At 59.5% G+C, this 252,333-nt stretch overlaps 17 protein-coding genes and 2 long non-coding RNA genes across 25 annotated transcripts; 10 read left to right on the forward strand and 9 right to left on the reverse strand.

Annotated features, from left to right (window-relative positions):
• The first annotated feature begins 8,174 nt into the window (after positions 1-8,174).
• ARHGDIA (Rho GDP dissociation inhibitor alpha) lies at positions 8,175-12,241 on the forward strand. Its single transcript, XM_019465914.2, has 6 exons — positions 8,175-8,295; positions 9,746-9,965; positions 10,081-10,164; positions 10,462-10,538; positions 10,627-10,690; positions 10,857-12,241. Exons 2-6 carry the CDS (start codon positions 9,776-9,778, stop codon positions 11,054-11,056), a joined length of 615 nt encoding a protein of 204 aa, XP_019321459.1. The 5' UTR covers positions 8,175-8,295; positions 9,746-9,775; the 3' UTR covers positions 11,057-12,241.
• Positions 12,242-16,916: 4,675 nt separating this feature from the next.
• Positions 16,917-26,511, forward strand: P4HB (prolyl 4-hydroxylase subunit beta). The gene is made up of 11 exons (XM_053893362.1): positions 16,917-17,133; positions 18,055-18,261; positions 19,683-19,816; positions 19,953-20,090; positions 23,223-23,327; positions 23,513-23,638; positions 23,820-24,020; positions 24,348-24,468; positions 24,584-24,765; positions 24,867-24,953; positions 25,614-26,511. Exons 1-11 carry the CDS (start codon positions 16,983-16,985, stop codon positions 25,692-25,694), a joined length of 1,533 nt encoding a protein of 510 aa, XP_053749337.1. The 5' UTR covers positions 16,917-16,982; the 3' UTR covers positions 25,695-26,511.
• A 1,114-nt stretch (positions 26,512-27,625) lies between these two features.
• Positions 27,626-28,660, reverse strand: LOC109276774 (uncharacterized). The gene is made up of 2 exons (XR_002084833.2): positions 28,041-28,660; positions 27,626-27,893 (listed from the first exon to the last, which is right to left on the reverse strand). It is a non-coding gene; the product is annotated as an uncharacterized LOC109276774 (long non-coding RNA).
• Positions 28,661-30,257: 1,597 nt separating this feature from the next.
• PPP1R27 (protein phosphatase 1 regulatory subunit 27) lies at positions 30,258-31,488 on the forward strand. Its single transcript, XM_019465917.2, has 3 exons — positions 30,258-30,586; positions 30,673-30,823; positions 31,145-31,488. Exons 1-3 carry the CDS (start codon positions 30,397-30,399, stop codon positions 31,266-31,268), a joined length of 465 nt encoding a protein of 154 aa, XP_019321462.1. The 5' UTR covers positions 30,258-30,396; the 3' UTR covers positions 31,269-31,488.
• Positions 31,489-31,849: 361 nt separating this feature from the next.
• MCRIP1 (MAPK regulated corepressor interacting protein 1) lies at positions 31,850-38,556 on the forward strand. 2 transcript variants are annotated; one of them, XM_053893365.1, is made up of 5 exons: positions 31,850-31,941; positions 36,557-36,612; positions 36,707-36,825; positions 37,322-37,423; positions 37,633-38,556. In XM_053893365.1, the coding sequence occupies exons 2-5, from the start codon at positions 36,605-36,607 to the stop codon at positions 37,695-37,697; spliced, it is 294 nt and encodes a 97-aa protein (XP_053749340.1). In that variant the 5' UTR covers positions 31,850-31,941; positions 36,557-36,604; the 3' UTR covers positions 37,698-38,556. The 2 variants fall into 2 exon arrangements, with proteins under 2 accessions (XP_053749340.1, XP_019321465.1); XM_019465920.2 differs by lacking the exon at positions 31,850-31,941 and adding an exon at positions 32,075-32,149.
• A 4,767-nt stretch (positions 38,557-43,323) lies between these two features.
• GCGR (glucagon receptor) lies at positions 43,324-51,842 on the reverse strand. 2 transcript variants are annotated; one of them, XM_053893364.1, is made up of 14 exons: positions 51,592-51,842; positions 47,192-47,363; positions 46,981-47,083; positions 46,210-46,317; positions 46,015-46,136; positions 45,813-45,919; positions 45,569-45,725; positions 45,313-45,472; positions 45,170-45,230; positions 44,888-44,957; positions 44,573-44,661; positions 44,313-44,451; positions 44,196-44,237; positions 43,324-43,831 (listed from the first exon to the last, which is right to left on the reverse strand). In XM_053893364.1, the coding sequence occupies exons 2-14, from the start codon at positions 47,252-47,254 to the stop codon at positions 43,601-43,603; spliced, it is 1,452 nt and encodes a 483-aa protein (XP_053749339.1). In that variant the 5' UTR covers positions 47,255-47,363; positions 51,592-51,842; the 3' UTR covers positions 43,324-43,600. The 2 variants fall into 2 exon arrangements, with proteins under 2 accessions (XP_053749339.1, XP_053749338.1); XM_053893363.1 differs by lacking the exon at positions 51,592-51,842 and adding an exon at positions 51,035-51,190.
• A 24,181-nt stretch (positions 51,843-76,023) lies between these two features.
• Positions 76,024-83,953, reverse strand: SLC25A10 (solute carrier family 25 member 10). Its single transcript, XM_053893300.1, has 11 exons — positions 83,397-83,953; positions 80,774-80,893; positions 80,087-80,201; positions 79,950-79,998; positions 79,689-79,730; positions 78,915-78,958; positions 78,683-78,753; positions 78,469-78,561; positions 78,053-78,130; positions 77,243-77,299; positions 76,024-77,139 (listed from the first exon to the last, which is right to left on the reverse strand). The coding sequence occupies exons 1-11, from the start codon at positions 83,487-83,489 to the stop codon at positions 77,038-77,040; spliced, it is 864 nt and encodes a 287-aa protein (XP_053749275.1). The 5' UTR covers positions 83,490-83,953; the 3' UTR covers positions 76,024-77,037.
• Positions 83,954-87,875: 3,922 nt separating this feature from the next.
• MRPL12 (mitochondrial ribosomal protein L12) lies at positions 87,876-91,645 on the reverse strand. The gene is made up of 5 exons (XM_019465929.2): positions 91,498-91,645; positions 90,688-90,874; positions 90,446-90,529; positions 88,404-88,538; positions 87,876-88,275 (listed from the first exon to the last, which is right to left on the reverse strand). Exons 1-5 carry the CDS (start codon positions 91,569-91,571, stop codon positions 88,159-88,161), a joined length of 597 nt encoding a protein of 198 aa, XP_019321474.1. The 5' UTR covers positions 91,572-91,645; the 3' UTR covers positions 87,876-88,158.
• Positions 91,646-93,060: 1,415 nt separating this feature from the next.
• On the reverse strand, positions 93,061-107,446 carry HGS (hepatocyte growth factor-regulated tyrosine kinase substrate). The gene is made up of 22 exons (XM_019465921.2): positions 107,313-107,446; positions 105,763-105,847; positions 105,357-105,432; positions 104,885-104,977; positions 103,111-103,234; positions 101,799-101,851; positions 101,327-101,395; positions 100,500-100,624; positions 99,542-99,620; positions 99,317-99,415; positions 99,091-99,192; positions 98,448-98,486; positions 98,220-98,363; positions 98,068-98,127; positions 97,332-97,542; positions 96,791-96,963; positions 96,558-96,698; positions 96,287-96,464; positions 94,584-94,717; positions 94,389-94,508; positions 94,106-94,195; positions 93,061-93,718 (listed from the first exon to the last, which is right to left on the reverse strand). Exons 1-22 carry the CDS (start codon positions 107,347-107,349, stop codon positions 93,608-93,610), a joined length of 2,343 nt encoding a protein of 780 aa, XP_019321466.2. The 5' UTR covers positions 107,350-107,446; the 3' UTR covers positions 93,061-93,607.
• A 170-nt stretch (positions 107,447-107,616) lies between these two features.
• ARL16 (ADP ribosylation factor like GTPase 16) lies at positions 107,617-109,969 on the forward strand. 3 transcript variants are annotated; one of them, XM_019465932.2, is made up of 5 exons: positions 107,617-107,708; positions 107,867-107,925; positions 108,402-108,515; positions 109,089-109,204; positions 109,369-109,969. In XM_019465932.2, the coding sequence occupies exons 1-5, from the start codon at positions 107,648-107,650 to the stop codon at positions 109,559-109,561; spliced, it is 543 nt and encodes a 180-aa protein (XP_019321477.1). In that variant the 5' UTR covers positions 107,617-107,647; the 3' UTR covers positions 109,562-109,969. The 3 variants fall into 3 exon arrangements, with proteins under 3 accessions (XP_019321477.1, XP_019321478.1, XP_019321479.1); XM_019465933.2 differs by lacking the exon at positions 107,867-107,925 and having other exon boundaries at positions 107,664-107,688; XM_019465934.2 differs by lacking the exon at positions 107,617-107,708 and having other exon boundaries at positions 107,783-108,052.
• A 2,295-nt stretch (positions 109,970-112,264) lies between these two features.
• On the reverse strand, positions 112,265-116,501 carry CCDC137 (coiled-coil domain containing 137). The gene is made up of 6 exons (XM_019465928.2): positions 116,365-116,501; positions 115,870-116,003; positions 114,350-114,572; positions 113,013-113,095; positions 112,803-112,882; positions 112,265-112,632 (listed from the first exon to the last, which is right to left on the reverse strand). The coding sequence occupies exons 1-6, from the start codon at positions 116,493-116,495 to the stop codon at positions 112,408-112,410; spliced, it is 876 nt and encodes a 291-aa protein (XP_019321473.2). The 5' UTR covers positions 116,496-116,501; the 3' UTR covers positions 112,265-112,407.
• Positions 116,502-116,620: 119 nt separating this feature from the next.
• Positions 116,621-118,176, forward strand: OXLD1 (oxidoreductase like domain containing 1). Its single transcript, XM_019465930.1, has 2 exons — positions 116,621-116,761; positions 117,583-118,176. Exons 1-2 carry the CDS (start codon positions 116,636-116,638, stop codon positions 118,000-118,002), a joined length of 546 nt encoding a protein of 181 aa, XP_019321475.1. The 5' UTR covers positions 116,621-116,635; the 3' UTR covers positions 118,003-118,176.
• A 2,214-nt stretch (positions 118,177-120,390) lies between these two features.
• Positions 120,391-123,581, forward strand: PDE6G (phosphodiesterase 6G). The gene is made up of 4 exons (XM_019465935.2): positions 120,391-120,516; positions 121,861-122,148; positions 122,560-122,600; positions 122,980-123,581. Exons 2-4 carry the CDS (start codon positions 122,003-122,005, stop codon positions 123,054-123,056), a joined length of 264 nt encoding a protein of 87 aa, XP_019321480.1. The 5' UTR covers positions 120,391-120,516; positions 121,861-122,002; the 3' UTR covers positions 123,057-123,581.
• Positions 123,582-124,347: 766 nt separating this feature from the next.
• Positions 124,348-128,620, reverse strand: TSPAN10 (tetraspanin 10). Its single transcript, XM_019465925.2, has 3 exons — positions 128,452-128,620; positions 126,540-127,114; positions 124,348-125,408 (listed from the first exon to the last, which is right to left on the reverse strand). The coding sequence occupies exons 1-3, from the start codon at positions 128,485-128,487 to the stop codon at positions 124,913-124,915; spliced, it is 1,107 nt and encodes a 368-aa protein (XP_019321470.2). The 5' UTR covers positions 128,488-128,620; the 3' UTR covers positions 124,348-124,912.
• A 5,017-nt stretch (positions 128,621-133,637) lies between these two features.
• NPLOC4 (NPL4 homolog, ubiquitin recognition factor) lies at positions 133,638-193,397 on the forward strand. Of its 2 annotated transcripts, XM_053892285.1 has the most exons (17): positions 133,638-133,820; positions 137,244-137,324; positions 146,646-146,758; positions 151,149-151,325; positions 153,026-153,074; positions 153,847-153,941; positions 155,598-155,721; positions 156,787-156,966; positions 160,104-160,190; positions 162,708-162,779; positions 163,152-163,278; positions 165,771-165,931; positions 182,490-182,561; positions 186,154-186,249; positions 187,306-187,422; positions 188,980-189,082; positions 191,073-193,397. In XM_053892285.1, the coding sequence occupies exons 1-17, from the start codon at positions 133,806-133,808 to the stop codon at positions 191,228-191,230; spliced, it is 1,827 nt and encodes a 608-aa protein (XP_053748260.1). In that variant the 5' UTR covers positions 133,638-133,805; the 3' UTR covers positions 191,231-193,397. The 2 variants fall into 2 exon arrangements, with proteins under 2 accessions (XP_053748260.1, XP_053748259.1); XM_053892284.1 differs by lacking the exons at positions 133,638-133,820; positions 137,244-137,324 and adding an exon at positions 137,558-137,692.
• A 1,276-nt stretch (positions 193,398-194,673) lies between these two features.
• Positions 194,674-226,550, reverse strand: LOC128774165 (uncharacterized). 2 transcript variants are annotated; one of them, XR_008418575.1, is made up of 3 exons: positions 226,003-226,527; positions 223,764-225,315; positions 194,674-194,685 (listed from the first exon to the last, which is right to left on the reverse strand). It is a non-coding gene; the product is annotated as an uncharacterized LOC128774165 (long non-coding RNA). The 2 variants fall into 2 exon arrangements; XR_008418574.1 differs by lacking the exon at positions 194,674-194,685 and having other exon boundaries at positions 224,973-225,315; positions 226,003-226,550.
• FAAP100 (FA core complex associated protein 100) lies at positions 196,004-206,262 on the forward strand. Its single transcript, XM_053892283.1, is given in 11 exon segments — positions 196,004-196,223; positions 196,564-196,682; positions 197,513-198,471; positions 199,595-199,751; positions 200,601-200,736; positions 200,738-201,374; positions 201,472-201,608; positions 202,845-202,961; positions 204,928-205,014; positions 205,267-205,409; positions 205,710-206,262. Coding segments are annotated over 10 exon segments (2,646 nt in total). The 5' UTR covers positions 196,004-196,058; the 3' UTR covers positions 205,399-205,409; positions 205,710-206,262.
• FSCN2 (fascin actin-bundling protein 2, retinal) lies at positions 208,680-214,471 on the reverse strand. The gene is made up of 5 exons (XM_019465936.2): positions 213,324-214,471; positions 210,252-210,408; positions 209,582-209,703; positions 209,029-209,196; positions 208,680-208,933 (listed from the first exon to the last, which is right to left on the reverse strand). The coding sequence occupies exons 1-5, from the start codon at positions 214,147-214,149 to the stop codon at positions 208,728-208,730; spliced, it is 1,479 nt and encodes a 492-aa protein (XP_019321481.1). The 5' UTR covers positions 214,150-214,471; the 3' UTR covers positions 208,680-208,727.
• A 2,166-nt stretch (positions 226,551-228,716) lies between the features above and the next one.
• On the forward strand, positions 228,717-231,543 carry ACTG1 (actin gamma 1). Its single transcript, XM_053892286.1, has 5 exons — positions 228,717-228,850; positions 229,216-229,584; positions 229,868-230,306; positions 230,399-230,580; positions 230,670-231,543. The coding sequence occupies exons 2-5, from the start codon at positions 229,222-229,224 to the stop codon at positions 230,811-230,813; spliced, it is 1,128 nt and encodes a 375-aa protein (XP_053748261.1). The 5' UTR covers positions 228,717-228,850; positions 229,216-229,221; the 3' UTR covers positions 230,814-231,543.
• Positions 231,544-252,333: the final 20,790 nt, after the last annotated feature.

The following is a 252,333-nucleotide window of genomic DNA, read 5'->3' on the forward strand; positions in this document are numbered from 1 at the left end:
TTAGCCTACGCTAGGCAGGGTCGATCTTCCTGTAACCTACGCAAGTTGTGAAAAGAAACTAGAAAATGTTTAGCATGTTAACGTGAGCACACCAGGTTTTTCGAGGCACATATCCATCATTAACAAGCCATTCAAAGTACCATTAATGATTTCATAAACTTAACATTTCTTTTTGATGTTGTTGTTCTTGTCAAATATATAAACATCCAAGTGTTCATACTTAAGAAAAAAACATCTACCCAAATGTCCATCGACTGATGAATGGATAAAGTGTGGTGTGTATATATATATATATATATATATATATATATATATACACACACACCATGGAATATTACTCGACGATCACAAAGAATGAAATCTTGTCATTTGCAACAAAGCGATGGAACTAGAGTGTATTGTGGTAAGCGAAATAAGTCAGAGAAAGATAAATATATGATTTCATTCATGTGGAATTTAAGACACAAAACAGATGAACATAAGGGAAGGGAAGGAAAAATACGATTAAAACAGAGAGGGAGGCAAACCATACGCGACTCTTAAATGTGGAGAACAAACTGAGGGTTGCTGGAGGGATGTTGGGTGGAGGGAGGAGCTAAATGGGGGATGGGCATTAAGGAGGGCACTGTTGGGATGACCACTGGGTGTCGTATGTAACTGACAAATCTCTAAATTCTACTCCTGAAGTCACTATTACACTATATGTTAACTAACTTGGATTTAAATAAAATTTAGAAGTTATTTTATTTATTTTTAATATATTTTTTAACATTTATTCACTTTTTGAGAGACGGAGTGTGAGCAGGGCACAGGCAGAGAGAGAGGGAGACACAGAATCCGAAGCAGGTGCCAGGCTCCGAGCTGTCAGCACAGAGCCCGATGTGGGGCTCGAATTCACGAACCGTGCAATCATGACCCAAGCTGAAGTCAGACACTTAACCGACTGAGCCACCCAGGCGCCCCTAAAAGTTATTTTAAAAAAACATTTAATGTCCATCTTTGGAGGTTACTTGGGCTCTAATATTTTCTAAGAATGTGCAAAATGAAAGGAGAAAATCAAAATTTAATCTTTTTTTTTCTATACAAATTATAGTTTGAAGGGGTTAAATAGCTGATGACTCGAGGTTTCTTTTAAAGAATCCCAGCTAAGGGGCACCTGGATGGCTCAGTCGGTTGAGCATCCAACTTCGGCTCAGGCCATGATCTCACGGTTCATGAGTTCGAGCCCCTGTGCTGACAGCTCGGAGCCCGGAGCCTGCTTCCGATTCTGTGTCTCGCTCTCTCTCTGACCCGTGCCCTGCTCACACTCTGTCTCTCAAAAATGAATAAAGATTAAAAAAAAATTGTTTTAAGAATTCTAGCTAAGAAATGCAGAAGTATTAGAAAGTCACCATTTTATGATGCCTAATAATACACGCCAAAAATAATCCTCAGAGGCTGCTGAAGCCCTTGGATGAAAGGTTGATGTGGCGACTGATGAGGGACGGGCCAGCCTGACGTCCAGGAGCCTACTGGACGTCACTACAGGTGGGACAAACAGAGGGTCCCCCGAGGGGAAGCGGTGGGAAGCCCACAGCCCTCTGAAGATCAGCTGGGGCACGCAGGACCAGCCCTGGAGGGTTCAGTCTGCCAAATCCAGCCAGAAGTGGCCATGGGAAATTCTCAACCACGAGCGTGCTGGTTTCCTCCGCACCTAAGCGCCACAAGCACAGAAAAGGAGACGAAAGTGACTTGACTGAGGTATAGTAAATACATTTGGTCTTTGTCCCCGGTTCCCGACACAGAGCTCCCAAATCCCCTGGAGTTTCCTCAATGATTGGAGCGGTTTTTGTAACAAGCCCCTTTCCACCGTCCCAGAGTCGACGTCGACGGGATGACTCTCAGGGGCCTCCGGATGGCTCCGGGGTGGAGGGTAGGGTGGGGGGCTGGTCACCAGAAAGTCCGAGCCGTGATCAGGGGACTGGGACTTTCGGCCCCACCTCACCCCAACCTCTGGGGAGGGGGGTGAAGTCTGGAGATCGAGTTAATCATCAATGGCTAACGATTTAATCCATCCTGTCATTTAATGAAACCTCTATAAAAAGCCCCAAGTGACGGGCTTCAGCTTCTGGTTGGTGGGCACTGGGCGGAGCTGGGAGGGCACCGCACCCACAGGGGGCACGGACGCCCCCACCCCCAGCGAGTCCTCTACGTCTCTTGCATTCGGCTGTTCCCGCCCGAGTCACAGCCTTTATAATAAACCGGTAACTGCAAATAAGGTGTTTTCCTGAGTCCTGCGAGTTGTTTTAGCAAGTAGTCAAACCTGAGGGGGGGTCATGGGGACCCATGTATTTGCAGTCTGCTGGCAAGAGCGTGGGCAGCCTGGGCACCCCTCCTGTGGCGTCCGGACTACGGGCCCTCTTGTGGCACTGAGCCTGCAGGGTCTGGGCTGACTCCAGAGAGCATCAGAATTTACTTGAACCGTGGGATACCCGGGTGGTTTCGGACGGTCGGTGTAAGAAAAACATCTCAGCAGCACGCTGTCCAAGTGCATGGTGTTGATTCCATCTGGACCCTGATGTACATAGACCAGCCTGAACAGGGGTTTTGAGACCGGGAAAAGGTGAACATTCAGTATCTGATAATACTAAGAAGCACTGTTAATTTTGGTAGGTGTGTTACTGGTGGCGTTGTGTTGAAAATGAGTCCTTATCTTCGCAGGTGAAATGGAGAAGGCAGAGGCCCCCCAAAAATTAAAATGAAAAGTTAAAAAATAAAAATAAAAAAAATAAAAGTTAAGGGTGGGGAGGGCTTTTAAAAACTTATATAAATAAAAAAAAATACCTAAGAAAACTAAACATTGGGAAATGCACAGGGACGTGAACAGGCAGTTCACAAAAGAAATAGGAGAATGTGCCCTTTTAGGGGCACTCAGTGGGTGAAGCGTGCAACTCTGTATCTCGGGCTGTGAGTTGGAGCCCCACATTGGGTACAGAGATTATTTAAAAATAAAATCTTAAAGGGGCGCCTCGGTGGCTCGGTGAAGCGTCTGACTCCCGCTCAGGTCGTGATCTCACGGTTCGTGGGTTCGAGCCCCGCATCGGGCTCTGTGGTGACCGCTCGGAGCCTGGAGCCCGCTTCGGATTCTGTGTCTCCCTCTCTCTCTGCCCCTAACCCACTCGCATTCTGTCTCTGTCTCTCTCAAGAATAAACATTTAAAAAAAATGTTTTTTAAAAACAGAAAAAAAAAGAACAGAAACTACATGCTACACGTAACAACACGGTTGATCTCACGGTCGTGAGAGTGAGCCCCACGTCAGACTCTATGCTGAATGTGGGCCTGCTTGGGATTCTCTCTCTCTCTCTCTCTCTCTCTCTCTCTCTCCCTCTGCCCCTCTCCCCGACACATGCTCTTGCTCTCTCTCTAAAATAAAATTTAAAAAACGTTTTTGCACACAAATGTTCACAGCAGCATTTTCCGTAATAGCCAAAATGTGACAAACCCAAATGTCCATCAATTGATGAATGTGGTGTATCCACAATGGAATATTATTCATCCATAAAAAAAGAACAAAGATGGGGCACCTGGGGGGCTCAGTCGGTTGAGCGTCCGACTTCAGCTCAGGTCATGATCTCGCGGCTCGTGAGTTCCAGCCCCGCGTCGGGCTCTGTGCTGACAGCTCGGAGCCTGGAGCTGCTTCGGATTCTGCGTCTCTCTCTCTTTCTGCCGCTCCCCTGCTCGTGCTGTCTCAAAAATAAAATAAAGCATTGAAAAAAATTAAAAAAGAAAAGAAAATGAAAGTCACGCCACGGACAATATTTCCAAGTCATACGTGAGAAAAGACTCCTATCCAGAATGTGTAAGGACTATGACAACTGAATACCAGAGTGCAATTTAAAGATGGACAAAAGGCTTGAGTAGATGTTTTACCAAGAAGCCCCTTCATCAGGGGCTGCAAAGCAGACCCCCAAGGAGACATCACGTCACACCCAGCTTTAATCAAAAAGACAGACAATGCCACGAATTGTCAAGGGTGTGCCTGAGTGGAACCTTCTCGTATTGCTGGCAGGATTGTGAAATGGTACATCCACCTTGGAAATCAGGGGGGATTCCGCTCTCGGGAATCTAGCCGAGAGAAATGAACATATGTTCCCACAAAGATAAATGCAAATGTTCATAACAGACAAACGGAAGTGAAAAGTCCATCAATTACCAAGGAATGCAGGCAAATGTGGGTGGTGTACTTGCACAATAAACGGGACAGCATGCACATCCTGTGCCTTCGATGGAATGTACAAACATCGCTCTAGGCGGGATCACGAAGCACCGTAGGACCACGCGTTGTATAATGCCACTGACACGAAATGTTCAGGAAAGGCAAATATATAGGTACAGGAAGCAGCACACAGGTGCCAGGGTCTGGGAGTGATGGTGGGGGCACGCATCAGTGACAAAGAGCTCAAGGTAAAGTCTGTAATGATGTTTATTCAACCCGACAAGTTTACCAAAAAATAATTGAATGATAAACTGTCCATGAGCGGATTTGGTCAATCATACCTCGATAAAGTTGTAAACAAGGCACCTGGGTGGTTCGGCGCGTTAGGCAACCAGCTCTTGGTTTCGGCTCAGGTCATGGTCTCACGGTTCGGGAGTTCGAGCCCCCGGGTTGGGTCTGCAATATCCGCTAAGCCTGCTTGGAATTCGCTCTCTCCCTCTCTCTCTGTCCCTCTCCTGCTCTCTCTCTCTCTCTCAAAATAAATAAATAAACATTTGGGACAAAAAAGCTGTAGGGGCACCTGGGTGGCTCAGTCGGTTGAGTGACCAACTCTTGGTTTCAGCTCAGGTCATGATCTCACGGTTCGTGAGTTCCAGCCCCATATCGGGCTCTGCGCTGACAGCGTGGAACCTGCTTGGGATTCTCTCCCTCCCTCTTTCTCTGCCCCTCCCCTGCTCGTGCTCGAATGAACGCACGCTCTCTCTCAAAACAAATAAGTAAACTTTAAGATTACAAAAAATGTTGTTTGCTGAGCCAAACCACCTGAAGGTTACGCTAAGGTGTAAGGTTTATTTTCACAGCAGGCTCCCAGCCCCACCAGCCACCCCCGGGTCAGGTATGGCCAGGCTGTTATACCGGGTGTTCACATCCCTTAGGTTCTTTGCTAATTTGTCTTTTTTTTTTTTTTAATGTTCATTTATTTTGAGAGAGCGTGCGAGAGCGAGCTTGAGGGAGGTGGGGAGAGAGACAGAAAGAGAGAGAGAGAGAGACAGAGAGAGAGAGAGAATCCCAAGGATGCTCCACGCTGTCAGCAAAAGCCCAGTGCAGGGCTGGATGAGATCATGACCGGAGCCAAGTCAAGAGTCGGACACTCGACCGACTGAGCCACTCGGGCGCCTCTCTTTGCTAACTTGATAAAAGGTTCAAAATAGTGTCACTGCTCCCTCGTGACGGTGCGAAGTATGCGCCACATCACATTTGAAGGGGTCTGGTTCCCACAGGTTCGAACTGCACCCCACAGGAAGGACGGAGGACGGGGACTGGTCAGGGCGGTGGTGTGGGGCCACCAGCCGGGTCTCAGCCACGGGAGACTGTACGGGACCCCGGGATCCTTCAACACGACACCACACGGAGCAGAGAGAGGATGATTCTATCGACTGAGACATTAACGTATCGCTAACTGCAATGCACGTAACTTTGGTTCAGGTTCAAATAAAACGTGAAAGAACTCACGATGCAATCAAGGAGAATACCGTTTGGATCTTTAATTCTGTTTAGGACCGTCGTTACTTTTCCTGGTTGGTATTCCAGGTGCCAACTGCTCTGTGAGAGATTACCCAGAACTTAGCGTAAAGCAAACACCATTTTATCCCACGCTCGCGGACTGTGAAGGTCAGGGCGAGATGGGTGGTTCGTGGGGCGCGGTGGGGCAGGTCTTCCGGGTCTCGAGCCCCAGGTTTCAGATGAAGAGAAACCACACCTGTGCCCTCTCACCTCTGCCCTGAGCTGAAGCCAGAGTAGGAGGAGACTTTTGGGGGTGCGGGGAGGCAGTGTCTTAGCAGAGGGGGGTGGGGGTCACTGTGGCTGGATCAGAGGCCACGCGTGCTTTGCTTTTCTTCCCATTGAGAGAGATGGAGTCTAACGCCCCGCCCTTGAACCTAGGCTGGCTCAAGTCTCGGGCTTGACCGGCGGAAGGGCGCAGAAGTTTGGTTCTGGCACTTCCCGGTGGGTTCACACGAAGACTCGTGGGCGGGCCTTTCAGAACATGGGTTCTTGGGGTCCGGCGGCCCAAATCCCACAGGAGTCGCGTGGCGCGGCCTCGGCCGGCAGCCTCGGCGGGGCACTACACGGTGGCTCTGTCTTGGGCGGCCCGGCCTTGTTTGGCCCCAGCTTGGACCTGACCCGGCTGCCGCTGCAGCCGAGCTCCCGCTGAGCTCACCCAGCCCACCGAACCCAGAGAACTGTAAAGCGCTGCTCCAAAGCGCTCCGCTTTGGAGCGGTTCCGTCCACAGCAGCAGAGACGTGGGACAGGTGAAACAGTGGCACCACGGCTACTGTTTGCCCCCAAGGATCTTTTTCCTTCGAAGTAAATACGTGCTGAAATAGGGCGCCGGGCTCAAGGCGGTTAAGCATCCACCTTTGGTTGGGGTCACGGTCTCACAGTTTGTGCGTTCAAGGCCCCCATCGGGTGAGCACAAGCCCTGCTTCGGGATTCTCTCTCTCCCTCTCTCTCTGCCCCTCGCTCACGCTCTCTCTCAAAACAAAACAAGAAGTGCTGACATATTTATGGTGGAAATAACCTCTGAGGTTCGCTTCAAATTGGCTGCGTGTGAGGGGAGGAGGGGAGGGCACGGGCGAAACGGGAGAGGCCATCGGCTGAAAATGATTGAAGCCAGGCAGCGGGCCCACTGGGTTCACAACCCCATTCCTTCCACTTTGGTGCATGGGGTGGTCCGCTCCCACACTGCACTAGGGCAGGCCCGTGTGACCAGAATAGGGCAGAAGTGACCCTGCTTCTAAGAGACGCCGCGGCTGCGTCTGGAGTGCTTGCCGGCTCCCTTGCGCTTGCTCGCTGTCCATCTGGCTGTCTCCGAGGCCTCACCCGGGAGCAGCCCTGTGCACAGCCGGGAGCTGCGGGTGACCGGGCACTAACTCCCCAAGCCACGAGGAACCGGGCCTCCCGATCGCAGCACGCGCTGGACTGCAGCCTCCTGAGAGGCCGGGGCCAGAGCACCTGCTCAGCCGCGCCCTGATCCTCGGAAACCCTAGAATAAGCGTGTGCGGCTGCTACATTCCAGGGCACGTTCTCACACGGATTGCTAACAAGATGTGTGTTTGGAATTTTCCACAATAGGGTTTTCTGCTTTTGTTTTCAAGCACTTGGGTGACCTGAGGGCAGCGCTCTCCTCACCCAGCCACCCAGCAGTGCGGGACGGTGGTCTGTGGTACCCTGGGTCTCCAATGACAGGGAGCCGCAGAGGGCTGTGCTTCGGGGCAGCTCAACTCTGCACAAGGAGCCGCCAGCGCGACTCTTAAGTTACACAAAATTCGCAAATGTTCCTCAAATATGAGAGAATCTCCAAAAGACAACGAAGGTTAGGGTTTTGCATTAAGTTCGCGGCCGAAACCGCGTCCCCCCCCCCCCCCGCGCGTGGGTTCCCCGCCTGGCCTCGCGGGTCGGGAGGGGGCGACGGCGGGGGGCGCGCCCCCGATGGGGGGGGGGTCCTTCAGGGACTCGGGCCCCGCGAGAAGGCCTCGCGCTTCACGAGGTCCCTCCCGCTGCTACGAACTGTCCCTCGACCCGGCCCGCTTCCGTCCGGGGCGGCGGACAGCGCACGCCGGGAGCCTCCGAATCGAACCCCCTCCCGCGGCGCCGGCCGTGCGGCGCGGGGGCTCGGGGCGCGCGTCCACGGCCGGGGGTGGGGCGACAGCGCCGGCTCGCCCCCGCGCGGCACCTCTAGGACATGTCACGACGGACGGGGGCCGGGGGAAGGCGCACGGGAGGCTGCGACACTGTCCCGCGCCCACGGAGAGCGGCCGAGCCCCGAGGACCGCCCCGGGCCGGAAAACAGCGGCAGCGAAGGGCGCGAAGCCCCCAGGCGGCCCCGCCCTCGCGGGACGCGCCCACGAGGCCGGCTCCACAAGATGGTGGCGGCGCGCTCCCGGCAGCCCGCGCCCGCGCATGCGCCCTCCGCCGCCGCCCGGCGCGAGCGGAAGTCGCGTGACCCCGGAAGTGGCGGGCCGGGCGCGCGCGGGCGGGGCGGCGACGTTCGTCATTCCGTGCGGGAGGGAGCGTGAGAGCGGCGCGGTCGAGCCTCCGGTGAGCGGCGGCGGCGGCGGGCGGGGCGGGGCGGGGCGGGGCTGGGGAGGGGGCGCCGCGGGGGCCGGGGGCGCGGCGCCTTTGTTCGCGCCGCCCGCCGGGGGTGGGCGCGGGCCGGTGCGGGCCTCCTTTGGGGCCGCCGCCCGAGTCCCGCGGCGCCCCCTCCCCGCCGATGCGCGCCGGCTGGACCCGGGCCCGGCGCCCCCTCCCCGGGGGTGGTGGGCCCGGCACCCGGCCAGGGAAGCGTGGGCACCGCGCCCCTGCCCGGTTCCCGAGCACCCCACCCTGCGCGGCGCGCCTGCCCGCCCAGATTGCGGGGCCCCGCGGAAGGAAGTGTGGGCCGCGGCCATCGCACTCGGAGGAGCCTGTCGCCCGCGGCCGCACTTGGGTGGCGTTAGGGCGTGAGCATTTTAGAGGAATTTAAGAGGAAGCGGCCGTGAGGCCTGGGAAAGCGGGCGGGCCCCACCCCACCAGTGGCCGGCCGGCCGGCCGGCCGGCTCGGGGTTCCCAGCGGCCCTTTGTGAGGTGTGCTGCTCGGGCAGCTCCGGGCTGCTAGGCTGGTCCGTGGGGAGAGGCGTTGATCATTCTGGGGCAACCTGAGGTCTAGTGCTGACCGGGCTGTGGCCCACTTCCCTTACCGCCCAGAAGGACTTGAGTGGTTTCCGCTACTTCTCAGATTCTAGCGGGGTGCGATGGGGATTCCTAGTTGAAGCCAGCCTCATGCACTGCTCCTTGTTCCCACAGCGCTGTCCCAAGCTCTTCTGGGCCAGGATCCAGAACGAGGGTCCTGAAAGCATAGGCAGGTCACAAACCCTCACAGTTGGAAAGAACATTAGCGCATGGTTAGGGTTCCTCATGACTTTTGGGACCCACCTGTGGGACTCAGGCCGGCCAGGTCGTCTGAGCTCCAGGAGAGCCCTGCGTTTGCAGGGTGAGGCCTTGCTTCACTGTTAGAACAAGGCCCAAGGAGTGTGCTTGGTCAGGGAGACCCAGGAGGAGGTGTCCCTTGGGGAGAGGGTCTAGGCAGCTCCAAAAGAACAGCAGGACTTTAGAAGTGACCCCGTAGGGGCCCTGTCAATTGGGCCTGGTGGTCTGTCTCTTCGCCCAGGGTGGGAGAGGTATGCCAGGTCTCCCTGAGGAGCGGGCTCCAGGCCCCACTTAGTTCTGGATGCTCTGTCCAGACCGTCCCAGCAGGTCCCCGAGGTGGGCAGGGCAAGGAGTGTGGTTCCCTCTGGGCCTTAGGAGTCTGTGTCTGGGCCTTTTGCAAAGCTCTGCTCGGAGCTGCTTTCTTCCAGAAGGCAACTATCCCTTGGGGTCCAAATATAGAGCCTGGTTACCTGCAGAGGTTTTTCAACAGCGAACTTGTGTTGGCTGTGGGGCTTGCTGAGGGACAGAAGAGGTAGACACTGTGGGTCCCTTCAGGCTGCCACAGCCCTGTCCCTGCCCACAGGTGTGCCAGACCCAGTTAGAGTAAGTGAGCATGGCCGAGCAGGAGCCCACAGCTGAGCAGCTAGCACAGATTGCAGCCGAGAATGAGGAGGACGAGCACTCGGTCAACTATAAGCCCCCCGCCCAGAAGAGTATCCAGGAGATCCAGGAGCTGGACAAGGACGATGAGAGTCTGCGCAAGTACAAGGAGGCCCTGTTGGGCCGTGTAGCTGTGTCTGCTGGTAAGTGGGCTGAGGCAATGCTGAGAGGGACACCTGTCACTTTGGGGTTTCTGCTGCCTCCCCCATCCTGCAAGTCACTAGTGGGGTAGAGCTTTAACCTGCTCTCACTCCGCAGACCCCAACGTCCCCAATGTTGTTGTGACCCGCCTGACCCTGGTGTGTAGCACAGCCCCCGGCCCCCTGGAGCTGGACCTGACAGGTGAGTGGCATCCGGGGGTCCTCTGCGGCCCAGGCCGCCCAGCACCTTGCGGGCTCTGCTGAAAATAGTCTTTTGGAATGCTGGTGCCCTCTTGTGGGGGGCCGGAGAAGTGCAGCCAGGAAGTGTTTGTGGACTCTGACTTTGGAGAGGCCTGGGTCCTGGGTGGGGCTACCTGGGGCCGCCTGGGTCAGGGTGGGAGCGGAAGGGGTGCCCTGCAGCTGCAGACGGGGGACATGCTGAGGTCAGAGCAGCTTCCTGTAGCCGAGCCTTTCAGTACAAGCCTCTTCCTCGGCACAGGTGATCTGGAGAGCTTCAAGAAGCAGTCCTTTGTGCTGAAGGAGGGCGTGGAGTACCGGATAAAAATTTCTTTCCGAGTAAGGCAGACGCTGGGGGGCGGGGGGTGCTGGGAGGAGTCGGGCCTGGAGAGCCCCACCGAGCCGTGTTTGGGTTGTGTCCCTGCAGGTGAACCGGGAGATCGTGTCCGGCATGAAGTACATCCAGCACACGTACAGGAAAGGCGTCAAGAGTGAGTGAGGCGAGCGCCACCTGGCTGGCCCGTGGGAAGGGGCAGGTGGAGGTGGCCGCCCGGGGCGCGGGGATCAGCAGGGAGAGGAAGGAAGCGGTGTGCGGCCCCGGCCCGGCCTCAGGTGGAGGCGGGCGGCACTGGTGACCTGTGCGTTTCCTACGCGCAGTTGACAAGACCGACTACATGGTGGGGAGCTACGGGCCCCGGGCAGAGGAGTACGAGTTTCTGACGCCCATGGAGGAGGCGCCCAAGGGCATGCTGGCCCGAGGCAGCTACAACATCAAGTCCCGCTTCACAGACGACGACAAGACCGACCACCTGTCGTGGGAGTGGAGCCTCACCATCAAGAAGGACTGGAAGGACTGAGCCCCGGGGGGCGGGCCTTCGGACAGACGGACGGACGGACCTGTCTGACGCGCCCCACCCCCACCGCCCCCACCCCCTCCCAGCCCCCTACCAAAGTGCTGACAGGCCTGCCCCCCCTCCCCCCACCCGCCCGCGGGCCCCCGGCCTCCTCCTCCTCGGCGGCCTTGCCTTGCTGCTTCTGCCTGCGCTGGGGGGGTAGAGAGGGGAGGGAGCCTGCACCTCAGGCCTCCACCTCCCTTTCCGTACCCCTTCAGGTTCCCTCCCACCCGTCCTAACCCGACTTGAGGCCCCGGCTTTTCCAAGGGAACCTCGTGGCCTTGGCAGTTGCCCTGAATCCTGTTCTTCGGGGGTGGGGTGGGGTGGGGTGGGGTGCATGATTGGAGGCCTCTTGGGGGCCGGCCACCCTCCTGCTTTCACCTGTCCCCGGTCAGTTCATCCATCGCTGTCAGTAACCGTCTAACCATGATGCCTTAACATGTGGAACGTGTGCTGTGGGGGCCGTCACTAACCTCTAACCACCACCACCACCCCCCCCTCCCCCCCTCCCCCCCCCCCGTGTCTGCATGAGCATGTGGTCTCCCCGGTCCCCGCCCCATCTGCGATCCCCGTGGCCCCGGGAAGTGTGTGGGATGTGCTGCTGCTCCCCTGCCCGCCAGGGCCTCGCCGGCCCCCTCCCCCGGCCAGGGCTGTGGGGACGGCTCCAGGGGCTCTGGGAAAGCCAAATTGCCAAAACTGAAGTTGCCTCCGTTCCCATCCGGGAGGCCGGGTGTCCTCACGCCTCTGCCTTCTTTGTCCCGGTGGGCGGCGCTGGAGCCCACAGCCCCAGCAGACGGCCCTCGCCGGACAGAGCCAGCGGCCGAGCCTTATGTGTCCCACCCGGGCCTGCCGGCCCGGGGTCGCGTGCCTGGCCCGTCAGTATTTATTGCCTCCATATGTGCCGTCCTCTGGGCCCCCTGGCCTGCCACCTCTGCCCCCAGGCTCGGTGCCACCGTCCCCGGCAGGCCCTCCCCACACCCAGCCAGGACAACCGTGGGACCAAGCGCGCACAGTCGGAGCCCTCCCCTGTGCCTCCCCTCCCCGACCTTCCCCGTGCCCCCCTCTCCCCTGTCAGGACGGGGCCTAGAACGCCCAGGAGCCTGAATCTGCTTCTCCTTTTCTGACCGGGAAATAAACTCCCCCAAAGGAGCCAGGGTGTTTGCTGCTTGTCTCCTGGAGGGCGGGGGCAGGAAGGCAGCAGGAATGCTTTTTCCCTGGGTGGCAGCCGCTGCTTCTGTGACCACTTTCATACTAATGTCAAGTGGCCAGGGTTCACTGTGGGTGAGGAACCGGAGTCCCCAAAGTGCCCAAGTTCCCCCGGATTCGGGGCAGTGGGAGGGGGCGCGGTAGGCCCGTCTTGGGGTCTAGAGCACCGGCTCCTCAGGAAATGCCCCAACCCTGAAGAAGGGGAGCCTCGCTGGAGGTTTGAGGCCTGTGCGGCAGGCAAGACGTGCAGGTAGGGGATGGGAGGGGCCCTGCTGCCCTCTGGTAGTGCTGGCGGGGGGGGGGGGGGGGGGGGGGGGCAGTCGGTGCTGTGGGCTGCAGGAACAGGCAGGATCAGCCATCCAAGGGTGGAAAGGGTGAAGCGGGGGTAGACTGGAGGAGACTAGAGGGCCCTCGCTGCCTAAGGTGCAAAAGTGCCAGGAGAGCCCTGAGTAACAGCCAATCCCGTGGACCAGGGAGGCCTCTGCCGGGCCTGGGGTGGTGGGGAGTGGAGAGGAGGATGGTCCTGCCGCCTCTCCAAGCACCACCCCCAGGGCACTCAGTAACCTTGACGCCCCTCCCCAACCCCAGGATGAGGAAAGGGCAGGTGGGCAACCTAAGCTCCAGACACCCTCTTACCTGGCCCACGTGGGTTACAAAAGCGGTCGGGTGCCACACAGTGGGGACGCGGGACTGCTCCCCTGGCCTGGAGCCTCTACTGGCCACACCTAAGGCGGCCTGCCCCTCTTTCCATTGCTTCCAGCACAGTGTGCTCAGCTGGCAGCTTATCGCCAGCTGGGCTGGGCCACATGCCCGTGCCAGGACAGCTCCTACAAGGCTGGTCACTGCCTCAACCCTCCTTATGGGGGCCCCGTGCTCGATGGCATGAGGAAATGGCACTTCCTGCCCAGACACAGACCCAAGAGCCCAGGCAGGAAGCAGCCTGGGCCCCAGTTCTTGATTCCACAGGGTCAAAGACCCTAACCCACCTCTCCCAGAGCCAGAGCCGTGCAGCCCCAAGACAGGCCTGGTGGGACAGGCTCGGGCAGAGGGAGCTGCCTTGAGACCAGTTCCGGGCTCTGAGGCCTTTCTCATGGAACCGGACGCGGCTGCCTCTGGCGCTCATCCCCACCCCCAGAGGCAGAAAGCCCCATCTCAGTCAGTCCATAGCGCTGGGGCCACCACCTCCCTTCTCCCGGTACACTTCCTAAAGGTCCAGTGCAAACCTCTAAACCCAGGGAAATCCTGTGCCGTCAGCAGCGCCTTGGGCCAGGGTCTTCTGAGGCTGTCAGGCCAGAAGGCCTACTACTTTTGCTCTCGGATTTCCCCAGCTTTACTAGACATGTGAACTCAGGACCCAGAGTGCCCAGTTGTACAGGCACACTGCCAATCCCCAGGACTTTGTCCCCCGCCCCCGCTGAGGGGCAACACAGGGTGGTGCCTGCAGGACGTGGCTCTTGGGTCCCAAGTCTAATCTGACCCTCCTGGTTCCACCCTGAACCTGCCTACAGTCTGGGAGCCGGTGTCTGTGGCCCTCTTCCCTTCCGTCCTCTTCCACGTCCCCCAGAAATCCCCAAGCTGCCACCTCCTCATCCACTCCAAGATGGGCCCTCCCTTCCACTGAGGAGGGTGCCGTGGTCACCAGGTCAGGACCCCTGATGTGACTGATAACCAAATACTGTGGTTTAGGACAATCTTCGTGCCCCCGTGCAGTCCCGCTCCACGATCAGGACGCCTGCAGCCCCCACCCCGGGGGCATGCTCACCACCTCGCCCCCAGCATGCACAGGAAGAGGACCGCGGGATAGTGCCTGATCGGGAACCTAGTCAGATTTCAGTGGCCCAGCGAGCACTTCTGGGGTGTCCGTGAACCTGCCATGACTCCCTCGACACACCCTATCCGACCCTATCCCTCCTTCCAACCCTATCACGCATTGGAAGGCAGTTTTATTCTGAGAACTCTACTTTTGAGAATGGTATTTATCAAAACATCTGCTATTTAATGGGCAACTTCTCCGGGAATGCCACGCCTGGAGGATGCCCTGTAGTTGTGTGGGTCCCCCAAGACACAGCCACAGGGGCAGGTGGGGCACCAACCTCCCAGGGCACATTCCGGCCCAGGGCCTGGGGCACAAGGTGAACACACCCCACTGCCTCTCTCTGGAGCTGATTTTGGAAGGTGAGTGGGTCTTAGGAAGAATGAGACCGAGCCGGCCCTCCCCTCAAAGCTGAGGCCTGCAGAGGCGTTCAGTCAACCAGCCTGTGTTCCGGGACCAACCCCACAGAAACAGGGGGTCTCAGGCCTCCCCCAAACCAGGCCTCCTTCCAGCTGAACCCCCGCTTTGCTGCTCCTGCACGGGTTGGTACGTGAGGCCAATTCAAGATGAGCAAAGGCATCCTGAGGAGAAGGCACATTGGTGCGGCTGAGGTATCGGAATACCGTGCCTGGGTCAGGCCAGAGGCCAGTCGCCCGCATCAAGGTGTGTTTCGGCCGCCCTCAGCGGCAGCCATGGAGGCAGACTCGGCCACAGTGAGGCTCATTCGCGGCCGCTGCACCCTTGTCTGCTTTATTCTCCCCTCGATCCCGACGTTCTCATCTTTGTCGGGACCGTATGCTCTGGGGCGAAGCTGCCTCCGTGCTGGCACAAACTCATCGTCGTGGTGTGTATCATCTCTTCACTGTCCCCAGCGGAAGAAACTCAAACCCCACTCTTGAGGCACCTAAACCCTGGTCTCACGAGCGCTTCCGAAATCTAGACAGGATACAAATAACCCTTATATCAGGCCCCGCGGTCTGTAAAATAAGGGTTGTGGCAATCATAAAAACGTTAGGAGATAGTGCAGCAATGAGGCAATCCCCACCCATACGCAGAGAGCAGAGGGGGAGGACTCCGCTCGCAATTGTTAGGAAGAGCTGTCTTTCATCTGTTGAAGCCCCAGGCCAGGGCTTCCCCCACCCCATGCCCCCCTAGTTGGGGCGCAGGCCGGCACCTGCCAGGCACACGTTCACCGCCTTTCTATGCCCAAAGTCCCAGCTCCTGTCAAGTCGTCCCTGTGAAGACACGGATGCCAGCAGGTACAAGCACCTCGGTGAACCTTGCTCCCCTGGCACTGGGGGAAGAGCAGAGAACATGGCCTTGACCTTCAGGAGTGCATACACCAGTTGAGGCAGCCCCACACAGGAGAGACAGGAACACATGCCCTCCCCTCCAAAAGCAACCACTCGACAAATGTGAACTCTCCAAAGCACGAATGCGTGTTTTTTTCTGTCTTACCATTTCTGAAATGAGGAGATTATTACAGCCAACGTGTACATTTAACGTGGGCGTTTCTCTTCTTCCTGCCATGTTATTAAATTGATGAGAAGTCTCAAAGCTACTGGTGGTGGCGTTTCGCAACAGAGGAAGCGAATACAAATGAAGAGGAAGGTTTCCTGGAGACAAACGGTCTGTTCCAGGGGTGGGGGTGGGGCGGGCTGCCAGGGAAAGGCAGACGTGGTGGCAGAGGCTTTGAGCAGTGACGGAAAGGGACGGCGGATCAGTCTAGAGCAGCGCCGTCCAGCAAAAATAGGGTGGGAGCCACAACCGATATTTTAAAATTTCTAGAAGCTAGTCAAACGTTTTAATTTAGCCCAACGTATACAAAATACCAACGCAACATCTGAATATAAAAAAGTTACGGGAGTTCCCGTCGCCTCGGTGGCAGGTGGTCACCGCCGCGGAGGGCAGCGCCCGGGGGCCCGGGATGGCTCGCAGACAGCCAGCAGGAATCGGCAGCGGGCGGGGAGGCAGGTGCGCGGCCCCCCGAGTCGGCCTCCCCCGAGACCCCGAGTCTCCCGCTTTTGGACCCTCAGCTGCAGCGGCCCAACCTCCCTCTTCCTGCGCCCGTTCTGGTGGGCCTCCTCGCCGGCCTTCCGGCCATATCACGTTCGGCCTCGGCGTCCCCCGCGCCACCTGCGCGCCGCCTCCGCGCCCCGACCCGCCGCCGGCACCGCCCGGGACGGCCGAGCCCCTCCGGCCCCGTCGGCCCCGTCGGCCCCGCCAGCCCCGCGGTGCTGGGCTCGCGGCACGCACCGCCCGACCCTCACGCGCACCGGAAGTTGCGTAGGCTCGCCTTCCGACTCGCAGAGCTGGGGGGGGGCGGTGTCAGTTAAGGACAGGCCGTCCAATCAGAATGCAACACGAAGGGTTTCAGAGGCGCAGACGCAGCTCCGCCCTTCACTCGGGAGCTCCGCCCCACTGCCACGTTTGACGACGGATCGCGCGGGCGTGCGCGTATCTCTTGGCCAATCAGGAGCCGCAGATCCTGGCCTCCAAAGGTAGCAGCCATTCCAGACCCGCGGAAGGTGTAGGAGAAAGCCACCATTCACAAGTCGAGGGAGAGAAAGTTCTCCATGGGGAGCCAATGAAAAAACCGGGTAGAGTGCGAGCGCGAGCTCCTCGGCCAATCTCGGGCGAGGGCGAGGGAAGCCCCCATGGCGATTTCGAATCCGGGGTCCGGGGCCAGAACGGACAGCCAATGCGAACGCTTTGGAGGTGGGCCCCGGAGCCCGCCAGCCAATCGAGAGTGGGCGCAGGCGGGCGCGCGCGCGGCGGCGGCCGGGCTTATAGGGGCGGGGCGGCCGGCGCGCGCTCTCGTGGCCTCGCTGTCCCGGCGGCGCCAACCGAAGCGCCGCGCCCGCTGCCGACATGCTGCGCCGCGTTCTGCTCTGCCTGGCCCTGGCCGTGCTGACGCGCGCGGGCGCCGCCGCTCCGGAGGAGGAGGACCACGTCCTGGTGCTGCACAAGGGCAACTTCGAGGAGGCTCTGGCGGCCCACAAGTACCTGCTGGTGGAGTTCTGTGAGTGCCGCCGGCCTGGCCGGGCCTCGCCGTGGCGGGGCGGGGACGCGGGGGGGCCGGCGGGACGGGCGGGGGTCTCCGGGGCTGTCAGCATCCAGCCCCCCCTCCGGAGGCGCAGTCCCGGGCTGGTGCGGCGCGCAGAGCTGCTGTCGGCGTCCCCGCGCTGCCCACGTCCTGGGGGCATCCCTCCTGCTTGAGCCGGGTCCCAAGGCTGGCCGCAGGCCGACAGCCAGGACATGCTTTATGCCTTACGTCCACATGGCAGGGGCCCTCCTTTAGCCTGGTGTCAGCTGCCACCAATACAGAGGAGCACGCCAGGGTCCAGCTCCCTGACCGCCCCCCAGGACTGATCCCAGAGCGCCCCACCTTCAACCCCATACAGCTCGCTTTAGCAGTGCTGTCACCCAGACTCCAGCACCGCCCGTCTGTGTTTATAAGTGTGTAAGCACTACCTGGGGTGGAAGGCTCCAGCCCGCCAGAGCTGCTAACCTGAGCTGGCAGAGAGTTGTGTTCCCACAGTGCATAGAGTCACTTTTAAGTGGGAGTCTTGGGGCAGGCGTGCACAGGTGTGTGTTGCACATTCACGACTAGGTCTTGCTGAGCGTACAGGTGCCGAGGCGCTGGCTTCTTGACTTTTCTGGGAGATCCCAGGGACATGACCGCCCTCACTGCTTGCAGATGATGGGAAGTCACCCGTCGTTTGTCCCGTGCCAAGCAGCTTGGGGTCTGGTGTCAGTTTGTCGTTCGTGGCCTCTGTACCAATATTGCCCAAGAGCGTCAAGCTATCAGCTCAGCCCTGTGGGTTCAGGGGGGTTATCTTGGTGAGTAGATAAGATTTTTATGGAAGGAAGTGCCAGGAGAAGGTGGGGGAAGCGGTGGAACTTGGTCGACGCTGCTTTCCAGCATCCGTTTCTTTTCCAGATGCGCCATGGTGTGGCCACTGCAAGGCTCTGGCCCCCGAGTATGCCAAAGCAGCTGGCAGGCTGAAGGCGGAAGGCTCGGAGATCAGACTGGCAAAGGTAGATGCCACCGAGGAGTCCGATCTGGCTCAGCAGTATGGTGTGCGTGGCTACCCTACAATCAAGTTCTTCAAGAACGGAGACACTGCTGCCCCCAGAGAGTACACAGGTGTGATTGCCGCACCGCCCTTCTCTTCCCTGCAGACGGGGGTGTGCCTGCAGCCTTTGGGAGAGACCTGAGAGGTGGGGAGGCCCGCTTTCAGAGGCAAGGCGGGGAACCTGGTCTCAGACTGGATTCTCAGTCGAGGTCAGCCTCTGACGCTCTCGTGAGGAAAGTGCTCCCATCCCCGAAGAGTGCGTCAGGTAGAGAGGGACATCCTTCCGGGGCGGGTGGCAAGCTGAGGCTTGTCCTAAGGTTGACCAGTGAGAGGAGGAAGGCTAGGGCCCTCGGGCCCGCTTGGAGCAACAGGTGTAGCGATTTGGGACTGTCCGGTGTGCCAAGCCAAGTGCCCGGGGCCTTCCCCAGGGCAGGGGCTGAGGCTGAGAGCCACTGGGTGACAGGCTGGCGTCACTCACCTGTCCTGGCAGAGCTCAAATGCAAGGCCCGGCCCCTCAGGCTGCCTCCTGGGGCCTGGGCCCCTTTGTAGCCTGGTAGGTACCGGGACAAGAGGAGAGACTTTTGTCCATAGAACCGGTTCTGTGGCTCTTCTGTCAGAATGCTCTCGAGCAGCCTCGTTGATTCTGACGTTTGCGGCTCTGGTGTTCTTACCAGGCTGCTGTTTTGTTGTTCACGCGTTCGCCTGGGTTCGCTCTCAGGACAGGAAGTGCAGGGTTCCCACGGTCCCATCGCTCGCGCTTAGGTTTGGTGAATGAGACAGCGGCTCCTAACTCCACCTGTAACTGATGAGTCAGCATCTCGTTGCCACTTAGGAGAATCCTAAGCGTGAGCCTCGCATCCTCCTTGTGCCGGGCCAGGTGGCCAGATGCTTTGAGGGGAGGAAGGGCTTGGCCTTAGTCCCAGGAGGAGCAGGCTTCTACCTTTTCGGTTTGTCAGCTCTGGGTGGTGTGCGGAAGCCTGATCGCTCTCATTTTGCTGGTCTGGGAGGCATGTGGGAGGGCCAGGCCGAGGTCAGGGACCCCTGAGCGGTCCTTATGTCCCAGGCCAGCTAGAGCTCGGGGAAGGCGGGGGTCGAGCTGATTTGCCAAGCAGCCTTTTTTTATTTTATTTTTTTTGAATTGCATTACATCTTTAATTATGACGGAGCCTAGAGTGAGGGCACTGGGGGAAAGTGTGTGCTTGATGAATTTAAGTGTCAAGGGATTTAGAAAGCGCAGAGGGCTTAGAGGAGGGGGCGGCGGCGTGATTCTGCTACCCTGGGGGCAGCCGCTGCGTCGCCCCTGCTTCACACCCAGTCCCGGTTTCTCAAGAGGCAGAATAGTGCTCTTAGCGCTAGGATTTGCACAGGCGCGTAGACATGGTTCCTCTTCTGGAAGGAGAGTGTTGAGCCCCGGTCTTGGCAGAGAGCTCGGAGAACGGGCAGGGAGGGTGGGCCCTGGTTTTCAGCGGAACCCGCCTGTATTTGGGTGCAGCTGGCAGAGAAGCTGAGGACATCGTGAACTGGCTGAAGAAACGCACCGGCCCCGCCGCCAGCACGCTGCCCGACAGGGCCGCCGCGGAGGCCTTGCTGGAGTCCAGCGAAGTGACCGTCATCGGCTTCTTCAAGGTAGAGGCTTCGGCACCGCGCCCCGTCGTCGGGGAAAGGTTCCCTGTGGTCTGGGTACTGCCTGTCTGTCCTGCTGGCGGCCCGGGCGGGACCCTCGGTGCTTGGGTGAGTGGCCACCTCTGCTGCTTCTCTGTAGGATGTGGAGTCGGACTTTGCCAAGCAGTTCCTGCTGGCAGCGGAGGCCATCGATGACATACCTTTTGGGATCACGTCCAACAGCGACGTGTTCTCCAAATACCAGCTGGACAAGGATGGGGTTGTGCTCTTCAAGAAGGTAAGTGGCCCTCCGGCAGCCCCGCCCAGGGCATGGAGACACCGCGGGGGGGGGGGGGGGGGCTGCTTTCCTTATCACTTCCAGCCCCTGAGAACCTTGCCCGGGCGGCGCTGGACCGCCAGCTGGACTTATCGGGGGCCTGTTGGCAACATCAGACCATAGGAGCCACTCAGACAGTGGCCTTCAGACTTTGCGCTGTGGGCCCGTTGTTCCGGCTCGAGTGGCAGCTCCAGGGCCGTGTTTGATGAAGGCAGAGCTGCTCTGGAGTGTTTAGTGTTTCCGAAAAAAAGAAAATGGCGAAATATTCAGGAAGGTCTGCCGCCCTAATCTTTTCTAAGCACGTGATTCTTAGTATGAGGCATCAGTTACGTTGATGGTGCCGTGCGGCCGACACTCCTGTTTGTTCAACTTTTTGATCCCTGGAAATGGAGGCCGTGCAGGTGGCAGGCAGAGGAGGGCAGAAATCAGGAGAGAGGGGCAGGGGGCAGGAGGCGTGTCTTCGGGGATGAGGATCGGGCCTTTCGCTCCTGTTTTGTCCTGGTGGGAAGAGGGCGGGTTTGGAACTCCAGCAAAGCAGGAAACCCTGTGGTCAGAAAGGTCGCCGGCTTCTGGTCTAAGGCCGTTGTGTGTGTGCGCCCCACGTGTAGGGCATCTGGGCCGAGTGACTGAAGACAGGTAACCTTGTGTAGAAACTGCCTCATCTGGCACCTTGCCAGGGGCTGGCAGGGAGGGGTGAGGGTGTCTCCCGGCTGTACTCCTGAGGACTGGGGACGCCAGGGTGGCTCCGGGTGGCTCTGTTCTAGCGTCCTTGCCACTCCAGTGTTTCTGTAGTCTTGCTTTCCTCAAAACAATTCTAGATCCTCGTAGCACCCCCCCCCCCACCCCGAGGGAACGGAGGGACTATGAGGCCCCCATGGGGGGCCCGGGTGGGACTGGGTGGGATGGGCCTCTGCGGGTGGCCAGAGTCCTGGGTCCTGAGGTTGAGGCTGACGGAGGGGGAGGGTGTCTCAGAGACCGCCGAGACCCATGTGCCATCCCGCGTCCAAACCGTGCTTTCCTACCTCCTGAAAATCCAGAGCGCCAGTTCTCAGGCGTCCTCCGGCCTCGACTCCCCGTTGTCTGTGGGCACTGGGCGCGGCCTGGGTGACGTGACCCCTTGGGTCTGGTGCCAGTTGGGGGGCAGCCTTGAGCAGAGGCCTGGCAGGACCCCGGGGACTTTGTGCCGCGTGGGTCAGTATGGGTCCCAGCTGCAGTCACAGACCGTCGTACGGACGAGGAGGAGGAGGAGGCTCAAGTCTGGCCCCTTCCGGCTCTGTTGGGCCGGCCCCCGTTTTCTCCATCATGCTCGTTTCCTCAGTCTTTCTTGTTCCCTTTTCTCTAGGTTGTTCGATCCCATTTCTTGCAGCGTGTTGGGTCTGTCCAGGGGCCGCTGTGGGCAGCCTCACTGAGTCAGGCACCTCCCTAGTGGGACAGGGCAGGCCACTTGCTGGGAAGGACGGGGGCTCGGATGGCGGCTTGGGTCATGGGTCACTGGCAGTTGGACTTCTGGTTTGAGAGCTATTCTGTGTCTTTATTCGTCCTGGTGGTTACTTTGCTTTTCTTTCCTGAAACCGAGGGGTAGGAGTAGGTGTCGGGCCAGGCCTGTCCTCCGCTGCCTGCAGCGTTGCGCCTTTTGGGGATGTTTGTCATTGTGGCCTGACGGGGCTGGGCTTCACTACTGTCCCTGGCCGAATGAAGGCTGGTTGTGTGCTTTTTACTGAAGTAGACGGGGACTGTGGTGTGACGTGACCCCATTACTAAAAAGATTGTGTCTCAAGACAGGTGCGTGCGGCAACTCTGTTCTTTGGGCCTCTGGGCATGAAATTGGGCACACCGCCCACTGCTCGGAGGGGCTGGCAGTACGGTTCTGGAGCAGTGGGGGCCTGTGTGCCCCTGGTAGGGGCTCAGGAGCATGCCTGGTGGAGCCGGGCCCCCTGGCCTTGGCTTTTCATCCCCTTTCCCCTCTTCTCCTTGGGTTTGGGGAAGAGAGAGCAGGCTTCAGCTTTTCCTGGGGGTGCTGTGCTCGTGGCCCCTGGCACCTGGCCCTTGATCTGGTCTAACTTTAGCAGCCGGTGTCGTAGTCGAGCTGAATGAAGGTCAGGCTGTAATGTGATGTTGGCGGGAGCAGGGAGTGGCCGCCTGCTTTTCTGGAAGTTCCTTTGGGGAAGTGTAACTGGAAATGACTGGGAAGAAAAGGTGAGTCGTTTCTCTCTGTGGGACTCATTCGAGAGTTCAGAGGGAAGGATGAGATGCTCGTGCGAACAGGTGTAGACGCAGCATCGTTTTTGTGCTGGGAGTGGTCTCTGCGCTCCACCCAGAGCCAGGGCTGCAGCTTGGCTGCACGGCTGCCCGTGGGCCTCTCTGGTCTGTAGCAACAGCCTTCCAGCTTCGGGGCCTCAGGACCTCTGAAACTCTTAGATATTACTGGGTATCCCAAAGAGATTCTGTTGCTGTGGGTTCTATCTATTGATTTTTACCAGGTCAGGAATCAGAACCGAGAAATGTTTCTAAGATCCTAACCGTCTAGGGTGTCTGGCTGGCTCTGTCGGTAGAGTGAGTGACTCTTGATCTCAGGGTTGTGTGTTCAAGCCCCACATTGGGCATGGAGCCTACTTAAATAAGAACTCGTCCGTCTAAGTAACAGTTACGTGTAATCAGAAGGTCTTGTGAAAGTTAGTTTTTCCCAGACAACTGCATTTGAGTGGTGAGCGTGTTCGGGTTCTGCTGGTTTCTAGCCTCCACCTTGTGGAGGGCAGACCTGGCTGATGTGAGTCTGTCGGGACGTCCCTTGTCACTCTGCTCTGATCTGAGGGCATAGCACACTCGGGAGAACGCGTGTTCTGAGCAAGAGCACGAAATTGCAGCCGGAAGAGCCCCACGCTCTCCCCTTGGTGTCGCTGTGGCTCAGTGCCCGGAAGAGGCTGCTGTCTGCAGCCCTCATCTGGCTCTGTTCGGTGGACAGAGGCGTGTGGCTTCTGCTATCACAACTCCGGGTTGCTGTGCCGGGCCGAACCTGGGCTCCGGGGGCCGGGGCGGGCGGCATGGGAGGCTTTGGGAGGACCGAGGTTCTCACAGCCCTCTCTGTGCCCACAGTTTGACGAAGGCCGGAACAACTTCGAGGGGGACATCACCAAAGACAAGCTGTTGGACTTCATCAAGCACAACCAGCTGCCGCTGGTCATCGAGTTCACTGAGCAGGTGCGGCTCTCCTGTGGGTCCTGCACCCCTGAGGGCGGGGCGGTGTGTGAGGGTCGTGGGGTCCCGACCCCGGGAACCCCCACGTACAGATCGTTGCAGCGGTGGCATTGCAGCCGTTGAGAGAATGTTCTGCGTAAATGGCTTAGTTTGTGGCTCAGACCCAGTAACCTCTGTTTACAACACAGACAGCCCCGAAGATTTTCGGAGGTGAAATCAAGACTCACATCCTGCTATTCCTGCCCAAGAGCGTGTCTGACTATGAGAGCAAACTGAGCAACTTCAAGAAGGCCGCCGAGCGCTTCAAGGGGAAGGTGAGCGGCTCGAGTGACTCAGGCTGCAGGGTGGCCCGGGGCTCTCTGCGGCTCCCGGGTCCCTCTGGGAGGGCCGGGCCGTGGCGGTGCGAGTCTGCACAGTGTGCGTGGCGGGAAGCAGCCAGGCAGGGGAGCGGAAGCTGCCTGCGGCCCCCCGCCTCACCTGCCGCTTCTCCCCTAGATTCTGTTCATCTTCATCGACAGCGACCACACGGACAACCAGCGGATCCTGGAGTTCTTCGGCCTCAAGAAGGAGGAGTGCCCCGCCGTGCGCCTCATCACCCTGGAGGAGGAGATGACCAAGTACAAGCCGGAGTCGGACGAGTTGACGGCGGCGAAGATTGAAGAGTTCTGCCACCGCTTCCTGGAGGGCAAGATCAAGGTGGGGGAGCCACATCCCGAGGTGGAGCCGGCCCACGCCGGCCTCCCGGCCTTTGGGGTCCTGGGCTCCCTGCGGCTGCATCTGGAAGGTGTCCGAGCTGGGCGTGGACTCCTGCGGACGGGGCCCCAGACGGCGTGAAGATGCTTGGGGAGAGACGCGGTGGTCCCGCTGCTTGGGGAGCACCGAGCAGCCCCGACCCCGTGGGCTCGGCCCTCTCCCGAGGCTCCGTGAGCAGCTCTGGTCCCTGTGTGTCTCAGGCCGGGGTGGGGGTCCTAGGGGCCAGTGGGGTCTTGAGCCATCCCTGACCCTGCTCTGCCTGCCCCCCAGCCCCACCTGATGAGCCAGGAGCTGCCCGAAGACTGGGACAAGCAGCCCGTCAAAGTGCTGGTTGGGAAAAACTTCGAAGAAGTTGCTTTTGACGAGAAAAAGAACGTCTTCGTGGAATTCTGTAAGTGGAGCCTCTTCCACTCGTGCGCGCGTCCTCCCCACAAGGGCCAGCGGGCCGGGGGTGGGCAGAAAGCGGCTCCTCGGCCCAAGGGGGGGACTCCGCCGCTCTCTTCCAGACGCCCCGTGGTGTGGGCACTGCAAACAGTTGGCCCCCATCTGGGACAAGCTGGGAGAGACGTACAAGGACCACGAAAACGTCGTCATCGCCAAGATGGATTCGACGGCTAACGAGGTGGAGGCCGTGAAAGTGCACAGCTTCCCCACGCTGAAGTTCTTCCCGGCAGGCGCCGACAGAGCGGTGCGCCTCCGGCCGGGGGCTGGGGGAGGAGGGGGGCGGGGCCGGGGAGCGCGGGACCGGCTCCCTGATTCACATTCTCGCTCCCCCCCCCCCCCCCCCAGGTCATTGATTACAACGGGGAGCGGACACTAGACGGTTTTAAGAAGTTCTTGGAGAGCGGTGGGCAGGACGGGGCCGGAGACGACGATGTAAGTGGCACGTTGGTTCCGCCCGGCCACGGCCAGCCTCTGGGTCACACCGTGTAGTCCGTGGGACAGGCTTCCGTGGGCGCCACTTGAGGCAGGCACGGGGACCCGGGCTGGGGGGCTGCCGGGAAGCCCTCCCCGTGCCCCACAAAGCCATCCTCCCCGATGAACACACTGTACGGAGCGCCCGAGAGGGGCCTTTAAATGCTGACATTTGCTTAAGAGACTTACTCGTCCCGTGAGGCTCCCTACTGCGCTGGACCCGGACCCTCCTCCCCGGCCGCTGGCTGAGGCGTCCCACCGGACACCAGCTTGGGCCTGTCCGTGCAGCCGTGGGCGGCTGGGGAGAGTGGCAGCCGGTCTGTGCCCAGGCCAGAGGGCAGGGTGGTGTGGGGGCGGGGGCCAGGGCAGTGGTCAGTTCAGTGGGGTGTGGTCGGCGGGCTGTCGGCGGCCCCACAAACCCTGGAGGCTGGGGTCCCGGGGTCCCGGGCTCCCCTTGCACCGTCTTGTGGGCAGAAGCTCTGAGAGCCGACGGTTGGCTGCTTCTGCCCAAAGGGCCAGCCAATGTCTGGCTGACCGAGGCCCCGCCCCGTCCCTCCCGGTCCCTCCCGGTCCCTCCCGACCCACGTGCTTGCTTCCCTCCCTCTTCCTGCTGCGCCCCAGGACCTGGAAGATCTGGAAGAGGCGGAAGAGCCTGACCTGGAGGAAGATGACGATCAGAAAGCTGTGAAGGATGAACTGTGACACGGAGGCCAGACCCTGGCGCCCAGACACGGCACCTCAGGGCCGCACACCCAGCGGCGCGGCCTCCGGAAGCTGGGGCCCCTCCCTGGAAGGAGGGAACGTCCATCGGAAACGCAGGGAACTTTCTGAAGCAACACTTCATTCTAACACACGTGTAAATCGAAACCCATCACCCTTTGCTTTTCAATCTTTGGAAAGGGATTTATCTCCAGGCCAGCCCATCTTCTGGGCCATTTTTTTTTAAATCGTGATGTACTTTTTCGTACATGGTTTTGTCCAAAGTGCTCGTTAAAATGTCTTGGAATCTCGGGCAGGTGAAGCCTCCTTCCTGTTAGGTTTATACTGTCACTTTTGAACATGCCATCGGTGGGATTTTTAGACATTTTTGGACGTCAGGGTGTCTGTTCCACTCTGGCCGTGGCTCCCCGGAGACTCCTGTCCCCTGCTCGGGGAGGGGCCCGGCCGGCCTGGACAGCCACTCTCCACATGCTGGCGTTGCCATGGCTGAGCGTGGTTCTCCCGGTGTTTGGTTAAATGGACGCTTTGGCACGGTGGGGAAGGCGGGGGGCCTTCTGTGCCCGGAGGGGTGGTGGGTGCCGGCCGAGCCCCGGGCAGCCCCCCATCCTTCCCGAGCCAGGCCCCCCGTTCTGTGACTTCCGGGGTAACCTGAGGCCCGTGCCAGGCAGAACCTCCCATTTCCAGGCTGGGAAACGGTCAGGAGTGCTTGAGCCGAACCAAACGTTGACAGTTTTCAGGCATTTCTACCACAATATTGGAATTGAACACATTGGCCAAATAAAATTGAAATTTTACTACCTCTCGTTGTCTCTGCTCTACGGTCCCTCTGGGGCCCGGGCTCGGGTGGGGCCTCTCGCCAGGGCCTTTCTTGGCACGTGGCGCCAACACGGCAGCCACAGGAGTCTCTTGGGTCGTCAGCCCGAGGTGGTGACCGCCTGCAGGTCACCAGGTAGAGGCGCTGCTCCCGCCCCCCGCCCAGGTGAACGGTCCACAGCCAGCGGGCAGGGAGCACCCGGTGTGAGCACTCTGGGCAGCGCCGACCAGACCCCTGTGCTGCCTCCCCAGCTCAGTAGCCCGCGGTGAGCGCCGCCCATAGCCGGGCTTCCTTCCCCCGTTCTCCAGTCTCTGGTGGCCTGTGCCGGCAGCTTTCCAGCTGGTCCGCTCCCGGGTTCAGGTGTGCGGGGCCTCAGTCCTGCTGGCACAATGAGACGCTTAGCCGCGGAAAGGTGAGCTGGCGCCGTTCAGCTTCAGTGGGAGGACGGCGGCCCTGCCCTCCAAAATGTGAGCTGCTCCCCCAGGGGGCGCACGCCCTCCAGCCTCCAGAGGAGGAAACCCGGCACAGAGTGAGGCTGCCACGGGGGAGGGGGAGGCGGGGTCCAATCCTGTGCTCCCTGCCCCCAGCGACCGGTGTGGGTGACCCTGTGGACCCAACTACGCCAGAGCCAGGCCCCTCCGCATGGAGAGCTGGGACCGGGCGGGAGCACGGTGTCATGTGCTCCTGGGAGCGGCGGGTGAATCACCCGTACCTTTCCCCTTTTGCAGAGGCAGCTGATTAGCACATTCCAGGGCCTGGATTTGCTGGGAGGCTGTGGGGGTGGAGTCCAAAACCTGGCCGGGCTGCCGGATTAGCAGGCAACTTTGCACACTCAGGGTGGTCAGTTAAGGCTTAGCAGCCCGGGCGTCCCAATCTCCCTCTCTTCCTCTCCCCTGCCCTCCTTCACTTCTCTCTCCAGGTGGCAGGAAGTTACTGCCCTGGTGCACCAGACACCCCTCCCCCGCCTGCCCCCCCAGGTCCTCAGGCCTCAGAGCCTGCCGGCAGGGACAGGCTGTACAGTGGGCCCTGCACCCAGTCTCCCAGTGGGCTCTCTGGCTCCTGTTTTCTGCTGGATAAAAAGCACCACTAGTCGCACCCCTCGGACTTTCCAAAGTGGGCTTTTTGCATTAAATGTTTTGGTTTGCTTTATTCCTCTAGAAGGTAGAAACCTAACATCGTACAAGCCAGATCGCGGGTTCACACGGGCATCAGGAAGAAAGCCACATGAATACAGGTGTGGTTCTGATGTGGTTACAGGTAGTTAGGGTTTGCCAACCAACATTCTTAGGTGAGACGCTCACAGCCAGCTTCTGACAAAAGGTTCCAAAGTGAGACGCTTCAGGCCAGGCCCATGGTTTAGAGGACAGCTCCAGTGCCCAGATAAGAATTAAAAGCACATTAAATACCTTTCAGGGGAGTCTGTTGTGAATGGGGTGGGGGGCACTTTGGGCACCAGTCCCTTCTCTGGCCCAAGCTGAAACCCAAAAGCCAAAACCCCCAAGCTCTCAGCTCACCTTGGTAGGACGGGGCCTGTCTCCAGCCCGAGGCCTGGCCACTCTCGGGAAGGCCTGGGTGGCAGCTTCATAAAGCCTTCTTTCATTTGATCCCCTGAGCAAGGAGGGCAGACAGAACTTTCCGCGACACCAGAACAGGCCATCTTCACATCAAAGGAAAGTTCTTTCTCCTGTAAACACGCCAGAAGAAAGTATACTGACTCCTCCCAGGTGACTAGGAGTTAAGGTCACCCAGCACCGTCCTCTGAGCCCTGAAGCTCAGGAACCCCAGGCACCACCCTTGGATCGGGGGCCCTGCAGGGCCTGGCCTGGGAGGAGGGTTCCATGGTGGCCAGGCCCGGCCAGCAGGTAGGGGCTCTGAGACCAGCCGAGAAAAACCTTGTCAGGGCAGGGAGTCTGTCTTCGGCGGTGCCCCATTTCTCCACAGCATTTGGCCCCAAGGCTTTGCACCTAGAGGGTGTTAAATACATTTGTTGATTTGGTTCTGTTGGATGGAGACCAGCCTGGTGATGCAAGGCTGCTGGTGACCAGGTGGCCGGCCCCACCCCCAAGAAGAGTGCCAGTCAGCCTTGGTTCTGTCCTTACTCAGGACTCCAGAGACTCCCCGGGGGCTTCTCGCCAGTGTCATGGCTTGAACTGCATCCTCCAGTATTCCTAAGTTGAAGTGCCAACCCCCGGGACCTCAGAATGTGATCTAATTTGGAAATAGACAGTTGTCCTAGATGTGGTCGCTCAAGACGAGGTCATTCCGGAGTAGGGCGGCCCCTAATCCAATGACTGGTGACCTTATAAATTTGGACACAGGCACACACGGGGCAAGGTCGTGTGAACATGAAGGCAGAGATGGGGTGATGTCTCTACAAGCCAGGGAACAAAGACAGACACCAGCAGCCAGGAGGGGGCCTGGATTCTCCCTCAGAAGGAACCAGTCCTGCTGACACCTTCATCTTGGACTTCCCGTCTCTAAAACCATGAGGAAATAAAGTTTTGTTTTGTTTTTCAATGTTCATTTATTTTTGAGAGACCGAGTGACACAGAGCAGCGCAACAGAGGGAGACACAGAATCCGAAGCAGGCTCCAGACTCGGAGCTGTCAGCACAGAGCCAGATGTGGGGCTCGAACTCAGTGTCCATGAGATCGTGACCTGAGCCGAAGTCGGCCGCTTAAGTGACCGAGCCACACAGGTGCCCCGGAAATAAAGTTTGTTTCAGCCCCCAGTCTGGCCCTTTGTTATAGCAGCCCAAACGCACCCAGCTAGCCAACAGCACGTGCTGCGGGCGCTGCCCCCCCGACCCCGTGAGCTCCTGGCCCAGCTCTGCTCCTGTGTACAAGGCTCATTTCCACTGGCTCTTCTCCCCGCCAAAGTCTCGGCCACCCCTGGACACAGGCTGCCGCGGTGGACTGCTAGCGCCGGCCCAGCCTGCCGGGCATCTTCGACGCACCGCACTGGTTACGTTCTCACAGGGAAGCCCGGACCGGGCAGAGTGCGTACGTCACCTGGGCCGTGATGGCCCTTCCGAGGGGAGCAGACTGAATGCTCCCTCAGGTGTGAGCATGTGTGTCCTTGGCAGTTAGCGGCAGGAGCCTGGAGCCAGAGGAAATGGGGGTGGAGGGCACGGGGCTAGAAGGAAATGAGGGCGGTGTGGGGAGGGCTACCTGGGGGGCAGGGTGGGATGGGCTAGTGGAAGCAGAGGCATTTATTTACATTCTAACCTGGGAAGGTTCCCAGCGGGAGGGCAAGGTGGTGCAGGCCCAGCTGGAAGGTGACAAGTGGCAGGGGGGGGACATGGGTGGGGCTGGACCTGTGCTGGCATGGTCAGGACCCTGTGCTTCCTCAGATGTGGGCAGCCCCTTGCTTCTCAGGAGGTGGGAGCAGCCACCCCCACCAGACCTCGGGCCTTTTCCCTGAGCTCCCAGGACTGTGGGAGATGCCTGGGCCCTCTCCATGCCCTTGGTACCCGCTTGCCGTCCTTATGGGTCCTGTCCTTCTAGTGCCTTCTCCTGCCCTCTGTAAGGCACCTTCTAGGCCCAGCTGTGGGGCAGACAGCAGTGGCCAGGGAGGATCTGACCCCTTTGGCCGGGGCAGAGCGACAGGTGGGCTGAAAGACGAGCCACGAAACATGATCCTGTGTGCAGGGCAGAGCTGCTCTGTTTCAGTCCCTCCCGGTGTGAGCATGACTACGCAGCTTTATATAGCACTGCGGGCCCTATATAAGAGGGAGGTGGCCTCATCACAGGAGAGCACGGGGCGGCGGTGGCGCGGGAAGAGCCTGTATGCGTTGTCTGATCCGGGCCGGACACGTCCCTCCCCCGAGCAGTAGGGTCCCCGCAAGGTGGACCCACCACAGCCCCCAGGATGCCCAGCAGGACCAGCCGCTACGCCAGATACAGCCCACGACATCGGCGCCGGCGGATGCTGGCCGATCGCAGCGTGCGTTTCCCTAACGATGTCCTGTTCTTAGACCACATCCGCCAGGGTGACCTGGAGCAGGTAGGGCGCTTTATCCGGGCTCGGAAAGTCACCCTGGACACCATCCACCCCTCAGGTGAGCGCCTGTGGGGCCAGCCGAGGGTCTGTGGGGTGTTGGGGGGGAAGACCTCAGCTTTGACCCCTCCCGCCTGCCCTGCCCAGGCCTGGCCGCCCTGCACGAAGCCGTGCTCTCTGGAAACCTGGAGTGCGTGAAGCTGCTGGTCAAGTACGGAGCTGACATTCACCAGCGAGACGAGACTGGGTGGACGCCCCTGCACATCGCCTGCAGCGACGGGTACCCTGACATAGCCAGGTGAGAGGGCCAGGCCAGGGGCTTCATCCCAAATGCCCTGACCTCAGGTGGCCTCCAGGATGTGGTCTCCTGAAAGGCGGCCCTGGCAGTAGAGCTAAGAGCCCTAAGAGCTTCTAGGATCTCCTTTCTACCCTGTTGCCTTCCCTAGAACAAACGGGAAAAGTCAGCCACTGTTTCTGGAGGATAAAGTTTCTTCCTCTTCACCCTTCCTGGAAACATTTTTTTTAAAAAGGTGCACCCCAGGACTCTAGCCTGCTACCCCGGGGTTGGGGTGAACATCCTGCAGGCCGCCTTCCCCCCACCACAACCTTTGCACCCCAGGTACCTCATCTCCCTGGGGGCAGACAGAGACGCAGCCAACGACGATGGAGACCTGCCTTCAGACCTCATCGACCCAGACTTCAAGGACCTGGTGGAGCTCTTCCAAGGGACTCGGATGGACTGAGCCCAGCCCTGCCCTCCCGGGGCTCTGGCCCTCCGGAGAGAAGTTGGGTGCCCACCTCCCCCACGTACGAGGACTTGCCCCACCGGTAGGGGCGGCAGCTGGCCAGGAGCCCGTACCTGGGCACAACCCCCACCCCCCACGCTTCTGGCCTGGCTTTTTCTCCAGGTGAATTTTTTTTTATCGTGACACTTTTTACTTTTTCAATAAACGTCATTCCCCAGCCCCTGGTGGTAGCCTGATTACTGGGCACGGGGCCGTCCCGGTTCTCCCGCTTCCGGTGGTCAGTGGGCCCTGCCATCCCAGCGCCAGGCTTGGGGGTGCAGGGGGCAGCGCCAGGGAAGGGAGCCAGCGTCTCGGGGCTCCGGGGTCTGAGGTCTCTGACCCCGCCGACCCCCGACTCCCAGAACCCCAGCGTCCCCAGCCCTCAGCTCCGCTCCCCTCGGCTCTGCAGCCCCCGCTCCCGCCGGTACCCCGCCGACCCCGGACCTAACGAAACCGGAGGCGCCCGGACCGCGGTCCCCCGGTCTCTGGCCCCGCCCCCAGCGGCCCCGCCCCCGCCCCCAGGCGCGCGCGCCGGTCACGTGCCCCCCGCGCCTGCGCCTGCGCGCGCGGTGGTGGCGTCACTTCCGGCCGGGCCCCAGCTGGCGGCGGCGGCGGTGGCCGAGCGGGCGAGGTGAGGCGGGAGCGGGGGCGGGGGCGGAGGCGGGGCGGGGCGGGCGCGGCCGGGACCCGCCCTGGCTCGGCGGCTCGCGAGGGCAGGGCCCGGGCGGGGTCGCGGAGGGCCGGGACCGGGCGCCCCGCTCCGTCCGCTGCGCCTGAGTCCCTGGGCCTGCTGGCGGGGGGGGGCGGGGGGGGGCGCGCATCCCGCCGCGGGCGGTGCGGTGAGGAGGGGGCGTGGGGACGTGGCGGGGCCGGTCCGCACCTGTCCCGGGACGCGGCGCCTGGGTCCCCCCGGGGGAGACGGGCGCGGAAGGGGCAGCGATGGGCCCGCCCTTTCCATTCTCTGAAGCTGCGGCCGCGGTGGTTGACAAATGTCCTGCCTTCCCCCCTTTCCGAAGGGAGCATTCCTGAGGATGCTCCTTGGCTCTTGGAATGCAGCTGGCCAGGCCCCCCGCCGTTTTCCCTGCCTTCCGTTATCCAGCCTCTCCCACAGCCCCGGCCTCCGCAGGCCAGGTGGTGCGGTGCCAGGTGCAGGGTGGGAACGGGGGGGAAGACGGGCCTGCGTCTGCCCCGCCCTCGGGGAGCTCCCTGGGTTGCAGGGCCTGACCACCGGAGGGGGCTTCCAGAGATGGGGTGGAAGCCGTGTGGGGGTCGGCTTTCTAATTACGAAGGCCACCGGGCTGTCGTAAACATCAGATGATACGGAGGTGCAAAAGTTGTATTCTCCGCCCAGCCCCAGGGAGACTTCCAAGAAAAGGCTGTCTTGTAGCTGACTCCCGAGGATGAGTCAGGTCGTGTTGGGCAGAGGGGACACCTTGAGCAAAGGCCCTGAGGTGTCTGTGGTGAGCAGTGAGGGAGTCCTGGGTAGAGAGCTTTAAGAGAGAGTGGGAGTGGGGAGGAGAGGAAGCGGGGCGTGGGCTTGATTTGGGGTGAGCTGAGGTTTCCAGGTCACGTGGTGGGGGGTGCACAGGCTGGCGCTGGTCTGTTGCTGGGGATGGGAGCGGCTGTCGGCAGCCAGAAAAGAGGGGGTGGGGGTGGGGCAGTGCTAGGGGCTTGGCCTGAGGGGTCTTCAAGGGAAAGCCCCTGTTGGACGTGGGGTACAGCAGTATTCTGGCTGTTGTTGGGGTAACATCATTTCTAGAAGTCTTAGTGGCTGAAACTGTTGAGTACCACAAAGACACAGGATGTGATGGGAAAGCGGAATCTAAGAAAAATTTAACATCGGAAATTCTAAAGGAATGCCCACCGTTTGCATCACCGATTCTAATTCTGGAATACTCATTGTCACTTTTCTGGAAAACAGAGTAGCATCTTCTTTCCTGTCCTAAAGCATATGGCTGTGGGGGGGGGGGGGGAGAATTTGAGACTGGGTGGCCAGAGGCTGGGCTTTGGGTCCCCCCCCCCTCCCAGTGCCCTGCCTTCCCCTAGGAGGTCTCTGAAGTCCTTGGTTCCCATGGAAGGGCAAGGTACAAAATTCACCCATCTGGAAGACTCCCTCCTTGTCTCTGAGCACAGCCACGTTGACGTCAGGGGTGTCCCGGCACCTGGCAGGGGTGCAGGCAAGGGCAGTGGTGGGCTCCGGAGGGCTCAGGTCGGCTGAGCTGTCCGGGCCTGGCCCTGTCTGCTGCCCCGGAGGCTCAGAGGCTAGGGCTCCTTGGGGTTCAGACCCTGCCTTGCTGGGTGCCGGGCTGCTGTGCCCAGCAAGCCTGTAACCAGCCCGTAGCAAGTGCTTGCTGTGGCTGGCGGGTACCGCAGCCGCTTCACATATGCTGGACTTTTCTGGGCCTCTGCCTTCCTCTGAGTGGCTGGCTCTGCATTCGGTGTGTCCAGCACTGTCCACAGTCGTGCCTTGTGGTCAACAGTGGCCCTTCCGCTCCCAGAAGTGCCCAGTTAGGGCGCTCTTCCTAGGACGGTCCTGTCTGAGGGCGTGTCTGTGGTCCTGTTGGACGAGGAGCCACAGAGGTGTGGTTTGAGGTGGTAGCTCCACGTGGTTGTGCTGGGGTCCCTGTCAAGCGGGAGAACCTGGCGAGCCATCTTGGGGGCTGCTTTGGCTTCAGTGAGTTCTCTGAGGTCCAGAGAGGGAGGGATTTCCCTGGAGGCAGCAGAGCAGGGGGTGGATGATCTCCAGCCACAGAACGGTTCTGGGCCCTGCCGTGGGCCCTGCCGTGGGCTTGGATAAGAGTCAAGGCGCACAAAGGGGGCATTAGCGTGTGGTTCTCCGTGGCGATGGCAGCTGGCAGAGACGGCTCTGTTTATACTGTGTCTGGGGGTGGGCCCAGCAATGCGTGACACCTGAAGAAACAGACTGGGGCCAGATTGAGGGCTTGATGGCTTTAGAGGGCCCAGGGCGTTCAGGGTGGGGAATTATTTGGGGAGCGGAATTAGGACAAGGGTGGGGGATGATGGTGCAGCTGGCTGTCGTGTTGTGGGGGATGGTAGATGGAGGAGGGGCGGCTGCAGATGGGAAGAGGTGATGAGGGTGAGTGAGTGGCGGGTCACTGTCCTTTCTGTCTCCAGGAAGGCACCAGGCCCCTGGTCTCTTTGCAGGAGAAGTCTCTCAGTGCCCCCGAGTCTTGCCGGGTGGCAGGGCCCGGGGGGCGGGGGGGGGCAGTACAAGGTCTTGGTGGTGAAGACCCAGGGCCCAAAGCTGAGCTCTGGAGGGGGTGGGAGGACCCAGATGTTCCTGGGAAGACGGGTCGGTAGGACCTAGGCTGTGGCAGAGTCAGCTGGGTGGGGTGTGATTTTCTGCTGCAGAAGGAGGCAGAAGGCGGCGCCTGTAAATGTTATATTAGCCTCGTTCTTCAAGTTCCCAGGGGGTGAGAACCTGCTGACTGTGTGGCCAGTCCTGTCTTTCCAGAGTAGCAGAAACCTCCTTAGCTAAAGTAGGATGTCCGTACAGGCGGGCCTTTGCTGACAGATGCACAGCCCTGGGACAGGGAACTGATGTGACCTCATCCTGCTCCTGGTTTGGTCGGGAAGCCCAGCAGGCAGTGGGGCCGGGTCCCTGGTGTGGGGACCGAGTGCTTTGTGGGTCCAGGGCTCTGGTCTTAGGCACACCCCTGCGGGCCAGCTGCTCTGGGCCCAACCCGGGTTTGGCCTTAGGTCTGCAGGGACAGGGGAGCTGGTGAGGTGTCCAGAGAACCCCATTAGGCGCGTGCCTGTAGGCAGGGCGACGGGAGCCAGGAGGGGGTGAGCACCTGAGTTAGCCCGAGAGGGTGAGTAGGCGGCCCTGAGATGACGCCACAGTGCCCACAAAGGCCGGGGGGCCCCCAGAAGCTGTGGCCAGAAGAGGCAGAGGCTGCCGTGCGGGGAGAGGCCCGAATTGGGGCGGGTGAGGCTGGGAAGGCAGGTGCCCTGAGCAGTGGCCTCCGGGGTTGAGGAGAGCAAAGTACAGGAGGAGAGGGGGGCCTGGCTGAGGCGGGGGGCCATCCTGTGGCAGGACCGGAGCTTCCCCGCCATGTCCCACTGCCGATAGCCCCCCGGGTCGACCAGCGCACCCTTAGGCCCGAGAGGGCTCCCCCTTTGCTCTGGTGTTCCAGGGGCCGGCGCCTGGGAGACAGGACCAGGGCAGGGAGACCCCTGAGTCCAAGAAAGAAGACGTCACTTTGTGAGGGAGGGGCACGGGGTTGCACGCACCCTCCAGGAAGCTGGTTCTGTGCTTTTTTTTGTTGTTCTTGCTCTGCCGCCTGGGCTCGCGTTCAGCCGTGCGGGTGTTCAAATGCCTGATCACTGGTGAGACGGCGAGCGAACCAGAGAGCGGGTGTCCACAGCGTCCCGCCGCTCCGGCCCTCTGGGAAGGCCTGTAGCTGCACGCTGGGGCCGCAGGGGCGGGGGCTCTTGCGTTCAGGGCCCCCTCCGTCCGCCCCTGGCACCGAGGCTTGTCCTGTCCCGAGGCCAGGCCTGGGACCGGCCCCGTGTGGGCAGTAGGCAGCGTCCTCACCCTGTGCTGTGTCGTCCACCAGAGAGGGAACCCTGTCCAGCTGGCTGGTTTTAGAGTGAGCCTGAGAGTAACCCCCGCCCGGGGCTATGGCCGCAAGCAGGCAGCACCCCAGGGTCTCGGTCGCTCGGTCAGGCCCAGCTGCTGCTTCCAGGCTCGCACCTTCACCCCGGCCCTCCTTCCCCGTTGGGTTCTGTGTCCAGGGCCCCAGGTCACTCGCGCCCCGGCCTCTGGGACCAGGAAGCTCCGGCTCTGCTCGGCTCCTCACTGAGGAAGCATGGCCCCGTAGACAGGGAACCAGGCTCAGTGGAGACAGCCCCCGGGCCCCGCAGGCAGTGAGGGTGGAGGTGGGGTTCACTGGGATGGTGGCAGCCCTTTCCCGCAGGCCCACGCTTCCCTGACAGGCGTCCCGGGACTCTGGAAAGGGGGCATCTGGGCTCTGCTGCCGGCGCCTTCCCGAGCTGCCTGACTGCGGGGGAAGGGGCTCCCTGGGTAGCGGTGGCCCAGGCGCCGGGATCTGCCCGGAACCGAGGCTGCTCTGAGCGCAGGTGCCGGCTGCTGGCCCCCAGCCTCCACGTGCTTGACTCTGCCCACACTGGGGCTGCGCGCCAGCCTTGAGGGACCCCGGCGGGCAGCTTGAGGGAGGAAGCGCGACTCGGTCCCACCTCTGGCGTCTGGGCTTCTCTTCTAGAGGCCGAGGGGACCCGGCAGCGGAGCGTGAGGACCAGACACCCCCGCGATGACCAGGTGGGTCTCGGGTTGTGGAGCGGCCTCGCCCAGGGGTCAGGGGGTGGGCCCCACTCTGCCCCCAGCCCTTCCTCACGTGCTGGGCCCCCTCCAGTTCCCCCGTCTCCAGAGTCGTCTACAACGGCAAGAGGAACAGTAGCCCCCGCTCTCCCCCCAGCAGCAGCGAGATCTTCACCCCGGCCCATGAGGAGAATGTGCGCTTCATTTACGAAGGTACGCGGGGCACCGCCAGCCGGGAACTCTCCAGAACCCCCCTCTTGCCGTTCCGGGATACGGGCTCTCCCCTGGCCTTCAGGGGCCCGGCAGCTGGGGTCACTGGGGACTTGTCTGGTGAGGAGACCCGGTCCTTGTAGTGGGAGGCGGGCAGCTCCTAGGACAGGCCCCATTTGGAGCAGGCCAGGTTTACTTGAGGACAGGGGACCGTTGTGGAAGACGGGCAGACGGTGCACCCCAGGAGGACCCAGGGGTGTCCAGAAGTGTGGCCGGGGCACATGAGCATGTGCGTGATGAGCGTGCCAGGAGGCGGGAGAGGCCCAGAGCCTCCTGGAGGAGAGCTGCCGGGTCCCGCGTGTCTCTGTGACCGCAGCCCCCTACAGACGAGGGGCGGAGCTCTGAGGGCTGGGAAGGGGCGAGGGCGCTGAGCGCGTGGGCTCCGCCTGCCACCGCCCGGCCGCGCTGGGGGATCTGACGTCCTCCCTGCTCTCCGCAGCCTGGCAGGGAGTGGAGCGAGACCTGCGGAGCCAGATGTCGGGCAGCGAGCGGGGCCTGGTGGAGGAGTACGTGGAGAAGGTCCCCAACCCCAGTCTGAAGAGTGAGTGGGGAAGACGACCCGGGAGGGAGGGGCCCGGCCAGGGGCCCCGCGGCGCGGAGGGTGGAGGGCGGAGGGCAAGAAGGCTGCCCACTCGCGACGCGGTTTGGCAGCACGGGCCCAGGCCCAGGGCTTCCAGAGGCAGGTACGGGATGGGGGGCCCGGGCCCGGTCTCCGTCTGTGCCACCGTTGACCGCCCCGTCCCCTGACAGCCTTCAAGCCCATCGACCTGGGTGACCTGAAGCGCCGGAGCACGCCTGACGCCAAGAAGTCCTGAAGCCGGTGTCCCCTCCCCACCCCCCCCACCCCCCCCGCCTCTGGGAGACCCGGGTGCCACCCGATGTTGGTCTCCCGTGGGCTCAGTTCCTGGGAGGGGGAGGGGCCGTGTGCCCAGGGGGCTGTCAACCCCAGGACCGGGAGGGGCACGATTGGTGGCCAAGGCCTGCCCTTCCTCCCCGAGCCCCCTCCTTTCTTCCTAGGGGGTCTCCAGCTGCCCCTGCCCCTGGGCGGGTCTGGACCCTGCCAGCCCCCACTCTCCCTGTAGTTGTCTCCTCGGAGCTGCCTGCCCCCACCCCAGGGCCTCGGCTCTGACTCCCCTCCACCTCCCGTCACCTTCCATTGCCGCCACCCCCCTGCCCCCCGGCCACTTCCAAGGTCACGAGGGAGACCTGGGGGGCCTGTGCCGTCTCCCAGGCTGGTGGTACTGGGCTGGCCTTGGCCCTGAAGTGGCCAGGAGGCAGGACAAAGGTGGCCCTTCCATAACCTGTTGTGTATTCCCTACCAACTCCTGCTGCTTCTCTGGCCTGGACACGTTGGGGAGCATCTAATTCTTCACCCCACTGTCCAGCCTGGCCCTGTCCTTCCCTGCATCAGCTTCGGGTTGGCACCAGCCCTCTGGGCCTGGGATGTTGCGAGCACCCGCTCAAAAGGGGTCCTGGGCAACCAGGCCTAGCCCCTTGTTGTCTGTGGCCCTGTGGCCACAGCAGCCCCCTTGGGCAGGGGTATGAGGCTGGCCTTGGCCCTGTGCTGTGTGCTGGGACGGTCACCAGGGCCCCCCTTTCTTCCTGTGCTCTCCAAAAGCCAAGTGTCTGTGACTGAAGCCCAAGGACCAGTGAATAAAGGCGGGTGGCGCTGGATCGGCCCCCCTTGGTCTGTCAGGCCCCTGTCCCAGCAGCCCACGCGGGGCTAGAGGTCCAAGGTCACGGTCCAGGTGCCAGAATCCAGAAATTTCATCTGATCCCTGGGATCCTCTAGGGGGGGTTCAGGCCTCCTGGGGGGCTGTGGGAGGTGGACGTGGGGCTTTCTGGAGGAGAGATCGGTTGGGGTGGCTCTATGCTCTTCAGGGGACCATCCTCTTAAGGGCGGGGCCCTGCAGGCAGCAGCCTCCCTCTGCAGCCCTGAACCTCCGTGCTGGACCCTGGAGGGAAGTGGCTTCGCTAAAGGGGTGGCCGTTGAGCCCTGAGAGAGACCCAAGTGCACTTGACCTTCAAACCTGGAAAGCCCTGGCAGGCCAGGCCCAGATAAGCCAAACTGGAATTTATTTTGGGAACACTGTTTCCTGGAAGAGTATTCTGGGGCCCTACAGGTGGCTCCAGGAGGCATCTTCTCCGGTGGGGGGAGGGGGGCTCCCCAGGGAAGGGGCACAGGAAGGACAGGTCATGCAATAAACAGCCGCCTTGGCTCGCTGCCAGTGGGCGCTGGCTGGTGCCAGGCCCTGAGCCAAGCCTCTAACCACGTGGCCTTGTTTGCTCCCTGGGGACCCGTGGGGTGTTTTGCAGAGGGTTTCAGTGCCCGCAGCTACCCTCCCTGGCCTCGTGCACTAGTGGTGATAGCCGTGGACCCGTACGCCCCACCACTGTGTGTGGGGGCACCACAGGACACCCCCTCGAAGCCTTTTTCACTTTCCATGTCCCTGCAAACTTAGCTTTTCTGTGAAATGGAGGCCCTCAGCCTGCGGTGTCTGCCCAGAGCACCTGGGAGGTGGGTGGAGGCTCGGGGGTCAGGGGACGGGTGGGGGCAGGGCAGATCGGAGGAGGCATGCCGGCTAGGTGTGGAACCACCCCTTCCCTAACTTGGGGTCCAGGTGTCCATTTGGAGATTATGACCGGCGGATGAGGACTCTGTGGTCATAAAGGGGGTCTTGGGACCAGGGGGAAGGGGCAGACACGGGGTGGAGGGATGCCAGCTGGTGGGAGGTGCTGGTTGGGCAGAAGTCCTCCCTGTTGGCCTGGCCCGGCTCTCTGGTGGGCGTGGGTCCTCCGGGCTGAGCCCGGCCCCAGCTGTGCTGCCACCTCCCTGTCCAAGGTGCCTTCACCAGCGCTGTGCGGCTGCCTACGAGTGGCTGGAGACGCCTCACCTCGGAACAGTGAGGGCAGCAGGCAGCGTGGTGGACCGGGGCTGCGTCTGTTTCTCCACGTTGTACGCTGCACGTGTGCACGTCATTTCATTCGATGTCAGTGACTCCGCGGGGCAAGTTTTATTACCCTAGTTTCACGAGTGAGATGGCCTCCTATAAGAGACTGCCCTCATTCAAGTTTTAGGACTTTAGTTTTATCAGAATTTTAATTTAGTAAATATTGAGCATGTTCATGTGCCTTGAGCATGAACAATAATCCCCAGTCCACGTTCCCCTTATCTGAATGCATTCTCGGTGGGTCACGGACTCAGGATGGGAAGGCAGAGTGCATCAGCTGCCTCTGCTTGACGCGTCCCTTAAGTCTTAACAGCTGCCCTGCCCCATCTTGGTATTGAGGACCCTGGGGTGCTTCAAAGTGGAGTTTCCCACACTCTGGGTTTGGCCGGTCACCTCCTGTTAACGGGCTCCTCTGTCCCCTGTGTTTCTGTAAACTGAAGCGAGATATAGAGGCCTGATGGGATTCATAGGAAGAGACCTTGGATGTAATATGATCACTTTGGCTGCTAAGGTTGAGAAAGGACTGTAGGCAGTTTCAGGGTAGAGGGAGAGAGACCTATTAGGGCTATCTCAGTGAACTCTAGAAAGAGGAAGCTGGGGGTGGGGCAGTGAGGAGCTCTGTGGATTGTGGGAGTTGAGGTGTTACGTGGGAAGATGGGTCCAAAGTGTGGATATGAGAGAGCCACAGGGGCTGGAGATAAAATTGGGAATCATCTAGAAAGATAGTTTTCACAGATTGATGAGAGGAGGAGAAATGTGGCCTGGTCCCTGGGCAGGGCCGTCAGGGAGGGGAGGAGGAAGCAGGAAAAGGGACTGAGCAGTGGAAAGGTCAGAGAAAGAGCAAGCAGGGGGAGGATCTGGGGCTGAGGCTTGCCAAAGTGTCCAGGAAGAGGTTGAGGCAGCTCAGAGAGTGGACCAGCAGCCCTCAGTCTTCTCCCACCCCTCCCCCACCCACAGGCAACCCTTTTCAGCTCTTCAGCTGATTCTTTGACTTGTATTTCTAAGTAGCAAACATATGCTGTTCCTTCTTGGTTTTCCACTACACACATATGCCGTTCCCATCCACTATTCTTCCTAGACAGTTCTTTTTTTCTCCCCTACCTTTGGTCACATCAGTGTTGAGTATTTACATTATGATGTCTATGTTTGTATTTGAAGCTGAACCATGTGGTAAATTGTGATTGTTTTTCTGTTCTGCCCAACTTTTTGTTTTCCTTGAAGTTATTAATTGCCTTCTTTTTTTCATTTGCTTAGTTTTCTATGTACTAAGTCCTGAATTCTCCACCAGGTCATTTAAATTTCCCCTTGGTTTAGTCACTTTGGTCCTGTTGAGGGTGTCTCGCCTGGAGCTGTCTGCCCCCCACCCAGTGATGCACTCTGGTGCAGAGCTGCCATCCTGGGGAATGACCCCTCAACTCTCCTAGGTTTGATCCCTGTTTATTGTAGTCTAGGTAGTCCTCTTGTTCTTCACACTCATTTTAGTAGCGCGTATGTACACACACATGCATGTGCACACAGGCAAGGCAATACCCATGTATTCTTTGGGGGTAAGGCCTGAAGTGAAGGACTGTGGTAGCGATGGGGAAGGCAGAGGGCCTGGAGTGTTCATTCTCCTGGGCAGAGAGAGGCGGGGGTGCTGGGCTGTGAGAAAGTGGGTTTCTCGAACCATCCCCCTCCTCCCTACTTGCGGGCTGCCCGGTCAGAGCCAGTGTTTATTGGCTGGGCAGGTCCAGCCCCTGCCAGACCTCCGCCTCCACCCTCAGCTCTACCGGTCTGCTCCAGTTCCCGTGGGGACAGGGACAAGGGTGAAGGAGGATAAGGGCAGAGGGAGTCAGGATAGGGAGGGCTGTCAGGAGGCCACTAGGTGAGTGGCACACTCCCCAAGGCAGTCACCACCCCTGAGCTCAGCTGGCGTGAAGGAGAGCTTACGCCCTCCTTGTGCCCACACAGGCTTCCGGGCATCAAGGGCTGGCAGGGGTGCCCTGTGGGCAGGGGCTTGGGAGGCCCTGGCACAAGAGGCAGCCTGAAGCCTCAAGGTCAAGTCCCTCAGTCTTCCAGCTGCATGGCTGGCACTGCCCACCAGTCCTACAGAGGCACAGTCGGCTCTGCAGACCGCCATCAATCATAGTAACGCTGGAGACCCCCCTGGGCCACGCAAGAGCTCAATCTCCCCTAACTTGTCTCCAGCCCCTCCCTGACCTCCCCCCCCCCTTCCCTCCCTGCCACATCTGGGCCTGCGGTGGGTGTGGGCAGCACAGGGTGAAGGCCCCCTCGGGAGGGCCCCAGTGCCTGGCGGGTGAGTAATTTTATTTACCTTTCCTGAGAGGCCTTCTGTCCTCTCATTTTCTCCAATTAGCCCGGCTCTGCCTGAGCAGCTCCAGCCCACGTGGCCTGTGGGGGCTGTGGGCACCCCACACCCTAGAGCTCAGTGGTCACCTCCCAGGTCCTTGAGGCAGGGACACCTGGCAGGCTGGTTAGCTTGTGCTCTCTGTGCCTCTGGCTCCTTTCTCCTCTGACACACAGCCCAACAGGTGTCACCGCACTGGCTGCACGGGCACTCAGGAGGGGTGACCACAATCCCCACACTCGTTCCTCCTCCTGCACTTGCCTCCATCCCCGCGTCAGATACACTATCCCCAAGATGGCAACCTTGACCTTGGGGTGCTCCCCAAGCAATTGGGTTCCCCACCTAAGTGCACCGTCTGGTTCTTCCTGTGTAGGACACTCCACTCTTCCCTGGTGAGCACCAGCCCTTGCTGCCTGCCAAGCAGGGTGCCCACCCATCATGCCACGGACAGTGTCCTTGCTGCACTCACTCGGGTGGAGCGGGTCAGGCTTCTCTGTTAAGCGATGACGTCAGGACGGCGCAGAGGTCTTGGGGAAATAGTGCCGCTGCCATCACTCAGACCATTTCAATTTTGGGGGGTCCGTTCCTCCCCACTTCATCTGCTAAATGGTCTGTGAATTGTTGGGGTTAGAGCCGGGATCGAGTAGCGGCCAGTGGAGGACATCCGGCTCTGGATTGTCTGCCGATGCCCCTGTCGGGCCTGAGCTCAGCCCTGGCTCCGGGAGAGAGCCCGAGGTATTCGCGTGGGGTTGGTGGAAGGAGTGTGGTACCTGCCGACTTCCCTCCGCCATCGTCCGCCCCTTCACACCCTTCCGCTGGCTGATGGTGACCCTCTGGGGGTTGGCAGCCAAAACGAATGGACCGTCCCCTCGGGCCCAGGGTGTGGGCGAGCCCCACCTAAACCAGCATGGGAGGGTGGCTAGAAACTGCTCCGGTGAGGACGGGGAGGGGCGCTGTCAGCCACCGGTCGGGTCGCGCTTTGGGACCCCCTCAGGGGTTCCAGCTCCAAGTTATCGGGAAAATGGGGGGCTCCCAGAGGCAGCACACCAGCCGCAGTCCTCATCCAAGGCTGCTCCCTTCCGTGGGGAGGCCCTGGGCCCGGCCCCGCCCTCTCTTTCAGCCCAGCTCCCCACGGGGTGCGGCCGCTACTCAGACTCTTTATTGTTGGGGGTACACACGTCCTTAAACACCGGCTACACCGGCAGGCGCTCACAGCACGGCTTCCCGTCACACCCCGCCCCCCCCCCCCCCCCCCCAGCACAGGGCAGAAGGGAGGCCCTCAGACCTCCCACACCGGGCGGGGCACGGGTGGACGGTGGGGCCGCTGTCCGGCTCCCGTCCCTCCCGCCTGGGCTCTGGGTGGTTCAGCAGGGCCCTCTCTCAGCACCCGAGTCCGGCCTCGGCGGGGCCCGCGGGGGCGTTAGAAGGGGCTCTCGGCCAACCCAGGGAGGCTGCTGACCCGGCCGGTCTCCGCGGAGGGGTCCCGGCCGGCCCCGTTGCTGCCGCCCCCGCCCCCGGAGAGCAGCAGCTTCGCGCTGGGGGCGCGGCCCCGGGGCCGGGCCGAGGCCGAGGGCCTGTGCACGTGGCGCTGTTCCCGCAGCGAGTTGCCCACGTGCCAGCGGTGCCAGCGCCGCAGCAGCTCCGACTGCACCTGGGGGGCGGGGGGGGCGGGGCAGGTCGGGCCAGTCCCGCCCCCCGCCGGGACCCCCGACCTCCCAGCCTTGAAGGACCCGCCGGCGACCCCGGGTGTAGACAAGGCGGGCTGCACCACCACGGGCCCCTGGGGTCTTCCGGTTCCCGGGCACCCCCCCTTCACCGCGCACGCCCCGAGCACCAGGCCGAGGCTGACCATCTGGGGGGGCGGGGGGGGGGGGGGCAGCACCCGGCGTTGTGGGGACCGCGGCGCCAGTACATGCAGATGGACGTGGGGGGCGCCCCCTGCACGGGTGAGGCCAGGGCGCCTAAGCTCCCCTCCGACCCCAACCGCAGGCCCGGTCCCAGACCTCCCCGCCTACCTCCTTATTGAGGAAACAGTACAGAACAGCCACCAGCAGGCCCTGGAGAGAGGAGGCAGTCAGGGCCTCGCCCAGGCCCGGAGGGGGCCAGGCGGTTACAGGGGGCAGGGCGGGCACCTGGAAGGAGCTGAGGAAGAGGTCGAAGAAAAGCTTGGCGGAGCGCAGGGTCCCCTGGGCGTGCTCGTCCGTCACGAAGGCAAACACCACCTCGTGGACCCCCAGCAAGGGGATGAGGGTCAGCGTGGACTTCGCCAGCCTGTGGGAAGGAGCCTGAGCCGCCGGACCCAGCCCTGCCCGCCGGGACCCCGGTGTCCCCCCGCGCCCCCAGCCCTCCCGCCTCCTCCCGGCCTCGGGGTCCGAAAGCCGCCCGCACCCACCGGAACTTGTAGTCGGTGTAGCGCATCTGGCGGGCTCGCAGCTTGGCCACGAGGACGCGGAGGACGCGGGTGAAGATGAGGAGGTTGATCTGTGTGTGGAGGGCAGGGCTCAGGGCGGCCCCTCCCGGAACTGGCGGCCACGCGGGCCGGGGTTGGGCACCGGCTGGTGTCCCGGCTGAGGGCCAGGGCCTCCCTCCCTGCGGCCAGCAAGGTCGTCCGCCTCCTCGGGCCCCCGGGGCCCACACAGGAGGAGGGGGCGGGCGGGGGCCAGACACCGGCAGCCTGCGTACCCCTCCCCGTGCCTCACTTCCTCACCAGGATCGCCAGGAAGACGGGGAAGCGCAGGATCCACCAGAAGCCCATGTTATCGTTGCTCGTCCAGCACCTGCAGGGCGGGGCCGGCTCAGGTCCCGCCAGCACCCCCTCCCCCCAGCCATGGGGGGTCTAGTTAGTGCCTTGGGAGAGGGTGGGAAGTGACCCCCATCCTTGGGCAGGCTCGCTCCCCGCCCCCGCCTCTGACTATTGACTCCGCCCACACACCCGGCCCAGCACCCTGCGGCCGCCCCCAGCCCTGTCCTCTGGCCGGCCCATACTCACTGGATGTTCTCAAACAGACACTTGACCACAGCCCAGGGGATGACGAAGAGCATGGGGGCACCTGCGGGGAGGGGGCAGCTGTGGTCCCGCGGCCCCGGCCAGCCTGCCCCCCCCCCCCCTCCGCCCCGCACCGGCCTACTCACCCCAGCCGAGGCCCAGGTAGAGGGCGAAGAAGCTCCTCTCCGGGAAGGCGGCGAGGCCCAGCAGGCTGTGCAGGTACACGCCCTCCACCAGCAGCCAGCAATAGTTGGCCACGATGCCGTACTGCATGAACACCGCGGCCACCCGGCAGCCGGCCACTGCCTGGCCGCAGGGGCGGGGTGAGCTCGGGTCCCGCGGCCACCTGCCGCCCTGGGGCCGGGAGGCCCGGAGGCCCGGAGGCCCGGTCTGGGTGCTCACCCCATCACTCAGCCAGACGCTCACGCTGAGGTCGTCGCCGATCTTCTGGCTGTACCGGGTCTTGAGCAGCGTGTCGATGACCAGCACGGAACTGGCCTTGAGCACGAAGGACGCGAACAGGTTTGCGTGGATGTAGTTTCGGGTGCAGTGCAGCTTGCTGTGGGGACAGCGAGTCGGTGCCTGCCCGCCGGCCCGCTTCCCTCGGTGGGGGCGGAGGGGGGCCGAGCAGGGTGGGCGGGCATACCTGAGGCCCAGCAGGGTGGCGAGGGCCAGGAGCAGGGCCCCCAGGGAGAGAGAGTACCCCACCGTGTACATCACCTGGAAGCTGTTGTACATCTTGGCCACCTCCTTCTGCAAAGCGCGGTGGCCGGTCAGGGCCGGGGCGCCGCCGCGCCCCGCCTCCCGCCCCCCTCCCCGGGGCCCCGCTGCGCCCGCCGCGGGCTGACCTGGACCTCAATCTCGTCGTCGTCCATCTGGCACTGAGAAGCATTCCGCCACGGCTGTCCCCGGGGCCCGCGCACCCACTGCCCGTCAGGCCCGCACTTCTTGAAGACGAGGCGGTGTTGCACTGGAAGGGCAGGCTCCGGTCAGCCCCCGGCCCCCGGCCCCTCGGCCAAGCCCCGCAGCCCCTCCACAGTTACCTTTGTGGTGCCAGGGCAGGTACCAGGGGCAGGAGATGTTGGCCGTGGTGTTGGGAAGGGTGTCCGGCCAACAGGAATACTTGTCGAAGGTTCTGTTACAGACCAGCTCTGCGAGGCAAAGCAGGGCGGGCTGGGAGGGGCCCCTCAGCAGGGCCCGGCCTACGCGGCCGGCGGTCTCCTCTTAGAAGGCCCTGCCTATCATCCTCTGCTCCCCAGCATGTAGCCCTCCCCCACTCCCCTTGCACACCTGCCGTCTCCAACGTGCCCCAAACCCACCCGGGCTCGTCCCTCTTCCCAGTGCCCCCTTGCAGTGCCTCCCTCTCCGGGGGCCGAACCCCTATCTGTTGGCTTCCTTCCAGGGTCCAGCCCCGAGTCTGTGGCTCACATCCCCTTTCCCTCGGCCCAGCACAGGCTCCCTCCCTCCATCGGACAACGGCCCTGAGTGACCCTCAGAACTTACGTGCCCCTGTCCCTGCCTGCGCCGCATGACGGCCCATCTCCCTCTGCACCCGGGCCTCGTGTGGGCTGCCTCCCTCACCACCCCATCTGCCTGCTGGGCCTGAAGCTCCATGGGGGCAAAGACATGACCCCTGGGACCAGCAGCGGACTGGGGGGGAGGTGGGGGACTGTGTAGCTCCCAGTTCTGGACCATTTCTTTTCTTTCCTGGTGTGTGGCCTTGAATAAGTCGCTGACTGGCCTTTCCGCGGCTCCCCTATAAACGGGGGGAGGGGGGGCAGGGGGGCAGGAATGGTGAAAGGCTAGGGGCTCACCGGTTGGGGGGGGCAGCAGGCTCAGGTTGTAGAGACACTGGTCACCGTACAGCTTCCACTTCTCAAACAGGAAGTCCATCACCTGGGCGGAGGGGGCCTGTGGCTGGGCGGACAGGTGAAGGGACAGGGGACAGGACTGCATCAGCGGGAGAGGCAGGCCGGTGGGTGGGAGCCCGGGGGGGCTGGCGGGGCGTCTGGCCGTGGTGCTCACCTGGCAGGCCAGCAGCAGCAGCAGTGGGAGAAAGTGGGGGCGGTGTGTCCGGGTGGGGGGCATGCCTCTGAGCGGCCGCCCCCCACATTTGGCTGGGACTGCGCGGCTGGGGCAAAGTGGTCCTCCTGGGCACGCACGCTCCTCTGGGGAAGTCCGGTCGAAGCAGCGGGGCCTGTGGAGGGACCCCCACGGGTGAGGAGACCCAGCTGGGCTCCGCTGCGACCAGAGAGGTTTTCTTCTTCCCTGAAACCGCCCCTCTGAGCCTCTGGTCCTGTTGATGAAGTGGGAGCCGGGAGGGAGAAGATGCCAGAAGTCGCTCTTGGCCAACGACAGGGTTGGGGTCCGGCCCGGTGCCAGGAGGTGCTGCCCAGGGTCGTGGAGGCTGTGCTGTCTCCCCCGGGGGGAGCTGGGTTTCCCACGGCTGGTGGCTGTCTGTCTGGCAGCTCTGACAGGCCCGGAGCTCTCCCCGCCCCATGCTGGTGGCGGTCACCATCCTGCCTGACGACAAAGCTGCTCGAAGCAGCCTCCCTGGTTACCCACCTCCTCCCTTCGGCCCTTGCCATCCTCCCTACCTATTCTTAGCCCCTGGGAAAGGCAGCTTGCCAGGCCGGGGCGGGGCGCCAGGGCCATCCATCACAGTGCCGTGGTTATCCAGGTGGCCCCAGGCCAGCTCCCAGCCTCGTCCAGGGGCCAGGAGTGCCGGGCACATGCCTAGGATGGTCCCTGTCACACACATGCCCTCTTCCCAGGACTGGGTGTCGAGGGGTACCCTCTGGGCCCCACCCAAGGCTCAGGCCTGGCTTCCTGGATCCCCTGGGGCGCATAATGCAGGTGGCTGGCTGCCCAAGCTCGGGACCCCCGCCGTGGTGGTGCCTGCAGGGGGGTGCCCTGGGCCTGGCCTGAGTCTGAGTGGAGATCTGGGGTGGCAGATCGGATCGACTTTCTTTGCTTTCAGAGCCTGTCTTGGGCTCTGAGCGAATTCCCCGAGGGCAGGAGGGAGGGGCCCCTTAGGGCCTGGGTGTGGACTCCCTTAGGAATGGCTTGCGTGAGCCCTCCAGGGCCCTGGATAATCCCTTCTTTGGGCACCCTGGCAAGGAGTGAACAAGTGATGGACGGATGGATGGACAGATGAACAACCAGTTGGCTGGAAGACAGTGAGCAGCCAGGGGTGGGAGGGGGCGGGGTGGGGTGCAGGCAGGTGGAAGGTTTCAGCTTCCTCCCATCAGCGTCCAGTTGGGCCCTCGTGGGGCCAGCTCAACCTAGGGCTCCCCTGAATTCACCCCTCAGCCCTAAGGGGACCCTGAGACGTCACCATGTGGGGTGAGAGCTCAGTGATCCAGGACGGGCACTTCTGTGGGGCTCCTGACCCAGCCCCTGACCACGGGTGCAGGCCAGCCCGGTAGAAGCCTCACCCAACGGTCACCGGTCCCCAGTCTACAAGCCAGGCGAGGGGACACGCAGACTGAGGGCTCAGGAGCCGAGGCGCCACAGTGTGGAGGACCCTTTTGGCAGGGAAAGTGGCAGGCAGGTGGAGAACGAGGGCCAGTTCAGGTATCTCCAGCCCTGGGGTCGCCCAAGGGGCCTTATCTCCTGAGGCTGATTGGCCAGCCCCGTCCTCTGCCCTGCCCCTTGCCGGCTCCGGCCACTGAGCCGGGTGGGTAAGGAACAGGCAGGAGCCAGCCTCTTGCAGGAGGGAGAGGCGGTGCAGGGGTGGCCTGAGAGGCAGGGAGGGGGAGGCAAGGGCTGGCTGGGGCACGGCGGACAGCGAAGATGCAGGCAGGGGACACGGGGAGGAAGGACGGCCCAGTAGGTTTTCCCTGCCAGCCCCGCAGCTGGGGATGGGGAGCGAGGAGCTCCACGCCAGAAGGACAGCCCCTCGGACCGCAGCTGGGGGTGGCGGCCGGGACAAGCCTGGCAGCACCTGAGCAGCCGGCTGGAAAAGGGGAGCTCACCTTGCTGACTTTCGGCCGTGCAAGGCTGAGGGTCTCGGGCCCTGGCTTTCGGCACCCAGATGCCAGGCCGGCCCCACAGCAGAGGGCCTGTCGCGTGCCAGCCCCGTTCCGGTTCTGGGGCCACGGGTAAAGAATTTAATTTCCCAGAGGCTCAGTTTCCCCACTTTACAAATGGGGATCCCTGCTTCCCTATCTTGAGGAGTAAATGAGCTTTGCCACACGGATGACCATGGCCAGGCCCCTGCCCTACCGCGGGGGCGCACTGAAATCCAGCCCCGGGATAAATATTTGCCGAATTGGATGAGGGTTGAAGCCGAGACGATGAGGCGGTCAGAGGCGGAGACGCGGCTTCTGGGGCTCCCCCAGCCCCCCATCGGCCGCAGCTCCAGAGCTAGCTATTTTCCACCTTATTACCCTAGCTTGAGCCGGCGGGGGTGGGGCACGGCCCGCCAGGGACCTGAGCCTCCTCGCTTCGTGGACCGGGTGACCTGGTCCTGGACTGCCCCCGCACAAGTGTCAGCTCGGTGCTGGAGATGTGGGCAGGGGTTTAAGCAGAGAGGCAGAGTCAGGGGCCTCGTGGGAGGTCTGGTGGGCTAGGAAAGGACGAGGTGGCCTTCCCCAGCTGCTCAGCTCACCTCCTGTCCCCTTTCCCAGCCCTTTCCCTCCCCCCTTGGATTCCCCCCCCCCCACACACCACCTATTGGGCTGGCTTGCAGGGGGTGCCCAGCCCCAAGCCTGGCCAAGGCACCACTCCCAGGTGCTCACGGCCCAGCCACCATCCCACCAGCTTCCACTGGGGATAGCTGAAGGACTGCCAGACTGGACTGGAGGAGGGGCCCCCAGAATGGGCGGTTGGTCCAGGGAACCGGCTAGGTTGCCCTGGTCACCCCCTGTTTGCCCCTTGATCCAAATGAGGGGGGTTTGAGGATTCCCAGCCTCAAAGGGGTGTGACGTGCTGGGGGTGGGGGGTGTTTTTGTGAAACCAGAGCAAGTAGCAGGAAGGTCATGGCCCCAGGGCAGGATCAGGGGCCACCGGCTGTTGACAAAGCCTGACTCCCGTGTCCTCCCCACCCCCGTGGGGCGGAGCAGACCTGGATGCCAGCCAGGGTGCAATTCCCCTCCAACCCTCATCCCCCAGCGCTGGGGGACCAAGAGACAGCCAGGGCCAGTCCTGTGACCATGCGGGTGCCCAGACGTCAGGGGTCAGTTGGTTCAGGGTGGGGACAGAAACCCCGAGGCCTGGAAGTAGTGGGGGGGGGGGGGACACTGGAATGGTGGGGGCAGAGCAGAGCAGGTCAGCCACCGGCCCTCGCTCTGGGTCAAAGTGACAAGTGTGGGCCCCACGAAGAATGGGCCGGGCAGGGTGCAGCGCCACTTGCCCCCTCCTGGGGAAGCCGGGTAGAAGGGATGATGCAGTGGGAGTCCTGGGGACCTGGGGGTGGGGAGACGGGGAGGGGGGGCTGTTCTGGGGAGCTGGGGCCAAAGGGGGCAAGCAGGACTGCCTCTGCCCTCCCCCTGGGAATCTCTGGGGTGTCTCCTTAGAGCTGCTTGTGGGCACCTTGCGGGGGCGGCCAAGGGGGCGGGTGCTGGACAGGAGTGGAGAGCTGACTGGGGCCGCCCGGACCACCGCCCGCAACCCCGGCCGCCCTCCCCAGGGAGGAGACCCCAGACTGCCCGACGGTGCGGGACCCGGTTGACCGTCTGAGCTGGAAGGGCGAATCGGATGGGGACGGAGGTGTCCGCCGGGGTGAGGACAGCGACACCCCGGGCCCTGAGACCGCCCGGCCCACGACAGGGGTCCCCGCCGGCCATTTCTGCGCTGCCCACCCCGCGGGCCCTGGCCGGGTGGGCTCCGGGGACGTCCCCTCGGGGCCGGGCCCGGGTTGCTCACCGTGTGCCGCTCGGCCTCCCGCTCCGGCCCCGGTTCCTCGCCGCCCTCCGCGCTCTCGGGTCGGCGCCCGCTCCGCTCCCGCGCCCGCCGCGCGAAAACTTTCCGGCGGCGACGCTGGGTGGCGGTGGCGGTGGCGGCAGCGGCGGCGGCGGCGGCGGCGGCGGAGGCGGAGGGGCGGGGGCGGGAGCGGCCCCGCGGGGGGGCGGGGTGGGGGGAGGGGGGGCCTCACGGAGGGTCCCCGCCCGCCCTCCCCCACCCGGCGCCGCGCTCCCTCCCCCGCCCCCGCCCGGGTCCCGGACTCCTGCCCGCAGATCGCTGCCCTGCGGACCCCCACCCCCGGGACGGGTCTGCAGACCGGGTCGCGGCGGGTCAGCGGCTACCCCGGGGAACAGGAGGCGCGGGGGGGACTGGCGGGGGTGAGCAGAGCGCTCGGCCGTGGCGGGAGGGAGGCTGTGACTCGACGTCCCCTCCTCTCGCGCCACCCCCCGCCCCCCCTCCGCGCTCCCCGACCCGCCCCGCCTCTTTCCCGGATGCCGCGCCGACTGGACCCCACTTACCCCCGCCGCGGCTCTGGGGGACATTTCTTCCGAGCGCGCCACGGGGCAGACTGGGCTGGGTGGGGGCAGGGCGGCCCGTGGGGTGTCCCCCGGCCCCGGGCTCTCGGGGCCTCTCCAGCACCGCTCGCTTGCCGGTGCCACCGACCCGACTCCTCCCGCCGATGCCGCCGCTGCTCCCGGTGCCCCGGGGACGCTCTGCTCCTCCCAACCTCCTCCTCCCCAGACTTCTGCCCTGGGCTCACCCTCCTGAGGGTGCCCTCTCCTCCCCGCCCCCCCGGGAGGGGGCTAAAGCCTGAATCCCAGCCCCTGCTCTGTGCCCAGTGACTTCAGGGTCACCAGACCCCAGGGACGCTTTGGGGCCTCCTCTTTCCTGGCCTTTCAGCATCCTGGGACCCTAACCGTCCTCCCTCCTTCTAGAACGTTATCTGGTGTCTGTGGCTTCCAGGGTGGCACTCCCCCTCGCCCTCTTCACTGCCCTGCTCTCTCCCTCTCCTTCACAGCTCCCCCCCCCCCCCCCCCCCCCCCCCCCCCCCCGCCTCCTCCGGGTGCCCAAGGCCCCCCCTGGAGCCCTCTCCCCCCACCTGCTCCTAGTCCCCAGAGGGACTTCCTCCACCCACCCCACCGGCCTCTGGACACCGGGCAGTGTCCCAAGGCCTCCTGTCCATCAGCAAATCTCCATTCTCCTTCTGCATCTCGCTGGAATCCATCGGGTCTCTTCTCCACTGTCAACCCCGACCAGCCACCCACTGTCACCCAGGACGGCCTCCCTGGCTCAGCTCCTTTTTTGGTGCTACCCTTTGTCCTTGGGACCCTTCTCTCGACGCTACTTCCGTTTTAGGGGGACACTGGAACCTGTAGGCCACCCTGCCGCCCATCCCACAGTCCCCGGAACAAAGCTAAAGCTGGCCCCGCTGGGCGACAGGTAGCCGGTCTTTAGCACATCTCTGTGCCCGGCCCAGAGATGGGGGTGCCCTTCGGACCTCCATTCTTTTTTTTTTTTTTTTTAACGTTTATTTATTTTGGAGACAGAGAGTGAATGGGGGAGGGTCAGAGAGAGAGGGAGACACAGAATCGGAAGCAGGCTCCAGGCTCTGAGCTGTCAGCACAGAGCCCGACGCGGGGCTCGAACTCACGGACCGAGAGATCATGACCTGAGCTGAAGTCGGACGCTTAACCGACCAAGCCACCCAGGCGCCCCCGGACCTCCATTCTTACCAGCCCCCCCGAGACCCTGCCCCCAGAGCTAGCCTTTCTGTTTTCATTCTGGGAACGGGCAGAAGGCAAAGGTCAGAGGCAAAGGTCAGAAACTGTGGCTCCACCTAGGGCCACAGCTAGCTGGGTGCAGGTGCAGATGCTGGGCTGGGGGCGGGGGGAGTTAGCTTCCAAAGACTCCCTTTGCCTCTGCCTCCGCCCTCCCCCTATCCCCTTCCTCCAGCTCCTTCCCCCCCCCCCCCCCCCCCCCCCCCCCCCCCGCACCTTTCTGTGGTGGGGCCCGTGGAGGGGGCGGCACAGATCTGGGTCACGCCCCGTCCATCCCCAAGGAAGACCCTGCCCTGCAGCCCTGGTTGGGTCCCAAGCTAAAGAGATGGGGGGTGGGGGGCAACACCTGTGACGCGTGGACTGGGGCGGGGGCGGGGCGTGGGGGGGCATCAGAAGGGGATGGGACAGATGGGGTGGGGGGCCTCCCAGGGCTGGGCCACCTCTATTTACATAACGGAACTCAGAAGACATAAACAAAGTGGGAGCTGGGAAAGGAGGGGGCTGGGCCTTCCCACAGAGCCCGAGTGCTGAGGAGGGTGCCTGCCCTCTGCAGAGTCCCCGAGGGTTCTGAGGGGAGTGGCATGTCCCTGGAGGTATGCTGGCTGGGCTCTGGGGAAGGCCAGGGTGAAGACTGGAATGCGGGCTCCATCTGTCTGCACCGCGAGGTCTGGAGAGAAGCCCAGCAGGGCTTAATTCAGGTGCTTGACCAGCTTATGGAGTGCTGCCCACAGGCCCAGCGCCCGCTTGCCTGTCGGGGGAGAACCAGACAGACGCCCACCCTCATGTTCCAGGGTGGCCAGACGGGTGGCCGAACAACAGAAACCGAGGGCAGGGGGAGCCCGGGTGGGGAGGGGCATCAGGGCTGCAGGAAAGAAGGCGGAGCCAGAAGGGGGTCCTCCCCCCGCCAGACAGAGCCGCTATTGACAGCGCGGACCGTTTCCTCCAGGCGCCTTCCCTGGGCTCCTGACCCGGGACGTAGTTTTGTTCCCGGCTTTGCACTCCCCACCACAACTTGTCACATAAGTGTCCCTTCTATCAACAAGAGGGGACGGAGCGCCCATCTCAGCGCCTCTGCGCTTGGGTGAGACCCATCAGATCTGACTCAACCAGAGCCCGGGCTTGTCCTGGCACCTCGCTCTTAGAGGTGGATGGAAAACCGGGGACCAAGAACTGAGGGCAAGAAGGACGCTGGAGAAAACGTCAGCGACGTGGTGGCCGCGCTGCTCACCCCGCGGTGACGGCGAGAGGCGCCCCTGCAGCGGGAACAGGACATCGTGGAAGACGGGCAGAGAACCAGAAAGAGCCCTTGTAGATGAAAAGTGTCGTATCTGAGGGGCACCTGCGTGGCCCAGTTGGTTAAGCATCCGACTTTTTCTTAATGTTTATTTATTTTTGAGAGAGAGAACAGGGGAGGGGCAGAGGGAGGGAGACAGAGGGTCTGAAGCAGGCTCTGAGCCCTCAGCCGAGCCAGACACAGGGCTTGAACCCGTGAACCCCGAGATCACGAGCTGAGCCAGAACCGGATGCTCGACTCACTGAGCCACCCAGGCGCCCCACCTCGTGCGGCTCTTGATCTAGGCTCGGGTCATGATCTCACGGCTCGTGGGCTAGAGCCCCGTGTCGGGCTCTGTGCTGGTGCGGGGCCTCCGTGGGACGCTCTCTGCCCCGCCCCCACTTGCGTGTGCCCTCACGCCCTCCCTCTTTCTCCAAATAAACATTAAAAAAATATATGAAACGTCTCACACACAAAAAAGTACAGGAAATATCAGGTGTCTGAAGAAATAAAACGTTAGGGGCACCTTGGCTGGCTCAATCAGTGCAGCGTGGGACTCTCGATCTCGGGGTGGTGAGTTCGAGCCCCGCGTCGGGCTCCGTGCTGCCAGCTCAGAGCCTGGAGCCTGCTTCAGATTCTGTGTCTCCCTCTTTCTCTGCCCCTCCCTCGTTCATGCTCTGTCTCTCTCTGTCTCAAAAATAAATAAATGTTAAAAAAAATTTTTTTTTTAAAAACAAAGTGGTTGAACGTGAGCCGGGGCTCGCCCGTGTTGGCCGGGGGGGGGCGCACTGGCTCTCGGCTGCCGCCTGGTAGTCCCGCGTGTGGGGCAAGCCCACTTTCCTGTTCATGCGTCCGATGGAGGGCACTGGGTTCGATTCCCCCCCACGCCGTCCTCTCCTTTCCTTCTCGGCCGTGACCGTGGAGCTGCCAGGAGCGGTCCCGGACGGGCCTCCTGTGCACGCGAGCTCGGGGCTCTCTCGTCATCGGGCTGTGCCCATCGTCAGGTGGCTAGGTTTGACGGGCTGTTCCTAAAGCGCTTGTGTCCCCTCGTAATCCCGCCAGCCCGCGCTCGCCAGCATCGTGTTTTGTCTTCTGATGGACACGTCCCCATTGAAAGTCAGGCTGGTGGAGGCTTCATTTGCACACAGAGAAACTTACCCTTGAGAGATGTATAGTTCAATGCACACGTGCAGCCGGGTAACCCCCACAATGGGGGTGCCCAGCGTCTTGCCCCCAGAAGTCCCTGCTGTCCCCCAGCCCCAGGCCGCCCCTGACCTGGCTTCTGTCCCTGCGGTCCTGCCCTTCCAGGAATATCCTGTAATGGGGTGTGGGGCCCTCTGCGCCCGGCTGTTTTTCTTTATCACAAAGCCCTGGGGATTCTCCTCTGCCGTGGGATGTGACAATAGTCCCTTCTGTCTGTCCCCCGCTGGCAGCCACAGCTCTGTTTCTCCACTCTCGGGCCGGCGGACACCCGGATTGTGTCCCCTCTCGGGCGGCTGCGAGTGGACAAGCACAGGTCTCCCTGCGACGCGGGTGGTCGTTTCTCTGAGGCTGTCGGCTCCCAGAGCAGGCGTCTGGTCCCTGCGACAGAAACTGCCCGGCCCTTTTCTGGAGCGGCTGCTCCGTCTGGGTTCCCACCTGCCCAAGGGGGAGGGGCAGGTCCCCCACCCCCCTCGCCCCACCGACCTTCCACGGTCCTGGCTGCTGTCGGGCCTTCCTGTGTTTGGTTCTTTTGGCCATTTTAGTAGATGTGCAGCGGGACTTGGGGGGTCTTCACTTGAACTTCCCCAGGAACCCCGCCCGTGCTGCCTGGCCGTCGGTGCGGCTTTTGTCATGATCATCTGTTCAAATCTATTTCTCATTTAAAAATCGCCTTCTTTATTTTATTTTATTATTTCTATTGAGTTGTAAGAGTTCCTTATACCTTCTGGACACAAGTCCTGTACCGGCTACATGTTTCTGTAAGTGTTTTCTTCTACATGCCGGCTGGGTCTCCAGTTTCCTTAGCAGTTTTTGGTTTTTAGAAAAAAATTTTTTAGCATTTATTTATTATTAAGAGAGACAGCGTGGGGCGCCTGGGTGGCTCAGTCGGTTAAGCGTCCAGCTTCGGCTCAGGTCACGATCTCGCGGTCTGTGAGTTCGAGCCCTGCGTCCGGCTCTGTGCTGACAGCTCGGAGCCTGAAGCCTGTTTCCGATTCTGTGTCTCCCTTTCTCTGACCCTCCCCCGTTCATGCTCTGTCTCTCTCTGTCTCAAAAATAAATAAACGTTAGGGGCGCCTGGGTGGCGCAGTCGGTTAAGCGTCTGACTTCAGCCAGGCCACGATCTCGCGGTCTGTGAGTTCTAGCCCCGCGTCAGGCTCTGGGCTGATGGCTCGGAGCCTGGAGCCTGTTTCTGATTCTGTGTCTCCCTCTCTCTCTGACCCTCCCCCGTTCATGCTCTGTCTCTCTCTGTCCCAAAAATAAAATAAAAAACGTTGAAAAAAAAAATTTTTTTTAAAAATAAATAAACGTTAAAAAAAATTAAAAAAAAAAAGAGAGAGACAGCGTGAGCACGGGAGGGCCAGAGAGAGAGAGGGAGACACAGAATCCAAAGCAGGCTCCAGGCTCTGAGCTGTCAGCACAGAGCCCGATGCGGGGCTCGAACTCATGAACTGTGAGATCATGACCCGAGCCAAAGTCAGACGCTTAACCTACTGAGCCACCCAGGCACCCCTGATTTGCTAGCATTTTAATAAGGATTTTTGCATCTGTCCTAATTAAGGGTATTATTCTGTAATTTTATTTTTTGTGTATTAAGAAAATTGGCGTGGGTATCAGGAAAATGCTGACTTCATAAAATGAGGTGGAAAGTGTCCCCTTGTCTTCTATTTCCTGGAAGTCTCTGTGGAGGTGGTGTTATTACTTCCTTAGAAGTTGGTAGAATTCAAAAACAAACAAACAAAACAAAACAAACAAAAAAGGAAGTTGGTAGAATTGAGTAGGAAAGCTGTCCGGGCCTGGAGCTGTCCTCTTGTGGGAAGGCCTTTAACAAATCCAATGTCTTTAATAGATACAGGGTGAAAAAAAAAAAAAAATAGATACAGGGTGGGGCGCCTGGGTGGCTCAGTCGGTTAAGTGTCTGACTTCAGCTCAGGTCATGATCTCGCGGTTTGTGGGTTTGAGCCCCGTGTCGGGCTCTGTGCCCCCTCTCTCTGCCCCTCCCCTGCTTGTGCCCTGTCTGTCTCTCTCTCTCAAAATACATACATAAAGAAAATAAATACATATACATAGATACATATATAAGCAAAATAACTACATAAACATTAAAAAAAATCAATCAATCAAATAAAACCATTGTGCTCATCTTCACCCCATGTAGGATTTTGGGGTTTCTGTTGTTAATCTTCACCAATACAAGGCTCTGTTTCATTTTCAAGTGTGTGCGTGTGGTATTTTCTTAATGTAAAGCACCAAGATATCAGGTCAGTGTCCCGGTGGCAGGTGCATCCGAGGTGGGTGGGGGGCAGTTATCTGTCCCTGTCCATCCACGCAGATCCAGCTGTGGGTAGAAAGCCTCACTTCCGTCAGCAAACAAAAGATTGTGTCATCAGAGAGGCACTGCCTTGAGGTGGCAGGTGACAGGTGGGAGCCCTGAGCCCTGGAGGTTGGGGGCAGAAGTGCGGGGTTTGTGTGTGTGACGGGGGTGCGGTCCTGATGTCAGCCTGGCCACCCCCATGGCCGCAGCACGGGACGGCCTCGACCCTCCAGCCCCTGCCCCTGGGCTCCTTCCTGTCTTCCTCCTCCTGACCTGCTTTTTCTCCCCTTCCCCACCCCCCCACCACCTGATTTTGAATTTTGGTTGTAAAAGAAACATCTGTAGGCAGCCCTCGTCCTCCAGGCTGGACGCTGGCCCGGGCACCATTTCCGAGAGGATAAACTGAGGCACAGAGGAACTGAATAATGCAAGCTTGCCCAACGACCCTCCAGGACGGAGAAGCATCTGGAGCCCAGAACCCATGCACTTGACCTGCAGGGGACTCTGATCCCTGGGACCAGCCTCTGTGGAGGGGAGGGCTGTGCTCTCCCCTCTGCAGATGGGGAGCCTGAGGCTGTGGAGGTGAAGTGGCTGGTCCAGGGTCATCCTCTGTCCTCAGGGCCTGTCCCAGGGAAAGGACCCAGGCCCCCCCGCTTGCAGGAAGGGGGGCGGGACCAAGGAGAATGGCCTCCCCTCCACGGCCTTCGTTCTCTCCCCGAGTGACCCCCATCCTCTGGGAGGACACCTGGGTCCTGGCCTCTGTCTCACCGGTTGCCTCTCGCCCTGGGGCCACCATCAGTGTCATTTGGCTCTGCAAAGTCACATTAGGTGTCATTCCAAGTGGCTGGATCAAATCAGGCCACTTAGAGGGATGGTGGCGGCTGGAAGGGGCCCTGGGGCCGCCAGCTCTGGATGGGGCCAGGCTCGGGTCAGTGACAAAACGGGGACGGGGGGAGGCTGGGGTCCAGTGCCGCTGGCAGGGGGGACCCGAGGACAGGGGAGCAGGGGCATGGAGGAGATTGTGAGACAGGCGGCCCCTGACCCACGAGCTCAGGAACCCCCATGTGGGTCACAGAGCCCAGGTGATGTAGGACAGGAGGAGGCATGGCCCCTGGGCTCCTGCAGAATGAGCCAGGCCAAGTGGGGTTGGGGGACAAGGAGGCAGGACGGGGTGAGGACTGGGGAAGGCACCAGAGGGGGTTAAGTCTGGTGCCTCTCGGGGTCTGGCCCACCACCTCTGCGCACACCCAGCGGCTCAAAACCTGCCATGACCCCCGCGCCCTGCGGCCTCTCAGCGGACACGGACTGGCCTCTGCTTCCCTCTCTTGTCTCAAAAAGGTGAACTGGTAGAGTCCTGGGGCAGGGACGCTGGAGATTAGCTGCCACCGGCCTCAAGGGTTGCTGGCAATGGGTGGTGATTGCGGGTGGAGACAGCCGCTCCGCAGCCTGGCCTGGGCCACGAGGACAGGAACAAGCGGCCGAGACTCGCCTCCAGCATCCAAGAGATACGGGGGCGACAGGAGTTCTACGCATCGGGCATTAGCGTGGAGCCCCGAAGGCGGCTCGGTCAGCAGATTCCGGGGCCTGCGGGGAGACCCAGAAGTGCCCTATGTGGGCTGAGCGGAGTCCCTCCAAATTTCTTTAATTTTTTTATTTTTTTTTAACGTTTATTTATTTTTGAGACAGAGAGAGACAGAGCTTGAACGGAGGAGGGGCAGAGAGAGAGAGGGAGACACAGAATCGGAAGCAGGCTCCAGGCTCTGAGCCATCAGCCCAGAGCCCGACGCGGGGCTCGAACCCACGGACCGTGAGATCGTGACCTGAGCTGAAGTCGGACGCTCAACCGACTGAGCCACCCAGGCGCCCCCCCTCCAAATTTCTATGTCAAGTCTTAGTCCCGGGTACCGCGGGGTGTGACTGTCATTAACGTACATGAGGTCCTGTGCGCGGGCCCTGAGACACTAGGAGATGGGAGCACAGACTCACGCAGAGGGACAACACGTGAGGACATGGGGGAAGAGGCCTCTGAGCCCAGGAGAGAAGCCTGGGGAGGAACCAGGGCCGGAACCAGGCTCTAGACCTGGTCTGGGCCCCCAGTCCGGGGCACGTGCCGTGACCGCCCCCGGCCGCCACAGCACCGTTCAGAGTCTTGATTCCTAAAGCCAGGGAGTGGATTGTCCTGGAAATCAGGCCAAAGCTTTGATGAAAGGGTGTTGGGGCCACAAAGGAGGGGACAGTGACTCCTCAGTCCTCCTCCCATGCTGCAGCCAGGGCCCCCGAGGACAGAGCGGACCCCACCCCCTGGGGGGGCGGGTATCTACGGGACTCGCCTGCGGCCAGGAGCCAGCAGCCCGGGCCCACGGGCCAGCTGAGGGGGCCAGCCTCCCGCGTCCCGGGCCGCGCTCTCACCTGGGCCAGCTGTCCCTCTCGACCTCCCTGCCGACCCTCTGAGCTGCCTGGGCAGAAGGCTCTGCAGGCCGCAGGCGGGGGGCGTCATTGCACAGGGAGTGGCCGGCCAGCAGGCCCCGGGAGAGTGCGAGCCAGGGGATGAATGTTGAGGCTGCCGGGGGCTTGGGCCTGACCGGAGGAGTTTATGGACACGAGGCACTTTGCAAATTCTGGCCAGGCTGCGTGAGAGCCGCCGCGGTGCCCCCCGAGGCTGGGGCATGACAGGCCCTGAGGCGAACGGGACGGAGGCGCCCCGGCTGCCTAGGGTGAAGGGGCAGAGAGGCGAGAGGGCCGGGGTGGCCAGATCAGAGCCCCTGGCTCAGGTCATGATGTCGCCGTTTGTGAGTTCAAGCCCCGCGGCGGGCTCTGTGCTGATGGCCGAGAGCCTGGAGCCTGCTTTGGATTCTGTCTCCCCCTCTCTCTGCCCCTCCCCGACTCACACTCTGTCTGTCTGTCTCTCTCTCAAAAATAAACATCAAAAATTATTTTAAAAATAAATGAACATTTAAAAAAAATTTTTTTTTAACGTTTATTTATTTTTGAGACAGAGAGAGAGAGCATGAATGGGGGAGGGGCAGAGAGAGAGAGGGAGACAGAATCGGAAGCAGGCTCCAGGCTCTGAGCCGTCAGCCCAGAGCCCGACGCGGGGCTCGAACTCACAGACCGCGAGATCGTGACCTGAGTTGAAGTCGGACGCTTAATCGACTGAGCCACCCAGGTGCCCTAACAAACATTTTTTAAAAATTAAAAATTTTTTTAAATGACTGAGGGTCCAGCTTCAGGAGAGGCTTGATCAGGGCTATGGTTCCATCTCTCTGGGATTGTCTATTCTGCCCGCTCTATGTGTTGGCGGCCTCGCCAGTCCTGCCATCGGACCCACACGCCATGCACACATGCAGAAGGTGTAGGTGCCTCAGTGGAGACCAAGTAGTCCTTCCAGGTGCCTGGTCCCATGTGACTTCTGCTCTGACCACCCTGGGGAAGGGGCCAGCTGCCTGGGTAGAGCCCAGACCTCCCTGGAACCACTCTCGGCCTAGAAGAGTGGAGCCGTGCCCTGCCTGCATGGGGAGCTGGCCCAGGGGACCTGAGCCTTACAGGAGCAGACAGTGGGCCCTGGGTCGGGCTTGACCCTGATCCCCCGAGAGGGAATGACTCACAGAGCCTGCAGTGACCAGGCTTCCAGGGACCACAGGCACCTGTCATGGGAGGTGAGGCCCTCGTGGGTGCCGGGTGCCCCAAAGAATGAATCACCTACCTCCTCTCTGATGCCAGGTGTGGCCTCTGCATTGGCCCTCGGTGGCAAAGCAGGCCACAGTGGCTGGTGCTCCAAGTTCCCGGGGGGGGGGGGGGGCGGTGCTCTTGGTATAGGGTGCTGGGGAGGGAGGGAGCCCCACGGTGGTCCTGGGCTTCCTGGTAACCCTCACGGGGTCCGGAGCCATCACCTGGAGAAGGAACCTGCGCTCGGTTGGCCCCCCCGCGGGTGAGGAAGGACCTGGTCCCACACAGGGCAGAAGGGGCAGGTGGGTCGGAAGCCAAAAAGGGGTGGTGTAGAGGCCCCAGGGGCCCACAATGGAAACAGCCAGGCCCCTCTCCACGCCCCTCCACTGCACCCGCGTCAGGCACCCTGAGGCCTGCCATTGCATGGTCCTCTGCACCCTGTCCCTCCAGCCCCCTCTGTCCCGTTTGAACTCAAGACCATGCTCCCCAAACCATTCACCGAAGGCAGCCAGAACCTTCTGCCCCAATCTCTGGAGTCTCCCTCCCGCTGTAAACTCCCAGGTGTCCCCAGCCGGAATCTGGAGGGACAGACTCGTCACATGGTCTGGCGTGTCCCCTTCGTGCTTCCCCCAGGTGGGCTCAGGCCACCCAAATGTCCCTCACCCTGCCTACCCTCCCTCCTCAGGAGGTGCCTCTGTGGTCTGGTGCCGGCGTCCGCGTGGGGAGCACAGAGGCACCCCAGGGTCCGACCTGTGCCCCTGGAGCACCCTCCCTGCTCGGGAGCCGGGAACCCACGCGCACCCTCTCCCCAAGGCTGCCTAAGCCCCCAGGAGCCGGCAGGTGCAGGAAGGCCTTCCCGCCTGGACCCAGCCACCCCCTCTGAACGCTCGGACCGCCTCTGATCCCCGTTTTTGTAGTTTTGTGTTTTCCAGACCACTGTTGTTCCCAGGCAAACCCAGAAACATTTCAGCCAACTTTTCGTCTGTCTGCTCATCTTCCACCCTGGAGGGCCACGCCCTCAGCAGCCAGCCTGGCACAGGGAGCCCCGGCCGCACCCTTCTGGGTCACCTCCTGAGCCTGGGCTGTTCCACTCCTGGGCCGTCCTGGCCATCGGCGCCTCGTGGCTGCCACCCAGCGGCCACTCAGGGGGTGGCAGGCTTTCCCCGTGGCTGCTGGCCTGCCAGGTGGACACACTCACCCCCAGCTCCTCTCCCATCCACTCCTTCGCTCAGCTGCTTGCTCATCCATCCGCCCATCCATCCATCCATCCATCTGTCCATCCATCCATCCATCCGTCCATCCACCCATCCATCCATCCACCCATCCGTCCATCCACCCATCCGTCCATCCATCTGTCCATCTGTCCATCCGTCCATCCACCCATCTGTCCACCCATCTGTCCATCCGTCCGTCCATCCATCCATCTGTCCATCTGTCCATCCATCCATCCGTCCATCCACCCATCCGTCCAACCATCTGTCCATCTGTCCGTCCATCCGTCCATCTGTCTGCCCGCCCATCCATCCGTCCGTCTGTCCATCTGTCCTTCTATCCATCTGCCCGCCTGCCCGTCCATCCGTCCATCTGTCCATACATCCGCCCATCCATCTGTCCGTTTGTCCATCTGTCCATCCATCCGTCCATCCACCCATCCGTCCATCCATCTGTCTGTCCGTCCATCCATCCATCCACTTAACAAACAACAGTGACCTCTGCGAAGACAGGCCCCAGCGGGCCCGATGGCTGGAGGGACACAGCCAGAGGAAGCACTCGGTCCCCCTGCTCAGGGACCACCTTTCTAGCAGGATGCAGACAACTTCGCACACGGGCAGTTGGCACGTGGGACAGAGGGACAGACGCGCCCTGCCCGGGGCCGCGCTCTAGGCGCCACGACCTCCCTTCTGCAGGGGGTGCAGGGCTCCCCGAGGGGAGGGTGGGCGGCCCGAGGCGCCAGTGGACGCGCTGTCCTCCGGCTTCACACCCCTCCCACAGGCGTCCTTTTGTTCCGTTTCTTCTAACAGCTTTACTGGCGCCCCCTCCCCCCCATTCACTCCCTGGAAGTGCAGTGGGCTTGGGAGCCTGTGGTCCCTGGAGAGAGACCCCCTGCCCTTGCCGCCGCCCCACCCCCCAGCCGCTGACACACTGTCCAGGGACCCGCTGTCCGTGGTCTGCCCCCTGCTCTGGCTCCTTCCCTGGGAGGAGAGTCTGCCGTTTCCCCCCGGGCCTGCTGTGCGAGCCTCGATTTCCCTTCCCTGGATGGGCCTGCCACGGTTTGTTTATCCGCTCATCCTCCAGGGGACCCTCGACTCGTTGGCACCTTTTGGCGGTTATGACTAAGGGGGCTTCGAGCGAGCGGGCGGAGCTTGCTGTGGGGACCCGAGTTTCACTTCTCCGGCACAAACCCGGGAGGGGGGCGGGGGGGCAGGGGTAGCTCAGGGTTTTCCTGAGGAACCGCCAGCGGGGGGGTCTCCAGCTCCCAGTCCTGACTCAGCCACAGCCCCCACCCAGGCCCCCACAGCCCCTGCCACGCAGCCCGGCCAGCCGTGCACCCTCCCTGCCCTGCGGGTCCTGGGCGGGCTCTCCCCTCCCTTCCCCTGCTCCCCCTAGATTCCACCCCCTCCCCCCGCTCCCAGTTCTCCAGCCCCTTTCAGTCTGGAGGCTGCAGGAGAGAGAGTGTTCCGTCTTGAAGCACATAGTAGGTGTTCGTCTTAAAGCACATAGTAGGTGTTCCACGTCACCTGGTGAGAACAAACTTTCTGAGCAGGACAGGATCCAGAGATGTTTTAATTTCTTTTTCTCTTTCACTTTTTTTTTTTAAAGTTTATTTTGAGAAAGAGAGCGAGCAGGGGAGGGGAAGAGAGAGAGTCACAAGCAGGCTCCACACTGTCAGTGCAGAGCCCAGTGTGGGACCTGAACTCACGAACCATGAGATCATGACCTGAACTGAAATCAGGAGTCAGAGACTCAACCAACGGAGCCACCCAGGTGCCTCTCTCTCTCTTTTTTTTTTTGTAGTTTCAAGTTTAATTTAAATTCCAGTTGGTTAGGGGCGCCTAGGTGGCTCAGTCGGTTAAGCGGCCGATTTCGGCTCAGGTCATGATCTCGCGGTCCGTGAGTTCGAGCCCCGCGTCAGGCTCTGTGCTGACAGCTCGGAGCCTGGAGCCTGTTTCAGATTCTGTGTCTCCCTCTCTCTGACCCTCCCCCGTTCATGCTCTGTCTCTCTCTGTCTCAAAAATAAATAAACGTTAAAAAAATAATAAAAAAAAAATTCTAGTTGGTTAATATACAGTGTAATATTAGTTTCAGGAGGTAGAATCTAAATTAAAAAACCTTTTTTCAAATTTTATTTGAGAGAGAGAGAGAACGCGCGCGCACAAGCGAGGGGAGGAGCAGAGAGGGAGGGAGACAGAGAATCCGAACCAGGCCCCACGCTCTGTCAGGAGCCCGAGGCGGGGCTCGATCTCGTGACCCTGGGATCATGACCTGAGCTGAAATCAAGAGTTGGACACTCAGCCGACTGAGCCGCTCCCGGGCGCCCCTCAGGAATAGATTCTAGAGACTCATCGTTCACATCACAAGTGCCCTCCTTAATGCCCATCCCCCACCTAGCCCATCCCCCACCTCCCTCCATCAGCCCTCAGTTTGCTGTCTCTAGTCAACAGTCTGTTTCTTGCTTTGCCTCTCTGTCCCCCCAGCCCCCACCGTGTTCATCTGTTCTGTTTTTTAAATTCCACGTAGGGGTGAAATCATGTGGTAACTGTGTTTCTCGGACCGACTTATTTCGCTCGGTGTTACACCCTCCAGCTCCATCCACGTCATTGCCAATGGCAAGGCTGCATTGTTTTTGACGGCGGAGTGATATTCCATTGCTGTTTTGATTTCTAAACGGGGCTGCATGGGACAGAGTTCTCTTCGGCCTGCAGAACATTCTCCAGTCCCTCCCTGTGCGTCTGTTCACAGCATGTTGGTTTTCCCTTGGGGACCTTCTCCCCACTCTTGGGCTAAGGTTAGAGGCTGGAGCCTCAGACTCGGCTGCTCAGCCTGTCCAGGGCAGCTAAGGTTGAGGTTGGCCCAGGGGCCAAATGGCTCAGGCGGCGTAAAGAGGTCTTTACTGCCCCCCCCCCCCCGGCGCCCCCCCTCCCATGGGGAATCCGAACTGGTAGAATGTGGCCACCATTTGAGGAGAGGCTGCTTGAGAAGGAAGCCATGTAAAGGAAAGCTGGACTGAGGCCGGAGAAGAGGAACGAGTGAGGCACCCAGATCAAGCCGTGCCTGAAGGCTAACACCCAGGCTCTTCAGTCACGGAAGCCAATGATTTTCTTTTGTACAAGTCATTTTGAACCTCGTTTCTGTACCATGTAATCAGAAGATTCCCAATTAATGTGAGTGTATGAGCCACAAAAGATTAACAGTCTTAGCCTATTCTTTTATCAGGTTTCCGAGTAATTTGCAAGAGCAATTAGTCCAGTAGGGACTTTTTATTATAAACTTTGCAAATATTGTCTCTGATTCGTTATTTGTGGGCGTGTTTGGTATACTTGTTTATGAAACTTTTTGCCATGCATAACTTTATTATTTTTTTTAATGTTTACTTATTTTTTTGAGAGAGAGAGAGAGCACGAACAGCGGCGGGGCAAAGCGAGAGGGGGACAGAGAATCCTAGCCTGACACGGGGCTCGAACTCACGAACTGCGTGATCAGGACCTGAGCTGAAGTCAGACCCTTAACGGGCTGAGCCACCCAGGCGCCCGCCATGCGTTATTTTAAAAGATTGTTGGATAATCAAATGTCTATCTCTCCTTCTAAACGTATGCTTTAATTTTGCTGTACATTTTTAAGGAGATGCCCTTTAGCAGATCAAGAAATTGTTTTTCTACTCCTGAGTTGCTAAGAGATTTTTTTTTTTTAAATCACAAGCGAGTATTAAATTGTGTGAAGCGCCTTGCATTGCTTACCAGTCTATTTAAGCTTTGTGCAGCACGGCCGTGACCTAGATGGCTCTACTCATATTCGTTTTGCAGCCGAGCGCCTGTTAGCCTTCTGCGAACACTGTAGGACAGGGACTTTTCTGATCCGGACACAGTCCGTGGACATGTGGCAAAAATTCACCTGTGGAGCCTGCCAGCTCTGGGATTCGGGTGAGGTGCAGGGTATCGATGAAGGCGCCCGGCCGGGGCTGAGTTCCCAGAGCCCGATCCGGCACGGAGGTGGCCCCCCGCGACTCGCACTCAGGCCGGAGGAGAGGGACGGCTCGTGGTGCAAAGTGGGGGGCTCGGGGGCTCCCCGGCAGGGACGGGGCTGTTGGCCTGGGGAAGCCGCGGGCCGGAGCAGGAGGCACAACGTCTGCGATGGCTGAGCGGGGCGCACCGGCTCTCTGCTGGGGCCTGAGTGGGCAGTTGAGGCAGGAATTAGGGAAGCTGGCAGTTATTGACCAAGTCCTGGCCGTTTGGGGCCCGAGTGGTGTTGGCATATGTCACCACCGTGCGGTTGTATATTCTGTCTCCGTTCTTCTAGAACATTATCTGTCCGATCTTGTCTTCCAAATCTGCGAGCCATTTGGGGGATTTGCTTATGACTCTAATCTCTAAGATTTCTTTAGGGTGTTTTCCTTCGTGGGTGATTTCTACCCTCGCTCGTTTTCCCCTCGTTGGACATCCAGACGTTGGATGATTTCATTCGTCTTTTCAAAGGGCCGGTTGCGTGTTTCTGTCGATCGATTTCTCTTTTACTGGTTCTGTTCTTATCTTAGTATTTCCTTCCTTCTGTTCTCTCTGGGTTTTACTCTGCTCTTTTCATACTTGCTGAAGCTGAATGCTCAGGTGTCCTTTCAATCCTGCAATAAATGCATTTCAGGCTGTAAGCTTCCCTTTCAGTGGACAAGCTGTGGCCGCAGCTGCGAGTTTGATGCGTTTTACCTTCATCGTTGGTCATTCTTAGTTTTTTCATGGTTCCCCTTGTGATCGCCCCTTCAGCGGCTAAATTATTAAGAGTGTGTGTTTTAGTTTAAAAGATTTGTTTAATGTTTATTTATTTTTGAGGGAGATACAAAGCGTGAACAGGGGAGGGGCCGAGAGAGGGGGAGACACAGAATCCCAAGCAGGCTCCAGGCTCTGAGCTGTCAGCACAGAGCCCAACACAAGGCTCGAACTCAAGAGCCGTGAATCATGACTTGAGCCGATATTGGACGCTTAACCAACTGAGCCACACAGGCACCCCTTTAATTTAAAAAAAATAAAATAAAAAATTTTTTAAAACATTTATTTATTTTTGAGAGAGACAGAGCACGTGGGGGAGGGACAGAGAGAGAGGGAGACACAGACTGTGAAACAGGCTCCGGGCTCTGAGCTGGCAGCACAGAGCCTGACACGGGGCTCGAACCCACGAACCGTGAGATCATGACCGGAGCCAAGTCAGACGCTTAACCGACTGAGCCCCCCAGGGACCCCTTATTTTTTTTCCTTTTTAAGACAGAGTGCTAGAGCGGGAGAGGGGCAGTGGGAGAGAGAAGGAATCCCAAGCAGGCTCCACGCTCATCACAGAACCTGATGCAGGGCTCAGTCCCACGACCCTGGGACCATGACCCGAGCCGAGATCAAGAGTCACTCAACCTTGGGGCGCCTGGGTGGCGCAGTCGGTTAAGCGTCCGACTTCAGCCAGGTCACGATCTCGCGGTCCGTGAGTTCGAGCCCCGCGTCAGGCTCTGGGCTGATGGCTCAGAGCCTGGAGCCTGCTTCCGATTCTGTGTCTCCCTCTCTCTCTGCCCCTCCCCCGTTCATGCTCTGTCTCTCTGTCTCAAAAATAAATAAAAAAACGTTGAAAAAAAAAAAAAAAGAGTCACTCAACCGACTGAGCCACCCAGGAACCCCTGTGTTTTAGTTTATAAGCACATGTTATTCTTTCAAAGAACCTCCCTTTTTATAAACAAAAAATTTAGTTCTAGGAGAATGTTTTTTTTTTTTTCCTTTTGTAGCTTCTTGTGTCAACAGTGGTAGTTTTATTTCTTTCCTTCTCTGTATGCCTTTTGTTTTCTGTTCTCGAGTCCTGTGCTGAGCGCAGGGCCCGCTCTGACCTCGGGGAAGCACCCTGTCACCCAGCATTAAGTGTCATGTTAGCCGTAGGCTTTTTGGAGACGTTCTGTATCATGTTGAGATCATTCCTCTTATTCCTAGTATTTTTTTTAAATAGTTTTTTAAATGTTTATTTATTTTTGAAAGAGAGAGAGACAGAGTGAAAGTGGGGGAGGGCCAGAGAGAGAGGGAGACCCAGAATCCGAAGCAGGCTCCGGGCTCCGAGCCGTCAGCACAGAGCCCGACATGGGGCTCGAACTCACGGACTGTGAGATCATGACCTGAGCCGAAGTCAGGCGCTGAACTGAATGAGCCACCCAGGGGCCCTCCCCGGTGATTTTCTATCCAGTTTTTTTTATCACCTGAGAGAGGGGTCAAGTGTGGTCGAGTGTCCGATCACAATGATGAATTTGTCTATTTTTCAAAATAACCCTTTGAGAGAACTCTTGAGCAAAAGAGGAAACAAATTTTAAGTGCCTGGAGCGCCTGGCTGGCTCAGTGGGGGCGGGGGGTGGGTGGGAGGCAAGAGGCTCTTGATCTCGGGGCTGGGAGGACACTACTGATCAGAGACCTGGGAGTCAAAGCAGGTCTCAGAGAAAACACTCTGCAGCCATAAGTGCATAACTTAGAAAATGTGAGTAATTAGTAATCAATGGACTGATTAAAAGGGCACTAAAGGAACATTATGGACAGTTCCAGGCCAATACCTTCAACAAGTTCCTTGAACAGCGTAAAGTACAAAGCTCACCAAAGAAGTAGGTGACCCGAATAGGTAGGCCTGTATCTACTAAAGAAATCCAACTTTTAGCTACGAGGAAAACTGAAATAAATATATAAACCAAAATAAATAGTTTGCTGGGGTTATGTTTTAAAAACCCAATAATGAGAAAACAACTCAATTATAAAAAATGGTCAAAGCATTTGAGCAGACCCCTTACTAAAGAAGATGTACAGAGGGGCACCTGGGTGGCTCAGTCAGTTGAGACCATCTTACTCTTGATCTTGGCCCAGGTCATGGTTGCAGGGTCGAGCCCCGTGTCAGGCTCCACTTAAGCATGCTTAAGAGTCTCTCTCTTTCTCTCTCTCTCTCCCTCTGCCCCTCTCCCCTGCATACTTTCTCTCTGTATAATAAAAAATAACAAAATAAAAAGTAAAAAGGATCAAAAAAGGAGGGAAGGAAGGAAGGACGGAGGGAAGGAAGGAAGGAAGGAAGGAGGGAGGGAGGAAGGGAGGAAGGAAGGAGGAAGGAGGAGGGAAGGGGAAGGAGGGAGGGAGGGGGAGGGGGAGGGAGGAGGGATGGGGAAGGGAGGAGGGAGGGAGGGGGGAGGGGTACTGTGGCAGGTGAGCCCACGCACAGGAAAGGGCTGCATCTCGGTTGTCCTTAGGAAAACGCACCCGAGACACACAGGACAGCCCAACGTGGGGCTCCAACTCGTGAACCAAGACACCAAGACCTGAGCCGAAGTCGGATGTTCATCCAAGGGAGCCCCCAGGCACCCCGAATAAGGAACTTCTTCCTGGCCTTGGCCTTGGCCTTGGCAAGCATTGGTGCAGGCTGCTCGCGGCCCCGACCCTTTTTGGCACGACCAGTATTCCTTCTTTTATCGGTCATCTTGGAGGTGAGGACACAAGGAAGGATATAGCACTTTTATAAAGAATATATAAATGAACTTAAAAAAGAAAGAACTTCACGTGGTCTCCTGGAACACCTGCTTTGGGGAAGGTCCCTCCTGGAACGCTGTGGCCGGGCTGTGAGACACACAGGAGGCCACTTCTGGGCACTCGGGTCAACAGGCCCAGGGTCCCCCGGCCCGAGGAGGCCCGTTGGTGGGAGCCACGGTGATGACTGTCGCTCGGGCCCAGGTAACACCTTGGGCTGTAGCACTTGGCCTTGGCCGGCAGTGCCCTGTGTGGAGAGGCGGGGAGGCCTCTGCTCCCAGGCAGTTGATGTCCGGCTGTCCTCTGTGGAGGCCGGAGGGGCCTGGCAGCAAAGCACCCTGGGGCGTGACCCTGGGATTGGGGTCAGGGAGCAGCACCTCCTCTCCCGGGAGCCTGACGCCGAGCTTTGGGCAGAGCCGGGCTGGATGGCGGGTCCACTGGGGAGGCAGCTCCCTGCTCTGGGCCTCGAGGGTGCCCCAGGCTGGGGGTGGGGCAGCGGGGACTGTGCTATGGGCAGCCGTGGCCCCGAAACCCCAGAGGGACCTCGGGGGAACCGAACTACATCGGAGCAGGGGGTGCAGAGATGGGCAGTGCCCAGAGAAGGGGGTGGAGTGGGGTGCGAGGGGAGGGGCGGAGAGGGAGAGGGAGAGCAGGGACGGAGGGAGGGAGAGGGACAGAGAGCCCAGGAAAGCCAGTGGGCAGCCTGCAGGGACAGACCAAATGCCCGATCTGGGGAAGGGAACCAAGGAAGGAGCAAAGGGCATTTGGAGAATGGGGGGAGAATCGCTCAAATTAACCACCTGCTGTCAAGGAGCAGGACAGAGCCAGCCAGGGGCAAGCCTGGGGACAACTCACAGCGGGGACAGCCCAGCGTGGCCCCTGGGGACACAGAAGGGACGCGGGTACAAGCAACCTGGGAAAAGTAACGGGTGTGCAGCACAAAGACTCCCCAGGGGAAGGTGTTTCTGGAGGGAAGCCCTTTACCCGAGGCAGAAAATGTTCTAGAAGGCGCAACAGAAGCGAAGTCCAAACCCGGGAGGGACTCATGCACAGATCTAAGGTACACTCGTTCCAGGAAAACACTGCTACAGACAGACCTTGAGACCTACTGTGGTTGTCACTGAAATTCAGGTTGAAGAACCATGCAGGCCCGGAGTCGGAAGAAGAAGGAGGGTAAGGAAGGGATCAGCATTTACAAAGGGGCGGAAGGTGTCTGGGGGCTGTGGTTGGCTCACAAGGCAAAGGGTAGCGTTCAGGCTGAAAGACCTCGAGACTTCCACCCCCACCCCAGCCTTTCTTCGAGGCTCCCCAGCAATGAAACCCTGGCCAGCAGGAATCTTCCTGGGGATCACAGGGTAGGAGGCGGAGCTGGATCTTCAGAGGCCTGGGGGCACCTCCCGCCGATTGTCCCCCTGGGTCCAGGTCCCAGGGGGCAGAGGTGTGAGGGTCCCGGAGACCCGGGGGCAGGGTCCAGACGGGGCTGCTGGGGAGCCAGGGGCACCTTCAAGGACAGGACAGAGGCAAGCTTCCTGCTGGAGAACACACACTACAGGAGGGGCAAGTTCCAGGGTCACTTGTGCCCAACCCTCAGAAGGGGCCCTGCTGGTCGCTAGAGTGTGGGCCTGAGCCCAGGGACAGACCCCTCTGGCTTAGTGCACCAGCAGGACAGCCACTGGTCTCAGAGGACAGGTTGACCACTGGGTGCCAGGTGGTTGGGTGGCCTGGGGAGCAGGGGAGGAGGGGGGAGGGGGAGAAAGGGAGGAGGAGGAAGGGAAGGGGAGGTGAGGGAGAGAAAGAGACAGGGAAAGGGGAGGGGAGGAGGGGGAGGAAGTGAGGGAGAGAGGGGACAAAGGGAAGGGGAGGGGAGGAGGGGGGAGGGGGAGGAGAAAGAGGAGAGGGGAGGGGGGAGAGGGGGAAGGGAGGGAAGAGAAGGGGAGAAGGGGAAAGGAAGAGGGGAGGGGGAGGGGGAGGGGAGCAGGGAGGGGGAGGAAGGGAGGGTAAAGAGAGGAGACAAAGGGAGGGAGAGGGGGGAGGAGGAGGAGGGGAAGGGGAAGAGAAGGGGAGGAGGAGGGAGGAAGACAGAGTGGGGAGGGGAGGGGAGAGGAGGGGAGGGGAGAGGAGGGGAGGGGCCGGAGGAGAAAGGCACATGACTCCACTTTGCCCTGTTTTCCATCATTTTTGGGGAACTAGCATCTCATGGACCGTTTCCTGAGCAGCGGAGATTCCCCGCGGCGTGTCTGTCTGTCCCCTGCTCTGTCACAGCCCAGCGAAGCGGGGAAAGTACCCAGGTCAGGCGGGCGGGGGTGTTTCCGGGGAGGGTCTGGTCGGAGGGAGGTGTGTGCACCGTCCCAAGAAGAGCCTTCCCGATGTGGAGTTTGTGTTGAGGTGCAAGGTCCCTTAAAACCCCTAAACGGACAGAGGGAACTAATGGGTCGGGGGAGCAGAGCGGGAAGAGGCTGGTGGCCCCAGGGTGGCGGGGTCGCGGAGAAGGCTCTCCCTGCCCGCCAGTCTGCCCTCTACACTCCTTTGGGCTGGTTTCAGGGCTCCGCCCTTGTCCCCAACTGCCCCAAACGCCCACCAGCCTCACGCAGGGATCCAAAGTTCCTGGCGGGGCTGGGCGGGGAGGGCAGTGTGTTCGTCACAAGGCCGTGCCCCCAACGCCCCCTCGCGTCCCCGTCCCCCACTTCAGTGTGGCCGCTCTCAGGGTCCCTAGTCCATCACTTATTCCTGCGAGCACCCGGCTGGCTCGGCCGGCAGAGCGTGTGACTCTCAGTCTCGGGGTTGTGGGTTTGAGCCCCACGTTGGCCGTAGACGTTACTTAAAAGTAAAATCTTGGAAAGGAAATCCTCTTTTCAAAGTTAAATATAATTATCTCCCTTGTAAGCAAGATATGAAATGGACGTCTTTATTTAATGTTTCCATATCGCATTACAAACGCTCCCATATGTTCCGGTCCCGTTACAACAGATGGTTCCGTTTCTGTGTTACCAACACTACTACTGGGGAATGTGAGAGTGGGGAGGGACATTTCTACCTGTTTGGCTCCCTTTGTAGTTTTGTGTATTGCTTGAAGTTTGTTTTTTTTTTTTCCTTTCTGGCGTTTTACTTATTTGCTTATTAATGTTTATTTTTGAAAGAGCACAGGCAGGGAAGGGGCAGAGAGGGGGACAGAGGATCTGAAGCGGGTTCTGTGCTGACGGCTCGAACTCACAAACCCTGAGGTCATGACCTGGGCCAAAATCGGATGCTTAACCAACCGAGCCACCCAGGCACCCCTGACATTTTATTTCTAAGCCGTCTCTACACCCAACGTGGGGCTTGAACCCACAACCCGGAGATCAAGAGTCGCAGGCTCCACCCACTGAGATACCCAGGTGCCCCTTTCTTTTTTAAAACCCACTTTTTAGTTGGGAAACTACGGAATGCCTCTCTCTGCGTGCGGTCCTGGTGCCGGAGCCGCGCTAACCTTCCCCCGTTTCCGTGCGCGGCTGTGGACCTGCGCCTGGCTGTCCTCACCCCCGAGACAGCGTCCACTGGCCAGGACAACCGCGGCCCAAAGCAGGAGGCTTGACTCAGTAATCACTCGGTAGCTCCCCCCTATTGCAATGGGGGAAAGTCCAGGGCGACCTGACCTCCACCGCCCCGGGTGCTGCGCTGGGGGCGGGGGAGGGGGCGGCCTCGGGGGGCAGACGGAGAGACAGGCCTTGCAGCCGGGGCTGGGGTCCTCCGGTGTCCCCGCAGCACACGCTGGATTCTCCTGGCCGTCTGGACTTCGTTCTTTTATGGCCAAAGAATACTGCGTTAGGCGAACACACACGTGGTCCCCCCGCCAGGTGGTGGACGTTCGGTGGGTGTAGAGCGGCCGTGACCGTCTGTGCACAAGGGTCTGTGTGGACACATGCGTCTCGGCCTCTGCCAGAGCGAGCTCTGGGTGCGTGGCCCCTGCTGGTTCCCGCCAGGGTCACCGTGTCAGCTCTGACACGGGGGTGGAAGGCCCACTGCCGGTGAGATTGTGGACGCGCGAGGGGAGGGTCCGGCCGCACGCCTCAGCACGTGGACACCCAGCTGCCCCGCGATGCTCGTGGACAGACTGCCCTCTCCCCAGGACTGGTCTCGGCGCCCTTGCTGGAAATTGGCAATGCCCATCACGTAACTTTTTGTAAATTATAAAGTGTTTCTTTAAAAAAAAGGGCTGAGGCAGACCCTGGAAATGCTGACGTGCCCTCAGGCCCAAGTGTGAAATTAATCGGCTTGGGGCCAGACCGCAGGTGGAGCCCGGGGTTCTGAGGCCGCACAGAGCTCCAGGGGCCCAGGCCTTCCAGGCGCCCTTCCGCCCCAAGCTCCGCCCTGGGAAGCCACGGGGTGGGCGGGTGGACATCTCTGCTCCAGGAAAGGTACCGTCCCTCCCTCCTCCGCATCCTGCCACGTCCCTGCCAGACCTGTCCTGTCCCTACCAAACCAGTCAGGGCACTTCCTCCCCCTGGTCCTGGGAGGCAGCTGGTGAAATGCCAGCTTCACGTAGGGCAGGCAGACCATCCTGTGGTGAGCCCAAGCGGCTTCAAGGCGAGAACTTGCCCCTCAAGTGGCCCAAACTTGCTGCCGGGGTCCGAGAAGCAGCAGCCTTCAGCCTTCCTACGGCTCATTCACTCACCCCTGCCTGTCCTGATTTCCTGTTTGGGCTGTGGGTTCTAGTCCCCTCCACGGGGGGGCTGTGGCCTGGGCTGGGGAACCGTGTGTGAGCCCCAGGCCACCGCACAGCCGGGCAGGGCCAGAGCGCACCTCGAACACAGCCAGGCCGGCCCGCTTCCTCTGTGCGTGTCAGGGCACGCGGCTGCCCTGTGCTGACCCCCAAACGTGGCCAGACCCGGAGACCCCTGGCAAGGATGTGGCAGGAACCACACCCCACACCACCTTCTCTCGCCCAGGAGTGGGCCTGGATCCAGATCGCTTGCCGGATTTAGGAAAGAGCCCGCAGGACGAGCTGCAGAGAAAGGGCAGGGAGGGGACCCCGCTCTGCACGCAGCCAGCACAGGGCAGCCGGGAAACCTGAGGGTAGTGAAGACTGACCGTGAGTTTCTATCTTGGGTGGATTACCACTGCAGCGATCACATTCTTTGAAAGACTAACGTACAGGTACAGGTGCAAGGTATCTGTCTACAGATGATTCAAAGTCTGGGATTTGCTTCCAAATAACGCGGTGGGTGGGGCGTGAAGGTCACGGACAGCCCAGTGGGTGCTTACCCTGTAGCTGGGGTGGACAGGCTTGTTTTTGCAGAAACAGCTTATCAAGATACAGCGGGTTTTAGTACATTTGCAGAGCTGGGCGACCCTCACCACTGATTTTTTATACACTCGAAATGCTCCAGGACGGTGTCGGAGGTCCTTATGTCTGGACGAGCTGCCAGCAGACCACCTGTCAGTCTCTGGTGAGCAGGTGGCCCCCGGGGCGGCGCCCACAGGTCCTGGAACACTTCAAGGCCTCAGGTGGTACTCACACCAGCTCCTGCCCCAGCCCGTCTGCCCGAAAGTCTGCAGTCTTCGAGAGCCAGGGTCTCCCCAGCCCCTTTCTGGGCTTGCCAGACAACCGGGCAGTGCCCAAGAGCCCAGGACTCCGACTCCAGGGGCTCCTCCCACAGCCAAAGGGGGGTGGGGCTCCCAGGGCAGCCGGCCGGCCCAACAGGGGACCCTCAAACCATGGCGCTCAGGTGCCTGCTGAAGAGGGGAAACCCTGGGGGTCCATGGTAACTTGGATCCGGAAACTCAACGCTGACCAGACCTCCAACTTGCACACCCTTTCCCTCTCCTTCCCCAGTTTTGGGCTGCTGTCAGCCCAGTGTCCCCCAATTCCTTTGCCCGCAGGCTGCCCCAATGTATCCAGGGACTTCTTTCCCACCCTGGGCCCTCAGCCTTGTCCCCGCCTCCCCCACCGCCCCGGACACTGGAGACCCCTCCTTGGAGGGTGCAGAGTGGGTCTGTTGCCCTGGAGGCCAGACTCAGAGCACTTCACGGTCCTTTATTAGTGTCCCTGCGGAACACCCCTTGCTGTGGTGGGGGTGCAGTACCCGGGGGTCCTGGGGAGGCAGATGGACGTGGCCCCGGCCCACTTGCGGGAGGACAGGCTGCTTGGACAGAACCCAGGTGCTGACATCTGGGTCTCGGCTGCGGGGGGCCTCGCGGACAGCTGCCGTCCACACAGAGAGGGCCCCTGAGGGACACTGCGCAGAGGGGGCTGTGCAGGGAGCAGGGGGAGGCGCGGACCCCGTGCACGACACCGCACGCTCCCTGAAGGCAGCAGGACCTCCTGGCTCTGAGGTTCTGGCGAAACCACTTGTGAAAGCAACCGGGGGCTGGCTGGACCTGGCGCCCGCGGGCCATGTAGTCACCTCCCTCCTGGGCACGTGGTTTCTGCACGGTGCCATCTGCCCACTGGCCTGGAGCTGCCAGAGCGTGGCTGCCTTCGAGAACTTCGGAAAAGCGGTGGTCCCTCTCCACGGATAAAAGTGCATGTGCACACACACAATTTGGTAAAGCACTGCAGGGGGTCTGCGCCCCACTACTCTGCCCCCCAGGTCCTCCATGGAAGCTGCTGGAAGATGGTGTTGAGGGCCCCAGGCGGCTGCTCGATGAAATGAAGAAACCTCAGGGACCAAAGGAGAAGGGGCGGGGGACCCCAGACCCTAGAAGCCCCAGCCCAGCTTTCCCGCCTCCAGTGTTAACCAGCTACCCAGGGAGGAGAGAAAACTGGACCCGGGGCCTGGATACCTCCCCTCTGAGTGAGTCAGCAGTGTGCAGGGGACAGGCTGGGGCGGGCAGGTAGGAGATGGAGGGGGCGAAGGTCACTGGAATGAGCCTGCTGGGAAAGGACAGGGTGGGGTCTGGGGCCAGGGAGGCCGGGGCGCGCCGGGGCAGATGCTGGGCTCAGGGCAGCGCTCGCCCACGGCCCTCCCAGACCCTGGAAGAGCCTGGCGCTGGGGGCTGGCCCTGGCTCAGCCCACTCCTTGGCCCCGTCAGGAAAGCACTTTGAGGCCAAAGTGTTTGCGAAGCTGTTCCAGGAAGACAAACGTGAGCACGGTGTGCGGCATGAGGCGGATGCCTGCAGGCACGAGGCCCTGGGCGGGGAAAGGGGAAGCAGGGAGTCAGAAGACCCCAGAGGGACCCCCAGCCCTGCCACCCCAGCCCTGCCCCAGCCCTGCCGCCTCAGCCCTGCCCAACCTTGTAAAAGGCCAGCGGCCCGAGCTTTGCTGTCTCTACAGCGCAGTGAAAGACACCCTGCAGAAAACACAGAACAAAGCAAAGCAATAAAAGAAAGGCTGCTTTTGGCTTGAAAGGCACGAATCAACCCCCCTCCCACCCTCAGCACCAGCCAGCGGCCCTGTGCAGAGAGCAGGGCCGGTCAAAGGTAACGACAGCTGGAGGCGAGTGCGGGGGACGGGGGTTGGGGGGGGTGAACGGCCACCCCGTCTGCTGACACAGCAAAACCAGAGCCAGGGCAGGCGACCCGCCGGGCCCCCACAGCGCGTGGGGGACTGTTCACAGCGGCAGGGCAGGCACGAAGCAGGGCACCGTAATGACTGGGGAGCCGCGGCGTGCGCTGTGGGTCTGCCCCGGGCACTTCCCGAAAGTTCATGGACTACAGTGAACCGGCTGCCTCTGTGAACGCACCAAGGAATCGGATTTAAAAACACATACAGGGGGTGCCTGGCGGGCTCCATGGGTAGAGCCTGCGACTCCTGATCTCAGGGTCGTGAGATCAACCCCCATGTCGGGCATGGAACCTACTCAAAAAAAATAAAATAAAATCTTTAAAAACACACACAGTGCCGACCGCTGCCCCGGGGCCAGCCAGGGAGGACAACTGAGAGGACACAGTCACGGAGGGAAGGGCCTCATCCACCTGCCAGGACGGGGCTCATCCAGCCACGGAGCGTCAAGTGGCAGCACGGGGACTCCCTCCCTCCCCGCCACCCCCTGGGCCCCCGGGTCTGTACTCGGGAGGGGGTGGTGCCTGCAGCCCCCATTCACCTTGTACTCGCCCTTGGAGTTCATCAGGCGGGTCTTCAGGACGTCGAGGGGCTGACACAGGACCGTGGCACATCCACCCTGGGTGGGGTGGGGTGAGGTGGGGGCGCTTATCGCCAACGGGCCTGCCAGGCAGAGTGCGCAAGCACCCTCCCTCTCCCCTCACAGCCCCCGGCCCGGATCCCCGGATGCATCCCGAGGGACACCAGGAACCAACCAGGGACTGTCCTGGCTTCGGCAGCAGGGGATCCGTGAGCTCCTCCCTCCCCAGGGCCTCGGTGCCCACTCACACAACCCGGAGGGACACCCCCAGACTCGCCCCAAGCCTCCTGCTTTCTGGGCTCGGGCCTCACCCTGGGTACCCTCAGCTCCCAAGGCTGGTGAGGGACCCCCACCACCTCCGCGAACCCAGCACTCACCGCGATGAAGCTGGCGACAAAGTGAGTGAAGATGTTGTCGGCCAGGTACCCGGTGCTGAGGACCAGCTGCTTGGCCTGATCGTAGCAGGACAGCTGTGGGCGTGCAGGGGCGATCAGGGCCTGGAGGAGGGCCCCCAGCTCTGGGGAAAGCGGATGGGGGCCCACAGTGACACCACCTGGGCTGACCGAACCCCAGGGCCAGCAGAAGCCCCACCTGGCCCACGGTGACGAACATCCCGCGACTGGCCGCCATGCTCGCGCCAGAGAACAGCTTCTTCAGACCCTCTGCCGGAGAAAGGAGGTGAGGCGCCCAGCCCAGCCCGATCCCTCAGGCCCGCCCAGGTCCCGCACACGCCCCCCATGCCGGAGGAAGGAGGTGAGGCCCCCCCCCAGGTCCTGCACGACGCTCCCCACACCCTCGGCCTCCTTGGACCCCCTCTTCTTACCTTCTCGGGCCACGCGGTACAAGCCATCCAAGGCATGGGCGTAGCTGCCAGGGATACAGAATGGACGCCGTGAGGCTCTCCCTGACCGCCAGCCCCCGAGGGAGGGTCCTCCCTGGGGAGAGCCATGCAGCTCTCACAGGAGTCAGGGGACAAAGGAGCCTGAAGATCTCCCAACTACCACCAGAAAACCCTTGCTCTGGGGCTGGTTTTGTCTGCCTGCTGTTGCCGAGGGTGAGGAGGGGGCCTGCCTGAACTCCTTCCACCCCGTTCCCTTGGCTCACAGTCTGGCCACAGAGAGGACAACGGGCTTGCCTGGAGCCCCATTTCACTGCTCAGCTGAGTGTAGCCCGTGTCTGCACTTAGCTAGGACAGCAAACCATAGATAGCCTTGGAGTTAACAGGAACTTAAACTTCATGGAAAATAAGATTTTTACCGTTAAAAAAAAAAAAAAAAAAATCCGAGCTTCCAAACCTGTTTGAAGGCCCAGACTCAAACTTCTAAACCATCCTCCCTGTGAACAAGCACAAGGCCCAGGCCTCGGGGGCCCTGGGAGCCCAGCCACCATCCCAGACTCCCCCCCGAAGAAAGCAGCCAGAGGCCTTCTGACCCAGGACGGCCGTGCCCGGTGCGGGTTTCCCAAAGCTGTCAGCCGCCTCTGCTCACTCCAGCTGACGCCAGAGGCAGCACGGCCCACTGGGGCCCACGCTGGCGCCTGCATGGCCCCCCACACCCGCCAGGAAGCCCCAGGGGCTGACCTCGGCCTTGCTACTCACTTTCGGCGCTGACTGGGCTCCAGCTTCACGTCGTTCTGCATCCTGGAACGGGGGGCGCCGGCTCAGGGGGCGCCTCACACGCCCCGCACGGAGGTCAGCGGGCTCCAGGGCTCACCCTGGCAGTGAGCAGCTGGGCCCGCCCCAGCCCGCCCCCCCAGCGCCCAGGACCCCAAGGCGTGAGCAGCTCTTTCCGAGCAGAACACACCGCGGTCCCGTCAGGGGACAGGGAAGACCCCGACCTGGGTGGGTGGGCACACTGACCTGACGTTGACCATATCTGCAGGGGTCCCCACGAAGCCTCCGATGCAACCTGGGGCGACAGACCCCAGAGCCAGCATGCGGCGACTGGCAATGCCCGCATGCCCCCCCACCCCAGCCCAGCCCAGCTGGCAGCTCACCGCTGATGGAACCCAGCAACACCTTCTTGTAGAAAGGCAGGGGTCCCTGGCTGCCCGTGGTCACATGGTCCCGCACGGACTCATAGATGGCAAACCGAGTCAGGGAGTAAGTCATCTGGGGAAAAGGGGCCCAGCTCAGAGGGTGCAGGTGGAGGGACCCTGCTGGGCATGTGACACCTGTCGGGCCTCCCCCCCCCCGGTGCACAGTCATCACCAAATGGGCCATGGGGATATAGGGACTCTCTCGAAGCCACACGGTCAGCAAGTGGCTGAGACAATGTGCAAATCTGGGGCTGGCGGAGTCCAGAGTCCTGCCCTTTCCTCTGTCTTTCCCTCCCTGGGCTCAGCTTCCCCACCTGTAAAGGAGGGTCTTGAGCCCCGTAGGAGGCAGAGCACACCCGATCCCACGGCACCCTGTGCCATCTGGGGGTTGCCGCCCCTGGGCCCCATGGTTCCTTTCTCCCAACCACCGTGAAGAGGAGGAGAAGCCACTTCCGGGCCCACAGGGCACCCCTGGCGAGGAGGCGTGGCTGTGTCCGAGTCCAGGCCTGGGGGGCGCCAGCCTTCCCTTCGACCTGCCTGGGCTCTGGGGCCAGGACCTAAGGAAGCCCCTGGCTGGGAGGCGGAAGTGCCCCGGCCATGCGTCCTGCCCACCCGGCGTCCTGGGAGGGGGGCCCCCAGGGGCACCTGTCTGCACAGGGAGGCGCTGAGGCCGTTGTAGAGTGCCAGGACGCCGTCGGAGCGCACCACCTGCAGCGCCATGCCGGTCATGCGCAGCTTCACCTCCTGCTGCGTCTGCAGATGTACCTGTCGGGGGCACGGCTGCTCAGAACAGGGCCCCTGCCCCAGGGCCCACCCAGGCCGGCTCTGCTCTGAGCCCTTTCCCACCATCTAGCGCTTTACGTCCTCATGAAGACCCCACGGGCCGACTATTACCAGCGCCCCAGTTTAGAGACGGGAAACTGAGGCACGAGGAGGCAGAGAGCTGTCCTAAGGGCATCCAGCTGGGGTGGAGAGATGGGACGCCACGCCCACACCTGGCCCCAGCCTCGATCCCACACTCTTCATCGATCCCACACTCTCCATCGACAAATGACAATACCAGCTGACACGTGAGCCCGCCAGGCCCGAGAGAAATACTCCACATATGTGTCTGAGTCCTCATGGCACCTGCCGCTGGGATGGCGGTTGGCAGTCCCATTTTACAGATGAGGACACCGAGGCACCATGCAGACACCCACCAGCTGACTGCAGGGCCCCGTTTCTTAGCTATGCCACTTCTCAAGAGGGACCAAGAGTCATGGAGACTCAGAGACAGTCCCGGTGGGCTGGGAAGAGGTGGTGGGAGTTCAGCGGGGGAGAAGGGGAAAGACACTTCTGGGAGGGCCAGAGCACGGCCACCCCGGCGTCTGTCCAGCCTCAGTGATGTTCTGGCTGGGCCTGCTGGGCAGGTTACCGACCCTCCTGCTTCAGTTTCCTCGGTGTGCTGTGAGCACCAAGTAGCTCAGTGGATGGACCCTTCCCTTCCCACTCTGTCGCTGCCCAGGGGCTCTGGTGGTGGGGCAAAGGTGGGTTGGGGTGGAGAGGGCTTCGTGCTCAGCACAGCCACATCAGCCGAGCTGGATAGGACAGAGAGCACTGGGCCTGGGGGCAACGTGGCCATGCAGGAAGCAGCCCTCGTCCAGGCGAGAAGCAGCCTTGAGGACTGAGCCAGGGCACAGGGGCAAAGGGAGAGATCAGCGAGCTATAAAATAATTTCTCCAGTGACCACAGGGCCAAGAGGCAACAGCCTCAGCCAGGGCCTCCCCTTGAGGCTGGCCTCCGTGGCTGTCCACACTGCCTGCTGCTCCCCAGCAGGGGCCCAACAGTGGCCCCGGTCCTGTGGCTGCCTGCCTCTCTCGACCTCCTCCCCCTGCAGGATTCTGTGGCAAAACAGCACCTGGGGGGCAGGCACGGGGCCTGTGGACAGGTACAAATGACTGTAGGCTGCCTGTGAGGGCTCCAAGGGCCCCTGGGAGCTGTGTCCACTCACAATCGGATGAGAGCCTAACCCTCCAGGGCCCCACGGTGGGGACGGGGGAGGGGACATGGGGAAAGCAAAATTAAACACAAGGAGGGGATCTTGCCTCCCCTCTCTCTGGTGGTCAGAGCAGCCTTGACTTGGCCCTGCTCCTTCTGGCAGCGCTCAGGCCCTGGGGACTACTAGGAGCCATGCAGGTCTCTCCCAGGAGAAGCCCAGGGGCCACCAGCTTCTCAGCCCCCCTCCCCATCTGCTAATGCTGCCTTGACTGGGGAGGGGGTGCATTTTTACCAGAGAAGTCAATTTCCTTCATTCAGCAAAAAAGTCGCTGGAAGGAAAATACCTTAGGTGGAACGCAGCGTGGGGGCCTGGCCGGGCTGCAAGTGAGGCTGAGGTTTGGGTCAACAGGGCCCCCGTGCCAGTCGCTCCCAGAGGGTCAGTGTGGGGATCAGGCTGCTCTGGGTGGGGGCAGGGAAGGAAGTGGCTGGGCTGCTGTCCCTTGCCCACCGGTCCATGTGACCCCAGGCCAGGTTCCCCGGGGCAGGGCCTCCTGGGCAGGCTATGCTTTGCATCACTGGCCCTTTCTTCTTTGTTCTTTGCAGGGAGAAAGGGGCAGAAAACAACCCCCGCCGGCTCTGGGAGACAACAGAACTTCTGTCTCCTACTGCCTCATAAGCGTGTTTTCTACAAGAAGTGAAGTGGGCATGAATGCCTCTTGCTCACCCTCCCCGGGCAGGACCTGCGTGGGCGCAGGGTCCCTGGCTTCCAGGTGCCCACCCGGTCCAGGAGGAAGCAGCCACCTGCAGTCCGCACTCCCTCACTGTGTGCTGGGTCCCCACCAGGCAGGGAGGCCACCTGGGCCCTGGGTGTGCTGGAGCCCTGGCTCGTCTCTAGATGCCAACTTCTGTGCGCCTCACAGAACCACCCCCTCAACTTGCAACCAGGCAGAACTGTGCTCAAAAGTGAGGGGTGGAAACTGGCTCAGAGAGGCCAAGTGACTAGCCCAAGGTCACACAGGTAGTATGGGGGAACCGCGGCCCGTGAGCTACGAAAACGGGGCGCCTCCATCCGGGAGTGGGCAGGGTCTCCCGGCGGGGGCGGTGAACCGATGCCCCTCAGGCCCGGCGCCAAGGCCGACACAAGTCCGAGGCCCTCCCGGGCAGCGCAGCGCCAGGCTGGTCGGCGCCCAGAGCTTGGGCGGGCCCCCTCGCCCCACCCCCACCCCCACCCCCACCGCCCCGGCCCGTTAGCGCTCGTCGCCCGCCCCCGCCCGGCCCGCGCCAACCTCACCTTGAGCAGGTCCAGCGGGTGCGTGCAGCAGGCGGCCCCGCACGAGGCCAGCCCCCCGAAGTACCAGCGCGACACGCGCGCCTCGGCCGCCATGGCTCGCGCCGCGGACGCCCAGGAGCGCCGGCTGCCGGCCCCGGTTCGCGCCGCCCAGACCCCGGCTCAGGCCCAGGCCCCGATCGGACCCCGACCCCAGTCCCGGACCCCGGCCCGCGTAGCCGTCCGCTCCGAGTTCAAAGCACCGTTCGCCACCCGCGCGCCGCGCAGCCAATGCGCCCGCGCGGCCCTGGGGGCGGGACCACTTCTGGGGGCGGGGCCACCGCGACCCCGCCTCGAGCCGGGGGGGGGGGGGCGGGCCCCGCGCCTTAAAGCGGCCGCGCTCGGGCTGGCCAGCGGAAAGGGCTCCACCGAGCCGCCTCCCCGTGTGCCGCAGGCGGCGGGAGAGGGAAGGGGAACGGGCGCGGCAGCGCGGACCCCCGGGAGCTTGCTGAGTGGGCTGCTCCACTCTCCCCGAGAACCGGGCGTCCTTCCCCCGCCCTGCTCCGGCTTCCCCAGGGCCACCCCCACGCCTGGGGCAGGTCTCCGAAGGTCAAGGCTGAGGAGTGGCCTCGGCGCTCGGCCAGTCCCCGCCACTCCCGGAGCCCGGCCTCCTGCAAACACCCCGCCCCAGCCGAGGCCCTGACCTTGCACCCTGTGTCCCAAGGCAGCCACACAGGCCCTGGGGTCAGCCCTGGGACACGTGCGCCCAAAAGAGGTGGCACAAAACCTTCTTGGAGCCAACCTGCGAATTACATGAAAACTAGGGGCAGAAGACAATCCACTCTCCGGAGCTCCCAGCCAAGGCCAGCCTCAGGTCTGCTCTGACCAGACAGCCCCAGGCAGCCATCCCGGAGGAGGACAAGGGGACAAAGTTCTGAGCCATGGGGGTTCAGGCTCCTGGGAAGTGGCAATCAGGAGGCTGGCTGCCTGTCCCCATGAGAAACACACCTGTGCACACGTTCCCACTCTCATCTCACCATCCAGCAAACAGCAGGTGCAAGTGCTGGACAAAGACACACCTGCTGGGCAAGATGGAAATTGGAATCCCTGGGGCCACATGGACCCGGGGGTTCCCCGCACCTGCTGAGAACCCTGAATAACAAGTCCAGCTGGCCTCCGAGCGCCCAGCAGTTATCTCGCCGGTCAGAGGCGTAAGATGGGCCAGCAAACCTATTTGCTTCAAGTGGCCACCTGAAGACTAAGGAGACTGCCTTCCAGAAGGCTAGGAGGCTTCTGACCCTGAGGTCATCATCTGGGGAAGTGAACAGCCCAGAAATGCTGTGTGGACTGGGGAGGTGGAGGGAGCGTCGGCCACACAGACATCCGGCTTTTTCTTAAGGGGGGGGGGGTGGAGAAGAGACGGGAGCTGCATCTGGATGAAAACACAGGCCAGTGGGACCCGGTGCCGGAAGGGAAGGGTCGGAAGGGTCGCAGCGATTCTCCAGAAGAAACCAGAGAGGGGGCGCCTGGCTGGCTCAGGCGGAAGAGCATGTGACTCGATCTCAGGGTCGTGAGCTCAAGCCCCACGTTGCGCATAGAGCTTACTTAAACAAAAATTCAATTGTATTTCTATGCAACAGCAATAAACAATCTGACAATTAAATCAGGAGAAACAATTCCATCAAAGAGACAGAAAGAAAAGAAACCAGAGAGGATGCGAGACACAGCTCCGTAAGGAAATGGGAAAATGTGTCACCAAACAGCGAGATGGCTTTCACAGCTGAGCTGGCCCTTTGTTTAAAAAAAAAAAAAAAAAAACAGGGCTACCAGATGGAACTGGTAGGCTGCAGAGGAGGGGCCTCCTTGTCCAGGGTCCTATGGGAAGTAGGAGCACCTTTGAGCCCACTCCCTCTCTGAGACCCAGGCCATCACAAAACCTGCCCCTGCACCGGTCTCATTCAGGATAAATCGAGATGTTGGAATCCTGGATCACCCGAGGGCAATGTTATCATCTCCTGCCTAAGCAAACACGTCAGTGGCGTGGAGCAGGGCAGCCCAGAGGGTGAGGGGCCAAGGGGCCAGCGCTTGCTGTGTGCAGATGGTGGGCCGCCCAGAACATGAGACACAGCACGAGCGATCTGCGAAGCCCCGCCTAGAACTGGAGAAGCCCTGGAAGCGCGGAGGAATCCTGGAAAATGGTAAGTGCGTGGAGTGTGGGGCGCCCTCTTAAGAAATAAGGGGTCTAGCTTTTGGCTTTCTGCTCAGGGGCGCGAAGGTGCTACTGTCTTCAGGAGTCCTCAGTCCGAGTTCCTCCGACAGCGGCCGCCTCCACCCTTCCGCCTAAGTTCCGCCCCCAGCAAGACGAAATCAAAATCGTGGGCCTGAGGCGCGCCAGTGGGGGAGTCGGGGCTACATCTGCCCTGGCCCCGAAGCTCAGCCCTACTGGCCTGTCTCCAAGATAGGGCGGTGATGACATCGCCAAGGCAACCGGTGACTGGAAGGGTCTGGGGGTTACAGTGAAGCTGACCATTCGGGACAGGCCCAGATCGAAGTGGTACCTTCCACCTCTGTCCTGCTCATCAAAGCCCTCAAGGAACCGCGGAGACAGAAAGAAGCAGAAAAATATTAAGCACAGCGGCAATGTCGCTTTTGATGAGAGTGTCAACATTGCCTGACAGATGCGTCACTGATCTTTAGCCAGAGAACTCTCTGGAACCATTAAAGACCTCCTGGGGATGGCCCGGTCTGTGGGCTGCAACACCAATGGCTCCCACCCTCAGGGCATCACAGAGGACATCGACAGTGGCGCAGTGGGATGGCCCACTAGCTAAGAACTACGAAGGAAAATACTTCCATGCAGGATCATTTGGCAACCAAAAAAGGAAAAAGGTGGGACTTTGCAAGCTGTAGGCCAGGGGGAACTCAAAAAGATCCCCAGCCAAATTCTCAAATGGATCATGAAGACTTCTGCATAAATCCAAGGGGCTCTGAGATGCAGAGGTCAGGTGAGGTCTCGAGAACAAGGCTGCCGGCCTCGTCTCTGGAGGACGTCCGTTCCTGAGCGCTCCTGCATGGCGCTTAGGGAGCTAGGATGGCACCATGCAGGGGCCAGGTGGACACCAGGGTTCCTGGAACGGGCAGGAGCCAGGGGTCAGCTTCAGAGCTCCCCCTGCCGTGTCCTCTGTGACCATTTCATCAGCCCGGACGAAGACGCGGTACGCGGATTCCTACCAGGATCTGACGGGACCTCGCAAGGTTCTGTGCTAGTAACATCAAGCCAACGCAGGATGCACAGACCTACCTCCTGGTGTCGAGCCCACGGGCCAAGGCCAAGTGGCCTCCGGGGACCCAGGGCACACCCCATCTACTGCCAGGTCTGAGACACTTGGCCAACTGCACCAGCAGGTGGAGACCACAGCTGGGGTGGGGTGGGGAGGGGTGGGGGCAGGACATGAGGGACTGTGAGGTCAGGTGGGGGGCACCAGGTGACACTCAGCATCAGGGAAGCAAAAGGAGTATGGCCCGAGGCACACGGTCAACTGCACTTTTGAGCAGTCAGCCCCAGCACGTCCGGGACGAAGCGAGGGTGTCATCATCCCAGGAAGAGGGGAGGGGAGAAGAGTCCTAATCATTACCCACAAGTCCCTTGGAAAGACAAAGGGGCTCAGAGCACACACAGACTCGGGCCACCAGTGCAAGGCCGAGGCTGAAGGCTATCCCTGACTTTAGATCCTCCCTTCCCCTGGGAAGGGCAGTTGGGCCAGCAGGATACCCAACCGGTCATACCCGCCTCAGGTGGCCCAGGAGTCACCTCTGCTGAGGGAAGGCACGCCCAGAGACCTCCTGATGGTGAATCATTAACTCCCTGGGACTGTGCGGGCCACAGGTTTGGCCGGTGGAGCTCTCTGGGTCAGGGAGCAGCCTTCTTACAAGGAGGTCCAGCAGGGTCCTCCGGGAGGGCCCACAGGTGGCATCCGGGTGCTGGGCACGACCACCTGGGCACATGCCAGCTCCCCAGACCTGTCCTCAGGGTACCCAGAGCCCGGCACTCCCAGATGCAACATCTCCTTCCGGGCCCGCAGCCCTGTCCTTGCAGACCACTCTTCCAGCATGGCCAGGGAGGGGACACGGGGGCTGGCCGTTCTCAGGTACACGCCTCACCTCCTGCCTGTCTGTAGGCCAGTGCTATGCTTCCTGCCGAAGACCAGCACCGGTGCCCCACGCCCACCTCCCAGGTCACGATCTGACATCAGCCTCGTGGCAGCTGCCACCACTCAGGCAAGCTGGGTGCTGCCCCAACCCCCCCCCCCCGTCCCCCCCTCCGTGAGCTGCTGCCGGACCTCCGAGGTCAGGCCCCTGCACAGAGAAGACACAAGGAACGCTGGCCGACCCCCACGTGCCCGGCAGGGAGCGAGCCCTGCCACCCCCGGGGTGGCCTCCCTGGCGGGCAGGAGCTCCAAGCCAGCCCGCACCGCCCACTGGCCACTGACTCAGACACACCACTGCACACACGGCGCCCAAACAATGTATTTTTCTCAGTGGCCACCAGGGGGCGCGCGTTGCCTCTGGTACGTTCCAGAGTTCATCTCCCCGGTGCTCACACAGGAGCTGCCCCCCGTCTCAGCAGGTCCCTTGTCTGTCCCGGAGCAGAGATGGCAGAGCCAGTGCCAGAGCTCTGCCCTGAAGCCGCTCCCACCACGGGTCCCGGATGCCAGGGCTGGAGCAGGAGGGGGCCTCCCCCAGGTCAGGTCCCAGGGACCCCAGTCCACCAGTCCTCAGAGCTGGCCTATTCTAGAACCACGGTGCCGCCCACCGCCTCCAGGGCTGCCTTGATCTTCTCCGCCTCGGCCTTGGAGACATTGGCTTTGATCTCCTGGGGCAGGGACTCCACCAGCTTCTTTGCCTGCCAGAGAGCAAAGTCAGAAATGGGGCCCATGTTGCCCCAAAAAACCCTGCAGTAGGAGGGGCCGGTCTGAGTACCGTTAGCACGTTAGCGGCAACAGCCAGAGGGCTGTGCAGCGCGGAGCTCACCTGGACGAGGTTTATGCCCTGGATGTAGTTCTTGATTTCTTTGATCAGCCTCACTTTGTCCACGGGCTTTGCCTCTGTCAGGCGGACGGTGAAATGAGTCCGCTCTTTCTGTCTGGGGATGTCTTCCTCTGCCTCCTGGGAGAGGGAAAGAGAAAGGATGGGGTAAAGCAGGCACATTCGGTCCTGTGGCCCCAAAGTCGCCAAGATGGCACAGCAAGGCCCGCCATTCCAGCGGGAGGCCGCGCCGGGCAGCTGGGCTCAGGACAAACTGGTCCACCTCGTCAGCGCCGGGGCCCCTCCCTCACGTGCTCCTCGGCGACACCTGCTCCGTCGCTGGAAACCTTGCCATCTCTCCGGAGGCGGTTCTGAAACCACCTCCCCCCACCCCGACCCCGCTCAGGTTCCCTCGTCCCTTAAAAACAGTCACTTGTGGCCGGTCAGGGTGACACCAACAGTGCTCGGCCCATCCTCGGGCGAGCCCCAAATCACATGGACAAATTTGCAGCTGCACCGTCCCCAGGTGACCAGTGGAGGACTGGGGTTGACAGAGCCTCTCCCACCACATGTGAAGATACAGCACCGCGGAGAGCAGGGGGCACGCGGCCCGGCAGCCTGAGGCCGTCCTGCTTTGCACCTGCCCTATTATTAACAGTGTTCCTTCGCCCCCCGAAGTGTCCCAGTTTAGATGACAGACTTCAGAGTAACTCTCTCTCCTTGTCCCAAACGTTCAGGCTGAACATGATGAGTCTGTAAAGCTACCACTTCGTGGCAGGTGGGGGAGTGGATGTGATGCCAGGGGAGCCACAGACACATATGGAGCCGGGAGGGCACTCTACGGGACCCCTGACCTGGTCTCCTTGGTAGGGGATGGATGGCCAGGGAAAGGAGACCGCGGACGGTGATCCAGACTTCAGACACCCAATGACCAAATGCAATTCACAGACCTCGTATAGATTTGGGTAAACCAACTGTTGTAAAGTCTGGAACCATTAGCTAAATCTAAATAGACTGAGATAGAAAACCACCGCTAATTACGTTTGTTGTACAAATGGCTCCTGGCTACGTCAGTACCTGCATTCTTAGAGATGTGGGCTGGAGCGCACCAAGAAAGGACAGATCAGAAATGTGCCCCGAGGGGCACCTGGGTGGCTCAGTCAGTTAAGTGTCTGACTTCGGTTCAGATCACGATCTCATGGTTTGTGGGTTTGAGCCTCACGTCGGGCTCTGTGCTGACAGCTCAGAGCCTGGAGCCTGCTTCAGATCCTGTGTCTCCCTCTCTCTCTGCCCCTCCCCTACTTGTGCTGTCTCTGTCTCTCAAAATAAATAAACGTTAAGAAAAAAAAAAAAAGAAGCAAAAAAAAAAAAAAAAGAAATTTGCCTTAAGCTTCAAAGGACAAATGAATTAAATATCAAAACCTTACTAATTATCGAGACTGGAGACAGATACACAGGGCATTATTTGCAGTTGCACATAGAACTTCGAAACTTTTTGTAAAAATTGCAACAGCCCCCAACCAAACTAAAAAACCTAGAAAACAAAAAACAAATTCACGTGTGGCTTCAAGTCTGCTTGTTTCCTTACAGAGACTCCAGCCTGTCCAGCGCCTCCCCACCTCGCCGCTCCAGCCCGACGTGCCCCCACGGCTCTCTCGCGTGCAGTCCCCTTGCAGCTTGCCTCCTGTATCCTCACATCTCCTCGGCTTTAGGGCCTTTCTTGACATCATAACCCTCCTCTCCCCTCAGCTTCTTCCCTACTTTTTTCTCGTAGCACTTAAGTTCAAGTCCTGCTATTCAACAAAAATTTTCTTCTCCTTTGACTCATTGTCAATTCCCCCCGCGAAAACATGGTCTCCACGCGGGCAGGGACCCGCACACCCTTGGCAGGGCTGCAGGGGAACCCACAGCCAGCACACACAGGTCTGCAGGGCGCGCTGACTGATGCAGGGCCAAGACAAGGGACAATGAGAGAAATCTGGGCGTCGGGCCATGTGACACGAGGCAAGACGGGGGCCTTTCGGCACAGGACCCTGGCCTGGGCTCACCTCTGGGGCTGCTGCAGCAGGGGCAGCACCAGGCACTGTGCCACCCATTGGCATGAGTCCAACATCCTGGATCTTCAGGGTTTTCTGCAGGGAGGGGAGAGAGCAATCTCAGTAGCTGCCCATCACACCCAAGATAAACACACAGCCCGGCACGATCCTCACATTCAGAGGGCACACTCTGGACGATTTACTACACACCCCAAATACACCAGGAACAAGACACAGGCCGGGGCCTGTGGTACCTTCAGAAGCTCGTTGAGATCTGAGATCTCCAAGAGCGTGAGGCTGGCGATGTCCTGGACCAGCTGCTGGATCTTGGGGGGATACTCCTTGGGGGCGTTATCCAGGGGTGCGCCGGCGAGGGCCTCCCCCATTCGAGGGCTGCTGCATCTCATCAGCCGCACAGCGCAGACACGGGGCACCTGTTGCCTAGCCCCCCAAACAAAGCTGTCAGCCTGGCACAGGCCAGTGACACAGACCAGACAGGTTGATGGTAAGAGCGCGGTTCTAGCTCCTAGGTCCCAACCCAGGGTTCTCAGATTCCAGGGTCCACGCAAATAAGGGGATTTCCCAGCTACCTTAAGTACTTCAAAGAGCCGTAGAAATGCACGCAATTATCTGCAGACAGACTACCCACACCGTTAAGTTCCCGTGTCGGAAAACTCTCTATCAACCCACGGGAGCAGGGCAGTAGCCTGACGGCATTTTGCTACACTAAGGCCTTCAGAACCTGGGGCCCTCGGACGGCACAACGCCGGGCCCATCGACGGAAGACCTCCAACGTCACTAGGCCTGTAGGGGAAACTGAGGCCCGCAGAGTGGCAGGGACCTGAGCAAGGTCATCTGGGACCACCCCTAGCACTCTGCGCAGCACGCGTGGTTAGGGGGCCGGCAAGTGGGGACCCCCGCGACCCGCACCGCCTCCGGGCCCCACCGAGTCGGGGGTGGCATCCCGCCCGCCGCACGCGGACACCGCCCCCAACCTGCACCCTCAGTTGCCGGCCCAGGGCCCCGACCCTGCCGCCCCGCCAGCCCTCGGCGGACCGTGGTACCTGGCGAGACGGAGCGCAGCGCCCTGACGTCTGAGACACGGCCCCCAAAAGGGGCGAGCGGCCGCCGGCAGCATCGGTCCGCGGGCGGGAAGGTCACACGCGGCTCCCCAGGAGGAGGACGCTCTAGCCGCCCGGGCCGCCGAGCATACGAGCTGCGTGAGGACGCTCTAGCCGCCGAGGCCGCCGAGCATACGAGCTGCGCGAGGGCGCTCTAGCCGCGCGGGCCCGACGGGCGAGAGAGTTGGGGACCGACGCTCTAGCCGACGAAGCCGCCGGGCAAACGAGTAGGAGAGGACACTCTAGCCGCACCTCGCGCTCCCTTCCCGAGATTACCCACTAGGCGGCGAACCGCGCAGGCGTAGAGGGTCGTTGGTGGCGGCCGGGGGCCTGGGGCTGGACGGTGACCGGCTGGGGGCCCTCTACTCGCTGGGGGAATCAAGGCCAGAAAAGGCCGCCGCTTGGAGCCAGGCTCCGTCCGATTCGGGGAGGCGGTCCCGGCCCCCGGGCAGCCCCGCCAGCCCCTTCCCCGCCAGGGAGAACCTGGGGAAGCCTCGCGGCGGCTGACAACGAATTTCCGCCGCCGCGGGGCGGGCACGGGGATCCCAGGTGTCCTTTCTCCGCAGGTCCGTGCTGGGGGCCTTGGCCGCCCGCAGCCAGGAGCCACCTAGTGCGGGGAGCCCCCGCTGCCCTTGGGCAGTCTTTTCCTTGGTTTCCTCCTCCTTCTGAAGGATTGCCTTTCTCGGCCGCGCGGTTCCCGTAGCCTCGGGAGCGCCTCGGCAGCTGAGTTGGGGGCTCTCCCCTTACAGTGTTGCCAAGGGTTGTGATTGAGCTCTGAAGGGTCGAGGGATGGAGCCCTGGACGGGAGGGCTAGCCGCACACCTGGCTCTGTCTCCAGCTGCCTTTCCAGCCAGCTCCCAGACATCCCGCACCTGCTCTTCTGCTTAGACCTCTGTAGCTCCACCCCGCTCAGCCAACACCTGCCCTGAGGGCCCTGGGTCTCTCCTCTTCCAGCTCATTTTCCAAGAGCCAGGCGTGGAACCGCACTTTAGATCACGAAAGCAGAGCCGTCCTCTGCCTCAACCTCTTGCTCTCCTGGCCCTGCTTTTGACCTGCACTCAGATCACCTATTAAACTAGTCCATTCTTTCTCAGAAGAGCTCATGCCGGGGTCATCTAAGAGACTTGGTATTTAAGGTGTGAAATGTTTTGAACTCTAGACGCAAAGGGCTGTGAGTTTACATTCTTAAAATATTTTCTTCCAGACCACGACTGGTGTAGAATCAGACCAGATCCTTGGGCTTTGCAAGTCTTGGAGGAGTCTGGGCAGAGCAGAGCCGGGTGGAGAGGGCTGCTGCTGGGCTCCCCAAGGGCACAGCTCGATGGCGCCCAGTTTCCAGGGCGGGAGCAGATCTGCAGCTGCTGCCAGAGAGTGTCCACCCCTGGCAACTGCCTGTGGAGCTGTGCCAGGCTTGGAGGACAGGCTGGCCTACGGACACGTGCCCACACGCCCCTGCCCAGACCTGGGCCGGCTGCCTACCACCTTCTTTCCGAACAGACACTCCAATACTTGTTGAAAGACGTTTTATTTTCAGTGTTCCATTCCGTCTACTCAGGGCACTGGATGACATGGCAGCTCAAAAGCAGAGAAGCTGGAGATGAACCCCCACCTTCCCGTGAGGGCCGGGGGTGCCTGCTGACCGCTGGGGGGCACGCACACGAGTCAGACCACAGGCTGCACAGGCTCACGGTGCAGATGGGAGGGCACAGGCTGCACGGGACAGAAGGGCCCCACTCCAGCAGCCCTCACAGGACCTGACACACTGGGCTGGGGGCTCCCTCTCAGAGAAGGTCCTTCCCTCCCACCCTCTGAGGCTTGGCCCTGGGGAAAGAGGTCAGAGACCCAACTCAGGGAGATGGGGATGAGGGTAGGGCCTGGAGCACGAGGAGTCAGCAGAAGAGGACAGAAAGGGGGAAGGGCCACCCCCTGCCTGTAGCAGGGACACTACATGGCGGTAAGAGGAGAGCAAGGCAGGACGATGCTAGTTAGAGACGGAGGCAGGGGTTTCAGAGAACCGTAGTGTTGTTCTGGATGGCCAGCTCCCAGCTGGGGATCAGTCAAAGGAGATGAGCTGGGCTTCACTGCCCTGTGCCGGAGGGCCCTGTGCCGGTGGCTGCTGGGCCACGGGGGGCGGCTGCTGGGGGGGTCCCCCTGAGGGCGCCATCTGGAGGGGACACAGAGGAACCATTGGCCCTGCCTTCCCACCCTCTACTGGCTGTTCTATAGAATGCTCTGCCCTGGTCTCAGCCCCAGGGAGGCCCCAGCCCCACTCCCTCCTCCCAGCGTGTGGCCGGTTCCCGTTTCTCTTCCTGCCCCAGCATAGACCCCACGCGTTCCCAACCAACGTCTGTGGAGTTGAGCTGACTTGGCCTCGAGCTTTTAAGGGAACGTGCGTAGCTTGGATATCTGCGGGTGCTGTGGCGTGCGTGCGGTGTGTGTTGATGTCCTCGCTGCTGGGAACCAGTCCTGGCCTGCACTGTCTGTCCTCCCCAGGCCAGCCCCACCACCCTCAGCGTCCTGAGCCTCGCCGGCAGCCTGGGGAGAGGCTCACCTGCTGGTACATGGGCTGCTGCCCTGAGATGTAGGGCTGCTGTGGGGGCGGCATCGGTGTGTCCTGGCTGGGAAGGGTGTTCATGAGGTTCTGCGAAAATGAAGCGAAACTCACATTAAGGAGTCCTGCCGACAATAAAGGGGGGGCATTTCTGACCTGAAAAATCCAACGCCCACCAGCTAGGAGACCCTGACGGTGGGGAAGGGGGTGTCGAGCAGGATGGCCTGCCCTGCCCAGGGCTCCCCTGGCGTCTTTTCCGTGTGGACGCCTCACAGTCTCTCACCTGCATGCTGTACGGCTGGTAGCCCATGGACACCGCCTGGCTCCCCATGTAACCCATGGCACCGGACTGTGGAGGCTGGGAGATGGCCGGGAGGCTCTGTGGGGCCTGGGAGGCCACATTCTGTGGAGGGAAGGGCGTGATGGGACAAAGGCTGGGGTCCTCTCCCCAGGAGAGGGCGCGGCCCCGCCTGCCTACCTGATAGCCCTGCGTGGGGGTGGGCTGATAGGAGGAGTAGGCTGGGCTGGCGGTGGGTCCGGCCGGGCCCTGGGGGGCCGCCTGCGCACCGGCGGCTCCTGCCGGGTACATGTAGGCGCTCACCATGCCGGGATCTGCAGGGGAGAGGAGCAAGCTGGCTGTCCTGCAGGGTGGGGGGCGGGGAGGGGCAGCACTTCGGAGTCTCCCTTTTTGTCATGACTTTTGGGAGCGAGTTCATGTTTCACGTTCTCCCAAAAAGAAAAGCAACGAAATCAACGAGAATAGGAGAGGAGTTCTAAAACAGAATGAAATCAGAAGAGATGAACCAAACTGTACTGACAGTGACAGGAGGACACGGGAAGTTGGCGAAAATGAGCCCTCGGGCCTTCGGAAACTCAGCGTCTGGACCCTGCGTCCTCGGCCGAGAGAGGACCACAGACCTAGTGAACCTGTCAGCGAGCGCCTGTCCCCAGTGGCTCGGGCTGGCGTTCCCGGAGCCACTTTGTGTGTATCCCAGGAACGAACAAAACAGCACACGTGGAGTGGACGAGAGGCAGGAGTTAGAGGCGTGGGAAGGGGAGGGAGCCCCGTGCGGCATCACCGAAGCTTTGCCTGCCGGAAGACAAGCCGCGCGTGTGCATCTACACGTCCCGGCGGTCCCCTGCGCTGAGCGCACCTGGGTCCGGGTTGCCAAAGAGCCTCCGCTATCAGGACCAGGGGCTCGCTGGACGGGAGCTACGTTTCAGGAAATGGAGCAGCCGAAGGGGTTTCCTGGGGCCACAGGAAACCCTGTGACCATCTGAGCGTCCAAACACACTGTGAAATTTGAATAAAATGGGTCTGCCTGATGAAAAAGTAGACAGGAGAGAAGAAAAAGTGCCTTCTTATTTTGAACAGACCTCTGATCAACGGGAGGAACGAGACAGTCACCGTTTGGCAAACGTTATGATAAACTCAGACAAAATTAGCAAAAAACATTAAAACCACGAGCTAAAGCCTGCAGAAGAACAAGGATGTAGGTGTCTTATCTCCTCGCCAGGGTCTTGTTGGTTACGGGAAAACCGTCCCCTCCGGGGAGGACACCCAACAGACGGCCCACGCACCACGTGGCCAGAGGCCGGCTGTGCCTTCCTGCTGAACACTGTAGCCCCCCGATGACTGGCCCAAACACAGCCACGGGCCGTCACGCCGACTGAGACCAGACAAAACCCACTGAGGGGTGGTCTGCAAGACATGGGCCAGGGCTCTTTGAGAAGTCCGTGTCGTGAAACACACAGAGTAGGAACATTCTAGGTTAGGGACAAAAAGAAACAGAACCAGTAAAGACAACAACCGTGGGGTTCCTACTGGCACAAAGGGATGTGTGAGAGCTGAACCCGGCTGCGGAGGACGTCACACCACGGCCTCAGGGGCTCCTAGCGTGGCATCCGTGCCCAGGCCGTGAGGGAGTGACCTGGTTTTAGGACACGCATGCTGAGACCACGAGGAGCAAAGGGCATCGTGCCTGCCCCTTACTCTAAGAGGTTCAGGAGAGGGCACACGTGCCCGTATGAAGAGAGCGCAAACGTAACGAAACGTTAACGTGGGGAAAACCTGGAAAGCTCTCGGTGCTGTTTTCACTTTCCTGCAAATCCAAAATTACTCCAGAACGAAGAAGGACAAGCTGGTGGTCTGGGGCTCATCGGAGGTGCCCGCCCTGTTACCTGCTCCGGCCCCAGGCATGCCGGGGTAGGGGCTGCCGGCAGTGGGCGCCGGCTGGCTCATGTACACGGTGTGCATGGGGGAGCCCTCCACCGAGCCTGCTGGGCTGAAGGTGCCTGGGAAGCTGGTCGGGCCGGAGGGCTGGTAGAGCACGCCCCCGGCCGCGGGCACGGCCTGGAGCTGCGGACAGAGAGAGACGACGGTCAGGGCGGTCAGGGCAGTACGTGGTCGCGGGCGTCCCCGGCTAGGGGTGGGCCCGGCGGGGGTGCGTGCCTGGGCGTAGGGCAGGGAGAAGGCGGGCATCTGGGCCCGCATCTGGATGGTCTGCTTCTGCTGCTCCAGGCGCATCTGGCGCTCCTTCTCCTGCTCCTGCAGGCGCTGGATGGCCAGCTGCCGCTGTACCTCCAGGTATTCCTGCGGGCCATGAGGCAGGGGTCAGGGCCGCCCGCAACCTGGGCGCCCAACACCCCCCCCCCCCCCCCCCGCCCCGGGGCCGACCACCGCACCTGCTTTTTCTGCCGCATGATCTCCAGCTTCTGGGCCAGCTGTATCTGGCGCTGGCGCTCGGCTTCCTCAGCTGCCCGGCGAAGCTTCTCCCGGTGCTCTTCCCGCAGGGCGCTGAGGGCCCCCCGGGCGTCGCGGATCTGCGCCAGCTTGTCCTGCAGCCCCTCGTAGTATACTGTGGGGAGAGGGCGGAGCCGGGAGCCCTTGGGGTGGGTGGGAAGCGCTGGCCGCCCAGGGCTGGGCTCCCACTCCGGACAATGGCCACCGGGCCTGCCCCTGCCCAGCCAAGGGCTTGGCGACAGGGCACGGCCGGGGTGTGGGCTTCTCAGGGGCAGGGCCGGGGGTGGGATTCCTCCTTGAGCGGACTGCCCTATGCTCAGCGGGGTACTTCCCACCGCTGGGGGCACTTCCCCGAGTTGCCCGCGGCCCTGCCCCGCCCCCACCCTAAAAACCTTTGCCGCGCCCACGGCGACCGGGCCGGCACTGCCCCGAGGGGCGCAGCGAGGCCGCCACGGAAGGTCCCCCGTGCGCCGCGGCACCTACGCCTGCGCTCGTCCAGCTGGTTGAGCAGTTCCAGCAGCTGGGGGTGCATGCTGTTGATGGACTGGAACAGGGACAGCACGGCCGAGTCGTTGGTGATGCTGCGGCCGCGCACGTGGTTGCTCTTCATGCGGTTGACGAAGGTGGTGACAGCGTTCTGCAGGGCCTTCAGGAACTGCGCGTGGCTCTCCTCCGACTCCCCGTTCTGGAATTGCTGCTCGGGACACACGTGGGACCTTGCTGAGTGTCCCCGCCCCACCCCGTGCCCTCCAGGGCCCCCAGACAGGACCCGCCACTCCAGGCGCCATGCTCCGACCCTGCTGTGCATCTGACTCGATCCTCCCAATGGTGCCGCTGAGCCCCAAGGAGCCCCAGGAGCGCCTCCTGCACTGGGCTCCGTGTCGGCCAGGACGGAGCTGGCCGAGCTTGGGCGGCCTGGCTTGGAAGCCTTCAAGGTGGCCTGATTCCCTTGAAGAGGCCCTGGTCTGTTAGTCAATGGCCCACAGAGCCCCCAAGCCCCAGGACAGGGCAAACAAAGATTCATCCGGGTGGTTCTGGGCTGCCCTACAATATTCTGATCCACGCCAGGCAGCAGGTGGCCAAGAGCCAGCTGGTGCGCAGGGGTTCCATGGAGTTCTCCGCTGGAACAGCTCGCCTCCGGGAGGTCACTGTGGGCGGGGCCCTGGCCCCACCAGGAGTAGTGCCCGTAACGGGGCCCTCAGAGGGGGCCACGGCTTACCTCGCCAAAGGGGCCGCTGGAGGGCGCCACGGGCTGAGAGTCTGTCTCCGGGAGGGGCGTCTGGAAGAGGCCAGAGGGTGAGAGGGGCGTCCGGCCTATCCCAGGCGCCGCCCCCCCAGGACCGTGGGCCTGGAGTGCCGAGAGCAGCCCACCTCCAGCGCACTGGCAGGGACTGTGTGCCCCTCCGCGGGCGGGGCAGCCGGCTCCGTCAGGGGCGCGGGGGCAGACGGCGTGGGGCTCTTCCGGGACTCCTCCTGCTTCTTCTCCCAGTAGTTCCGGTTGAGGTACCGGGCAAGCTGCACGGGCAACAAAGGTCACTCCCGAGGAACAAGGAGCTGCATGGGAAAGCACCACGCGCAGAGGCACCCTCGCCCCCTCACCTCAGGGTCGATGTCCTCAGCCAGAGGCGCCGACGAGGTCTGGGGAGACACAGGCCAGATCGGCAGTGACCCACGGGCTCGAACACTCACCCAGCTCCTCCCAGGCCATCGCTCAGGATGCTGGGATGCCACGGCCATGACAGTGGGCACTGAGCACCGGCCAGTCTGTCCGAGGGGCCCCCGGGGCTCTGGGTGTGGTACCCCCACGTCACTTCCCAGAAACCACACTGTAACGTCCCAACGGCAGGTGCAGGGTCTCCTTAGGCCCTTGGCCAGCTGGCCCCCCTGCTCGTGCAGCCCCGCAGAGCCCACGATGACTTCCTAAATCTTCCGCCCCACCTGCCACCCACCCCCTATTTACAGAGGGAGCTAAAGCCAGAAAAAGGCAGACCCCTTTTGACCCCAGGGTTCACCCATCTCCTCTTGCTCGGGGCGGGGGCGGGGCTGGGGGGGATGCCTCCAACCTTCCCATGTCCTCTCCCCTCACAGGGGACCCCTGGCCAGGGGCAGGAAGGCCGGGGAGGTCCAGCCCGGACCTCGACCTGCACCCACCCCATCAGGCGCTGTCTTTTCTGGGGCAGCCCTCTGGCCTGCCTCCCCACTCCCTGGCACAGAACCGCGGCCCGGCCTGGGACGGGCTCACCACTGGCGAGGAGTACAGGCTGCTGGCAGGGGGCGCCGACGAGGCCACGGGCGCGGGTTCTGCTTTGGGGTACGTGGCAGCGGCGTAGGCAGACTTCTGTCTCTGCCGGAGCAGGGAAGCGTCAGGGCGCAGGCGGACTAAGCCTCCACACTCCTCGGCCCTCCCCAAACGTCTAGGGACGTTCTCCCCCCGTGCCCCCGGACCGGGGGAGCCTCCCTCGGCTCACCATCCTCTCCTTCTCCTCAGCCTCTGACTGAGACAGGGCCAGGGCCAGCTGCAACTCCTCCTCCTCTTGCAGGGCCGTCTCGTCCCGCTTGGGGGGCAGCTGGGGACAGACAGGCCGGTGAGCAGGGCCCGGGGCCAGGAGTACCTGGGACAGGGGGCCGCTCAGGTACTCTGGGGGCAGCTGGGGACAGACAGGCTGGTGAGCGGGGCCCGGGGCCAGGAGTACCTGGGACTGCTGGGACAGGGGGCTGGTCAGGTACTCTGGGGGCAGCTCCGCTGTGGACGACGCCTTTCCTTCTGCTTTCCTGGAGGCGAGAGAACGTTGGGTGGCCGAGCACCTCACCCCAGCCCCCCGCATCCCCACAGAATGACGACAGAAGTGCCACAGGCCATGCTCTAGAGAAAAGCCGGTCCCTCAAACCAGCTGTTGCCTCTGGGATGCGGGACCCTGGGCAAGTCACCGGCCTAAGCCCCAGCCCCCTCTCCTGAAAATGAGGTTCACACGTGGGATAGGAAGTTTTCAGGGGAGCGGCCTGCAGACACCATCGCAGACGCCGGGAGGTGGACAGCACGGGCCTCCAGACGGACCGCACCGAGAGGGATGAAACCTCACTCCTGGGATGGAACCAGGAGCACAGAACCAGACTCTAAGGCAGCTGAGGAGGTGGGACGGCCACCTGTCATGTGCCACGGACCTGGATGGGCCTGACAGGGACGCAGTGGAACCAGAATGGGAGCGCAAAGTAGGTGTTGGCCCCGCACTGATGTCACGTGGCCCGGTGTGACAACTGTGCTGTGCTCCCAGGAGAGCGTGCACTTCTAGGGAAACACACGGGGCTTGGGGTACAGGGGGGGCGGGGGGCTACCCGCAGCTCGCTCGCAGAGATCCAGAACGGACATGGTGTGCGTGAACATGCAGGTGGGTGGGAAAGGGGGACCGTGCAGTTATGCCAACGTGGCGGCCTCAACACTGAGGGAGCCGGGAGGAGGCCACACCACGTGGCGTCTGCTTACCGCCCCTGCGTCTCTTCCCTAAGTTTTACGTCCAAGCTAAAAAGTTAAGAAGCACACAAACCCTAGCACCCGGCTGGCAGGTCTGAGAGCCTGGGTGCGTGCCAGCCCCCCTCCTGGACAGCCAGGACCCGGAGCCCACGAGGCCCTCGGGGCAGCCGGTGCGGACTCACTTGTTCAGCTGCTCGTAGCACGGCTCGCACACGCGCACCTCCTTCTCGATGCCGAACTTGGGGATGGTGGAGGACTTAGAGGAGCACTTGCCGCAGAAGATCTGGCCGCACGCCCGGCAGTGGTGCTGTGAACGGGGCGGGTCAGGGCGCGGCCCGCCACCGGGCCGCTGCCCTCTCGCGCCCACCCTGCCCACCTCCGCCTGCCGCTGAGTGCCCCCGGCCGGGCCTCCCCGGGTGGGAGCTGGGCCAAGAGCGGGCAGAAGGCAGGCCTGAGTGGCCCCAAAGACCCTCGGGAAGCAGCACGCTTCCAGGCTCCCGACTGCAGCCATCGTTGTGGGAGAAGTCCAATTAAAAAAACCCACGCACGAGTTGTGCTCGGGGATGAGTACTTGCGGGACAGTAGATCCGGGGCGTCAGCTGAGACCCCCCCCCCCCCGCCCCAGCCTGCACCATTGCCTTCTGTGCCTCAACAGGAAGGGAGGCTGCAGCCGGGGGGCTGGAGCGCACAGGCTGTCGGCCGTGAGGTGCAGCTAAGGGCGCAGCAGGCCCGGGAAACACACGCCCGAGCCTCCCGCGGCCCCAAGCCCACGGCATTCTTGTCCCCTGGGGGACGCAGCCTCGCCCAAGCTTCCTCCGACAGCACAGGCCATCAGACTCGGGACCCCTCGGTGACCACGATGACCGCACGGCTGGGGGTGGATTTGGCCCCCCCCCCCCCCCCCCGGGCACCACAAGGTCACAGCCAAGAGGGAGAGGACCTCGAGTGGGTGCAGCGGCCTCACGGCAACAGCGGGTGGTCTGGGGGCTGCCCCGGGGGGCACGCTCACCTTGCGGGTCACCACCCCGAACTGCACCCGGCAGCGGTGGCACTCTTCGGCATCCACCCAATCGGGGGCCTGGGGGACAGGCAGAGTCAGGGTCACGTGGCCCCTGCCTTCCCTGCCGACATGCCCACTCCCCACAAATGGGGGAAGACCCCAGAGAGCGCAGGGGCTGGGGGCCAAGTCCGCAGACGCGAGGAGGGAGGCCACTCCAGGACACCCTCTTCACTCTAAGCACGTGGCAGCCAGGCTCCCTGCGGGCCGCAGCGACACAACGGTGGGTCTTAGCTACGCGAGCCCGCCAGCCACAGGCACCTTGAACAACCTTCCGACCCCAGCCTGACGAGACCCAGCGGCACGTTCTCGTGGAGACGGCAGCTCCCCCGCCAATGTTCCCAACGAGCCGGGCCCCCCGGGCTTCCCTTCGGCTCCCTCAAAGCAGCCTAACTCCCAGATGCCCAGCACCCGGAGGACTCACTCTCTCTGCAGCAAACATGGCATCGCTCTCCTTAAACTCTGGGAACACGTGTCCTGGAGGAAAGAGCCCGCGGTCACCGCCGGTGCTACCCTGGCACGCAAGACCCCGACCGGCCCACCTGTCCTCGCCCCGTCTGCCCCGAGACCTTTAGGAGCCACGTTCTAACTCTTGGCATCCGCCTCCCCAAACGGACCTACAAAAGGAGGCCTAGAACCCCTGGGTGCAGAGAGCAGCGACCTGGCACCAGGTGAGTGCGCCTGGGTGCACGAGTGGGCCTGCCCGGTACCCGAGGTGGCTCCCCACGGCCGCGCCATTCCGGGGCCGTGGCATAGAGCCTGGCCGCACTCCCACCACACCAAGGGCCTCACAGATCCTCCCTGGACCTCCCATCTGGCTCCTGGCCCCACGCTCCAGCCCCCTGTACCTCTCAGGATTCTTAAAACCAGTTCCCAAGCTTTTCTGAGACGCAGATCCCTCAAGAATTCAAGCTTCAGATGCTCTCCTCAGCAAAGTGAACGTGAGCATATACCCACCATCCCAGGTCCAAGGTCCAGGGACTGCGGGCCTGAGGCCAACTCACCAACACGGACAGGACCCTTGTCACACGTTCTCCACAGGTTCCTACCCGCCCGTAGCCACCAGACGCTGCCCCTGCCCCAGGCCTCATTTTCAGGGCCAGAGGGCTCTGCCCAGGTGGGGGACACACCCGCTCAGCCACGGTGGCCCAGCCCTTGCCAGACCCCACCAGCTCGGCACGGCCACTGTGGCGGCGGGGAGGAACCTCAGCTGTCACGGCCCAGCTTAAAGCCCTCCTGGGACCAGCTCTGCCTGAGCTCTCCTGCGGGCCGGCACCTCCCAGGCCTTCGCACCAGCCCGCCGTGGCTCCAGGGCCTCGGAACGGAATCCTCTGTGGGATTCCAGGGCCCAGCCCTTCTCACTGCCCGTTCTCGTGTTCAGGTCTGGTGTGCGAGCTGCCTGCTCCCCAGGCGCTCTCCAGCCCTCGTGCTAAACCAGCACCAGGGTTTAGAGGCAGGGTTCCCAGGCTTTGCTTCCTTCCTAGGACCTGACGCTCGGGAATTGGCTCCTTCACTAACCCTTCACTCGTGTGTCGTCTGCCTCACCCAGGGGGTGTCGGGCTGCCCCACGGCGATACCACCTCAAGCTCCCGCCACCAATCACGCAGCACGAGGCCGTCCCCCGCCCCGCACACAGTGCACACAGCCTTCCTTGGGACGGCCTGGTGCAGAGCGGCCCCTCAGCTCCTAGAGGCTGTGTCCCGAGCCTGGGACCTGACAGACCCCGCCCAGCTCACCTTCCACCTTCATGATCTGGTACGTGTCCTGGACCACCTTGTACTTGGGCTCGTTCCGGAAAGCATGCGCCCAGGCCTGGATCAGATACAGGATCTTGTTTCGGACGTTTACCTCCACCTGCCTCTGCAGAGAAAGGAGAAAGGAGAACAGACAACGAGGAGGGCCATGAGAGATGGGAACACCAGAGAGGGGCCTTGCGAGGAAGCGGCAGGGAGACCGCGCCACTCTGAGCGCACGGGCCGGCAGGGGTGTGTGTGGGGGGGCCCTGCGTGGGACACAGGGGCCACGCACGGACCCACTCCCCAGGCCCGACGCTCCTCCGTGAAGCCCGGCCCCGAGGACAAGCCCATCACAGCCATCTACCCACACAGGACCGAACTTGTCCTCAGTCCCCTAGAAAAAGCTGGGGCCTCCCTGAAGCCCAGCTCCCCAGATCCACTACCCTGCCTCCTCTTGCCCTACCCCAAGGCACCCTAACCGAGCCCAGAGGCCCCTCAGTCTGTAACCCACTGTGGCTCCAGCAAATGCCAGGCCGTAACAGGCAGAGCCCGGCAGGACCGCGTTGAGGCCGCGGACACGCGGCCGGCTGCCTCTCCTCTGGTCACAGCCAGCCTGTGTGGGTGGGGGCCGGCCGCTCCAGGAACCTCCCCGCGTGCACAGCCACCATTTCCACCAGGTTCCAGCACGGCCAGTCACATCTCCAAAGCTCTCTCGGGGACGCTCAGGAAGACAGCAGGGCGAGTAAGCTGCTTCCTGGAGATGCCAAGTAGACTCACGCACGAGGCCTCCGGTTCTCTCCCGTAACCTGCATCCAGTGAGTGGAGCCCTCTTTCTTACGGTTACCCTCCTTCTACAAAACGGGGTTAACAGGCTCAAGCCACGTGTGGCACATGGGATATGGCCGTGATAGCACGAGGGGCAGGGCTAGCCCTTCTGACCTTGTAGCCAGGCCACCCTAAGGACCGCCTGGGTCACCAGTCGGAGCCCACCTCAGGCCCCGGATGGGCTCTTGGCCACGTGAGCCCACGGGTGCCCACCCGGGCCGGGCCCACCAGTGGTGACAGAGCCGGTATACGGGGCTGGGCTCCTTGGCCGCCCCCAGGTGGCCTCACCCCTGCGAGATGCCCTTTCACCTCAAAGAATGGCCGCACCACCTGCTCTGTATCACCCAACCTCATGTTGTCACCACCCACATCACAATCCCTGCAGCTGGGCGGTGGCCCGTGCAGGACACTCTCTCTAGGGACTCTGGAGGACCGTCCCTCCCCTAAGAACAGAGAGTGTGAAACCCACTCCCCGAGGTGTCCCCGGTATGCCGTCTCCCCCAGCTCTCCCTCCACGAACACGTCAAACTCACGTGCCTCCCTGCTCAGAATCCTGGCTCTGCACGTGGGACAGCCCCCCCCCCCCCCCGCCCACGCTTCGGGGCTCCCCGCAGGCCTCCACCCGCACACCCTGCCCACAGCTACTCACGCACACACAGCTCCTTCCCCACCACCCAGTGAGGCTCTGAGCCCAGCCCCTGGGAAGCCTTTCCCCTAGGAACGGCGGGGTGTCCTCTGTGTCCCCAGACGCAGCAGCCTGGCTCACTTCTGGTGACGCCCCGACCTCACCCAGCTGGGATTCCTGAGGCTGAGGTGCTCACCTTCCTGTCCTCTGCTCTGCCCGGCACTGCTCTGCCCCAGGTGCCGGCCAACACCCAGAAGAGCCCGGCCTCGGGGGTCACTGCACTCCCCACAGTCTAGAACCGTCTGTCCCCTTCCAAGAGCCCACCTTCAACAGCTCCTTTAGCTCCTCCATAGTCTGCTTGTTGGCCACCTCATCGTGGACCGTCTGGCCGCAGTTCTTCACCACAGACTCCATGACCTGCGGGACCCGAGGAAGGGACGGGCCAAGTCACCGGTCAGGGTGGGACGCCCCTCCCGGACAGGCCCCTCGGGCAAGCCAGCCTGTCGAGGGATCCACGTGGCAGCTCTGGGTCGGGCAGCAACCGCTGCTACGTGCGCCCCTTCTGATTCCATTTTTTACTACCAGGGACAGAGACGAGAGTCCACGTCTGGGCCCCAAGTCAGCCGGCTGCAGGTGGGACAGCTGAGGCATGACCTCTATCAGGTTGCTCGTATCTCCCTCGTTCTCCAGGCAGGTGGGCAAGGCCCCAGACTCAACTCGTCTCTGCCTTCCTGACACGGACACCGGGGTGGGGACTCTTGAGGTGGCCAGAGCGCGGGGCGGGGGTGCTAGTTACCTCGAGGGCATACAAAGCCACGTGGGGATTCTTGTCGTTGACTTTCTTTTTGATAGAACTCACTGCGTATTTTGCTCTGAAAGAAAAGGACGTTGGTGAAAGAAATAGAAAAACGAACCATCTCAGAAGCTAACGTGAAGAGAGCCCACCCGCCCTCTGGTCCTCAAAACCCCCAAGCAAACGGTAAGGGAATCACACACCTCCAGGCTATACAGAGAAAGCCCTTTCGTTGTCCCCAGATCCCAAAACTCCCAGTGTGGAGACCATTCACTTCTCCACCTCAGGACCTGCTCCCACGAGGGCAGGCCACTGCCGGATCTTGGCGCATCAGAGGGCACCAAGCAACCCCGAGTGCGCCATGGTGCCGCCCCCTCGCCTCTGGGCGGCACAGGCCCGCCTCACTTACTGTGTGTCCCCCTGGCGGATGAGGTCACAGATCTGGAGGATGGACTCCCAGTCGGTCTCCAGCAGAAGCTGGCTGGTAGCTTTGTCTAAAGCAAAAATGCATCGTTACTGGGGCTCGGCGTTCGTCTGATGCCCTAGGTGGCCCCAGAGCTCCGCAACAGGGAGGAGAGACCGTCTCCTTCCCATTTAAAACATTTGGACTGAATGGAAAGGCACACGAAAATCCTCTTGCCACCTGATAATGAGAGCGCTGTCCTTCTCAGAGAAACGACAAACCGCTTAAAAAATAATGATACGGAACACCGCTTATGCACTTGTGGGCCAAATGCCGTTCCAAAGGCTTCATGCAAATGCTGAGTTCTCACACAGCCTCGCCAGCAAGGGCCTGTTTCCATCCTCTTTACCGACAAAAACAAGGAAGCCGAGAAGTGAGGTCCCACGGCTCGCTGGGGCAGAGCCAGGCAGAGTTCAACACTACACTCGGCCACCTCATCCCGCAGAGTCCCTGGTTCCCCCCAAGTTTAGCCTAGTTGACGAGATCCCAGCAAGGGCGAGGCTGGAGAAGATGCCAAGTGTTTTGTGGGATGAAGACAGGACTGACCCGGAAGAAGGACTCTCTGAATGACACCTTCACACTCTCCACATCACAGGTGCCTCAGGCAGACACACATGCTCTGTCCTCCAGCCCTGCTGCCTCTCCTCCTGGGGACACACAGGTGATCTAACGAGGTGCACCCACTCGCAGTACTGGTCTGGCAGTAACTTCGGGGTTGATCTCTGGGGGGCTGAGCCACCGCTCAGCTGCGTGTGCTCAGAACAAGGAAGGTGGCTCATCTGAGGTCTTCTCCAAAACCGTATTCAAGGGGAAAGCGTGACAGGCTCAGACTGACCACCGGAGCACAGGGAGCACTGGCCCCAAACAGAGCCCACGCAACGCAGTTTCACTGGGGGCAGAAGAGGACACGTCCCTAAACATTCATTTTCTTTGCTAAAACTCGTGACCTCCAGGAGGCTCCCAAAGGATCAGCTCCACCTCCGGCAAACAGAAAACCCGCCTTCCTAAACCACCGCGGCCTTCCGGGAGCCCAGTGGGGACAGACAGCGCCGGCCTGGTTCCCCAGGGAAGCAGCGCTCATAAGAGCGTGGCAGGTCCCAGTGAAGACACTACTGCTTCCACCGTTTGGAGCCCAATGTTTGGGGGGCACCCTCAAACCCCACGCAACCTAGGTTTTTTGGGGGAGCGGGTCTATGTGACCAGGTCACCCCTTTCCGTGACTCAGGACTTGTGGCCCGCTCAGTCAGATGCTTGTTTCCTCGGGACCGGCCCGCTCCCGGCCCAGGAGCAGAGCCCCGAGCGCAGTCGCCGCGGGCGCGGGCCCGGTCTCCTCCGCAGACCCTCACCTACTCGGGTCGGAGCCCGCGCCCAGCACCCGGGACTGCCCGGTCCCCAAAGCGCGGGCGCGCCCACCCACACCCCGGGGGCTCGGCGGCCGCCTCCCGGCTCAGCTCCCAGGACGCGGGCCGAGCCGCGGGGGGCGGGGGCCACGTTACCTAGGAGACGCTCGAAGGTGCCGCTGCCGCGCCCCATGGCGCCCCAGGACCCCGACCCGACGCCGCTGCGCTCCCCGCTGCGAACCGGCGCGCCCCCGACTTCCGCTTCCGCCTTTTCCCCGGGCGCGCGCACGCGCGCGGCGCCGGGCCGGGCCGCGAGCGGCGAGGAGGCGGGCTTTTCGGCTCGCCCCAGAGGCTGTGCGCCGATTGGGCTGCACTAGGTCGTGAGCGCCGCGAACCAATGAAGAACTTGGACGTGAGGCCTATCCAATGAAAGCGGGGTGGAGGGCGGGACTTGCGCGGGCTACGGATGCCGGGTGGAGTCCGGGGACGCGATGTGTCTTCTCCTGGGGGCCTCGGGTGTCGGGAAAACGCTGTTGGTGAAAAGGCTGCAGACTATCCTTCCGCGTCGGGCGAGGGCCCGGGGGTGGGGGGCGGGGTGCGCCCGGGGGGGCGGGGCTGGGGGCGCCGGGACGGGGGGGATTTTCCCCGGGCGGGGTCCGGCTGCCGCCTGCCTTCCCTGCCTGGCTCTGGGGATCCTTGACCGCGCGCACAGCTGAGCTCCGGGGATGGGAAGGGCGACCTGGGCGATGCTCCCCCGACGCGCCCCACGGTAGGCACCCGCCCTCTCGCGGGGCAACGAGAAGGGGGTACCCTTCGCGGTTTGCAAAGTGCTTTGGGCTGTTTTAAGCGGATGCTGGAGTCCGGCCGGTCCCTGTGTTAAACCCAACCCTCAGGAGGTGAGGGGTGTCTTGGGAAGGAGACTGCCTCCTGGGACACAGCTGCAGGGGAGGTGGGTGCGGGACAGGGGCCCAGAGCCGCCCACCCCTCACCACTCTTGAGACTGCTTTTTCTGGTCGCCTCGGAGGGCGAATCCCCCGATGGGTGTGGGTGCTGCGGCCACAGTCAGCTCTGAGGGTTAGGGCGTTGGAACCCAATTTAGTCTTCCTTACGCAGGACTGTGTCTTAGGGGCTAAGCCCTTGACAAGGGCCGTTTTGGGGTTTGGATCACAGTGTAGAGAGCTGCTAGCCAGGAGTTCCCAATGAGAAAGTGCTTGTGTCCTTTGTGCATCTCGAGTTTTTCCACAGGTGGGCACCAACCTTACTGACATCGTCGTCCAGAGAAAGATTACCATCCGGGAGCTGGGGGGGTGTATGGGCCCCATCTGGTCCAGCTACTTTGGAAATTGCCACTCTCTCCTGGTAGGTCGTAATCCTTTGCACTTAAGCGTTGTCTGGTGCTGGACCTCACTCTGCGTAGGCTGAAGTTTGGGTTCCTGAGCAATTACGCGAAGGCAAGGAAACATGACCGAACTTCGAGTTGCTTCCTTTTCCGAATAGCTTGATCCCTAAGTGCTTCTGCTTCAGAGCGGACATAAAAGCTCACGCAAGGTTTGCTGAGGGGAGCGTTTATTCTCTGCCAGTAACTGGCGCTTGCTCTCTGCCTTGATCCTCTGGGCGTGTTTTTATGTTTGTGTTTGAATCCCACATCTCTTGGGTTTGTCCCATCCTGGCAAGGCCTGTGCCCCAGACTCCAGGACCCTTCCTGGAAGAACTGATGACCACGTGAGTAGAGGAACTTCCACGTAGGTGAAAGCAAATGACATCAGGTCGCTCTCATGAAAGTCATTTCCCTAACTTCTGCTGTCCCCCCAAATCCTTTGTTTTAAAGTCCTTTTGCTCTTCCTGAGCCAGGTCTTGCTGCCCCAGGGAGGGGATTTGGGAAGGACTGTCTCCATCACGGGGTGGTCCCATCTCTGTTTTCTTCCTCCCCAGTTCATGATGGACGCCGCTAACCCCACTCAGCTGTCCGCGTCCTGCGTGCAACTCCTGGGCCTCCTTTCTGCAGAGCAACTCGCAGAAGCATCCGTCTTGATTCTCTTCAATAAGATGTACGGTCTGTCTTCCTGGAGGAGAGCACGGCCGCGAGTCCTGGGAGGAGCTCCCTTGGAGTGGAGCCGGGACGGTGGCTCGTGGCTTGGGGGGTGGGGGGTACCGTGGGCTTTGGGATGCACTTGTGGCAGCCCGCCGTGACAGGGTGCTGCTTTTGCCCTAGCGATCTGCCCTGTTACATGACCGTAGACGAGATGAAGTCATTGATCAGGCTCCCAGACATCATTGCCTGTGCCAAGCAGAACATCACCACGGCAGAAATCAGCGCCCAGAAGGGCACTGGCTTATCGGAGGTGCTGCGCTGGCTCCAGGACACCCACAGAACTGACAGGCGACTGCCGGGAGGAGAACCGTGACCGGCCGGCTCTGGGGAGGAGGCAGAGAACGGCACCGCTTGGCCTCTGGCGATCTGTTCTCGTCAGGGACAGGACGACCCGACGTGAGCCTAGGAGATGGGCTCCCGTCCTGAGTGGCGGTGATGGGTAACTGGCCTCTGAACGAAAAGATTGTCCCCAGGGCTGGGAGAGGACAGGCTTGCAGGCGGCTGCGTGTCCTGCCTGGGATGTGCTTCCTGGGATGTGCTTCCCGCCCATCGGGAAAGCAGCTCTACTTTCCTGACGGTGTTTGCACCGCCTGGGACCAGACTTGCTCTGGGGACTGTGGCACAAAGCCGTACCTGTGGAGTTTCCCACATGCCGACCATGTGGCCTCCGTCGTGTGAGGCCGTCACCTTAGGAAGAACCGAGCCTGGAGTCAGAACAAGAGTAGTGTCTTCATCCGTTCAGCAAACGTACATCACCCCGAGGAGGGCACAGGGCTCCCGCGGGTCGGTGCGAGTGGGAGCGGCCCTGCTAGAGCACAGGGGGTGCCGTGCTCAGCTGAGGGGGCTCACGTGGGGGGGGGGGAGGGGGGACACCTACTGGTATATTCGTGTCCTAGAGCCTCCGTAACAAATTAGCACAAACCTGGTGGCTTAAAACAACAATTTGTGCTGACAGTTCTGGAGGCCAAACTGAAACCGACGTCAGCAGGGCTGGAGGCTCTGAGGGGAGAACGCGTTCCTTGCCTCTCTCCTGGCTTCTAGCGGCTGCCGTACTTCTTGCCGTGACTTGGCTTGTCACACACAGAACTAGAGTCCCTGCCCGTCTTCCACGGCTGCTGCTCCCTATGGGGACACCCGTCACTGGATTTAGAAGCCACCCTAAATCCAGGATGATCTCTTGAGGTCCACGATTACGTGTACAAAGGTCCTTTTCTGGAGTAAGGGGACACTTGCATGTTCCCGGTCGCAGGGAGACCTCTTTAGGGCTGCCGTCCAGCCCACTGCAGTTGGCTAAGAAGCCTCTACTCCTGGGCGTGGTTGAGTTGCTGACAAACGGCTTTCTCCATCTCAGCTGGCAGCAGGGGCTGGCTGGACCACGAAAGAATGCCAGGCATCTGTCGTCTCGCTTCCTGCGTGCAGGGCACCGGGCCCAGGGCCTCCTCCCGCACACAGTTTCCTGTTGGCCACTCTGCTGGGGTGTTCGCTCGGGGGTTGCAAGTGATGCCTCAGAAAGGCTCTTGCATAGACTCCGGGGTAATTTGGGCTCGAGTCTCTCCCCGACCCCCACCCCGTGGAAGCGACAAACCCCCTCCTCTCTGGGAAGGGCACCACTGCTCCAGGGGTCCCACTGTGCGGCTGTAGATGCGGTGGTCTCCATCCCGTGGGCGAGTCCTGGTGGATGTCACGGACCACCTGGCACCCAGGGTGAATGGGCTTTCCTCACACCTCCCACCTTCAGAGAGCTCCGTGCGCTCAGGGGACGTGCACTTTGTTCTGTCTCTAGGGGCGACCCCCAGCTCAGGGTGCATCTCTGAGATTTGGGCCTGGTAATCTCTCATGGCAAAGCCATGGGCCGAGTTGGGGAGTTTGGAGGACACTGACAGGCCTGAGCAAAGCTGACACGTGAACTCGGTTTTGAAAGGCAAATTTCCTCCCACCACAACCCATTTCTACCTTCCTGCTTTTGTGCCGTGCTTGGCGAGGAGCCCAGGGACGTGGGTATTTCTCAGGGACTGTGTTCACCCCTGGTCCTGCCCCTGCCTGCCCGCTGCGCTCTGGGGGGGACCCCTGCCTACAGTAATGGCAGCTAGCACCCCTGCCACCCCATGCAGGAGACGGGCCCTGCCACACAGAAACACGTTCCTGAGAAGCTAATAGCTGTGATCTCAAATACAGCTTCAACGTAAAACTTCTTGATTTGAAAATAAGCATTGTAAGGGATACAAACTTAGGGAAGGGCAAAAAAGGATCCCACAGAAACACACCCCCCACGCCGTGCAGGGCCACCCTGGCCAAGGCGGAGACAGCACTTCCTGAGCTGTCCCAGCCCAGCTCTGCCAGCCAGAGGCACCTGAGCTGGTGAGCCCGAGGGAGGAGCCAGGTGCCTTCACAGGGATGTGAGCAGGACTCCACCCCTCCCCCCGCACCCCCGGTCCTACAGCTGAGCACCCTCAGAACATGTGGGGCTCCCTCCTTCGGCAGGAATTCCCACGCAGCCTTTTTAACTACAAGAAAGTTGCGGGGCCAGGATCCTGTCCTTGCCGTCAAGCTGCTTCACCCCTGCTCTTCTCTCCCCGGAGTCCTTGGGGACGCCAGGAACAGACCTCCTCAAACCCACTCCATGTGGGGATGTGGCACCAGGGACAAGGCACCAGGAGAGGGTCCAGGTGGCCGAGGCGCTGAGCCCACTCCCACCTAGGCTGTGTTTCCACCTGTGCTGCACTGTTGAACCCAATGGGGCCTCAGTTATCGGCTTGGCTGGCCAAGTCTGCAGTGTCTACAGTTAGTCGGCGTTTAAGGACAGGATTACGGGATTGGCCCTCCCCGAGGTGACCGTGGGTTGTCTCAGGCTGGACCTGTGTGTTCAGCACAAAGCTGTGTGTGATGCCCGACTGGCTGTGTCCCAAGCAGGTGCTGGTCTGTCTCTGGGGACTTGGGACGGACAATGCCCTGGGGGAGATGGCCCAGCAGACGGTCAGTCACAGAAGAGCCCTCTTCGGGAGGAAAAAACGAGAGAGCAGAGACCCGGAGCCCTGTTCTACACTCGAGAGCTGGTACATGGGGGCCTGGGAGTCCCAGTGTGCTCCAGGGAAAGGACCCTTGTGTACAGGCCATCTACGTGTCCTCCCCGACGCAGGTGTGGAGGCCCTGGTCGCACCGTCACAGACAGGTCTCTGCCTTCTTCCTGGAAGCGGGGTGGGGTGAATGGGGTGGCCGTGGGGACTGAGCCGCCTGCCGCTGCCGCGTCTTTAGTGCCCGGTAGGCCTGCACAGCCCGCTCTCTCTCCTCCCCGACAATCCGCTGTCGGGCCAGCGATGCGGTCAGAGGCTGGGACACACCACCAGGGCTCAGAAGCATCCTCAGCATCAGCGATTTCTTCCCAGGCTAAAGAACAGAGATAGAAGTTGAGGCACAGGTTCGGGAAGGAGGGAGATGAGGAAGGGCCCACGTTGGTCCGACAGCCGGACGCCCGGTGAGAACGCAGCATTCCGTCTGCAGGCCGTGGGCCCGGCAGCGCTGGGGGACACACAGGGCCACCCCCCGCCCCTGCTCACCTGGCCCCCGCCCCTGCTCATCCTGGGCTGGGCGGTCAGCTCTGGGGGCTGCAGGGCAACCTCGCCAAACTTCACCGTGTCTGCAGGGGCAGAGGAGCACAAGTGAGGCCTCTGCCCACACAGCCGCGGCCCCATCCGCTGACCCCCCTCTGCTGACCCCGGGAAGACAGCGGGGCCCGAGGCCGACGCAGTCGCTTCAGGAAGAGCCACCTCGGAGCAGCTCCCGCTCCAGCCTTTCTGCTGCCTTTTCCTCCCTTCTCTGCCGGACTCTATCCAGTCGCCGTTTCTGGAACCTGGGGAAGAAAGCACGATGCTGTTCAGGTTCCTAAACTCTCATTTCTCTGGATTCCGAAGGTGGAGATCACCCTGCCCGGGAGGGTGCCCTAGAGTGGACCCCAGTGAACTGCCACCATATCCCCACAGCTGTGCGCCAGAGAGGGCTCCGAACGGCAGGCGCCCAGAGTTCCAAGTCAGTGGTTCTCAGTGGGGGCGACGGTGCCCCAGGGTACGTATGACAACATCCGGAGACGTTCTGGGTTGTCACAGCGGGTGGAAGCTCTCCTGGCACCTCAGGTGGAGGCCGGGGATGGTGCCCCCACCCCAGAGAATGACCGGCCCCGAGTGTCAGCTGCGCGACTGTGTCTAAAGGGTCTCACAAAGCGGCCGTGTGTCCGGGGCATCGCTGCGGCCAGACGGTACGTGGGACAGGTTTCCTGTGATGGGCTTCTGGTCACCTGACCTGACTACCAGCACAAAGAGTGCTCAGACGGGGAAGCCCCACGAGGCTGCAGACCATCCCCAACTCACAGGTGCTGAGGGAACTGCTGATGAAGCCCGGGCTGGCACAACTCAAAAGCCGCAGCTATGGCAGAAACATCTCGAAAAGCCCTTGTTTGTCAAAATCACCTCCCAGCTCCGGCCCCCAAGCCCGGGGAGGTGGCACGTGGCTTCCTTCCCAGACTCCGGGGCTGGGAGGCAGGGGAGCAGCAACTGGCAGCGTGCTCCCCCTGGCCCCAGATGCCGCCTGAACCCCCCTGGAGATGCTGGTGTCCCTACTTTGCGGACGGGACACGGGAGCTGAGAGAGGTCACAGAACTTGTGCATATGGCACAGCTGAAGGTGCTCAGAGATGATGTGGCATCTCCCGCCAGAGGCAGGGGAACCCCGGGGCTGCGTGGGAACCCCACATGTAGTACCGATCTCCGGCAGAGGCGGCATGGTCCCCTGGTGGCCAGCAAACCCTCCCGAGGGAGCATGGGGCCTCGTCTTTTCTCCACCTCCCTACTGCAACTGGCCAGGAGGACGGCTGGCCCTTGACCTCATCTGGCTCTTGGGCCCCCTGGATGCTTTTCCAGAGAAAGGCAAAGACAGACCTAGGCCTTCAGAGTTCCGTGGCTTTAGAGGCTCCCTGCACCCCAAGGTTAAGAGGCTCGGGTGTAGAGAAAACACTCACCGACTGACCAGCTTTTCACTTCTTTCTGCGCTCCCCATTCTGACACTGCGGGAGACAGTCGTGGGACCCCAGCCCCTACCCCGCCCCCACTCACGCTTTCTTCCGCTCAGATTTCTCCTTCTTGGGAGCCACCTGCACCTCAGGCTGCCGGGCCACCTGGTTCTTGCTGAGAAAAAGCACATGCTGGGCCTCCTGCTCCATACGCTGGATGTAGGCCCCGTCAGACTCCCACTTCCTCTGCTTGAATTTGGGGACAGCAATGTCCGGCTCCACTCCTTTTGCTTCCTTCTCCAATGTCTTTCTGAAGGCCATCTGGGCTGAGGACAAAGCGGGCGTGGGGTGAGGGGCAGGAGGGAGACGGTGCTAGGCTGGCTGCACGTGCTGGTGCCTCTGCCCAAGGCCACGGGGAAGGAAGACCAGACCCAGTGGGAGCAGCCCAACCACAGTAGCTAAAGAGGATTCACGATGCCCAGCTCGGGCACCCTTGCGGATGGGATCCCCGTGGCCCACCGCTCCATGTCAAAGACGTCCACCACAGCTCGGCTGAAAAACAAAACAGGAAATAACCTAAATGTCTACCAAAACATGGCTGCTTGAGGGAGCACCCTATGTTCGTGCGAAGACTTTATCACACAAATCGAGGACAGTAAGCAAAGCACGGGATGAAGGCATAGCTTTACCGCCGTTAACATGTGAAAATAGACAGACCCTCTCTCGGAAAGGCACCTGAGAAGATGAGCGGTGCTTTCTCTCAAAGGGTGACAGCAGGATTCAGAGACAGGGAGCCAGGCTATGCCGTACCTCATACCTCTCAGAACTGCTTGATTCACCGTGTACGTGAGCGTATAGCTCTTAAATAACCAAAAACGAGTGCCAGCTCAGGAGGGCACAGTTCAAAGTGTGCCATCTGCCACTGGGGCCAGCGCGCCTCCTCCAATTCTCCCCTTCCGTGCCTCTCTTACGTTCTCTTTGGCAGTCACGTAACCCCAATGAAAAGCAGGAGGTTTACAGAGAAATTATAGAACAGCACTGCTGTAAAATCAATCTCACATTTGGGAAAACATTTACATACACAGAACATGCTGGACTCCATCCCCCTCAAACGCCCTGAGTGTTGTTTCTGGCAGAGGCTGACAGGTGGGCACCCAGCCTGGCCTTGGGTGAGGGTTGGAAAGGTAAGTTTCTCAGGGGGGTCCGATCAATTCTCTCCTTAACCTCCGGAAAACATCCACTTCTCTCCACCGTCCTTTCCGCACTCCCATCCAAGAAACTGCCATTTCTCACTTGCAAGAGCTTCACTGGCCTGTCGTGTCCACCCCCTCAGCTGTCACACAGTGATCTCTCTTCTGATGGATCTCCACTACTTCTGGGAGGGGAATCCGCAATCCTCACAGGAGGCCCCTTGGGGTTTTTCTGGAGCCTCATCTGAAACCACACTACCACCTGCTGCCAGCCACCTCTTTGGCCCTGGTGACACCAGCCCTTGGTTAGTGCCCCACATGTTCCTGCACCCTCAAACCACTGGGTCCTGGCAGATTTCTTCTGCCTGAAACACGGCAAGTAGATTCAAACACACAAAGCTTTATTACCACCCAGCATGGGCCTGCACGTTACCTTCTTTCTTTCTCTTTTTGTTACTGATGGGATTTTTCATCTCCTGGCGGCTCCTCATAATCTCTCGGAGCCGGAAAGGGATTTCCTGTTCGTCCTGGTTTTGGGGCTTGCAATTTACTTTCTTTTTTTCTTTGCTGGGAGGGAGAACAGGAGGGTGAGACGAGACTTAAGCTCGGCATAAGCAGAATCAGAGAAACTGAAGCCGGGGACGGGACGGGAATTTCGCAGGCCACCTGGCTGCTGGGGTGCGTGCCAGGCAAGGAGGCATCCTCACCGCACACTGTCCCTGCGCTGCGTTCCCGCAGGACGCTGGGGTGGAGGGCCGCTCCCACAGCCCCAGGAGGACTCGTCCCTGACCTCCTCTCGGATGGCAAACACGGCACCCCGGAAGGTGGCTAGTGCCTCCACGCTGGAGACCCTCACGCCTTCCCTCACCCGGCCGGTCCCCCGTCGCGCCCGTGGCACGGACACAGCGGGGGCCGGGTAGAGACCCACCTGCGCGGTCCGGGCCACGGCGCCGAGCGCTGCTTCCCCGGCAGCTGCTGCTTTCTCCCCTGCGGCCGCCCCGGACCCCCAGGCCCCGCCGTCCCCACCGTAGCAGCCCCTCTACGCCCGGCTCCCGCCATCTGCACGCCGGGCGCTCCAGGAAGAAGCCACTTCCGCCCTTCCGCACAGTCCCGCCCCACGACCGCCACTTCCGCTTCCAGCGCTCAGCCCCGCGCCCATTGGGGCGGTGCTGCTTCCTGGCGGGCCAGGATTGGCCAGAATGGCCGCCCCTCACGCCTCGGTGGGCGGGGTGAGGCGCGCGTGTGCGTGGGTCGGGCCGAGTGTGATGCTGCTCGGGAGCTTGGCCGGGGGAGGCCGGGCGGTGGCCGCCGCTGCCCGGCGTCCGGCAAGTACCAGCGGGTCGGGGGCCGGGGCTGGGCGCGTTCGGGAGGCCGGGGCCGGCAGGGACTGGAGACGTCCTGCCTTCCCCGCCTGCAGGGGACCGTGGCTGCCTGCCCTGGCTCCACGGGAAGGACCGCCCTGCGCTGGACCCACCCGCTCAGCAGTGTCCCTTGCGCGCCCGCTGTGTGCGAGCCCTTTGGGGAAGCTGCGGTGAACAAGGAGCTGATGCTCCTCGCAAGAGTTAGAGGAAATGGATAAATAGAGTCAGGGCCGCGTCTGTCAGTGCTGAGGGCCCCAGACACAGTGGAGAGGGGAGGGGACCCTGGGGCCGGGGCTGGGACCGGAGAAAGGATAGGAAGCGGGAGGGCTGCCCTCGGAGCCTTTGGGGGATGACCTGGGGGAAAACAGGGATGAAGGGGCGGTGTCCGCAATCAGGCTGGTAGGACAGGGACGCGGCTGCGCTGGTTGGAGAGGGAGAAGCAGCTGTGTGGCCCGAGCTCACAGGCTCCCGCCCCGCCCCCATTCTGCCAAAGGAGCAGAGCGTTCTTAGCTGGAGGTGCCAAGGTACCCCCCACACCACCATCTGCTGGAGGGTGCACCCAGTGCCTGTACCCGAAGCCAGCATTTCTCACGAGTTGTGTGTTACAGCAGCCCTTATGTCCACTTTACAGAGGGAAAACTGAGTCTAGAGGTGAAGTAACTTGTATAAGGTCTCATGGGAAATGAGGGAGTGGAGAAGCACCTGGGGCCCCCTGCCAGTGACAGGGGCCGAAACTCCCCTGGAGCTGGGGGCAGGCAAGGCCTTACCAGCCTCTGTCTCCTTAGGGGCCACGGCGACTCTCCAGCTGGGGCCGGTGCCGAAGGCTTCCTGGAGGCAGCAACACTCTTTACCAGCACTGTGCCCGGGTCCAAGCCCGGGAGGGCCACGGAGAGTTCGGGAAGGACCACGTGGAGGTGGGCTCTCAGTCCAGTGCGGAGGGCACCAGGCAGCACAAGTCCTCCTTGCCTGGCGGGGGCCCCTTGGAACCCCCGGTTCCCCTGCCCCCCGGGCTCGAACCCCCCACAAATTGCTGCATGAGTGGCTGCCCCAAGTGCGTGTGGGTGGAGTATGCGGGCGCGCTGCTGCGGCACTACCAGGATGGCGGGGAGCGGGCCCTGGCCGCCCTGGAGGAACACGTGGCTGACGAGAACCTCAAGGCCTTCCTCAGGATGGAGATCCAGCTCCGAGCGAGGAGTGGAGGCTGAGCCGGCTTGCCCACACCCGCACCCAGACAGGCCCCGGCCTGGCAGCTCCTTCCTCCTCGGGAAGCGACACGGAGCTTCATTCACAGCCCTTCACGAGGCTGGTGCCAGACAGGAGTAGGAAGAATTATTTATTGACCTCATCTGGGAATAAATAAGTTCTCTGTGGTGCTCAGACCGGAGGCTTCCGTGTTGTCGTTTGCGGGACTGACGTTGCGTCGTCACAGAAAGACGGTACAGGTTGCAATCGAACATTCGTTGAGGGCCTACAGCTTTACCAACCCGTAAGGGTAACGTAAGCTCCATTCTTTTGAATAATTATGTGACGACGACCCCAGGAACCCCCTTCTGCCTCCCAGCGTCCCAGAAGTCCTGCGCCGAGGTCAGCTCTGGTTATTCTCAGTGCTGCACCAGAGGGAGGGCCATCTGGTCCCTCGAAGCTGCTATTGGCAAGGCCTCTAGCAGGCATGAACGCCCGCGGGCAGCCTGGGAAGGGCCCCTTTGTTCCAGCTGCAGGGATCCTTGGGGAGATACCCATTCAGCCAGGGGGGAGGCGGTAGATACACCTCCGGGGCCTGAGCCTTCAGTCCTTCCAGCCCACTTAGCTCCGAGGATCGGGGCGATTGGCCAGGGCATCAGCCCTAGAATCAGCCTCCGGGAAACCAGCCTGGTCGGCTGCAGACCTGGCTGCTGGACCATCCAGCCCAGGTAGGACTTTGTCTTAGGGTCCTCACTGCCCACCTCTCCTGCTCACCGCCAGCATGGAAATTGTCCCACCTTCTCTCCCTCCCCCAGCATTTCCAAGCGCTGATACAAGCAGCCTGGACGAGGCGGGGATTAAAGGAATTTATGCCTGTTTTATCTCTTCTCATTTAAAGAAAAAGCTAAGATTGTACTAGAATTTCGTGAGAGGTTTGAGCTGATAGGTCTTCCCGGGTAGGGGCTTTAATGTAAAGCTAGTGTATCACATGGCGATGTGTGGGCCAGGGAGTGGGAGAAAATGTGAGCCTAGTGAGGCCCCTGTGGCTTAGGCTGTCTTTCTGAACAGCTGAGTGCCCTCCAGAAACAGGGTTTTGATTGGTTCAGAGAAACCTGATTTATGGTGACACATTTATTAGACTATATCTCAGAGCATCTAATTTAACCGCATCCTCACACAGATTGAAAAACGGCCCAGGAAGAGAAAGATTTTCCCGAGACAGCAGCACAGCAAAGCTTGGTGAGCTCTGGGCCTCTCAGAGACATAGAGGTTTTCTGTATTTTTCTCAACAATTCAGGTTTATGGGGTGCCTGGTGGCTCCGTCAGTTAAGCGACCGAAGCTTGGTTTTGGCTCAGGTTTATAGTCTCATGGCTTGTGAGATCAAACCCCACGTCAGCATCGGTGCTGACAGTGCAGAATCTGCTTGGGATTCTCTCCCTCTCTCTCTGCCTCTCCCCCACTCTCAAAATAGACTTAAAAAAAATCAGATTTATAGAGGTTTTGTATACGTACCCGTGTAGGCACGGATGTACACCTCGAGTGCATGCTACTCAGTTGGCCTCGCTTCAGAGCTCAACAGTCCTAGCAGAGGCCTGTGTGATGTGAGCTGTCCCCATCAAGAAGCCACTGGCGTTGGCCCTGGCAGCGAGGCAGGCCCCTCCTGCACGTGGAACGTGGCAATCGTGCCAGGGCAGCATAACACCAGGCTTGCTGAGACGCATGCCGGTGTGGATCTCGTCCTTGTGCATCTGTTTGTTTCCCAGGTACTTCCCCATCTGTGACGTTCTGGCACTGGGCTAGCCGCCGGGGTCCAATAGAAATGTCTGCCCCACTCCGCTGTAACGTGCAAGACGGAGGTTAACACAAGCATTACTCAGGCGAACGGCTCTGTAAGAGTGATGAAGGAAAGTTCCGGTTGCCATGAGGTCCTGTGAAATACGTATCCTGGTCTAGCCTGAGGGGTCACCCTAAGGAAGGGATCCTGGTGCGGAGCTCTGAAGAGGGAGCTAGGGGAATGAGGACAGGTGCAGAATACACCCACCGGAGGGGGCAGCCGGTGCAAAGGGGGAGAGCGAGGGGGAGGGATACAGATGAAGTCAGAGAAGTGGATAGTGGCCACACTACGCGGGACTTGGGGGCCGTGAAGACAGTTTCTTTACAAGTCGGAGGATGGAAAGCGGGGGAGACCCAGGAGAGCAGCCAGTTTCTTCTTCGCTTCAGAGATGAGCAGCTTCAGGAGAGGGTCTTGTCCGTCCCCAGCTGTTTGTGATCGCATCGTATCCCTTGTCCCGACCACATCCCTGGCTCATCCCTTGGGCCCCAGGCCACACCCGAGCCCCTTCCCTCCTCTCCCTGAATCCTTGGAGGTGGCACCCTCCCTCTGCCCTTCCGAATGGCCCTGATGATCTCATTAGTGTAGCGTCAGGGGACGATCCTAATCGGTTTAGCCAGAGGCAGGATAAATTTCCAGCCGCACCCTGCCGAGGGAGACCTGGTCACTCACACCCATGGCCCCCTGAGACCTGCCCAGTGCGTGGTGAGTAGTGACCTTCCTGGTTGCCTTTCTTGGTGGCCACTTACCCAAGGGTGTTGGTGGGGATCTGCCCCAAGAATGGGGAGCTGGTGGGCTTTTTACCACCGCACTGAGGACTGGGTCTATGGGGGTCTGCCTGCTGTCCTATTCAGAGAGGTTGCCCAGCCAATGATTTTCAGCTCCCCCATATCAAACAGTGGCTGCAGGCAGCCCCCAAGGCCAGCAATGGTCCGGGGACCTTGGGCCACACACTCCCAGCCAACTTGAGTGGGCATCAGCCACAGGCTGGGCTGGGGCCGGGGCAGCTGGGAGAGCTTAGACGGCGGTTTCCATGAGGCCAGCATCTGAGAGTAGGAGTTCGGTCTGGGCCAGGGCTGTGCACACCAGGCCCACGGCCTGGGACTGGGGAAGGGTCTGGCTGAGCCTACACCATCTAGGCTGTGAGGAGTGGGCATCACAGGGTCTGAGCAGCCTGGACCACCAGGCCCGCTGCCATGCACCTTGGGCCCCGTGCACGTCCTCTTGGCATGGAGGCGGAATCTTAGGGAGGGAAGGTCCATGGTGGGGTCCCCCTGGTACCGGGTGCCCACACCCACCACCCAGCCTTCCTCGGGGTGGGCCCACCTGTCCTCGCCTGCCAGTCTCAGCCCTGGTGCTCTAGCAGGCAGCTGGCAGTGGCCCAAGGCTGGATTCAGGCACTGCAGCCCACAATACCAGGGATGGGTCCCAAGAGGCGGTGCCTGGGGTATCCAGTGCCAGGGGCTCCTGTCTGTGTCATGTGCTTAGCCCCAGAACCTTCCAGGCTCACAGTGGCCCTGAGGGATTAGGGTCTCCCTCTGGAGCTAATAGGCTTAGGGGAAGCTGAGTCGCCCTTGAGCAGGGTCAGGGGGCTTAGGGCATCCAGGGAGAGGTTCTGCGGGAGGGGCAGAGGGGAGGTCACCCTATGCAGTGGGTTCAGGGACGCCAGCAGGTGGCACTGGTGCCCAGAGCAGTCCCTCAGCACAGCGAGTGGCCGGGGGTGGGGTGGGGGGTGAAAGATTCTACTAGTTGAGAGAGGAAGCTGCTGGGGTGGAGGGGAGGGTTGCACAGCTGAGCTCTGGACTTGTTCTGAGACACGCCCCTCCCTGGCCAGCCCGCTGCCCTCCCTTTCTCAGTCGTTCTTCATTGACACTACTAGCTGCCTGGCATGCCACCGGGAATGAGACAGAGTGTCCCCACCCACCCGAGGGGGTTGCACCTGCAGGGCCACCCAGGACTCTCATTCCCTCTGCCTGACCCCAGCTGGAGCCCCACCTGGAGATGAGAGGGGGCTGTTGTCGGGGTCATGCCCAGGATCTCGTGTTTCAGGATTTCCTCTGTTCTTCTGGGTTGAGACCTGCAGGGGGGCTGACTGGGATCCCCTCCCCCCACCAGCCTGGTGTGCCCCCAGCCCACAGCGTGAGGAAGTCTAGAAGCCAGAGGTCTCCGTGGGGTCTCTGCCATCCTGGCCATGAACCTGGAGCCACCCAAGGCCGAGATCCGGTCGGCCACCAGGGTGATTGGGGGGCCTGTCACTCCCAGGAAAGGGCCCCCCAAGTTTAAGCAGCGGCAAACCAGGCAGTTCAAGAGCAAGCCCCCCAAGAAAGGCGTCCAAGGGTAAGCAAGGCTTGGGGAGGGGCCCAGCCCCAGGCTACACAGGAAGGAGGCGGGGCTACACTTTGAGTGGGTGCTCAGCTGTCCTGTCCTGGCTGAGGGTGGTCCCATCATCCTAATAGGGTGGGGTGGTTCTGGAGGGCCTGAGGGTCCCCCTCAGCATGGGGGTGCGGGAGGTCTCCGGGGCTCCTGTCCCCCTCTACCTGTTACTGCCAAATGGGTCTGGAGACTATGCTCACTGCCACCTAGGGATTCAGCCACAGGCCACGCACTGACGTGTGTCCCTGCACACACACTCACAGCCAGGGCACGCTGGGTAACTCAGGGGTCTGCGGTCAAGTGCATGAACACCCCCCCACACACACCCCCACTCCTCTTTTCCTGGCCACTGGCCCTGACCACTCTGTTCTGTAGGTTTGGGGATGACATCCCTGGAATGGAAGGCCTGGGAACAGGTATGATGTCCTTGAGGGTCTTCCCAGGTCCCCCCCACTCCCCCACCTGTGAGCTTGCCTGCCGTCCCACCCTTCCTCTGGCGGAAGCTTATCTAGGGCGCCGCCCCAAGCCTGTCCTTCGTTCTCTGCCCCAATATCGAGCTTTAGACCTCCCGTTCAGTGGGTTCACTGTGGACTTGGAGGGGCTGGAAAGGCATGGGGAGCTCTTGCCGTCCCTCTCTCCACCTGGCCTGCTGCACCCACTGCCTTCCACCCGGCCCCCTCCGGCTGGCGTGCCCCGGTGGGGAGGGCTCTGCACCCAGGACTTCTCTCACCCCCTGAGGGGATGGTGGCCCCTGGGGCCATGACCCTCCTGGTCCCACCGTCCCTTCTCCTGCAGACATTACGGTCATCTGCCCATGGGAGGCCTTCAACCACCTGGAGCTGCACGAACTGGCCCAGTACGGCATCATCTAGCGCGAGAGCCTGACCCGGAGTCCCAGGGCCCTACCCCCTGCTGCCCGCTCCGACCCCTGGTCAGGATTCCTGTGAGGAAGCCCATCCCCCTGAGGGTGTCCGGATTGTCCAGTTTGTGTTTGGAGACCCTTGCAAGGTGACAACCTTGGGACCCTAGATGCTAGTTACCAGAAGCCTCCCGTCTCCCTGCAGGACATCTCGGGCCCGGTCAGGCCCTGCTTAACTTCCAGAGGCCCGCAGATCTTCTTTTAGGGCTGGAAAGCCAGGGCAGGGCTCCCAGAAATGTCCCTCACCCCCTGCTCCCGTCCTGCTATCTGGTGGTGAGGACAAGCCCCCCTCGCCAGTCCTTCCCGGCTGGTGCCCTTGGGTTGGTGGCTGGAGGGGGGGGGGGGGGCGGTGTCCCGGTGGCATCAGCAAGAGCGCAGCACCCCTCCAAACCCCTCACGCCAGCAGGAAACTTGACCTCCCCCCCACGGCCCATGCTTGCTGTCCGTGTTGCAAAATAAAGTCAGCATGCCTCCCCTCGCTCGTCTAGAGTGTGCCGTGGTGCGGGCAGGGCCCAGAGGTGTGGGTCTCCAGCCGGAGTACAGGTGCAGGGTGTCGGGGTACAGTACGGGTACAGGTGCAGGGTGTCGGGGGCCGCAGGGGCCTGGCCGGGCTGAGGGGGAGGGACGCCCACGAGATGCTGAGCCTGGGTCTGTGGTGGCTGGGGGTACGCCCGGCGAGGCCAGACACGCTGGGGGGCAGGGCGCGCACGCCCGGCTGGCTGCCGGAGCCCACCCGCCAGGGGGTGGATGGGGCCCAGCCACAGCTCCTGCCGGGAGGAGGGACGCTTAGCCCTGCCCCACAAGTGAGGAAACAGGCGCAGAGATTGTGGAGTTTGCTCAGTGGCCCAGCCAGCCTGTCCTCGGTGGTCCTCGAAAGCTGGATGGGCGCCCGCCCGTGACCCAGCAGCTCCGCCCCTGACGCCACACCCGGGGGAAGTGGGCGCATCTGCACACACACACACACACACACACACACACCTGTGTGGAACTGTCCCCAGCAGCAGTCACCATCCGGAAGCCACCCAAGTGTGCATCCACACGGGCCAGGTGCGTTAGCACGGTGCAGACGTGACTCTTGGGAAGGGCCCTCTGTGGTCCCGTTAACGTGAAAGGGTCACCGACGGTGATGAAGTGCGATCGGGGTGCCCGCAGCGAGGGGGCAGAGGAGTTGGCAGAGGCCGGCTCCTGACCTGGCGGCCGATCTGCAGGTGCTTAGCTAGGTAAGGGTTCCTCACGCTGCCCGCTTAACACCGGCGCTGTTTATTGTGTGGATGCTGCCTCTCGCTCAAGTTTACTCCCGCCTGGGCCCCACCTCAACCACCACAACGGGTGGGAAAGGGCGAGGTGACCCCAGAGGAGGGCAGGTACCCAGGCCGTGGTGAGAGAGTGAGGCATCAGGGCTGGGATCAAGACTGGGGGTCATAGGTGACATCCTAGGCAAAGCGTCAGAGGCGGGGTCAGAGTGGAGGTCAGAGGCAGGGTTTGGACGCAGGCATCAGAGGCGGTCGGAGGGGGAGGTTGGAGTTGGGGGCTTGGCAGCAGGATTTCATCCGGTCTCCATACCCCACACGCTCCCTGCCCGCCGGGTGGCTCTGCCTGGTGTCCCCGGAGGAGGCAGACAGCGGCCAGCAGCACCCACCAGGCTCAGCTTACGCTCAGGTCACAGCGGGGTTTGCCAGGGAGCAGGCAGTGCCCGACTCAGTGGTGGAGAACAAAAGTCCCCAAAAGATCGTGAAATCAGGGGGTGGCACAGGGACTCATGCTAGCAGGGCCTGACGGAACCGGGAAGGAGGCGGACGTGCTCTGCCCTCAGGGGAAGGGGGCCCCTGGGGGGCCGGAGGCACAGCCGGTGGAGGAGGCCAGGGCGTCTGGGATGCCGTAGGACACCTTCCCTGGGGGTCCTCCTGGGCTGTCAGCCCTGGGCCAGTTTGGCAGGGGCCGTTTCACGGAGTGTGAGGCGCGGGTGGACAAGGCCACCGTCCCCGCGGCTCTGGGGCTGTCCACCTCCCCCGGGCGGACGGCCAGGGCCCTCGCCAGCTGGTTGGCCAACAGGAGCTCCACCCCTTGGACCGCCACGACCACGATCGCGTAGGCACCCGCGGCCCGCACGTTCCTGCGCAGCCACCGCCGGAGAGGAGGGCCACAGCCCTCCAGGTGCACCACTCTCCGAGCGGCATCCTCGTCCAGGCGCAGGGCTCCAGAGCCACACTGGTCGTTGACAGAGACTCCGTCTTCCCCGGGGTGGACGCAGCAGGAGGCAGGAAGGCTGCAGGCCTGGACCCCCGGGGAGCTGCAGTTAAAGTACCTGTAAGGGCGGGCACGCCTGGGCGTCAGTCTGGAGGGCACACGCAGACACACAGATGCGTGCACACCCGCACACATACTTGTGCACACACAGTACCCAGGTTTCCGGAGCTTATCCCAGCACCCAGTAGTCCTGCGCACATGCAGGCACCTGTAAAATCTCGGCTAGAAGGGACGTACTTGGTGACAGGGTTCAAGGGGAGACAAGCTCGTGAGGGGGGAATGAAGACCGCCTCGCTCGGTGGGGGCTGCTGAGTTGGTCTGAACAGGCAGGACTGGAGGGGGCAGGTGGGCGGCAGCCTGCGGGGGGTCACAACGGGGAGTGAGGGGCAGCACTTGGGAGGAGCTCGCCGGGCGGGAGGAAGCTGCTCTCCTCACGGCCCCCGCCTCCAGGCAGCAGCCCAGCGTCCCCGGCCTTTGGGGTCCAGGGTCCTGGGCCTCCAGGTCACCCCCCTTGCCCTCCCTCACAGGCCTGCTCTCATCTCCCGGAAGAGTGGGCCTCACCAAGACAAGGACTCGAAAGCCGGCAGGATAGGTGGCAACGTGACCCCACAGGGGCCCGTCACCAATCCGAAGTCAGACACAGCCCGTGAGTGAGAACACCCACATGGATGCTTCTGGAGTGCCTGGCATGTTTAAGTGACCGTTGGATACAGATGGCTGTTTTTCAAGCCTCTGTATGGCTCTGTCTCTCGTGGTCAGTTGTCCTCAGGCACAGTGTAAAAAATACACTACACCGTGTTCCTAAATCCATGCACACACAGACGCGCGCTCGCACACGGACACCGGCGTGCACACGCTGTTGAGGGAGAACCGTGGAGTCCAGAGCCGTGTCCCCAAGTAACCTAAAAGTTATTTTCGTTTGACACCGAGATGTCCTGTACGATGACCTTCACAAAAACACCCCCAAAAGTGACTTTCTGACTCTGTTGGCTCGATCTCGGTCCACCTGGTCCTGGTCCAAGGAGAGGGAGCAGAAACACGGGCCCAAGAGCGTGCACGTGCACATGTGTGTGCATACATGCAAGCGTGTCCACGTGGGCACGTGCATGAGTGTGCCCACGCGAGCGAGTGCGTGGCCTGGTCTGCTGGCCTCTGGGGACCGTCCCTCCCCCTTGGGCCCGGGACTCACAGGTTCCGCGTCCAGTCCCGGTAGGAAGACGCCCCGCAGCACTGCAGCCCAAGCTGGATTTGGTCAATAAGGAAGCGCAGGCCCGGGTCATCCTGATAGTGGGTGATGGCCGCACGCAGGGTGTGCTCCAGGCCATCCTGCAGTGGGCCCCAGAGGGCCACCAGCAGGGCACCCACCACGGCCTCCAGCAGCAGGAAGGCGACGAGACCCCCCGAGAAGCAGCGGAGCAGAAAAGCGCTCTCACACAGGGCCCCCAGGCAGCCCGCCAGGCTCACCGCACTGACGGCCAGCCCCCCCAGTACCAGTCCCAGAATGGGGTCTTTGGGCAGGGCCGCCCCCCAGACGCTCCCCAGAGACCCCTTGACGGCCAAGCCCCAGAGCCCGATGGCCAGGGCCAGCAGACCAAGCAGAGAGAAGAGGAAGTTGAGCAGGAAGGTCAGGCACTTCAGGCAGCTGATTCCCAAGGGGAGGGAGGAGGCCGGGCCTCCCCCGGGGCCTGCCCTCCAGACCCGCTCCTCTTGGGGCGCTGGACCTGGACGGCTTGAAGTGAGCGGCCCCTCCTGGCACCCGGGGTCCTGCAGAGGAGGGAGGGATGAACGGGGAGACTTCACCAGCACGATGCGATAACCAACAGGGAGGTAGCCTCCTCCTCGCGGCCAGGGGTCAGAGCCCGGCAGCGGGAAAGAGGCTGGACAGTGCATAGAGGAGGGGGTGCTCAGAGACCCTCGGAGGCCGGAGACATGGTGGCCTCTGGGCTCGTCCCGCTCAGCTAGGCGGCAGAGGGGACGGTGAGGGCCCACCTCCTTTCGAACAAGGGCTGCCTGTACCCTGCCAGTTCACGGTCCAGACTGAGCAAGGGGATCCAGAGGAGCAGCCGTTCCACCAACACGCTCCTGCCCTTTATCTCCCCCCGCCCACCCGTGTGATGAAGGATGTGGGTCAGGCCCCTGACTTTCCCGCAGCGCAGGCACGGGGCAGGCAGCCGGTTACCCCGGGTTTGGAAAAGTATCTGTGTGGGTTGGTCTGTACGTGCAGTGGAGAGAGGGGCTTCCCCACCCAGGCCAGGGGGGTGGGGGCCTGTCAGGCAGAAGGGCTGGCCCAGGGGACTGCCCTTTCTGCTCCCCCCCCCTGAGACCAGCCCCAATGTCCCAGGATCTGCTGGGCTGGCCCCTCTGTCGGAGCACAGACGTGGTACCAGGCCTACAGCTGTAGGAGGCAGGCTCCCAGGGCAGGGAGAAGGGCGGCCTGAGACCAGGGCTCTGTGGGATTCAGGGCCCTCCAGCAGGACACTCAGCCACCCTCTGGGGCACTGGCCGGGCCAGGTGTGGACTGTCGGGAAGTGCTGACCCCTCCCCTGCCCCCACCTCTGACTCTGCATCAAAACCTCATCCGTTATGAACTTGGAGCTGAGGAGCAGAGAACTATTTATCAGCCCCTGAGACCCCAACAGTCAGTAGGAGCAAAAGGGCAGGTTGCTGGTACCAGGTTGTGAGGGGCAGGGGGGAGTGGGGGGGGAAGGGGGCACCAGGGCGGGTAAGAAGGCCAAGAGGCTGGTGGGGGCGTAGTCACAGGTGGAGGTGGATGAGCAGGACAGGAGGGAGGTCCCGAAGGCCCCAGTGGGCACCGTCCCCCCGCTCCCGGAGCATGGATGCAGCCACGTCAAACACAAGGCAACAACACGAAACGTTTCGGAGCTGGAGCAAGGTGAGGGGTGACGGTCGGGTGCCTGATCAGTAACCCCCCATCCTAAACTTAGCTCCTCATGGGCGCCCACCTACTGGCCGGTCCGAGCACACCGCAAGGCTCAGGGTGGGGGCGAACCCAGCCTGAGGTCCTCCCAAGAGCCTTGGTGGGGGGGGTGGTGTGGAGACACCTCCAATCCGGGGCTGAGGCCGACAGGGCGCTGGCTTACCTGGACCAGCAGGGGGCTCTTTTCCCCTTCCTCCATTCTCCAGCAGGACAGGTGCGCTGGGCCCCTGCCTGGCCTCTCTAGCTGGGACGCAGAGCTGGTGCCGTGTCCTCGGCCGGTCTGTGAGCCGTGCAGTCGGGGCCGGCTGAGTTGTGAACCGAGCCAGGAGGCCACAGTCATGACCAGATCATGTGAGGCATCACATTTTAGGGCTTAAGGCAGCCTCTGCTTGTTGAGACCCAGAGCCTCTGTGGATTCCCTGAGGCTCCGTGCAGGCGTGATGTGGGTGGGCTGCCACCTCGTGGTGACCGCTGCAGGCCCCCAGGGTGGGCCTCGGCCTGGCAGGTCGGCTCCGTCAGTTCACCCAGGGAATCAGACCCGCGAACTGGTTCCCAGAAACAATCCTGGGAGACCCGCCAGCAGCTAGATGCCAGGTTATCCCCCCGATTCATTCACTGCAAGAACGAGGCGGTGTCCACTGGGCAGATCACGTCCCTCCTGGTTTTGAGGTACGTGGGCTCCCCACTCCCTCTGAGTTTGTCTTCTCAGGGGCAGGACTGTGTTCACCGTGTCCACTGGGCCCTAGAGCTTGGACGAACCCGGGCCACGCAGCTGCTGTGCAGACAGGGTGCTCTCTGGCCCCGTACTTCCTGGCCCCTCTCCCTGGCTTGGATGGCGGGGGGGAAGCAAGGCTCAGAGCAGATGCCCACCCGCTACCAGTGCTTTGACAACACGGCGCATACCTCTCCACGCCTCCCTCCCTCCCTTGTGATGTGTGGGATTATGATACGAAGGTGAGTCCTTGGCTCGCGGGGATCTCTGGAAGTTGGGGGAGCACATGTTTCCATGGCAGGAGAAAGTTGGGGGGCCTCCTCCGGGGCAGGTATGCCACAGGCCCCGCTGTCTTCACCATCCTCTCCCCTGGTGTTTCTTGGCTGCTTTGGTTTGACATCCAAGCCCCCCCCCCCCCCCGCCTTACAGTCCAGCCGCATGGCTGCCTGCCAAGCACTCAAGTGCCCTTGACCTTTGCCATCCCCTGAAATCTCCCTGTGTCCAGTTCCGGACCACATCCTGCCCAGCGAGCGGAGGCCTCCCCTCTCCTGGGCTTTTGGGGGGCACTGTTCACTTCTAATGTGCTCCGTTTGGCTTCGTTTTGTAATTATCTGTGTTCCGGCTTCGTGTTCCCATGCGACAATCACGCAACTGAGCCCAGTCTACGTTCCCGACCTGCAGGACCGTGAGGCGAACGAGTGGCTGTCGTTTGAAGCCGCTAAGTTTTGGAAGAGTTTGTTTCACCCTATTACCGTCACAATGGATTTACAATAGATACACAATCCTATGACAGATAACTGTCGCAAGAGATCACGGATATACGTCAGGGACGGTCGGAGCCCCGGCGATACGGCAGTGGAAAAACTCGTCCACTTGTCAGCAGGAAGCGGAAGTCCCAAAGTAGGCGAATAGATACGTGAATATATGTGATTTTACATGGTCGCCAGAGTTATGAAGCCAGGAAAGGAGGCAGGAGAGTTGGGGGAGGGGTGTTGTCTTACGTAAGGTGCTGAGGGAGAGCCCCACTGTGAGGCATCTGGCCCCCAGGTATGTCCTGAACTGCAAACAGGGACTCAAACAAATTCACATGCACGCGTATGCACAGCACTACTATTCACAACTGCCAAAAGGTGGAAGCAGCCCAGGTGTGAATCCGCGAAGAACAGATAATCCAAATGATGTGCTCCATCCACCCAATGGAATGTTAGCCATGGAAAGGAAGAGAACTCTGACACCTGCTACAACATAGCTGGGCCTTGGAAAATTCGCGCTCAGTGAAGGAAGCCAGACACAAAAGCCCACACTGTAGGATGCCATCGCGTGAAATACTCAGAATAGGTAAATCTGTAAGGACGGAACGAAGATCAGTGGCTGCCAGGGGCTGGGGGAGGGGAAGGGGGGGCTGCTGCTGAATGGGGTGGGGTTTCCCTTTGGGGGTGATGGAAGTGTGTGGGAACCACAGAGGACGTGGTTGTACCACATTTTGAAAGCACTAAATGCCCCTGAATTGTTCACTCTAAAATGGTTAACAGCATGTTACGTGAATTTCATTTTTATTTCATTTCATATCATTTCTTTTTTTTTTTAATTTTTTTTTTAATGTTTATTTATTTTTGAGACAGAGAGAGACAGAGCATGAATGGGGGAGGGTCAGAGAGAGAGAGAGACACAGAATCTGAAACAGGCTCCAGGCTCTGAGCAGTCAGCACAGAGCCCCACGCGGGGCTGGAACTCACATACCACGAGATCGTGACCTGAGCCGAAGTCGGACGCTTAACCGACTGAGCCACCCAGGCGCCCCTCGTTTCATATTTTAGAGAGAGAGAGTGTGTGAGTGAGGGAGAGAGGTAGAGGGACAGAGAGAATCTTAAATGGGCTCCATGCTCAGCACGGGGACTGATGTGGCTCGATCCCATGACCCTGGGTCATGACCTGTACTGAGTTGGATGCTCAAGTGACTGAGCCACCCAGGCACCCTGAGAATTTCATCTTAATATATTTAAATCTGGGGCGCCTGGGTGGCTCAGTCGGTTGGGCGGCTGACTTTGGCTCAGGTCATGATCTCACGGTGTGTGAGTTCGAGCCTCACATCGGGCTCTGTGCTGGCAGCTCAGAGCCCGAAGCCTGCTTCAGATTCTGTGTCTCCCTTCCTGCCCCTCTCCAGCTTGCACTCTGTGTCTATCTCTCTCGCTTTCAAAAACGAATAAATGTTAAAAATTTTTTTTGAAATTTCCTTAAAAAAAAAAAAGAGGTTATCAACTTAAAATGAGGCAAATGGGCCAATGGCCTTGTACGAAGAGGAAATTGGGACACACAGAGGGACACCAGGGATGCCTGAGCACAGAGGAAAGACACAGCTGTCTGCCAGCTAAGGCGGCCGGCCTCAGAAGAAACCGAACTCGGTCACCTTGATCTCAGGCTTCCAGCATCCAGAACCATGAGAAAACAGGTTTAAGTTCTCCAGTCTGTGGGATTTTGTTACGGCAGCCCTAGCAAAGTGAAACGACCACCATAGAACTTTAAAGAGTCAGTGTAATAGGCGTGTCCGGGGGGCTCAGTCAGTTAAGCGTCGAGTTAGGCTCAGGCCATGATCTCATGGTTCATGGGTTTGAGCCCCGCATCGGGCTCTGTGCTGACAGCTTGGAGCCTGCTTCGGATTCTGTGTCTCCCTCTCTCTCTGCCCCTCCCCTGCTTGCTGTCTCTCTCTCTCTCTCTCTCTCTCTCTCTCTCTCTCTCTCTCTCGTAAATACAGATTAAAACATTTTTTTTAATGAATACGTTTGGATAGAAGAGAAGCAAAAACACCAGAGGCCATTCTGTAAAAGAGAAGCAGGAAATAGAAGGGTGCGTGTTGGTGGAATAAAACCCAGTACCTCGATCTTCCAGGCAACCCTTTCGGCTCTCCCTCCGGAGTTTGTCTTGGATCTGGACACTTCTCAGCCTTTGCTGTCACCCCGCTGTCCTCTGGACTATGGCATCAGCCTCCTCACCCGTCTCCCTGCTTCTCCCCGCCATCTCTTGTCCATTCAGCTTCCGGAGAATCCTTCTGAAACATAATGGAGAGCATGCCTTCTTTGCTCTCTTCCCCCCAAAGGCTTCCTAACTTCTATTTAGAATAGAATTTAAAGGCCTTTCCACGTCTCACGTGGTTCTTCCTGACCCAGCCCTCCCCTGCTCTCACTCATGGTACCCCAGCCACGCTGGCTGCTTTGTTGCTCCTGGAGCACCCAGCACTTCTCAGGTCGCCGCCGGACCTTTGCACATGCTTTCCCCTCACCCTTTCACTCTTCCCTCAGATACCCGTATCGCTCACTTTACCTAGGACCCGCTCACACACCATCTCCTTAGAGAGGTCTTTGTTGACCATCTGATTTCAGATAGCCTCTGGGCGCCTGGGTGGCTCAGTCCGTCAAGCATTCGAGTCGTGATTTAGGCTCAGGTCACGATCTCACGGTTCATGAGTTGGAGTCCTGCATCAGGCTCTGACAGTGACAGTGTGGAGCCTGCTCGGGATTCTCTCTCTCTTTCTGCCCTTCCTGTGCTTGTGCTCTCGCTCTCCTTCTCTCTCTCTCTCTCAAAAGAAATAAACAAACTGAAAAAAATAAAATAGTCTCTATCACCCTCCACCCCCTCCCCTGCTTTGGTTGTCCATTACTGGACATTGTATACCTACATGTATACCTACAACCTGCCTCCTGCTGGGAAGACTCCACCAGGGGATCTCTTTCTGCTCTATTCCCGGCATTAGCTTAGCCAAGCCACACACAGAGAAGACACTTGAAAAGTTATCTGTTGACAGACTGAACAAGGCAAGCTCAAATGACTTCGAGATTGAGATTATAGAACAGATGGTGGTGTAAACGTTGGTATCGGGGCAGTAAATAACAGAGCCGGGGAAGGTGGGAGGTGCCGACAGGGAGGAAAGGAGAGTGGCAGTCCCCTGAACTTTTCAGCACAGGGGATAAATACAACCTGAAGCTGAGCCACGGGGTTAAAAAACACGGATTTTGGCCTTTAGAAGTTTTCATAACTCTCCCCCACAGTCATGGGCAAGGTCAGCCACGGACTTTGCAGGGCCCAGTGCAAAACAAGGAGGGGCTCCTAGCTGAACATTATGAAGAGTTACGAGCCCTTGGCAGCTAAGCGTCGAACCCAGCACGGGGCGGGGCCTCTGGGCCAGTCGGTGGCCCGTGAGGCTGGCCCTGGCGGCACGGTTTAGAATATTACATCTCTGGGGCGGAGAAATGTTGACCTTACATGCAGTTTAAATTCAGTTGTTTCTCTTCTGTCGGATTCCTGGCAATACCTTTTTTCGTTTTTCGTAGCATCAAAGTGTGACGTTACCTTCCTGAAATTATTTCTCTGCATGCTACCGGCAAGACGGAGGGCGTGCTAGTTTCCTCAATTATCAGCCAGCAGGGATGGCTTCTGGGTGAGAGTCGGACTCTCCCCGCGCGGCCCGCGCGGCCCGCGCTTTCAGAAAGCCGCGCGTCCCCGGGGCGTCCTTCCCGCCTGCCGGGCGGGGGCGCGCGGCTCCGAGGCGGGCTCCGGGGCCGCGCGCCTGCGCATGCGCGGGCCGTTGGAGGGCCGGAACTCAGTTTCGGGGCTGCGCTGCCGGCGGAGCGCGTTGGGCGAGGCGCCGGACGTCGCGGCGGTGGCGGCCGGCGGCGAAGCTGGAGCGGCGGTGGCGGCGGCGGCGGGAGGCCGGGGCTGAGGCCGGGGCCGGGGCCGGGGCTGCGAGGCCCGCGGGGCGGCAGGCGGCGGCGGCGGCCCGGGGCTCGAGCCCGGAGGCGGGATCGGCCGCCATGGCCGAGAGCATCGTGAGTGGGGCGGCAGCGCGAGCGGGGCGCCGGGATGAGGCAGCAGATTTACCGGCGCGGCCTGTGGGGCGGCGGAGTCCGCCTCCCGCCGCCGCCTCCCGGCCGAGGGCTCGCGCCGTCCCCGCCCTCCCGCCCCTCCCCGGCCGTTGGCGACGCGGGCCGCGCGGGCCCCGCCGGGCGGGCCGGGCCGGGTGCGGGGCCGCGGGCCTTCCGCCACCACGTCCCCGGCGCGGGCCGGGCTGCGGGGCAGGGCTGCGGGGCGGCGGGCCCTCGGAGCCGGGGCGCGCCCCTGCCCGCGCACCGGGCCCCGGAGGTGCCGGCTCAGAGTTCCCGCGAGGAGAGAGCTCTTGTGTCCAGAGGGGCCTTTGCGGACGCGGGGTGCCGGGCGGGGGGCGCACGGCGGCTCGCCGCCTCCTGCCCCTCCGTGGCAAGGACAGTTTGACAGCTACCTGTTTGAAAGGGGACGTTTTAGATTTGACTTGTGACCAGGAATTAGGAATTGGCATGCCCCCCCCCCCCCCCCCGTGCCCCTTAAGTCAGTGGAAACGAGGAGGAAAAAAACAAAACAAAACCAAATCGGAAACAAAACAGTCCTCCCTTGACTTGTGGCAAGTTGCCTCTCAGAAGTAAATGTGGCTGGGAAAAAATCAACAGACCAGGTGGACAGAAGAATTTTGGTTAATGTTAAGGAATATTTGGGATTTCTGGGGGGAAAGCAAAGCAGTATTGGGTGGCAGGTACTATTCCTGCTTTAGCGGAGTGATGGCTTCTGCAGTTTGGTTGGGGGGTCCAGACTGGCCTGGATTCTGCCTTCTGGATGTCTTGGGTCTACAGGAAGGAGCTCTGGAGTTGGAGGCTTTCCTCTAGCCCTCCCTAGGCTGCCGTGCAGGCCCCCTGGCGTCTCCTCCATGTTTCCCATGGATGAGCAGAGGGAATAAATGCCCCAAGAGAAACTTAAGAGAAATTGACTCTTTTCTTGTTTTAAATGTTTTTATTTTTGAGACAGCGTGAGCTGGGGAGGGGCACAGAGAGAGGGAGACCGGAATTGAAGCGGGCTCCACACTGACAGTACAGAGCCCCGACGCGGGGCTCGAACTCCGGAGTGATGAGATCATGACCTGAGCTGAAGTCAGACGCGGAGCTGACTGAGCCACCCAGGCACCCCTCTTTTCTTTTTTTTTAATGTTTTTTGTTGTTTTTTTTTTAATTTTTATTTTTGAGACAGAGAGAGAGACAGACAGAGCACCAGTGGGGGAGGGGCTGGGAGAGAGGGAGACACAGAATCCGAAGCAGGCTCCAGGCTCCGAGCTGTCAGCACAGAGCCTGACTCAGGGCTCGAACTCACGAACCCATGAGATCATGACCCGAGCTGAAGTCGGACGCTGAACCGACTGAGCCACCCAGGCGCCCCATCAGTAACTTCTAAAAAAAGGATGAGAATCAGCATTCAAATCTACTTTCAAACTCTCTTTACTGTCATATTTCAGTTCAAGTAGCCACGGACAAACATGTTTTAGAAAAGGACATTTTTCCACTGGTGTGTGTAAGGCTAGGTGAGAAACTGTGGGTGTAACTGATTTTTATCTGGCTAATGCTTGGACTCTCCAAGAAGTGTTCCAGGCTCATTTTCTTCTAGATAGTGAAACCTAAGTTAGCAGGAGGCTGTGTGTCTCTGCCTCTCCTTGTGTGTTCTAGTTGGTGGCCTGCGTCAGAGACCACACTAGAACTTCCCTCGGTACAAATTATGTTTGTTGGAGTTAAATACTGGGTTTAGTTGAGAAACCTGGACTCTGCCCTGTTGCAGATGATCAAATAGAAGGACTTCTTAAGCTTCAGAACATTCCAGAAACATGTAAGCCTGGCCTTTAGCTCAGAGGTGGAGCGTCATGCTCTTGTTCCGAAGTGAACGGTCAAAGGGAGGGTCACAGAATCTCCCACAGAGAAACGCAGCTCTTGTTAACGTGCCACAGTGTTGCAGACAGATTTCAGGAACAAATGGAAGTATTTGCTGCCCGTGCTGTGCATCATGGAAACGTTTTTCTGGGTGTTCAGTCCAGAGTGAAGTGGAGTAGAAATCAAAACTCAAAAGAATCTGGATTTGCGCTCCTCACTGACGAGGGAGAAAGTTGAACAGATGTAGTTAAGCAAACAGAAAATGTTTTGTGCTCTTAACAATTGGGATTTCTTAAGGGTTATTCAAAACAAAATCTTCAAAATTGAGAACTGTGGAGACAAAGCCTTTTCAGTCAAGTGAAAGTAGAAAATGAGACAGTCCAGCTACTTGAGGAGAATCTAGATTATTCTTATTTTGTTCGAAAGTAGCAGGCAGATCAAAAGCCATTGTGGCATTTTGTTGTGAATCAGTGAAAAAAAGTTTTTTTTAATTAAAATTCTTTTTTTTTTTTTTTTAAGATTTTATTTTTAAGTGATCTCTACACCCAACGCGGAGCTTGAACCCACAACCCCAAGATCAGGAGTCACACACTCCTCCAACTGAGCCAGCCAGGTGGTTTTCAGCCAGTGAAAACCTTTTTTAAAAACAATGGCTTGTGACGTTTTCCATGTGTAAAGGGTTCTGTTGTTAGTTTGGTGTGTGTGTGGTTTTCTGTACGGGGCACAGAAGTTGCTGGGAGGAGAGTGCACCGGGAGCACTGGGTGCTGTGCTCCTGCCCTTTCCTCCTGTCCCAGGTGTCCCTGGGAGCGCTGTCTGTCTGGTTCGTGGCAGGGCATGTCCTTTCACGCTCCCTGACTAAGGCAGGCACTTGGACGGTGGGCCGTGCGTGGCAGCTCCCTCCCGGCCCCGCGCCCCCGCCCCCCAAGGACTTTGATCAGCATAAAAATCCAGTCCTAGAAAGTGGTGCTCTTTGTGTGGCCTTCCAGGCCTGCCAGAAAGATCTTTTTTCTTAAAACCCTGCCAAGCTCACTGTGGTGTTAAACACCTTTATTTCTTTTCTTTTAGTCTCTTTATTAAAGTTCACAAATTAGAAGGTTTCCTATGATTCTTCTAGATCACTCTACTTTTTGTGTACGGATTCTGGAACACGGTGAGATCTTTTTTAAAGAACCCGGCTGGCTGTTCGTGGTTCGTGGAGGAGTTTTTTTCTTGCTGTTGTTTGTTGTTGTTTTTGTAAATCCGAAGAGAAAAATGTTAAGTGTTTCAGATATCTTCCTTGTGAATAGTGGTTAAAAACTGAAGTGTTTGTCTGAGTGAAATGGTGATGGGGTTTCTTCCCTTGTGGTGGTGAATCTCCTCTAGCTCGGCTTCATCTTCTGAAATTCTGGCTTGGGTGTGGCCAGGGGAAGGGTGAGGTTTGGCTCTAAGTTTCGGTGACCCAGATGCTGAGAGACTGCAGATGTTAGTTTCAGTGGTAGGTCGGGAGCTTACTCATCCGTGTGGTGACCACCTTGTTTCATTTGTGACAGATAATCCGTGTCCAGTCCCCGGACGGGGTGAAGCGGATCACAGCCACGAAGAGAGAAACAGCCGCAGCGTTTCTGAAAAAGGTAGCTGCGGCCTGGGTGTGCCCTCCCCCGCCTGCCCTTTTGCTCCTTTCCCGTCTGTGCTGCCTCTTCCCTCCTCCCCTCCTGATTCTGCCCACTCCCTGGCTCAGCCTCTGGCACTGCTTTTCTCTGTCATGACGGATTGGACTGACCCGGCGTCAGATCGTGTCACAGCTGACCATTGCTTACACTCGTAGGACCAGGGGGGCCGAAGATGAGTGGAAAAATAGTTCACGGGACTGGTGTTTACGAGAATGAAAAATTGGAGAGTGAAAGACTTCGGCTGTCACCAAAGGAGACTTGTTAAAAACACGAATAGAGTGATCCCCTTTGTTCCTAGAGACTTAGAGCCACGTGCACAGATGTGTTGGGTGAGCACAGAATGTAGTGGGAAAGAGCACAGCCAGATTTAAGAAGGGTCACCCAGGGAGGAGAGTGGCCTTTGCTTTATACCCCATGCCAGAGATTGGCAAACTGTGGCTCATGGGCTAATTTTTTTCCCCCTCGGCACGCTGATTGCGTTTCCCTGACCTCCTATTTTTGTAAATAAAGTTTTATCAGAACCCAGCCACACTCACTGGTTTATGTATCGTCTGGCTGCTCTTGAACTCCCACAAGGAGCTGAGTAGTTGTGACGGACACCATATGGCTTGCGAAAATATGCACTTTCCTTTAGGGAAAAAGTGTGCCCACCTTTATACATTCGGTATTATTTGAATCTGTTGTGAGCAGATGTTACCTTTGTGATAATAAATACTGTTTTTCATTTTCATAAACAAAAAAGGTTTCGGGGTCATAGACTGTTAGAGCCAGGGGAAATCTTAGGTGGCATGTAGTCTGATCTTTTCTTTTTTTCACAAAGGTGGAAACTGAAGGCCTGGGAAGTAAACAGATTTAGGACGATCACTGGGCTGTCATCTGTTAGTGGGTCCACAAGACTTATTTGGGAAATTTGGTTTCTTTCTTTTTTAATTTTTCTAATGTTTATTTATTTTTGAGAGAGACTGACAGAGCATGAGTGGGAGAGGGGTAGAGAGAGAGCGAAACAGAACCTGAAGGTAGGCTCCAGGCTCTGAGCTGTCAGCACAGAGCCGGACGTGGGGCTCAAACTCATAAACTGTGAGATCATGACCTGAGCGAAAGTTGGGCGCTTAACTGACTAAGCCACCCAGGCAGCCGTTTCTTTCTTTTTTTTTTTTAAATTTTTTTTTACTGTTTTATTTATTTTTGAGACAGAGAGAGTCAGAGCATGAGCAGGGGAGGGGCAGAGAGAGAGAGGGAGACACAGAATCGGAAGCAGGCTCCAGGCTCTGAGCTGTCAGCATACAGCCCGACGCGGGGCTCGAACTCATGAACTGTGAGATCATAACCTGAGCTGAAGTCGGACGCTTAACCAACTGAGCCACCCAGGTGCCCCTCCTCTTTTTTTTTTTTTTTTAACGTTTATTTATTAATTTTGAGAGAGACAGAGTGTGAGTAGGGGAGGAACAGAGAAGGAGACACAGAATCCAAAGCAGACTCTGAGCTGTCAGCACAGACCCTGATGTGATGCTTGACTCACGAACTGTAAGATCATGACCTGAGCTGAAGTCGAATGCTTAACTTACTGAGCCACCCAGCCACCCTTGGGAAATTCGGTTTCTAAAAGGTAGTTGCTATCATAATGCCATAGCACTGCTTACAGGGCTATATTTATAAGAATAAAAGGAAAGAGAATTAGCTGCGCTAGATGCCAGAGAGGAGAATCTCTGAGTCTTTAAGAAATTCTAATTTCCTCCTCTTTGCTCTTTTTGTAGCTGCTGACCGTGGTCAGCTTGCTCCTAGGGGTCGAGCTGGGGTACGGTGCGTTCTAGAATTCTCGAGAGATCATCTGAGACTGAGATTAAGCATTAAGTAGCCACTGCTTAGGCAATTGTGTGATAAACACCAGCCATTAGAGTCCTGTGTGCTGTTCTTTTTTTCTTTGAGGCTTTGTGGTAGGGAAATTTCTTAAATCTATAGTGACCATGTAGGAATATGATTTTGATTTTAACTTGAGGCTTTTGTGCTTGGTAGCAAATGTAGGGTTGTCAAACAGGTTACGTTCAGGTTTCAGAGAAACCTAAGAATATGACATCGTAGTTCTCACTTTTATTTGCTTTACAAGTATCCTTACAGTGCTAGTATTTCCCTCTGGGTAGTTCATTGTCACCTCACACAGGGAGACGCAGAATGACAACCAGTCACTGGGAGGGTTGGAGTTGGGGGGTGTGGGGTAGCTTTGACCACTTTGTCTCTGAAGCCGTCGTCTGCATAGTAGTTACTGTCTAGGGGAGATTTTCTTGGGAATACTCAAAAAACAAACATACTTATTACTCTGAAATGTGTTTCCCCTTAAATGAAAATCCTTTCTTCTGGTTAGAAGAATAATGTGGATTAATTATGGAAGGTGAAAACAATGCAGAAAAGTATAAAGAAGCAAGTGAGAACCACTCAGAAATAACCGTTAACGTGGCACGTCTTTAGTGCACGCGTGTGCACACATACACAGGTGTGTGCACATCTTCAATAAGTGGGATCGTACCGGACTGTCGCTGTATTTCATCAAATCTAAGACATTGTTGAGTTTAAGGAGAAACATTTATGTACCATTAGGAAAGAAAAAATGCTTTCACACCTGCTTTCCCTTGTCATTTAGGTTTTATACTTACATAAAGTGTTTTTCTAGACTTGCTTGGAATTATTTATTAAAAAATGTTTGAGAGAGAGGGAGCGTGTGGGCATGTGCTCAAGGGAGGGACAAGAGAGAGGGAGAGAGAATCCCAAGCAGGCCCTGCACTGTGAACAGAGCCCAGTGCAGGGCTCGATCTCACGAACCACGAGATCGTGGCCTGAGCTGAAAACAAGAGTTGGAAGCTTAACTGACTGAGCCACCCGGGCGCCCCTGCAAGTTTATTTTAATCACGTGTTGTTCTTATACAGACACAAGAAGGAAAATCTAAGTGAAATTAATTGGGTCGGATCTCTCTCCAATGTCATATTCAGAGTCTGGCCCTTCTGAACCATTGTTTGGATTCAGCTGTCACTGTCCCCATCTCCCTGCAGAGGGTCATCTTCTGCTCTGTCAGGAGGATTAACACCAGCTGCTCACACCTGTTCTGTAGGCGCTGGTACTGGAGGTTTTCTTGGGAATACTCCAAGACTGCTGTCTTGCTAGCGGGCGGGGCCCAGCAGCCAGAATTCCTGTTCTTTCCTTGATTGATCATTAGATGGCTTGTTTGACAGAAATGTCGAGGGATGATAGTTATTCAACCATGCTACCTAGGGGACAGGTTTACAGGAGCTCAGGGAGTCACCTGTACGTCCTGCTGCCCCGCAGGCAGGAACTGTAACACGCCATTGTTCCTAAGATGCATCCATTCTCAAAGATGTTAAAAACTTACAGGAGAGTTTGTAACTTGGTTTTTTTCACTTGACAATACGTTAAGGAATGGTTTTACGTCAATAAATGTAGACTTATATCTTTTTAAAAATTATGTTTAAAAGTAACGCCTAACAGGGGCGCCTGGCTGACTTAGTCGGTGGAGCACGCAACTCTTCATCTTGGGGTCGTGAGTTCAAGCCCCTCGGCTGTAGAGATTACTTTAAATTAAAAAAAAAAAAAAAAAAAAATTTTTTTTTAGTGTTTATTCTTGAGAGATAGAGACAGCATGGACAGGGCAGGGACAGAGAGAGGCACAGGATCCAAAACAGGCTCCAGGCTCCAGGCTCCGAGCTGTCAGCACAGAGCCCAATGAGGGGCTCGAACTCACGAACCACGAGCTCATGACCTGACCGGAAGTTGGATGGATGCTTAAACGACTGAGCCACCCAGGCACCCGGAGATTACTTTAAACATTGGTTTCGGGGCGCCTGGGTGGCTCAGTCGGTTAAGCGTCCGACTTTGCGTCAGGTCATGAGCCGGCGGTCCGTGGGTTTGAGCCCCACATCGGGCTCTGTGTTGACAGCTCGGAGCCCGGAGCCTGCTTGGGATCCTGTGTCTCCCTCTCTCTCTGCCCCGACCCCACTCGTGCTCTGTCTCTCTCAAAAAAATTAATGAACTTAAAAAAAATTTTTAAAAATTGGTTTAGACGGTAAATTTTGTGTGTCATTTTCTTTTAAGAGTTTAAAGTTTGTTTTTTTGTAATCTCTACAGCCAGCGTGGGGCCCGAACTCACAACTCTGAGAGTCCCACGCTCCACCGACTGAGCCAGCCACGCGCCCCCGTCTAACCCGTTTTTAAGTGTACAGTTCAGTAGTGTTACGTGTACGCGTATCGTCGTGCAACCGTCGCGACCATCTGTTTCCAGAACTTTTTCGTCTTTCAAATCTGAAACTCTCCCCGTAAACAGATAGCTCCTCTTTCTCGCCACCCCCGGTCCTTGGTATCTGCCGTCGCGCGTCGTGTCTCCGCGAAGGACCGCCCCGGGGGTCTCGCGAAGTAGATCGTGCTCATTTTCAGGAACCGGCGATCTGGCTGCGCGTAAGCGGGCTTGGGGTGGCTTTCCTGCTCCCTCACGGACTCGTGTGTCGGCCGCCGTGACCATTGCCGGCTCCGGCTTGCCGTCCCCACGTTGGACGGCCTTGATCCCGCCTCAGCACGTGGCGCTGCGCCCTCTGAGGAACCACGTTTGCGAGCGTGAGGACACGGGTGAGGTGGAGCGGCTGTCGCGGTCTCGGCGCCGCTGCTTCTTTGAGACCATCTGACGCCCCTCGTCCCGCGCGCCGCCAGGCCGGAGGCCCCTCGGAGGGGCCGCCCGTCCGGCCCGCGCCCGCCCCTCGTGCTCCTCAGCCGACCCGCCCGGGCGGGCGGAGGGCTCCGTCCCGCCCTGGCTGCCCTCCGCGGTCTGGGACCCGGTCCCGTCTTCTCCTTTTGTAACCACGAAGTAAAGTACATCCCAGGACGGGCTCGCACATCCCAGGCGGCCAGTGACGGAAGGTGACGGAGACGCCTAGGTCGAGCGGGGCGCCGCCGGGGCCGCGGGATCGGCCGGTCGGCCTTCCCCGCTCCCTCGGCTCTCTCCGGGCTTGACGCGGAGCGCTTCCCCGCTCTCCTGGGTTGTGCCGCCTCCGCGTGCGTTCCTAAACCCCAGATTTTGGTTTTGCCTGTTTCTGAGTCTGGCGTAAATGGAATCATGCCGTGTGTTCTTGTTACTTTGAGTTATACGTGTATTCACTTCATTCCGTACCATTTCCGGCTGCATTACGGTAACCGTACGCACAGTTTTCCTCAGGTGTGGCCGTAAGGTTTTTAAGACCTCGACGATGCCCCTGTGAGACTGTGCTCAGACTTGCGTTGTTAACGGCCGGCGCCTCGTGGTAGATTGCCGGATCTTTACATAACGAACTCAAAAGTTCGCAGAAGCCGTTCGTTGGAGTAGCATAAAAAAGTACTCCGTACACGCCTGTCTCTCTCAGAAGTGGGATTCGACGTACGTGAAGTACTGTTGCCGGTCAGCACGTTTGAAAACGCTGCTGCCTCTCAGGCCCGACGGGAAGCGCAAAGCTCCGGTCCTGCGGTCCCGGGGGGACTTGCCTTCACACAGAGGGCCGGCTCTGCAGCAACCCTACCCCATTCGGGAAACGCCTTTTCATCCGGGAGTGCGTGAGTGCGTGGCAGCTTTCGCGGAGCTCACCCTTCCGGTGAAAGCTTTCTCATTTCTGGGAACAGCTTGCAAGGCATCGTGTACGGAAACCCACGACACTTTTGCAGAAAAGCCGAAATGCCACAGCCGGTGAACTTCAGTTTATACCTAAGTTATTTCAGAGAAAAGTCAAACTAAAGACGTTATCTTTAGTCTTTAGTCTTTAGTCTTTTTCTGCAGTTGGGAATACACATTTCATGGTCTTCATTTGCTCGTGCTTTATTTTATTAACGCCTTTTTTATTTGTTTAATATTTTATTTTTGAGAGAGAGAGAGAGAGAGCAGGGAAGGGGTGAGAGAGGGGGACAGAGGATCTGAAGTGGGCTCTGCGCCGACATCAGAGAGCCCGACGCGGGTCTCAGACTCCCCAACCGTGAGATCATGACCTGAGCCTTGGACACAACCTACTGAGCCACCCAGTGGCCCCTTATTAATGTCAGTTTTAGCCTGGAAAAAACCGTGTGGACGGTATCAGATACCACGTTTGTCTCATAGAGAATCTCGTTTGTCTGAAGACCATTTCTTATCACTTGGAGAATTTCAGAGTTTTCAACAGTTTCCTATTACGTAGTTTAGAGTTTTTGTTGTCATGCTTTTTGCCTTATTATCCTGGTTGTTGGAGTCGCTTGCAATCCGTTTCTTTAAAATGGGTAGAGGGGCGCCTGGGTGGCTCAGTTGGTTAAGCGTCTGATATCAGCTCAGGTCACGATCTCATGGTTTGTGAGTTCGAGCCCCACATCGGGCTCTGCACACTGACCGTGTGGAGCCTGCTTGGGATTCTCTCTCTCCCTCTCTGTCTACTCCTCCCTAGCTTTTGTGCTCTCGCGCACGCGCGCTGTCTCAATAAATAAACACTCAAAAGTCAAATCGGTAGAAAATAAGGTTAATATGTAAGGTTAATCATTAAATCAACTTTTTTCTCATAGTGAGTTAATAGTAGGTTTTAGCAATAAATCTGTACATTTTTTTAAATATTTATTTATTTTGAGAGAAAGTGAGCACACACGTGCGCAAGGCGGGGAGGGGCAGAGAGAGAGAATCTCAGGCAGGCTCCACGCTGTCGGTGCAGACCCCATCATGGGTCTTGGGCCCATGAACAGTGAGGTCATGACCTGAGCCAGAATCACAGAGTTGGACGCTCAACCCACTGAGCCATCCGGGTGCCCCTGCAGTTCTTTTTTTAAAACCAATCACGGGAGGGGCGCCTGGGTGGCTCAGTCGGTTGGGGGTTGAGCGTCCAACTTCGGTTCGGGTCATGATCTCGCAGTCTGTGAGTTCGAGCCCCGTGCCAGGCTCTGTGCTGACAGCTCGGAGCCTGGAGCCTGCTTCAGATTCTGTGTCTCCCTCTGTCTCTGCCCCTTCCCTACTCATATTCTGTCTCTCAAAAATGAATAAACGTTAAAAGAAAAATTTTAAAAAGCACACGAGACACACCTGGGTGGGTCAGTCAGTTAAGCATCTGACTTCAGCTCCGGTCATGATCTCACAGTTCGTGAGTTCGAGCCCCGCGTCAGGCTCTGTGCTGACAGCTCAGAGCCTGGAGCCTCCTTTGGGTTCTGTGTCTCTGTCTTTCTCTGCCCCTCCCCTCTTCATTCTCTCTCTCTCGAAAATAAACATAAAAAGTTTTTTTAAACCAATCATGAAACATTTAATGGGATAGTTTCCTATCGTGTAGTTTAGAGTTTTTGCTGTCGTGCTTTCTGCCTTATTCTTCCAGTGTCTTTCCTGGATGTGACTTGTATCTGGTGTTGCGCTCATCAGCCTGGGGAACATCCGGCACTTCCTGTAGTGGAGGCTTGCTGGTGACGCCCTCTTAGGTTTTGGCCTGAAACGTTTTCAGTGTGCCTTTGTATTTGAAGGGTATTTTCGCCGGATAGAGAATTCTGAGTTGACAGATTTTTGTTCCATCTCAGCACTTTGAAGGCGTCCTTCCATTGTCTTCTGGTCTCCATCGATCTCCGGCCGTCAGCGGTTCGAGCATGATGCATGCGCCTAGGGGTGGTTTTTTAATGGATCTCGCTTGGGATCTGCTGAACTTCCTGGATTTGTTACTCGGTTTGTTGTCACTTTTGAGGTTTTCAGCCATTCTGTCTTCAAATACTTGCCAGTTCTCTCTTTTCTTTTCCGTAGGATCATTAATTAAATGTTGTCCCAGGAGTTCTGAAGGTTCTGTTCATTTGCTGACAGATCTCTGTTTTGAGGTCGTGCAGGCTCTAGTGATCTGTCTTCAGGTACATTGACTCCTCCTGCCTCTCCCTTCGGCTGGCAAGCCCATCGGTGTTTTCCGTTTCAGTTATCGTATTTTTCTGTTGTAGAATTTCCATTTGATTCTCTTTTATCGTTTGTTTCTCTGATGAGACTCCTGGTCTCTTCGTTTGCCTCTGCCCTGCTGGCCCCCGAGCATTGAGCCGTGGCTCGGACTCCTCTCCTGGCCGGGTCTCAGGTGCTGACTGCCGGCTGATGCCTTCCCCAGGGCGCCTGGGCGTTGGAGGGAAGGCTTGGCTTTCCCTTCAGTCTTCCTCCTCCTCGGCCCTCTTCCTTGCTTCCTTACAGGTGTGGCTTCCATCCCACCTGCTTCCAAGCCAGAAGTCTGAACACCCCGCTTACGTCCTTCCTTTCCCTCACTCTGTCCTGCCCCTCATCCCGCCCATCAGCAGAGGCCGTTGATTATGAGAGCTGGAAGGTCCTCCCCGCTCCGTCCCCAAGTCTCGGCCGTGTCTCAGCCCGTCTCCTCTGGGCTCTCTTCCCACCTTCAGACTGTCGATGGCTTGGCAGCCCCCTGCCCTTAGCCCCTGCGGCCCTGTGTGCCAGCTCTTGTCCCCCTTCCCATTCTGTTGCTGACCGTTTCCTTTCTGCCCGCTGGGCTCTGGCCTCACTGGCCTCTCTCTTCCCACCCCCTTCCTGCCTCTCGGCCTCTGTGCTGCTCCTGCTGGCTGCACTCTTCCTTCTCAGCTCTGAGTAGCAGCTTTAGTCTCTTCCTCCGGGCCTCTGCTCAGACGTGGTCTTCGCAGAGGCCTGTCTGTCCTCCCATCTAGAGTGGCCTCTCCCACGCTTCCCTCTCTTCCTTTCCTGCCGCGGTGCTGACCTCGACCTGTGCTTCTCATCTGCTAACTTTCTCTCCCCGCTGTGATGCTGAGGTCCTCGATAGCAGGAACCTTGGCTTTGTTGTTCACGGTCGTGTTCGGGGCGCCCAGAGTGGAGCCGGCACGTAAGACTGTTTACTGGTTGGTGAGTGAGCAGTGAGTATTCTCGGCACCCACTGAGTACCTGGCATGGTGGACACTTGCTGTCATAGACATGGGAGCCTCGTTCTTCACTTCTGGCTTTCTTCTGCTGGGCTTTAACGTTGGAATTGATTTCAAAAATAGAAATAAACTTTGCAGATACGGCCGTGACTTTTGCTTGCGTCAAACTCTCACACGTGTCATTCAATCATTTACACAAATCTTCGCTTCTGCTTGGCCACTTTTTTCATTTTACTTGACATCTGTGTGGGCAGTACAAATTTCCTCCCAAGAGAGCAAAATAACAAAAGAAATTTGGTTCACGAGGAACAGTTTCTAAATTTAACGAGTGTTCTAATATTATTATTTGGTATGTGTGTGGCCCGAGTAGTGATACTCAACATTTTTTTGAATCTGTTGTTTTCTGCTTGTTTTAGGTCGCAAAAGAGTTTGGCTTCCAGAATAATGGCTTCTCAGTTTACATAAATAGAAACAAGACTGGAGAGATAACAGCATCATCTACCAAATCCCTGAGTCTGCTCAAAATCAAGTAAGTGCCGTGGGGGGATGACAGGCGGGGAGGGGGTGACTCCAGTGGCCCACCGATCGCTCATTCTACCCGATTGCCTCCCAGTGCCACTGCGCGGTGGCTGGAGTGCAGGTGAGTGTGTTTTTTGCCGGGATTTCAGCAGTCACACCGGCTCCGCTGGTCCTCTTGTGCTGAGCTGATTGACTTGCAGATTCTGAGCTTTTGTCACTGAGGAGAGAGAGTTATGGGTTCGGGGTGCGCGCCCAGCTGCACACTCAGCTCCGTCTCTGCAGAGAAGGACCTTGAACGTGGCCGTGGGGAGTTCTGCCTCGGGACTGCTTGGCGGGGAGGAGGGGCCGTCGCCCACACTATATTTCTTGGTGGCGTGACCCCCTCGAGCTCCTTAGCGGGGGGCAGTCACGTCAGTAGGGTTTCCAGGACATAGAGACCTCTTACCGTGGCCGCTGCCTGTTCTCCGTAGTTTAATTGGAGCCCAGCCACATCCATGCGTTGCTGTGCTCTCGTGCTCCAAGGGCAGAGCTGAGTGATTGTGACAGACGGCCTGGCCCCCGAAGCCAAAAATACTTACTGTTTGGCTCTTCACAGAAGAAGTTTGCTGACTCCTGTCCGAACTGTCTGGGCATACCTGCTCACGTGCCGGTGATCTCCGTCCTCGGCGGCGAGCTTGGAGCTCTCTCCTGTCGGGGCTGCAGGCCGTGTGGCTGCTGTGGTGATCGAGCTGGCTTTGCTGGCGGTCGGCCCTGCGTCTGTTTACCAGTTAGAATAATAGGCTATTTGGACAATTTGTGTGATCGTTTTTAGGTTCGTGAATTAGTATGCCTAGGAGGAAAAATACGCAATTATAACATTCATTCATTTGTTCCTCAACAGATATTTGTTGGGTACCTGCCACTTGCCTGTTTCTGTAATTAGCTAAAGCCTTTCGTTGTTGTTGACGTCCATTCCCCACGTGGGTGAGGTCATCCTTCCTCTCAGCTTGTAAAGGGCTTTGTATCTTGAGAATCACTTCTCGTGAACGTTCCGTGGTTTGAGTTCATCTGGGGAAGTTACTTAACCCCCCTGGGCCTCACCCTCTCGGTCCGCGAGTAGCAGTGCCGCCTTCCCGTGGCCGCGCAGCGCCTGCCCACGGCGAGCATGCGGATGGCGCCTGTGTTACCCAAAACTGTTTTGATAGCGGATGCCAGCAAGGGCGGAGGTTACAGAGCGAAACGCCTCTGAGAGAAAGCCCCCAAACTGTAGTGTTGTCATAGAGCTGTCCCAGAGGGGTGGGGCCCGGGAGTGGGGCAGCTCGGCCATCCTGGGGGGCACTTGGAGGCGCTGTGAGTCACGCTTGAATGTATCTTTCCAGTGATAGTCGTACTAGTTATTGTCCAACTTGGATCTGACCTTGAGGGCTATGTTCTCTCTTACCTGACGTCTTTGGGCAGGAGTGACGTGCCTCTCCTTGACCTTGGTGTTGGCCTTTCCCCACTTCTTCTGGCCTCTGGGGTTGTAGTCCAGTCTGCTTGACTCTGTTGTTCATTTAGAGGTGATCCTTTTTTCCCTCTGGCTGCTTTTAGATCTTCTGTTTCTCATGGGGTCCTGGTTTCTGTCTGATCTGTCCCGGTGTGGATTCCTGGTTCCTTTAATCCTGCCTGATGTACACTGTGTTTCCTATACCTGTAGATCAGGTCTGCAGAATTTGTGGCCATTATCTCTTTTTATTTTTTTTTAAATGTTTATTTTTGACAGAGAGAGAGACAGAGCATGAGTGGAGGAGGGGCAGAGAGAGAGAGGGAGACACGGAATCGGAAGCGGGGTCCGGGCTCCGAGCTGTCAGCACGGAGCCCGATGCGGGGCTCGAACCCACAGACTGCGAGATCGTGACCGGAGCCGAAGTCGGACGCCCAACCGACTGAGCCGCCCGGGCGCCTCGCCATTATCTCTTTAAATATCACTGCTCCCCAGTTCTCTTTGTTATTGTAGTGATTACGTTTTTCGCTTCTAAAATGTTCGAATTGATTTCTTTTCAGATCCAGCTGTTAGCAACACGCACTCGTGGGGGCCACACTGCTCTCACAGCGGCCTCTGGGCTTCCGGTGAGGAGCGCCGGGCTCCCCGGGGGTTCTGCCTTGGCCAGTCACACGCGTGAGGCTTCTGTCTTGGGTCTTGGGGCGTCTGTGGTCTGTCTCCCCCGCATGGAATCGGGGTGCACTGTTGTTAGTGCTGTCTGTGGTTGTCTGGCCTGTCCGTATGAGGGGGACTTGGGAAGATTTACTAAATCTGTGACCCTGCCACCCTGCTCCCAGAAACCCATGTTGTTGGGTGGCCTCTTGCTGCTTGGGCTTTTTCCATCCCGTTTCCGGTGACCGTTCCGTGGCAGTTTGTGTTCCAAGTCGTGTAATTCCAAATCTGAAGTCCTCGGTTCTCTTTTTCTTGTATTGTTGTCTCTGCCCACTCGTGCGTGTGATGACTCGGTTCTCTCCTGCATTTGGTGACCCTTTTTTGAGAGCTTGTAGCTGACCAAACTTGGTCTTGGGGAGTCCTGGAGAGCTGCAGGGGAGTGGCTTTTCCGTGGAGGGAGGCCTGCACTTGCTTCTGTTGGGACAAGGGGGCCCGTGCACCTGGCGGGCCTTCGAGTTCATTTCTGTCTTTGGGCTTCCTGAGCCAGGTGGCATCCCTCATCCCACCCCGGTGCGTGCGGCACAGCAGGCCTTTGGTTTCAGACCCTGAGTGACTGCAGCATCCACCGCTGCGTAGTGGGTGGAGGAAGACAGGATTCCTCCTTGGTTCCTATTCGCAGCCGGTGGTCTCTCCCGGCTGTTGAGCCGTCTGGCTTTACGTGTGGCCTTTCAGGCTGGGCAACCTGCTTTGGACAGGCTGGCTCAAGGCCTCGCTTCCCGTCGCCCAGAGAACGACTGTGTAAGCCAAGCTCGGGGCCCCTGTCGTGCAGTGTTCTCTCGCTGTTCTTGTTTGAGCTACTGTGGGTTGTCGAGACCCTGAGGGAGCTCCGTACTCTGTCCGGAGCTCCGCGGCGCTTGTCGGAGTAGGTCTGCTAGAGCAGAAGTAGCCGCCGAGCCAAGAATTCCACGGCTGGGGTGTTGAGGAACGTCCGGTCCCTTGCTAGAAACAGAGGCCTCTGGCTGGAGTCTGGCAGGTTTGTTCCCTCGGTGGGGAAGAGGCAGAGGGGAGAACAGACCTGCGGCAGAGCCGAGGGGCCAAGCCTCTTAGTGGCCTGTGTCTCTGGTGTCTGTGCTCGAGGCCCGCTGCCCCACCTCGCTCGGGGAGTGGGGTCGGGGGTGCGGCAGGCTGTCCCTTCCGTCTCCCGGCGGTTGGTGCCTACCACACGTGGTGCCACAGCTCTGCCTTCAAGGCCGGGGCTGATCTTCGTGCCGCGGGCCCTCCGCGCGCGGGAGCCCATGCCGCGTCTGGACCGCTGCTTGTGAGCGGGGACGTCACACGCCTCGGGCCTGGGGCTTGGCTGTGCCAGCCGGGTCTGGCGGTGAGTCGGCAGTGTGAGTGAGCAAGGAAGGAGCGTAGTTGACGTGGCAGATGATAGAAGGTCAGACTCTGCCGTTTGAAATGTGAGTTGTGCAGCCCGTTTGGCTTGAAAAGCCAACAGAAACCCGCCTCATAGGGCCACTTCTGGAAACGCGCCCTGTAGAAGTAACACCACGCAGCTGCCTGACTTTGGTCATTTCGTCCAGTGGTGTCCGTGGTGGCAGACACCTGTCGGTGCACCTGCCACCGGCGGGGGAGACGGGGTGAGCTCGGAGGCAGGCTCGCCGGGGAGTGCGGCCGTTAGAAGCAGTGCTCAGACACAGGCCGTGTTTGGAGGGATCTCGGGTGAGGTATCGTTGAGTGAGAAAAGCAGACGCAAAGAATACGTCTTCGGTCATCTCATTTTTATCGAGCGGGGCGTACGTGTCTGTGCGTACGTGTGGGGCGGTGAGTGTGAACGTAGGGAGGAACGTAGGGAACGTAGGGTGGAAATGGAAGGCTGTGTACCAGGCAGCGAGACTTAGGAGTGCTCCATAGTAGGCGGGAGAGAAGGAGCAAAGAGAAGTGGGAGCCACGCGCGGCGTGAGCGGGGGAGAGAGTGCCGCCCACGGGCCGGGTGTATACGTCGCGACCGTGTTTCATCTGTGTGGAGTCGGGCGGGCGTGTGGGTCTCACAGTTGGGCGAGAGATGAAGTCACGGCCACGGAGCGCCCTCCCCGACCTTCAGAGTGCTCGGCGCGTGGCAGTGCCGCGCAGGGAGGGCCCTGGGCTCTCGGAATTAGCAGCCTCGTCGTTTGGGCCTTCAGGGAGGTTGGATGCCGGAGACCCTCACATCCGAGCAGCTCGTCTGGGCGGCCCAGGTTGTGAGAGGAAGGGAGGCAGGCCCTGCCCTGTGTTCGTCACCTGACAGGCATGGAGATTTGCTGTTCCTGTTCCCCTCGGGCCTCGCCGGCCCCTCGTCGGAAATGGAGACGTCGGTCCCGCCGGGGTCGAAGGCCTGCGGCGCTCCCACCGTGGTGGAAGACGAGATCGACCAGTACCTCAGCAAGCAGGACGGGAAGATTTACAGAAGCCGCGACCCACAGCTGTAAGTGCTGGCGCCGCTGAGCTGGCGGAGGGAGGGGTTCGGACGGGCCCTGCTTTCGAGGGTGGCTGCGGGAGAGAGGCGAGTTCTGAGTGTGATCCTCTCTGTTCAGGCGAAATTTCACTCCACGTCACTCTGGAAGCTTTTTCTTACCGTGTGAGTCTCCACGTGGGCTGCCACACGTACTTTAAAAGCGTTCGAGCGTTTGGAACTAAGAGATCTGGAATACGGGAGGGAACTGGAACCAAGCCTTTCCTGGGATGCGCTCCTGAGACACTTGCCGCCCGCGCAGCGGGCGCGGCTTTAGTGGGTGTGGGTGCGGCGGGGCAAGCGTGGGGTGGGGGGGTGACGCCTGGGCACCTAGCCGCGGAAGGTCCTTGTTCGGGTCCCCTCGTTCACTTACGGGAGGGACATTTCAACAGCGCATCCACACAGTACGTTCTGCCCGTTCTGTTCGGCGGGTGTCCCATCTGGGGACGCTCGCTGCTCCTTGTCGGCACGGTTACCTTCCACCCGGGATTGCGTGGGGCGCGTCTGTGTAGTTTTGGTTTTTTGCAGTTCCTTTCAAGAAACCAGTTAGAAACATCTGAGTGGACGCTCAGTGATGGGAAGTTGTCTGGGGGCAGGTTGCTCGTCTCTGCAGTAGAGCTCCGTAAACGTGCCGGGGTGCTGACGCCGAGATGCTGGGATCTAAGTGCTGCCTTGGCAACTTGCGGGTCTTGGACTAAAGAGCCCAAGTGGTGCTCAGCGGCTCAGCATGGAGCCGTTCCAGAGCCACAGCCTGTGTCCCTGTTCATTCGCATTTCCTCCCAGGGATCCCGCGCTGGCTTCCCCCACGGCCTGTGTCTTCGGGCCTTCGTTAGGAACCTTTCCAAGGTGCCTGTGTGCGTGTATGTGTGCGTTCTGGCCTGCCATCTGTGAGAGCCCGCCTGTCAGCAGACACAGGCCGTCTCTACTCTGAAGTGTAGAATGCTCGTGCGTCCAGGAGTTCTGACCCCATTTAGAAAAGGATCTGCTTGAGCCCAGAGGGACTGCCACTTGGCTTTCCCACCAGCCCATCACTGCCCTCCTCATTGGAGCACATGGTGCTGTCACCTCGCACGTGTGGGTCTTCTTAAGGCTTCTCTGACTGAAATGGCCGAAACCCATAGAGCCAGGCATCCTGCGTGCATTTCTCAAAACTTGCGCAAAGTGGGTGTTTTCCAGACTGGAGTGACTTCTGTTCCACTGAGAAGGATTTCGCCACATCTGCATCCCGGCTTTGTTAGTATTTACTTAACGTCTGTCGAAACTGATTTTAAGTATACTCACTTTAGTTTTTACTTGGTGTCATTTTAAGCAGTTAATACCCATAGAATCACAGGTTTGACGTCCTGATGAATTTTTTCTAATAACACATCCGAGTAAATACTAAACTGTTTTATTACAATAAAAATGTTCACATCCCAGCTAAAATAATTCTGCACAGTAGGTGCCCGGCTGGCTCAGTTGGTAGAACCTGTAATTCTTGATCTCGGGGTCGTGAGTTCAAGCCCCATGTTGGGCACAGAGTTTACTTAAATAAAAAATAAAAATAATTCCACGCAGGTAGGGAAAAACTTAATATTAAGTATGGTGTGCGCTTTAAATATAAAAAACATTGGGAGGCAGCAACAGGAAAACAGGCCTGCTAATCACTGTGTTTCTCTCGCCCGTGCTCTCAGGTGCCGACACGGCCCCCTGGGGAAATGCGTGCACTGTGTTCCGCTAGAGGTGAGAGCGTGCGGCGTAAGTTCCGGGCTGGCGGGAGGGACTGCTTCCCAGGGCGTGTCAGGTGTCTGCTCTGCACCCCTGCGCCGGGCGGGAGCCCCGGAGCCCGAGCGGACCTTACCTGTCTATTGCCCTGGGCCCTGGCGTTCCCGCTGGTGCAAGCCGCGTGAAGAGGGCCGGCCTGTATTTATGGGAGTGACCTTCTGGTGGGTTATGAATGGCCGACGCGTTTGTATTGCTGTGATGGACGGGCAGCGTTCCGGCGGGCTCCCCGGACAATCCTTCTAAAACCTGACACGGCGCCGGGGCTGGCGGTTTCTGTGCTCGTCGTCGTTTTGATTTACTTTTCCCTGAGTCTCCCGTCCTCCTACTGATTTGTCCTGGTGAGATTGAGAGTTACCATAATAATGCTGACTGGTAACTGGTTACTGCTGAGTTGACAGCAGCAAGGCCAACCTGATTTTCTTCACGAGCCTCCTCTCCATCTTGCGGCTCCCCCCGCCCCGCCAAATTTTCCTGATAGCTACCTGACCTAGAGCATTTTGTATTTAATAGAGATGTATTTTAATCTCGGGAAGATAGCTGGTACGCGAAGAAACCTTTGGTTCTGACCTAGAACGATAAGTGAGAAGCCAGCCCCGGTTCTCTCTCATTGCCCTCCGTGGGGCCTGGCTTGACCCCCGGGGGGCGTGCAGCAGGAGCGCGGCTGCCCGCCTCTCCTCACCTCTCCGCGCCCGCGGGCGTGGGACTGTACTGACTGTGTGTGTTTCGGCAGCCGTTCGACGAGGATTACCTGAACCATCTTGAGCCTCCTGTGAAGCACATGTCCTTCCACGCCTACATCCGAAAGCTGACCGGGGGCGCCGACAAGTAAGCGACCTGAGCGCAGTTAGGCTGTGCCGGTGTGGCTCTGGCGTGGCTCTGACGCGCGGGTGCCCCTTTTGTGTGTCTGGCAGGGGTCGCTTAAAGACCACGAGCGTGTGAATGAGGAAAGCAAAGATCGGGGTCTGGGCGTGGAACATTTGAATTCGTGGCTTCTGCCCCGATTCTAGAAAAGAAACAGACGGGTGGAGCCTCTGATGCCCTGTCACAATCCTTGCCCGGACTGGCGGGCAGATGCCAAGCTGGCAGTGGTCTCTGTGGAGGCCCCTGGTGAACGTCCCCCGCTCCCCCCAGATACGTGGTGCTCCGGCAACTTAGTGGTACGTGAAGGCGGGTGAGACAAGGCGGCACGATGGTGGTCGGTCTTGTGGAGTGTGGGCTCATCCTCTGCTCTTCGGAAAAACTGAACCACCGCATGGTTCTCTCTTGGCTCACTTATTCCACAGCCCCCGTCAGCCCTTTGCCCCGGAGCCTGCCCCTTCATCAGCTTGATTTCACAGCCATCGTGTGGGCTCGGCAGGCGTGGGCCGCAGCCTCGGCCAGGTGGGCGGTGGGGCGGCCAGCTCCGGGCTCCCTGAGCGCGGGCGGTGACAGTGGCTGGAGAGGGGCTGACCGAGAGCATTTTGAGTTCTTCCAAGCCCCGTCAAGTACTTGCCCGCGCGACCCCTTTCCGTTGACTGTACTTCACCCTCCCAGAAAGCGATGGACTTCGCACCAGGATTTTACAATTTCCATCAGTGCAGCAGGACGAGATGGTGGCTGAACCCAAGGCAGCGACGTTTTGTGAAGGCTGTCATGTTGGCCTGATTGTCGTTTTTTCTCTGACAACCTGCCGACATCCTAAAAGGAGTTTTTAAAAAAGTTAGACCAGGAGGAAAAAAGTCCAACCAGAAACCCATTCTTGCCTGTCCGTGGGGTAAGCCATGGAACTTCCTGGACTACGTATGAGTAGAGATTTTGTCGCGCTGAACTCCGTCAGCCTTCCGCACATTTGCAGCTGTCGGTAACGTGCAGGCCGGCGGCGGTCCCTGCTGCCAGCGTGCCGTTGGCCTGTGAAGACGGGACTGAGTTACGGGACCGTTTGTGAATGGGAAGCTGGCAGAGGGTCAAGGCACATGTGCACATTCTCCCCACATCCAGGTGGCGCCCTGGCTTCCTCACGGGATAGTCTTTATTCCAGCCGAAAGCCGGGGACGGAGGTCTTCGTAACGTGCCCTCATCGGGGTTCTTCCCTGTGATTCTGAATTTTTTACGAGCATCCGAGTACTGGACTCGTGACGTAGATGTTGCCGATGAGTTAGTGAAACTTAAAAACTAGCGTTGTTTCCTCTTAGTGGCACGGGTTAGAGCAATAGATACTTAATCGTGTCCCTGAAAGTCTTCATGGGTGTTAGTGACCGACATTGGAAATGGAGACTTTTTGCGGGCCAGTAGTTCTGTATTCGTGCGCAGTCTGCATGTGCAGGACGGAGGCTGGGACTCCGCGAGAGCACCTTTTAGCACGTTTCCCTTGCTGTTGCCTCCACACGCTTAGGTCTTTAGAACTCTGTTCAGGAGGGGTAGGATATTTGTCATATGATTTCCAGTTTCCTGCTGAACGTTTCACCATCGGAATGTTGACTCAAGTTGCCTCTTCTTGTTCAGGGGGAAATTTGTTGCTCTGGAGAACATCAGCTGCAAGATTAAATCAGGATGTGAGGGGCACCTTCCGTGGCCCAACGGCATCTGTACTAAGTGCCAGCCAAGTGCCATCACACTGAACAGACAGGTGAGACGTTTGCCGTGCCCGCCTAGACAGCGGAAAGCAGTAGATTGGTTTTCATGGCTCGGAGACGAACATTTCCAGAAGGGGCCATCCTTGGAGGGAGCCACCCCCTGCGGAGTGCAAGTTCAAGTGCACTTTCAAGTCCTACGCTGGAGGCCTGGAGGTGTTATTTGTGAGATCTGTTTCAGGCGTGGGCGAGGGGGTCTTCGGTTTTCTGTTTTGTCGGCCTGCGTGGAAGTAGAATTTTCTTGGTGACTTTAAAATGCTCCTTGGTTGCGACTTTGCCTTCTGGGAGCTGGGAACCGAATTGTCCTGGAGCCCCCTGGGAGCACCTGTCCGGGCCAGGTAAAGAAGGGAGCTCGACTCTGGAAGGAGGAAGAGACAGGGGAAGCTATACGCAGTATCCTGGCCTCTTCCCCTCTGGTCTCCGTGCTCACCTGGCCTTCCCTGCACCACTGGCCCACGTTTCCTCCTTAGAAAGCTCTCCATAGCCTCTGTGACTGCCTGGGAACGGCTTGCTTTCTTTTCTCTCTTCCCTTCCCCCACACCCCTTCTCTTTCTTTTTTTTGAAAACTGATTTTTATGCCAGAGATCCTGAAAACCTGCACTTTAGGTGAAATCCCAGTAAGATGAATTTGAATTCATTTACAGAGGAATCCCACCTCTACCCACCCACCCTCTAGAATCTTGATGGCAGGGCACATTCTTTTTTTTTTTTTTTTTTTAATGTTTATTTTTGAGAGAGAGATTGAGAGAGAGAGAGAGCGTGAGCAGGGGAGGGGCAGAGAGAGGGAGGCACAGAATCCAATGCAGGCTCCAGGCTCTGAGCTGTCAACACAGAGCCCGACGGGGGGGCATGAACCCCCATACCGCGAGATCACGACCCAAGCCGAAGTCAGACGCTTAACCTACTGAGCCCTCCAGCCCTACTGCCCCTTCAGGGCACATTCTTAAAACGTGTGTGCATGCGTGTAAGAGCTAGGTGAAGGCAATTTATGAATGACTTAGACTAGGAAAATAAGTTATTTATTACTGAGTGTTTTCATCAGCCCATTGTTTGCTCTACAGAAATACAGACATGTGGACAATATCATGTTTGAGAATCACACGGTTGCCGATCGCTTCCTTGACTTCTGGAGGAAGACAGGGAACCAGCATTTCGGGTATTTGTACGGACGGTATACAGAGCACAAAGACATTCCTCTTGGCATCAGGGCTGAAGTGGCCGCGATTTACGAGCCTCCCCAGGTAGGCGGGCTGGGGCTTCACGGCCCGTGGCTTCTGTGGCTTCTGCTCTGAAGGCTGCGCGGGACTCTCGTTTCGGGCTTCGTTTCACTCCTTTTGCTTTATCATTTCCCAGTCTGTCTCCGTCTGTGTCTACACGAGACACGTGCACACAGACACACGGTATTTATTTTCCGAATTCTTACAGGGTAAGCTCACGGCCCCTACGTATTTTAGTGTGCCTTTCTAACGCGTAAGGATGTCCTCTTGCCTAATAATAAATACACTTGTCAACTTCACTAGGTTGAACATTGATGCGATATCGTCATCTGTGCCCTGTGTTCCGCTTCTGTCTCTTGTCCCCACACGGCTGCTCTCTCCCTTGTAATTCTGTAGCTCCTTTGCCCATGCCTGTGGTCAGCTGGCTCAGAAATGATGGAACCAGAGGGTCTTTATCCCTGTGCCACACACACAGCTATCTTAGAATGACAGCACCAAAATCACCACCGGTATAAGACTGGAAACTTTTCTGGTGGAAGGAGGAGGGTCCTTAGGGCGTGTCTCATGAGGGACCAGCAATCAAATACTGTTTTAAAGTCACTTGGAAAGTCCTCTCTTGAGGACTGTCCCACCAACTAGTTAACGTATTTATGTTTGTTTGCTTTATTTGCAGTATTTAGGGATAGGTTTTATGTATATATACTCTTAAACGTGTTGCACGATTACGTGAAGTACTTATGTAGTATGTTTCATCGTGTACGATTATTACGAAGGTGAATACTGTAAACATGGAACCCAAGTGTGCGATACACGTGCTGGAGTACTTGGGGAGGGTGTGCTTGTGTCTCTAGTTCCCTGTGAAATCAAGAAACTAAGGTGGCTTGGGGGGTGGCCAGAGCATAGTAAATGTTAGTGGCTGGCTCCAAGTAGTCGGTGTATGAGTCCTCACGAGGAAGTTCTGTAAACTTTCCGTATGTTTGGAAAAAATTTTTAAATATTTGTTTTGAGAGAGAGAGTGAGCAAGCATGTGAGCAGGGGAGGGGCAGAGAGAGAGGGAGAGAGAGGATCCCAAGCGGGCTTCACGCTCAGCTTGGAGCCCAACGCGTGGCTTGATCCCAACCACGAGAACATGACCCGAGCCGAAATCGGGAGTCGGACACTTGACCAGCTGAGCCACCCAGGTGCTCCTATGTTTGAAATTTTTAATTAAAATGTTAGAAAAGAGGGGCGCCTGGGTGGCGCAGTCGGTTAAGCGTCCGACTTCAGCCAGGTCACGATCTCGCGGTCCGTGAGTTCGAGCCCCGCGTCGGGCTCTGGGCTGATGGCTCGGAGCCTGGAGCCTGTTTCCGATTCTGTGTCTCCCTCTCTCTCTGCCCCTCCCCCGTTCATGCTTTGTCTCTCTCTGTCCCAAAAATAAAAAAAAAAAAAAAAAAAAAAAAAAATCGCATGTTTCCAAAGATGCAAGGTACCCCCTTCATCCTATCCCTCTCTTTCCAAAATATTTGGCTTAGACTTCTAAAATTTGAGTTTTTAAAATACAAGCGAATAGACAGATATTCATACGATCCTTTGGGCGTATGCCTAGCGTACTCACCCTTGTCACCTTGCACTGTGTTCTTTACGTCGGTCCGTGACCCACCGACTTCTTTTTTTATCATTATTAATATTATTTTTAATGTTTATTTGTTTTTGAGACAGAGACAGAGTATGAGTAGGGAAGGGGCAGAGAGAGAGGGAGACGCAGTCTGAAGCAGGCTCCATCCAGGCTCTGAGCTGTCGGCACAGAGCCCGACACCCACCGACTTCTTAAGTAAAGGTCTGAGACCGCAGCCCCGTCGCTCCTGACTGCTGTGCAGGTGTGTGGCTCTTCACACGTGCCGTTGTCTCCCCGGCTGTATTTATGCAGGTTCCGAATGTTGTCTACACCCCTTTGTCCATTTCTGTATTTACTGAGCTGCAGAGGAGGTGTCTGAGTGGACCTACTGCGGTGGCTCCTTGGACGGGGGTCGCTAGGTGGCGACAGAGGCCCTGCCTGAGAGCCGGGGTCCCCGGATTGCCCAACCGGTAGGGCACTAGGTGTGCTCCGTAACGAGGGGGCTGCTTTTGGAAGCGTGGTCCGTTCGCCTTGGGTTTCGTACAGGGTCGCTCTCGTGAGGAGTCTTCAGCAGGTCTGTTAGGAGCTGATCGAATTAAAAACGGAAACAAACCTCTGTCGTCCAGACAGACTCCTGACAGCATCGTCCTGGAGGTTGAAGCCATTGACCTCCAATGGCATCCGGTTCATCAGAAGCTGAAGCCCATGCCGTGACAGGTCTTGAAACCAGATCCTTAGATTTGTCCGGGGTCTGTGGTGTGACCCGTGCTCGGGAGGTGTAGGTGATCTCCATGTGCTAATACTCAGCGACGGAAAGTTCTTTCGTTGTTTTGCCAGAATTTGACTAATTTGCAAGGACGTGCCCAATGAGTATAACTGGGTCTGGGGCGGCCTTCACTTTCCGGTGCCTGTGGCTGGGGTTTCTGCCGGGTACGGTACTTACTAATGACCCTCGAGCTACGTGTCAGTGCAGGCTCTGTCCACGGCAGGGAGTTGGGGTCTTGTGGCCGGCGTAGGTTGTGTGTGAGCCAGCTGGAGTCTGAGCCCGCCTGCCGCCCCGAGCCAGGTGCTCTGCCCACCCACCAGCGGGCTGCCTCGTCCTTTCCTTAGGGTGTGCACGCCTGTCATTGCTCACCTGGTCCTGTGAAGCGTAGCGCTGTGTGCGAAACGGCACACGCGTTTTCCTCGCCTGTTTTCTGGAGACACGTTACCTTAGGTTTTCTGGAAACGTGTCACCTTACGGCCCAAATAATCTTGCCTAACCCGGCCAAACCCGTTTGGAAGGCAACTGTTTACCCAAGGGAGTTTTGAAACGGACTTTCCTCAGTGAAGGAACCCAGCAGAAAAATGTGTAGAGAGCCTTTCTCCTCCCTGAGAGCAGCCACATACTCGACGAGGGACTGTGGTGGGAACCACCTTGCCCTCTCAGTCTGGATTGCAGAGCACCGTACGGCCCGAGGAGGCCAAGCTCCCGGGCTGCGTTTAGCCGCCCTCGGGACTCCTGAACCGGAGCCGGGTGGCTGTGGGCTCCTCTGAGTTGGGTCTCCTCCTTTTACTGCCCCAACAGATTGGCACACAGAATAGCCTGGAGCTTCTGGAAGACCCGAAAGCTGAGGTGGTGGATGAGATTGCCGCCAAGCTTGGCCTGAGGAAGGTACGGAACATTCTGCTGGCTTTTGATGGGGGGGGGGGGGGGGTCGGAGCTGTCTGTTGGGGACCTCCGGGTGGGTGGCACGGCCAGGTCCTGTCTGGGACTGAGCTCCCAGCTACTCAAGGTCAGGTGCAGGCCCAGTGTGTTTACTGGGCGCCACTGCCTCTCTGTTCCTCTGATTTGAAATAAAATGAGAATGTTTCTCTGATCTAAAGTAAAATGAAAACAGATGACTCCCCATTCTGGGACTTGTGTTTAAATCTGCCGGCCCCTCTTCCTGAGGACAGCTCAGAGACTGGAGGAATGTAATGGCGGGAGCCAGACCCCCTCTTTTGTCCGGGAAGGGGCCTCGATGCCGGGCTGTGTGTCCCGCCCTCACGCTGCGGCCCGGGCTCCTGGTGTGAGCCGGTGACAGAGGCCTGTGTGTGGGGTTCTGTTTCCGTCTCAGGTGCTTTCAGCCTCCCGTGCTCCTTCTTCCGTCATCACTGGACTTCCTATTTCTGATTTAGGTGTCTGAGCACGTGAGGTTTCCTAATTTTACTGGGCAGTTAGAAAACAGAGAACTTTCGTTTTGAGTCTGTTTTGTTTTTTCTGTTAAGTTTACTTATTTTTGAGAGAGTAGGCGAGAGAGTGCATGAGCTGGGGAGAGGCAGAAAGAGAGAGAGAGAGAGAGGGAGAGCGAGGGAGAGACAGAAGATCCCAAGTGGGGCTTGATCCCACAAACTGTGAGATCATGACCTGAGCTGAAATCAAGAGTCAGACGCTTAGCCGACTGAGCCACCCAGGCTCCCCAATCCTTTATTATTTGTTTTTTAATTTAAAATTTTTATTTTTATTTTTTTTAAATATTTTGTTTTAGAGAGCGAGCACATGTGTGAGCAGGGAAGGGGCATAAGGTGAGAGAGAGAAAGAGAGGGAGAATATCCCAAGCAGGCCCCTGTGGCCAGCGTGGAGCCTGTTGCAGGACTTGATCCCATGACCCTGGGATCATGACCTGAGCCAAAATCAAGAGTCGGATGCTCAGCCAACTGAGCCACCCAGGTGCCCCTACCCTTAATATCTTAATCAACTTATGAACATGGAAAAATTAACTCTCTACAGAAGATAAACAGTGCAAAATAAGGAATGTATTTAAAACCTAGGAATGTTATAAAGCAAAGTCATTTTCACAAAAGCTTTCAGAAAACGTCCTATTGTTTCTAGCAGGGAATCAGCATCTTGATTTAGGGCCATATTTTGGTTTAAATTCTTGAAGTTTCTCTTGTTCAAAAGAGAAACTGGTATAACTTCTTTTAAAAATTTTTTTTTAATTTGTACTTTTTTTTTTTTTAACGTTTATTTATTTTTGAGACAGAGAGAGACAGAGCATGAACGGGGGAGGGTCAGAGAGAGAGGGAGACACAGAATCTGAAACAGGCTCCAGGCTCTGAGCCGTCAGCACAGAGCCCGACGCGGGGCTCGAACTCACGGACCGCGAGATCATGACCTGAGCCAAAGTCGGACGCTTAACCGACTGAGCCACCCAGGCGCCCCATAATTCTTATTCATTTTTGAGAAAGAGACAGAGGGAGGGGCAGAGAGAGAGGGAGACACAGAATCCGAAACAGGCTCCAGGCTCTGAGCTGTCAGCACAGAGCTGAACTCACAAACTGTGAAATCACGACCTGAGCCAAAGTTGGACGTTCAACCGACTGAGCCACCAGGCACCCCGTTTATTTGGGTATTTTTGAAGAAAATGAAGTTCACATTTGCCTGGTCTTGTGTGCGGGAGAGGGATTTGAAGAGTTCTGTGTCAGGGTTGTGCCGGAGACGGTCTTGGGCACTGCATCGCTTCTCCAGAGGATGTGTACTTGGTTTCCATCCCCAGCCCGGTTCTGGTTCAGGAGGGGCAACCGGCTGTGAGGTTCGTGGGTACAAGAGGATCAGGGATCACGGAGCACACAGACAGGCAACCGTCCGGGACTGGCGTGTGGGTGCCCTAGCGACAGGACTCTCACTCCTTGTACCCCCCAGACGGTTTCTTCAGCACTGCAGCGGAATGCAAAGGAGCAGCTGGGCAAGGTCTCCGTCGTAGCGCTCCTTACTTTAAGTGCTTTCTCTATGGAGTCCGTTTTCTTGTCTCACAGAGAAAGCCGTAGCCCCTTAAACAGCATTGTCTCTAGTTGCTTGCTCATTGTGTGCCTTCCTGGTTGGAGTGTAAGCGTTCTGTTAATCTTGTTCTTGCCGGCGGTCTCCCCCCACACCCGGCACGGGGCCGGGTACCGAGTCGGTGCCACGGGGCTTCTAACAATAGGTGAGCCCTGCTCGCTCACCGTCACCTCCAGCCCAGCAGTACCAGGGGAGTGTGGCCGTTTGCGACTGAGTGGAGTTTGGAAGTCATGGTAGCTGAGTTGAGGAGCTGGCTCGTGAGAGAGTCTCTTACTGAGAACATTGTTCTTAAGTCCTCCGGGCGGAGGCCAGAAAACATTCGCCACCCGTTTTCAAGAAGAGGCTCGGAAGATACTTTCCTTTTTCCTGCAGGTTGGCTGGATATTTACAGACCTGGTCTCAGAAGACACCCGGAAGGGTACAGTGCGATACAGTCGGAATAAGGTGAGGTGGGGTGGGAGCCCGCAGCTCGGTCGCGAGCCCGCGGGGCGGCCACGCACAGCTCATCCTGGCTTCTAGGCCAAAATGATTTTCCACACAGTGGGGAACATCGATAAATTACGGATGGGTCTGTCGATGTGTCTTCTAGAGCAAAACCCCTGGCCTTCCCCCACCAGTGCTCTCGGGAGGTGAGCCTGTAGGGCGGATGCTTGACGCTTCTGGCCTTCATAGTTATTTGCGGTGGGAAAGGAGCCCGTGACAGCTAGGGACTGGAGGTGTTGACGTCGTGTAGCAGTTGACAGAGTTGGGTTCTTAATGTTTTCTAAAGAAGAAATAGAGGCCGTGCAACTCCATGTGCCGTTTCTCTTTTCTTAGGACACCTATTTCCTGAGTTCGGAAGAATGCATCACGGCAGGAGACTTCCAAAACAAGCATCCCAACATATGTCGACTCTCTCCAGATGGACATTTTGGATCCAAGTTCGTTACCGCGGTGGCTACAGGTGTGTGTTCTGTTCTTCTTTTGGTGGCTTTTCATTCTCAACTTAGTTACTACTGTGCCCGTGAGATGCAGATTCCTCTTTTTGTTTTGTGGTGGAAATCTAGAACTTACCTGCATCGCCCGCAGAGCCACTGAAACTGGGGCCTCCGCGTGGCCCTTCCCTCATCTGCTCCTGTTCCAAGGTCAGTTCACTTGGCTCTGGGTCTCTGCTCCGGGCTGCCTTTGCCCCTTCCAGGAACCAAGAGTGACTCTGGCCGTGCAGGAGAAGACTTACTGTTTGTTATTTATTTTTGACGTCGTGAATAGGAGTCATTCAAGATACCATTTCCGTGCACGTGTGTTTGTGTGTGTGAGATGTTATATGTGTCCTATTCCGTGCTATGTGTGTCACAAGTAGATAGTGACCAGGAAAATTGGGGCCCCATAAAAAAGTGCCACCACATCTCCCATAACATCCTTGACGGACGCTGTCGTAGGAAGAGCCAGCCATAGGACCGTGCAGTTTAAAACGAGTAGGAACTTTTGGGGCGCCTGGGTGGCTCAGTCGGTTAAGCGTCCGACTTCAGCCAGGTCACGATCTCGCGGTCCGTGAGTTCGAGCCCCGCGTCGGGCTCTGGGCTGATGGCTCGGAGCCTGGAGCCTGTTTCCGATTCTGTGTCTCCCTCTCTCTCTGCCCCTCCCCCGTTCATGCTCTGTCTCTCTCTGTCCCAAAAATAAATAAAAAACGTTGAAAAAAAAAATAAATAAATAGCCTTCCATTTTACAAATCCTGTTTTCTGTTTTTCGCCGGTCCTCAAAGGCCAGGTTTTTTTTCCAACGACCCATCCTGTTTTAATGATCCAGCCAAAAGCCAGGGTGGGTTTACAACGCCCGAAGTAAAATGATAGCCAGAGGCACCCACTGAGGGCGGCCTCTCCACGCTCCTTCCCCACCGTCCCCTCTGCTCCTTCTAAGCCAGCGCGCTCCTCTTTGGTGCGAGGGTGGTGTGCCTGACCCTGAGCGCACCGGAGGGTGAAGGGCTTTGCATCTGCCGCCTCGACCTCAGGGAGCGGTCGTGGCCACCTCTCCCCAGGATGTGCGTCAGGGCCGGAGAGATGCTAGGCTTGCTTGCCGGTGGGCCCCTGGAGCCCGTTCACCTCTGCTTGGGAAGCCGGCTGCTGCCGTCCTCTGGTGTGCAAAGTGGAACACAGCAGGCCCCGGCTTGTCCTCTCCAGGCTGGTTCGGCCCCTGTCCTTCACACTTTCTGATTGTCTGGTCATCGGGTCTGGTTTCTGATAAATGTTTGAAAGCCAGATGGAAAAACATTTCTGTTCCCCGATGAGGAACTTAACTTTGTTTTTGTCAGAGAGACTGAAGTAGAGATATTGAGAATTTTTTGTTTTTTAAAAATTTTCCAAAGCTGCCGACGATAATGGACATTAGAGTTGTCAGAACGTCACCCGATTACGGAGGCGCGTGTATTTGTGGCGGTGGAAGTCGGCCGAGTGCACGGCCTGGTCTTCCCTCGGCCAGAGGCTCGGGGCCCGCCTTTGACGTGGTGCCCGTCCTTCTCTCCGGGGTCTCCTCTCAGCCAGGTTGCCGCTCGGTTCCACGTCGCTGGATGGTTCCCTCCCGGTGGCTTTTGCACTATCCTTGTCCCTAATTTTAAGACTTGCTGGAGGTTTTATGAAGCGATGATGGAGAGAGGCGTGGGGAGAGGCACGCAGGGCCGCACATGGCACAGTGAAGCCAGCGGCCCGGGCTGAGGCCCCCTGCGTGCTGGCCCTGGCTCTGTGGCAGCGTCCTCGCCTCCCGAGCGTGGCGCTGGAGGACAGTGCGTGGCCGTGCGGGCGTCTGTAGGGTAGAGACCACGGTACAGACGCTGTGTTGTCTTCACCGCTTGTCCCGTCCGTCTCCATCCCCCTCCGCTCACTCAAGAACGCAAGCGTGCTGGAGGCAGGGCTCTGGTGTTCCTGACAGCTCAGAGCCCCGGTACTGGGTGACAGCACACATATTCTGGGGTGGGATTGGAGGATTTTTTTTTTTTAATGTTTGTTTATTTTGGAAGGAGAGAGAGACCGAGCGTGAGTGGGGGAGGGGCAGAGAGAGAGAGAAAGAGAGAGAGACAGAATCTGAAGTGGGCTCCAGGCTCCGAGCCGTCAGCACAGAGCCCGATGCGGGGCTCAAACTCACGAGCCGTGAGATCATGACCTGAGCCGGTCAGACGCCTAGGCACCCCAGGATCGGAGAACGTTTCCCAGTCCTGTTTTCTGATTCTGAGAGAGTGTGTCCTTGGTGGGAACCGCTTGAACAGCCGCGCGGCGTCTTCGTGCCCTGTGTCCGCCGCCGTGCGCCCCGGCCACTCGTAAAGTTGCGGTGGCACGTTTTTGAATTCTTACCCGAGACAGACTCTTCGGAGTTGATTTGCTCTGTTGGTCCGGAGTGAAGAGTGACAGATACGGACTGGGTTCGAATCTCCCTCGTGGATGCTCATCGAAGGACTCTCTCTTGCAGGTGGTCCCGACAACCAGGTCCACTTTGAAGGGTACCAGGTGTCCAATCAGTGCATGGCGCTGGTCCGTGACGAGTGTCTGCTGCCGTGCAAAGACGCCCCTGAGCTCGGCTACGCCAAGGAGTCCAGCAGCGAGCAGTACGTGCCTGACGTGTTTTATAAGGTAAAAACGCCACGGTACCCAAGGAATCGTGCGGCGTGGCGCGGGCGCGGACCCGTGTTGGACTCCGCGGTCCCCTCAGCCGCTTCTCCTCTGAGCTTGTGTAGGACCCACCTCGCGGGTAACAGCGCCCCGTGGCGTCTTCAGGGCTTGGTATTCAGCTGCTCGGGCTTCTAACCGAAAGGAGACGTCACATTCACGGGGCTGGGTTCTCTGACGCCGGATCAAAGCCCTGCAGCACAGAGACCGTGTCTGTTTCTCAAGACACGACGACGGGATACGTCGCCAGGAGTCAAGAGTGGAGCTGTGTGCTCAGTAATTAGGCCCTCCTCGGGGCGCCGGCATTTGAGTTAACGAGTTGGACAAAGGATCGTCTGCTTAGAAATCCTTTTCCTTGTGAAAGCTATAAAAGCTGTTTTTATCGAGAAATGTCCTGTTGAACATGTAGGAGTCAGGTGCTTCCCTATGGGAAGCTGGAGACCCCATTTTCCTTCTCTACTCGGCACTCGTTCTCGGGTCCCGTCGGGTGGACTCGGGTCCCGTCTGCCCCATCCTGCCGCCTGGAGGGCTCCTTGAGTCGTGTCTCTCGGCGCGGGGCGGCCTTGCCGCGTCTGAGGGCGCTGTCTTCACTTGGAAGGGTGTCTTCACGGTAGAAAGAATTCTGGGTTGACCGGTCGGCTCCACCGTCCCCTGCCTCGGGGTGTTTCTCGCAGGAAGCCCCCGTGCCCCTCGTGGGCTCCTCCATTCACAGTGCGACTTTCCTGCTGACTGCCTTTCCGTTCTTGTCTTATCGCTGGTTTTTAGCAGCTTGACTTTGATGTGCTCGGGTAGTCTTCCTCGTGTCCTGCGTTTGGCGGTGGTTGAGCTTCTCGGGTCTGCGAGTTGTGTCAATTTTTGGCCATCGTGTTTGTTTTACGTTGCTGCCGTAACGGGTGTTTGCGGACGTGGCGGCCACGAGACCCGGCTCAGGCGTTGCCTCGTAGTCCGGTGCTCGGGGGTCTAGGGTCTGTCCGGGCCACGGCAGGGTCGGTCGGGGCTCTGATGTTCTCCGTGGCGTGAGGCGTCGGCAGCACCGAGTGTCCCGGCCCCGGCCCGGCGGCAGGTCACGGCAGGGCCGTCCGCTGCTCTTCCCTGGAGGCCCGCAGGAGTGTGCCCTCCCGGCCTGCCCGGCTAGTCCAAGGTCATCTCCCGATTTGAAGGTCAGTTGATTAGTAACCTTCATCACACCTGCAGAATCCGTTGCCACGTGAGGGGACAGATCCACGGGTGTGCGTCCTCCTCCCATTCATGGTCCTGGGGAGGAGGCTGGGAAGTATCCCAGAACCATTTCTAGAATTCCGTAGAATTCTGCACATGCCAGCCGTTCAGTACCTTTTTCTTTTTTGGTTTGGGATTTTGTTGTTGTTGTTTGTATTTGATCGCTCAGGGACTCCAGTCACACGTGTATTTGGCTGCCTGAAGTCCCACAGCTTACCGATGCCCCGTTTGTCGTATTTCAGTCTGTTTTCTTTCTGTGCCTCATTTTGAGGAGTCTGCGTTGCTGTTTCTGGCGGCCTGTTCGTCCTGGCTTGTGTGACGTCTGGTCTGCTGCCACTCCCATCTAGCAAACCGTCCGTCCGGGGCGTGATCGCTGCGGTTTCCTCTGGTGTGTGTGTGTGTGTGTGTGTGTGTGTGTGTGTGTGTGTGTGTTTCCCACGCCTCCACCTGCCTGCACGCGTGGGATGCAGTTATAATGAGTATTTTGATGTCCCGATCTGTTAAATCTGTCTGTCACTTCTGGATCAGTTTTGATTGACTTTTTTTTCCCCTAATTATGGGTTGTAATCATGGCGTCTTAAGGTCCTCGTGTCCAACATTTGTATCATCTGTGGGTTTGCAGCTGTTGTCTTTTTTTGGTGTAATGTCTGTCTTTTCTCTTCACACGTTTGGTAAGTTTCCGCCGTGTGCTGGTCATCGCATGTGAAAAAGCCAGAGACCCCGGAGGACGTTTTTCCCTGGAGACCGCCCCCCCTCTGTCCAGCGGGGCCACGACGCAGCACCCAGATGCACCAGAGCGGTACTTAGGGGTCAGGTCTGACCGACGTTTATGGAAGACTGTCCGCTGCGGGTTCTTGCCTTTTCATAGAGTGCAGTCCAGAGTTCCCGCTCTGTAAGATGACGCCTGCTTCGGGTGTTTGTCCCCTCGGCCCCGAATGACTGGGAGGTTCAGTCTCCTCCTGAAACAGGTTTCATCTTGGTTGCTGTGTCGTGCAGTGTAAGCACGTGGAGACTCCACCCCACACGCTTCAAAACTTGTATTATCTCGACCGGGAGAATGGCTGTGTGTTTGAAACCCCCGGGTCTCCAATGTGGTCACCCTGGCCCTGTGCAAAGCCCGTCTGCCAGGTTCTCTGTGTGCGGCCCCGGCCCGCTGCCAGTGAGCTGAAATCCCAGCCCTTCGTGCTCTCGGGAGTGGGGGAGCCTCGTGGCACTCATCACTGCATCCGCGTGTTCACTGCCCTGCTGTGCGGCCTCCAGGCCCCTCCTGCCCTCAGAGCAGCCCTCTTCGGAGGTCTCGCACGTTCAGTGCCAGGCCACCGCAGTCAAGCAGACGGTGCCGTAACGCGAGTCAAATGCATGTTTTGGTTTCCCAGCGCGTGCTGAAGTTCTGGGTACGCTGCAGTCTGTTCAGCGTGCCGTGCCGTCGTGTCTAAAAAACAGCGTCTTTTCAAACTTTAATTGAAAGATACTTCACTGGGGCATCTGGGTGGCCCAGTTGGCTGAACATCTGACTTTGGCTCAGGTCATGAACTCACAGTTTGTGAGTCCGAGCCCCACGTCGGGCTCGCTGCTGTCATCGCAGAGCCTGTTGGGATCCTCTGTCCCCCCTCTCTCTGCACTTCCCCTGCTCATGTGTGCGCCCTCTCTCTCTCTCTCTCTCTCTCTCTCAAAAATAAATAAACATAAAAAAAACCCCATATTTTATTACCCAAAAACGCTAACCATCATCTGAGCTTTCGGCAGGTCGTAATCTTTTTGCCTTGACCTGGGGGCTGCCAACCGGTTAGGGTGGGGGCTGCCGAAAGCCCGGGTGGCTGTGGCAAATTGTTGCCAGACGACAGCCGGGAAGTTTGCTGCAGGCTCGTTCCCTCGCCGATGGCTCCTCTGCAGCAGGCGACGCTGTCTGACAGCGGTGCACCCCCAGGAGAGCTTTCGGAGCCACAGGCCGTCCTCTCAGACCCCGCCGCCCCCTTGTGCACGAGTTTACGTGACAGCAGAGATCACTGGGCACGGGTCACCACGACAAATGTGGTCGTAACGAGAAGCACCAAACAGGACACAGACACAAAGTACACAAAGGGTGTGGGCCATGGCGCCGGTGGACTTGTGTGACGGCAGGGTGGCCACAAACCCCGGTTTCTAAAATCTCACGGCATTTGTAAAGCACAGTAAGACGAAGTGGGGTGGCTGCTCCGTGAGATCGCACAGGGGCTGTGACCTGCCCTCTAGGTGCGTGGCCTCCGTGTGTCTCAGGGCTGAACCGGGACGGGGCGGGGGGGGGGGGGGGGGTGGCGTGCGCTCCAGGGCCTCCAGTGTCGAGTCTGTAGCTGTGGCACTGCCACGTGCCCTCCCCGGCACGCCCCTGGGTCTGCGTGCGCTGGACACCCTGAGGACAGCCCCCCGCTCAGTCCCCTGTCCCCTCGCCACCGCGTGCCCACAGCTCTCTAACAGCTTCTCAAGTGCAGCTTTAACGGTCTGTGTTCTCAAGCTGTTCGTGGGGGCCGTTTGGCACATTGTGTGGGTGTCTCTGGGTCCCGGCAGCTGGCGGGGTGCCAAGGCGTGGATCTGAGAGGGGGCGGGATTCGGGGCTCTCCTTTCCTACCTGAGAACTGTGCTTCCCCTGGGCCGTGGCTTTCTGAGAGCTGCAGGCGTCTCCTCCACTCCCCACCTCGGCCGCTGGGTTAGGTTTCGTTCCGATTGTGGTCGTCACCCTCCCCTTTCTGGTTGGAGAGAGGAGGCTCAGAGGCTCGCGCGGCCACAGGTGGAGGGGCACGGGCGGGGGCTGCCGGGACCGCAGAGTCTGGGCGCCAGCACGCTGCCCGCGCGGGAGCCTGTCATCCCTGGGGACACTCGAGACCTGTGACGCTCCTAGCACGTGGAGTTCTAGAATGGATAAAGGGAGCTGCCTGCTGAGCCGGATGCCCTGCGTGAAGCCTGGCGGAAGGGCTTCCCTCGCTTCGCTGTCTGTGCAGAGTCCTCGTTGTGCACAGAGTTTTGGAGGGGCTTCCCTTTCCGGAGGTTTTCGCTGCCCGGAGTGCGTGTTCTGGAGTGATTTGCTGGGAGAGGCCTGGAGGCAGCACTTGCGGAACTGGAACTCGTTCCAGTGCTTGTAGGCTCTGTGACGCCTTTGACATCCTTTTCTTAATGAGCAGGTGTCCACGTGGAGAGAGATTTTCGGTTTTTTTTGTTTTCAAAGATTTATTCTTTTTTTAATGGTTATTCATCTTTGAGACAGAGAGCCAGAGGGTGAGTGCCCTCGAGTGGGGGAGGGGCAGAGAGGGAGGGAGACAGAGGATGTGAAGCGGGCTCCCTACTGTCAGCAGCAAGCCTGGTGGGAGGCTCCAGCTCACGGACCGTCGGATCGTGACCTGAGCCAAAGTCGGACGCCCAACCGACTGAGCCAACCAGGCGCCCCTCAAGTCTAAATTTTGTTTTAATTTTTCAGTGTTCATTTATTTACTTTTGAGAGAGAGCGAGAGGGAGCACGAGCAGGGGAGGGGCAGAGAGAGAGGGAGACACAGAATCCGAAGCAGGTTCCAGGCTCTCAGCTGTCAGCACAGAGCCTGACGTGGGACTTGAACTCACAGGCCGCGAGATCCTGACCTGAGCCCAAGTCGGACGCTCAACTGACTGAGCCACCCAGGTGCCCCTCAAGTCTAAATTTTTAAACCATTTTTGACAGATGTAATTCACATGTAGTACAATCACCGATTCACCCATTGAAAGCGCACGGTTGGCTGGTGTGTAGCATATTCACGGGGTCGTGTGGCCAGCACCACCACCTAATTTAGAACCTTTGTCCCCTAGACAGAAACCCACAGAGCCCGAGCCTCCCGTCCTAAGACTCCTGGTAGTCGTTCTTTGCTTCCTGTGTGGGTTTGCTTGATGGAATCGCACACGCGGGATCTGTTGTGATGTGTCCTTCACCGCTTCCCATACGTCTTTAGGTCCAGCTGTGTCTGTGGGGTGTGGTCCTCAGTCTGCCGTATCAGCACACCAGGCGGCCCGGTGGGGGCGGCGGGGCCTTGACCTGGAGAGGGACTTTTGAAACTGGAAACAACCCCACTTGTAACAAAGAATTTACTTCCTCACCAGGCAGAAGGAACTAGAGGCTGAACACCCCCTGGATTGCTTCATCTGTGCGTGTGTGTCCGTGTTACTGGGTGGTGGGGGCGCTCCCGGGCGTGGGGAAGGGACAGGGCAGAGGGGCAGACGACTCGCCCGTGCTCTGGCTCCCGGCACCTCCTGGCTCCGTTCTTTCTGCTCCTGAGTCCACACGGCTGCTGCCACTGCAGGGGCGGCACTCTGGGGTCCTGGCTGGACAAATGGGGTCCTGGCCGGATACACGGGGTTCTGGCTAGAAACCTGGGGTCCCGGCTGGACATGCTGGGCAACCGGCAGGGCGTGTGTCGTAGGGGACAGGCACGCTTTCCTTGTTGGCCGCGTGTCTGGAAATGCCTGCGAGTGAAGGACCGTGGCTTTTGCCGCCCCTGCTCCTTCCAGACTGGTGCCGTTGAGGGAGAGTAAGGCTTTCCTGTGACGGCTCGCTCGGACGCCTCTCAGGTCTGGGGCAGTAATGGAGCTAATGGGGAGGGGTGCTCCCATCGGTCTTCCAGGGGGGTGGTTCCTAGTCCCTTGTTTAGGGCTTCTCCACCCCTCCCCCTGCCCCAACTCCCTCATGGTGTTTAATAAAAACCAAAACCATGAGGCTTGACAGCACAGACCTGGCCCTCAGGTCCTGTTTCTGTAGCAGGTACTTCACTCGTCAAATCACACCCTGCCAGGAGCCCATGTGAGAGTTAAGTTATCCCCGCCCCCCACCCCCAAAGTTCCTACCTTACGAGATGCATTTGTGATGCAGTGTTTTGTAATGCAAAACCAGTATTTTGACTCATTTTTAGCACTTGAGACCTAAGGTCCTGCTGGCTGCTATTCTGAACAGCTGGACAGTGACTTCATCTGACCCTTTGTAGGAAAGCTGTGGGTCTGCGGGTGATGACAGAATCCGGTGTCCTCTTTCACGAGCTCAGTGTCTCCCATCCGAGGCCCCTCACCCAGGCTCTCGGCCTCCTTTAGCAATAGTGTGGGCCCCTGGCTCCACCCCAGCACATGCTCAGGAAGCCCTCACGTGCATAATATGAATGAAAACGTCACTTCAGATGAATCAAACTGCCATCTGTTTTTCTTTTCAAAGGTTTTAAAATGAAACATCAAATAGATATGAGGATTATTACTTTTTAAGTTGGCCAACCAATACTTTTTTTTTTAACTTTGTTTTTGGGAGAGAGAGAGAGAGCGAGCGCGCGCGTGTGTGGGAGTTGGGGAGGAGCAGAGGGAGAGGGAGACACAGAATCCCAAGCAGGCACCAGGCTCCGAGCTGTCAGCACAGAGCCCGATGCGGGCTTGAACCCATGAACCGTGAGAACATGACCTGAGCCGAAGTTGGACGCTTAACCTACTGAGCCACCCAGGCACCTCCCCCTACACTGTGTCTTTTTACCTTTCTTTTTTTAACTTTTTTTTTTTTAATGTTTATTTATTTTTGAGACAGAGAGAGACAGAGCATGAATGGGGGAGGGGCAGAGAGACAGGGAGACACAGAATCAGAAGCAGGCTCCAGGCTCTGAGCTGTTAGCACAGAGCCTGACGTGGGGCTTGAACTCACGGTCCGCAACATCATGACCTGAGCCGAAGTCGGACGCTTAATCGACTGAGCCGCCCAAGGTGCCCCTGTGTCTTTTTAAAATTACATTTTTAGGATTACATTAGCCTATATTTGGGCCAAAAAAAATTAGGTTTTCAAACTGTTTGAAATTGGTAAATGTGTGTTTGGCAGCTTTGCTGTGTGTTATTCGTTCCTTGAATTTATTTTATTTTATTTTTTATTTATTGATTGTTTAACTTACATCCAAGTTAGCATATGGTGCAACAATGATTTCAGGAGTAGGTCTCTTAATGCCCCTTCCCCATTTAACCCATCCCCCCACCCACAACCCCTCCAGCAACCCTCTGTTCTCTATAGTTAAGAGTCTCTTATGTTTTGTCCCCCTCCCTGTTTTTATATTACTTTTGCTTCCCTTCCCTTAATGTTCATCTGTTTTGTATCTTAAATTACTCATATGAGTGAGGTCATATGATATTTGTCTTTCTGTGACTAATTTTACTTAGCATGATACCCTCCAGTTCCATCCACGTAGTTGCAAATGGCAAGATTTTTGATCGCTGAGTAATACTCCATTGTATATATATTCCACATCTTTATCCATTCATCCGTCGATGGACATTTGGGCTGTTTCCATACTTTGGCTGTTGTCAGTAGCGCTGCTATAAACATTGGGGTGCGTGTGCCCCTTCGAAACAGCACACCTGTATCCCTTGGGTAAATGCCTAGTAGTGCAATTGCTGGGTCGTAGGGTAGTTCTATTTTTAGTTTTTTGAGGAACCTCCATACTGTTTTCCAGCATGGCTGCACCAGTTTGCGACCCCACCAGCAGTGCAAAAGAGATCCTCTCTCTCTGCATCCTCACCAACATCTGTTGTTGCCTGAGTTGTTAGCGTTCGCTATCCTGACAGGTGCGAGGTGGTATCTCATTGTGGTTTTGCTTTGTATTTCCCTGATGATGAGTGACGTTGAGCAAGTTTTCATGTGTCTGTTCGCCATCTGGATATCTTCTTTAGAGAATGTCTGTTAATGTTTTTTGCCCATTTCTTCACTGGATTATTTGGTTTTTGGGTGTTGAGTTTGATAAGTTCTTTATAGATTTTGGATACTAACCCTTTATCTGATATGTCATTTGCAAACATCTTCTCCCATTCCATCAGTTGCCTTTTAGTTTTGCTGATTGTTTCCTTCTCTGTGCAGAAGCTTTTTATTCCGATGAGGTCCCAGTACATATTTGCTCATTTCCCTTGCCTCCAGAGACGTGTTGAGTTAAGAAGTTGCCATGGACAAGGTCAAAGAGGTTTTTGCCTGTTTTCTCCTCTAGGATTTTGATGCTTCCTGTCTTATGTTTAGGTCTTTCATCCATTTTGAGTTTCTTTTTGTGTCTGGTGTAAGAAAGTCGTCCAGGTTCATTCTTCTGCGTGTCGCTGTCCAGTTTTCCCAGCACCACTTGCTGAAGAGACGGTCTTTATTCCGTTGGATATTCTCTCCTGCTTTGTCAAAGATTAGTTGGCCATACGTTTGTGGGTCTATTTCTGGGGTCTCTATTCTGTTCCATTGATCTGAGTGTCTGTTTTTGTGCCAGTACCATGCTGTCTTGAGGATTATAGCTTTGTAGTATAGCTTAAAGTCTGGGAGTGTAATGCCTCCAGCTTCGGTTTTCTTTTTCAAGATTGTTTTAGCTATTCAGGGTCTTTTCTGGTTCCATACAAATTTTAGGATTGCTTGTTCTAACTTTGTGAAGAATGCTGGTGTTATTTTGATAGGAATTGCATTGAATATGTAGATTGCTTTGGGTAGTAAGTTCCTCTAATTTATATACATATCCTTGTGGGTTTTTCTGCACAGATGAGCGTATTGTCCAGGAATGGCAGTTGTCTCCCCTTTGCCATTCATTTCGGCTCCTCGTGCTGGTAGGGCTTCCAGAACAGTGTCCAGGGACCAGTGCTATTATCTTGTTTGCGACCATGAAATAAGTGCTTTCAGGATTTTATCGTTAACTGTGAGTCTGTCTTTCTGGTAATGCTCTTTATTTGGAGATTTGCTTTTTGCTTGCATGTCTTGTAAGTTTCTTGCACTTAAGAAGCGAGCTCCCTTTTGTCACGGAGCCTATGTTGTTTCTTTAATCCTGCTGTGGTTTCCCTGGATTGCTCACTCGCCTGTCGGTGAGAGCAGGCTAGCAGTGCTTCCCACAATTTGTTACAGACTTACGGGGTTTGAGACACTCATTTCTCACATGTTTTAGGAAAATACCAGTTTGAGCAAAGAGACCTCCACAGGCAAACATTGAAGTAACTCCTGTGGACCGTGGGCTGTGGGCTGTGGCCTGCAGGCTTACAGGTGGGACACACACCGATGCCTGTCTGAGGCTACTCATCGTGTTGTTGTATGTGGTAAACAAAAATGGGAAGTAATTCTACAAGTTCAATAACAGGGCCTTCAATTAAAATGTCTCTGGGATAAAATACTATGTGACCATTAAAGGCATGTGCTTGAAAATTATTTAAAAATCTGGGATAGGGGCGCCTGAGTGGCTCGGTCAGTTGAGTGTCTGCCTCTTGATTTTGGCTCAGGTGGTGGGATTGAACCCCACGTCAGGCTCTGTGCTGAGTGTGGAGCCTGCTTTACGTTCTCTCTCCCCCTCTTCCCCTCTCCCCTGCTTCCCTTGCTTGCACTTGTTCTCGCTTTCTTAAAAAAAAAAAAAAAAATACCTGGGATAAAACTCATAATGTAAAATTAAGCATGTACCTGTACGTGCAGCATAAAGATACATGTGTAGGTGTTTGTGCACACATCGATGCGTGCATTTATATGGAGGACGGGGCTGGAGAGCTCGGGGGTCCTTCGGGAGGGCGGTGCTTGTCCACAGCTCCGATCTGTACGTCCCGGCACGTACTGTGCAGCCTGCAACGAATGGCTGGGGGGGTGGGGAGCGGTGCCCTGAGACCGGGACACCGGAGAAGGAAGGAAGGTGAAGAGACCCGCAGGACGGCCAAGGCGTCGTGTTTTCTGTGCTTTTCCTGAAGGAGTCACTGCTTGACCTGGGTTATCTTCGGGGGGGGGTGTTCACTGTGGAGGGGACTGGTCTTTTCTGTCTTCTGTGCTGCGTGGACGCTACGTGTGTGTTTCTTTTATAATTTAATGCAAGAGTTGTACTTGTTCATGGTCGCACCCTTGATTCCTACAAAAAGACACAGGGAAGGCGTGATCAGCGGTAGCCACTGTTTGTGTCTAGCATGTTTCCTTCTCATTTCTGTTATTTTAGAGCAGATTTTTTAAAGTTTATTTATTTTGAGAGCACACCTGCGCACACAGGGGAGGCGGAGAGAGAGGGAGAGAATCCCGAGCCGGCTCCACACTGTCAGTGCAGAGCCCAACGCAGGGCTCGATCCCACGAACCCTGAAATTCTGACCTGAGCCGAAATCGAGAGTCAGATGCTTAACCAACTGAGCCCCCCAGGCGCCCCATCAGGTTTTTAAATGGGGCTCATAATGATAAGGGAGCACGTTATTGAATATGTGGCTGAATCAATGTATTTAACAACTGACATCTGCTTCCGTCGCTCCTGGATGCCGCTAGGGGTGCTGGTGCGCGTTGGTGCAGCTCTGGACAGGACACCGGTGCCGGTGCCCCCATCGTCACCCCGGCCACGGGTAGGTGAGGGTGCGGCTTGGGAGGGTGCCGCGTTCCCTGGGGTTTCCCTGGGGGTGGATTTGCAGGCGTGGTGTTCGGATGGTGTTCGGGGCCGTTGCCTGGATGAGGTGGAGACGAGCGTCCAGGGCCAGCCGAGGCCTGGGCCCCCAGCACGGACAGGCGGGGCTGCCGTGCACCCTCGGGGCACAAGGGCACACCTGGAAGCCAGGCAGAGCTGCCTCGTCCGGAGGCGCCCGTGGGTCCAGAATGGGGGCGCCGTTGGCACCACCACGTGGCCGTCGGGGCCTGGCGCAGCTAGCGTGGGGAACGCAGGGCTGGTCGGCGCGGTTTAAAGAAGAGACCAGGGAGGAGCCAGGTCTGCTGGGAAGGCAGGCGGAGCGGTGGCTGGTGCTGCCGTGGGAAGCGGGGCCAAGACACGTGCTCGTTCAGGGTTTCGTGAACGTCAAAGAAATACCCCACGTGCGTGTCCTGTGGGAAGAGGTGACGGGCGGGGAACAGAGGAGACCGCGAGCGGTGTCCTTGAGGCAGCGCAGCACGGTAGGTAGAGAATGTGTGGCGGCCCTGGGCTCCGGGGTGTTCAGAGACAGGACGGTACCGGCTGGGGGTGGACGGGGGCCCCGGGCTCCCGGACGGCGGGCCGCTGCTGGAGGGCTGGGACTGGGAGTCTCGGGGGACCAGTTTGCACACGGGAAGCCAGGCTTCGGCCGAGGGCGAGGCCACAGTAGTAGGTGGAGCTACTGGAAGCTCGCGGCGAGCATCCAGGCAGCGGGAGCCCCGAGGGTGCCGTCGGGCGGGCGCGCAGCTCCAAGGCGCACGCGCTCCAGGGGCACAGGTCTGTGTCTCACTTAACGTACAGGGACTTTACTAACGCAAAATCGGACGTGTGCTTCCGGGAAATCCGAAATTCTAGATGACGGGGAAGTAGGCGCCCGGCACCAGCCTTCACCTGTGCTTCCAGCACCCACCGTGCACGCGTGGGGGCAGGAGAGCCTAGGACGGCGTCGCCAGGGTCTTCAGCGTCTTCACTCAGGCCAGACCTCGACCCCCTGCCAGGTGTCACACCTGGGTCCCGGGACGACAGCGGTGGGCGAGTCGCACCGGCGCCCTCCTCCCAGGCGGTCCGTGGGGCGACCGTGGGGGTGCCCCGGTGTGGCGTGGCAGGGCGCTCCGGAACTGAAGAGTGTGAGAGTTAGCCAGGTGGGGAGGGCCTCGTCCAGGGGCCACACGTCCTCAGGCATCGATGCGTCTGGGGGCCGTGGCTCTGCGGTAGGTGGAGCGCGCTGGAGATGGTGACGCGGGTGGCGGGAAGACACGGGCAGAGGTGGAAGGTGGCTCTGGGACGTGCCCGCCGGAGGGGATGTGGAGGCGGGTGGATCTCGCGGCAGGCAACACGAGCACCACATGCCGGCTGCCGAGCTGGGAGAGGGCAGCGGGGGGGAGATGTGAGGTGGGCCCGCAATCCGCGAGGAGGCGCGCTAGGAGGGGAGGGAGCTCCCTGTTGTAGGTGGTCATTGTGGGCACAGGGCTGGGGAGCCCGATGAGGCTGGCGCTGTCACGCGGGGGCCGTGCGTCCACTGGCTGTGGCCTTTGGGTGTGGAGACTGGGTGCCAGGGCCCAGGGCTCTGCTGTCCTAGCAGGAAGGGACCCGGGCTGGAGCCAGGCCTCTGGTTGGGGTGGGTGGGAAGGCACTGGAGTCACGAACTTCGGCGAGTAGCACCGTGAGCACGGCCGGGGCTGTGTGTTCGAGGTCTGGCGTGGCCGGACCGCAAGGAAGCCAAGCCAGCCATCTTTGGCGTCCTCCTCTCTGGAGGCCCTGGAAGGGGGAGAGGGGACAGGGAGGCAGAGAAGGGGCAGCTCTCCTGCAGGGAGCTGCCGTGGGGGCTCGGCCCGTGGAGCCCCTTTCTGTCTCCGCCATCGTTCGGGGGCCGCCCCAGTGCCTGGCGCTTACCCAGGAGTGCTCTCTGGGCCAGCCCTGCCTCACTCCTGCCACGTGCTCTGTGCTGGCGTCATTTGTCGAAGGATAGGTGTGTTTCGGGGGTTTTATGCATTCTCCCAAATCTCCGAGAAGGTGGCGCTGTCTGAGCCCGCGGGGCCGTGCTGTCGGGACCCCGCGCCGCACCCCTTCATCCTGAGAGGGTGTCTTCTGTTTCCTTGGGGAATTGCCTTGTGCTTTCTGCATTCGGTTGGCTGGTCTTTGTGATTAACCCGTCATGTGCTGACACACATGCCAGGGTGCCGTTTTCTTTATAGTTGCCATACAGAGAAGCTGCAGTCGTTTCTGTTCAGAGTCTTTTTCGTTATAATTTCTGCCCATTTCATTGTATTTGGGAAATGATTCTTTATCCCAAAACTACATACTTACTTATGTTTTCTCTTGGTGTTTTTATCGTTTAATTTTACATTGAGGTTCGTGATCCATTTATCCGTTATTTTTTGGTTTATTTATTGTAGTTCTCTTATACATCACATGTTTGTCAGGGTGGGACCCTTCACTCATTCAGCTGTTTGTTTGTTTGTTTGTTTACTTATTTATTGAGAGAGAGAGAGAGAGAGAGAGAGAGAGAGAATCCCAAGCAGCTTCCGTGCTGTTGGTGCAGAGCCTGGCTCAGGGCTCGATTTCATGAACCATGAGATCATGACCTGAGCAGAGATCAGGAATCAGATGCTTAACCAACCGAGCCCCCTAGATGCCCCTCATTTAGCTTTTTTAAACAAATGGTGGTTTTTTTTTTTAATGTTTATTTTTTGAGAGAGTGAGCACGAATGGGGAAGGGGCAGGGAGAGATGGAGACACAGAATCTGAACCAGGCTCCAGGCTCTGAGCTGTCAGCACGGAGCCCGACACAAGGCTCGAACCCACGAACTGTGAGATCATGACTTCGGCCAGAGTCAGACGTCCAACCGACTTAGCCACCCAGGCACCCTTCCAAAATGTTTTAATTACAAGAGATTACATTTGCTACCAACGTTATTTAGGAAAACTTAGCAATTAATCAAGAAATTGCCAAAAAGAGAAGAGATTCTGAACAACATACTAGCATAATGTCCGGTCTCAGAAGAAGGATTTTGTGGTACCTGAAATCTCCAAGCTAGGCTTTCATTCGAATCCGCTGTCAGGACCAGGGTCTGTGGCCACAAGGTCCCCACGAGGGGAGGAGTAGGGTTGGAGTGCGCGACCTCACGGCGCCATCGCGTTGTTGAGCGGAGATCGCCAAGTTCTGATGCAGAGATGAATTCTGCTGTGGATGGACCGGGTCTCTGACCCCCTCCACCCCTCCCAGCCGTTAGATCTTGGGCAGGTTAACTCACCTTGGTACCCCTCCGTGTCCTCATCATGCGCTGGGGACCCCGGGGTTGTGTGCACGCGGTATCTAGCCTGGACTGTAGGCTCCCAGCGCCTAATATATGCCGGCGACTGGTTGTGTCTGCATCTGACAGACACTCTGCAGGTGGTTATCGGCGAGACCGTTTCCTAGACGGTGATTCCTGGAGAAAGTTTGTTCTGAGATCTTGCCAGTTCTTTAAAGAGAAAAGCAAAATAGGAGTAAACTTAAAAAAAGGGGCGCCTGGGTGGCTCCGCCCGTTAAGGGTCTGACTCTTGATTTCGGCTCAGGTCATGATCTCTTGGTTCGTGCGTTCGGGTCCCACATCAGGCCGTGTGCTGACAGCATGGAGCCTGCCTGGGATTCTCTCTCCCTCTCTCTCTGTCCCTCTCCTGTTCGTGCTCTTCCTCTGTCTCTCAAAACCAAGTAAACTTTTAAAAATAAAATAAAGAGAAAAGCAATACATCAAGGATTTCATTCGCCTTTTCCAAAGCAAGATGGTGCCACCCGGTCAGTGGAGTTTGCCCTTTTCCTGGCACCAAGACGGAGATCCCCGGACTCTTCTGTGACGTCACCACTACGGTGCCGCGGTCTGTGCTCATGGTCGTTGCCGGTGGGGGGGCGCTGGGGACCTCGGCCCCCGCCTCTCCCGGAGGCTTGCTCCCCTCGGACGAGGAACCGCTGACGCTTTGACTGCTGACCCGGGAATTGAGAGGCCCTCCTCCCTCAGTCCGACATCTGCTGACGCCCATAAAAAGTAATTGCTTTTGAGATGCGGTAGAGGACTGGGGGCTGGCTGGCAAAGACATCAGCAGGGAGGCATGCGGGAGAGAGAGAAGTTACCTGTTTTCCCCCAGCCCCGGGGAACAGAGGGGGATGCAACACCTTTATTTTCTTGGGGAGCAGAAAGGTACAGTCGGGTAGTTAAATTTGAAAGAGAATAGCACGACACAGAAAAAGGAGAGAGGGGCATTTAACGAGAAAAATCCCTGGAGGGGGAGATTAAAGCGAACAGGTGCTGGAGGAATGTTTCTGCATATTAGAGCTTAATTAGATTTGAAGATGAATTCCAGGTGGGCTAATTATGGGTGAGTTGTTGCAGGTTCTTTCTTGTAGGGGCAAGCGCGTATTTTTGGAAATGGTGATTTAGTTTGATTGGGTTTGATTCCCACCTCCTACCATATCTCCTCCGTCGAGAAACCACCGCCTCTGGGGCCCCAGGACCCGCTCAGCAGTCTCCTGTCTCCAGCTGCCCCTGTGAAGCCGGCAGGGCCACGGAAAGCTGGGCCCAACCTGACTGCTGCACAGATGAGCCCAGGGTAGCCACCTGGCACGTGGCAGGACGAGTGACTCTTCCCCGAATCGGTAGGAAGTCACTCCGACTTCAAAGGAAGGCAGACAGACAAAGCGGTGTGCTGTTTTCGGGATTGTGTCCTTTGACGGGTGCTAATGCTCCCTGGATAGCTAGCTGGTTCAAGCTGTTTGGACCATTTTCTGGGAGAGCCGAGGGGCAGGTGCTGGCAGGCAGCTCTCTTACGTCGTGGCTGGAAGGAAGGGAGGGAAAGCCTAGATAAACTGAGACGTATTGCAGATGAGAAATTTTAATTTCTAAAAAACAGGATCTGGGCCAAATGGGATCCCTGGTCTTGCCATTAGGGTGATAAGCCTGGTTCGACTTAGGAACCACCGACGTGGGTTGTCTGGAGAGAAGGTGCACACCTCTGACGTCCCCGGGAAGGTGCCCGTGTGCCGGGGTGGCCCTGCGTCATCCTGCAGGGGGAGCCCCTCCGGGGGACCTGCTTGGCTTCCCTTCGGGTTTGAGAGCTTTAATAAGTGTAAACTTTTATGTAAGGCCTCATAATTGGAAGTTATGGATATATAATTTATATATGAGTCAGAGAATGATTTATATGATGTTAAGTGATGATTTAGATAGAAAATATGATCCCCTCTCACAGAATCTTTAATGAAAAGTGTTGGTTCTTATGAATTTATTTCTAGAGCTCTGTTTGAACTCAGCATGTTTGACATAAATCAGATATAATTGTCATTTTATGATTAATGAACATATGCTGGCCGTTTTTCCCCATAATTAAACTTTATGTTCTGTGCATCTGACAAAGCAGAACAAGTTTAGACTCTGACAGATTGGTGGCGGGGGTTTTCCATGTCTGCATATTTGTGCGTACGTGTGCTCATTTGCGTACGTATTTATTTTATTAATGTACCGGATGAAGTGGGGATTTCAGAGGAGGGTGTGAGGGGGGTCGTTGGGAGCTAGCACTCAGTCCCGAGGTTGGGGAGCGCTTGTGCGGGTCAGAGAGGTGCAGGTGGGGCCTGCGGGCAGGGGCCCGGGCCATGTGTCCTGCAAGGGGCAGCGAGTGCCGGGCCTGGTGTGTGTGTGTGTGTGGCGGGGGGGGGGGGGTTGCTGGAAAACGCTCTCCCAGTGGACTGTTAACCAAGAACACGGCTGCTCCTTCATGTTGTGGCCATCATAACAGAGGCAGATGCGGGACAAAAACATGCACATCTTCCTCTCCTTTTTACATACTCCACAAGAATTGTGACCATTGACCAGGTAAGACAAGCCTGTGAGAGGCCAGCCGTGTCACTGGTCAGCAAACCCTTGCTCACACCTCTCGCTTTTGTTTCCCGTTTCAGGACATAGACAAGTTTGGCAATGAGATCACCCAGCTGGCCCGGCCCCTTCCCGTGGAGTATCTGATCATAGACGTAAGTGTGCGTCGTCCACCCCCCCGGGCTGCTGGGTGGGGGCTGCGTGCAGTGGCGGCTGCGGCGTGGACAGCCGCCCCTCTACCTGGCCCGGGACAGCCACACAGAAAGCATAGGAATCCCTGAGCTCCTGTCATCCCCGAAAAGCTGGTGACTTTACGGGGGTTTTCTTCCAGCTTGTTTTTTTACTTCCTTAAAAACAACTTAGGGTTTACCTCTCCCTGACAAAAATGCAACCCTGGACCGGCGACCTGGCCAGGCGGCCTCTGGAGATCAGCCAGCCAGCCCGGCGTGGCTCCGTGCTCGGCGCGCTCGGTGCTGTGCTGGTCACGGTGCGGCTGCCAGGCCGGGCTCGTGGTGGGCCGCCTCACCTGAGTCAGTCCCGGGGGCACGCGGCTGTGAGTGTCCTCGGGTGAGTCGGCGGGTGCTCTCCTGGGCAGAGCTCCGGGAGCCAAGGAGGCAGCTGGCTCCACCATCCAGGCTCCGCTCCTTGCGGGAGGTGTGGCCCCCGGCCAGAGCGCCACAGAGGGCTCCAGTGCCCGAGGCATCTGCAGCAGCCGGCTCCGTCCCAAGGGGATGGGCAGCGGCTCGTTTCCTGACTGCTTCCGGCCGGGATCTCTTCGGCCGTGTTTGGACTCAGGAAGGGCACGTGATTCAGGCTGTAAAACATCATTGCATTTGGAGCAGCAGGTCCCCGTGAGCCAAGCCCACCGGTGCTCCATCGCAGTTGACGGCTCCCGAGAACATATTTATTACCTAGGCCGTAAAGGCATCTGTTTGTTAGACTACCTAGGGTGTAATTAAGATGAAAACAGATTGACGGAACATACACTTAGGAGGGGTCGGCATGATTTAAAGCCAGCTTTCTGAGGTCTCCCCTCCCCGTGGCCTCCCCACCCCTTTCCTTTTAGAAAAGAACCGAGTTCTTGCTTAGTGTGCTGTGTCCGTGAGCTTGGTTGTAAGGGAACGTTGCGCCCCGGGACACCTGAGCTCTCTGTTCTTGTGGAGGGAGGCTGGAACAGTCCCTTGAGAGCAGGTGTCCAGACCAGACGGCCATCTCCAGCCCCACGCCCGACCAGGCTTGTCTGATGTCCCCAAACCTCGTGACCGGGCCACTGAGGTCACGCAAGAGGAGGGATGGGCCTCGGTACCCGGAGTGCCGTGGATGTGCTGTGGAGGCGGCCGGGCATTGGCCAGATGACCTGAAACTGGCTGGGTGGGGGGCACCGAAACAGGAGACGAGGTGCTGGGCTCACTGCACCCCTCTCCGGTGTCTGAGATATTCACAAACCGCCCAGGGCACTTTGGTTCGGCCGGGCTCTAAGGGGAGGTTACAAGTCCAGCACAGACATCTCTTAATTCCACATCCGTGGCCTGGGAGGTGCCCTGTTGTGCTGGTCCACCACTGTCTCTGCCTCCCGAAGGGGGAGCACTGCACAGTCCACAGACCTTTGTCTCTGCAGCAAGGACAGAGGCTGAGACTAATAATGCAGGCTTGCGTGTCTGAACCTTGGTGACTGTAGGCGCTCTGGGCTGTCTTTGTCTTGCAGAGGGACAGAGTGAGGCCTGGGATCTGTCCGCAGCTGACAGGCCACACAGCCAGTACGTGGCCCCGGGGCTGGAGTCCACACGGCTACATGCTCTCGTCAGTAAAAGATGAGTGGGCTGGGTGCCAGCCTGGCTCAGTCGGTAGAGGGTGTGGCTCTTAACCTTAGGGTTGTGAGTTTAAGCCTCACATTGGGTGCTGAAATTACGTAAAAATAACATCTTTAAGTGGGGCACCTGGGTGGCTCAGTCGGTTAAGCATCCAACTTCGGTTTAGGTCATGATGTCGAGGTTCGTCAGTTCGAGCCCCGCGTCGGGCTCGCTGCTGTCAGCGCAGAGCTGACTTCAGATCCCTCGTCCCCCTCTCTCTCTCTCTCTGCCCCTCACCTGCTTTCATGCACGTCCTCTCTGTCTCAAAAATAAACAAAAATAAAAGTAAAAATCGACAAAATTGTTCAGTTGGGGTGCCTGGGCAGCTCACTCGGTTGAGCATCTGACTCTGGATTTTGACTCACGTCACAGTTGCATGGTCGTGAGATGGAACCCCACAACGAGGAGTGGAGCCTGCTTGGGTGTCTCTCTCTCTCCCTCTCCCTCTCCCTCTCTCCCTCTCCCTCTCCCTCTCTCCCTCTCCCTCTCTCCCTCTCTCCCTCCCTCCCTCTCCCTCCCTCTCCCTCCCTCTCCCTCCCTCTCCCTCCCTCTCCCTCCCTCTCCCTCCCTCTCCCTCCCTCTCCCTCCCTCTCCCTCCCTCTCCCTCCCTCTCCCTCCCTCTCCCTCCCTCTCCCTCCCTCTCCCTCCCTCTCCCTCCCTCTCCCTCCCTCTCCCTCCCTCTCCCTCCCTCTCCCTCCCTCTCCCTCCCTCTCCCTCTCCCTCCCTCTCCCTCCCTCTCCCTCCCTCTCCCTCTCCCTCTCTCTCCCTCTCTCTCCCTCTCTCTCCCTCTCTCTCCCTCTCTCTCCCTCTCTCTTCCTCTCTCTCCCTGTCTCTCCACCTCTCTCCCCCTCTCTCCCTCTCTCCCTCCCTCTCTCTCCTTTCTCTGCCCCTCCCCTCCTGGCTCGCACTCTTTCTTTCCTAAAATAAATTCATAAACTTTAAACAATTGTTTTAAAAAGTAAAAAAATCTTCAAGACCATCAGGGCTCTGGTCTCAGATGCTGCTGCCGGCTCGGCTTGTCCTTGAGCCTGCTGGCACAGTCACAGCACATCCCGGGCCAGCCCCAGACAGCCCGCTGCCTTCGCCGATGCAGAAAGCAGACCGGAACGACACTTTCATTCCCGAGAAATAGTCCCGAAGGAACCAGAATAGCTGCTCTAAATCTGGACGACGTGTAATCCGCTGCCGCTGGTGTCGCGTTGCAGAGGAAAAGCTGCGTCAACCAAAATGTGGCACTTTGGGGCGGGGGAGCATCTGCCCGGAGCAGTGAAACCGGTATTTGTATCGGTTATTGCACACTTACCACTGTCCTGTAGTTCCCGTCGACTGTGTGCCGGATTGAAAATGCTCTCCGTTGCTAGTAAAGCACGTCTGAGCCAAATGAAGAGTTCAGGTTCCCCCCGGACACACGTTCTTGACTCCAGCCCGTCTGATGGGGAGCGGGATGGCCGTGCGCCGCGCCTCGGGGCTGAGCAGCGGCTCCCTCGCGGCCTGGACGTGTCCTGGCCCCGTGCAGTGGTGCCGCGGGCTCTCTGGAGGTCACTGCGCCTCTCAGGCCGTCGCGGGCTGCCCCTGAGAGCCCTCCCAGCCGCGTCCGTGGCGCTCCCACGGCGCGCCCTCTGGCTTATCGTCGGCTTACAGAAACCGCCCGCAAATGGCACGGTCCTAGAAATCGTCAAAAACGATTCTTCGGTTTGCTTCCCAGAGTCCTGAGCATCAGGGGTCTCACTTAGGCGTGTCGTTAGCGGGTAACCGCTGCGTCCAGCGTGGAGCAGTCGGGCCTCCGCGGCCGTGAGGGACTCGGAGCTCGGGGAGGGCGTCGCTGCTCGTGGCACCTGAGGGCCGCCCTCGCCCGTTGGCGCACAAGTGATGGTGGGTTCGTGTTTCTGTTCATTAGATCACAACAACTTTCCCCAAGGATCCAGTTTATACTTTTCCTATTTCGCAAAATCCGTTTCCTATTGAGAACCGGGACGTGCTGGGTGAGACACAGGTAAGCTCTTTTCTTTACAAACATAACTTAAAGTAACTGCCGCTTGTTTATCTGGTGTCAGTGTCGTTTTCCCAGAAAGTACCAAGCTTTTACACTCTCCCGATTGATTCTTATGGCAGAGCCACCAGCTGGGACTTTTTTCGAGACGCTGTTGGTCACCGTGACACCCTCTCTGGAGTGGGGTTGATGAATCCCCACAGAGGCAAATCCTCGGAGGCCCCAGGCCTGTGGATCTGCCGGAAGAGCCGTGGTCGGCTGACTTCTTTTTTTCCCCAGATCTATTCACCACTTGTGTCCTCTCCCAACAACTTTTGTGTCATTTGTTTGTTGACCAGCGTCCCGTCTTTGTGGAGATGTCTCTCTTTGCTCTGTCATCCTGCCGCGTGGGCCTCGGGCGGCCCGGCCGCCTGGGCTTCCCGCCACGTCCTGCGCGGCGGCCCCTCCTCTGAGGCACGGCGGAGGCCGTGCGGAATTGCTGAAGCTGCCTCGTGCTGCCACACGGATGGTCCGGGACACGTTTGTTCCTAGGTGCATCTGTCCGTGCGGGGACCCGGGCCGCTTGTAGCGGTGCAGAGCCACTTACCGGGTGGCTCTCTTGAACGTCCTGTTTTGAGTTTTGCCGAAGGCGCGGCGTCTCATAATCCCCCCAACTCGCACACATAGTTACTCCTCATCGCAGTCACGCTGCCCCAGTCAACAGCGCGGCTGCACAGGGAGCACAGACCAGTCGTCTCGCCCCGAAGTGGGCCCTTCCCGCAGCCCACTCCACTTGGACGTGTCTTTTTTTGAACGCGTCTCCCAGCTGGGTCAGCTTTATAAACGCGCTCCCTTGCACGTCCCTCGATGCGTCATGTGTGCCGAGGGCCACAGCCTGTGCCGCGGCCACGTGCGTCCCTATGCCTGGGTCCCCGTCGGTGGCCGTAGAACGAGATGGGAGAGGTGTGTGTCCGCACCCTGCATTCGGCCGTGGCCCAGGCGGAGACGGACAGCTGTCTGGGCAGTGGGGTGGCCACAGCATGCTCCCGTTCACTGCGTCCTTCTGCCTCACCGCTCTAGGACTTCCACAGTCTGGCCACTTACCTGTCCCAGAATACTTCCTCCGTGTTCCTGGACACCATCTCGGATTTCCATCTCCTGCTCTTTCTGGTCACCAATGAAGTCATGCCTCTGCAGGTACGGGCCCGGCCTGCGTGTGCGCGCCCGCCGAGCACCTGGCTTTGTAGTCCTCGGGCGGGATTGGCTATAAAGAGACGCTGCTTTTCCTCTCAAGCCAGAGCGTGGCTGGGAAGCCGGGTCGCAGTCCCCCTTACGTCCTGCAGGCGGTGGCTTTTCACAAGGGGCTTGCCGGTAGAATGATGGATTTTTGACACGAAGCATTTGCACTGAAACAACTTGTTTTAAGTGTCTGCCCCCCCCCCCCCCCCCCCGTGATGGAGGACAGCTTCGTTTGTTATAATCCCGTGGGAAGCAGACAATAGTGAGCTCTGTGTCCTCTAGCGTGGAGCTTTAGAGATCAACCATTTACATAATTTCTGTCCTAACGGTTTTGGAATCCTAGCCTCTGCTTCTTACTGATCTCTTGCCTCCTCCTGAATCAGCTTTGGTTTTATCACCTAGGCCCAGAAGGTTGGCCAGCGTCCAGACCCTGAGTGCACAGCTGCATAGTTGGCATTTTTAAGGCATGCCGTCAGGGAGAAGAGGGCGTCTGTCACCGACACTGGCTGCCATCTGAGCATTGCGGGGGTAGGGGGCGGTAGGCGGTGGTCAGTGGGTCCAGCCAGGAGGCCCCTACTTATCTTGTGCCTTCTTTCTGTCGGAGACCCAAGGAAACACCAGAGAGAGGGGGACGAATTCTTTCTGAGCCACTGACTCAACACATTCCCTGCAGGTGACAGAGAGGAGAGGAGATGCCCCTCCCTCCCCACTGTTCTCCTATGTCAGGTGGCCTATAGCCGTTCTCGGGTCCTGCTGGGTTTATCTTGTGTCTGTATTTTGTCCCCGAACTGCCCACTTCTGGTATTTGATATCAGGCACCCCGAGACTCCCCACTGGCTTTCTTTGCCTGCCTTGTTAAACCCAGAGAGTGGCCCCCCCGGCCCCAAGTGTAGCCACTGCCGGTCCGGTTGGACAGGTGACGAAAGCCTGGGCTCTTCACACCACGGCCTCCTCGCCAGTAAACACGTACTGTTTGGCGGTTACCTGCTGGAAAACATTTTTCCGGGGAGCTCCTGAGAGCCCCCAAAACTCTCTTATAGATTCTCAATGTATAAACTATTTTAATTCTCTGCACGTTGACCCTGGAGGCCTGGGATCTAGAGAGCATTTTTACAGACTTGGTTGAGAAGGTAGAGAGCCTCCAGGGAGAAGCGTGAGGGTGGAGGGTGGACCCCACGGCCACAGGCGCCTGTCTGTGCATCCGAGCCCTCAGGGTAAGGAATGTGAGCTTCAGTGTCCGGTGGCTGAGAGCGCTGGTTGGCTTAGGACAGAGAGCAGCACGTTAGGGCTATTTGGGAAGAACTTAAATTTTAGCACTAAAATTCAGCACGTGGATGTATAGACCTAGGTATGTGGTATTCTGTTTCATGGTGACGGCCTGGGAGGTTCTTTACATTCCCTTTGAAGAGTGTCTTGAGGTTTCCCAACATATGGTTAATAGGAAGCAGCCTATTAAGCGGAGTGTGCCCACCATAGGCAAAGCCGGTTGGAGCCTTCGGTTTTGGGTTCTTGCAGGACAGCATCAGCTTGTTGCTGGAGGCTGTGAGGACCAGAAATGAGGAGCTCGCGCAGACGTGGAAGAAATCCGAACAGTGGGCCACCATCGAGCAGCTCTGCAGTAAGTGTCCTCCCTTTCCTCAGTCCCGAGGGTCCTGCTCTCATACTCCTAGCGCTAGAGCCTAGGCGAAGCTGCTTATGTCCTGGGAGCCGGACCCCCCGGTGCGCCCCGACGGGTGTCCCGGGCCATCACACGACATGGACCTTCTCGTTGCTGTAACGTGCGTGCTGTAAAGGTCACCCGGATCGTTGGGATACAGTTCCGTGCACGCACCCACAGGTACATGGGGGATCTGCTAAGCTCCAGCGTCTTAGGAGCAATTCGAAAGCCCTTATTTTAGATGCACGGAAACCTCACATTCACGTAAGTGCCGAAAGGTCAGAACCCTTTGGTGTCAGCCTTTTCTTTTTCCCCTCCTTTCTGCCGGTCCTCCGAACTTTCTCGATGGATAAGGAGGGAAAGTGTTCCGAAGAGAATGTGGGGATCTGTGTCTCAGAACCTGAGTCGGCACGCTGCCCCGGGAGAGCCTTCCGTCTGTGGTTCCTTCCGGGCAGGTGCTACGCTGTGGCCGAGCCGTCCGGCCGAGCACTGAGAGTGGTGGCCGCGGTGCAGCCCTTTGCCCCGTGGCTTTGAGCAGCTCTGGAATGCCCTCCTCACACGGCTTGGCAAATACACATAGGGGGTGTCTGTAGCGTTGGCTCAGTGCAGTGGGTAGATCTTAGAGCCAGTGGAGTCTCCGCTGTGAGGGCACCCAGGTGGAGAGCTCTTGTTCTCTCTTGACGCTAAGGTCCCCGGGGGATCGGGGGCCCGAAGGGCCTAGTATTTGTTGTGCTGCGCTGCTCGTCAGGTTTTTTCCTATACGATTCTGACGGACCAGTGACGCGGCCGGCTCCACGTGCCTTTACTCTTGCCCTGGCGTTCTGAAACACTGCTCGTATATTCTGAGGCAGAGGACAAGGTCTTGCCACCAAATTCCCGAAAATGTAGGCCTGCAGCCTCGTGTCCTCGGGAGGACGGCGGTCTGGTGCCAGCCAGCGGCGCTCAGCCCCTGGTGTAAGTCTCTGGTACCCGTGGCCCCCACGCCGGCACCGTTCCGTTTGAATCCTTCACACGGGAATGTGGATGGCAACAGCTTGAATATTCCGGGGCCCTCAGCGTCAGCCCAGGAATGCCCAGAGAGACTGGGCACGGGGTTGACCAGCACAGCACGGGGAACGGTCAGGGATGTTGTGATAACGTGGGGGGAGCACTGGGTAACGTACAGGACCGGCGAGCCACCGTGTTGGGCACCCAAACTAATAGAAAGTTGTACGTCACCCATCCTCGAATTTAAAAAAACAACAACCGGGCGAGACATTTCACAGAAAGAGGTAACGGCGACGGTCACCATCGTTAGTCGTCAGGGAAACGCAAAGTGCAATAAACAAGAGACCGCTACCCATTCGGCAGAGTGGCTGAGACGAGAAACTGGCAGTGTTACGTGCTCGCGGGTTCGCCCACGCTGGTGAGGACGGGAGAGCCGTCTGGCCGCGTTTTGTAAACGGTCACTTCCTCTGGGATCCGGCGAGCCTGCTCCTAGGTTTTCACCCGAGACGTGAAAACACGGGCCCACGCGGAGGTGCGTGCAAGCATGTTGACGGCAGCTTTGTTGATAATGGCTCGGAACCGTCAACGACCCAGATGGCCATCGCCAGGGAAGTGGGTAGCCAGCACCGGTGTTCTCACAAAGAGCCCACACGCAGCAGGAGGAAGGAGGGCGCCACGGACACGGCACACGAGGAGGGTGGCGGTGGGGTAGAGTTGGTCACGGGTGACGGCTTCGGGTTCTGAGGGCAACGGTGTCGTGTATTTAGCGGGGTCCTGTGTGCGAGCAGGGGACTCGCAGCGGGGGTCCTGGCACCCAGGCCGTCCCTACCTGTAGTGCTTTCTTTGCGAGCCCCCATTTGCTCTGGGGGCGGTGCAGGAGAGCTCTGGGGCGGGTGGGGCGTCCCGCCACGCCCCACCCGCTACCGACGAACCACGACGAGTGGCCGTTTCTCTCCCCCCACAGGCACGGTCGGAGTGCAGCTTCCAGGCCTCCAGGAGTATGGAGCCGTGGGCGGCTCCACGCACGCTGCCACGGCCGCCATGTGGGCCTGTCAGCACTGCACCTTCATGAACCAGCCGGGCACCGGCCACTGCGAGATGTGTAGCCTCCCTAGGACCTAGGGCCCCCGGCCCCTGCTGGCAGGACTCGGCCCACCGCAGCCTCTCTCTGCAGCCGGGATCATTGCAACCGTCGCCCCGCGGTGGGCAGCCCTGAAGGGCGGGGCAGGGGGGCTGCCCTGGGGTCTCCGACCCACGAAGCTTCTCAGCACCAGGCTTCTGTGGAGGGAGAGCCAGCCTGGCGCTCTGTGGGCTGGCAGCAGCCTCCTAGCGGAGCGGCACGGTGGTCTCCCCCCCCCCCCCCCCAGACGCCCCGCGCCGGCCTCCGAGGTGATGGAAGGCCCCTGGCGCCTCGGAATCGTCACCTGGGGTTGGGAGGGACGCCGAGGCCTTACTGCCACCATCCAGCTTTCTCTTCCCTTCCCTTTGGATGCTTTTTGTTCTTGCCCCTCCCGTGGTTCCAGTTGGGGGTTTTTGGTGGCCACCGTACCTGTCGCTCTGGGCAGACCCTGCCCGTGAGGCCTCTTCCTCCCCTGCCAGCAGCCGCCGTCTGGCGGAACGTGAGCAGGACCGGGCTCGCCGACCCACCGTTTGCTTGATCTGCGGCTTAGTTTGCTGCCCACCCTTCTCGCTCTCACCAGACATCCAGGTGGGGCTTTTTAAAGTCTGCGTTGGTTGTAATAACAGTTATCAGTGATTTCTGCCCGGAAGACTTTTATTTATTTCTTTTTAAGGTAAAAACAACATAAAAGGGGAGTGAGAGAGACTAGTTTCCACTTCCTGCCCTCCCATACCGAGTCCCTGGGAGCGGGCACAGGGTGGGCACAGGGTGGGCGAGGGTGGACGGGAACCCACAGTCAGTTCTTGGAAGTAAACCTCAGTGCCTGAGACTCTTCTGCCAAGCCACACAGCCGCCACAGCTGCGGACTCGGTGGACCAGCAGGAGGGCGGCGGTGGCTCCGCCGAGGATCGCCTCCCCCCACCCCGCCCCGAGGCCTCGGACCAGGCCTGCGTGGGGCGAGCTGGGTTGTCCAGGACCCGCTTTGCCCTGTACACCGTTTCCTCCCACTGCCCTGCCGGCCCCCAGCCGCCTGCGTGGCGTGTGGCCGTTGCGGCAGGCCTGCGTGAGAGAGCAGGGGCCGGCCTGTAGGGAGGGCCGCTGCCAGGGGTCGAGGTCAGACCTTGCACGTGTGCTCTGGGGTCCCCGGGGACTTGTGGGCGGCACCCTGATGCCTCTTTGCCTTAATGCCGGCCACGTCTCTTCGCTGCACGATGCCGAGAGGCCGGCCCGGACGCAGACCGTGCTGAGGACTTCATGTCTCTGCCCCGGGGGTGGGAGGCGGGCCTGTGTGACCCTCCCTTACCCGTGGCACTGTGGACAGAGAGCCCCGTTCTCTGAGTGTTGGCTGCTTTTGTGGCAAGGGCTGTGCCCGGAACCTCTGAGTCCGCCGGGCGTGGGGCACACGAGACTTGTCTGCTCTCCAGGCCAGGGGCCAGTTGGGGTGGGTCTGGCCTCAGAGCCATCGGTGGGGGGTGGGGGTGGCGGGAGAGGTGCGGAGCGGCCGGCCTGAACCACAGAGTCCCCGCCAGCGTGGCCCCGTGTCGTCTGGCCGCTGTGATCCGACGCGAGGCTGCGGGGGACCCCGTGCTCAGCCTGTGTGTCTCCCGGGCCCGCCCCCGCCGGTTCTCCTGGTGTCGCCTTCACCCACCTGCTGCTTTCCGTCTCTCTTCAGCCAACAGTCTCCTCACTCTGAAGTTCTGGCAGATGCAGAACTCGTTTCCTTCTGTCTCTGAGCCGAAGGAAAAGTGTTGTGACTTCCCTGCTTCTGGTTTTAAGTCACTCTTTGTTCAGTAACGCACTTTACTTCATCGTCCGAATAGATAGACTCAGCTCAGCATGCGGGGGGGGGGGGGGGGGGCGCCCTGCCAGAGGCCTTAGCCGTGGGCAGTGCAGCCACCTCCTCTTGCCCCGGGGAGGGTCCCCCAGCCCCGCCTGCATCCTCCTTGCCCTCGTGCGCGCACACCCTCTCTCGTCACCAGGCGAGGGGCGACCGCGTGCTCCCCCGCCCAGGTGCACACAGCTGGCCGCCCCGGCCTCCTCTGACCGGTCCGCTTCTGGTGCTCACGCTCCAGCTCCGCTTGGGGCTCACAGGTGGGCGTCAGTTGGGTTCGCGTTAGCGTTACCTGGACTCCGGCCCTGCCGGGAAACTAATAAAACGCCTGAAGCGACTCGTGGGCTCCCCGTTTGTCATCCCGGGCCCCGGGGCCTCTCCCTGCGCGCCGAGCTTCTGTCTGCAGGTTGCGTCGGAGTCTGCTTCCTGTCGTGTGACTTCGCTTTTCTCCGCTCGTCACTGTCCTCGTATGGAGCCCTCTCCCCTGCCCGGGCTCCCCGGCACCGACTTGCGATGGGTCATCCGGTGGAAGAGGAGAGCGTGGCCTCCCTCGGGCGCTTCCCTGCCTGTCAGCCACGTGGCTGCTCCCAGGTCTCCCTGTCTGGGGACAGCTGCTGGTGCCGGGCAGCAGGTGAAGGACGCAGTCTGGAAGCCCCTCCACTGCGCAGGTGTAGGGGTGTCAAGCCGGGAGGCGACAGGCTGCCTGTCCTGAATCGTCGCGTGACGGCGGCCAGGAGGCACTCCCTCTTGGGGTTCAGGCGCCCGCCTTCACACGCACACCTTTCTGCACCACCCGGTCCTTGGGCCACGTGACTCATTGCTCCCTGGACAAGTATATAGAAAACGGCACCTGCTGACGTCGGGGGCCCTAGGTGCCTCTGGGCCTGGCCGCTCCAGGCAGCGTGCGGTTCACACTACCAGCCACGGCCTCCGAGTTGGGGTCACTGCCATACCCGGCCCTTGGGGCGCCTCAGAATGCTGGACTTGCTGGATCTGAGGGGAGCCACCCCCACCTCAGGAAGCCAAGCAGAGGGGACGTGCTGCCTGTGAGGGGGCCCGACGGGGCCCGCTGCCGCCCTGCACCCACCAGGGATTCGCCCCCCGGGCTGGCAGTGTCATCGGACCTTAGGAAGATTGAACTGCCCCCAGATTTGGCATAGAGAGCACTGGCGCGAGCATGCACCTTGCACACCCACGAGAGGCTGCTGGCCTTCAGCCCTACGCTCGTGTCTGTAAACTCCAGGGGTCAGCACCCAGGGCCCCCCTCTGTCTATATAGGGCATTGCTCATAAATCCTCACATCACAGTGTGGGCTTCCCCGGCTTGGGGCCAGGATCCTGCTAGGCCTCCTGAGCAGAGGGAGAGGGACAGAGGAGTGACCTGGCCCAACAGCGCCTGCAGGGTCGTCCTGGCCAGCCGAGGGTCTGGCCGTCCAGGCCAGACCTGGGGGGGTGGGGGGGGTGGGAAGTCCTGCCCAGCTCAACCCACCTCCTAGACCCACCTCCCCACGTGCTCATCTTCTCTAGGACAGCTCCTCGGTGTTGGGGAACAGCCTGGGAGGACTGGGATGGGAGCTGATATGAGCAGGTAGTTCAAGAGGGATAGTGGTCAGACCGGCAGACGGGCCTTGGGCCCTGGGCACAGGAAAGGAGCCTGCCCCCGCTTCCCAATTATGAAGGCTTATGGGGCACCTGGGTGGCTCAGTCCAACTGCAGCTCAGGCCGTGATCTCTTTCCAGCCCAGACTTCACCTGGGATCAAAAATGGTGAACGACAGACTGCGAGGGTCACGTTCACGTTGTGTTCAACCCAGTACCCGGAAACCGTGGAGCGGTGGCTGTCCACTGCCCTGGGGCGGGGGGGGGGGGGGGTGCCCGCCTCAGCAAGGCCAATTAGAACTGCCACCGGCTGTGCGTGTTGGCAGACACGGCAGCCTCGGTGAGGTCAGTTTAACTTCCACGCCCTGGGAACGGTTGGCCGCTGGCCCCTTCAACGTACTGTGCTAGGCTGCACCCCGCAGGTGCCTCGCTCACTCCTGGGTCTCTGACTTTGGAGATTTTCCCGTTGGCAAGGAGTGGCATGTATTTGACCTTCCCGTCTGCAGGCACCTTTCAGGGACTCTCGGGGCCTCCTGACTCATCCAGAGGAGAGAGCTCTTGGCTCTTCTCTGGTGAGCACTTCCAAAGCCCCAGGGAATGTGGAGAGAGAGGGGCAGCCAGGGTGGTGGGGACGAGAGGTGTCTCGCCCTGGCTTCACCTCACCCCCAAACCGATTTCTGGTTAGCCATACCCTCCTCTTCATGATCCTTTGCCCCCATTGTCCAGCCAAACTAATACACACCCTGAACGACTCGTGGCCAGGATCGGAGGGAGGGGCACCTCTGTCCATGTTTAGCTCAAACCCTGGGGTTGGGGTGGGCTCAGAGGGAGGTGACCCGTCCTCGGGCCTGGAACGCCCGGGCTGCGGGAGCCCTGGACTCCTCCAAGAAGTCCAACCGCTCCCCGGAACCCCACAAAATCGCTTTAGGAGCGGACCGTCTGCCCAGAGGAGGCGGTACGCTGGCCCCGGCCCCCCACCCCCACCCCCTCCCCGGGGTTCAGGCCCCTGCCTGGCTCTACGGCGTACGGGGGAGGCGCGACGCGACTTCGGTCCCGGCCGACCAGCCCCGAGGCACCGCACCGGCGTGGGAGGTGCCGCGGCGTTCCCCGCTTCGAGGGCGCCTGGGGCCGCGCGGCGCACGGGCGGGATTCCCTGGGGTTCCCCGCGTTTGGCTTTACACACGCGGGCCCTTTGCCAAACCGCTGTGCCCACTAGTTTCCTCGCAGGGGCGGGGCCTCCGCCTGCCACCCAAACTGGGACCCGGCACCCGGCGCGGATCCGCCCCCGCGCCCCGCGCCCCGCCCCCGCGCCCCGCCCCCGTCCGGACCGCTTTACGGCGGAGGTCGCGCCGCCACGTGGGCGGCCGTAAAGCGCCCCGCCCCCCGAGCCTCCGCCGGCACCATGGCCGGCTTCGCGCCGCGGGTCCAGTACTTGGCGGGCTTCCGCTGCCCGCTCGGGGGCCTGGCGGCGGGCAAGCCCCGCGTGCTGTGCCGCGGCGCCGAGATCTTCGTGTCCACCGGGAGCGAGCTCGTCTACGTCTACGACCAGGCGGGGAATCTGCTGACCGTGAGCGCCGGGCGGGGGCCTCAGGCCCGGGAGGGGCGGGGAGTGGTGGTGGGCTCTCGGGCGGAGGGGTTGGCGGGGGTCCCGGACGGGGAATGCGGGGAGGAATCGGGTGTCTGGAGCCCGGGGTCGGGGGAGGACATGGGGGACAGGCCACCCGGGGCGCGGGGGCGGGGCGAGGGGACAGGGTTCCGAGGGTGAGGAGACTTGGACGTGGGGGGTCCTGGTTCTTTGGGAGGGGCCGGCGCTTTTGAGGAGCTTGTGTGAGGACTGGGTGCCGCTCTCCGCCTCCCCTCGGTCCTTCTCGCGGCCGGCCTGACGCCTCTTTCCCTCCGATGTCCAGGCCGTCTTCAGGTTTCCTGGTCGGGTGTGGCACCTGGAGCTCTCGGCCCTCCGCGGGGTGCTCTACGTGTTGTGCGCCCAGAAAGGCGTCTACTGCGTGTCGTTGGACCGGGCGAGCAGGTGAAGAGGGGTCACTGGGCAGCCCTCATGGCGGAGGCTGACATGGTCTCAGGTGGACTGTGGTCGTCTGGGACCGTGGCCTCCCTCCTCTGTCTTCTCAAACACGCTTCTGTGCCTGCTGCGACCTGTACCTTCTGCTTGCCCCCTGGATTAGGTTCAGAGTGAGCACCCACCAGCCCTGTAGGGCTGCTGGGCCCCGGGGCCGGCTCTGAAGTCTTGGGTGCCCCCAGCCCCCAGCGTCTACATTCTCTAGCAGGCTCCTGCTGGAGGAGAACCCTTACTAAATGAGGTCTAGGCTGTAGAATGTGCAGCTTGAGGTAGGACCTTGTCCCCTCTGCTGTGACACACCTTTTAGGTGGGCCCCTGTGGTTAGCAGTCACAGCCAAGGCACCCTGAACCCCGAGTCAGTTGGGGGGGACCGATGTTGAGGAGTTAGGCCTCACCCAGGTACCAGTACAGAGGCTGGACACAGGCAGCTCGTTGCTGGTTTAGGACTTAAAAAGGTGGGGGCCGCGATTCAGAGCCTAGGCCCCGGGGGCTCTTACGGTTCTGCACTGATGAGAATTTTCTTTTGGCATCCCGTTTCTGGAAGCCTGGATACATCCGTCGCGTGTGTCCCTGGGTGACTGGTCAGAACAGTCCGCGGGCAGGTGGGAGGTAGTGGGGCAGACCAGCTGCTCCCTGGGGGGCCTTCTGCCCACTGCTGAGGGGCTGTAACCCCCTCACCAAGGTCACTCCCCGTGGAGACTCTGTGCCCCGTGTGCTCACTGGCGGTTTGTCGGGAAGAGAGCTTACGAACGTTCTGATCAACAGTCCCCTGGTTCTTGAAGGTCTGTGAGCCAAGATGACGGGGATGACAGCGACAAGAATGATGAGGACAGTGAGGACGGTGAGCCCCCTTGCCCCGTGATCCCCGTGGACCCAGATGCCTGCATCCTCCCTGACGCCACACTGTGTGCTTTCGTTGTGCTCGATGACGTACTGGTCACCCTGGCACAGGGCCCTGCCCAGTGGAAGGTACAGCTGTTCCGGTGTCACCGTCCAGGGGAGGACGCCAGGCCCCCAGGCCAGATCGGCGAGGTGGAGTTGTCCACTTCCAGCCCTCTGGCTGGGAGCCTTGGGGAGCCCACAGCCCCCCGCTTCCTCCCAGTGCTGTGCTGTGTGTCACCACCGGGCTGCAGCGGGCTGTGTGGCCGTATGCCGGGCTCTGGGGGCTTCACGCTGGAACGGGCCCTCTTTGGGCTGCTCTTTGGAGTTGACGCCTCCCTCTTGGAATCACCTGTGATCCTCTGTGGTCTCCCTGATGGCCAGCTCTGCTGCGTGGTCTTGAAGACTCTGGTCACCTCCAGGTTGGCCCCTGGTGACCCAAAGGCCCTTGTCAAGATTCTCCATCACCTGGAGGAACCCGTTGTTTCCATCGGAGCTTTGAGGACAGAGTCCTCGGGCGAGAACGTGGAGGACACACACCCAGACTGCCTAGTGGCGCTGGGTCGCCACGGCCGGGTGCTGGCCGTCAAGGCCAGCTGGGATGAGGCGGGGGATCCGGTGCCGGAGCTGCAGGAGTACCGGCTCCCGGGGCCTGTGCTGTGTGCAGCCTGTGGCGGAGGCAGCCGTGTGTACCACAGCACCCCCTCGGACCTGTGTGTCGTGGACCTGGCTCGGGGAGGTGCCCCGCAGGACCCCGTGCAGCCTGACAGGGGCCCGGGAAGCCTGCCCTCTCTGCTGTGTCCAGCCAGCGTCAGCGTGTGCAGCGTCGTCACGCTCTCCGTGCTGTCCGAGGTACCTGAAGGTACGAGCAGCGGCTTAAACCTGGAAAACCAGAGCCTGTCGTGGCGGGGGGTGGAATTTTCCGCGTGGCTGTCTTCTCTCCTGCGACCTGGCCCGTCCTCCCCTCTCCGTCTCCTTCGCGCCTTTCGTAAACCTGACAGGCAGGTGTTTCCTTGCCTGGAGTAGCCTGGGGGTCGGTACTTGTTTTCCTTCGGGTCACAGGGTGTCTGGTCGCGTGTGGCCCGTGGGGGCCGCGGCGGCAGCCGGCCGCTCGCCCGGGTGGGGTCTGCACCTGGGTGACCTACGGGTCTCCTGCGGTGGGTGGCCAAGGAGGGGCAGGTGGTGTTTTTGGAAGGTGGGAGGCGCCTGCCCTGCTTCCCGTGTGGCCTGCTGGCCAGCCTCCTGTGCCCCGGTGCGGGCGGCGCCCCGGAACTCTGCCCCCGTGTTTTCCCCAGATAGAGCCGCAGAGGGTTTTTGCCGCGTCGGCCCGGCGCTGCGGTTAGCGAAGTGTGCGCTCTCGTTAACGTGGTGCACGAGGCCTGTGACGCCAGGGTGGACGGTTCTCACCAGTGTCCGTACCGCAGGGAGAGGGTCGTGTGGATGGCTGCGCCCAGCAGCGGCTCGGCCTGGGCGTGCTCTGTGCCTCACCCTTCTGGCTGCTGCAGCTCGGGCCGGGGCCCGGGGCCTCCGCGGCATCGGGCTTGGGGGACCAGCGGCCAAGTCGCAGGAGGTGGAGCCTGTCTCCTGGAGGCTCCCCAGGAGCCCGGGGGTGGGGGAGGGGACGGAACGGGTGCTAGAGAGAGCCGGCTTCTGGGGAGGCCCCGGCGAGTGCGGAGTGAGGACGAGGGGCGTGTGCGGCACCCTTCGGTCTGGAGGCAGCTCTGCCATGTGTGGCCCGTCGAAGGTAGAGCCGCACCGGGCTGACTCGGTGGCCCCGCACACCGCGTGCGTGAGGTGGATGTGGGCAGTGGCTCTGCCCCCCCCGCCCACATCCAGGGCCCTTTGGTCATCCGGCATCTCTTCAGGGCCGTCGCCAGGACCCCCTCTCTCGCCTGGGTCCTGGTTTCTGGCCCCATTTGTGCCGTGCCTCCAGCCATTTGCCCCTTCTCGCCTGTTGACCAGGCCCCGTGGGTGCCCATCCTCAGGTGGCACCAGGCTCCTGGCCCTGTCTGCCAGGGGCCGCCTGATGACCTGTAGCCTGGACCTGAGCTCTGAGGCGCCCTGCCCCGCCAGAGCGACAGTGGTGAACACTGGCCAGAAAATTAAAGAGCTGCTCTCCGGAATTGGCACCGTCTCTGAGAGGTGAGCGGCTGGGCTGCCTGTCGCCCGGGTGGAGGCCAGTGCCGTGTCCTTGGGGGTTGGTATCCTTCGGGGGGGACAACATCCTGGGTGGCGGTGGCGGTTCGGGCCAGGCCTGTCGCTCTGCCCCTGACCCCAATGAGAGCCCCAGATGCCGCGTCGTGTCCCATCCCGGAGGTCGGGAGGGACGTCCGCCGCGTCCTGGGCCCTGCTCGCGCGTCTTCCCTGCCATCGGGGAGACTCTCTGTGCCGACGCCTCAGCTCTCCCCCAGGGGTCCCCTCTCCTCGGAGGTCTCAGCCCCCCCGTCTCAGCAAAGGCCCCAGCGGCTTCGTCCTCTGACCCGCCTTTCTGTGTGGCCCGGGGTGACGGTCTGTAGGCTCCGGGCCCCTGTCGCTTAAGGCCGTTCCGTCGTGCCTGCTGTCCCCCTCGGCTGTCACAGCACTGCTGCGGAGGAGCAGAGGGGCCAGCTCAGGACATGGCCGGGAGCGCAGCGGAGAGGCCAGCCCTGCTGTGGCACCACCTGGGCCATGTGGCCCCGATGAGGTTGGCCGTGGCCATGAGCCTGGTGGACTAGGCCAGGCCCGCCGAGTGGGGTTCCGTCAGCTTCAGCCTCTGTCCCCTGTGGTCCTGCTGCCTCAGAGCCGGGCTTCAGTTAGACAGCTGGGGGCACCTTCAAAAGGGCTCCGGTAGCGGTGGGGCCGGCGAGCCTCCCCGAGGCAGGCCCCCGCTCCTCTCTGGACGCACGTCACGGGGCCGGGTCCTGGTGTCTTCCAGGCCTGGGAGGAGGGGACGCGGCACCCACCCCCGTGCTTCCTCTCCCGTCCCCGAGGTGCCGTGTTCGTTCTTTCCAGGGTGTCTTCTCTGAAGAAGGCAGTTGACCAGCGCAACCGGGCCCTCGTGTGCCTCAATGAAGCCATGAACGTGAGCTGCGTCCTGCTGGCGAGCCGCGAGGGCCCCAGGCCCATCTCGTGTACCACTGCCACCAGCCTGGAGCCGCGCGCAGCTGCAGGACGTGCTGACGGCCACCTGCCGGCTGCAGAATGGCAGCGGCTTCAGTCTGGACCGGGGCTGGACTTGGTGTGTGCAGGTGCGTCCCCGCTCCCGCGCCTCAGACCCAGACTCGGCCGGCTCGGCCGCCACCTACACCATCCCCGTGGACCGGCTGGGCCCCGGCGACCAGCGGGAGGTGACGCTGCCCCTGGGTCCCGGTGAGGACGGCGCGCCGGACCTGCCTGTGACGGTGTCCTGTGCGCTCCACTACAGCCTCCGGGAGGTTGTGGGCGGGGCCCTCGCCCCCCCAGACTCTTCCGAGGACCCCTCCTCGCAAGGGTGCCCCCCCGACATGTTGCCTGAGCAAGACGGCGTCTGCCTGCCCCTGAGCGAGCACACCGTGGACGTGCTCCAGTGCCTACGCTTTCCTGGCCTGGCCGCGCCCCCCATGCAGGCCCCCAGCCCGCGCAGCCCCGCTGACGACCCCGTGGACACCTTCTTGGGAGCGCGCCTCGGGCTGGGCGGCGAGCCGGCCGGACCCGCTTCCCTGCGGGCCAAGTTCCCGCCCCCGTCGGTGGCCACCATCAAGGTGTCGGCAGGGCTTCTGAGGGCCGCCCTGGGGGACGGTCAGCCAGGTTGGTGTCGCTGACGGCCTGGCTCCTGCCTGTGGACGCGGGGCTCCCGCCTCTTCCAGGACCTGTGCGAGCTCCCTGCGGTGCCTCTCTCCAGCAGGCGTGTCCCTGGGCTGTGCCACCCTGCAGTGGCTGCTTGCCGAGAACAGCGCCCTGGACGTCGTGAGGGCCCGACTGCTGTCCTCCGTCCGGGGAGTGGCCCCCGACGGCACTGACCTCCACCTTGTCGTCCGAGAGGCAAGCCAGGGGTCAGCTCTCTGGGGAAGTCGTGTCGATAGTGGTGGTTTTCAGAGCGGCGTCTAAGAGCCCCCAGCATCTCTGGGCTGCTTGAGAGGAATCAGGGTATTGGGGCCAACCTTCCGGAGGTTTCTGACGTGCACCGCCCGACGCACGCTTGTGCCGGAACAGCCTTCGCGGGGCCAGTGGCAGCGTGGACCTCACGTTTCAGGCCCCTGTGGGGACGGGCCCACGCACTGCTGGAATTCGTGGCCAGGTGCCCCAGCATTGCTTGGCGACAGTGTGTACTCCGGGACCCCACTGACCCCAGGCCCTGAACCACCAAACCCCTGCCCTACAGGGGCGCTGAGACCCCGGAACCAACTGCCAGCACGCTTCTCGCACACACCTTCCCTCCCAAGATGCTCCCGGTGGCAGGCCTGGGGTCGCGTCCAGCAGACTCTCACAATCCAGCGTTGGAGGCTCACACAGTGGCCCACGCTGCCAAGACACCTGTCCCTGAGGTGGCGGGCCGCCCACTGCACAGCCTTTCAGGCCAGATCAGCGTGCCTGGGTTGGCATATCCCTGGGCCGATTCCGGGCCCTGACGGTGGCTCCCCAGGTGGTGGGAAGGGCCGGATAGTCGGCCTGGTGAGCACTCCCAACCCAGCACATCCCAGGCTGCGGAAGGAAGAACTTCCAGGACAGTGGCTCCGCCCCTGGGCCGTTGGGTCCTGCGTGGGGAGCGAGGCAGCACGTCCTGGCCTCCGGCCTGCCCGTGCTGTGCCAGGGCTTCACCCTGAGCTCGGTGTGCCCAGAACTTCCTGGGGGCACTTGGCTGACTTTGGGCACCCGGTCCCCTCCCAGTTTCACTTCTGAAACCCTGACCTTGCTGCCGGGTGACCCGGGATGCCCGGTGTGGGCTGTCCACGGTGGAGTGGGCACAGAGTCACCGCATTGTAGAGTGAGTGCCGTGGCTGTAGTCCGTCCCACGGGAGCCGTGAGTGTCCGTCCCACGGGAGCGGGACGCCTTCTGGGCGGCAGTTCCCAACGGGACGCTGCTGGTCGGGTGCAGGTGGCGGGCTCTCAGGTACAAGTTAGCAGGTGGGGAGGCCCAGGCCCGGGAGCCCTCCCGCACCTCTCCGCTTCCAGGCTGCAGAGGGGCGGCCCAGACTGGGGAGTTGGGGCCCTCTGAGAGTTGCCCCTCGGGGTGGGGCAGGGCGGTGCGTGGACAGCGAGGCTCCTCGTGCTTTGCAGGTGACGGTGACCCACCTGTGCGCGGCAGGGCCCATGCAGGCCGTGGAGATCCAAGTGGAGAGCTCCTCTCTGGCCAATCTGTGCCAGGCACACCATGCTGTCATCGGGCGTCTGCAGGTACACGGGCCTGCTCGGGAGGTCGGAGTGCGGTGGTGGGAACATGGGACTGTGGCGGACCGTGGCTGCCTGCGTGGGTGTTGCGGGACGATCCTCCCTCCTCTTTGCTTGTGCGTGTTCGTGTCGTGCAGGTGAGCTGTGGGCAGCTGAGGGGTGAGTAGGGCAGCTTTGCTGATGACGCTTCAGTAACGCACCGCCATCTGGTGTGCCAGCGGCCCCCCAGCGCGGCCGCGAACCCACATGGGCACTGCGTCAAAAGAGGACGGTCCGTGTGCTACCTGTCACGCTCACGTGCAGGCCTCCCAACTTGCCTGGCTGTGCCGAGAGGCCGTGCCCTGGCGAGATGCCCCGAACGTGGGTCCTGGGACAAGGTGCCTACACTCTGAGCCTCCACGTCTCTGCCAAGAAAGCAGGAGTGACGGCCAACCTCTCACACGCCTTTGGGGCCCGCTTTGCCACCTGGCATGGGATGAGCTGTCACATTGCTGTCTTCGGGTTCCAAACGAAACCTCCCACCTGGTGCCCTTGGCGGGACAGAGCTCTGGCTCCGAGGTTGGCCGGCCTGTCTCCTCCCACTTGTTCTGAACGAGGCCTTGACAGTCATAGAGGGGTCTGCAGTGATGGTGACAGCTCTGCGGTATGGCTCTGGAACCAGCCTCCCCCTGGAACTTACCAGAGCACATTCCCAGGCCCCATCCCAGACCTGGGAATCAGAGAACCCGCGGTCTTGGTGTTTAGGCTTTGACGAGGACCTGAGTGGTGGTGGTCTAGACTCTCCAGTGCCCCCTGGGGACCCAGGAGCCCTCACCAGCCCAGGCAGGTGGGCACTACTCAGGAGCCTGTGACCCCAGCGGTCCCCCCACGCAACACTGATGGCACATGTGCCCACCGTGGCACATGTAGCTCAGGGATCTAGTCCCGAGTGTGTCGAGCTGTCAGAGGGGTGTGGGCCTGGTGGGGACACCAGCCCCCGGATTGGTTCTTGTTCCCTGTGCCCAGAGAGGGGCCTCTTCGACCGTCCTTTCGCTCCTGCCAGGCCGTCTCCAGACATGCCAAGCACGGCAGCCAGGAGGTTGACGCTTAACGTGGCGCTCGGGAAGGAGCGTGCTGACCCGACCACCGGCAGGGAGGGGACGTTCGTGTCCAGGTGCCACGACAACCACAGCCTGGGCACGAACGGCAGGAATTGCGTGCTGGAGGCCGAGGCCTCCGTGGTGCACAGACAGCCGTGTTCTCCTGTGTCTTTCCGCGGCTGTCCTCTGTGCACGTCTGCACGCTTCTTACGAGGACGCCGCTCACGTCGGTTTAGGGCCCACCCACGTGGCCTCCTCTTCCCTTGTTCGTTGGCAAAGACCACAGCTCAGAGGACAGTCATGTGCTGAGCTGCTGGGGGCAGCTTCCACGTATGGATCTGGGGGCAGGTTTGGCTCCTAACAGGGAGCTGCAGACGCTCCCTTGACAGGAACATTCAGGCGGACTGCAGGCCACGGTCTGTCCTGTCGGCTGACACCGTGGTCCACGTAACGGTTGCCACCGCCCCCCCCCCCCCCCCACATGGTCTTCCTGCAGCGGCTGCCACGGGCCGGCATCTCCTGCCGGATGTCAGTGCTTTGCCGCAGAGGCTGTGGGGCCTCGCCGCCCGAGCCTGTCTGGGGGCTTGGATCTGAGCTCCCAGGAGCTGCCTGGGTTTCCCCAGAAAGCAAATGGGGCAGGTTGGGTGGCCCCCGCGAGGGCAGCGGGCGCCAGTCCCTGACGCCAAGGAGGAGAGAAGGGCTCTGTGAGGACGAGGGAGGGAGTGGGCAGCAGAGGAACGGGGAGCGAGAAGGACGTTCCTTCCAAGTAACCTGCTGGGGCTGCAGCAGGCAATGCAGAGGGGCCCTCGGAGGTGATGGGGCCCCAGGCACCCCCTCCAGATGGGAGGTGGGAAGTGTCCTCTCCAACCACCTGCCCCTTGTCCCCCCACCAGAGGATGGTTGTGGAACAGGCTGCCCAGAGCTCCAGCCCACCCGACCTCCGTGTTCAGTATCTCCACCAGATCCAGGTCAACCACGAGGTGAGGTCCCTCATCTGGGCCTCCCCCCAGCCTGGCCAGCAAGCGCGGGACCTGGCTGGGCTCCTCTGGGGACATGCACAGGCCTCAGGTGTCCCCAGCACAGTGGAGCCTGCCAGGACTCACAGCCCGCCACCTGGGGAGTGGGGACTGCCCTCCCAAGTAGGATGGGCCTCCCCCAGAGGGGCCGGGGCTGTGCCCAGCAGGGAGGTGGGGAGTCTGAGTGCTGCCCATTCCCCCCTCCCCACCCCGCAGACGCTGCTGCGGGAGGTGCAGACCCTGCGGGACCGGCTGAGCACAGACGATGAGGCCGGCTCACGGACCACGGCGGAGCGACTCCTGCAGGTGTACCAGCAGCTGCGCAGCCCCAGCCTCCTCCTGGTGTGATGTCCCTCCGGGTGAGCCTCCAGGCCCCTTCTGGGCCTTCCTCGGACCTCCCACGACTCGGGGGCCTTGGGTCTTCAATGGAGAAAGGACCGCTTCCAGCCCCCGACCCTCTCTCTAGATGTGGGGGAGGGGTGCATACGGGACGCAGGGCTCCTGGCTGCTCTGGGGGGGCGGGTGCTCGGAGGAGGTGGGGTGTGAAGTGCCAGGTCTCTGGGGTCTGCCCTGCGGGCCACTGGGCCCTGTTCCTGTTCCCCGCCTGCCTGGCCCCAGACGGCCCGAGACGCCCCAGGTCCCACCTTTCCCTTCGACAGCTTCCTTTCGCCCCCGCTGCACCTGGTCCTGCTGGGCGGTCTCTGCCCTGGAGCACTGGAAGCTGGATCAGCGAAGTCCCCTCCGCCGGAAACGGGGTCTGGACCCCAGAACGGTGGCATTGCCACGTGGCCTGCCCAGGCCCCGGAGGAAGTTTCTGGGTGTGACGTAGGGTGGGCTGCCCACTCACCCACCCACAGACCCTTTCGTCCACCTGTGGGCCCGTCAGCCCTGCTTCTCTGCAGCCGCTGAGCTCACCGGCTGGGAGGACGCTCCCAGGGGCTGGAGCACTCCCCCGGGAGATTCTCCCATCCGAGGCCGCACTCAGCACCGGGCACTGTGCATTGTTTGCAGGGTCCCTCGGGGTGGGCTGCAGCCCCCCAGCTGCCTCCCTCAGCCTGGGCAATGGCCCGGCTTGATTCCCATTCTGGTGCTGGCACATTTAGCATTTGGGGAGGGTGACCCTCCTTTGGACTGTGACGTGGTGCTCTTCTGTGCGCATGGGGTCTTTGAGGCACCCCCTGCTGCAAGACACGTCCGCTGTTTGTCGAGCTGCCTTGGCTTCAGCTGTGTTTTATTTCTGCTTGCCCTCTTCCTCAGTTGGGTGGCAGCTTTGACCGGGATTTCTGGGCCTCCCCCAGGTATGCTTGGGTGAACCCCGCATTGGCCTCTCCGTGGTCCTGGGGGCCAGTAGGGAGTCCCCAGCACTGGGGTGAAGTGGCCACCCGGCCTTCAGGGCACGCGAGTCCCTCCCAGGGAGAACCGAGGACATCTCTGGGGAGGGAGAGGGGCCAGTGGGGGGCTCCAGTCAGAGCCCGGGAGAGTGGGTGGTCGCCCCACGGACCCCACACTGGAGGCTGCTCCAGGGCAGGAGGAGGAGTGACTGAGGTGGTGGGCACGCAAGTGTGTGGAAAGAGCAGTGCTGGGACCGCCACCCCAGCACCTGGCATTTGCTTGGCTGTCCCTGGTCCCCAGCGTACAGCTCCCCACCCCCACTCCGTCCCGCTGGGCCCTTCACAAGGGTCGCCCTTGGGAGGCCTGAGCACTGGGCCTTCCAGGCAGGGATGGAGAAGCAGCAGTGGCGGGAAAGCGCTTCTGCTGGCTGGATGCCCCTGGTGGGGTGGGGTGGGGGCGGGGGCGGGGGCGGGCAGACCACGCAGTCTCCGGAAAAGGAGAATACACGTCGCAGAGAGAAGGGGACTGTGTAGAACCTTCGTGGATTGGCGGAGATCTGCAGGGGGCTGATGGCAAATGGGACACAGGCCAGGGGACCGACCTCAGCCCAGCCGGGTGCTTGGGGAGTCTCGTGTTCCCGGGTGCCCTCTCGGCGCCCTGTCCGGGATGGAACGCCCGGGATGAGCACCGGGTGTCCCTCAGCCGTCGTCTCTGTTGCCTGTGGTTCTCGTCCCCCGCGCACGTCTCCGAGCCACCCGAGACCGTCCTCCACCTGCTCCAGTCCGTTTCTCGGACTGGGGGTGCCGAGACACCCTTACTGCCACCCCAGCTGGCCCCTCCCGGTGACCCAGGCACCTTCCCTGCTTGCCGCCTGCAGCCGCTGTGTGGGCTCCATTCAGCAGGTGCCTGGGGCCAAGTGTACTCTCTGGCAGAGGTCAATAAACGGGAGCTGGAGGACCCCCGAGGGTGTCTTTTCCTGCAAACGCAGGCCTGTTGCCTTCTTGCACGGGGTGAGCCCTGCGTAGATGAGCCCCCCAATTCTCCTGCCCTGGATGCCACCAGGGGGCAGCGCAGGCCGTGGCTTCTTGCCTCTGCCTCCCCTAGGCTCTGGTGTGTGGTCTTAAAAGGGTTAACTCAGCCACCTTGGACGAAAGGACCCACTTGGGTCCCACCCTTCCTTGTACTCAAGGCAGGGGGAGGGCGGTGAGGCCAGGAGCAGGCCAGGCCCAGGAGGGGCCTGGGAGGGGAGGGAAAGGGGTTCCCTTCCTCCCCTCTCTGGTCCAGCACATCCACTCTGCACCCCCTGCCCTGAACCCCCTCCCCAAAGTGCCCCAGTCCCAACTGGCCCACACTGGCTGGACTCACTGGGGGAGAGGGTGGGGCTTTGGGCCCCCAGGCAGGGGCAAGGGCAGGGGCAGGGGCAGGGGCTGCCCAGGGTCTGGAGAGGGATGTAGGCCTCGTGGCAGGGCGTCTGCTGTCTCCCCTCCCTTCAGGCTCTAGGCCACCTGGCCGTGTACTACCCCTTCCCCCAGCCCCCAGGTTCTACTTCTCCCCCTAGGCTCTCACCTCATGGCCTAGGTCACCCAGCCCATCCAAGGGGAATCGGCCTGGGTGGGGGTCCTGGAGGGCTGGGGGTTCTGGGTGCTGGCTGGTGAACCACAGACTTTGTCCTGGTATCCGGCCTGGCCACAGGGAGCCCAGCCTGCAGGTGCCCAGGCTCAGGGTCTGTGAGGGGGGGGGGGGCGCCCTGGGAATAGGAGGCCTGGAGCCCCCTTCCTGGCCTGGTAGCAACCAAGTGGGTGCAGGGCCTGAGAGGGGCTCTCTCCCCAGGGTTAGCCAGACACAGCCCTGCTTGGGATGGGTGGGGTCACTTTTGCTTCCAGGGCTTTCTAAAACCCTGCCCCTGGGGAGAACAGTGTGAGCAGACACCTCACCCCGAAGCCCCTGCAAGCTGCAACACGCGGGGGTCTCGGACCAGGCAGCCCCACCCCGACCCGCCGGGTGGAAGGGGGGCTCTTCTCCCTGGGTGTTGGGGAGCAGCTGTGTGGCCAACACGCGACAGCAGCTGGTGGGGGTTGGGGGGGAAACCAAGGTGGAGCCAGAGAAGGTCCGGGCTGTCCCTGCCCTGGTCGGGAGGGGTGGTGTGCCGTCGGCCGGACCCCCCTCCCGGCCCAGCTCCCCGACCCTGGGTCTCCGGCGCGGAGGGATGGGGAGGCCGAACGACCCCCGGGGCCGAGGCGCAGACCCTCCGCGTACACCCCTCCCCGCCCGGTGGCGCCACGGAGCCCGCCGGCCGCTGCGACACAGACACGGTTTAATGGGGGACAGGCCGGCCGGCCGCCCGCTCAGTACTCCCAGAGCGCGACCCCGGCGGGAGCGTCCGCGTCCGCGCGCAGCAGCCCCGAGGCGCCGCCGCGCAGGTACTTGCCGCTCCGGGCGCGGATGGCCAGGCGGCCGCGCTCGCGGAACTCGAAGAGGAAGTCCTCGGCGCGCTCGCCGTCGCTGCACACGCTGCCGTGGCTGCCGGTGTACCAGAAGCCGCCGCCACGGCCTGGGGGCGGGGGACGCGGTCGGCGGGGGTCCTGTCGGGCCCTTCCGATCGCCGCGCCCCCGCCCCCCGCCCCCGACTCCCGTCCGGATCCGCACCTCGGATGTGGTAGGCGCCGTCGCTGAAGCTCAGGCGGAAGACGTCGTAGACCGAGCGGTTGGTGTCCAGCTGGTTGGAGCCACGACGGTGGCAGACGAAGCCGTCCAGGCCCCGCAGCACGAGGATGGGGCGGTTGATGAGCTTGAGAACGAACTCCTCGTCCTCACCTGGTGGGCGGAGTGGGGGGCTGAGGGGTGGCCCCGCGCCTGCCGCCTTCCCGGGTTGGGTGAGGTGGGCGGGGCACGTAAAGGGCCCCGGACTCTTGGCGCCTCTTGTGGGCCCCGTGGGCCACGGCCACTGGTGACCTTGGCAAGGGGCCCGCGGCCACTGAGCCCCAGGTCCCCCCACATGACATGTACGGTGGAGATGAGGGCGCTCTGGGCTCCGACTGCTCCCTGGTGTCCCGAGCGCTCTTCTGGACCAGCAAGGATGACTGTACCAAGCGCTGTGGCAGCAGTGATGCAGGGGGCAGGAACGGGTTCTCAGTAGGGACCGGGGTCTCTGCGCAGAGAGCCCAGCCCTCTTTCCCCAGGACGGGTGAGGAGTGCTCACCCACAAAATCGCTGGTGGCCGCCAGCTGCCCATTCTTCTTCATGCACACGTAGCGCCCATTGCTAGCCTTGAGTGCCACCCGCCGGCCGCGCCACTCCACCTCAAACATGGTGCTGGCCGAGCTGGAAAAGGCAGGGCATGGTCCCCTCGGAGCAGCAAGACATTGGGAGCTCAGGGTCAGGCTTCCCCGTCCCCCTCAGGTCCGGGACCAACCCCCCCAGGGGGAGACACTGGCCTTCTTCTGGCACACCCACCACCACTAGGAGCTGCCCCTCACCCCAGTGGGCATTCGTTCCAGTGGTCCTCCTGGTGCAGATGAGGTGACAGCGGTGGTGATGGATCTGGAGATGGGGGTGATGTAATGGTGCTGGTGATGGTGGTGACGGAGGTGGAGGTGATGGTGGTGATGGTGACAGTTGTGACAGAGGTGGAGGTGATGGTGGTGATGGTGACAGTTGTGATGGTGACGGAGGTGGTGGAGGTGATGGTGGTGACAGTGGTGGTGGTGGTGACAATAGTGGTGGTGATGGAGGTGACGGTGGAGGTGATGGTGATGGTGACAGTTGTGACGGAGGTGATGGAGGTGATGGTGGTGACGGAGGTGGTGGTGGAGGTGGTGATGGTGGCAGATGTGGAAGTGAAGGTGCTGCAGAGATGGGGACACACTCACACTTGTGTGGCCGTGGCCTGGATGCCCCCATGGGTGACCAGGGTCCAGTAGCCCCCCGTGCTGGAATAGAAGGTACACTTCTTTGTCTCCTGGTCAATTTGCATCAGGAAGGTCTCATGATGCAGTTCCTCGTCTTGGTTGGCTGAGACGTTGACCCCTGGAGGGAGGATATGGGAAGCCCCTCACGCCTCTCCCTGGGTCGGGGGGTGGGAGCGGAAAGGTGGGGAAAAGCATGCTTGGGGGCAACGCTGGAGACAGAGGGGCTCCCATCCAGAACCCTTTGGAATTAAGACTTGGAAGGCACTTCTCGGAGGGCGGGGGCCCCCATGGCCATGTGGGCTCACTGCAGATCTCCACGTCTGGTTCCCTGAAGGTCCTTGGCCCAGCTCCCGCCACAGCCCCGGGAGCCGGGCCCTTCCGTGCCGGCAAATCCCCTGCCTCTGCTAATCGTCAGGTAATCAGCTTGCCTCTGCCCTCTCGACCCAAGCCTTACACCAGCCTCTATTTATAACTCACTCTAAGCCACTGGGTGGGCACAGTGGGGTCCCTTTCTTCCTCAAGCCATCGCCCAGGACACACAGCTGGGGCCTGGGGTCCACTGAGCGGAGGCTGGCCCCCCTGTCACCTCCCCAGCCCCCCTTTCACATGTGTGGTCTCCCAGGAGCCTTGAGGGAGGGCAAGACTATCTGAGGCTCTGCCTGGGATTCCTGGAAGGGGGACACGGGACATTCATGCCGGGGCGGGGTGGGGGGAGAGGGCAGGCACCGGAGCCTCCCTGGTATGTTCCCATGAACCACGCCCCTGTTTCCAGTGATGTGACACATCATAGAGCTCCGGACGAGGCTGGCCTCCAGCGTGTCCAGCTGGTGGGGCCGGAGGGAATGGGGGCCTGAGGGTCAGGGCCAGATCCTGTCCAAGCCTGTCCCCAGGAAGGTGGGGCGGGCGCCAGGCAGGGCCTGTGCTAGAGAGGGTGAGACCTGGGGTCCTTGCCCGGCTCCCAAGGCCGTCCCTCCAAAGCGGGGTCTGTCTCCACCGCCACCGTCCCATCAGCAGTGCTGACAGTGTCCAGTGCCCGTGGGCGCTGTGGGCTTCGGCCGGGGCTGCACGCCACTGCCACCTCTGAGGCCAGCGTCCTGGGCATCTCCGGTCACACACCCCTCCAGACAGACCGCGGCCGAGGGGCTCCAGCTCACACGGCTGTTGTCAGCAGCCGTCTTGTGACCACGAGGGCACCAGCTCAATGTCGGAGCTGTTCCAGGAGAGCGGCCCCATAAGAAGCGAGCAAAGGGCTTTGATGACGCCACTGGGCAGGCAGTGGTGTCCTGCCTGCGACCCCACGACCCCGGGGCCTCCAGACTTGCACTCATATAAGATACTTCGTGTCCTTGAGCCATTTGGGACCATATTTCTGTTAGCCACACTGTGTCACTGAAGGCCAGCGGTGGAAGCAGCAGAAACAAGCAGGCTCTGGTTGACGGAGGTAAAAGAAGATCGTGCAGGCCAGTGGGGTGCTCCCAGACACCCCATGGGGAGGAAGACGGGTTTGGGGCTGCCCGGCCGGCAACAGCATTGGGATGAAGCCACCAGCACTCGGTAGAACCTGCAGCTCCGGCTGCCTCGGCAGCCCCCGTGTCCCCCCACAGGCCACTGGCTGCCAGGTCAGCATCTGAACATGGGGGGTGGGGGGCAGGTCATATGCCCTCAGGCTTATTGCAAAGGACCGAGCAGGCGAACGTGGGGCGTGTCCGGCTTCTACCCTGGAAGGCAGAGCTTGCCCTTAGTAGGGGATTCCCCCGGGAAAGGGACAGGCAGGTGCACGGTGGTCCCGAGACAGGAGAACAGTCCAGAAGGCACCACCGCCACCAGCACTGTCCCTGTTGCCACCTCCAGTGCCACCGCGGCCCTGCTCGCCAGCTGAACACGCACAGCCGCCTTTGTGTCCAACACCTCCTCTGACCCTCGCAGAGGAAGCCCTTCACACCACTGGCTGCATTTTGCTGACGAACCAACCACAGGGGCCTTCCCGCAGGCCAGAGAGCCGTGCGGCTGGACTGTAGGGCCTGTGCTGGGAAGGACAAGGGCTGACTGTCCTCCGTTGTGCCCCGCGACCTGGCCACGGTCCAGACAGGCCTGCGGGAGGGGTTTGCCGGATGACCGTCCCCACACAGGACTGGTCTTGGGAACCCTGACTCCAGGCAGGGCCCCCACAGCCACAGCAAGGCTGTCCCCCCCCCCCCCCCCACCACCAGGGGGCTAGTGGCTGGGCCTCTGCCAGCGGGACCAGGGGCCAGGTCAGGGTGCACACACCCAGGAGCCCAAGTAGGGCCAGCCATGACTGCCGGCCTGGGCCCAGCCACTCTGGAACCTCAGCTTCTTCTCAAGGAAGCAGCAGTTGCCCGTGTTCACCCCGTAGGTGTGTGATCACATGTGGAAAGGCCCCTTGGGCACACGAGGCAGGTGAGCGATGATCCAGGATGCAGAGAACCAGGCTGCACCCACCGGGCAGACACCGTGCCTTCCACCAAGAAGCCCAGGCCCCGGCGGTGGGGGGTGGGGGGGGGAGGCGGGCACCAGACTGGAGGGACCCCAAGGTCCCTCCTCATTCCACCCCTGGGTTGGTGGAGGATCCCCACTGGTCAGCCACGGGTGGTGTGGCCACCGGAGCTCCGCCCACTCCGCTCCTGCTGGCTCCTGGCCCTTTCCTCAGCCCCCTCCCCAATTTCCTGTAAAGTTCAGAAAATGGAGTGGTGGAAGAGAAGGGGTGGGTGGGGACAGCGGGGGCAGCCCCCTGCCCCTCCCAGCAGCCGGCCTGGGCCTTGCCCGCCTCCTGCTGGGCACTGCCCGTCCCCCACTCGAGCCGCTGCCCAGCACGCCCAGGGCTCAGTGGTCCCGAGAGGGACCCCCGCCTTCTGGCTCTGCAGCCAGCGGCCCTCCGCCCACACGCGGCCCAAGGTGCGCCCCTGCCCCGTGCACTGCCACCGTTCATCGCCACCCGCGCGGACACGATGCCACTGCCCCAAGCGAGCCCCCACGCTGAGGTCAGAGTGGCCGGCCCGGTCGCACCCACGTTACCTTGCCGCACGGACACGTAGCGGCGGTTGGCGGCCACCAGCACCACCTGCGGGTGACTCTCCTCCAGGTCGAAGAGCTCGTCCTTGCCGGGCCTCGAGTTGCGACCCGCCCTAAGCGTGGCAGTGGGGCCCACGGGCGCCAGGTAGCGGCCATCACAGTCCTTGAAGGCCAGCTTGCCCGCCTTGAACTCCAGCGTGTAGCGGGCTCGGGGCTCGGGCTCCCACACGAGGCGGCCGTCGCTGCGCAGGTAGCGGCTGTCACAGGACCTGAGGCAGTACTGCCGGTTCTGGAAGATGAGGGTGATGAGCGCGCCCACGCCCCACGGCGTGTTGCTGTCCGCCACCATCTCGTCCTCCTGCGGGCACAGGTGCACGTAGCGCCTCCGGCTGACGCTCAGCAGGTGAGCCTGCGGGTGGATGGCCAGGTGTACGGTCCACAGCTCGGCCGGGGAGATGGCCGTGGCGAAGCAGGACAGCCGGTCCTCGGTGCCACCGAAGAAGCGGCCGTGGGGCTCCGACCGCAGCACCCAGCGCCCGTCGGGCTGCGGCAGGACCAGGAAGCGGCAGTCACGACCCGGCCGCTCCGCCTCGCAGGCCACGCGCCCGTCCTCCTCGGCTGACAGGTAGCGGCCCAGGTGGCTGCTGCGGAACAGCACGGCCGGGCCCTGCCCCGGGTCAGGCTCCAGCACCCACATCTGCTTCCGCTTGAGGCTGGGTGCCGAGGCGTTGACCTTGAAGCCGAAGCTCTCGGCTGTCAGGTAGCGGTCGGTGTCGTTGACCAGGCCGAACTGGATCTTCAGCACCTGGTGCAGGCCGTTGGTGGGCATCTTCGGGGCTGGCCCTCGGCGCCCCCCCGCCCCCGAGGGGCCCGGGAAGCTCTCTCTGCGTGCTCACGGCCCCCGAGTTCTCCCGGAGGCCTGGCCGGCGTCATGGACCCGCTGCCCTCTGACCAGCGTCTGCGGGGCCCCCGGGGCCGTTCTCACATGGCCCGCGGGCAGCGGAGGGCGGGTGGGAGGGCGGATCAGAGCTGTGCCGGCTTAGGGACAGCGGCTGCCTTTCGTTACCCCAGCTTGGATTTCAGCCACTCCTGGACTTCACGAGTGAGCGGCCGGAGCCCCGGGGCCTGCACGGCTGGAGAGCTCCGCCCGCCCAGGGCCGCCCACCTCCCTGTTGTCTTCTGGCGGCCGCCCAGGCCCACGCCTCGGGCCCTGTGCCCCGCCTCCCGGCCCCCCCGCGCCTCTTGGCCTCTCTCCCACGTGTCTCCCACCTCAGGGCCCCCGGACCCACTGCACAGACTCTCCAGCCCAGCCCGGCTCCTTCCCGATGCAGAGAAAGCCGCCTGATGGAAAGTCGCAGCGGGGCCGCAACCCGATCGCAGCCCTCCGCCCGCAGCCGCCGCCAGATCCTCGGCCGGATCTAGTTACCCTTCTCTGATTCCTGGTGCCAGGAGCCCAGCACGGCCCCCCGACTCAGGCAGCCCGCAGCCCCGCGCCCGGTACCTCTCCCAGGGTGGCCCAGGCTGGGCGAGTGGCAGGCGGGGGCGTCAGTGCCATTGAGTGGCCAGGTGCGCCCAGGCACCCCCGTCCCGGCCCTTGCGGCATCCAGGCCCAAGCCAGGGTGCAGGCAGTGTGGAGAGGCCGGCCGGGCGGCCTGGTGGTGCGGGGCCCAGGAGAGGCCCCCGGTTTGCCAAGATGGCAGTAGTGTGATGGAGAGAGCGATGCCCACCTCAAGGACCACACAGAGGGAAGGTGACATGGGACCGTGAGCGTGGAGCAGATGGTGTCCCAAAGGCCGTGTGGACCCAGGGCCGGAGGACCAGGCCTGGAGCCCACCCCCGTGCTGTAGGCACCACAGGGAGCCCACTCTCCCCCTTCCCCCGGTGAGCGGAGCCGAAGCCAGCCTTGCTGCGTGGCCCTGGGGACTCCTAAACTGTCGTTTGTGTTGCCGGGGCGACTGGTCTGTGAGGTCTTTACAGGGCCTGGTCTAGGGGGTTGTGGGGCCCGAGGCCCTCTCAGCAGTCAGATGTGAAGAGCGGGCTGGGGGAGGCCGGAAGCCGGCCACCCCTGCCTCCAGCCCCTCCCGGCCCCAGCCCCTGGGACCACCTGGCTAGACTCGCTCCCCCTGAGCCCACGGGGGCCATCTTTGGGGACGTGAAGGGGTCAGCTCAGCCGCACCCTGCCTGTCTGTCTCCTGCACCTGCCTCCGGGGCTGGGAGCCAAGCGGTGAAAGCAGAGCTGCCCGGCCTGGGCCCGGGCCAGCCGTGGCGCCCTCTTCGTCATTGCAGCGTGTGCCGCTCGGAGCCTCCCTGGGGAACGGGCCCGGGGCCACGGGCATTTCCAGCCAAGCCTCCGGAGCCTCGCCTCGGCCTCGTGGGTCCCGGATGCTCCGGCAGCACCCCTTCGACCCTCTGGAGGCCGTGACGGGCCCCCCCCACTGGGGGAAAGGGCCTGGGGCTGGGCGTGTGTGGGCCCCAGGGAGCGGGGAGGGCGGACAAGACCCAAGAGTGCTTCCTCCGTTCTCCAAGCCCTGGGCAGCACCCTTGGAGGCCCATGCAGACACTGGGGAGACAGACAGGGTTACATGTCCCTTCGCGGGGGCCAGAGTGGGATTCCGGGAGACAGGCCTGGACACAAAACCTCACAACAGCTCGGCGCACGCCGTGGGTTGGTCAAGTGAGGCTGGTCTTGGCCCTCCCTGGGGGCTGGCATCGCCCATCTCTGCGACCCACACGCATTGAGGGGGCACCAACTGTGTGCCTGGCTGGGCTGTGTGCCAGGTACCCGCTGGCAGGGAGACGTGTCCTCCCCCCAGAGATAGTCCCCACATAAGATCTTCCCAAGCCCCGGGGGCCCGGGCCTAGCCGCGATGCCAGGGAAATGTCCGCGGTCTGGGGGTACAAGCCATGATGCTGTCCACACCTGTTCCTCGCTGGATCTCACTTTGTGCCACCTCCCAGGGCTTTGGGAACACCCGTGGGACACGTGCCCAGCAGCACTGCTCAGTTCATCTGTGGGGGGGGGGGCCCTGCGGGGCATGCCCAAGGCCCCCCCAACTCCCAGCTCTGACGGAGCGCGGGATGCCTGATTAGCACCGAGGCCTCATTAGTGCTGACGGGTGCTGGCAGGGTGCTCACGGGCGTCACGTGCCCAGCGGGAGGGCGGCCAGCTGCCAGGCGCTAAGTGGGCCTGGCTCCAGGAGGCCTCTTGGTGGCAGGGCCAGAAGTGGCTGTGGCCTCTCAGTCCTGGGGCCCTACAGCCCGAGGTGGGCATGGGGTGGGGCTGCCTGGCACTGACCCACAGTTTAAGCCAGGGGGTGACCTTTCAGGCCCCAAAGGGACTCTTGAGGGGTGGGCCTCGGAGCCCGGGCTTCCTTGGAGGCAGGTAGTTTGCACGGATCTACCCTCCACCCCCCTCCGGCCCCAAGGCCCAGATGCCTGCCGGGGGTCGTGGTTCCTTTCCGGATCCCCTGTGAGGCTCTGGCACACAGTAAGTACTGTGAATGTTTGGGAAGGTCTGGACCTTGTGTGATGCGCCGAGACCCTGCAGCACGCGCACCAGCGTGGACGTTGTGTGTGCAGGTGCCCGCGGGCGGGCGGACGGACGGACGGGGCGGGGCAGAGTGAGCCTCGGGCAGCTGCTGGGCCAGCCCCAGCCCCGGAGATGCTTCCCTGGACCCCAGCCTCAGGGCCCGCTCATGGCCGCCCGGAGGGTGATCAGGCTGCGTGCAGCACAAGGGAGTCGGTTTGAGATTCCCCGTGAGCGCCTGCGGTGGGCTGGAGGTGTCCTCGGGCAACGGGGAGCACTCCTCACGGAAACACGTGCCACCCTGTGGCCACGCCCCCCGCCAGGGGGTGTCCACACAGCCACCGTCTGGGGGCACACAAGGTCTGGGGCCTGTCCAGGATGCCCTCAGGGGCCTCCAAAGCCCCCTGACCCCGCTCACCTCTGAAACTGCCCTCCTGGGGGGTGGGGGCGTGCGCCCCCCGTGTGTGTCCATTGACCTGGGCTTTCATCTGCGACCTCCGGACGAGGCCCCAGGATGGATGTCAGCCCGACTGACGCACCAGCTGCAGACCCGTGTCACTCGAGGACAGGTGCCTTTCCCTCATGGGTGCTTAAGGGCTGTTCGTGTGAGCGGCACCCCGCGCCCCCTTCAGGGAGTGGCCAGCTGTAGACGGACAGAGCTGGGCGGACCCTGCTGCGGAAGCTGGGCCTGCAAAGCAGGGGCTGCCTCAGCTCTCTGAGCTGCCAGCAGACAAGCTTGGGACAGATCCCCCGCCGCAAGCCCCACTTAGTGAGGTCGGGCTGTGGCCAGGAGCAGAGAGGGCCTTGAAGCCCCCGGCCCCTGGCATCGACCCCGGAGAGTTCAGGAAGCCGTCCCTTCCCTGGGATGCTGGGGGGTGGCTTTGGAGGGCCTCCCTCCCCAACCCCGTCGGGCCCCTCCCGGGGCGGCCGGGAAAAGGACTCTCGGTCCTACGTATCTAGACCACCGGCCTTGGATGCGCAAGGCCCGCCCGGGCTCCTGCCGGCACACGGCTTGCTGCCATGGCGACCGGCACGTGTACCAGGCCGGGTGCCCGGGCAATGCGGATGCTGGTGGCGTGAGCTGGCACAGGCCCCGTGTGTGTACAGGCCGGGGGAGGGGGTGGGTCCCCACTTCGGCTGGCCTGGAGCCCTGGAAATCGGGAAACGGCCCAGGACGGAGACCGGGGCAGCCCTACCACCTGAGGGACGGACCTCCACGGGCCACACCTGTCCCGGACCCGGGTCTCGGGTCCCTTGCTAGAGCAAGGCCGGTTGTGCCCTCCCCGCAGGGCAGTGAGTCTCTGGGAATGCCTTCCAGGAAATCCCCAGTGCCCCACCGGCTCTCAAGTGCCCCCGCCCCAGCCCCGGGACAGTTGCTGCTCTGGTTAGAGATCCTGTCCTACTCGGTTCCGGGCACCGTGCCCTCCGGGGGCCAGGCCACTCCGCCAGGCCCCCTTCTGGTCCTGGCCCCCCCAGGCGAGGCGAGGCGAGGCGAGGGCTATCCCGCTGGCCTCGAGGCTGCTGGGCCTGGCCCAAGGCCCTGATTTTCATGCTCCCAGCCCCAGCATCTGTTCCTGGGGGGGCCAGCTTGGCAGGCGCCCCAGGCCCGGCCTCCTGCATGGTTCCTGAAAACAGGCCCAAGGCTCGGTTGCCTCATGATTCTTTCATGGTGGAGTTCTGCGGCTCCGGAGCTCCATTTACACGGGCGGGGCCTGGGTTGGTTTACGGGAGGCCTGCGGGCGGTTTAGGGTGACAGGCTCCCTTCTGCAGGGCAGAAAGGACAGGGCAGTCCTTGGGATGAAGAGTGTGGGGAGGGGGCCAGGGGGTGCCCGCCCGTGTGCTACCTGCTCCCCATGAAGGTCCAGCCCCCGGCCTCGCCCCTCCCCCTCACTCAGCCCTACCCCAACCCCGCTCCTCCTGAAGGCAGGGCAGCTCCTGAAATACTGGTTTTCATGGGCTCCTCTCCGGCGTGCGCCCCCCACCCCGACCCCCCGAAGTGGAGAGCCGCTGTCTGGGTAGGAAGCCGGTGTGGTCTCCCGGCTCGGCTCTTGTCTCTTGTCTCTTGTCAAATCGTACAAGTCCTGGGGAGGGGGCGGTTATTTCTGGAGGGGTGTAGGGAGAGAGAGAGAGAGAGAGAGACCTCTGAGCCCGGCCAGAAGTCCAGGGCCCCCGCAAGGCTGAGCGTCCCTGAAGGGACCATGAGAGCAGGACTGCGGGCCTCTCAGCAAGTCCAGATGCCCTGTGACCACTGCTGTCTTCCAGCACCCAAACCCCAGGGCCTTTGCATATTTCTGGAACTGGAAGGGAGCACTCACAAGAATATCTGAGAGTAAATCCCTGGCTGCACGGGGCTCAGAATCAGGACCAGATCAAGTCCAAGAAGCGACGGGGGTAATTACCGTCTACCTGGGCTTCCAGACACACACCTGGCAGGGACAGTCAGGAGCCCGCGACTCCGAAGGTGACGAGGGCAGCCCGGCACTCTCACACGCGGCCACGCACACACAGCGAGCCGCAGACACACATGCACGTAGCTGCCGTCCGTCCGCAGAGGCTCAGCCCACACCCCGCACGCCGACAAGCACAGACACACAGTAAGTACCTACTGTGTGCCTGAAGTCTCGCCAGTGAGAAAAGCCACGCACGTGCCCACCGTCCTCTGTCAGATGGCTCCCAGGGGCATCAGCTCGGGCGTTTGTGCTGGTCCACTTTTTGTAAAACTCTCTGCACCTTTGGGTGATGCTCTAAGTGGCGAGAGAGTAAGACAGGGGTCGTGGGGATATACTATCTGACTTTATGGCAACTCAATGACCTAGGTGATCCGGGGTTAAGTCACTGTTGGGACAGCCATCATTAAAACATACACTCAGATGGCTTAGATGAACGTGTTCTATTCGCGTTAAATCGCCTGGCTTTGATCACTGCCCTGTAGCTACGTGAGACAATGTCCCTGTTCTCAGGAAAAACACACTGAAATATGAAGGAGTAAAGGGCGGGATGTCTGAGGCCAACTCCCAAGCTGTTGAGAAATGAGAAGAGATAAAGAACAATGAGGCAAGTGTGGGAAATGTGAAAACAGTAAATGTGAAATTATCTCAAAACAAAAAGGTTGAAAAGTATAATGACTAGAATAAAGAATTCCATCACGGGGTCAGAAGAAGTCAAAGAAATGTCCCAGAGAGTTGGGGGGGGGGGAGCAGAAACAGGAATAATGTTAAAGGATTCATCTGAGAGATAAGACGCCCAATAACAGAAATCCCAAAACAGAAATGCTGAAAAAAATAAACCAGGAAAGAAACAAACTGTGTTGGAAGGCACACAAGACATTTCGACGTTTCACCAGAACCGAAGGGTACTGAGTGGCCAGGGCCTAGAGGTGGTCCAGACCAAGAGACTTCACCAGAAGCACACCCAGAGATCTCAGCTCGGCAGAAACAGAGAAGCCTAAAGCTTCATAGAGAAAACACAAAACAATCCTGAACATTGGATCAGGATTCAAATGACACTCATTCCCCAAAAACAACAGCATAAACAAGACACAGAGTCAAGACTTCAAAATCCAAAGGGAACATTTTCTTTATTATTATTGTTATGCTTAGTTAATTTTGAGAGAGAGAGAGAGAGAATGTGAGCAGGGGAGGGACAGAGAGAGAGGGAGACACAGAATCCGAAGCGGGCTCCAGGCTCCGAGCCGGCAGCACAGAGCCCGACGCGGGGCTCGAACTCACAAACTGTGAGATCATGACCGGAGCTGAAGTCAGATGCTCAACCGGCTGAGCCACCCAGGCGCCCCAAAGGGAACATTTTCAACATGGATTTTCCTCACTCCCCAAACGACCCTTCCCAGGAAGGGTAAAATACAGGCCTGTGCGGGTACCCCGCCCTGCCAGGGGGCCCACCAAACTCCGTCCGCCCTGGTGTAAAGCTGGGCCTGGAGAGAGGGGTCTGGGAAGGTGCTCAGCACAGCTAAGCTGCAGGTTCGCTCCGGGTGCTTATGGGTAGGGGCCCCTCCTGGGGGTGGGCTCCCGCAGTCCCCGGTGGTATGGTGGGGCCAACCCACCCGTCGCCGAGGGAGGTGGAGGTGTCCCGAATGCCCAAGAGCATCATCTGTCTTTCCTCGCAGTATGCTGTCTCTGCACCCCCCACCCCCCCACTCCACCTTCAGGGCGACCTCTGTTCCTCCACGCTACCCCACCCCAGGGCATTCTGTGGCTCCCCACTGCCCTGGTGGGGCACTCCAGCGCCCCCTGCCATCTTCCTGGGGCTAGCCCAGCCGCTCACAGCCCTGGGACGGCCCCTGGACCAGTGGAATGGACTCACCCCCTCTGTCCTCCAACACGGGCGGGCCTCCCATAGCTAGCAGGGTGAGTAAAGAGTTGGCTGTCTCCGGGCCCCACCTTTCTGGCCGTGGGACCTGGGACTTGCCTCAGCCTCTGAGCCCCCATGTCATTCTCTCTGAATTGCTTATCATTGGCCGTCTGCCTGGGTGGCCTAGCTGTCAAAATAACCCAGTGTGCCCAGGAAGCGGACGGGGCATGGCTGCTTGGACCCCTGCGTCCCCATCCCCTGGGCACCAGCACTGTGCATTCCAAGAATCGGGTCCGGGTCTGCCCTGGCTTTGGTGTCCCCCTGTGGCCGCTGTCTGTTCCTGGACAGAAGGTACCTGGGCATCATGGTGGGCTGGCCCCGTCTGGCTGAGTCGAGGCCCCGGCCCTCCCCCTTCCGTTGCCTTGGGCACCGGCTGACCCCAATCCCACCTTCTCTCCCTGCGTCGGCACTGGCTGAGGTCACCGGCCACTCCCCTCACTCTCTGGCGGCAGTGACTCAGCGGCTGGCCCGCGGTGCCGGGCGCCTCCCCAACCCCGTCAGTGGCTGTAGGGGTCCCTCCCTGCGCTGGGGAGGGCTCGGCCCACCGCGTAGCGGGGAGAGGGCGGCGCAGACCGGTGCAGCCTGGATTTCTCGCTAAGCCCCAGGCGCCCAACCCCGCTAGCGGGACCCACCTGGCGGCCCACCTGGGAATCACACCGGGCCCGCCTCGGAGCTGGGCGCCGTCTCCTGGCCCAGGCCTTCAAGTTCGCTGCCCCTCGGGGGTGTCCCGATTCCCAGCCCGTGGCCCACCCGGAGAGGTGCGCTCTGATGCGGGCCTAGGAATCAGGGTGCCGCGCCTGCCCGCACCCCGCCGAGCCAGAGGAGACGCGGGGGTGCGGCGGACGGCTCCGACGCCAGGTCTGAGGGCCGCTAACAGCGGGAGCGCAGAAGGGCTGCGGGCGGCCCCTGCGCGCATCCCCGGAGACGGTGCGGGTCTGGACAGGTCAGGGCGCCCCCGGGCTCCAGCCCCAGCTTGCGCGGCCTCTGGGCTAGCCTCTTCCGCGCTCCTCGGCCGCCCTCTGGATTTCCGTGCGGAGTCACTTGCGCGGTCCTCCAAGGGCGCGGGGACTCGGCTCCCGGAGGCGGGGGCCGGAGGCCGGGCCCAGGCGCGGGGAGGGGCGCGCGAGAATTTGTGGCCTCGTGGCCGGACACCGCACCCTGACCATAACGACACGCGGCCCCACCCACCGGGGGGGTTCCTCGGCTCCCCCGAAGCGTCGGGCCCTCGCCCCTCATCCCGCCCGGCCGGATACCCAGCACCAGGAGGGTGGGCGGGGCCTGGCGGGGCCACGCCCGCGCCTCGCCGGCCCGGCCCCCGCGCGCCTCGCAGCCTTCCCGGGAAGCCTGGGCGGAGGAGCGAGGGCGCAGCAAGCGGTCGGGTGACCGGTCCGGAGCCCTCGCTGGACCCTAGCCTGGCCCACTCTCTCCACGCCCCCTGCAGCCCTCGCGACAGTGGCGGGGAGGACGGGGCGCCCAGGGCAGCGGCCTCCTGCCGGTGTCCCGCCCTGATCGCCTCCATGCCTTCCGCCTCCGCCGTTAGGGACACCTGCCGCGCGGGGCCCTGACCCAGTCGGGAGAGCTCGGCCGGCCGGGCGCGCTCCCCGCAGGCCGAGGCCAGAGCGGGAGGTGCGGGTGAGCCCGCACTTTTCTCTGTGCCCTACCCCGCCACCTCAGCACTGCCCCCTGCAGCCCTGCGAGCCTACCAGCCGGGGTAGGCCGACCCTTCCCTCTCAGCCCTAGAGCCACATCCCGGAGTCAGGGTAGGGGACAGCTGGCCCAGCCCCCCTGTGACGGTCCCTCCGGGGCTGCTCCGTCTTCATTCTTTCTGCCTCCGTTCAGGCGTCCTACAGCCACAAAGGTGCCAAGCGTTATTCCGGTCGCAGGGGACACCAGTTTCACCATTGTTCCCCGGGGAAACTCTGGGGCACAGGGTGGGGGCAGACAAACAATGAATAACCAGTATTCAGGGAGGAGGTGGGGGCCTGGACCTGAGGCCAGGGCAAGGTCTGGGGGCCTGCAGGGCAGTGGCGGCCAACCAGAAGAACTTGTAGAGGAAGAGCCAGCCGGAAACTGAGGTTGGAGGGCAGTGAACAAGAGAGGCAGTAGGTGAGGGGTTGGGGGGGTCGGGCAGGGCCACCCGAGAGCTTCCAGCACAAGGGTAAGGGCTCAGGCTCTGTCTCGAGGCAGTGGCAGGCCCGGGGAGCAGAGGGAGCTGATTTGCAACACGGATCCCGCGGAAGCGGAGGCGGGCAGCCCGGCTGGACAGACAGCACGGCAGGTCAGGGGTGTGCGGCGTGTGCCGTCGCCGGCGGGCACCTGGTGTCTGGCCTGAGCTGCGTGCGGAGGCGGGGCCGTTGCGAAGCAGCCGGAGGCCCGGACTCCTGGGTTGAATCCTCGGGGTCCCGCCGCAATCTGTGGGTGCAGCTCCCGGAGAGTAAGGGCCGTGCAGAGACCGAGCGGTGATCTCTTGGGGAGGCAGCTGTGAGGCGGGCCCACGGTGCGTCCACGACATAATTTTTCTTGGCAAAGGTGACGGGCAGCAGACTGACCACTGCTGGGCCGCGGTATCGGGCCCCGCACCCCCACCCTGTGGTACAGGGAGCGCTGCCACTGTACCTGCTGAGGCCCAGGAAGTGAGGCCCGGAAGAGTGCCCTCAGAAGCAGAGCCAGGAGCCAGCTGCTCCATCAAAGGCCGCTGCTCCCAGGAATCTTGGGTCTGATACACAGAGGCGCCGACTGAGCGTTTCTTAACCAAAACTTGAACACCGAGATGTCAAAGCCCGAGGCTGAGAAAACTGCAGTGAGGCCTGGGGCGGAGGGAAGATTCACCTCCCAGTGGCCTCCGGTCCCTAGACCTGTCGTCTAGTGCAAGAGGGCCGCCAGCCTCAGGGCCTCCGACGGGCTGCACGACTAGCCCACTTCTTTACAGAAGGAGGCAGCGGGAGGTCACAGCTGGCACAGGCTGAGCCTGGCCCAGAACCCAGGTCCTGACTCCTGGCCCAGTGCTCTTCCCCGGGGCCTCCTTGGCTCCTGCTGCATCAGGATGGGGAGACAGAAGCTCTGATAAACTCCACGGGGGCCCACCCGTCTTTGAAATGCCTGGAACCCTCCTCTGCTGGAGCAGTGGGTAAGGTTAAGGAGGGAGGGGCCCAGGGACTCTCGGCCTGGGTGTCTCTGTACACCTGTCTCTCCACACTGCGTGCGGGGAGTGTACCCTGCAATCCTGTTTTCCCCACCTGCAAAACGGTTTGGTTTCAGGGCACCTCCCCAGGCACATGCGGAGGCCTGGTTCACAGCTTCCGGCTGCAGGACGAGCGGCGGTGATAAGCCGGCGGCGCCTGGCTCCCGCACGGTGGTGCACGTGACCAAATGGCCAGCCACCAGAAGGCTCTGCAGGGAGAGGATCTGGAGCCCCAGCTTCCAGGTGTGCCGCAGCAGACACAGTGCCCTCAGAACGGCCCCCACTGGGCACTAGGCCAGAAGTATGTGGCCCTGACCTTGCCCTTGGAGTTGAAACTCAGACGCAAGCAGGCCACGCCAGCAGGAACTTGGCCTTGTCTACCTCGGCAGCCCTCAAGACCACTGTTCCTGACAGACAGACAGACACAGCCGCCCAAGCCTGCCCCCCTCTCCACGGGAGACTGCCCAGCGCCCTGCAGACAGAGGCAGAAGAAGAATCATCCTGCCTTTGATCTGTCCACAGGCCTGGGAGAACAAGACAGGGACCTACGGGTAGGGAAACTTTGCTTTTCCTTAGGTGTTCTAAAATGAAGTTTTTATTGTAATCTTAGATTTACAGGAAAGTAGCAAAGACTGCGTGAGCTTTGCTGTAGCCTCCCCACTCAGTTTCTCTCAAGGTAACACCTGACACAGGCGTGGTTCAGCTGTCGCCGTGAGGAACTTTGGCACTTGGCATTAAACTCCAGACTTTACTCAGATTTCACTGCTTCTTCCGTTGCCTTCCTTTTTTGTGTCCCAGGATCCAAACCAGGATCCCACGTCGCATTTGCATGGAGGAGGCAAGGCATTCCTCGCAGCTGGGAATGGCCAGGCCAAAGGCTGGGGACGCCGACCCATCACCAAGTCACCCGCCCTGTGTGCCTGACAAGTAATGACTAGTTGGGAGGTGGCTAGAGGTGGGAGGCTAGCAGGGTGAGTAGGGGGTGCAGGTGGGCTGGTGGCCACGCTACCAAGTGCAGAAGTCCTGGGGACCATCCCTGAAGAGAGCAGGGAGATGACAGCGACGTGGGGTTGCCAGGCAGTGCCCAGGACCCAGAGGCAAGGCCTCGAGCTAAGTCTCAGCCCCACCACAGTTACCTGCAAGGTGACCCCACCTCCCCGTCCCGCTATTTCCTCAGCCATTAAACGCATGGAAGATAAAATGAAATGCAACAAAGTCACAATAAATCGCCCAAAGCCAGCACTGAGCTAGGGAAAAAAAAAAAAAAAAATCACATCATTTCTCTGAGGCCCAAGTTTCTGTCCTCAAGATGGAAAGGACACACCCGCTTCTGGGCAAGGGCGCAACTGCTGGCCCTCTCCCTCCTCCCCAGAGCTTCCCCGCTCGCCCGAACCAGGGGCTGCCGCGTCCGCGCGGTCCCCTCCCCAGGGACGCCGGGCCCTCTCCCGCTCCAGGCGGGGTGGGGGCGGCCCCGAGCTTCCAAGTGCACAGCCCTGAGGTGACCTTGGGCGAGGCCTCGTACTGCCCGGTTGCAAAACAAAAAAATCACGGCACAGAAGGCGGCGCTCCCCCGTCCCCCCCGCCGGGGTCGGCGGGCCCAGTTCTACCTGGGGCAGGGCTCCTCCGCGTCCACGTACTCCCGGCTCCCGGCGGTGCTTCCCAGAAGGGCCGTCACTCCCCTCCTCCCCCGCCGGGAGGCGACCCAGCCCCGCATCCCCCGCACCCCCCGCAGCCGCGGGACGGGGGGGGGGGGGGCGCGGACACGGGTAGCCCCACCCCCATCCTCGGGGCCGCGCCGGCAGCGGAGCTGTGGGGTCGCGGGCGGCCCGGGGTGGGGACCGGGGGTGGGGGCGGGGGCCAGCCGCTGCCCCCTCCGCTCCCGCCCCGGCCGCCCGCCACCGCCCCTTTGTTCCGCCGGCCAATCGGCGGCCTCCTTGACTAAATAAGGCGAGGAGCGCGCCCGGCGCCCCCCGTCCGTTACTTCCACCCCCGCCCGGCCGGTGACTCAGGGCCGGCGGCGGGCGGGGACGGGGCTGCCCGGGCCGCGGCTTCCCGGGCGGCGGGCGGGGCTCCCGCGGCGCCGAGATCGCCTAATATGGCCGCACCGCGCCGCGCGCGCCGCCGCCCCCCGCCGCTCACCTGCGGCCGCACCTTGCCCCCCCCCCCCCCCCGCCACCGCCTGCCCAGCCGGTGACACGCCGCGGAAGAGGAAGTGGCGCCCCGCCCCTCCCCCCGCCGCCCGGCGCCGCGGGGGTGTGGGGGGGGGGGGGACGTCGGGGCTCCTGGGCCCCGCCCCGCTAACCTCCACGACCCCGGGGCCTGGCACCCGGCGTCCCGCGGACTGCAAGGTGCGGAACGAGGAAGGGGGGCGGGGACCGAGGTCTGTGGATCTCCGCTCCCTCCCCGTCTGTTCCCAGAAGTGGCCGCCCCTTAAACACACCAGACAAAGGAGCTCTAGAGGGAACTGGCGTTGGAGGAGGGGCAGGTGCCCCCCCCAGCCCGAGTCAGAGGCCTGGACGCCTTCGCGGAGTGGGCGGACCCAGGACGTGGAGACCTCCCGCCCTTCCCACCTTCCCCGTGGCCTGTGCGTGACATCTTGGGACCCCCAAGTGGAAGTCCTCCTCGCATCTCTGACACCCCCACCTGAGGGTTGAGCAGGCCGTGATTGTGCCCAAGGGCGCGAATAAGGATAGGTTTTACGGAGGCCAAGCCCCGGGGTTCTCTCATGGGTGGGGCACACACCTGATGGACAGCAGTCTTGCCCTGCGCCCCCAAAACGCCCGGGAGTCGGAGACCCAGCTAGGCCTGTGGCCATAGACAAGGCCTTGGCGTTCGGGAACCGCAGTCCTCAGGTGAGCTGGACAGCTGCCTTACCTTCTGGGCCTAGCGTCCTTAGCCACAGATGTGGCCACCAGTTCAGCTCGCGGGGCTCTTGGGGCGCCTGCCCCCCCCCCCCCCGCCCCCGCCACCGTCAGACACCTGCCCGGGTCAAGCTGAGCGCCCGGGGCGAGGGGGGGGGGGACCTTGCGTCCCTTGCCTCACTCTGCCTGGCCCCGCTGCCCCCACTCTTGGCCTGTGCTCTTCCCCACGCCTCCTCTGACCTTTAATTCTATACTGAGCAATTCCGAAAGCTTACAAATCAGTCCAAAGAAAGCCCAGCCTTTGATTCCCCTCTGGGCAGAAAACATTGGCGCCAGCAGGTGCGGCCAAGACCCTGCTGGCAATGACAGGTCTTCCAACTCAGGCTGCTGGAGAAAAGGGCGCGTCCGGTATCCAGGAGAACCTACAGTTCCAGGGCAGTTGGGGCGGGGCCGGCCTGGAGGCGACCTGGGGTCGGGAGAGCAGCGGGGCTTCCTGTTCCCGGGGATCAGCAAACCCACTCCCACCCGGGTTCTCTCTAGTGTCATAAAGCGGAGAAGATGGTGCCCGCTGAGAGTTGACCGTTCGGAAGGTCAAAACTTCCCTGATCTGCCTCAGTTTCCTTACAATGCCCACAGGAATTTAAAACAAAACAAAGCCCCTCCCCAGTGGATGGGGGAATGGCCCCGAACCCCGAGTGTAGCTCGCTTAAGGGGACAATCGGGCCTGCGGTTTGAGGGGCGGGAAGCTTTGGCTACGGCTGGAATGAAGCCTCTGTCTCTGCACCTCCAGAGACCCCAGGCAGGGAGCCCCATCCTCCGGCGGAGGGGCCTGCGCGGTGGCCGGCAACGCTGGGGGACACGCGGCTCCTAGCTCCCGTCACCGAAACGAGGTCACGACACCTCGGGGCTCCTCCGGGCCGCGGGGCCCGGAGCACCGCAAGAGCGACCGACAGGGACGCCCCCCCCCCGCCTGCCCCTCCCCCAGCCCGGCGTCGGCCTTCACAGCCCACGCTCTCAGCGGGGCCTGGGGGGGGAAGCTCGGAGGGGGCGCGCGGGGCCGGGGGCGAAGCCCCCCGTGAGGCCGGGCCGCGGGGACACACCCCGGCTTGGGGCGCGGCCCAGCTCTGGGCCAGGCAGTTTCGGGGCGCAGCCGGGCCCTCCCCCACGGCGCGGCAGTCCCGGGGCGGGCCAGTCGGACCCGCAGCCCTGCCCGCGACCCCAAGCGGGGGGCACCCACCCGCTCGGCCCGCGCGCGCGCGCGCGCGCGCGGGTCCGCACAAGGTCTGGGGCGTGGGGTCGCGAGCGCGCGGGGGTGGCGCGGGCGGGGCCGTTGGGGGCGGTGCGGGCGGGGGGCGGGGCCGGGCGCGGGGCCCCACGTGTCCCGGCCGGGCGAGCCAATGGGCGCCCGGCGTTCGGAAAGATCGCCATATATGGACATGTTCTGGGGCCGCGCGCGCCGCCGGCCCGCGCGCGCGTCCCGCTTCGCTTAAATAGCGGCGGGGGAGGCCGCGCTCGGTCTCACTCGCCGCAGCCGGCCCGTGCTCTGTGTCGTCCCGCCGTTTGTCGTCCGCGTCCACTGCCGCCACTTCCACCGGTAAGAGGCCGGCCTGCGTGCCCGGGCCCCGGGTCCCCGAGTCTGGCGCCGCAGGTGCACGCCACGCCTCCTGTCCCAGGGTCCCCGCAACACTGCCTCGGGAGTTGCGGGGTCCGCGCCGGGGCGGGGTGTGGTGCGGACGGCCGGTGCACGGCTGGTGCACGGCTGGCGCCGGGAGTGGGGGGGGTGGGGCGGGGCAGGGCCGCAGTGCGGAGAGTCCCGGTCGCGCCGCCGCGAGCGAGTGAGGGGCGCCCCGAGAAAGACCGGGTCCCAGTTCCGGGCAGTTAACTCCCCGCCAGGCTCGGTGGGGGTGGGGGGCGGGCAGACGGACCCTCCGTGTCTAAGCCGGCCGCGTCTTCACGCAGACCGCAATGGAAGAGGAGATCGCCGCGCTGGTCATCGACAATGGCTCTGGCATGTGCAAGGCGGGCTTTGCTGGGGACGACGCCCCCCGAGCCGTGTTCCCGTCCATCGTCGGGCGGCCCCGACACCAGGGCGTTATGGTGGGCATGGGCCAGAAGGACTCCTACGTGGGCGACGAGGCCCAGAGCAAGCGGGGCATCCTGACCCTCAAGTACCCCATCGAACACGGCATCGTCACCAACTGGGACGACATGGAGAAGATCTGGCACCACACCTTCTACAACGAGCTGCGCGTGGCCCCCGAGGAGCACCCGGTGCTGCTCACTGAGGCCCCCTTGAACCCCAAGGCCAACCGTGAGAAGATGACTCAGGTAAGCGCTGCCCCGAGCGCCCGCCGTTCGTCTGTTTCATTAGCCATTTTCTGTTCCGCCTTATTTTCTGAAATTCAAGTATTTCTTTCGATATTTCCAGGGTTCTGTTCTTCTCCTGGCATTTCCTTCCTGAAGTCTCAAGGTTTCTTATTTGTGTTTCTGCCTGCAACCTTTTTTTCTTTTCTCTACACATCACATTTGTGGCATGCCAGCATGCGGTGTGTGAGCATGGGGTGGCTCCGGGTCCCTGTCTCTGACTAAGGAGCCCGTTGCCTTTTTCCAGATCATGTTCGAGACCTTCAACACCCCAGCCATGTATGTGGCCATCCAGGCCGTGCTGTCCCTGTACGCTTCTGGCCGCACCACTGGTATCGTCATGGACTCTGGGGACGGGGTCACCCACACTGTGCCCATCTACGAGGGGTACGCCCTGCCCCACGCCATCCTGCGTCTGGACCTGGCTGGCCGGGACCTGACGGACTACCTCATGAAGATCCTCACGGAGCGCGGCTACAGTTTCACCACCACCGCCGAGCGGGAAATTGTGCGTGACATCAAGGAGAAGCTCTGCTACGTGGCCCTGGATTTTGAGCAGGAGATGGCCACGGCCGCGTCCTCGTCCTCCCTGGAGAAGAGCTACGAGCTGCCCGACGGGCAGGTGATCACCATCGGCAACGAGCGGTTCCGCTGCCCCGAGGCGCTCTTCCAGCCTTCCTTCCTGGGTAGGTGTCTCGGGCAGCCGCGAGTCGGGGCTGCGTCGCTTTGGGCCCGGAAGAGGGGCGGATGCCCTCTAAGCGAGAGCGTTGTCTCTTAGGTATGGAGTCCTGTGGCATCCACGAGACCACCTTCAACTCCATCATGAAGTGTGACGTTGACATCCGGAAGGACCTCTACGCTAACACGGTGCTGTCTGGCGGGACCACCATGTACCCCGGCATCGCCGACAGGATGCAGAAGGAGATCACGGCTCTGGCGCCCAGCACGATGAAGATCAAGGTGAGTCTAGTGCGGCCGTGGGCTGGGCCTCCCGGGGCCCCGCTGTGAAGACCGCGGCCTAAACTGAAGCCACGGTTTTGTTTTCACAGATCATCGCTCCCCCTGAGCGCAAGTACTCCGTGTGGATCGGGGGCTCCATCCTGGCGTCGCTGTCCACCTTCCAGCAGATGTGGATCAGCAAGCAGGAGTACGACGAGTCGGGCCCCTCCATCGTCCACCGCAAATGCTTCTAAACGGACTGCGGGCAGATGCGTAGCGTCTGCTGCACGAGTGAATTCCGAAGTCTAGGTTTGCCCTGGCAAGTGTGTACGCCTCCTGCTGGCCTCGTGAAACTGGAATAAGCCTTTGAAAAGAAATCTGTCCTTGAAGCTTGTATCTGATGTCAGCACTGGATTGTAGAACTTGTTGCTGATCTTGACCTTGTATCCAAGTTCGCTGTTCCCTTGGTATATGTTTAATACCCTGTACATCTCTTTGATTTAAATCCTTAGTACGTGCGGCTCGGTCACTTCGTGGCTGAGGTTGAGAACATGTTCGTGGAAGAGAAATCCATGGGTTTGAGAATCTTCGAGACCATGATATTCTCGATCTGTGCAGGGTATTAATGTCTAAGAGCTGCCTATTCCAGGATTTCTCTAGAGGCTGGCAAGAGTCCTGAACCAGTTGTCATTTCTGTCTTGCCGGTCTGACAGGGTTGGGAAGGTCCGAGCCTTGGGACCCACTTTCCTTTCTTACCCGATGTTTTCCTGCCAGAACACCGTGGGTTGTTAATTGCCTTGAGTTGGAAAACGGTTTGCATTTACAACTGTAAATTTATTCATCCTTTTAATTTATGTAAGGTTTTTGTACACAATTCTCAATTCTTGAAGAGATGACAACAAATTTTGGTTTTCTACTGTCATGTGAGAACATTAGGCCCCAGCAACGCGTCCTTGTGCGAGGAAAATAAAGTGCTGCCGTGAAGCGCCCTGGCTTCTCTTTGGGGGGGTGGGTGTGGCGGGGGCGGGTGGTTTGGGAGGAGAACTGGCTGAAATCGGGCAGCAGCTTGGTGGTCTAGCGAACAGCCCAGCACACGGCAGCTTGGGATTTGGGATCCCCTGCCCTCCCGTTTGGGGGCTTTTGCGTGAAGGATCCTGTGCGGGAGAACTCTGCGAGTGGCTGTGGAGAAAACGGTGTTGCAGGTGCTTAGGAAGCACTTGGAGGCCTAAGGGGCAGGTTCCTTGATCCTGGGCTTGGGGGTTTTTTTCCCACCAGTTTCAGCGAAGCAGCCACGGAATCCATGAAACATTTGGGTTACTGAACCAAGGAACTAGTCTTAGGTGTGAAGGAGGCTAACGAGCCTTCATCTGTAAATCCTTGGACTCAGTCACAGGTCTGGTTCTTCTAATGGCACGCCTCAGTCTTCAGTTTTTTTGGATTTTCAAACTATTGTCTATCGTTTGCAGGTTGGCTCAGGGAAATAACGGTTAACTAGACTGAAGAAGCTTAGGAATTTGGAAGGACTTAATTTTGAAATGGGAGAATAGTATTTCGACTGGCAGATGGGCCCATTTTTGCCTTTGCTGCTGGGAAGCACATTTCAGCAGGGAGGATTGTGGTGCTTCCTAACCGGGGCTCTGCCAGTTGGGAGGGGCTTTGTTAGGATTGGAGCAAGGGGACCCAAGAGCACGTGACTGAGGGCTGTGGAACATCTCGGCCGGAAGTGGGATTTGCCAAACTCGGGCCTTCGTCCTGTTTTCCCTCCTGTGACCACCCACGAGAACATAGAGCGGCCATTCAGATTGTCTTTGTTTTGTCCAGAGTGAGTGGGGGTGTGGGGCAGAGGCAGAGAAGGGGATAGAATCTTAGGCCCCCCTGCTCCATGCTGGGCCCAAGGTGAAGCTCGATCCAAGAACCCTGGGATCACGACTCGAGCTGAACTCCAGAGTTTGACGCTCAATCCGCTGAGCCACCCTGGCGCCCCTCAAATTCCTTTTTTACTCTGGGCAGCTTTCCGCTTTGAGTTGGGACTAAGTGTAATTCGCAGCGTGCTGGGTCCCAGGAACAGAAGGGACCGGGCTCCATATGTGTTGGGGGAGAAAGACCTCTGGTGTGGTGGCCACACGGTCAGGCCCGTGCGGACTCAACCTTTCTGGTGTTGGGTGGGTGGGCTCATCCCTCTACGCCCTGTGTCCCCAAACAGGAGAGCAGTGCCTCCTCCCCATGGATGTGAAGGCTCAGTGAGGCCCCGGACACCTAAGCCAGGAAACCTGTCGTTAGCCTCATTTCTCAGTAGCCCCGAATCCACAAGAGGCTGTTTTGAGAAGGGAGATGGGGCTTGAGAGGGCTTTTGAAACCATCCGCTTAAAGCAGAGCAAGACGGGGACAGCTTTGCCTCTTCTACAAGAGAAAAAGCTCTCTTCGAGGAAGAACGCCACCAACCAAGTCGGGACACCGGCACTTGGGGTGCAGCGTCCCCTAAATGGAGGACCAGGGGTTGATCTCCAGACCACGCAAGGAGCTGCAGACCAGCGAGGCAAAGTCAGGGAGGTCTGCCGACGAGCGAAAGGAAGCACGTGAGTGGACGCCGTCCAGAAGATGAAACCGCAGAGGCTGTCTTAACAAATGGAAGCTTCTGGAAGGGATGGCTCCTTGGAGAAGGGTCTTGTGTTCCCCGGGGACTCGGTGCGCCCCTGAACGGCTCCCCTTCCCCACGGCCACTTGGGTGTCCTGACAGTGAGGCGGAGGTGAAGGATGCGCTCTGAGCGGGGCGGGAGGCTCGCGGGTGCCCAAGCTTCCCGCAGTGTGAGGAGCGTCCACGTGCCCAGCAGGTGGTCAGTGACCGCTCCACCCTGGAGTCGTCGTCCCCACGCAAGAGAAGGACATTGTGTTTATCGGCTGCCATTCCAAGTCCGAGGTCCTTTCGTCCCAAATGACCAGTGCTCTAGTAGCGGACAGGGACCATTTCAAGGATTCACACTGGCGAGGCTGGTCTCCGGTGAGTGAGAGACTATGGCTCCCAGAACCTGTTCCGGTTAGAGGCCCCAAACATCCGACTCAGAGAGCTTCCCTCTGAGGAGCCTGTGGGCTGCTGCTGCGGGGGTCCCTGCTACACGTGGAGCCCCCAGGGCCTCGCGGCCTCCCACAGCCGTGCCGGCCTGCAGCCTCACCCCCCACTGGCCGGTGGCCATCCGGGTGTTCTTTCCTGCACGAAGCTTTCCTTCCCTCTGCTCTCCCTGCTGGGGCCCCTCCTAGGGGTGTCCTCCAGGGAGGCCTGTCATGGTGTGTGATTCCCAAGGGTCCGCTAACATTTGGGGGAGGCTGCCCCTCTCTGGGGACAGATACCCTTCCCACCCCACTGATTGTGGGTTTTGGCACACGTTTGGGGCGTGCCTTAGACAATGAGATAGGAGTGGAGGAGCTTTAGGAGCCAGCCGAGTGGCCCTGGGACCACAGTATTCCAGAGAGAGCCTCCTGCCTCGGCCTGGAGGCTGGAGAGATGCCATCAGAGCCAACCTGGATGGACATACAGAGTGAGCAGGAAAGAAATCTTTATTGCTGGCAGTCAAGGAGATTGTGGGGTCACGTGTTATGCAGCATAACGAGCCTCTCCTGCCCGATACAACATCATAGTATATGTGAGCGGCACCCTCTGGAGTTGTGCAGTGTACCACCTGTGCGACCATCCATGGTATCCCTGCACAGCCCAGTCTGCCCCCTGTGCACCTACCCCACCATTTCGATGCCTGTGTTACTTGTCTCCATCCCTGGAGTGTAAGATTGATCGATCGATCGGTCTACCTACCTATCGTCTATCTTCGTTGTAATTAACCATTTATTTTATTTTTTAAATTTGTTTAATGTTTATTTATTTGGGGGGGGAGGGGCAGAGAGGAAGGGAGACACAGAATCCGAAGCAGGCTCTAGGCTCCGAGCTGTCAGCACAGACCCAATGCGGGGCTCAAACTCGTGAATCGCGAGATCATGACCTGAATCGAAGTCTGATGCTTAACTGACTGAGCCACCCAGGTGCCGCTTATTTGAGAGACACAGAGAGAGAGAGGGAGAGAGAAAGAGGGAGAGAATCTTAAGTGGGCTCCACTCCACACTCAGGGGGCTCGAACTCATGAACCGTGAGATCACGGCCTCAGCTGAAATCAAGAGTTGGACACTCAACCGACTGAGCCACCTAGGCAGCCCTGTCTCTCTTTTAAATTGTGCTAAAATATACAAAATATAAAATTTATTCTGTTTATAACGGCATCAAGAAGAATAAAATACACAGGAATTACCGAGGAAATACAAGACTTGTGCAATGAAGACTATAAAACATTGTAAAAAAAAAGAAAGAATTTTAAAACACAAAAGTAGGTTGAAGTATCCCATATTCATGGATTGGAGAAAATCTTGTTAAAATGTCAGTATTGTCCCAAGTGATCTACAGATTCAGTGCAACTCCTGTGAAAGTCTTAATGGTGTCTTTTGCGTAAGATCGGAGCCTGCCTGGGATGCCCGCCGTGGCTGTGCCCCTCTGATGCCTCCCGGCCCGAGGTCTGCACGCTGCTCCATTTCCCTGCCCTGGCCAGGAGCCGGGGTGGGGATGGCCCTGCGGGCGGCTCGGGGAGGCCCCTGCCAGGCCCCCTGTGCCCTCTCTGGGCTGCTCCCCTCGGGCCAGCGCGGTGGCACAGACAAGGCCACGAAGCCTTGCCGGCGGGAACAGGACACAGCAGATCACCGGCCGAGCCCTCAGGGCTGCACGAGGCTGAAACCAACCGGGCACAGGCCCGAGAATGTTCCACAGACACAGGTGTGGTGATCACAGAAGGATCCTGGCAAAGAAGCGCGGCTCGGGGTCCGAGACAGGGCTGGCAGGACCTGCCGTGTGGAGGGAGAGCGCGTGGCGGGGGGCGGGGGTGGTGGTGCAGAGACCCCTGCTGAGGCTGCAGGAGGAGGGAGAGAGGGGTGTCCACAGCCCGGCCCCCCGCATCCACCCCACTTCCCCCTCCTGAGGGGCCTTTGGCCCACCCTCTTCCCTGGCCCGGCCTGGTGTGGCCCGGTCCCCTTGCAAGGGGGGCCCTGCTCACCAAGGCCGTGCCCCGCTCCGGGGAAGGAGGTCTGGCGTGACCTTGTTTCTCGGGGGAGAGGGGTCAGGCAGACAGATGGGGGGGCTGCCAGATCTGGCAGATAAAGCTAGAGGACGCCCGGTTAAATTTGGGTTCCAGACGCGCCACAGGTCACGTCTTAGCGGAGGCACATTGCTGCCTGCAGACATGCTCTTTCCCAACAGTGGCTTTCTTTCTCCCCAGCGGTGTGGACCGGTGACTTCTTGCACTCTGCTGATGTGTGAACAGGGCTGTGCGGGGCGGGGCGGGGGGGGGGGGGGAGCCTGCTTCATAAGCGGCAAAGGGAGGGGCCGCGGCACCACGTGGGGGTCGCACTCAGTCTCCAAACCTCACAGCATCACCTGTGATGCCTAAGGGTTCCCTGTGTCCTCAGCACGGGCCCTGGGCGGGCTGTGAAGGCACCGTGCGTGGTCACGTCAGCCTGCAGACCCCTCTGGAACTTCCCTGGTGAAGAGCAGTTTCAGTGTGTGCCTTTCCGGGTGTTTCTATTTCAATAAAAAGTCTGGCGACACCGTTCTTTTGGTCACAGCCCCAGGGCCGCTTGGAGAGGAGGGGCTTTGAGAAGTAGGGGTTCTGGCGTCATGCCCCTCCCCTTCCATGACTTGTTTTCCCCAAAGCAGAGGCTGATGATGAGCTGTGATTTGGTGTGGGGGGGGGGACACTAGAGAGAGCCCTGCATTTCTGAAATGTTCACTTGGGGCACGGGAGGGATGGCTCCAGGGGCTGGCCCGCTCCAGCAGGACACGAGGGGGCCAGCTTCCCACCTCCCACCCTGCTTTGTTGGGCAGGAGGCGTCATGGTGGTATCGAGAGCCCCGTCATTCTTGGTCACTCACTGGGACCGCAACACTTGGTCACTTTGGACTGGCCTTGTCAGGGCCCCTGTTCTCATCCGCATGAGGAAAAGACCCCTCAGTGTTAAAGGCTTGCACTGCCTGAATCATGAAGAAATTCTGCCCCTGGGAAGCAGACATATGTTTCTGTATTTAAAAAATGACACGGGGCGCCTGGGTGGCTCAATCGGTTGAGGGTCTGACTCTTGATTTGGGCTCAGGTCGTGATCTCACGGTTGGTGAGGTTGCACACCAAGTCAGGAGCCGCACTGGATCTCTCTGCCCCTCCCCCTGCTTGCATGCTCTCTCTCTCTATTAAATAACCTTTAAAAAATAACACATTATGTCTGAATGCAAAGGCAAAGACGGACACGTATGAAGGAAAGCGATTACCACAAGCACCGAAGAAAAGCTTGTGAGCTCCGAGGCAGGATCCTTCATTTTCTCCCTGAGCTTTAAAAAGGAAAAGACAAGGGGTGCCTGGGTGGCTCAGTCGGTTGAGCATCCGACTCCCACTCAGGTCATGATCTTGCGGTCCGTGAGTTCGAGCCCCGCATCAGGCTCCGTGCTGACAGCTAGGAGCCTGGAGCCCGCTTCAAATTCTGTGTCTCCCTCTCTCTCTGCCCCTCCCCCACTCATACTCTGTCTCTCTCTCTCTCTCTGTCAAAAATAAATAAAAACATTTAAAAAATTTAAAAAAAAGATTAAAAAGGAAAAGACAAGTTTATATTGAATATTCTATGCTACCCCCTGAGCTAAATTTATCTTCCCTTATTTTTCTTTTTCCTCTCTGTCTTCTTTCTTTTCTTTCTTTCTTTCTTTTTTTTTTTTTTTTTTAGTTTTTTGAAGATTTTTTAAAGTTTATTTATTTATTTTGAGAGACAGAGCAAGAGTGAACAGGGAACGGGCATACAGAGAGGGAGAGAGAGAGACTCTTAAGCAGGCTCTGTGTCATCAGTGCAGAGCCCAATGTGGAGCTCAGTCCCATGAACCGTGAGATCAATGGCCTCAGCCCAAATCAAGAGTCAATTGCTCAACCAACCGAGCCCCCCAGGCACCCTTCCTTTATTTTCTTTTTTATTAAAACTTTAAAAAATATATTTACTTATTTTTGAGAGAGAGAGACGGACAGAGCACGAGCAGGGGAGGAGCAGAGAGAGAGGAGACACAGAATCCGAAGCAGGCTCTGGGGTCTGAGCTGTCGGCACAGAGCCCGACGCGGGGCTCGAACTCAAGAGCCGTGAGATCATGACCTGAGCTGAAGTCAGACGCTCAACCTACTGAGGCACCCAGGAGCCCCTAGTTTCTTTTTCATCGACTTGTAATCTTAGAACAGTTACAGATTTACAGAAAGGTTGCAAAGAGAGTACAGAGTTCTCATCCACCCCACCCCGTTTCCCGCCGTCAGCGCCTCCCGTCAGCGTGCTGCATGTGTCACAAATCACAAACTACTATGGGCTCGCTGCTGTCAACCAAAGTCCACACTGTTCAGGTGCCCTCGGTTTTCCTGTCATCCTCTGTCTGCCCCTTCCTCACGTCTCCCCAGGCATCTCTGGGCTGAGCCGCCTCTCACGTCGTCCCTGGTTTCCGGTGGCCCGGCAGTTCTGGGGGTGCTGGGGCCGCCCCTCTGTTGGGATGTGTCTGATGTTGCGTGATGGGCTTGGGGGGGGGGGAAGACCGCAGAGGCAGAGTGCCCTTCTCTTCATGTCAGGGGTCCGTGCTGTCAAGGTGACGCCATCACCGTGGGCGGGACGTTGACCGCCTGGCTGAGGTGTGTTCATTCCCCCTCCCGGTACTGTTCTCTTTGGGAGGCCGTCACTACGTGCGGCCCACACTTCGGGGCTGGGGGGTCGTGCTCCACTTAGGCTTCACCTCCTCGAGGGGGAAGCCTCCACATACATTATTCAGAATTCTGCACGCCAGATTTGTGCATTCCTCTCCCTTCATTTATTCAGGCGTACGTTTATAGCAATCGATAGCTCAGTGTCCGTGGGTCCTGTGGATTCTAATCCAGCACCTTATTTATTTTGTTGTTTAAACCGCCCCGTCTTTGGCCACTGGGAGCTCTTTCGGTGGGAGTGCTCCTGTGTCTTTTGGGACTAGGCCCATCACTGTGGCTTATTTTGGGGCACCTCCTTTCCCAGCACCACCGGATGCTCCGGGCTGGTCTTGTCCGTTTCCTGCTTCAGTCCTAGAGTCGACCGTTTCTCCGAGGAGCCTGGTTCCTTTGCTTGGAGAATGGTATTAGAGACCAAAATTTGGGTGCTGGGTGTGCTCACTGCTACCGGGATGTCCTTGCTTGTAGGCCCTCCCTGGTGACAGAGCAAGGAGATATATTGTGTGTGTATTAATCTGCACACACACACACACACACACACACACACATTTCTATATGCCACCACCTGTGTTTATATTAAACTAAACATGAGTTCTTACTGATATTTCCACCACTAACCCACACCACGTGGGTCAGATAAGCCCCTTGCTTATCTGCCAACTCCCACCCCAATGGTGGGAGACCTGGCTCCCAGCCCCACCGCCCCTCCACTCAATCACTCCGTCCCAGCGCGCACGCCGTGGTTTCAGAACTGCTGACGGGCACCCAGCCGAAACAGCTTTACCGACCACAGTGCAGGTCTTGTGACAGTCCTTCTGCCCTTACAGACCCCGCTCGTTTCCCAAGTGACCTGGGTCAGCATCGTTTCCCCAGCCCCTCAGGCAGGCGGCTTCAGGCTTTGGTAATAGAGTGAGATTCTCTGTGACGGTCTGCATTCCTTCCTGGGGCCCCCTGACCTACGAGGTCATTTTTTAAAATTTGCATACGTTACGGCTCACTTTTTCTGCTGTAAAATTCTATGGGCTCGGCCAAACGCGTGGTCTCAGGTACCCACCGTCCCAGGACCGTGAAGACAGCTGCCTCACCCTAAAAAATGCCCTGTGCTCCGTCTTCCCAACCCCCGCTCCCATTAAACCCCTGGCAACGATCGATCTATTTACTGTCTCCATTGTTTGCCTTTTTCTAGAAGATCGCATTCACGGAGGCAGCAGTATGCAGCCTTTTCAGACTGGCCTCTCTTGCTTTCGCAACATGCACTTCCGGTTCTCCCACGTGTCAGCATTGGCTCAGGAGCCCCTTCGCAGCACCTGCTAGTGTCCAGTGTATGGATATTCCCACAGTTTATCTATCCGCTTGCCTCCTGGAGACATTTTGTCCGCTTCCAGGTTTTGGCAGCTACTAACAGAGCGAATGCAAACATTTCTATGGACGTTTTTATGTGGACATACGCTTTCAAATCAGGTGGGTAAAATATCTGGGGCGTAATCACTGGGCTGAATGGTAAAATTATGTTCATCTTTGTAGGAATGTGCCAAATGAGCTTCCAAAGTGGCTGTGCCATTTCGCATTCCTACTAGCAGCGGATGAGAGGTTCCGCTGCTCTCCACCCTTGCCAGCAATTTGGTATTCTTATTTATTTATTTTTTTTAGAAAAAATTACAGTGAAATACCCATAACAGAGAATTTACCGTCAAAACCACTTTTAAGCATTCAGTGGTGTTAAGTACATTGTTGTGCAACTAACGTCTAGAATTCTTTTCGTTTGTTTTTTTGGTCAATGTCTTTATTTTTACTTTCGAGGGAGAAAGGGACAGAGCGCGAGTAGGGAGGGGCAGAGAGAGAAGAAAACGGAACCCAAAGCAGGCTCCAGGCTCCACGGTCAGCACGGAGCCTGACGCGGGGCTCAAACGCACAGACCGCGAGATCATGACCTGTGCTGAAGTCTGACGCTTAACCGACCGAGCCACCCAGGCGCCCCGAATAATCCTTTTCGTTTTGCAAAGCCAAAACTCTGTCTCCATTAAACAACAACTCCCCATTTCCCTCCCCAGCCCCTGGTACCCACCACCCTACTGTCCGTTTCTATGAGTGACTACTCTAGGGACCTCATATAAGAGGGTTCCTCATATCGTATCCTTTTGTGACGGCTCATTTCCCTTAGTATAATGTCTTCAAGTTTCATCGATATTATAGCATGTGTTAGAATTTCCTTCCTTTCGGGGCGCCTGGGTGGCTCAGTCGGTTAAGTGTCCGACTTCGGCTCAGGTCACCATCTCGCGGTCCGTGAGTTCGAGCCCCGCGTCAGGCTCTGGGCTGATGGCTCGGAGCCTGGAACCTGCTTCGGATTCTATGTCTCCCTCTTTCTCTGCCCCTCCCCTGCTCGTGCTCTGTCTCTCCCTAAGATAAATAAATACTTAAATTTTTTTTTAAGTATTTCCTTCCTTTTTAAGGATAAACAATAAACAATGTTCCATTGTATGGATGGACCCCATTTTGTTTACCCATTCATTCGTCAGTGGACATTCGGGTTCCTTCACTGCTGCCTATTATGAATAATGATGCTGTGAATCTAGGTACGCAAATATCTCTGAGACCCTGCCTTTAGGTGTTTTGGGTATATGCCCAGAATTGGAATTTCAGAATCATATTTATGATAATCCTATTTTTAATTTTTTGAGAAACTGACGTGTCAGGGTTGGTTTTTATTTTAGCCAAACAGTGTAGCCGTATCTTGCTTTAATTTTGCATTTCGCTAATGACAAATGGTGCTAAGCATAATTTCATATCTTTGTCATCTGTGTGTCTTTGGTGGCAAAGTCTGTTCAGATCTTTTGCCCATTTTGTACCAGGGTTGTTAAATTCTTTTATTTACTTTTCTTTAAGAGAGAGAGAGCATGCACAGGCAGAGGAAGGGCAGAGAGAGAGGGGAGACATAGAATCTGAAGCAGGCTCCAGGCTCCGAGCTGTCAGCACAGAGCCCGACGCGGGGCTCGAACTCACGGACCGTGAGACCATGACCCGAGCCGAAGTCGGCCGCTCAACCGACTGAGCCCCCCAGGCGCCCCCGGTGTTGTTAAATTCTTATTATTAGTTTTAAGAGTTCATATATTTTGGATGCGAGACCTTTATCAGATGTGTGATTTGCAAATATTTTCTCCAAGTCTGTGACTTATCTTTTCATTTCAGTAACAGTGTCCTTCACAAAGCAAAAGCTTTACATTTTAATAAAGTCCGGCTCGACGTTTCCTTCTGTGGACCATGATTTTGGTGTCAGAGCTAAAGTGGAAATCCGAGGTTGTGTTTCTTCCAACGTCTCCTCTGGAAATCTGACACTTTGACATTTTCCATTCAAGCCTGGGGGTTCAGACTTCAACACATGAATTTTGTGGGGACACAATTCACCCCATAAAAACAGTGCGGCTAGAGCTTTATCAAAGTTACTGAGGTTTTCAAAGAGCTATCTTTTGCTTTCATTGATTTTTCTCTGTTACTTATTCATTTTCTATCTCATTGAGTTTTGCTCTTTTTCCTTCCATTTTGGGTTTCATCTGCTGTTCTTTTCTCTAGGCCTTAACATAAAAACCTATATACCTGATTTTGGACGTTTATCATCTCTCAATACAAACATTGAAAACTATATATACCCTCTAAGCACTGTCCTGGCTGCATTTCCAGGTTTTTGATGTGTTTTCCACATAATTTGGCTAAAAATATGTCCTAACTTCCCTTGTGATTTATCAGGTTAAGTTTTGAGTATTGATAGTGTGTTCAGGTAGTCTGTTCCTTACTAGTTGTTTTCTTGTCCTCTCAATTCCTTGTTTGTGATTTTTAATTTTTTTTTATTTATTGAGAGAGAGAGAGAGAGAAGGAGAGGGAGAGAGAAAGGGAGAGAGAGAATCCCAAGCAGGCTCCACGCTGTCAGCACAGAGCCCGACGCAGGGCTCAAACCCACAAACCGTGAGATCATGACCTGAGCCGAAATCAAATGTCGGACGCTTAACCGACTGAGCCACCCAGGCGTCCCTGTGATTTTTTTTTTACTCAGTAAGCTCTACGCCCAACATGGGGCCTGAACTCATGACCCAGAGATCAAGGGTCACGTGCTCTACTGACTGAGCCAGCCAGGCACCCTTGTCCTCTCAACTTCTAAGAAAAGATTGTTGAAATATCCAACTCTACTTGTGAATATTCAGTGAGACTTTGTCTTATGTATTTTGGAGGTTTGTTATTAGGTGTATACACCTTTAGACTTGATATGCCTTTACCTCTGGTGATATTTCTCGTCCTTAAATCTACTTTGTCTGATACTAATATGGCAACTCCCCTTTCTTATGATTACTGTTTGCATGGCCCAATATATTCCATTTGAAACTTTTGGCCGATTTATATTTAAAATGTGTTTCTTGCAGACATCAGTTATTTTGGTCTTGTTTTTCCATCCAGTATGTCTACCCCTGACTTCTCATTGGAGTATTTAGACCGTTTTCATTTAATGCAACTATTGATAAGTTCTACCATTTTGTGACTGAATATTTTCTTCAGTACTTCGTTTTATTTCTTATATTGGCTTTTATTCACTCTCTCCCTGTCCCCACACCCCCTCCAGACGTACTACGGTCTACCTTCAAATATGATTTTACTGGTACACATATTATGTAAGAACCTTACAACAATACACTCCCATCTCCTTTCTCTTGTCTTTGTGCTGGCTTTGCCATATAGGACTTCTACATGTGTTAAAACCTAACAACGCACTGCTATTCGTTTTTGCTTTAAAGTCAACTTTAAAAGAATTAAAAACAGTAAAAAAAATCTTACATTTCCCATTTAGGGCATTCTTTATTTCCATTTGGTACGACTTTCTTTCAGCTTGTAGCTTTTCCTTCATTATTTTTTTTTTAATATTTCACTTAAAATTTTTTTATTACTTTATTTTTGAGAGGCAGAGAGAGACAGAGCATGAGCGGGGGAGGGGCAGAGAGAGAGGGAGACACAGAATCCGAAGCGGGCTCCAGGCTCCGAGCCGTCAGCCCAGAGCCCGACGCGGGGCTCGAACCCACGGACCGTGAGATCATGTCCTGAGCCGAAGCCGGACACGCAACCGACGGAGCCACCCAGGCGCCCCTTAATATTTTACTTTTTAAAGTAATCTCTACACCCAACGTGGGGCTTGAACTTACAACCCGGGGATGAAAGTTGCATGTGCCACCAACTGAGCCAGCTAGGCACCCCATCTGGCTTTTTCCTTTGATATTTCTTGTAGTGCAAGTCTGCTGGCAAAAATGATCTCCGTTTTGTCTTTCTGAAAAAGTTTTGTTTGCCTTCCTTTTGGAGGAGCAGCTTCTCTGGATACAGAATTCTAAGTTGATAGGGTTTGTTTCCTTTTAGCAAGTTGAACATGCCGTTACATTGTCTTCTGGTTTTCATTGTTTCTGACAGTGAGTCAGTAGTCATTCTTATCTTTGTTTCCCTAAATAAAACATGCCCCTCCCCCACTCCCTACACACCTTTGGATGCTTTTAAGCATTTTCGCTTTTTATTACTGGTTTTCAAAATGTTGAGTCAGATGTATCCTGGCGTGGTTTCATTTATCTTTGCTTTGCCGGGATTGGTCAAATTTTTGGATCTGTGCCTTGACAGTTTTCGACAAATGTAGAAAAATTTTAGCCACTATTTCTTCAAACTCCAATTGCGGGATCGCCTGGGTGGCCCGATCGGTTGAGCATCCGACGTCAGCTGAGGTCATGATCTCACACAGTTTGCTGCTGTCAGCACAGAGCCCACTTCAGATCCTGGGTCTCCCTCTCTCTCCCCCTCCCCCACCGGTGCTCTTTCTCTCTTAAAAATAAAAATAAAACATTAAAAAGGCTTCCCACTGGGGCACCTGGGTGGCTCAGTCAGTTGAGCGTCCCGACTTCGGCTCGGGTCACGATCTCGCGGTCCGTGGGTTCGAGCCCCGCGTCGGGCTCTGTGCTGGCGGCTCGGAGCCTGGAGCCTGATTCAGATTCTGTGTCTCCCTGTCTCTCTGCCCCTCTCCCGCTCATGCTTTCTCTCTCTCTCTCTCTCTCTCTCTCTCTCAAAAATAAATAAATATTTTTTAAAAAAACCTTCCCATTACATATACGTTAGGCTGATTGCTATAGTTCCACGGGTCACTAAGTTTCTGTTCATTTTTCACATTTTTTTCTCTTTGTGATTCAGTTTGAATATTTTCTATTGTTGTGATCTCGGGTTCACCAATCTTTTGTTTTGCTTGTCTCTCTGCTTTTAGGTCCCTATAGTTCATTTTTATTTTGAGGTATTGTATTTTTCAGCATTAGACGTTTCATTTGGCTTCTTTTTTATTTTCTTTTTTTTTTTAACGTTTATTTATTTTTGAGACAGAGAGAGACAGAGCATGAACGGGGGAGGGTCAGAGAGAGAGGGAGACACAGACTCTGAAACAGGCTCCAGGCTCTGAGCTGTCAGCACAGAGCCCGACGCGGGGCTCGAACTCACGGACTGCGAGATCATGACCTGAGCCGAAGTCGGACGCTTAACCAACTGAGCCACCCAGGCGCCCCTCATTTGGCTTCTTTTATATCATCTCTTTTTCTCCTCCTTATGTTCATGTTTTGTTTCAAATTCATGAACATATATATATAACATCTATTTTTAAACATCCGTTAATTCCGCTATCTCTCACCTGTCTTGGTCTCTTTGTACTGACTGATTTTTCTTCTAATTATGGATCACATTTTCTGCTTACACATGTCTGGTAATTTTCCATCAAATGCTGGACATTGTAAAGTTAAATTGTTGAATCTCTGGATTTCGTTGTCTTTTTTTTTGTAAGAATGTTGAAGTTTGGGGAAAAAAAGAATGTTGAAGTTTGTTTTGACAGGATATCAACTTACTTGCAAGGCAGTTTGATCTTTTTTGAAGCTTATTTATTCATTTATTAAATTTTTAAAAACATTTATTCATTTTTGAGAGACAGAGTGTGAGCAGGGGAGGGGCAGAGCGAGAGGGAGACACAGAATCCGAAGCAGGCTCCGGGCTCCGAGCTGTCAGCACAGAGCTTGATGTGGGACTCAAATTCATGAGCTGTGAGATCATGACCTGAGCCAAAGTTGAACGCCTAACCAACTAAGGCACCCAGGCGCCCCTATTCATTTATTTTTAAAGGTTTTATTTGTAAGTAATCTCTATACCCAATGTGGGGGTCGAACTCACGACCCTGACATCAAGAGTCGCGTGCTCTACTGACTGAGCCCCCCAGGAGCCCCTTTTTGAGGTTTTTAAAACTTTGTTAGAGTGAGTCTGGTTTAGCCTTTTATTCGGGGACAGTTTAGCCCTGCTACTAACGTGGCTGTTATGAAACCTCCGTGAAATGCCCTGGGTGCTTAATGAGGTCTGTCGGGAGCCCAGACGTCTCTCTGTCCCATGTGAGGTCTGGGACTTGTTCGGCGCTACAGTTCTCCAGGAGCCGCTCTTCGGTGAGTCTCATGGGATTTCCTCGTACACAAGCACAGTTTAAAATTCACCAAAACCGTAAGGGAACCTCTGCGCAGATTTCTGGAGCTTGTTCTCTGCGTAGCGACTTCCACTTAGCACCTTGCCCTGCTAATTCCAACCGTGTCTGCCTCGCCACACTCCAGTCTCTGCGTCTCAACTCAGGAGACTTCTGTCTTCTGTCTCAGTCCAGGGCACACTGCCAGGCAGAAAGGCGAGATCGTTGTACGGCTCACATCTCTGTTTTCTTCTCTTAGGGACCTCAGTCCTGGGCTGTCTATTGCCGGATGTCTTTTTTTTTTTTTTTTTAATTTTTTTTTTTAACGTTTATTTATTTTTGAGACAGAGAGAGACAGAGCGTGAATAGGGGAGGGTCAGAGAGAGGGAGACACAGAATCCGAAGCAGGCTCCAGGCTCTGAGCTGTCGGCACAGAGCCCCGACGCGGGGCTCGAACTCACGGACCGCGAAATCGTGACCTGAGCCGAAGTCGGACGCTCAACCGACTGAGCCACCCAGGCGCCCCTGATTCTTCTTTTATCAACATGCTAGTGACAACTTTCCGCGTCCATAGGTTCAGACATACCTTCGTCATGGCTGTGTAGTATTTTGCTATGGAAATTTACTGCCAGGTAACTGCTTCTCCCTGATGGCTGCTGAGATGGCTTCACGTTTCTTACCGTTGCCCCCAACATAAGGATGGGAATTCTCACTTACGCACCTTTGTGACCTTGTCTGGGAGCATCTGCTTCTTCCCACCTCTCAGCCAACCAACCTTGAGATTTCTCCGAGGGTGCTTGCATGTTAAGCCTTTTCCTAATTTCCATGGGGGAGATTTCTATTGAAACAAGACTTCCTGCCAGCTAAGCTAAAAGCCTGGGTAATTGGTTTCTTGCTCTCAGGAAATAACACTTCATCAGACTTCGCCAAGACAACCACAGGTACATTCCGTTCTTTTCACTTGCCGTCGCGATGCAAGCATTTCCCCAGCGTATTAAATATTCTCTGTAAGATGGCTGGGCCGAGCTTCACGCCCTCGCCTCGCTGCACACGTCGGCTGCTGCCACGTGCTATGGTTAAAATCCACCCTTCTGTGATGGCGTGAGTGGTCGAGGCTCCCCACTGCCACCCCCATCCTTAAGAGAGATTACCCAGCGTGATGTTGCTGGGCCACAGGGGGTGGCCATTTGGAGGCTATCCGTATGTATTGCCGAATTGCTTTCCAAAATGTTGTGCCGACTTATGTCCAACAGGTTAAGAACCTCCTCCTCACGTGAGGTCAGTGGCCCGGGCTCCACCAACCTGGTGCGTCCACCTCCGGCCTCGACTCACACCGTGAATAGAGGCGGCATAGGACCCGCGCTGGCCGTGGGCGGTGGCGGGGGTGACAGCAGGGCCGCCAGTGGGCCCGGTGGATGTCCGGCGTGTGGCCTTGGTTGTAGCCTTCTGTGCCGAGGTGCCCGGAGGCAGCAGCAGGGCTGTGCTCACCTGTCCGGCCCTGCGGCAGGGTGTTGGGCTTTGTGGCCGGCTACGCTGTCCTTGATCCTGATCCCCTGGGTAACCTGTGAGCCTCCCAATATCTTGTTACAAAATTCCCCTTCTGGGGCACCCTGCTGGCTCCTTGGGTAGAGTATGAAGACTCTTGGTCTCAGGTTTGGAAGTTCAAGCTCCAAGTTCAAGTTAGGTGTCGAGGTTATTTAAAGATAAAATCTTAATTAAAAAAAAAAAAAAGATTCCTCTTCTGCTTGAACGTGCCAGGGCCTTCCCACCGGTGGCAGCCTGCTGCCCGCCCGATCTGGACTCCCACTGTTTTCTTGCCCACGGAACCATTCTTCTGTTGGGACTGCTGAGCCCCGGGGTTGTGGGATGCTTGGCTAATGCCGACCGTGGCCAGCTGGCTCCTGGCTGTCTCGAGTCCCTCACGTGGTGGGAGGTCCAGTGGCCTGTTCTGGCCAAAAGGCCTCGGGGAGGATTTGCTGCAGAGGCTTCTGGGACAGGTTTCTCTTGCCATAAAAGGGGACAGATGTGACCCGCCCAGCCTCTTCCTCCTTTCTTTCCATTCTTTCTCTCTCTTTCACTGTGGTGAGGGCTGTGAACAATGTCTGAGGCTCCGGCGAATACTTTGCAACCCATGAAGACCAAAGCTCAGACCCACCTGCTACAGGAGTGGGAGTAGAAAGACTAAAAGAGTCTGGTCCTGGCCGAGGACAGCCCCCACTTCTACGTTTCTGGTTATACCAGGACAATAAACCGCTCTGCGTCGGATCTCCTGTGAATTGGGTTTTCTGTTACCTTCAGCTGAATTTGTTCCTAACTGCCATGCCATCCACCCCCACCCCCCACCCCGCCCGGGACTTGCCTCTGCAGAGAAATGCATGCATACACACGATGCGTGGTGGCTTAGGGAAACCCTTATGCAGCCATTTCAGGCTATGTCCTCGGTCCGGATTCTTGGTGGTGATACCCCGCACTGGGAAACAAAATGAGAAAAGACAGTTTGGCAGATGAGATCGGGCAGCCCACCGAAGCCGCAGGAAGCCTGAGCGCCTTTCCTGGTAGGTGGGCAGCAACCCAAGGAAGCAGGCTCCCAGCCTAGGTATACCCAGGGTGCTCCGGTTGTGGGGTCTCCTGCCCTCGAACCCTCTGCTGTGGGCCCCAAACTCTCGGTGCAGCTGCTAGTGATCCCCCCAAATTGGAGTCTTTTCTATCACTACATCCAGATACAAAGTCGCCTGTGTTTGGCCGAGGCCGAGCTGCAGGGGTGGGGGTGGAAGGTCCTATTCGGCCATGGTTTTGCGTCAGGCTTCAGGGAACCACAGGCTCCAGGCAGTGTGAACAGGGCCGCACGGGGTTTCTCAGCTCTGCGCACCCCAGACGCGCCCTGCGCGTCCACGCCAGCTTGTCGCGCGTGGAAATAAACATCTCTACTCCCGGGGATCCCGCGGGATCCGACCCAGAGTCAGAGGGAGCTGTGTTCCGATTGGCGGAGGCCCGCACGGTCTGGCCAATCACCTGCAGGGAGGCAGCCCGGAGCCGCTGGCAGGCCCCGCGGGGGCGTGCGGGTGGCAGGGGGGAAGGCGGCGGGAAGCCCCCGGCGGTTCAGAGCCGAGCTCCAGAGCCGGCGGTGGGGTCTGAATCGGGCTTTGCCGCTTCGCAGCTGTGCCCTCTTGGTCCCGTTACGCAGCCTCCTGGGCTCTCAGTTTGCACATCCGGGGGTCCGGGATGGGGGTGGGGGTGGAGGGCGCTCCTGATGCTGGAGTGCCCGCTCCAGGGATGCGGGTCCACCCGTCTGCATTAGTAAGCGCTTTGTCCCCTCCTCTCCCCTCCACTTTCTGCTTAAAAACAGATTGAACCTCGGGGAGCCTGGGTGGCTCAGTCCTTGAGCGTCTGACTTCGGCCCAGGTCATGGGTTCGAGCCCCGTGTGGTCTGCTTCAGATTCTGTGTCTCCCCCTCTCGCTGCCCCTCCCCCACTCATGCTGTGCCTCTTTCTCAAAAATAAACATTGATTTACAAAATTAAAAAAGAACAGACTGAACGTTGATGTTTCATGCCCACTCACAGCAAACATTCAGTAAGCACCCACTGTATGCCTACTGTGGTGCAGGGTCTGTTGGTGAGCACAGCCGTGGCGCCGGGTGACGCCTCCGGCAGGGCAGCCCCTCCACGTCGGGAGCAGTGCCTGCGTGGGCCGGCTCCACCCCACAGGATGGGCAGGAGCAGGCGCCCTCTAGTGCCAAGGACGTCTTGGGCAGAGGGAGCACCGCATGAGAAAAATGCTGGCGGGACCAGACAGCTGGCCAGCTCCCAGGGGAGGGGACCCTGCAGGGCCTGGGCCACGTCTGGAGAGGGGGCCATGAGGCTCCGGCCCAGGATCTCACCCTGAATTCAGGCTCCCCCTGCTGCTCCTTGTCAGAAAAGGAAACTCATGGACCTGCCGGTCCCTCGTCTCCCATTTTCATGATGGGCTCAAGTAGATGCCTGGCTACATCCCTTTCTTTTGCCGGCCTGTCAGTGCAACAAAGTGTCCCCAAACTTAGCGGCAACAGTATCCAAGGGTCAGGAAATGGCTTCCCCGGGGGGGTCCTGCTTCAGGGTCTCCCACGAGGCCGTGGTCAAGCTGTGGCCTGGGCCAGTGGTCTCTGAAGACCGGAGCTGGCTGGTGTGGCTGTTGGCAGGCCTCCGTTCCTCGCCAATGTGGAGGGAGTGACCCAAGAGAGGGCCTCATCTCTCTCTCTCTCTCTCTCTCTAAGTTTATATATGCAAGTAATCTCTACAGCCAATGTGGGGCTCGAACTCATGACCTTGGGATCAGTAGCCACATGCTCTTCTAGCTGAGCCAGCCAGGCACTCGAGGGCCTCCTATCTCTCGTAACCTGGTCTCAGAAGTGTCATGGCATCGCTTCTGCCCTATTCTATTGGTCACACAGACCTCGGCTGGTACCGTGTGGGAGGGGACCACAGGGACATGGGTACCGGGAGTGGGGCCATCGGGGCCATCTTAGAGCTGGCCCACCATAGATGGCTGCTGTGGTGTGCCTGTGTCCCCCATCTATGTGTTTGTTTTAGAAACTAATTAGCAGTTTTGTTATTTGTTTACTTACATATTTTTTAAGGATTTTATTTTTTTAAGCAATCTCTGCCTCTAACATGCGCCTTGAACTCACGGCCCGAGGTGGAGTCACACGCTCCCCCGACCGAGCCAGCCAGGCGCCCTCGCCAGTTTTGTCCTTAAGATGCCTCAAGTCCGTCCTCAGGTCCACTGAAGCAGCTTGAGGGCCACACCTGGAAAGCAGAACGTGGCTCTACTGCCGGGATTCTTCTGGAAACCCTTCTCGGAGGCCTTCAGACTCCTGTGGCCTCAACCCGTCCAGTTTAGACGAATAATTCCCTTGGATACTTTTCAGATTTCTTTCTGCTGAGAACATTAATTTGCTGAAAACAAATCCTTTTTTGTGATTCTCTCAGGTCTTGCCTGTCTTGGTGATTTCGGCAAAAGAACAACCAAACTGTCCCTGCGGCCCTCGTCAGTCCCGAGGAGAGGTCAGCATCCCCCCCACCCCAGCCCAGAGACTACCTGCCCCCCTGGGAGGCATGGACAAGAGAGGCCAGGGCCAGGAACTGCTGCCTGGAGGGGTGTTCTGGACTATGGGTGTCCACCATTATGGACAAATGAGCCAGCTGCTAAGGACAGCACGGGCTCTGATGACACTGCACTGGGAATGGCCCAGAGCCAAACGAAGGAGCATCCGGGAGACAGAAACGGGGCCTTCAATGCTGGGGAACCCATTACATCAGCCTTCCAGGGTCAGGAGATAATTTGTCAGCTCTCTGCCCCACGTGGCCCCTGTGGAAATCAAACAAGCAGTCTTGCCCATTTTTAGAGATAAATTAAACGCATCAATATAAAAAAGTCAGGCGGGCAACGCGGAGAGGAGAGCGTGGGGAGGTGGACAGAGCTGTGATTTATTGGCCCTTTAATAAGTATTTCTGGGGCTGTCCTGGCTGCCTCCTGCCAGTCGCGTGGTGGCCGTGAGCCCCTCCACGGAGATCGTGAGGGGCGCTACCACCCCGACTTGCCCACCCACCGGCCAGAGAGGGCAGCTCTCCTCCCAGCTGGTGTCTCGGAGCATCCAATACAAGTTGCATGGGGAAAAAGACGGAGAAGGAACGAGGGGCCAGCCGGCAGGGCGAAGGTCTCACCAGCTACCCTGGGGCCAACTCCCGTGCAGTCACAGTGCACTGAACACCCCTCTGAGCTACACCTGGGTTTCAGCATCCAAGGAGCCTGGAGGGTCCTCGCTGGCTATACCTCTTCAGTACGAACCTGCAAGGGCCCCACGGGGCCACTGCCCGCCCTCCCACCACAGGCACCTTTCCCCTGCACGCCCAACACTAGCCACGACCACCCTGTAAAGTGTACCAGTCTGGTAGGTGAGAAAGCGACCCTTCCTGGTTATTTGGACGTGCATGTCTGATTTGGGGGGGGGGGGGCTGGAGCACTGTTTCATTTTGTCTGGAGCCACAGTGGGGTGTCTGTTCACAGCCATTGCCTACTTTCTATTGAAGTGCTGTTTTTCTCCACGGATTAAAGACCCTCTGACGTGTTGAGAATGTTATACACAGTGGCCCAGTTTGTTGCCGCGCACTAGTTTTGGGGTGGGGTGGGAGAAGGGTTGACCTTGACCGGAAAGGTGGTCAACCAATACTTAGGGAGGGCCTCGTGGGAAGCATGCAGGACACAGCCGGAAACACAGTGGGCAGAAAGAACTCGAAACCTAGTAGACGGAAACAGACTTAAAAACCAGGGAACTGGAGAATGTCAGAGGGGCGTGCGAGCTACGGAGAAAAAGCTGGGAGGGCGTTGCCAGTTTACAGAGGGGCCAGAGGAGGTCCCTCTGAGAAGACAATATTTGAGCAATCTTTGACAGCAAAGATTTGAAGGAGGACATGGGGCACCTAGATGGAAAAGAGAGGTCCCCAGAGACATAG

The sequence above is a fragment of the Panthera pardus genome, unplaced genomic scaffold, assembly GCF_024362965.1.
Source record: "Panthera pardus isolate Hobbes unplaced genomic scaffold, ASM2436296v1 HiC_scaffold_3, whole genome shotgun sequence".
Lineage (NCBI taxonomy): Eukaryota > Metazoa > Chordata > Mammalia > Carnivora > Felidae > Panthera > Panthera pardus.

Coding starts and splice junctions, on each gene's coding strand:
- NPLOC4 (XM_053892284.1), top strand. CDS start 137,576: ATGAAAAATTGGAGAGTGAAAGACTTCGGCTGTCACCAAAGGAGACTT. Junction 186,250..187,305: donor ACGTGCTGGGTGAGACACAG/GTAAGCTCTTTT, acceptor TCACCGCTCTAG/GACTTCCACAGTCTGGCCAC. Junction 187,423..188,979: donor ATGAAGTCATGCCTCTGCAG/GTACGGGCCCGG, acceptor GGGTTCTTGCAG/GACAGCATCAGCTTGTTGCT.
- PPP1R27 (XM_019465917.2), top strand. CDS start 30,397: ATGCCCAGCAGGACCAGCCGCTACGCCAGATACAGCCCACGACATCGG. Junction 30,587..30,672: donor GGACACCATCCACCCCTCAG/GTGAGCGCCTGT, acceptor TGCCCTGCCCAG/GCCTGGCCGCCCTGCACGAA. Junction 30,824..31,144: donor GGGTACCCTGACATAGCCAG/GTGAGAGGGCCA, acceptor TTTGCACCCCAG/GTACCTCATCTCCCTGGGGG.
- HGS (XM_019465921.2), bottom strand. CDS start 107,349: ATGGGGCGCGGCAGCGGCACCTTCGAGCGTCTCCTAG. Junction 105,848..107,312: donor CACCTTCGAGCGTCTCCTAG/GTAACGTGGCCC, acceptor TTTTTGCTTTAG/ACAAAGCTACCAGCCAGCTT. Junction 100,625..101,326: donor TCGGGGTGGTGACCCGCAAG/GTGAGCGTGCCC, acceptor CCCCGTTCACAG/CACCACTGCCGGGCGTGCGG.
- GCGR (XM_053893364.1), bottom strand. CDS start 47,254: ATGCCCCCCACCCGGACACACCGCCCCCACTTTCTCCCACTGCTGCTG. Junction 44,662..44,887: donor CCGTCTTCCTGGCGATCCTG/GTGAGGAAGTGA, acceptor CTCCACACACAG/ATCAACCTCCTCATCTTCAC. Junction 44,238..44,312: donor TCTTCCTCAGCTCCTTCCAG/GTGCCCGCCCTG, acceptor TCCTCTCTCCAG/GGCCTGCTGGTGGCTGTTCT.
- MCRIP1 (XM_053893365.1), top strand. Junction 36,826..37,321: donor TGTGCGCTTCATTTACGAAG/GTACGCGGGGCA, acceptor TGCTCTCCGCAG/CCTGGCAGGGAGTGGAGCGA. Junction 37,424..37,632: donor CCCCAACCCCAGTCTGAAGA/GTGAGTGGGGAA, acceptor GTCCCCTGACAG/CCTTCAAGCCCATCGACCTG.
- P4HB (XM_053893362.1), top strand. CDS start 16,983: ATGCTGCGCCGCGTTCTGCTCTGCCTGGCCCTGGCCGTGCTGACGCGC. Junction 19,817..19,952: donor CCGTCATCGGCTTCTTCAAG/GTAGAGGCTTCG, acceptor GCTTCTCTGTAG/GATGTGGAGTCGGACTTTGC. Junction 24,021..24,347: donor TCCTGGAGGGCAAGATCAAG/GTGGGGGAGCCA, acceptor CCTGCCCCCCAG/CCCCACCTGATGAGCCAGGA.
- MRPL12 (XM_019465929.2), bottom strand. CDS start 91,571: ATGCTGCCGGCGGCCGCTCGCCCCTTTTGGGGGCCGTGTCTCAGACGT. Junction 88,539..90,445: donor CTGCTGCAGCAGCCCCAGAG/GTGAGCCCAGGC, acceptor TCCCTCTCCCAG/GAGGCAGAGGAAGACATCCC. Junction 88,276..88,403: donor AGGGCATAAACCTCGTCCAG/GTGAGCTCCGCG, acceptor GCTCTCTGGCAG/GCAAAGAAGCTGGTGGAGTC.
- SLC25A10 (XM_053893300.1), bottom strand. CDS start 83,489: ATGGCGGCCGAGGCGCGCGTGTCGCGCTGGTACTTCGGGGGGCTGGCC. Junction 79,999..80,086: donor GTTGCTGGGTTCCATCAGCG/GTGAGCTGCCAG, acceptor CTGTCGCCCCAG/GTTGCATCGGAGGCTTCGTG. Junction 78,754..78,914: donor GTACCGCGTGGCCCGAGAAG/GTAAGAAGAGGG, acceptor TTTCTCCGGCAG/AGGGTCTGAAGAAGCTGTTC.
- CCDC137 (XM_019465928.2), bottom strand. CDS start 116,495: ATGGCGGGAGCCGGGCGTAGAGGGGCTGCTACGGTGGGGACGGCGGGG. Junction 113,096..114,349: donor AAATCTGAGCGGAAGAAAGC/GTGAGTGGGGGC, acceptor TTTCTTCCCCAG/GTTCCAGAAACGGCGACTGG. Junction 112,883..113,012: donor GGAGCGGGAGCTGCTCCGAG/GTGGCTCTTCCT, acceptor CTGCCCCTGCAG/ACACGGTGAAGTTTGGCGAG.
- OXLD1 (XM_019465930.1), top strand. CDS start 116,636: ATGGCCGCCCCTCACGCCTCGGTGGGCGGGGTGAGGCGCGCGTGTGCG. Junction 116,762..117,582: donor CCGCCGCTGCCCGGCGTCCG/GCAAGTACCAGC, acceptor CTGTCTCCTTAG/GGGCCACGGCGACTCTCCAG.
- FSCN2 (XM_019465936.2), bottom strand. CDS start 214,149: ATGCCCACCAACGGCCTGCACCAGGTGCTGAAGATCCAGTTCGGCCTG. Junction 209,704..210,251: donor CAGGCCACGGCCACACAAGT/GTGAGTGTGTCC, acceptor TGCCTTTTCCAG/CTCGGCCAGCACCATGTTTG. Junction 208,934..209,028: donor CGGCGCCTACCACATCCGAG/GTGCGGATCCGG, acceptor CCCCGCCCCCAG/GCCGTGGCGGCGGCTTCTGG.
- PDE6G (XM_019465935.2), top strand. CDS start 122,003: ATGAACCTGGAGCCACCCAAGGCCGAGATCCGGTCGGCCACCAGGGTG. Junction 122,149..122,559: donor CCCAAGAAAGGCGTCCAAGG/GTAAGCAAGGCT, acceptor TCTGTTCTGTAG/GTTTGGGGATGACATCCCTG. Junction 122,601..122,979: donor AATGGAAGGCCTGGGAACAG/GTATGATGTCCT, acceptor CTTCTCCTGCAG/ACATTACGGTCATCTGCCCA.
- ACTG1 (XM_053892286.1), top strand. CDS start 229,222: ATGGAAGAGGAGATCGCCGCGCTGGTCATCGACAATGGCTCTGGCATG. Junction 229,585..229,867: donor ACCGTGAGAAGATGACTCAG/GTAAGCGCTGCC, acceptor GCCTTTTTCCAG/ATCATGTTCGAGACCTTCAA. Junction 230,307..230,398: donor CTTCCAGCCTTCCTTCCTGG/GTAGGTGTCTCG, acceptor GTTGTCTCTTAG/GTATGGAGTCCTGTGGCATC.
- ARHGDIA (XM_019465914.2), top strand. CDS start 9,776: ATGGCCGAGCAGGAGCCCACAGCTGAGCAGCTAGCACAGATTGCAGCC. Junction 9,966..10,080: donor CCGTGTAGCTGTGTCTGCTG/GTAAGTGGGCTG, acceptor CTCACTCCGCAG/ACCCCAACGTCCCCAATGTT. Junction 10,165..10,461: donor CCTGGAGCTGGACCTGACAG/GTGAGTGGCATC, acceptor TCCTCGGCACAG/GTGATCTGGAGAGCTTCAAG.
- TSPAN10 (XM_019465925.2), bottom strand. CDS start 128,487: ATGGAGGAAGGGGAAAAGAGCCCCCTGCTGGTCCAG. Junction 127,115..128,451: donor AGAGCCCCCTGCTGGTCCAG/GTAAGCCAGCGC, acceptor CCTCCTCTGCAG/GACCCCGGGTGCCAGGAGGG. Junction 125,409..126,539: donor CGGGACTGGACGCGGAACCT/GTGAGTCCCGGG, acceptor CCGCCCTTACAG/GTACTTTAACTGCAGCTCCC.
- ARL16 (XM_019465932.2), top strand. CDS start 107,648: ATGTGTCTTCTCCTGGGGGCCTCGGGTGTCGGGAAAACGCTGTTGGTG. Junction 107,709..107,866: donor GTTGGTGAAAAGGCTGCAGA/CTATCCTTCCGC, acceptor GACCGCGCGCAC/AGCTGAGCTCCGGGGATGGG. Junction 108,516..109,088: donor GAAATTGCCACTCTCTCCTG/GTAGGTCGTAAT, acceptor CTTCCTCCCCAG/TTCATGATGGACGCCGCTAA.